The 282,274-nt window shown below is 48.9% G+C and overlaps 4 protein-coding genes and 1 pseudogene across 5 annotated transcripts; all 5 read left to right on the top strand.

The window, feature by feature from the left end:
• The first annotated feature begins 20,277 nt into the window (after nucleotides 1-20,277).
• Nucleotides 20,278-25,752, top strand: LOC149333785 (uncharacterized). 2 transcript variants are annotated; one of them, XM_089558774.1, is made up of 2 exons: nucleotides 20,278-21,679; nucleotides 25,496-25,752. In XM_089558774.1, exons 1-2 carry the CDS (start codon nucleotides 20,519-20,521, stop codon nucleotides 25,733-25,735), a joined length of 1,401 nt encoding a protein of 466 aa, XP_089414900.1. In that variant the 5' UTR covers nucleotides 20,278-20,518; the 3' UTR covers nucleotides 25,736-25,752. The 2 variants fall into 2 exon arrangements, with proteins under 2 accessions (XP_089414900.1, XP_089414901.1); XM_089558775.1 differs by lacking the exon at nucleotides 25,496-25,752 and adding an exon at nucleotides 21,774-21,967.
• Nucleotides 25,753-47,122: 21,370 nt separating this feature from the next.
• LOC149333784 (uncharacterized) lies at nucleotides 47,123-48,809 on the top strand (annotated as a pseudogene).
• Nucleotides 48,810-55,063: 6,254 nt separating this feature from the next.
• LOC149333783 (ras-related protein Rab-1A-like) lies at nucleotides 55,064-78,551 on the top strand. Its single transcript, XM_089556112.1, has 8 exons — nucleotides 55,064-55,177; nucleotides 57,932-58,004; nucleotides 61,756-61,926; nucleotides 63,184-63,231; nucleotides 70,638-70,733; nucleotides 73,337-73,468; nucleotides 77,751-77,932; nucleotides 78,452-78,551. Exons 1-8 carry the CDS (start codon nucleotides 55,155-55,157, stop codon nucleotides 78,549-78,551), a joined length of 825 nt encoding a protein of 274 aa, XP_089412238.1. The 5' UTR covers nucleotides 55,064-55,154.
• Nucleotides 78,552-78,787: 236 nt separating this feature from the next.
• On the top strand, nucleotides 78,788-249,713 carry LOC149333781 (uncharacterized). Its single transcript, XM_089557801.1, has 20 exons — nucleotides 78,788-78,793; nucleotides 80,517-80,558; nucleotides 85,124-85,171; nucleotides 90,761-90,850; nucleotides 102,376-102,507; nucleotides 104,602-104,751; nucleotides 110,049-110,086; nucleotides 127,767-127,833; nucleotides 128,985-129,029; nucleotides 141,910-141,957; nucleotides 146,324-146,401; nucleotides 147,442-147,573; nucleotides 152,947-153,245; nucleotides 156,665-156,734; nucleotides 169,938-169,982; nucleotides 182,787-182,798; nucleotides 183,489-183,584; nucleotides 203,114-203,245; nucleotides 246,457-246,605; nucleotides 249,512-249,713. Exons 1-20 carry the CDS (start codon nucleotides 78,788-78,790, stop codon nucleotides 249,711-249,713), a joined length of 1,881 nt encoding a protein of 626 aa, XP_089413927.1.
• On the top strand, nucleotides 178,104-179,832 carry LOC149333782 (uncharacterized). The gene has a single exon (XM_089556111.1). The coding sequence runs from the start codon at nucleotides 178,210-178,212 to the stop codon at nucleotides 179,830-179,832; it is 1,623 nt and encodes a 540-aa protein (XP_089412237.1). The 5' UTR covers nucleotides 178,104-178,209.
• Nucleotides 249,714-282,274: the final 32,561 nt, after the last annotated feature.

Raw genomic sequence — 282,274 nt, 5'->3', positions numbered from 1 at the left:
GTCCGTCCGTCCGTCCGTCCGTCCGTCCGTCCGTCCGTCCGTCCGTCCGTCCGTCCGTCCGTCCGTCCGTCCGTCCGTCCGTCCGTCCGTCCGTCCGTCCGTCCGTCCGTCCGTCCGTCCGTCCGTCCGTCCGTCCGTCCGTCCGTCCGTCCGTCCGTCCGTCCGTCCGTCCGTCCGTCCGTCCGTCCGTCCGTCCGTCCGTCCGTCCGTCCGTCCGTCCGTCCGTCCGTCCGTCCGTCCGTCCGTCCGTCCGTCCGTCCGTCCGTCCGTCCGTCCGTCCGTCCGTCCGTCCGTCCGTCCGTCCGTCCGTCCGTCCGTCCGTCCGTCCGTCCGTCCGTCCGTCCGTCCGTCCGTCCGTCCGTCCGTCCGTCCGTCCGTCCGTCCGTCCGTCCGTCCGTCCGTCCGTCCGTCCGTCCGTCCGTCCGTCCGTCCGTCCGTCCGTCCGTCCGTCCGTCCGTCCGTCCGTCCGTCCGTCCGTCCGTCCGTCCGTCCGTCCGTCCGTCCGTCCGTCCGTCCGTCCGTCCGTCCGTCCGTCCGTCCGTCCGTCCGTCCGTCCGTCCGTCCGTCCGTCCGTCCGTCCGTCCGTCCGTCCGTCCGTCCGTCCGTCCGTCCGTCCGTCCGTCCGTCCGTCCGTCCGTCCGTCCGTCCGTCCGTCCGTCCGTCCGTCCGTCCGTCCGTCCGTCCGTCCGTCCGTCCGTCCGTCCGTCCGTCCGTCCGTCCGTCCGTCCGTCCGTCCGTCCGTCCGTCCGTCCGTCCGTCCGTCCGTCCGTCCGTCCGTCCGTCCGTCCGTCCGTCCGTCCGTCCGTCCGTCCGTCCGTCCGTCCGTCCGTCCGTCCGTCCGTCCGTCCGTCCGTCCGTCCGTCCGTCCGTCCGTCCGTCCGTCCGTCCGTCCGTCCGTCCGTCCGTCCGTCCGTCCGTCCGTCCGTCCGTCCGTCCGTCCGTCCGTCCGTCCGTCCGTCCGTCCGTCCGTCCGTCCGTCCGTCCGTCCGTCCGTCCGTCCGTCCGTCCGTCCGTCCGTCCGTCCGTCCGTCCGTCCGTCCGTCCGTCCGTCCGTCCGTCCGTCCGTCCGTCCCCGTCCGTCCGTCCGTCCGTCCGTCCGTCCGTCCGTCCGTCCACCCACCCACCCACCCACCCACCCACCCACCCACCCACCCACCCACCCACCCACCCATCCATCCATCCATCCATCCATCCATCCATTCACCCATCCACCCATCCACCCATCCACCCATCCATCCATCCATCCATCCATCCATCCATCCATCTATCCATCCATCCATCGACTATGACCCAAAATTTAGCAATGAGTTAAAATTACGGAGAGCACTTGAAACTAGTGACGAGCTGTTAATGCGAAAGCATGCACGCAGGGTGTCCGGCTGTAGCGATGGTGTACCACTCTAATGCTGTGGCCAGCGATGCTGATCTGCTCGCGCCGCCATGATGGAAGTTGATGAAGACGAAGATATCCAAACCCAGTGCGAGAGACTAGCAGTTAAGTCCCAAAATTAGCCAAATACTCCACTCCTCGTACATGATTGCGTTTGTATCCGCTCTGCACCCTGGCCAATCCCCCGCCGTGGGTATGTGCCATTAAGCCATTATGGGCCATTAAGTGCCATTAATGTGTGTCATTATGTGCCACTGCGACATGTGCCATTATGTGCCATTATTACATGTGCCATTATTATATGTGCCATTAATTGCGCCATTAAGACATCATCATCATCAGTTAAGAGCGCAGAGTGGTGTGCTGTTGTTGTTGGTCAAGCTTCGTGCAGGGCATCCTCTAACTGACTGATTCGTAAATATTCCGTATATAGGCCTTTCTGTACATACGTAACCTCCTGTAGTAAATACCATGTTGGAAAAAAATGCAGTGGTGGCGGAGTGCTCCAGTGGCCATCCAAGCTGATCTTTTCGGGCTGGCCTGGATTCAAAACACAGTTCGGGAGGAATTTTACTAAATAAATTTTATTTTTCTTTCATTCCTCATGATGTAGGTACTGCCGACAACGTCATGGGGTCACGTGGGTTTTCGGATCGTCTGGCGTTGACAACTACGACAACGCCGGATTTTCCTCCTTATGAGCGATATAACTCTCGCGCTAATATGAGCTCAAGCCCTCAAAATCCTGCCGAAAAGCCCACTGAGTGACGCGCAGACATTGTAATCAGCTGTGAAAGGTCACAGGGCCCTCTCTTTGCCCTCGTCACTTTACACCTTAGTCTCCTGTGCAGCGACACTGGCCATGGGTTTACCTGAAAAAAACCAGTGCAGCTGTAGCTGTTTTTGCCGAGGCCGGATATCACGGACATCCAATGTTGCGTTGATAAGCTGCCATGAAGGCAAACTAGCAATTCCGTCATCTACGGAGTTTGGCGGTGATCCAGAGATTTCAAACCTACGTGGAGGCAGCACGGCTTCACCGTGAACCTCTGCTTGTCGAACTGTCGCAGTGCCCGGTGAACAAATTGGGTTTTGTTTGTTTGACTCTCTCTTCAGTTAGTGCACTTTAGGTGCAATATCTTTGTTGTATATTAATCTCTCGCGAGTGTTGCATTGCACGAGTTGCATTGTATTGTTAATCACTTTGTATGTGCTCGTACGAGTGATTGTGAAATCGTCTGTATCGTCTGTTTTCTGTATAAACTTTGTTTTGCTTGGGAACCTTTGGCTCCGACCCATTCTCTGACTCTCGACCGGCGAAAGCTGGGCACCAAACGACCAAACCTCTTGTCACCTGGTAACTGGTCTATAGGTGAGCTTGACACGCTGGGTCGAGGGCATTTCGTTTGCGACCGAGACCGCTACCCCGTACCCCTCCCCACTCTCTGGATGTATCTGGGAACGCACGCTAAAGTGCGCGAAGCGGTCTGGCGGCCACGACAGGACGTTTGGTGCTTTGTAAGCGCGAAGAAGGGAGAAAGAGTCGGAAGGAGTTTGCGAAGAGCTCGTAAACGAGTGTTAGCAGTGGAGCGATATTACGAGGTGTCACGCTGAAGCGGTTAGTGAGGTTCGCCGCGTACAGGTATCCTTTGCCATGAAGAGTTCGGTCTCCAAATATGAGCTTAACGGAACTAGTAGAGGTTGGCATCGAGAAGGGGATATCCGCAGCCCAACTGCGTAAATGGGTGGACTAGTAGAGAGACAGGGCTAAAAAAGAAAGAGAGAGGGCTCGAGAAGAAAGGGAGAGAGAATGGCAGAGATAGCTAGAAGAAAGCGCAATAAAGAAGCCGTTGAGAAATAAGAGGCAAAGGAAACGTGAAGTAGAAAACAGAGAACGAAAAAAGAGAGAAGAGGCCGAAAGGGCTTTTGAAAGAGAGAAAGTAATCCTTCTGAGGAAGCTTGCTGAAGTTCGGCGTTTGGGGAACGTCAGGGAGCCAGTGGAGCTTACACCGGGAGAGGCCGGGTGGAAGAGAGAATAAATTAATTCCTCGGCAACCAAAGACGAGGTTGTAGCTAGCTCCACAGGTCAGAGCTTGGATGTGGAACAGCCCGTTTCCACAACTGAGATTATAACGAATGAAGTCCAGACCGGAGTGTCGGTTCCTCGGGAAGCTATTTCGCCAGGAAGCTTCTTCGTGTCGCTTCCTCGCTGCTCAAGTAGCACACACTGAGTAGAAGGCCGTTCTGACGCGTCAGTCAGAGTGCACCTTAAAGAAATCGTCTGAAGACGAGTGAAGAAGTTGGAGCTCTAGCGACAAGTCTCAGTGCTGCATGCCTGAGATTTGCAGTAGGGACTGTTAGGAAGAGCGGTGAAATGCAAAAAAGAACTAAATCTCCGACGCGACTGCAGCTGAGGAGAGTAAAATCAGTGAAAAACCGGAAGCCGTTCCGAGTGAACCCTCGTGAAAGCCAGGAAATTTTCATCTACGAGGAAGGAGCATGTGCAGTGGGAGGAAATGAGCAGGCTGATGAAAAGTCCTTTTACGACTGCACTGAAAGTGATGAACTAAGGCAAGTTATTGAGGAAGTAGTACTGAGCAGAACTGAGGAGAATGATTCTCCAATGAGTCCTCAGCCGTGCTTCGAGCACTGTGCACGAAGCAAGGCCAGGAAGAGGAGAAAGAAGAAAACGTCAGAACAAGGAGAAAGTTCAGTCTACCAAAAACGACATGAGACTACTGAACCAGCGCCTCTATCGCGAGAACCCATCTCGGATGATGCACTTGAAAACGAATCGGGCTCGCCCCGAGGTAGAGCTCGAAGGAAAGTAAAAAAAAAAGAGAAACGAATCGAGCACCGCCGATAAAGGGGAGTGAGTGAGTGAGTAGAAACTTTATTGATTTCTAAGATTTAGCCTGCGGTGGAGGTCGTCTTCAAGTCTTCAAGTCTTGAGGTTGCCTCCTTAGCCTTGGGCGGTCCCCTAGTCCAGGGCTCCACTGAGTCTGGCCACCTCGCTTGCGTGTGCTATGAGTGCCCTTTGGGCCTCTAGCTCGCAGCTGGTGAGCCGGCTCTCCCACTGCTCCGCACTTGGTGTGTCGTGTTTGTGGAACGATATGTTTCTATCGCATTCCCATGTTATGTGGTATAGTGTTGGCCTCGCTTCGCACCAAGGGCATGTGGCGCGGTATTGTGTCGGGAACATCTTGCTTAGTATATGTAAGTTGGGGAAGGAGCCTGTCGGGGAATCGAACCGGACGAGCCTCAGAGAAAGGTGAGGAACAAACTGGGACGAAAGAGAACTAAGCTGAAGAGAGTTGAGTGCGAGTGAGCTGCACGTACATCGCAGTAAAGTGAGGACGAAGCTGATACGAATGAGTCCAGCGTTCAGTAAGCCCGCAATCTGGAGACGAAAGAGCAAACAGAAGAGAGCACACCGAGAAGAAAGAAGACACGAGAAGCGGAGCCGTCATGAGCGAACTGGCGTTAAATTTGTTCGCAACGGACGCGCTGGCCAACGGAAAGAAAGAGGGGCTCGAAGTCTGGGCGCAAAACCAGACAAGAGTACGAGTAGGAATCTGGGCCAGAACAGCCTTCGAAAGTGAAGCCTCAGCATGAGGCAGAAGAAGACTAGAACGCGCGACAGGAGGAAAACCAGCAGTCGCTTGCGAAAGAGAATTGAAAGCGCGACTGAAAGCCTGAGAGAAACAGTTCGGTTCCGAGCCCCCATTGTGCAGGCTAAACTTGGAAATATAGGCGAAAGTATGCCTTCTACTTGTGTGCTTCCTGTTTGTAATGTTGTGCCAATGTATTGCCGAATTGCGGCGTGTCTTTAAATGGGTTTTGACCATTGCATTGTGTTATACATGTGGAAACATCATTGTATTGCTATATGTACTTATATATGGGACTATATGGGACTATGGGACTATTGCTATATGGGACTCGCTATTGAGTTTGTGACCGCATTCATGTGCGCACGAATTTTGTGTTTTGTGAATATTGTTGCGCAATATTCTCAAAAGAAGGGGCAGTGTCGCAATATTCGGCACATTTTTGAAAAAAATATGTATATCAGCGCCGCGCCGACGCGGTCTCACCAGCCTGCGTTAGAACAGGGGAGAAGGAAACCACGGACAGCGCCTAGCCTTCTGTGTATTGCTACCGTCTCCACCGTTGCTCGCCGGCGCGTCGCCAAGGGGATTACCTCAGCGCATGTCGTCGATTTTTCCGGAATGTCGGAGTAATTTCTGCTCAATACTGACGGAGAGGGCTCCCAGTTCCGAACCAGTGCACCCGCAGCGATACATCAGATTCCCAACAATACGATGAACAGCGACTAATATTCCTGAGCTCCACAACACGGCGATATTTTCACTCACACGGGTATATGCATAACAAAGCTGTGCCAACAGGGCTAACAAATGTCATCATTGCACGTGTCAGTCATACAAACCCGACCGCTCTTTTTCTCAGCAAGTTAGGAAAGAACCCCCCTAAAGTTATCTGGGCATCATCGTGCAACCATACAGTTTTAATTTTCTTGCGGCAGGCAAACGACTTTCCATGCGTGCGTGTACAGACGCTGGTGTACACTGCATGAACATGACGGGGCGGATGTAAGCCCTGTGACACAACAATACAGATAAAGGAGCGAAGTGAGGCAGCGTAGATGCCAGGAAACGCTGAGCGCCAGCGCTTTGTGAACCCAGTTTTCACACATTTTTAACTATTAAGGCAGCGGTAGCGTAAATATTGACATTTGTTTTTGCATTTACGGCAATGCGTCCTCCCGCCTCTGCAAATAAAGCTGCTCTCTTGTCTCAGGCGGCAGGAAATGTACTTCTCCGAGAACATCGTAGAGCTTCAAAACCGGACCTTCCCAAAATCCATGGCCACCGACCCTCGTCACAATACTCTGCACCGTCTCCATTGTTTGCCCTGTCGGGTTCTGCCACAGCAACCCTGCCATTTTCAGCGGCAGCGAGGACAACTGTGTAGGCGCCTGGCGAATTTTCTTCTAAGAACGCATATGCGCTCGTACCCGTTACGGCTGTGCCATGACGCTGACCAACGTGACGTATCACTTGACCTACATTAAGAATCTCGGGTGAAAAATCATGAAAATGACTTTACGGTCTCGCCGCGGTGGCTCAGTGGTTACGGCGCTCGGCTGCTTACCAGAAAGACGCGGGTTTGATCCCGGCTCCGGCGGCTGAATTTCGACGAAGGCGAAATTCTAGAGGGCCGTGTACTGTGCGGTTCAGTGCACGTTAAAGAACCCCAGGTGGTCGAAATTTCCGGAGCCCTTCACTACGGCGTCCCTCATAGCCTGAGTCGCTTTGTGACGCTAAACCCCAATAAACCGACCGACCGACCGACCGACCGACCGAGAGAGAGAGAGAGAGAGAGAGAGAGAGAGAGAGAGAGAGAGAAAACTTTATTTACACAAGAATTCGGGGCACGCCCCAGGGTCCCCGCACGACACCACTGCACACAAGTGTTTAGGTTCCGAAGGTCCATATAACTGGCAGCACAGCCGGTGGCGATGGTCTCATAGAGTATCTGTCCTCGCTTCGGCGAGTGCGGCTTCGGCCGCTTATCTGATTTTTTCAGCACCGTCCGCTCCGGCGGACGCAGTTGTTGCTGCGACGCACGTCTTTTCTTGCCTTTTTCTCTTTCCTCTGATCTCTTACCTCTCCTCTATCTGCACGTGGCAGCGGTGGCGGCTTGGCTAGAGCCAGTAGCAGGCCCGTACAATTTCTTTTTCATCCTTCTCTCAGTCACAACAACAACACAGCGATGGTCTGCCCGGCCGGGTCCTCCGAGCGCAGCAGAGTCTCCCAGTCCTCCCAGGTCTTGAGGTTCTCTAGGTCCCGCGGGGGAGGGTCCGCCGGGCAGAGGGAAATTATGTGGAGGGAAGAGGCGAAGGGTTCTGGGCATAGCTAGGTGGTGTTGGGCATAGAGTGCATGCCGGAGTGGGGAAGGAGGGATGATAATGGGCTATGTTAAGGGGTGAAGGGAGAGTGTGTGTCTGTAGTCTGCGCCAGAGTGTTGCGTGTTTGTTATCTAGGGAGGGGTGGGGCGGGGGGGTAGAGCTTGCGTAAGGCTCTGTGCGCCTGGGTCAGCTCACTGACTGAGTGCATGCGCTCCTTCGTGAATCCCCGATCAGAGGCCACCTGAGCCCGGTTTAAAGAACCTCGGGCTAAAAGGTTGGCGGCCTCGTTTCCGGGATTCCCGGAGTGCGCGGGCACCCATATCAGCTCCACTTGCCGGGGCGGGTGTGCATCGGGCGAGTCTAGTATGCCAAAAGCAGGGACATGGACTCGGCCTCGAGCAAAATTTAGAATCGCAGTTTTAGAATCGCTTAAAATGTACCGGGCTTCCGTGCGGGTGATAGCAAGTGCAATGGCGGCTTCCTCTGCATCTTCTGGGGAGGTGTTTGGAGGGAGAGGTAGTGTGAGGAGGGCGGAAAAAGAGGAGTCGACCACAGCTGCTGTCGCTTCATCACCCGTGCAGGCAGCGTCCACCCATACGGCGTCCGGCTGGGGGCCGTACGCTCGATGGAGTGAGCCCCCACAGTGAGCCCCAGTCCTCTCTGGTGGGGTTGGGGTTGGGGGGATAGATGGGTTTGACTGACACGCCCAAACCATGTGGAAGGTGTCAGCCACCTCCCCACAGAACTGGCACGCGCCATCAAAGGATGTATTAAAATGTTTAAGCACCGCCGGGCACAGTACAGTGTTAGTACACGCGATCCAGACCCTTACAAGGGGCCGGGTAGCGCCGGTGCTCCTCCTTGTAGTAATCGGTGATTTGTTTGAATGTAATGGCCAGATTGTCTGATTGGGAGTACCCTTCCAAGGACAGGGAGATAGCCCGGGGAGAGAGTGCGCGGGCGGCCTGATCGGCCTGTTCGTTTCCCTGGAGTCCCTGGTGACCGGGGGCCCGAATCAGGTTGCGTGCAGTTGGATCTTCAGATCGACAGCTGTATTCCAGTATGCGCCAGGCAAGCGGGGGAGCCCAGCCCAACTCGTAGTTCCGACAGGCCCCTCGTGAGTCGGTGATGATGTGTTTCGACTTGGGAGTAGTGAGAGCAAGAGCAATGGCAATCTCCTCCGCGTGTGTTGCGCTGTAGGCTTTGAAAGTGAGCCCGTTGACTGTGTTTGTGTTGTGTACGACTGCGGCCGTGTACCACACCCCGTGGTGTGGGCCGGCAACGTCCACGTAATACACATGTTGTTGGTTACCATAGTATCGCGCCAACGCTTCCGCGCGCGCCTGGCGACGACCGCTATGGTCTTCTCTGGACATGTTGCGGGGAAGGGGTCGGACCCGGAGGGCGCGTCTACAGGGTTCTGGCACTCCGTCCCTTTCCTCAATATGGTAGTCATGTTTGATGTGTAGCCGGTCCAAGAGGCGGCGACCGGACGTGGTCTGTGCAAGACGCGTGTATTGATTGACTAAGTGGGCCTCTCGAAGCTCCCGAAATGTGTTCACCACGCCCAAGGCCAGAAGTCGCTGGTTGGACGTGGTGACCGGGAGGTCGAGAAGGAGCTCCTGGTGAAGGGGTCGTGGGATGGAGAGGAGGGTTGGGTCGTTGGCCGGTATTCTGATTCTGAGGGAGTCCAGGATATACCGACCTGTGGAGGTTTGTGCGAGCCTGATGTATTGGGCCTGTCGGTGGGCCTCCACCAGTTCCCCGATCGCGTTGTGGAGGCCCAGGCCTAGTAATCTGTCTGTGGGTGTGTTGAGGGGAAGATGAAGTGCTACCTTGAATGCCTTGCGAATCAAAGCATCCAAAGCATTTATGTCATGTTTGGATAGTTGTAAGTATGGGGTAGTGTATAGCACACGGCTGAGGACAAAGGCATGAATGAGGCGACATAGGTCGCGCTCATTCATGCCTCTGTGATGTCCCGAAACCCTTCGGATGAGGTGCGATATCGCGCCTACAACCTGCTTGAGTTTCTTGAGGGTGGTGGTGTTTTCGCCATCGTTCTGGATGTGCAGGCCCAATACACGGAGGGTGCCAACCTCAGGTACCGGGTCACCATTCAGTTCAATGACAATGGGGGAGCGGGGACAGAGGTGGTTCTAAGGACGGATGACGAGCAGTTCGGACTTCTCTGGGGAGCAAGACAGTCCGATGGTCCGTGCATAATTTTGGGTGAGCGTGGCTGCTTCCTGTAAGGTGTTCTCTATGCCGCCGTCACTGCCGTGGGTGGTCCACAGGGTTATATCGTCGGCATAAGGAGTGTGCTTCAGGTTGAGAATAGTGGCCAATTTTCGGGCGAGGGGGATGAGGGTAATGTTAAAGAGAAAGGGGGAAAGGACGGACCCTTGAGGGGCGCCGATACTCTGAAGCGTGTAGGAGGGGGAAGACAAAGGGCCGAAGTGTATCTCAGCTGTGCGGTCAGTGAGGAATGCTTGAATGTAGGCATACGTGCGCACACCCACATTCAATGGGGATAGGGCAGTCATGATCGCCTGATGTTCAATGCGATCAAAAGGTTTGGAAATATCCAAAGCTAAGACTGCCTTGGTGTGACCTGGAAGAAGCGGGTCAAAAAGGTCGTGTGTGAGTTGCAGCATGGCGTCCTGTGCGGATAGATGGGGGCGGAATCCCATCATGCTATGCGGGTAAAGATTGTTGTCCGCCATGTGACTTGTGAGTCTCGCTAACACAACATTCTCGAGGAGCTTCCCGAGGCATGAGGTTAGCGAAATAGGGCGAAGGTTTTGGATGGTAAGTGGTTTGTTGTGTTTGGGTATGAATATTACGTTCGCGTGGCGCCACGACTGCGGGAGGCTACCCTCCCTCCAGCACTGATTGAAGTATTTCGTAATCTGGGTGATTAATCGGTCGTCCAGATTACCAACCAAAATCACGATCAACCATTAACTGCCACCTGCCAGGGTGGCACGGTGGGTGGGGACTTTACATATAAAGACAAACAGGAATTTCTTTGTACTTGTGCGGGCGAAAATCCCGTTACTCTCGCTCGTAACGCCTCGCACGGCTGTGACAACCTCGCGAAGTACTTGCGCAGACCTCGTCTTTGAGAACCAGGCATTGGTGCAGCAACTCGACCATACATCCATCTATTTCTCCGACCACAAAGCTTCGTTCATGACAATGAAGTGCTGTTGTGTATTCCCTGAAGAACGAAATTCTGTGAGAAATAACTTGTTGTCTGCAATTGTACATACAAGTCTTGCACGATTTCTTTGCCTTAATCTATAGAAAAGCTGGAAGAGCTGATTAGCTGCGTTCAATTTTCACATTGGTGAGTGACGTAATCGTAGGCAATTTTTTTTTACCTAACTGCGTGAGAAGAGACGAAGAAGGGAGTAAAAGAAGACAGGTAGAACCAGGCAGCTTAAAGAAGGACTCCGTAGTAATTTCGGAAATCGCTCACAAGAACAGGCGCGATTTCTGCTGTTTAGGTTCCGCCCAAACGAAGCCGCCGCGGCTAAGGTGTGCATCAAACGTGTGGCACACACAGGCGCATGAAGTCAAGGTGTGAGTTGGGGGAATATGTGAACGAAGGGCCCGATTTGTACTCAGGAGTATCCGTCGTGCCGCACGTGGCTAGGAGCATACTGGTGAAAAGCCACCGGCCGACCTCTCCACCTTTCCCTCATTAAAATTCCTTTCTCTCTCTAGAGACTCTAGGGGGCGCTCCGGCAAATTAAGGCGCGAAGCGAGGAGCGCTTACGTTTCGTAACCAGCCTCGCAATTACCATGTGCTAGCAAACCACTTGACAGTCGTATGAAGAAACAACACTATGCAGAAGCACGCGCAACCGATGCTCCCTGTAAACGGGCGGGCAGGCTTTGCATGCGGGTCAAAGCCCGCCGCATCCATTGAAGCCTTCGCGACAGGAACACTGAACCAAAGCCAAAGGTAGACGCCTGCAGACCTCGAGGTGCGGGCGGTGCGGCGGCTCGAACTCCAAGACACCTTTGAAAAACCTCGAAAGTTCCTCAAGTTCTATCTCGCGGGGCGGATGCCACCTGTGAAAGATGTGTAAATAAAAGTGAAATTTTATAATAAAGCACTGCCGCTCGAAAACTGCAGTGTTCGACTTAAAAGCGTAAGCTACGGGAGCTTCAAGTGTTAGCGTCGGTGTGCTCAGCAAACTCGGAAAAGACCAAGTCCAAAAAACCATGGATGATTCCCTCTAAGACACAAGCAGCGCCACATGCCATATTCATTTTGCGTTACTGTTGAAGTTTACATCTAAATTCGCTATATTTCCCCGTTATATCAGTTAATATTTGGATAAATGTGTGCATCATAACCCGACGAATCATTTGGCACCATCCGGAATCCCCTGCGACAAACGGTTCAACGGTCCGGCCATAATGGCCTTCTGAAGGTCCTCGGAATGCACGGTTGCGGGGCTGAAAGGTCGTCGTTGCGAATCCCACACATACTTTTGCCTCCATCTTAATTAGTAATTTTATCCTCGAGAACATGCGAAGTCATTTGACGCCGCTTGGAACAATCTGCGTTAAACTGGTCCCGAGGGGCGAGGAACGGGGGGGGGATGTTGGTGTCCGACTTCAGTGGCTGCTAAACCGTAGTATATATTAAGGATCCAAGGCATTGGAATCAGTTGATGTATGATCAATTTGAACTTCCTTGTACACATTCACGCCCTTGTGGAACATAGTAGTAATAGCTAACATTCTGAGTTTTTTTTTTTGCCTCCACAATTGCACTGACAGAGGAAGTCCAGAAAAAGCTATCATGAACAGCTTTTTTCGAAAGCACTAAGATCCACAATTCTAGTGGACGACCGCCATGCAGAGAATAAACGCACTTTCAAAACCAGCGTTTCAAAACAGAATTACGTGAGCGTGGCTGGCGAACACACACGGAAACAATTTCACGGAAACTTTCCTTCCCCAAATTTTCTACATGCAGCCTTGAATCTACTCAGAAATATTAGAGCGCATAAGAGAAGTTTATTTGGACTCTTGATGAAAAAGGGACTCTACAAAAACAAAGATACATTGCGGCAGCTGATGTCGCCCTATGCACACACTCACAGGGAACGTAAGTGTCCAAAAACAAAAAGTGTCCAAGAAAGTTCTAATCGACGGGTTGAAAACCCCGCACAAATACCCGAGCACAAAAAAACTTGAGGCCAGAAACGACTATTGAGAATGCTAAGAAAATATCGGCAAGAGCACAGCACGATCGGATTGTTGCTATCTAAAACAGGCGCACCCGCTTTAGGATCCGGAAATTTGCATCGCTGTGAATACGCACAGCATAAAATAGAAGTATCCTGAAGGAGAAAGCAAGTCTTTTTTCCTCCGATTGCGTAAATCTGTAAACCTTGCCCTCCGGGAAATGCTCACTCATGGCAGGCTTTCTAACACCGCTGTCCTAAGAAACACTGTCTTGCATCTCTAAGCCATCGAACCCGCCGCGGCGGCTCAGAGGTTAAGACGCTCGGCACCTGACCCGCAAGACGCGGGTTCGATTCCGGCCGCGGGGGTCGAATTTCGATAGAGGTGAAATTCTTGAGGCCCGTGTACTGTGCGATGTCAGTGCACGTTAGAGAACCCCAGTTGGTCGAAATTTCTGGATCCCTTCACTACGGCGTCCCTCATAGCCTGAGTCGCTCTGGGACGTTAAACCCTTTCTGGGTTTAACGTCCTTTCTGGGTTTTAAGACACGCAATGCTCTGGCGCAGATTACAGGCACACACGGGCAGCGGTGGCGGGTAGCGGGCAGCGAAAACTGCGAAAACTGCGTCAGGAATTGAACGACCTGAGCCAGTACAGTAGGCGGCAAAACATGGAAATACATGGAATGCCTGTGACAGATGGTGAAGATTTACTGAGCAAAGTAAACAGCCTTGCTGTGAAGCTTGACTTGCCCACACTTGTAGCAAAGGACATTGAAGGGCTACACCGCCTTCCATCTCAACCTGACAAGGTGCCTGTGGTTTTGATCCGTTTTGCCAACCGATCCACAAAAACAGACTGGATTTCAAAGCGCAAAGAATGCGAAGATGACATTCGATTCTTTGATAACCTGACGGCTTCTAGCAGGAATTTACTGTGGCTCGCTAAAATGAAGGCTAAGGAAATGAAGTACGCTTTCGTCTGGTCAAAGGAAGGAAAGATCTACGCTCGAAAGCAGGCTGGTGCACGAGCCATCAGGATAGCTTGTGAGGAGGACATTGATAAGATGGTTTAATCACTGTTGCTGCGAGACTGCGCAGTACACCTGCTCAGCAATGGCTTATTTTACTGCCGAGTCATTCACCGACTTTCTAAAGGACGGTGCTTACAATCCTCGCAACACACTATCTCTTTACCACTTGAATTGTCAAAGCCTAAAAAATAAATCAGAAGAAGTAGAAGCTGAATTAACTAAACTGAACTTTAATTTTGACCTTATTGCCTTCACTGAAACATGGTTTACCTCAAATGCAGATGTCAGCGAGTTTCCTGGTTACAAACCTATTTCAGTATTTCGAGATGGAAAGCGTGGTGGTGGTGTATCTTTATATTTGCAAAATTATTTGTGCTTTGAGGTCTTGTCGGATTATTCACTTGTTTGTACTGATTTTGAAACTGTCTGCATTGCTTTTCATAGAGTTGCTATTATGGTTGTGTATCGCCCCCCTCAAGGAAATTCTGACAATTTTTTTCGCTTCATTGATTGTTTTCTGAAGTTTGCAAACCAAAACAACTGGCGTATCATTGTGCTAGGTGACTTCAATATCAACTTTTTGGAGGATAACGCTCTGAAGATTAATTTAAATGAAATAATGCTGTCTAATGGTTGTGACAATACTATTGAATTGCCTACTCGCATATCCTTGCACTCTGAAACATTAATTGATTTGTGCTTCACTAATTTCCCACCTCAGAGTTGCATATCCGGTGTTTTTTCTTCTGGGATTAGTGATCACTTGCCTTTCTTTTCACTTTTTCCTGATACGACCAAATTGAACAAACCCGTTCACGCTCGTAGAGTTAATGATGAGAAGAGCATCTCCACATTTTGTCACTTGTTGTCTACAATTAATTGGGTAGATGTATATGGTGAAAATGACTCGTCCCGTGCTTATGATATATTTATTCAGAAGCTGCTTGAATGCTATTACGCTGCGTTCCCAACTCAAACTATAAAAAAACATAGAAAGGCTAGAAAAGAATGGATGACAGGAGCACTTTTGAAACAAATTAAAGAAAAGAACAAAATGTTCTCTCGTTTTTTGGAAACGCGATGCCCGGATGATTTAGTTAAGTTTAAGAAGTTTCGAAATAAATTAAACTCAAATCTAAAGAAAGCTAAATCTTTTTTCTATATTAATAAGTTTTCGTCAATCTTACACAATCCTAAATTACTTTGGCAAGGTATTAACGTTATTATAGGGAACAGGAAGAATTGTCTTCCCTCTGAGCTGAAAGTCAATGGGGTGAATTATGCTGGAGTTTCACTTGCCAATATGCTGAATGAACACTTTTTAGCTGCCGGAGCATACCGACCCTCTGCTAGCTGTCATTCAACTCGGACTGTAGACTCATACTTACCCTCTTGCAGTACTGAATCTATATTTTTGTCCCCTACTTCAGAGGATGAAGTTATTTCTATCATTAATTCTTTTAGGAACACCTGCTCACCTGGAGATGACGAAGTTGCTGCTTTTCCTATCAAATGTGCTGTAAATATTATTGCTGGCCCTCTTACGCATATTTGTAACAGAATGCTACTTTCTGGTGTATTCCCTAGCAAATTAAAAGTCGCACGAGTTACCGTTTTATTCAAAGGAGGCAACAAAAATGACCCAAATAATTACCGTCCTATTTCGGTATTGCCTTTGTTTTCGAAGTTAGCTGAGCGTGTACTCTATAGGCGACTAAACAATTTCTTACAAGCTAAACATCTTATCTGCCCCCAACAGTATGGCTTTCAGGCCGGTAAATCAACAGAATCTGCTCTGTTAGATATTAAGAACTGTATAATTAACAATTTAGAAACTAAGCTTTTTTCAGTTGGAATTTTTCTTGATCTGCGCAAAGCTTTCGATTCTGTGCAACATACAATACTGCTCCATAAATTAAAGACTTACGGGATCCGTGGAGTGGCAAATTCACTTTTGGAAAGTTATCTAACTGCACGGATACAGTACACTCAGATTCATGATGTAAAATCCAGTTTTGGTATGATAAAATTCGGTGTCCCTCAGGGTTCAATTTTGGGACCACTTTTATTTATTCTCTATATTAATGACATTGTAAACATTCCATTAACTCCTAATATCATGATGTATGCCGACGATACTAATGTCTTTTTTTCCGGCTCCAGTCTCCAAGTAATTGAACACCAATGTAATGCCTGGCTTGAGGAGTTAGCGGTTTGGCTCTATGTTAATCAACTTCAATTAAACGTAAACAAAACAAAGTTTATGCTCTTCCATCCAAAAAACAAACCATTAGATCATCACATCAAACTATTTTTTAATGACTTTAACATCGAGCAAGTTCATAGTTGCCGGTTCCTTGGTGTGTTTTTTCGTAGCGATTTGGGTTGGACTGATCATATAAACTACATTAGACTACAAATGGCCAGATCTATTTATGTTATTTATCGTGTTAGACATCTCCTCCCACTACAAGTTAAAAAACAGCTATATTTTGCCCTTGTTCATTCTCACCTGGTGTATTGCAACCTAGTGTGGGGTACATGCAACAAAACTGATTCATACAAATTGCTTTCTCTCCAGAAAAGAGCTCTACGTTTATTAAGTTCAAGTTCATCTGTTGAAACAAATCTTTTCGAAACATTTCATGTTCGCAATTTCTTTCATTCATACAATTTCAGTTTGGCTCTCCATATTTTTTATAAAGTCAAGCATGACTTTAGCTCTTTTTCTAACACTTATAATTCAAGAAACGTTGCGTATGGTCTACGTTCCGTTGCCCTATCTACTGCAAGACCCAGAACAAATTATGGCAAACAAACAACCGATTATCAAATTATAACATTGTGTAATACCTACCAGTCTCTTATTCAGATTGCTTTAGAAAGTTATAGTGTGTCTGTATTCAAGAAAAAACTGACGATTCTTTTCTCGCCCGGTTAAATTTCAGCTAATTCTGTATACTTAGTTGTTTTTTTTTTAGTGTGTGGTTGTGTTCTGCTTTTTTTTTTAAATGTGCATATTATGAAATGTTTTGTTTATTGTTAATTGATATTTATTATTGTCTATCATTAACTATTTTCTATTGTGATCATGTTTGCTCATTGGTTTTTTATCTCTTGTCCATTCGGCCCCCGTTTCCATGATGTGTGATCGGGGTGTAGGCCTTGTCAGGAGGCATGCTTGGTCTACCTCCTTTAGCCTCACCTCGAGGGCATATTGTATATAATATGGCCAAATAAACCTACTACCTACCTACCTACTCTCCCCTCGCCCCTTACCCTAGCCCACTATCATCCCTAGCCCACTATCATCCCTATGCCCAGACACCTTCGCTTCTTCCATCCACATCCTTTCCCTCTGCCCGGCGGACCCTCCCCCGCGGGACCCAGAGAACCTCAAGACCTGGGAGGACTGGGAGACCCTGATGCGCTCGGAGGACCCGGCCGTGCAGACCATCGCCACCGGCCGGGCTGCCAGTGTTATGGACCTTAGGAACATAAACACTTGAGTGGAGTGGGGTCGTGCGGGGACCCTGGGGCGTGCCCCGAATTCCTGTTGTAATAAAGTTCTCTCTCTCTACACTTAATACACATCGAACCGCGTCCGCCGGAACGGACGCTGGCTGAGATTTGACACTCCTACTGCTTCTTCGATCAGTTAGCAATGAAGGAACGAACTTCACACTGCTGCTTCACACACTTAAGGGAAGTTTATTTGGACTATCGATCAAAAAGCGACATCCGTCCCTCTACAAAAACAAAACCGGAGAAAACAACATATAACGGTGGATAATGTTCATCAAAATATCTACCAAGCGCGCAGAAATTATTGCTTCCTAAAACAGGCGCACCTGCATTAGCAAATGTAGGTTTGTATCAGTAAATATGCGCATTGCATGCAGCAAATAAAGCCTGAAAAACAAAGCAACTCTTCTTTCCTCGGATTGCTCAAATCTGTACATTCTGATTTTTGAGCAATGCTCACACACGGCAGGCTTTCTAAATGCGCTCTCGTAACAAAGACTGTCTCGCATCTCCAGGCGATCGGATTTGCCATCCCCGATCGCTTTCGAGCACGTGTCACATCGTTAATAGTTAACGTTAGACTGGAAAGCTCGAATTGGCGGATATTAGCAGGATATTAGCAGGAAAGCAGGATATTAATGCGATAGCGTTAATGGCCCCGTGTCGCAGAAAATAGGTGTCGTCGTCGGATTTGGCCGTGAGCGAGGAATCCAAAAAGCATTAATAAATAAATGATTTTCGGGTCGTAGCTTGGATTAGTCTGCACGGTTTTTACTGATCTAGTGTACTCACTACCGGACGTCCTGTCGTATGAAAAACTTGTCATGCGGCTGCCGCGTTCGCCGGGTGCCTCTGCAAGTTTCTAAACATGCACATAGGGGGGGGGGGGGGTGCAACAGCCGTACAAACTTGACGCACTGCTACTCCAACCAGTTGCTTTCTCACATTCGCGTAGCAGCCCCATGTGACAGAAGAACGCGTGAGTGCCCCGGCCATGTTTTAATTTTAATTTCCACTGCTCATCTGCATCCTTGCGGCCCAGGCTACACTCCACGCTCGCGTGTGATGCCTCACGACTTGCATACCTCACTCTATGGTTAAGGTTAGAAAACAAAACAAAACATAAGCTAATCTCACCTGTAGCTCTCTGCCTCTCCCGTAACCGAGTGTAGAGTAAGCATGAAATGTTTACGGGCATAACACGAAGCGTACGCAGACACGACGAGACGCAGGCCTGACAAGAATGTATGTGCAGCGCATTCGAAACTAAAGTGCGTAGAGGCGAAAGCGTATTAAGGCGGAAGCCTTTAATGTCTCATCGTTGTAAGCAGCAGTTGTCGACAGAAAATGTCACGCTTTTCAATTGGTGGAAACGGTCGTGACGTCAAAGTGCGCGAATTTCAAACGAGGCCAATTGCACTTTGGCTAGTAACCAAGTAAGTGGGACTGAGCTTAGTTAATTGCTCAATTACCCAATTAGCCTAATTAGCTTTACTAGTCTGGCCATATAAATAAATAAAAGCGATTAAGAAATTGGTAGAGCTCAGGAATCGAACCGCGGTCTTCGGCGTGAGAGACGAGCACGCGCTATCCACTCCGCCATGCCAGCTCGATGGTTTGGAATGAACAAAGGCGCGTCTAGTGAATACGGTGTCTTCTACTCACTCTCATCCTCCTCCATTCCCTTCCGGCGAGGTTTAGGTGTCCACCGACAAATGAGAGACAGATACATTTTCTTTCCTCAAAAACCAATTTACCGACGAGCGAGGCATAGAACCGAATGGGCGATGGCGTTCTATGGACTCCTTGGCAGCGTTGCAAGACGCTGTCGCGTTCCACTCTTAGGGGCGAAGCTTAACATCTTAACCACACATCAGTGACCACACTTTAGGTCAAAAAAGTGCCCCCCTGAATTTTGACGGGTGTCCACCGAGATATGTGAGACAGTTACTGCGTAATTTCCTTTCCTCAAATACAATTTTCATTTTCTTCATTACGGCTCCTCTTTATCTATCTTCTTTCACTGCCACCTCCCTTCCTCTACGGTGCGGTTCAGGTGTCCACCGAGATGACAGAGAATTACTGCGCCATTTCCTTTCCTCAAAAAGCGTTGCGTTCAAAGGGCAAGGCATCGCGCCGAACGGGTGGTGGCGTTCCGTGGACTCCCTGGCAGTGCTACAACGCGCTGTCGCGTTCCACTCCTAAAGGCGAAGCATAAGCGTCATTAATTAGCAGTTAATTAGCATTCAGGCATTAATCAGCAATTAACAATGAATTAGTGATTTGCCATCACTTAGTAATTAGTTTGGTTTGGTTTGGTTTATGGGGTTTCACGTCCCAAAGCGACTGAGGCTATGAGAGACGCCGTAGTGGAGGGCTCCGGAAATTTCGACCACCTGGGGTTCTTTAACGTGCACTGACATCGCACAGTACACGGGCCTCGAATTTCTCCTCCAAAGAAATTCAACCGCCGCGGCCGGGATCGAACCCGCGTCTTTCGGGTCAGCAGCCGAGCACCATAGCCACTGAGCCACCGCGGCGGCTGCACTTAGTAATTAGTACTCAAATATATGTGACGCCACCAGTGCCACAGAAACAGCGAAGGTGGTGCGGAAAACGCTTCCGCCTCTACCCACTTTAGACAGTCAAAGTGCACCCTGAATTTTTCCACACCACTTTGCCTATGTGACACCGGTGACGTCACCACTGTATTACATCACACATCATTGATGACGAAGTAATGACGAATTACTGATTAGTGACTAATTACTGATCAATGACTGACTACTAATTAGCTGCTAATTAATGACGCTTCAGCTTCGCCTTTAGGAGTGGAACGCGACAGCGTGTTGTAGCGCTGCTAGGCAGTCCACGGAACGCCACCACCCGTTCGGCGCGATGATTTGCCCTTTGAACGCAACGCTTTTTGAGGAAAGGAAATGGTCAATTGTTAATTTTTTTTTGGGCGGGGGGGGGGGAAGGAAATGGAGCAGTATCTGTCTCAAATAGCTGGGCGGACACTTGAACCGCGCCGTAAAGGAAGGGAGGAAGGTTGCACATAGAATTGCACATAGAATTGCACATAGAATTGCACATGGAACAAAACAGAATTGCACATAGAAAAATCAGGAAGAAAATACCGCGGCAGGGATTGGCCGCTAGGGGGCCGTGTAGTACAGACGCACCCCACATCGGTTCCGCACAAAGACAGCGGAATTCGCCAATCGCCAGCATCATCAGCCAAAATTTCACCACCCACGGATCTGCGAATGTGAGCGCTGCACGCCATCAATTTTTGGCCCGCCTACGCCATTTTTCGGGCACCCACGGCCCTTTCTTCTCTGTGACCTCTCCCCCTAAGCTAGGCCTCGCTCCGCTGGGAGCTAGGCCTACTCCGACGGACGCTTCCGCCACCAACGCCATCATGGAGGTGCAGGTGCAGGGAGAGGTTCTTAACCCCAACGACTACGACCCAAGGGACTGGACGCACATTCTTAGTGTGCCTGCCCGCTCCAAGGACGTCCTTTCAACAACCCGACGCCAGGAGGGCGCAACCTCTGCTACCGGTACCCCCAAGTCTCCATGCCTTGAAAAGTCAGCGCACCTGCAAGCAACGCGCACAGCTGCGCAGCGTTCGCGGCAGCAGCCACCGCTTCCTGCTGCAGATTACAAGATCGTTTTTAGATCACGAGGCGGGCTGCAGCTGGACCTGCTTCCACCCCGACAACTACGAGAGGCCATCCTCCAAGCGGCGTCCCAGCTTAAGGAGCCAGCGCGTACCCAAATCAGGGTACACCCGGTCAACAACACCTGCACCGTAAGCACGCCCCTAAAGGATGACGCGCTCGCTCTGGTTCGGGTGAACACCATCACACACCAAGGCAAGGAATTCGCCGTAGCACCTTACATAGCCCCGCCGGACGAAGCAGTACGCGGAGTCATCTCCAATGCTTATTGGAATGAGACCCCGTCAGAGCTCCTGCAAGACCTGCTCACCGGCAATCCAGACGCCCTAATCGTGGACGCCCGCCGAATGGGCTCCACGCGTTCCATCTTAATAACTTTCCGGGCTGGACCTGTCCCACGCGCAGTTCTTTATGGAGGAGGCCTCCACAGATGCACACCGTACCGAGGGCATATAGACGCCTGCACGAACTGCCGCGTCCCAGGTCACCGGGCGGATGTGTGCGTCCATCCAAGGTCTCATAAGTGCCCCCGCTGCAGGCAGTCCCACCCAAAGGAAAATGTGCCCTCATGCACCCCCAGCTGCATTCTCTGCGGTGGCCCTCATATGACCGGCACCGGGAACTGCAAGGGACGGGGCCGCAAACTAGCGTCTCCGAAGAACGCTCTCTATCCTCCGGATACATCTCGGCTTTCCCGCTGCGATCAACCAGGCACAGCCAGCAGACGCAGCTCGACGACTTCCCGGTCGCCTTCTACAAGCCGGCAGAATGGCAGCAAGAACGCCACGCGTCTCACCTGGGCAGACCGCGTTTCTGGCAAGGCTACCCGTCATCCCCCACCACCCCAGTCCTCCCAGGCAGATCCGAGAGACCAGGAGCTCAAGGCCTTGCGTGAAGAGGTAAGCCGCCTTTCCTCCCTCCTAAGCACCCCCGCCCCCTTCATGCCCCCTAAACCCGCACCCGCTGTCATTAACTCGACCCCATCATCCACAGACACATCGAGCACCCCTCCCGCAAAGAAACAACGCACCACAGACGCCACACCCCCTCCCGTACCCTCAGAAATAGACGCTAAATTAGCAGCACTCGAAGCCAAATTTGACCACAAACTAAAAGAGCTAGACGCACGCCTCGGCCAGATTCAATCACCTTGCCGCCACCCTCACCGAAAAACTTGAGCAGCGCATGGACGCTATGCTTACCAAGATCATGGAACTCTTGGAACATAATCTTAACCATCGCTTCACCCAACTTCAAACCCCCTCCACTCCCCCCATCCTTCCTCCGCAAGCACAAACCACCTATCCTGAGCCACACATACCAATTGATACCCGTCTTACTTCCATCCTCAATCCCCCTACCATCCAATATGGCGGGGGGGAACACTAATTATCTACCCATTTTAACTTGGAACTGCCGCGGCTTCCGGGCAAAGCGCGCGCCTCTGCAACTTCTCCTTCCCACCATCACACCCACGCCCCACATACTACTTCTACAGGAGACTGCACACCGGGCAACCCTCCCCTCCTACACATCTACACATTCAGATACCACTAACACACCCAGGGCGTCCACACTTGTCCACCGCAGCCTCACCTACAAAATTCATCACATCACGTCTGAGACGCCCTGCGTGATCACTGAACTTATACATCACACACATTCACTTCCTTCCATATTTATAGCAAACATATACCACCCCCCGTCCCAGCCGATGGCCTCGCTAGAATCACTTCTGCCAGACCTACATCATCTAGCAGGGAAACATCCCCTACTCATCGGCGGGGACTTCAACAGTCAGCATACTGACTGGGGATACACAACCACGACACATCGAGGTCGCAGGCTCTGGCTGCTCCTGCAGAACCTCCAACTCACTGTGCACAACACGTTTCAGACGCCTACGAGGATCGGCAACAGTGTCAGCATGGACACCAGTCCGGACCTGACGCTGAGCCGCTGTATCCGGGGCGTTACCTGGAACAGAACACAACATACACTGGGCAGTGATCATTACATTATACAAATCACTGTCCTGTACAAAGCACCCCGTCACGCAAATACAACACACAAACTCATTAACTGGGATGCCTTTCGCGCTGTACGCACCGCCCTCCCAGACACTCCCATCGCAGACATCGACGAATGGGTGCAGTCACTCAAGCATGACGTTCACCACAACACGCGAGACATTGAAACTACAACCGAAACACCTACCCTTGACACACACCTAGCCCACCTCTGGGAGGCTTATCACAGCATCCTAGAACGCTGGAAAGGCAACAAACACAACAGAACGCTTAAGAAGCGGCTGGCCGCGCTGCAGACACAAATCCAACAGCACTCTGAGGAGCTCTGCCGATCCAACTGGGGACAGATATGTGACGGCATCGCCGGAAACCTGTCCAGCAAACGCGCATGGCAACTCCTCCGACACCTCATTGACCCCACGCGCACCAAATCAGCAACACAGCACCACGTGACACGCCTCACACATGAACACATTGACGACCCCGACACCCTTCTAGACACACTTCAAACAATGTACACATCTCCAGGCGGCCCCATACCTCTACCGCACTACACAGGACAAGCAAATCCAACACTCGACACCGACATCACGGAGACGGAAGTCAGAGCGGCCCTCCTGACTCTCCGCGCCAACTCCGCACCTGGTGCAGACCAAATCACAAACTCCATGCTCCGTAATCTGGATGACCAATCGATCACCCACATTACGAAATACTTCAACCAGTGCTGGAGGGAGGGTAACCTCCCGCAGTCCTGGCGCCACGCGAAGGTAATATTCATACCTAAACCCAACAAACCACTTATACTTCAAAACCTTCGCCCTATTTCGCTAACGTCGTGCCTTGGGAACCTCCTAGAGCATGTTGTGTTAGCGAGACTCACAAGTCACATGGCGGACAACAATCTTTACCCGCATAGCGTGGTAGGGTTTCGCCCCCACCTATCCGCACAGGACGCTATGCTGCAACTCTCACACGACATTTTCGACCCGCTTCTTCCGGGTCACACCAAGGCAGTCATAGCTTTGGATCTCTCCAAAGCTTTTGATCGCATTGAACATCAGGCGATCATGACTGCTCTATCCGCCTTGAATGTGGGTGTGCGCACGTATGCCTACATTCAAGCATTCCTCACTGACCGCACAGCTGAGATACACTTCGGCCCTCTGTCTTCCCCCTCCTACACTCTTCAGAGTATCGGCACCCCTCAAGGGTCCGTCCTTTCCCCCTTTCTCTTTAACATTACCCTCATCCCCCTCGCCCGAAAATTGGCCACTATTCCCCACCTGAAGCACACTCTTTATGCCGACGATATCACCCTGTGGACCACTCACGGCAGTGACGGAGACATAGAGAACACCTTACAGGAAGCAGCCACCCTCACCCAAAATTACGCACGGACCATCGGACTGTCTTGCTCCCTAGAGAAGTCCGAACTCTTCCTCATCCGGCCTAAGAACCACCGCTGCCCCCGCTCCCCCATTGCCATTGAACTGAATGGTGACCCGGTACCTGAGGTTGGAACCCTCCGTGTATTGGGCCTGCACATCCAGAACGATGGCAAAAACACCACCACCCTCAAGAAACTCAAGCCGGTTGTAGGCGCGATATCGCACCTCATCCGCAGGGTTTGGGGACGTCATGGAGGCATGAAGGAGCGCGACCTATGTCGCCTCATTCATGCCTTTGTCCTCAGCCGTGTGCTGTACACTACCCCATACTTACACCTATCCAAACATGACATAAACGCTTTGGATGCTTTGATTCGCAAGGCATTCAAGGTAGCACTTCACCTTCCCCTCAACACACCCACAGACAGATTACTGGGCCTGGGCCTCCACAATACGATCGGGGAACTGGTGGAGGCGCACCGACAGGCCCAATACATCAGGCTCACACAAACCTCCACAGGTCGGTATATCCTGGACACCCTCGGAATCAAAATACCGGCCAACGACCCAACCTTCCTCGCCATCCCACGATCCCTTCACCGAGAGCTCCTCATCAGGCCGCTCCCGAGGAATATGCACCCGTCCCACAATGAGCAGCGCCGCAGAGCCCGTGCGAAGGCACTTCATCGAGCGTACGGCCCCCAGCCGGACGCCGTGTGGGTGGACGCTGCCTGCACGGGTGATGAAGCGACAGCAGCTGTGGTGGACTCCTCTTTATCCGCCCTCCTCACACTACCTCTCCCTCCAGACACGTCCCCAGAGGCTGCGGAGGAAGCCGCCATTGCCCTTGCTATAACCCGCACGGAAGCCTGGTACATTTTAAGCGATTCTAAAACTGCGATTCTAAATTTTGCTCGAGGCCGAGTCCATGTCCCTGCTTTTGGCATACTGGACTCGCCCGATGCCCCCCCGCCCCGCCAAGTGGAGCTGATATGGGTGCCCGCGCACTCCGGGAATCCCGGAAACGAGGCCGCCAACCTTTTAGCCCGAGGTTCTTTAAACCGGGCTCAGGTGGCCTCTGATCGGGGATTCACGAAGGAGCGCATGCACTCATTCAGTGAGCTGACCCAGGCGCACAGAGCCTTACGCCAGCTCTACCCCCCGCCCCACCCCTCCCTAGATAACAAACACGCAACACTCTGGCGCAGACTACAGACACACACACTCCCTTCGCCCCTTACCCTAGCCCATTATCATCCCTCCTTCCCCACTCCGGTATGCACTCTATGCCCAGAACCCGTCGCCTCTTCCCTCCACATCATTTCCCTCTGCCCGGCGGACCCTCCCCGCGGGACCTAGAGAACCTCAAGACCTGGGAGGACTGGGAGACCCTGCTGCGCTCGGAGGACCCGGCCGTGCAGACCATCGCCACCGGCCGTGCTGCCAGTGTTATGGACCTTCGGAACATAAACACTTGAGTGCAGTGGGGTCGTGCGGGGACCCTGGGGCGTGCCCCGAATTCCTCTGTAAATAAAGTTTTCTCTCTCTCTCTCTCTACCGCGGCAAGGTCATAAACAACAATTATTTCAAGCGCTCTTCAAACAAATGCAATGATCTCTGCCTAACAGAGGAAGTCCAGAGAAAGCTGGCATGAACACCTTGACATTATTTTCCTCAGAAGCATTAATATCCAGTATTCTTGTATATGACTGCCGTACACAAAATAAGCGTACTTTGATAGACAGCAACGTAGAATTACGTTAGCGCGGCTGTCACAAATACACCCAGACAAGTTCGGGGAAAACTTCCTTGAAGCAGAAGCTGACGTTTTGTGGGGTTTAGCGTCCCAAAGCGACTAAGGCTATGAGGGACGCCGTAGTGAATGGCTCCGTAAATTTCAACCACCTGGGGTTCTTTAACGTGCACTGACGCCGCACAGTACACGAGCCTCTACAATTTCGCCTCAATCAATATTCCACCCATAATGAGTAAGCTGAACAAAATATCAGCAAGTGCAAATTTCGACCACCAGGGGTTCCTTAACGTGCACTAAAAGCGAAGAAGGAAAGCAAAATTGAGCGGAGGATAATGTTCAACAAAGTATCACCAAGCGCGTAGTGACTATTTCTTCCTAAAGCAGGCGCACCTGCATTAGGAAATTGAGGTTTATATCAGTAAAAATGCGCATTAGATTTAGCAAATAAAGCCCGAATAGGAAAGCAAGTCTTCTTTCCTCTGACTACACAAATCTGTAAACCTTGATTTCCGAGCAATGCTCGCACACGGCAGGCTTTCTAAATACGCTCTCCTAACAAAGACTGTCTTGCATCTCCAGGCCGCCGAATTTGTCATCCCCGATCGCTTTCGAACACAAGTATTCCAAGATTCAAGATACATTTAATAACTCCCCTTCCTGTCAACTATGTTGCCAACATGCCACTCTATCCCACATACTCTGGGCTTGCCCTCGGGACTCCCCCCTCGAGGCTTGCAGCTCTCGAATCCAGAACAGTGGGAGGCCGCATTGCTCAGTTCCGACTCGGACACACAGATCCGGGTTGTGACAAGAGCCCTAGAAGTCGCCGAACGCCACGGGCTCATGGCCAGTTAATGGGGCTGTAACCCCACACCGTCAGATACATTTGTCGACGAAAATAAAGTTTATCCTCCTCCTCTCCTCCAAGATTTTCAACCCTCCTTCGCAGCTGCTCACTGACTGGGATAAATTGCGCTCATACTTGGCAGCTAATTCTACCGAACCCCGTACTGTCACCGACTGGACAGATCGTCTCGTGGAGGATATCCAGACGAACAGGAAACGCATTAAAAATACCCCTACGGCACCGCAGGTTGATCCACATATGGCTCATCTATGGGAGGCCCGACAGGGACTTTTCAAGTGCTGGCGGCACCAGCGACAAAATCGTAAATTGAGACTCCGCATAGCCGCTGTCACTCGCGAGGCAGAAGAATACGCGAACACGCTAGCCCGCGCAAACTGGGCAACCTTTTGTAATGACCTCAAGGGTACATCAAGCACTCTACGCACGTATGCGCTCTCTTGGATCCAACAACAACTAAATCTCAGACACAAGTAAACACACAACGTCCAATACAGCTAGAGCTCCAAAAGGCCACTGACGTAATTGGCCAACTACGTGACACTTATATACCCAAATCTCTTCAGTCAGCAGATCCACCCAATCTACCTCCTCCTAACCCAGACCTTGATGCCGACATCACCTTAAATGAAGTCCGCCGAGCATTCTTTAATATTCGCCGCTCTACGGCGCCGGGGCCGGATGGCATAACGTACAAGGCACTACTCAATCTGGACGAAGCCTCCCTCCAGGAACTCACGGAGCTCTTTAATAACCACTGGCAATATGGGACGCTCCCAACATCCTGGACCCATGCCAGCATGCGATTTATAACCAAACCGGGCAAACCCCTCACTCTTCACAATTTGCGCCCTATCTCCTTAATGAGCTGTGTCGGCAAGCTCTTCGAGCACGTCATTCTCAATCACCTGCAACCGTTCCTAGAAACAACAGGCTTTCTCTCCAACGTTCAATTTGGCTTCCGGCCAAACATCTCGGCGCAAGACGTACTTCTCGCACTTAAAGAGACCCTCTTTTGCACTAAGCGCCGTACAGCTGCTACGCGAGCCATACTGGGCCGGGATATTCATAAGGCTTTTGGACACAATAAGCCATGACCATATCCTCACAACATTAGCCACCACGGGATTCGGCACCCGCATATGGCAATATATTCGGGCCTTCCTTCAGGGACGCACGGCAGAACTCCACCTTGGGGATATTGCATCGCAGCCTTCCCCCTGCCTAACCGGGGTACCCCGCAAGGGGTGGTTCTATCACCTTTACTTTTCATCATTGCCCCAGCGCCACCGGAAAAGGCCCTTGCTGCAATCCCAGGGCTCCACACAGCCATATACGCAGATGATACAACCCTCTGGACAACGGGAGCATCCCTTGGAACAGCCCAGGATATCCTGCAATCTGCCATAGACATCACCACCACTCATATAGCAAACAAAGGCCTCCATTGCTCTACAAATAAATCGGAACTCCTGCAGCTTAGACCCCTTGCCAGTGAACCCCCGATTGAACTGCACATGTACGGGAATCGAGTGCCCATTGTGCCTCAGGTGAAGATTCTCGGTCTTCTCATTAACAACACACTCGATGCAACCGCAGCCTGCAGCTCTTGCAAAGACAGACCAAACAGGTCGCTGCACTTATCAGGCGGGTGGCAGCACGCAATCATGGGCTGTCTGAACGCGAGACCACCAATCTGACAAATGCACTAATCATAAGCCGCATTCCATACCACCTTCCATACCACATACTCACTCAGCGGCAGAGACAACAGGCAGACATTCTAATACGCACGGCTGTCACCTCCACGCTACGTCTTCCACGGCCCGGTTAGCGCGAAACGTCTCCTGGCCACTGGTACCCACAATAGTGATCGAATTAATAGAAGCTCAACGCACACGGAAGCCGGACAATGGCTACGGCGACAGGTACGTCTTAATACACCAATTCCCACCCCAACAAGTCCTCCACCTTGCATGATTTATCAGCGCACTCAGGATCACATATATCAGAAGCCCCTACCACGCAGTATGAGTGCTAGTCTCCATCAGGGCAGGTGGTGGGGGTGAAAAACATTTATTCAGAAGGGACAGGAGGTGATTGGATCAGCCCGTAAGGGACCGATCCTTACAAACACTAGGCGGAGGTCCCTAGTTTGGGACCCGAGTGGTGGCAGCCGCCGCCCGGGCGCGCCCGACTAAGGCTTGTTGGGCCTGTAAATCGTGGCAGCCGAGCAGGGTCGCCTCCCAGTCCTCCCGGGTTGGGTTGGGGATGGGGGGAGTGGCCGGGTTGGAGGGGCAGGCCCACACCATATGATAGGCGTCCGAAGACACCGCACTACAGTGCGGGCAGTTCCGCTAAAGGAGGGGTCGAAGTGTTTTAGGCTGCCGGGCACAGCAATGTATTGGTGAAGAGGGGGAGAAGGAGCCGCTCATCCGCATTCTTTAGGCCTTTACATGGGCTAGGGTAAAGGCGATGGCTATCTTGATAGTAGGTTGTGATATCTTTTAACGTATAGAACGGATTAAAATCGGGTTCCTGATCAGGTGGTGAGGAGAAAACGCCCGGTGAGAGAGCGCGCGGGCGGCTGCGTCTGCTGCCTTGTTTCCTGCCAACCCCTGATGAGCAGGGGCCCGTATAAAGTAACGGTGTGCGGGGCCCGTATTCCGTATGCAACTTCGGTATATTCGATAGGCTAGGAAGTGAGTGCAGCCTTGTTCGACGTTCCGACAGGCGCCTCGCGAGTCGGTGATTATGTATTTTGAATTGGAATTTGAGGCCGCGAGAGCAATCGCGACCTCTTCTGCTTGTGTTGCACTGCGGGCTCTGAAAGTGAGGCCGTTAACTGTGTTACTGTTGTGAACTACCGCGGGCGTGTACCATCCCCCGTGGTGAGGGCCGGAGGCGTCGACGTAGTATACACCTGTTTTGGTGCCATAATGTCGGGCTAGCGCTTCCGCTCGTGCCAGGCGCCGACCATTATGGTCTTCATGTGACATGTTTGCTGCAAGAGGCCGCACGTGAACGGCACGTCTCCACAGTTCTGGGATGTGAATCCTGTCTTCCATTGAAGGGGTGTGTTGGATATGGAGTCAAGAGAGAAGGTGGCAACCCAACTCCGTTAGCGACAAGCGCGTGTACTAGGTTGTAAGGTGCGCCTCCCGGAGCTCCCGGAAAGTATTCACCACCCCAAGGGACATAAGCCGGCTGTTTCAAGTAGTGATGGGGAGGTTAAGGGCACGTTTAACAATTTTGCGAAGGATGACCTCAAGGGCGTCCTCTTCTTGTTTCCGTAGGTGGAGATAAGGAGTCGAATAGAGAATTCGACTAGTTACGAAGGCGCGTTTGCCAGCCGCAAGGCATCCTTATTTCGTAACCCTCTGCGTTTGTTGCAAAACCGGCGGACCATGCGGCCCACCTGTTTTCCCACCTTACGGAGTTTGGCCAATCTAGTGTCTGGCTGCCTGTGTTTGTGGATGTAGAGTCCGAGTACCCGTATCTCATCACTTTTGGCGTATGGGACCACTCTCAAGAGAAAGAGATATTTTAGTTGTGGACTTCTTTGAGGGGCGGAGGTGCACAAATTCAGATTTTTGAGGGGTACATATAAGACCGCAGCGGCGGGCGTAGCGGTCTACTATCGTCGCCGCTGTTTGCAGGCTGGTTTCAATGTCCGCTGCGCAACCCTGCGTGGCCCACAGAGTGATGTCATCGGCGTACAGGGCGTGCTGCACGCGGGCGCCACCACTCAGCTGAGCCGGCAGGTGCATCATAGCCTGATTGAAGAGCAGGGAGGAAAGTAATGCGGCTTGGGGGGTTCCCCGCGTGCCGAGTAGGTAATGACCATGCTCTCTATTTTGAATTCGAATGTAGGATTGACGATCCATTAAAAATTGGCTTATGTATCAGAATGTGTTGAGGGCACAGTCGGTGTGGCTTAGGTTAGTGAGTATGATCTCATGTGTTACATTTTCAAATGCCCATTTAAGATCCAAGGCGAGTACTACCCGGTCATTCGAGGGGGTCAAGGACTTCCCGATTGAGTTGCAGGAGGACATCCTGTGCGGATCTGTGTGGGCGGAATCCGAACATGGTGCTCGCACAGACATGTTTGTGTTCAAGATATGTAGATAACCGATCCCGCACCATCGTCTTCATTAATTTGCCCACACAGTAGGTGAGAGAGATGGGGCGGAGGTTATCTGTGTCAATTGATTTGCCAGCTTTAGGAATAAAAGTGACCAAAGCCGTTTTCCATTCGATTGGCAGGGGGGTGTCCCCGCGCCAAATCGCATTGACGTGTTCCAGGAGGGACTGGTATGCCAAGTCGGGCAGGTTCGTCAAAAGCTTGACGGTGGTCTTATCCCGTCCTGGCGCAGTGCCCCGTTTCATTTTCGCGAGAGCCGCTAGCAGGTCATGGAGCTGGAAAGGTTGATCCAGCTCCGTGTTCTCTCTGCCTGCATAAGAGTACGCAGAACCACGGGGGTCTTGAGCTTTACACAGATACTGGTCCCGAAGTTTCTGTGCCAGTCCAGTCGTGTTGCCAGGAAAAGCGTGCATGGCTCGCTGCAAATGTTTTTGTCTTTCGGTTTGTTTTTTGGTTGGGTCGATTAGGGCTCGAAAGAGACGCCACGTGTTTCGGCTGGACATTTGTCGCGCGGCCGTGTTGCATCTATCTACCCAGTTGGAGTCGGCGAGTTGGGCCGCATACTCTGCCGCTGTCTGGGTAAGCTCGGCAATTCGAGCTTTAAGATTTCTATTGTGTTTCTGGCGTCGCCAACGGCGGACAAGGCTGCGACGGGCTTCCTAGAGGTGTAGATGGTGGTTATCCTCATCTGTGACCGCCTCTGAGAGCTGGATGTTTTTTTCATGCGAGGAAAGGTGAGTCAGCAGCTGTTGGGACTATGCTGGGTAGCCTTGCGCGGATATGAGTGTATTATCAAGTGAGTTAAAATTTTGCCTGAATTTCCACGAGCGAGCTATTACACCGAAACGTACAGCAACCGCTCCGATATCCTTTATGTCGACGGGGCACAAAATTCTCAAGCAGGATATTTCACGGCAGTCACAGCCTATGAAGACGGCACAGTGGGGGCCGCCGCCACTATCTAAACTAATTCGCCTGCAGAGGCGGAAGGTGGTGGTGGTGAAAAGCATTGATTACAGGTTACTACACATAGAGATGTAGTTTGGGTGGTAGCCCCTAGTGCGCCAGCCCCCTCACAATACTAGGTGGGGTCCCGATTCCGGGACCCCATTTGACTGTACCGCCGCTCGGGGAGCCGGACCATGACCTGTTGGGCCGGAAGGTCGTGGCAGCCGAGCAGGGCCGCCTCCCAGTCCTCTCGGGTTGGGTTGGGGTGGGGGGTGAGGGAAGTATTTTTCTGGCATGCCCACACCAAATGGTAGGTGTCAGCCACCTCCGTACAGAATGGGCAGAGGCCAGAAAAGGAGGGGTCGAAGTGTTTCATGACTGCCGGGCGCAGCAATGTATTCGTAAAAAGTCTTATCAGAAGGCGCTCACCTGCTTTTCCCAGGCCCTTGAGGGGAGTCGGTTACTTGCGGTGAGAGTCTTGATAGTGATTGACTATATCTTTAAATTTTAAAAGGGGTTCGTTGTCCAGATCCGAATCGGTAAGGTCATCGCCAGGGGCCCGGGAAGTGAGTGCGCGGGCGGCTGCGTCTGCAGCCTCGTTACCTGGTAGGCCTTGGTGGCTCGGAGTCCAGACTAAGTAGCGGAGCGTAGGATCTCGGTCCCGTGCCCCGTTCCGAAGTATTCGATAAGCTGTGAGGGAGACCCAACCCAGCTCGTAATTTCGACAAGCTCCTTGCGAGTCTGAGCGGATATATTGCGCCTGAGGGTGAGAGGCCGCCAGAGCGATGGCTACCTCCTCAGCGTGAGTTGGGCTGGGAGCTTTGAAAGTGAGCCCGTCAACCTGTATTTGTTGGTGTATGACCGCGGCCATGTACCACCCCCCTCCCCCCCTAGAGCGGTGCGGGCCGGCCACGTCCGTATAAAATTCACCGTATTTGTTGCCATAATGGCGGTGGAGGGCATCCGCCCGCGCCTGCCGCCGGCCATTATGGTCTTCTTTGGACATTTTCGTAGGAAGGGGTCGAACGTGGATGGCGCATCTCCAGATTTCGGGCACTCGTACCCTTTCCTCTGTGTGATGGTTGTGTTGAATATGTAGTCGGTCCAAAAGGCGACGACCGGACACGGTCTGGGCAAGACGCGTGTATTGGTTGGTGAGGTGCGCTTCTTGCAGCTCCCGATAGGTGTTCACCACTGCCAGCGCGAGGAGCCTCGCGTTCGAGGTGGAGATCGGAAGGTCGAGCGCCCTTTTGATGATCTCACGGAGGGTAACCTCCAAGACATCTTCGTCCTGCTTGCGTAAGTGAAGGTAGGGGGTTGAATAGAGTATTCGACTCGTAACGAAAGCATGTGCGAGTCGCAACGCATGTGTGCATCGTAGACCTCCGCGTTTGTTGGAGACCCGACGGACCATGCGGCCCACCTGGTCTCCAGCCTTACGCAGCTTGGCCAGTGTTGTGTCTGCGCGACGTGTTCTACTAATAAAGAGTCCGGGAACTCTGATCTCCGATGCCTCACGGATGGGGCCGCTGGCGAGAGAGAGGGAAATAGGGATAGCACACTTCGGCGATGGCCGAATATGCACGAATTCTGATTTCTGTGGGGAGCACTGGCGGCCGCAGTACGCCGCATAGTTGTCTACTATGTCAACGGCTGCTTGCAGGCATTCCTCCATGTGACCCACGTTACCTTGGGTGGCCCAAATAGTGATGTCGTCGGCATACAGCGCATGCTGGATGCCTTCGACATCGGCCAGTTTAGAGGGTAGGTGAAGCATTGCTAAGTTAAAGAGCAGAGGGGACAGTACAGCGCCTTGTGGTGTACCCCTGCTGCCCATACTGTACGGGCCGTGCTCTTCGTCCTGGATGCGGACGAAGGCCTGCCGATCCGTGACAAAGTGTTTAATACAATTGAAGGTGTTAGTGCCGCAGTCAGTCTCGCTCAGGTGGGCGAGAATGACGCTGTGCTTAACATTGTCAAATGCCCCTTTAAGGTCCAAGACCAGAACTATCTTATCGTTATGGGGGCACTCGACAGGAGTAAGCACTTCATGTTTTAGTTGGAGGAGTATGTCTTGAGATGACCTATGCGGCCTAAAACCGAACATGGTATCCGCGAACGTGTTGCGATTTTCTAAGTATCCTGAGAGTCGATCTCTAACCAGTCTCCATGAGTTTGCCCACACAAGATGTTAAGGAAATGGGTCGGAGGTTGTCTGTATTGATTGGTTTGCCGGCCTTCGGGATGAAGGTGACTAGCGCAGTTTTCCACTCTATGGGTAGAGGATGGTACCCTTCTCAGACGGAATTTATGTATTCTAAGGGTGCTTCATACGCCGGATCCGGTAGGTTGGCCATAAGTTTGAGCGTTACCTTGTCTCGACTCGGAGCCGTGCCTCGTTTCATTTTGGCAAGAGCCGCCCGTAGGTCATGGAGTTGAAATCGCCGATCGAGATCAGGATTTTCTCTGCCTGCATAGAGATGCTCCGACCCCCGGGGGTCTTGTGTCTGGCACAGATATCGATCCCGCAATGTCTGTGCCAGCTGGTCCGTATTGCCCTTAAAGTTGTGAATAGCTCTTTGAAGGTGTTTTTGGGTTTCGGTGCGTGTTTGGGTGGGATCGATTAGACTACGGAAAAGTGTCCATGTGTTGCGACTAGACATTTGCCTAGCGGCCAGATTGCAGTGATCCACCCAGTTGGAGTCGGCAAGCTGGGTAGCGTAGTCCGCCGCCTGCTCGGTGATATCGAGAATTCGAAGTTTCAGCTTCCGATTGTGTTTCTGGCGACGCCATCTCTTTGTGAGACTGCGACGCGCCTCCCAGAGATGAAGGAGATGGTTATCCACATCCGTCACCCTATCTGTAAGCTGAATTTGCCTGTCGTGTTTGCGAATATTTTGTATAAGGGTGTGGGCCCAATAGGAATAGCCGTTTTTTACCAGACTGTTTGGGGGCAAGGACTGCCGGAAAGCCGTCCATTCTGGGAGTCGTGCCTGGTTTAGGGGTCTGTTGAGGGGGCGGGTGTAGCGAATGATGTTGATGAGGCAGTGGTCGCTGCGGAGGGTGTCCTCGGTGTTGATCCATTCTGCGTGTTGAATGTTCCGAGTGAGGGTAAGATCAGGGCACGTGTCCCGATTGACGGAGTTACCCACTCTGGTTGGGACTGCAGGGTCGGTTTGGAGGGTGATGCCCAGCGTGGAGATAAGCTCCGTCAGCTTTCTGCCACGCGTTTCCTCCTTGCGATAACCCCACATCCGACTGGGGGCGTTTAAATCACCCACAATCAGAAGGGGGTCCCACCCTGCCACCTTCAGTGCCTTACTGAAGATGTCGGAAAAAAATGTGATCTTACGTTTAGGGGGAGAGTAAATATTAAGAATGTGTACGAGGGGGTCAGTCGTTTTCAGGGGGACGACGGAGGCCATTACATACGAGTAGGGCAAATTTAATTCGAGATCGACCTGTTGCGCTGTGCAGCTTTTGTGGACAAGCAGACAGGTGGAGGGGTCACGCTGGTACGTATTATATATCCCGACAGCTTCACTGCCGCCCCAGATTCCTGTAGGGCGACTACCGCAGTTGGGTGATTAAACTTCTCGAGATAGAGGCGAATATGAGCTCGTTTTTTTCGGTCTTTGAGACCTCTGCAATTCCATTCAATAACTGAAAAAGCCTGCTGTTTTGGGGGGCGGCAGGGTCGCTTGTGCCATGATGAATTTCGGGGTGAGCTTGGCCAGCCGCCATCGCAGCCTGTCCGGCGCCCTGAGTCAAAGAAGATTCGATGGGGTCCTCGCTAATTTCGCTGAGGTCAATGTGGCGGTTGAATTTGGATGGACGCTCCTTAGTGTGGCTTGGGCGACGCCACAGGCGGTTGGAATCGTTGATCCAGGTTTTAATGTTACTTGTGACCGCGAGGGTCATCTTCTGGGTGGTTTCGGCAATAGTTTTGTTGATAATTTCGGAAATTAGCTGGCCGAGACTGCTAAGCTGAATATAAATTTCAGCTACGCTGTTTTCTAGAGCGTCCAGACGACTCGCATTGGATTGGGGAACAGACCCTTCGCTCATGGGCTCCGGGTTCTCGGACGCGGGCGCACTTTCGCGTGCCAGTGGCGACGATGTGGATCTTCCCATGCGGAGAATTTTGTTTTCAGCCGCGAGCTGTTTAACTTGCTCCCGTAGCGCTGCCATTTCGCGGCGCATCTCGATGAGTTCGGGAGAGGGATGAGGAGGGGGAGGAGGGGACTGAGAAACGACCCTAGGTCGACCACCACCCTTGCCCTGTGATTTCTTGGACGCCTTTTGCTAGCTAGCGCCTCCGAGATCCGGGAAGTCCTCAGGCTGGAAGGCCGGAGCGCCCTGATCTGACGTTTGTCGGTTTTGCTGCGGCGGCGTCTTCGGCGGCTGCTGTGGCGTCTTCGAGTTGGCTGGCGGGGGCCGGGCGTCGCCGCCTTCTCGCCGCGATCCCGCAGCTGGGCTGAAGGAGCCGCCATCGCACTTGTTCTGGCCCACTCCATCATTGACAAAAACGTAACCGAAATTTGCACAGATTCCCAGGCCGCGTATCGCCACTAGCTAAAGGGCGTGGCGACGCCCGCAACGCCCCGTATTCTTACCACGGCCACCTCTTTCGATCGAACGGTTACTCTGTCGTGGGTCCTTGGGCTTGCCTCGATCCTCGGTAATAAGCGCGTTCATGCGCTGGCCCGAGAACTCTCCTCCCCGACCCCGGATGATCACGCACCCAACTCGGCGCAAGAGGCCCCATCGGTCCTCTGTACATGTCACCAAATCACCACATTTCAGAAACTCAGCCGCATGTCCCTGCCACCACCCTACAGTACCTTGTCGCCCTTATCCAGCGCCACATGGCGACAATTAGACAGGCTCCTTTATTTCACCTTACCGTCTCTCTCATGCTTTCACCCCACCTTGCCTCCTGATTGTACCAACTGTGGCGTGCCCAGATCCAGACTTTTCCACTACCTTTGGGAATGTCCTTCCCGAAAGGCAGTACCCCCCATCCCCAATCCCACTGATTCTTCCTCGGAGGCTCCTTTACGGATAGCTCAGCCCGCCGGCCAGAAATGGCTGGTGGATCGGGCTTTACGTGAAGCACAAGCCCGTGGACTCCTGGACCTGTAGGAGACCACCCTGGAAGATTTTTTTTGTGTGTGTTTGTGTAATAAAGTTGTTTTCATCTATCCTAAACATCGTTAATAGTTAACGTTAGCCTGGAGAGCTCGACTTCGCGGTGGGTCGCATGATATTAACGCGACAGCATAATGGGCCCCTTGTCGCAGCAAAGCTGGTGTCGTCGTCGGATTTGACCGTTAGCGACAAATCCCAAAAGCATTAATATATAAATGATTTTCGGGTCGTAGCTTGGATTAGTGTACAAGGTTTTAACTGATCTAGTGTACTGACTACCAGGACGTCCTGTCGTACGCAAAACTTGTCATGCGGCTGCCGCGTTCGCCGGGTGCCGCTCCGAGCCCGCAGAACTCGGACGCAATTGAGAGCGACGCGGAGATCTCGCCTGCCCTCGTGACAGCCATCTCTGCGATGGAGGAGCGCTTAACCTCTAAATTGCGATCTATGATCGAGACCGCCATGGACCAAATCTTGACCAAGGTCAAATCTGCCGTCCCCGCGGTAGTATCAAAACACATCTTGGACAACCCCCGCCAACTCCGTCGGACGGGGCCCATTAGGGACGTATCCCGTCCTTCAAAATTCAACCGTCTGATTATTGATTCGGACAATGAGGACAGCTGCCCCGCTCCTTCCATCATCACCCCCTTGATGGCGCAAGTAGCTGGCTCTGGGGCAGCCAATCCCTCCCCCCCCCCAAGAATTTTAAATCATGGCGAGACACCTTAATCAAAGGAGTTCCGCCATCTCCAATTCGACTATATCAACTTCCATAACACAATGGAACTGTAGAGGCTTTAAAAACCGCACTAATCGGGCGAATTTCCGCCTCTACCTTGAAACCTTCGAGTCCCTACCAGCCGTGGTTGCCCTCCAGGAGCCAGGCCTGGGCGCCACACTTTCAAATTACACGACGTTCCAACAGGATCCCGCGTCATGTCTTCTCGTTCACAAAGCCTACACAGCCAACTAGTGGATCTCGACCTCAAGCTCGAGTATTCCTATGTAATGGTGACTATCCTACCACTCCGCCGCAGGGACCCGCCGTTGCATTACTCAACGTGTACTGCTCTCCCAAACTCAAGCGATGACTTTTGCGGACCTCTTTAGCCGCGCGCTAAGAGTAGCGGGCCGCGATCCCCTGCTGATTGTGGGCGATTTTAACGCTCCCAGTCAGCTGTGGGGGTATCACAAGGAGGAGTCGCGCGGACGTAGGCTGGCGGAGCTTGCGTCCACGTTGGGCCTCACCCTCCACACCAACCCCGTCCACCCAACACGGCTAGGAAACTCCTTGACACGGGATACGTGCCCGGACTTAACCTTCACTCTCAACATACGACACGCAGACTGGCTCAACACCGAGGAGACCCTCGGTAGCGACCACTGCATCATTAACACTACACTACGCACACGCCCCCTCAAGCGTCCCAGAACACAAGCCCGTATCCCAGATTGGACGAAATTCAGGCAAAATTTTAACTCATTTGATAATGCACCCATTTCCGCGCAAGGATACACAGCATGGTCCCAACAGCTGCTGGCACACCTTTCCTCGCATGAAACACACATCCAGCTCTCAGAGGCGGTCACGGACGTGGATAACCACCTTCTACACCTCTGGGAAGCCCGTCGCAGCCTCGTCCGCCGTTGACGACGCCAGAAACACAATAGAAAGCTTAAAGCTCGAATTGCCGAGCTTACCCAGACAGCGGCAGAGTATGCGGCCCAACTCGCCGACTCCAACTGGGTAGATAGATGCAACACGGCCGCGCGACAAATGTCCAGCCGACGTGGCGTCTCTTTCGAGCCCTATTCGACCCAACCAAAAAACAAACCGAAACACAAAAACATTTGCAGCGAGCCATGCACGCTTTTCCTGGGAACACGACTCAACTGGCACAGAAACTTCGGGACCAGTATCTTTGTAAGGCTCAAGACCCCCGTGGATCTGCGTACTCTTATGCAGGCAGAGAGAACACGGAGCTGGATCAACCTTTCCAGCTCCATGACCTGCTAGCGGCTCTCGCGAAAATGAAACGGGGCCTTGCGCCAGGACGGGATAAGATCAGCGTCAAGCTTTTGACGAACCTACCCGACTTGGCATACCAGTCCCTCCTGGAACACGTCAATGCGATTTGGCGCGGGGACGCCCCCCTGCCAATCGAATGGAAAACGGCTTTGGTCACTTTTATTCCTAAAGCTGGCAAATCAATTGACACAGATAACCTCCGCCCCATCTCTCTCACCTCCTGTGTGGGCAAACTAATGGAGACGATGGCGCGGGATCGGTTATCTACATATCTTGAACACAAACATGTCTGTGCGAGCATCATGTTCGGATTCCGCCCACACAGATCCGCACAGGATGTCCTCCTGTAACTCAATCGGGAAGTCCTTGACCCCCTCGAATGACCGGGTAGTACTCGCCTTGGATCTTAAAGGGACATTTGAAAATGTAACACATGAGATCATACTCACTAACCTAAGCCACATCGACTGTGGCCTCAACACATTCCGATACATAAGCCAATTTTTAATGAATCGTCCATCCTACATTCGAATTCAAGATGGAGAGCATGGTAATTACCTACTCGGCACGCGGGGAAACCGCCAAGGCGCATTACTTTCCTCGCTGCTCTTCAATCAGGCCATGATGCACCTGCCGGTTCAGCTGAGTGGTGGCGCCCGCGTGCAGCACGCCCTGTACGCCGATGACATCACTCTGTGGACCACGCAGGGTTGCGCAGCGGACATTGAAACCAGCCTGCAAACAGCGGCGACGATAGTAGACCGCTACGCCCGCCGCTGCGGTCTTCAATGTACCCCTCAAAAATCTGAATTTGTGCACCTCCGCCCCTCAAAGAAGTCCACAACAAAAATATCTCTTTCTATTGAGAGTGGTCCCATACGCCAAAAGTGATGAGATACGGGTACTCGGACACTACATCCACAAACACAGGCGGCCAGACACTAGATTGGCCAAACTCTGTAAGGTGGGATAACAGGTGGGCCGCATGGTCCGCCGGTTTTCCAACAAACGCGGAGGGTTACGAAGTAAGGATGCCTTGCGGCTGGCAAACGCGCCTTCGTAACTAGTCGAATTCTCTATTCGACTCCTTATCTCCACCTACGGATACAAGAAGAGGACGCCCTTGAGGTCATCCTTCGCAAAATTGTTAAACGTGCCCTTAACCTCCCCATCACTACTTGAAACAGCCGGCTTATGGCCCTTGGGGTAGTGAATACTTTCCGGGAGCTCCGGGAGGCGCACCTTACAAACCAGTACACGCGCTTGCCGCTCACGGAGTCGGGTCGCCGCCTTCTTGCTCGACTCCATATCCAACACACCCCTCCAATGGAAGACAGGCTTCGCATCCCGGAACTCTGGAGACGTGCCCTCCACGTGCGGCCTCTTCCAGCAAACATGTCACATGAAGACCATAATGGTCGGCGCCTAGCACGAGCGGAAGCGCTAGCCCGATATTATGGCAACAAAACAGGTGTATACTACGTGGACGCCTCCGGCCCTCCCCACGGGGGATGGTACACGGCCGCGGTAGTACACAACAGCAACACAGTTAACGGCCTCACTTTCAGAGCCCGCAGTGCAACACCAGCAGAAGAGGTCGCGATTGCTCTCGCGGCCTCAAATTCTAATTCAAAATACATAATCACCGACTCGCGAGGGGCCTGTCGGAACGTCTAACAAGGCTGCATTCCCTTCCTAGCCTATTGAATATAGCAAAATTGCATGCGGGATATGGACCTCGCTCACCGTTACCTCATATGGGCCCCTAATCATCAGGGGTTGGCAGGAAACGAGGCAGCAGACGCAGCCGCCCGCGCGCTCTCTCACCGGGATGTTTTCTCCGCCCCACCTGATCAGGAACCCGATTTTAATCCGGTCTATACGTTAAAAAATATCGCAACCTACTATCAAGATAGCCATCGCTTTTACCCTAGCCCCTGTAAAGGCCTCAAGAAGGCGGATGAGCCGCTCCTTCTCCGCCTCTTCACCAATACTTTGCTGTGCCCGGCAGCCCTAAAACATTTCGACCCCTCCTTTAGCGGCAACTGCCCGCACTGTAGTGCGGTGTCTTCGGACACCTATCACATGGTGTGGGCCTGCCCCCCCAACCCGGCCATTCCCCCTATCCCCAACCCAACCCGGGAGCACTGGGGAGCGACCCTTCTCGGGTGCCACAACTTACAGGCCCAACAAGCCTTAGTCGGGCGCGCCCGGGCGGCGGCTACCGCCACTGGGGTCTCAAACTAGGGACCTCCACCTAGTGTTTGTAAGGATCGGTCCCTTACGGGCTGGTCCAAACACCTCCTGTTCGTTCTAAATAAACGTTTTCACCACCACCACCTGCAAGTTTCTAAACATGCACATATGGGGGGGGGGGGGGGGGGGGATCAGCCGTACAAACTAGACACTGCTGCTTCAACCAGTCTTTCTCACATTCGCGTCCCAGCGCCATGAACAGAAGCACGCGTGAGCGCCCCGGCCATGTTTTAATTTTTATTTCCACTGCTCATTTATATCCTTGTGACCGAGGCTACACTCCACGCTCGCGTGTGATGCCTCACAACCGGTATACCCTTACTCTAGGGTTAAGGTTAAAAAAAAATGATAGGACAGTCAGCACGTTTCAACGCAGTATTCAGCGACAGCTGTTAATGCGATATGTTGTCCTTGAGATTATGAGCGCGACTTATCCGTGTGGTTCTGTGGGGCTATTTTCAGAATCCCACACGCAATCGTCTACGCACTAGCGTATGCAGCTCGTTCGGTCGAAAAGCCGTCGGCGTCGTAGTTGTAGCTGCCGGCGCCGCGCGTCGGATGCCAACCGTCTACCGCAGAATGTTGCAGATGGTGTAATGCCATTCAGCTTTTCGAGCAGCATAAGCGTACTAGTGAAGTTAGTGAGCTTGCGGCAGAAATTCGAAGCGGCCACCTATATACGGGGCTGCGGATGTCCACTGAGGTGTGTGAGGCAGTTAATGCAACTTTCTTTCCTCAAATCCAATTTTCATTTCCTTCCTTACGGCCCCTGTTTCTCTTTCTCGCGCTCTCTCCTTTCACTCCTACCTACCTCCCTTTCGTCACGGTTGGGTTAGAGTATGCACCGAGATGTGAGACAATTACTACGTTTCCTCTCCTCAAAAATGCGTTGCGTTCAAAGCTGTTTCCAACGGGCAAGGCGTCGCGCTGAACGGGCGATGGCGTTCCGTGGACTCCCTGGCAGCGCTGCAACAGGCTCTCGCATATCTCTCCTAAAGGCGAAGCTTAAGAGTCTTCCAATTTTTAATCGCATAAATCCGAGCCACACCACTTTGCTGAAACCAAGTAGAGTGCATGTATGCGTAGACATTATTAGCCGCAAGCAGAGACAAGGCACCCTAGCTCACTTCTCGATGGACACCTCAACCGCACAATAATGGTAGGGAGGATTGAGGGATTGAAACACTGAGGAACGAAATAGACACCCTAAGTGGAGCTCCAAATAAATTTCGGGTACCTGGAGGTATTTAACATGCGCTCTCACAGCACATTACTGCACGCATGGAGCTTGTCGCGAATGGAGGGGTTTAGATGGTTTATGGGGGTTTAACGTTGCAAAGCGACTCAGACTATGAAGGACGCCGTAGTGAAGGGCGCTTGAAATTTCGATCACTTGGGGCTCTTTAACGTGCACGGACATCGCACACAACACGGGGCTCTGATGAATGGATGGATGGAAAACTTTATTATGCAAGCGAGTTTGGACCGTGCAAGGTCTCAGGTCCACCGCACAGCCCTCACATGGCGCGCACGTGTACAGGCCACGTAGGGCTATGGCACGGGCACCCCGGTTCACACAGCGACGTTGAGTGTCCGGGTCCTGCGACGCAAGGAGGGCCTCCCATTCCTCCCATGTACCGATGGCGGGCTGTCCCTGCGGGGGAGGATCGGCAGGGCAGCCGAAGAGGATGTGGTTTAGGGTGGCGTGCGCTTCTCCACAGAGAATGCACTCGGGAGAAACGGGGCGGAAATAGGATAGAAGCTGAGGGGTAGGAAGTGTCCAGGTCTGGAGTCACCTCCAGAGGATTTGTTGGGAGTGGGATAGGCGGGGGTGGGGAGGGGGATAGAGTCGACGGGCAAGTCGTGCTTGTTGAGTCAGTTCTGAGAACGTGTGTGCCCGCTCCCTCGAGAAATCCCGGCTGGGGTCGCCATTTGCCCGGCAAATAAGTCCTCGGGCTATGTTATCGGCGGCCTCATTTCCAGGATTGCCAGAGTGAGCCGGCACCCAGACGAGCTCCATACGCATATCAGAACTTAGGGTGCACATTCTCAATATCTGCCACGCGGGGGGATGGACGGGACCGCGGGCGAAGCTAAGAATGGCTGTTTTTGAATCACTAACTATATAAGCCGCATCGGTTTGGGCAAGGGCTATTGCTATAGCTGCTTCCTCTGCCTCTTCCGGGGTGCAGGAGGGGGTCTATGAAATGGGTAAGCGGGGGGGGGGGGGGGGGGGGCTGCTGGATGGTAAGCCACAGCTACTGAACAGTGTGGACCACACGCGGCGTCCACCCAGCGCACGTCCTGTGAAGTGCCATATTCTTTATGGAGAGCTTTGGCTCGCGCGACTCGGCGGGATTGATGGTATTCAGGGTGGACATTCATTGGAAAGGGTTTGAGGATAAGCGCGTTGTGTATGGCGCGGGGGAGAGAGATGATGTCTGTAGTGTGTGCGGGTATGCGAATTCCCAGAGAATCCAGTATATAGCGTCCGATTTCCGTGCCAGCCAGACGAAGGTACTGTTTGTACCGATGTGCATCTATAAGTTCTTGTAGAAGTGTTGTGCATTCCTAATTTTGAGAGCCTGTCCGTGCTAGTGCGCTTTGGTAGGTTCAGCGCTGCTTTGTTAGCCGCGCGGCTACCAAAGCAGATACACGGGCTACGGCCATGTATCTGTTTTTTCAACCAGCGTCCGCGGTTGTTGCGACGCGCGTCTTTACTCTCTCTTTTTCTCTTTCCTCTTATCTTTCAACACTCTTCTATCTGCACGTGGCAGCGGTGGTCGCTCGGCTTGAGCCAGTTGGCAGGCCCGTGCACTTTCATTTTCATTTTTCTCTCAGTCGCAACCAACCGCAACCAACCTGTGGGGATTAGAGCATTGATCTTATCTCTGCAATTTCGCCTTCATCGAAAATCGACCGACACGGCCGGGATCGAACCTGCATCTTTCGGGTCAGCAGCCGAGCGCCCTAACCACTGAACCATCGCGGCGTTTAGAAATGAAGGGCTAAAAATCTAACGCCAATGTGCGGCTAAGGTAAGCTTTGTCTTAATATATTCTCAAATTTCAACCGAAGCCTTTACCCATGGTTTAGCTATAGCAGATCTGCGAAGTTTAGCTAAGTTAAAACAGCCTTACTGATTAGGTCGCGTCTGTCGTTCTAATTCTTTTGTTGCTCTATCCCAAATGGGAGAGTGTTCCTACGAGTGTCTCCTTGGATGTAGTAGTAGTAGGTAGTAGTAGGTTTATTTGGCCATATTATATACAATATGCCCTCGAGGTGAGGCTAAAGGAGGTAGACCAAGCATGCCTCCTGACAAGGCCTACACCCCGATCACACATCATGGAAACAGGGGCCGAATGGACAAAAGATCAAAAAACAATGAGCAAACATGATCACAATAGAAAATAGTTAAGGATAGACAATAATAAATATCAATTAACAATAAACAAAACATTTCATAATATGCACATTAAAAAAAAGCAGAACACAAACACACACTCAAAAAAAAAACAACTAAGTATACAGAATTAGCTGAAATTTAACCGGGGGGGGGGGGGGGAAAGAATCGTCAGTTTTTTCTTGAATACAGACACACTATAACTTTCTAAAGCAATCTGAATAAGAGACTGGTAGGTATTACACAATGTTATAATTTGATAATCGGTTGTTTGTTTACCATAATTTGTTCTGGGTCTTGCAGTAGATAGGGCAACGGAACGTAGACCATACGCAACGTTTCTTGAATTATTAGTGTTAGAAAAAGAGCTAAAGTCATGCTTGACTTTATAAAAAATATGAAGAGCCAAACTAAAATTGTATGAATGAAAGAAATTGCGAACATGAAATGTTTCGAAAAGATTTGTTTCAACAGATGAACTTGAACTTAATAAACGTAGAGCTCTTTTCTGGAGAGAAAGCAATTTGTATGAATCAGTTTTGTTGCATGTACCCCACACTAGGTTGCAATACACCAGGTGAGAATGAACAAGGGCAAAATATAGCTGTTTTTTAACTTGTAGTGGGAGGAGATGTCTAACACGATAAATAACATAAATAGATCTGGCCATTTTTAGTCTAATGTAGTTTATATGATCAGTCCAACCCAAATCGCTACGAAAAAACACACCAAGGAACCGGCAACTATGAACTTGCTCGATGTTAAAGTCATTAAAAAATAGTTTGATGTGATGATCTAATGGTTTGTTTTTTGGATGGAAGAGCATAAACTTTGCTTTGTTTACGTTTAATTGAAGTTGATTAACATAGAGCCAAACGCTAACTCCTCAAGCCAGGCATTACATTGGTGTTCAATTACTTGGAGACTGGAGCCGGAAAAAAAGACATTAGTATCGTCGGCATACATCATGATATTAGGAGTTAATGGAATGTTTACAATGTCATTAATATAGAGAATAAATAAAAGTGGTCCAAAAATTGAACCCTGAGGGACACCGAATTTTATCATACCAAAACTGGATTTTACATCATGAATCTGAGTGTACTGTATCCGTGCAGTTAGATAACTTTCCAAAAGTGAATTTGCCACTCCACGGATCCCGTAAGTCTTTAATTTATGGAGCAGTATTGTATGTTGCACAGAATCGAAAGCTTTGCGCAGATCAAGAAAAATTCCAACTGAAAAAAGCTTAGTTTCTAAATTGTTAATTATAGAGTTCTTAATATCTAACAGAGCAGATTCTGTTGATTTACCGGCCTGAAAGCCATACTGTTGGGGGCAGATAAGATGTTTAGCTTGTAAGAAATTGTTTAGTCGCCTATAGAGTACACGCTCAGCTAACTTCGAAAACAAAGGCAATACCGAAATGTAAAACCTTGTTCTGGGGGGCTTGCATTGAAGAAAAAAACTGAGAACGGAGCGCGCACGCAGAGGGCTATCTCGTGACGTGATCAGGGCGGGGGGGAACCGACTCACTCAGTTTTACTATTTTTTACTTTTTATGGCTAGGGTTCAAGGCTGTCGTCGTATGCTCCATTAGCAGTTTCTTGTTTTTGTTCCTTCATGCGGGTTTGTAGGCATGTGCCAAAACGGAAGGCGCTGCAAAAAGCGTTGAGCAGACGACACGGCGCCAAGGCTACACCCAACCTTCTCGCGTCAGTCAGAACGATGCACTAATGGAATGCCTTTAGCGAATGTAACCCGCATAACGTCAGATGGGTTCAGAATAGTGGGTGGGGATATTTTTGTGGAAGGAAAGAACGAGCGGCCTTTGATTTTATTTTTTTCAGCTTTTCGGGGCGCGCATGGCTCTAGTACTGTATTTTGCAGAGGTTATCTATGATGCCTCATCTATGAAGTGGGCTTGTTTTTCAAAAATGTCTGGACCCTGAGTAGGTACCCTTTAAGCAAAACCAAACCCCTTTCCGAAGTGTCTGCACGTGTCAAACGCCGCCGCCGCGGGGAGACGGACGTTATTTTCCCCAATTGTCGTGACCGTGCGGGGGAACAAAGGGCCTTGTTTCCTATGGTTCTTCGGCGTGCCGACCACTGCGACGATCTGGCGGACATAATGAGCATCCCTCGCGAACATCTACAAGGACGAGGGACCACTTTCCGTCTTTTCGTGACGTCGCGTTCCGGCCTTGAGCGGCGGGTGTCATTTGGTAAGAACAGATGTCAGTGACCCGCGGGAACCGTCGGCTGGCCGGAAACAACCACCTACTGCAGTCGACGCTACCTCGACGGCAACCTTCTTTCCCTCAGACTCAAGATGTGACGGGGGCGTAACCATAAGTGCGGTGATGTGTTTGTGCGCGCAAGTGAGAGCTCTAGCTCTAGCAAGTGAGAGCTCTAGCTTGGGAAGCTCATGCAGTCCGGGATTTTCGGACAAAAGCACTGAACCAGCGTGCAAAGAGCCTTTCTTCGCGGGGTTCAGATCTCTTCAACACGATGAAAACGCCTTTCATGCGCTGACAGCAATTAATGTTTCATTATTTGCTCTGCTTTTAAGCATACTGCCACCTGCTCCAAGAAAGTTGAATGAGCTGTCCATTGAGAACAAGATTCTGTTATTTCTGATCAAACTGAAACATGGGCTGCCATTTTCTGTTCTCGCTGTTCTTTTTGTCGTCCACAAAACAACGGCCTCTCGCATCTTCAAGGGCCTACTTGTAAACATCCATGCTGCAACAAGGAAATGGTTATACTGGCCATCACAAAGAGCCGTTCTGGCCACATTACCTCCATGCTTCAAAGTACACTATCCAAAATGCAGAGTTGTTATAGATTGCACTGAACTTGAAACTGAAGTTCCTCCAGGAATTGAAAAACAAAACCTGTGGTATTCGGACTGCAAAGAAACGCACACCATCAAGTATCTAGTTGGAATAGCTCCGAATGGCCTTATAACTTTTCTTTCAAAGGGGTTTGGAGGTAGAACTAGTGATACTACGCTAACAGTTGAATCAGGTTTTTTGACTCTTCTTGAACCAGGTGATGTCTTAGCCGATAAAGGATTTCCAGGCATAAAAAATTGGCTAGAGGCTTAGCTTGGTTAAGCCTGGCTGATTGCGAAAGCAATAACACCTGGCTGCGCTTGGTTCTGCTGGTAGTTTCGTTTCTCGAATTCTCGCGTAGATCTCTTGTTCTTCACGTCCTTGAGCCACGATGTCACCGTCTCGAGTCACCACAATGCTCTGCTCTTTCTTCTTGGCTGTATACTGCACTCTTCTTTTAGCAAGCAACTCTTCTTTCTGTTCCGGCGTTTCTTCCCCGCGGCGTTTTCTTCTCTTGTGATTATATCGCGTCGCACTACTCTTCTTCGGCATTAAGAGCGTCCATGAAACTACCCTCGTTTAAACTTGACTCTGAACTTGTAGATGCACCCGCAGCAAGCCGGCGTGCTCGCCATTCTGCAGCATACGCACGTTGCTTCTCCAACCGCTGTTCCCTTTCTTCGTCTGTTTCTTCGGCACGGCGTCGTCACTTCGCCGCGGCACACCGTTCCAGCCTCGCTTTGTACGCATCCTCCGACATAGCACAGCACTACGAGGAGCACAGCCGCAGCGAAGGATGAGCCTCCATCGATGAGACGAGTTGGGCCCCCAGCTTTCCTCTTGTCGTGACGTCACGCGGCCACGTGGTAGAGCGCCGTAACTGCGCCGGAGCGAAGGATGAACCTCCATCGATGGCATAAAAGTGCAAGCAGTATTGCTTTCGCAATAAAACAGGGGTTGGCTCGCAGCACACAACGTTGGTGACGCCACCTTTTGCAACCTGTCCACAATTCACGGAATCTGAGGTGGATGCCGCATATGAAACTGCCTCCGTGCGCATTCATGTAGAAAGAGTGATTCAGAGGCTGAAAATTTTGATATCATTACACGCAGGATACCACATGAGCTGACTTGTTATGCTGATGAGATTCTTCATGTACTAGCAGAGCTAACAAACCTGAAGACGCCCATTTTTTCCAAGCCACCAAAATAATGAGGCTGAAAAGGGGAAAAAAAATTATTGCACGTGTTTTTTATATACACAAGAAGGGTCAAAATGACTGCCCTTACTGCGACATATATGAGGCTTTACATGTCACTGTATGAAAAGTGTAGAAATTAAATAAAGCAGTTCTCATTAGCAGGCGCTCTTTTCTGGTCTCTGTTGGTGATGGGATGGCGACACTTGCAAAAGGATATTGCCTCTACTCGAACTATACTAAAATAAGTAAACACATCACATGTCTGTACATTAATGCAACGCCCTGAGAAAGTGCTCAAAATAAAAGTTTCGCAGCTTGGGCACTGCAGGCGACAGGAACTCATCATTTCTTTTTACTTGGATTGTGCGTGAGTCCACTTCTGTGTGTACATAAAAGTAGCAGCGCTGCAAGCCTAGCACATGCAAGCAGATTTGTATTTGGCCGCCGCGATGGCTCAGTGGCTATGGTGCTCGGCTGCTGTCCCGAAAGACGCGGCTTCGATCCCTGCCGCGGCGGTTGAATTTCTTTGGAGGAGAAATTCGAGGCCCGTGTACTGTGCGATGTCAGTGCACGTTAAAGAACCCCAGGTGGTCGAAATTTCTGGAGCCCTCCACTACGGCGTCTCTCATAGCCTTAGTCACTTTGGGACGGTAAACCCCATAAACCAAACCAAACCAGATTTGTATTTGTGTGAAGTACGAATGGCTGCGTCTTAAATCCAGAATGTCTTCACCGCACAGGTATTTCAGCAGGGGTGTCTTGGTCAAGCTCTGTTGTCTTCTTGAGAATGGACACTTGATTTCAAGTAGCACTGCGCTGCCGTCTTCATCCCTGAATGTTAAACTTTCTATTTGGAAGAACAACGCGATAAGGACAGTGGACAGTGGCGACAAGGACAGTGCATAGCCGCATTGGGTGCTTTCCTGTTAAGCTATTAGTTTAATGTGCGAGGCGACATTCATACATATATAAGTGTTTATTCAAATACCTACAGCGCCTCAATCGGCACTATCATAGGTGGCGGGAATCTAGAAATAACACAAGAGGTAGTAGAGTGAAACATGCAAATGCAATGGCGGTCAAAACTTTAGGGGAATCCAAGCTGATGTCAATTTTTCATAAGGCAGTAATTACTTAATGGCATCCATCCTAGCGCAATTAGTATCAGTATCTTGAATAAACAGCGCGAACGAAGACGAGCACAAAAGACAAGAAAATGGACGACACAGCGCTGTGTCGTCCATTTTCTTGTCTTTTGTGCTCGTCTTCGTTCGCGCTGTTTATTCAAGATGCTTAACCAACTAGCCCGCCAAAACGTGTTAGTATCAGTAGTTGATCAATTACTCGAAGTGCAACTATAGCGCAGTTGATCAGTAACTGATAGCGGAGAGAGTGTCGGTCAAATGTTTTGGGGGAAAATTTGACCAACTCTGCTCCCACTTCCAGTTGCTGATCAATTCGCTCTCGCCCTACCATGCGCTAGCCGACCCAGTTAGCTAAGTTCGTAGAGCGACTGCTCCGAAGCGGTGGTCCCGGGTTCAAACCCCCGGAATTGGACAATTTTTTTTCTTTTTTAACTACGAGATCTCCGTGAAAGCTGTATAGGTTTCCTTTGTAGCCGCATGTCAGCGCTTAGGTGGGTGTCATTGAATAATCGCTCCCTTATTATGAAAACGCAATGTTAGGAGCACAAACAATATGACATTCGACAACGTATTCAAACACAAAAAATGGATATGAACGCGAAAAAGGGAGGAATTGAAAATCTTGCAACGTATTTATAGAAAGCGCAGATACTAAAACTGTATCAGCATGTAGATGAAGCGCATCGCAAAAATGGTTACGTCACACTTAGTTGATCAAACACTGCTAAACCATTGTGAAAACACGATCGTAGTGCGCAGACAATCTCTTCCCGCAGGTTGCACCAGTCATGTAGGGTTTTAGAAAAAAAGAATGCTTAAATGTATTAATTCGACGCTTGTACAATAAGACATTTAGGGAGTGGTAACTAGGGAGGACATGTAAGTACGATCAAGTATATATAGTAGTGAACAAAAATGATATTTGAGTTTTTCGAATATAACTTGCTCTAGCGCCCTAAACATTGCGCATGAGGTTGGTGGGACTACAGTATGACTTTTTGCACAACAGCAACAAATATTATTAAGCGACAATTCATCATATTAAGCGACAATTCGTTTCCAAACAAAAATATTGAAAAACTGCTTTCTGCGCTGCGTGAAGGTATCGAAGGTTCTCTGCGGGCCGCCGCGGTGGCTCAGCGGTTATGGTGCTCGGCTGCTGACACAAAAGACGCGGGTCGATCCCAGCCGCGGCGGCTAGAAATTCTTTGGAGGAGAAATTATAGAGGCCCGTGTACTGTGCGATGTCAGTGCTTGTTAAAGAACCCCAGGTGGTCGAAATTTCCGGAGCCCTCCACTACGGCGTCTCTCATAGCCTTAGTCGGTTTGGGACGTTAAACCCCATAAACCAACCAACCAAGGTTCTCTGCGTGAAGGTTCTCTTTTTACGGATATGAACGGGTATAATTTGTGGAAACAGCGATAAATGGAAGCATTTCAGGCTTCCTGTTTGAGTAAAGAAATTTGTGTCGAGTTCAGTCCATACCCACTCGGATTTATCTGTACTAAATATGATATCAAAGCGACATTTGTATAATATGACGTTACCCACTTGCATTTATCTGTCCGAAATGTGATGTCGAAGTGGCGTTTTGTATGATATGATGTTGCATACGAAGACTGCACAGCAGACAGGTGAAGGATACTGGTATTTTGCTTGATAAGTGAAGTAAAACATTTTGTCATCGGATCCACGTTTCCGACAGACAAACGAGAGAGAAGGTGTGGGATTGACGAGGGTTAGGAAGGTGACTAGGTCGCCGTATGGATTATAAGGATGCAAAATTGAAAAACAGCGCATTTTGTTTTTAAACATACCTGGAAATATGTTCCAAATATTTGGAACGATAGCCGTGGGGCTAGTGAACTGGTCCAGGACAAAAGGAAACACATCAGGCAGCCGTAGTGAGCAAAATAAAATGCGAATAAAAAATAATGGTAGGTTTTCAACGTAGTTAAACAGAGTACACGTGCGAAAGCTTGTGTTTAGCCTGATTGGCTCATGGCTTTGCTTTGCTGGGTCGTCTGCACGTCTGGTGGCAATATTACTCTCGGGTTAAGCTCTGATTGAGGTTAAGCTTATCTAATCTGTTCGCGCCGCAGATGTGTTGATGACGATGACAATGTGCAATTCGAAGCGCGAGAATGTGTGGCAATTTAATAGGAGGCGTCACCTGTAGCAGTGATAGCATAGATAACGCCTCCTATTAAATTGCCACACATTCTCGCCCTTTGCAATGCACATTGCCATCTTCACCAAGTTCCAGCTGCTGCGCGAACAGATCAGTTCAGCTTAAGCAGTGATAGCATAATGAAAGAAAAAAGACAGTGATAGCATAGTGTTCCTCTGCAGTGCCAGCGAACGTGATCAGTGCTCGCCATAGCTGGTTCGAAACCCAGTCGGCAATGTTTATTTTATTTCTGCACATTCAAGGTGATGCAAGCCACAAGATTCTTGGGAGGGTTTTATCCTGCGAAGAAGTGCTTTCGCACTGAAACGCTGCATAAATCATAGCCGAGTAATTGAAAAAAAAACTCAGAATTATAATGAAAAGCACAGAATAAAGATCACGAAACGTTAACAAACAGCAAAAGTATACGGGACGTGGGGAGTCAGGGCGCTTTCTGGATGCTAACAAGTTGCTAACTTGCAACTGAGCTTAAAGTCATTCCCAAGTATTACATTAATAGGCACTGTGTACGAGGCTTTTTCTCTGGGGAATTAAACTAAGCGTTTGCCGTATACATTCTGACACTCACGAAAGTTGAAACTTTTATTTAATAACGGTCTTGTATTACGGTATGGTCCGAAGTAGACGACAGCTCCGTGCGATAATGGTGGGTTTTTGAGAGGGCTATACAATGCAATGACAACGCGTACCACCGTGAAGTGCTGATTAGCGATGTGAATGGTTAGAAAAGTTCATTTGACATTCACAAGAAAACGAGGAGTCCCAACGGGCAACCTACAGAACACCAGACAGGACGCATATCACAACTAAAACCATGAGAAAAGCACACTAGTACATAAGAAATTAGATCAATATATAAATGTAGAAAGATGATGTAAACATGAAAATTATACACAGTGAGCTTGGCGATATGAGTAATGAAATGAAATTACATTCATATTTAGAGCGAAGGCATGTATAATGTGTTTTTAAATTTATACAAAAATGTACAGTGAAGCGTAGTATTTTCATTGTGAAACATACAAAGTGGCAGTTATGTCGACACATTATTGAACTAAGAGAACGGGAGTACCCGTATTTCGCTCTAATATGGCTAGCTCATCCACTCTGAAGATGCGATGCGTGCAACTGTCAGCAGCATTGCTAGCCTTGATGAGGCAGTTCCCTACCCAAAGGATAGGCCAGTTACTTTCTTAATTTAGTTGTAGCTCTTTCGGTCTTCGGTTGCCGAAGTCATCGTTCTTGTGCGGATGTCTTATTCCGCAGGTAAACAACAAAAATTCCAAGCAGTCAGCAGCGCAGGGGGCCTGCACTCAAGATAGGGCGGCTGCGCCCGCTCAGCTGGGCACCAAAATAGCGTGGCTGCCGTGGCAACCCAGAAATGACAACATTGGCGATTAGAAGGCGGCGGCAAGTGATGGCGGGAACCCTGCACTGCCATGAGCCAGGCGGCTGTGTAACCTGTAGGCTTCCTATTAATTGGGCGCTTTGTCGAGGCGAGGAAAGCAACAGACAATATGAAAAGACACATTTCCCTTTGTGTATAGTACTTTCGCGCTGTCTCCTTCTCACCGTGCTCTTTGTCAAAACATAATGCTGCCTCGGGCAACTTTATACCTTGATATGAAAGCAACACGATGGTGGCTTTCTCGGTCCTTGCAGTCAACAGAAAACTTTCGCATGCGTTTCGCCAATCTCTACCGCAACCTCGAGAGTGTCCGATGACGCATGAATCACCACGACATATTCCATTTCATTTTTTTTTCATTGACTTATTTTTCTACTTTTGCCATACAATTACAAAACACTGTTTGAACCCATAGCCAGAGGGTAGTGGGGGGTTCAAAAATTGAAATTTATTTAGGCTAAGACACAGCACTTATGTGGAATCAAAAGTAAAATATTATAAGCAAAAAGACCAAAATACACTAGTTCGCGTGTTTTAGTGCAGTTAACAAAATCTAACCGAAGCACGAAGCACCACAGATACAAACCGAAAACAACTATCACATTGGTCAAATAAGGGACATGAAATATGTTTTCATTGTTTTACGGGTTTCCTGAGACTGCTTTACCTCTTGTGGTAAACCATTCCAAATCTTGGTTCCTGCAAATTCCACCAACTGTTCGCTGTAATCATTATTACTCGGTGGAAGATTAAAATTACCGTACATGAGGGTTCCCGTAAGTCGAAATGAAAAGCGAAACAAAGAGGCACTGAACGGGCGATTATATTTTACTACATTATTTATGCAGTTGGCTTATTTTAGTAAGCGTAAAAGATCGAAAGGATATTCAATCATTGCAACAGTGGCCTACTTGGCTCATTGTGTTTACTATGTGTTATAATACGGATAGCTCGTTTTTGTAACCGGCGGGTCGGCTAAAAATAAGAGTTATATGTCGAACCCCATTGTTCTACACAGTATGTTAAATGACGCTGATATGTAATTACAGGTTGCGAAACGTTTTTTTTTACCGCGATAACCTCGGTTTCATTGTTTTGTAGCCGGCGGATAGGATAAAGATAAGAGTTATATGTCACATGCCACTCTTGACATTGATACATAATTACTAGTTGGAAAGCGTGCTTTTTTTTTTACCGCGCTAACCTCGGTTTCTTTGAAGCTCGACAGAAAACGCAACTTTTATAGTGACACGCGTGTTCCGGATTTCCGCACATTGGAGCCAATATACGGCGCTATATGTAGTATCGGGGATATATTTACAGTGAACAGGCTCCAAAAAGGGCTGTGACCAGGTTTCGCCGCGCACCGTCTTATCGCTCCCGAGGAAAACGCTATGAGCAACACCTCGTGATAACCCGTATTGAAGCACACCGAGATATAATACACAAAGCAGACTTATCGTTCTGTCACTTCTGGCAGCCCAGCTCCCCTGACGGGCCGATTTTCCTTATCGGTTGGCTCTGAAGTCGTGCTCGACGACACGACGAGGCATCACCGATGGTCGTCAGCTCTAACGTTTCACAAGCGATGCACCCGCCGACGAGCACGAAATGACTCCAATGGATCCAGACTAGTAAGTATACTTTCCATTTCTCTTCACACAATTCTCTCAGAGATTATTATGACCTGTGACCTGTCGCGCGCTTTGCCGATAATTGCACTTTGGTGAGAGGCCGTCGGGAGGCAACGAGGCGCCGATGGAATAGGAAAGCATAGACCATTAGGGCAGTAACTCAGTTGTCGGTGTTAAGGACATTTTGTAGTCTTTGAGAGCTCAGGATTTTACAGGTATGTACTGGCAGGTAGCCGCTGTTGTGTCCTTAGGTCTGCCCACGGTCGTACCGGCGTGGTGCAAGTGATCTTTCAGTAACCACTCAATGCATTTGATTCAGCCATTCAGGCTAGTATGGAAGCAACGCTATGGGAGAGTACAAAGTGGCCTGTAGTATACGATTACACTGCTATTCCCTCTCATTCATGCGAACACAAGAAATAAGGTCATTGGAGAGGGTGGTCTCCCTGCTATGCATGGCCACAGCGTTATCACAAGTGCAGCTCCCGCCTTGGCTAACTTCCCTTATTGGCTTGCGTGGTCAGCTGTTTATCTATTCTTCTCTATAGCAGCAACGATGACAGCGAAGGCGGAAATGCCACTTCTTGTGCGGCCCATCAAATGCGTGCTTCCGAGAGTCCAGGCTGGCCGCCGCAATCTTTTTGGACGGTTTCTAAGGCGTCGTTCCCGGCAGTGCAGGGACAGTGAAACCGCAGTGCGCATTGAAAGTAAGGCGGGAGCGGCAGTGGGACAACCCGCACAACTTGTACCGCTCACGATGGCATTTTGCAGTTAGTTTAAACCTAAGCGACATAATGTATGAGGCCCAGCGTATTTTTTTAACCGCCGCTATTGTATTTGTGGTGTTTTGTTTTGGAGCGTTCTTGTGTTATAGCGACAGGCGAGTCACTTGAAGGGTGAGAGTATAACATCGAGCTTAAGTATTTTGAAGGTGTGGCCTGCAATATAAACTTCGGTTCTAGTACTACATACAGGACGGTGCATATAAATCGAGTAAATGATTGCACAAAATAAAAAAAACTTAAAAAAAAACACAATATAAAACACAATATAAAAATAAAAAACATTTTTTCCCGTGACTGCGCTCAGAGTATTTTCAAATACTTCTTAATTACCTACATATCCAAGATTAATCATGCAAAACCCTTACTTTTCATTTTGGGTCCGAGTGCATTCGTTAAGTTGTAGAGGGGTATCAGAGACAACCGATGCAGGGTTTTGTGGCAGCGTCTCGTCTTCGTGGCCAATTTAGAGGCCCATTTACAGTGCGATGTCAGTGCACATTAAAGAGCCCCAGGTGGTCGAAATTTCCAGAGCCCTCTACTACAGCATCCCTCATAGTCTAAGTTTCTTTGGAACATTAAACCCCATAAACCAAACCATTTTACTGGCATTTAAACAAAGCCCGAGAAATATGAAAAAAAGGGCACCTGACTACGCTAACGTGCCAGCACATTGTAGCGCTCCCAACCGTTTTGATCCGTCTAGCGTATTCCTCGTGCGTTAAATTGTGTGTAAATCATGTATAATTTACTATCCTATAATTAAACCAAGTATTAACATCAATGCAAATCTGAGCTGGGTCAGGAATTACTCTGATCATATCCCAATTGTCCATTTCGAATTCCATTCCGAAAAGCTACTGTTGCGATAGTTTCTAGAAGCTTGATTTTATCACCACCATGGTAACAAGTGCAACTCAGAAACAAGTGAAAGTTTTAAGATCAGAACTAAACGGTCCACATTCATTCTTGCGTTATTTTTTCTCCTAAGTTATTTCGTCTCAAGTCATTTTTCGGTGGTCTGTAGTGTGCACACATTTCTGAGTGATGAAAAAACTTATCTATGCTGCGCCATTAGGACTGGCGTCCCTCATTAGGCCTAACACTATCCCGATACCTGCAAGCAGGATCTGTGCCAACAGGCCGACGCCATTAGAACCAACAGGTCTGACACCGACAGGTCCATCACCATCAGGCTCATCACTATCAGGCCCATCACAACAGGCCCAACAGGCCCATCACCGACAGGGCCAAATTACGGGTTCCTTCAGCCTTCAGACCGATAGGCTGAAGGAATTTTTGACTAGGGAAGACAAAGCTATGGTCTCTTAGATTAGAAAGATACAATACCAACTCTATCACAGACATCTTTGTCTTTGCCTGTTATTCTGCGCAGTAAAGTGTTTAGCAAATAATTATTGCAGCATGTGTGAAGACAGTTCGTGATTGTAGCATAGGAGTTACCACTGCCTGGAAAAATGAAACACCTACGGCTTTAGCAGTTGGCCGAAATTCTTGTTGAATAACATTCGTCCATAGTGTGTATCCAGTTCTTGGTTTTCTTCCCGTGATACATGCCCTATCCTAGCGTTCACTTATATCCTGGCAGAGATTCTAAACTGCGACCATAGCCTCAATGAAATCTAAAGAAAGGAACAACAGCACCGTTTCAAAGCCACCGTCTGTGTTATAGAATGCGATTGTTGACCACTTACCGCATTTCGCAGCCCACTGCTGTACTGAAGTAACAATACGATCCAACATTTCTCTCGCACCTAATAACGCTGAGCCCGAGATATCTGGAATTCGTTTATTCCTGTTATTATGTGCCGAAACTTTTGTTTGAGAACTGGAAGCGTTTTACCTGCGATGTGAACAAAATGGCCGGCACATTTCCTTGAGAACTTTTATACTAGCATTTTTGTTTCATGAGTTAAATTGCTTACACTAATTTATCACATTTTTTTTGCAGTCACTACGTATTTAATATTTTGCTTGTCGGAGACGTAGGAGTGGGGAAGTCCTGCTTGTTGAATGCACCGCTGGTGAGTGTTTGCTCAGTGATTTCAGGCCTCTGCAGCAGGCCCCTAATGCACAATGGTTATTAAGTTGTAACATAATCGTTCGTTAAAAAATTTTTATTAGTTGCTACGTTCAGAGGTCCTCAAAGCATGCCTTGTCGGCCTTGTATATACGTTTTCGCATACGTTTTGCTCTTGCATTTTATAATGATTTTCATTTCACTTCTTCATAAGAATTCAATACAGAAGCTATGTGCAATGTAAGGATTGAAGCAAGCGCTTCTTACCTTCACGACTGCGAAGAAACCTTTGTTTCCAAAATAAAACAGGCTAGACTGCAGTGCTACCTCTTTTGGCGAAAATAAATAGGCCAGTACATCAGCGCGCGATGTAGGTTTATATGACAAAAAAAAAAACATAGGCAGTGCACGCAAGAACTAAAAAGACTTAACATGAGAATGCATAAACAGGTACAGAAACGTAACAAGTAGTAGTAGTAAGAGACCTTTATTCGGCCATAATTAACAGGCCGAGCATGTCGACCGCCTGGGCGACCAGAAGTCGCTGTTCATCCTCCCCTTCAGCGCCAAGCCAGTCGAGCCAGGTGGTGATGGATAAAGAAAGTGGGGGGTAGGAACCTGACTGCTGAGCAGCCGAGCAATAAAAGAGGCAATAGGGCAGGTCCGCATAGATACAGGGGCAGTTGGGACAGGAAGGGTCTGATCGATAGCGATGGAGAAAGAGGCGAGACGGGGTGATGACTGCATTCATTTGAACGTGCTGAAGAAGGCGAACCTCCGGCACCGTGAGCGATGGATGAGGGGGAGGGTAAAGGCGTTTGTCTAGGCGGAGCTCGAGGTAGACCTCTTTTATGGTGCGGCGAAGGGTGAGTCTCCCACCGTCCTCCGAGGGCTTGGGCCAGGGGATCAACGGTGCCCGGAAAAGTGTGTCTCGGGCGAGCTGATGGGCCAGCTCATTGCCGTCAATCCCTGAATGCCCAGAGACCCAGCGGAGGAAAACGATGGAAGGCTGCAATGCGGAGACCGCTCGTTCGACCTCCTGTTGGAGAGAAGGGGTTAGGGTGCGTTTCTGTATGTGGTATATAGCGGCTTGTGAGTCTGATTAGACTGTGTACTCTTGAAGAGAGGGATGGAGAGCAAATGAGTGAAGGGCATCTGCAATGGCGAGGACCTCGAGGGACAGTGCATCCGGAGGGTGTAGATACGGCCAGCTGGTGTGGGTTTCAGGAGCGGGGAGGTGGGCATGGTACAGGGCCTAGCCGCAGGAACCTCGAGGAGCCACGAAGGAGGCATCCGTGTAGGCTACACCCTGGGTATCAAAGAGAAGGGAATGGTGCTGCGCGGCCGCATGACGACGGCCGGCGTGCAGGACGGGGGACATGTTGGTCGGGAGGGGGAGGACACTAAGATTGGGAGCAGGGGTTGGAATAGGAGAGGTAAAAGGGGCGATGGGAATGGGCGAGATACCCGCTTGAGTCAGTAACCACTGACCCTGACGGGTAAGGGAAAGGCGGGCAAGCCGGGAGTCACGATGGAGAGAAAGAAGAGAACGGAGAGGATGAAAGAGGCCTGTGGCAAAGATCTTAGTAGTAGAGGTAGTGATAGGGAGGTTGAGAGCTGCCTTGTAGAGGCCCACAAGGGCAGTCTCGAGAGTGTTGAGTCTGATTGAAGGAAATGTAGGGTGCAAAGTACAAGACCTTTTTGAGGGCCAGCGCGTGGGCAACTCGGCACGCGTGAGCCTCGTGGAGACCTGAGCTCCGAGTGACCACGCGCCGGAGGAGGAGGTGAGTTACGGAATGGCAGGTGGTGACAGCGTGGTGGAGGGCTTGCACGTTCTTGGCCGCATGCAAAGGGAAGCCAAGAACTTTGCACTGCGTGACGACAGGAATGGGAGAGCCAGAAAGGTGGAGAGAGACTAAGTGGTTGTGTGAGCGCAGGTATGATGAATGGTTGAGAAGGAGAAGCTCGGATTTTTCAGGAGCAGGAGAGAGGCCAGCGGTGGTGAGAAAGGAGTCAATGAGATCTAGGCCGCGTTGCAGGGTGCCCTGTACGTGACCGGGAGAGCCCGACGAACACCACAGAGTGATGTCATCGGTGTAAAATATATGATGCTAGTCGGGAATTTCAGCTAGCTGGGAGGCGAGAGGGGCATAGTAAGATTGAAAAGGGTAGGAGAGAGAACAGCACCTTGAGGAGTGCCACGGGTGAGGTGGTGGGGGTCGGACAGATGGTTGTCTACTCGAAAGCGAGCCACACGTTTAGAGAGAAATGAACGGATATAGGAGTACATGCGAGGGCCACAGTCCAGGGAGTCGAGTTGGGAAAGGATGTGGTCGTGGCAAACACTGTCGAAGGCCTTGCGAACATCGACGGTCACAAGTGCGTGAATTTGAGTGGGGGTAGGTGACAGAAAGGTGTGCTGGAGAATCAGAAACGTGTCTTGTGCACAGACGCGGCGTCGGAAGCCGATGAGAGAATGGGGGAAGAACTCCCTCCCCTCGAGGAGATTAGAGGCGAGTCAAGGCCATTCGCTCAAGGGTCTTACCAACGCACGATGTCAGGGAGATTAGGCGGAGGTTAGAGAGAGAGGGAGGTTTGCCCGGCTTTGGAATCATAGAAATGATGGAGGAGGTCAAGGAGCTCGGCAGGCAGCCGCTGTTCCAGGCCTCATTGTAGGTATGAAGGAGGAATTCTTTGGCGCAGTCAGGAAGGTTGCCAAGTGTGGTATATGTAATGGCATCCTCACCGGGAGCCGAGCGTGTAGCATTAGCAGCCAGAGCCGATTCGAGCTCTCGGAGAGTGAAGGAGTGGTCCAGATCGGGGTTAGGTCCGCCCGAGTACATCGGGTAGGAGGGTGCCAGAGGGGGAGGGAGGTAGAGAGAAGCGAGCTGATCAAAAACATCAGAGGGAGTCCCCTGAGTGAGGGCTTTAGCTAGAGTGGGAGCAAGGGCAGGCTTAGTGCCAAGGAGTGATTTGAAGAGAGACCATGTGGATCGCGAATGTAAAGCAGAGTCAAGATGGTCACAAAGAGCACTCCAACGAGAGTGCTCGAGTGAGGCGCAGTGGGTGAGTGAGTGAGTGAAGAAACTTTATTTCCGCCAGAAGAAGACCCGTGCCCCTCCGGGTCCGCACGCAGGCGTCCGGGGATCCGGGAGGAGAGTTGGGCATTGTGGGGTTGGGAGCGAAAGGAGCGTTGAAGACGTTTACGGCGACGCCATAAACGGAGAAGATGAGGATCTGGGTCTGGGACTGTGTGACGAGTTCGAATGCGGCGGCTACTGGACGTGAGCGCTGCAGTGATGCGCGACGTCCAGTCGTCGTAGGACTCTAAGGAGTCGGAGGCGAGATTAGTGCGGAAGGCGTGCCAGTCAGTGTGAATGACTTTATAGAATGATGTCAGTGCCAATAAAAATTTCAAAATCGTGTGTGCCACTTCACTTCAGTTTTCAACTGAGTTTTAGTAACACTAAACGCTTTTGCAAGATTCCCTTATTTCATTACAAGTCTTCAAATGTTTATCATCACTTTGTGCGGTCTCACTACAAAATCCTATTCTTTTCTTCGTACTTTCGATGTTTTGATTGTATTGCTGTACTGTGAGGTGCCTTTGAATGTTGTCGTAGTGTGAATAGTATTTTTAAAGAGTTCCTTGTTCTCCACTGACGAAGTCACTTGAGGTAGCGTTTAGCACTCCCTTTTTTCGACCAAGTGTGGTAAGCAGATCTTTGAATTCCATTTCCCTTCGAACTTTCCAGGCAGGGGAAAAGGCTGCAGATAAAACAACTGCAGGGAAGCCAACGGAAGTGAAGACCAATGGGCCACAGTGCACAGCTGGAGCAGGCGAAAGCGACGGATGTGGAGAGGAGGAAGAGAAAAGTAAAGGCATTTGCATGGGAGGCGGTTACCGAAAAGCCCGAGTGAACTTCGTAAGTTTGTGGCGAACTCCTATTGAAAAAAAAAATAGGTACGCGAAAACGGCAAAGAATGCTCCGAAGAAATCATGAGGGCGATGCGAATACTAACTCTGGAGTCTACTGAACGAAAAAGACGGGATGAAAGGCAGAGAAGGGAAGAGTCCGCAGCTCTATATAACAGTCAATTCACGAGAAAAGTTGCCTTTAGATACGGTCGTCAAAGAAAGAAAAAGGACAAAAACAGGGCTGACAAGAGAGAGTTTTCGTAAAAAAGTTATATGCCTAGACACATGCACCTTTTTGCCAAACAGAGACATTCATGAAGCGCCGGCAGGTTGCATGTGATGCTTGCAGACAGCGTAATCTTTTATATCTCACTGAGATGCATGTCACTGTGTCAGTGTAGAAATCTGCATTTTTAAAAATGCAGCTCACACCCCATAGAATTGCAGGACCGAGCAAGATTGTTGCCAGCCCAGGAATTGGCAGTGCAGTCGCGCTCCCTCAAATGGTTATTCAAAAACCAACTTTTGGGAAAGTTGTTCTCGGTTGTTTGGGGAATGTATGGGAAGTATAGGTTTGCTTGGATAAGTATGTTCTCGAACAAGAGGACCAATCTTGAAGCGAACAATTTAGAAAGGAAGAAATGCTCCCCAATAAATAACCAGCTTTTTCTGGTGAGAAGCGCACATTTAAAAAGGATTGCTTGAGTTCGCTCTGCACCGTTTTACGAGCAGTCGAAGAGCATTGAAGTCAGTCTGTCCCTCAGAGGGACAACAACGATCGCTGCATTTCTCCTTCAGTTCAGATTGTGCCGGTATATTATTTTCCGATAAGAGCCTGCAACATCATCGTCAAATCAGCTGAAATGCTTTTCGTTAAAAGATAGTCATTTTGAGGCTTTCTTGCACAAGCATGTCCTACATCACGGTCAAGATATTTCATCGTAACCTTTGGTCAAAGTTCACCTCCCTAACTCGCAACACCCTTTAAAAAATTTAGTGATGAATTCACAGATGTGGTGCACTTTAATACGTGTTAGAGTACAAGGGAGCGTCAAGGATTGGTATCAGTAAGCAAAATCGAGGGCTAATTAGGCTATATTTAGACAAGAAAGCTTTTTAAGGTCTATACTTTTTGGCACCTGTTGGGCCATTCGACGGCAGTTGTTTCTCTTCTGCCGCTTACAAGCAGTGGCAAATGTATTTAATATAAATCGCTTTCAACTGCCACTATCAGCCGGTTGTGATTCTTTTTTTGCTTACGCAGAAACTAAAGACAATACAGCTATACGGCCAAACCGTGAAACTGCAAATTGTAAGTAATGCTTTTTTTTAATGCGTTTCATGACATCAAGCATTCTCGCTCAGATGTGTCCATTAGAGGAAGATCTACAGAAATGGTGCAGAAAAATTTCTTAGAGCAGTTAAGACTTTCCATGCTTTGAATGCGACAGCAATTTTTTCTACTTCCTTTCATTTTTATTATTTTAATGTTTTCTCTTTCTTCGTAACCAGAGGCCGCATCAGGACGCTGTATTTTCTTACTTAGTACCTGTTCATCGCACTCTCTATTTTTTTTTCGTGTGGGTCGCACTCCCTGTAATAATTTTTCTATGTGTATTTTTCTGCTATGTGCTTTGTGTTTCTCATTTCCCTGTTTTGTGCCCACCCCTAGAAAAGAGGATGCATTAACAAAGTCACTCCTGAAGAAGATCGGTCTTCCGATCGAAACGTCGAGTCGAATAGATTTTTCCTTTAACGAACCGTATACTTCGATAATATATATATATATATATATATATATATATATATATATATATATATATATATATATATTGTAGCGAACCACGACGGCCGCGCCTGATACCGCCTAGGCCGATCGCTCTCAGAGCGCCGACGACGACGAAGCGTCGCTAAAAGGCGAAGTGTCGCCGCGCAGCACGAGATCGCTTGGGTCGGACTGGCCGTCTTCTGCGCTGCCCGCCGTTCGCTCGCCGCTTTGTGTCGCCTGCCGTGAACACCACGCCCTGTACCATTTGTGCAGAAACCCCCTTTCACTTGGTGGAGGTGCGGATTTACTGCCTTCTTGGCACTTCAAGGCCGTCCGCTTCCGAATTTCACCATGCCTCAAGATTCCGAACAGCCGCCGATCCTTCTGCCACACACTCCTGCCCCACAGCCGCCGACAGTCGTCTGCGCTGGAGCTTTGCGCCAGCGCGACCCCGCTGTCTTCAGCGGTACCGGGGACCACGACGTCGAGGACTGGCTGGCCTCGTACGAGCGGGTCAGTACCCACAACAAATGGGACGATCCCCTAAAACTGAACAACGTCATTTTCTATCTGACGGACGTTGCCAATCTGTGGTACCGCAACCATGAGCCTGACATCACTTCGTGGTCCGCCTTTAAGCAAAATTTCGCGGACGTCTTCGGCCGGCCTGCGGTGCGCAAGCTGCGTGCTGAGCAACGCCTGCGTGCTCGGGCGCAGCCGCCTGGTGAAAATTTCACCAGTTATATAGAGGACGTGGTGGATCTGTGCAAACGTGTGGATGCTTCGATGCCCGAGCGCGCCAAGATCGACCACATTCTGAAGGGCATTGACGACGACGCATTCCAGATGCTTCTCGCCAAAAATCCAGCCACCATCGTCGACGTCATCGCACAATGCCAGAGCTACGACGAACTCCGTAAGCGCCGTCTTCTCACTCGCTCTCCACTCTCTCCACCGGAGCCTCTGGGCGCTTTGACATCCGGCTCCGACCAGTCGCTACTGCTGCCCCAGATCCAGCAGTATATTCGCGAAGAAGTTGCTCGACAGCTGTCTCTCGTCCACCCGAGTACTGCCGCTTCCTCTTCTCTTGTGCCTTCGCTGCAGCGCGTCATCCGCGAACAAGTGGCCGAAGCTCTTCCTCCTCCCCCTGAAGTTCCTTCCGTCCCTCCTTTGACGTACGCCGGCGCCGCAGCACATTATAGCCAATCCACCCCTGTGGCAGCGCCCTTGACGTACGCCGCCGTGGCTGCACGGCCTGCGGTGTTGCCACCTCGTCAGCCTGTTCTGCGCCCGGCACCGGCCCCACCAGCGGCTTCGCTTCCTCCTTCCCCTTCGCCATATTACAACCCCTGGCGCACACCAGACAATCGTCCGATATGCTTTTCATGTGGCTTCCCCGGACATGTGGCCCGCCACTGTCGACGCCGCATGGTCGCCCCTAGAGCGGTTGCGCCTCCTGCCTGCTCACCTCAGCGGCTCCGTTCTGTTCCACCTCCGGAGCCCTACGCCAGTGACGATCGTCCGTATACGACCCGTCGATCTCCGTCCCCACGTCGCCGTTCACTTTCACCTATGCGCCGTCGCCCTACATCTGCTGACGAGGGAAAATAAATTCCGCAGTTCCCGAGGCAAGAACTGCGTGCTCTTCAAACAGCTCAAGGCCTCAACTTTCTCCCGCGAACATTCTATTGGTTTCCGTCGATGGTTTTTCTGTGTACGCGCTTGTGGATACGGGTGCTGCTGTGCCTGTCATTCATGAGAGACTGTGCCGTCGGTTACGAAAAGTGACGACTTCATTTTCTGGTTTGTCGCTTCGGACTGCTACCGAAGAGAGGATCGCACCTTTGGCCGCATGCACAGCGCGGGTCGTCATTGCCGACATTTTGTACAGTGTTGAGTTCGTGGTCCTGCCGTCTTGTTCCCACGACGTAATTCTCGGGTGGGACTTCCTATCAAAAAATAACGCCGTGATAGATTGCGCCCGCGCAGAGGTAGCATTTTCTGTATTGTCTGACGAACCGGCCGACGACCACCATTCCCTGTGTCCGCAGAAGATCACAGTAATTGAAGACGTCGACATCGCTCCGGAGGCTTCAGCGCTGGTATCCCTCTCGTGCCCTGCCACACCCGCCGTCGCAGTTTTCTTTACGCCCTCGTCTTCCTTCGTACATCGCAAAAACCTGCCGCTGCCGTACGCTGTTCTCGATGTTCACGGAGGTCTCGCGAAAATGCTTATTTATAATCCGTCTCCATGCCCGCTTACCCTGCTACGTGGTGAGACTCTTGGCTCAGTTCAACCTGCCCACCTTCTCTCTGACCTGGATGCCCCTGTGACCTCCCGCAGTTCCTCCATCAATGCTCTTCATCCTGATTCGGCACCCGATCCGTTGCCCGACGCCTTCTTCCAAGCCGCCATCGACGCCGCTCTTCCTTCCGCCTACCGGAAGCAGCTCTCAGCTCTACTAAACACGTTTCACTCCGCTTTCGACGCCGCCCACACACCTCTAGGCCGGTCTTCCACCGTCGCTCATCGCATTGAGACCGGCTCTCACCCGCCTTTTCGCCAGCGGCCATATCGTGTGTCGGCGGCAGAGCGCCGCGTGATTAGCGAACAAGTTGAAGACATGCTGCACCGTGGTGCCATCCGACCGTCTCACAGCCCTTGGTCGTCGCCGGTGGTACTTGTCAAGAAGAAAGATGGTTCAATCCGATTTTGTGTCGATTACCGCCGCCTCAACAAAATTACCCACAAGGACAATTACCCTCTTCCCCGCATCGACGACGCTCTTGACAGCCTCCAAGGCGCTGAGTACTTTTCGTCCCTTGACCTACGTTCCGGCTACTGGCAAGTACCGATGGCTGCACCTGACAGAGAAAAGACAGCATTTGTTACACCCGACGGCCTCTACGAGTTCAATGTGATGCCGTTCGGTCTGTGCAACGATCCCGCCACATTCGAAAGGATGATGGATAACATCTTGCGGAAGTTGAAATGGCAGACCTGGCTCTGCTACCTGGATGACATTGTTGTCTTTTCCGCCGATTTCACCACACACATTGCACGCTTAAAGCAGGTTTTGACTTGCCTGACAGACGCCGGACTGCAGCTGAATCTCAAGGAGTGCCACTTCGGAGCTCGGCAGTTGACAATATTGGGGCACATCGTCTCCAAGGAAGGCATTCTCCCTGACCCGGCCAAGCTCCGTGCTGTGGCGCAATTTCCTAAGCCGGTTTCGCTCAAGCAACTTCGAAGCTTCATAGGTTTGTGTTCTTATTTCCGGCGCTTCGTACGCAATTTTGCGTCCATCATTGCGCCGCTGACGAAGCTGCTTGGCGGGACCAATGACATATCTGGCTGGTCGGCCGAGTGCAACGAAGCGTTCGCTACCCTGCGCCATCTTTTGACTTCGCCGCCAATACTCAGACACTATGACCCCACAGCACCTACCGAGGTCCATACGGATGCGAGTGGCGTTGGCCTCGGAGCTGTCTTGGCCCAGCGAAAAAACATGGTTTTGAAGAATACGTAGTTGCGTATGCGAGTCGCGTGGTTACCAAAGCTGAATCCAACTATTCCGTTACGGAGAAGGAATGCTTCGCTATTGTATGGGCGCTAACGAAATTCCGGCCCTATCTATACGGCCGCCGGTTCGACGTCGTCACGGACCACCATGCGCTCTGCTGGTTATCGTCGCTTAAAGATCCATCCGGTCGCCTCGCTCGGTGGGCTCTTCGCCTTCAAGAGTTTGACATCCGCGTCATCTACCGTTCCGGCCGTAAGCACATGGACGCCGATGCTTTGTCTCGGTCTCCCCTTCCCAGCGACGCTGCCTGCTCCTCGGCGACCGATCCCGTGCTTTCGTCTCTTACCATCGCTGATATGCCGGCGGAGCAGCGAAAAGACCCGTGGCTTGCGTCCCTCATAGACGCCGTGTCTTCATCACAAAACGTTGCGCCTTCTAGAACTTTACGGCGTCAAGCTCCGCACTTTGCCCTCCGGGACGGCCTTCTATACCGCCGCAACTACATGCCTGATGGTCGGCGGTGGCTTCTCACGATCCCCTGCCATTTTCGATCTGATTTTTGCGCATCTTACCACGCTGACCCTCAGTGTGCGCACGCTGGTGTGCTGAAAACATTCAAACGAATTTCTCAGCGCTACTACTGGCGCGGCATGTACGCCTATATTCGAAAATACGTCCGATCGTGCATCGCCTGTCAGCGGCGGAAGACTTCCACTCCCCGAGTGACCGGCCCCTTACAACCACTCCCATGCCCAGCGCGTCCTTTCGGTCGCGTTGGAGTTGACCTTTACGGACCGCTTCCCTGTACGGTCTCTGGGAACCGTTGGATTATCGTCGGCGTCGACCACCTCACCCGGTATGCCGAGACAGCCGCCCTTCCTGCTGCAACTAGCCGCGAAGTTGCTACGTTCCTGCTGCACCATTTTGTTCTTCGTCACGGCGCGCCGCGCGAGCTGCTCAGTGACAGAGGCCGCGCCTTCCTTTCCCAAGTCGTTGAAGCACTGCTTGCCGAATGTCGCATCGTACATCGAACCACCACTGCCTACCATCCTCAAACTAACGGGCTGACCGAGCGCTTCAACCGTACTCTCGGAGACATGCTCACGATGTACAGTCTTTGTCAAAAGTTTAGAGCCCAGGGGGTTTGCTTCTAAGCCTTTCAGTCGGTCTCCTATAACATTCGTGGTAGGCCTACCCATTGAAGGAGGCAGGAGCAGAAATCTTCTTACCTTCAGCAAATTTGGAGCGCTGGAGATGCATTACGAACCAGACTGTGTGCTTCAGAAGCAAACCCTCTGGGCTCTAAACTTTTGACAAAGGCTGTACGTCGCAGCAGATCAGACTAACTGGGATGCCGTCCTCGCTTTCGTGACATACGCGTACAACACCGCCACGCAGTCCACCACCGGCTTTACCCCTTTCTTCCTTCTGTATGGGCTTGAGCCGTCGTCCACGATGGACACCATATTACCTTATAATCCTGACGCCTGCGAGTGGACGCCTCTCTCCGAAGTCGCAAAGCATGCAGAAGACTGCCGCCAGTTGGCGCGCTCTTTTACCTCCGACTCCCAAGGCCGCCAAAAGCATCGCCACGATAACGTTAGCAGGCAACACGTTTATCCGGTTGGATTCCTAGTTTGGCTATGGGTTCCCGGCACACCACCCGGATTGTCATCTAAATTTCGCACAGAATACCAAGGGCCTTATCGCGTCGTCCAGCAAACGTCGCCAGTCAACTACGTTGTGGAGCCGCTCAACCCCTCTTCGGACCTGCGCCGTCGCGGTCGGGAAACCGTCCACGTCAGCCGCCTGAAGACTTACTACGACCCGCTCCTTTTGCCCTCGCCATAAGTCGCCATGGTGGCTCCTCTTCGTTCCCCGGGGCAATTGTAGCGAACCACGACGGCCGCGCCTGATACCGCCTAGGCCGATCGCTGCCAGAGCGCCGACATCGACGATGACGAAGCGTCGCAAAAAGACGATGTGCCGCCGCGCTGCACGAGATCGATTGGGTCGGACTGGCCGTCTTCTGCGCTGCCCGCCGTTCTGCTCGCCGCTTTGTGTCGCCTGCCGTGAACACCACGCCCTGTACCATTTGTGCAGAAACCCCCTTTCAATATATATATATATATATATATATATATATATATATATATATATATATATATATCGCCTAGGCCGATCGCTGCCAGAGCGCCGACATCGACGATGACGAAGCGTCGCAAAAAGACGATGTGCCGCCGCGCTGCACGAGATCGATTGGGTCGGACTGGCCGTCTTCTGCGCTGCCCGCCGTTCTGCTCGCCGCTTTGTGTCGCCTGCCGTGAACACCACGCCCTGTACCATTTGTGCAGAAACCCCCTTTCAATATATATATATATATATATATATATAAAGTGTGTGTGTGTTATCTTTTATTCAACAAAGCAGTGGATTCCATTAAAACATCAGTAGTAATGCAGGCTCTGCGTACCCAAAATGAGGAGGCAGCTATGTAAATACGCAACAAGTATCTGCAAGGACTGTTTAAGTGTCCTGGTGCCCAAACCGGAAGTGAGGGAATACCAGACAAAAAAAAGGGTTGATGTGCTGGACATCAACTATCAATAGTTCTTCACGAGCTGCTTACAGAAGGCGTTCAGACGGTCGGAGCCGGAAGAGATTAGCATGCCAACTAATAATCAATATTTTAGTCAGCTTAAATTTCTTCGTCTAAGTAACCCACTAGGTAATCTATCTGTCAATTGTCACGTATGCTTCATGTTCAGTTACTACAGGAGAAATAAAATTAATATAAGGGAAGTTAAATTTAACTCATCTTCAATTAAAAGAGAAGTTTGCGACAGGCAGCGAAACACTGGATAGTAGAGAGGGCTAGGCCTACTTCGGTTAAGCTGTAGGACATTTGCACTTTCTAGTTATGATGAACAGCTTTCAGATATCCTTCAAAAAGAGGGCATACAATGGATTTCATCGCCCCATGAAAGGCGAACCTTGGAGGCAACAAAATGTTTGAAAGTAGACAAATATAGAAAGTAGAAAATGTGTCAAGGGCTGCAAAAAGAAAAATTATGCGTGTAACGTTGCACGGCAAAGAGTAGCTTTGAATGGAAACAAACTCTTATTAATGATTTAAGACCATTTATGACGAGGGGAAATTATTCTTTGGCTGGACACGTAATGTCGATAAATGATGTTTTACACAGGAAGAGATCTGCAAGCGCTAGAGGAAAAGTGAAGTGAAAAGACTATATTAGGAAATTTTCTGGGACAAGCGAGGGAAAAGCCGTTCTTTTTCCTTATTCTTACTGCCTTTCCCTACGTCCGCTTCCGGAACGAAAATGCACAAAATGTGACTGATAATGATAAAATAACAGTCACACTTCGTGCCGATGTGTACTTTAAACGCAATGAAACTTTTTCCAGTGGACCACTTCCAATGAGTTGGGCTTCCTGAAGATCACGTCGAAATATTGGATAGAAGAGCATGGCGTTATCATAATGTACGACGTCACCGACCAGGTATGATCTTTAGCAGCTGAATCATTGTCGATGCCATGTATTTGACGCTGAGCATCCTCATTGTGTGGCGATGACAATCGAAGCCATTACTTTAGGGGCAACGCATACAGGAATGCTCGAAAAGCACATTTTCCAACGAGAAATAATAGTTTACGAACCGAATTTTTTCATGTATCGCAAGGTTTCACTACAATAATCAATATATCTGCAGATCTCCTCTTGAGAATCTTGCTTTTTTGCTATTAAATTTTTTACTACCGTCAAAAACTTCTCCATACTTTTTCTATGTTAGTCCCAACTACTTGATACGAGCGATGAAAAAACTTTGCCAGGTGTCGGAAGAATTGACCATTAACTTCAATATTTCTATAAGGGAACCTTACAATGTTCTCCAGTTGCCTTGTAATAAAAAATGATGTCAAATGATCCCGGACATGCTTTTAAACATCTCGCTCTTGCGCCCTCCTTTGTTGGGAACGTCACTTTGTTGGAAAGCATAAAAAGGTTATTAGACCTAATCTGCATAGTTAAACCGTGGGTGTAGTTATTAGACCTAATCTGCATACTTAAACCATGGGCGTAGCGCAAGGCTGATACGCCGTGCTTCTCGCTTAAAATGGCCACTCAAGCCCGGCCTGGGGTGAGCTTAAGTAGACCCGTGGTCGTGATGAAGAAAAATTATTCCTTGTTCGGCGTTCGAAACCATCACCACCGCCTGTCCAGGGCAGTCGCTCTGCCAGTTGAAATGACCAGATCAGATTGCAGATGGTAGGGTGAGAGCGAATTGATCAACTGGAAATGGGAACAGTGCAATTCTGCTCTTCATTTACCAGTACACTGGACGGTCTGCAGCGTTCAAAGTTGCAGAGAGCAAGCTTCACTGGGCCCTGGAACCGTTTACAAGGCAGCAGCAGACGTTGATTGCAGATTAGGGCACTAGAATAGTTACAAAACTATGCAGAAGAATGCGCCAGCAAATAGACACCTGTTAGAAAATGCACTGCGACAATCAATACTTCTCATTTTACAATTCTGAAAAGAGCATTCGTAACTGCTTTCCCGATTTGGTCTAATGTTTAAAGGGAACCCTTCGAGATGAAGTCGAGTTTTGATGAGGGAGTATTTAGTGATTAGCATCCACCCAAGCTCAGCCACATGGGTTAACAAGAAAACGATGCAGGTCGCTTTATTCCGGGCCCCTGCAAGCCTAGTAAGCTGAAACATGTAAAGAAAAGACTGTGTAGATGAACTGGAAACGCCCATTCTGTTGAAATGGGCAAGTGTACAAATAATAGTCCCCAGGAGAATTGCGTCCTTAATAAAATGTTCTTCTAACGATTCATGACTAAAGACTTAAGCTCATCCATTGCAGTTTGTCTTTGTTTTTCTTTAGCTGTCATCTACAATCGTTGGAAATTGTATTATTCGCCGTTTCAAAGCCACTTTCATTTTCGCGTCGGTCATCGCTTTCCGGACTGCGTTCAACCATGTGACAGCGCTGAGGCTGAGATCAAACGCCACAGCGCTGTTTGTGCGCGAGGAATGTGCGCGTAAGTGGACGTGCATGCTTATAAGGCGACGGTAGAGTGCGAGCTGATGTTCTCCTTCGGGTGTGGTAATAGAGGGCTACGAAGTGGACGTGGCTTGTGGTAATAAACTATTACTACCTCTACCAAATAGCTTTCTGTATGTAATGCGGATCATGGTGTGAGGATGTGTGAGATTGCAGGTTGTATTTAACACAAACACTAAAGGTATAAGCAATAAACGAGGCGGCTTTTAATAGGAAAGGAAACCAATTTCAGTTTGGGCGCGAAAAGAGGAAAGAGACAAGAGAGCAAAGCAACAACACACGGAAAAAACACACAGGAGAACAGAACAAAATCCTCGCGAAAAATACAGGAAAAAGAAAGTCAAAAAGGGAAGGCACACTACTTGTCTCTCATACGAGCATCGAGCGGGGAGGACTGGCTGGGTGTCGGCAGTCAGGCAGTCCCTGGGCGTTCCAGTGTCGATGCACTGTTGCCGGCGTTTCCCCGTTGGCCTACAGCGCTACCGCAGCGTCAGCGTCTGTGGGCTCTCAGCACGGTTCCCAGGTCTGGTATCCCGGAAAGGCCACGTAGGCGCCAGAGGCGGCCTGTGTGGAACAGCTGACGGATGGACGGAGTAGAGTGGCGCCTGGGCCTGGTGGTTGAGGCTCTCGACGACGAATGTCCGGGTCTGGTGGCCCGGACGTCTGCGGCTGAGGCCCAAGCCCGGAACTCGGGGAGCCAGTAGAACTCGTCCACGTCCGTCGCCCACCGCGCTCTTCTCTTCTCTGCCACGTAATCCTCTTCTACCTGTCCCGGCGTACCCCTCCGCACGAATTCTCGTGCTTTTTCTTCTTCTGCCTCACAATCGACGCTGGGTGGCGCTATCTCCTTACACATGGTGACTGCCGGAAAGCAACGTCCGCGATTTAGCCATTGTCCAATTCGCATCGCCTGGTAAACACACTGCGCGGTAGATTCTGGAAGTTTCGTGTCGTTCCTAGCATCTTACTGTTTACGTTTCTCTGGCCTTGAATTTTCCTTTCTAAATCGTTAAAACATTTTTCGCCGTAGGAATCCTTCAACAGCGTATACCAGTGGTTGAAGCTGACTGAGCAGTGCGCCTGCGAAGATACCAGGGTATTTATCGTCGGCAACAAGAGCGATTTGGTAAATTGGAGAGCGGTTGACTATTCGACTGCAGCGGTGAGTGCAGTTTCGCTGTATAGAACTTTGGCAGGTAATGCAATCAATATTTTCTGCTGGAAAGCTAGGCAAAAGGCCACGAGGGCGCAATTATTGTGCAGTGTCTTGCCGTATTGTCATTTAGGGTAAGTGAATGGTAACCTCTGTTTTCTTTCTTTTGCGTTGAGCAGCATGGACTGTCGTTCTCCAGCACAAGAGGATGAACACTGGTCGTTTTCACATCAGAAACATGTAATGCTGTCTATGTTGAAGCCGCTAACTTTTGTGGTACCCCTTTAGTTACGTCCCCGCAGGGGGGCGTCTGCAGCATGCAGACGTTGGTGATTGGCGACATTACGGGGCTAACCCGAGCATCCGCAGCGACATCCCCGCAGGGGGATGATGGTGAACAATGCGTCACCACGGACCCGAGCATCCGCGCTTAGCCGTGCGTGGCATCGCCGTGTCCGGGGAAAAGGGGATCCTGGTGGTTGAGCCGATGCCGAGCATTTGGACCCTTAAGGCCCCTTGGCGGAGGCAACACACCACTTTGGCCCCAGCTTCCTGTAGACGGCACCTCCGGCCTGACCGAACCGGAGGAAATCGGCAGTCACCTTTTCCTGTCCGCCCCTCTATCTTCACTTTCCTATTTCCTTTCTTACAACTTTCCTGTATCCTCCTCTCTTCTTCGTTTTTTTCCTCTTTTTCCTGGCGGCGAGGGTTAACCGTGTGTGACCAACTGCCTTGAGTTGAGTCATATTAGGTTATAGTTAAGGTGTACAGCTGGCGTGGGCAGGACTTTCAAGTTCCTGTCGCGTCCCCTTGTTGGACTCCATGGTGGGTGGCTGGCACCATGACCGAAAAACTTCAATTTTTTATGGCTCCCCCCCTTTCCAAACCTGATCGCTCTCTCAAAAGGGGGCGGAACGAAGCAGCAGACGTTTTCATGATAAAGAAACCAACTTTCACTAAGTTTCATGTCATACACAGTAACTGTTTGGTTTTGTTTTATGGGGTTTAACGTCCCAAAGCGACTAAGGCTATAAGAGACGCCGTAGTGGAGGGCTCCGGAAATTTCGACCACCTGGGGTTCTTTAACGTGCACTGACATCGCACAGTACACGGGCCTCTAGAATTTCTCCTCCAAAGAAATTCTAGCCGCCGCGGCCGGGATAGAACCCGCGTCTTTTGGGTCAGCAGCCGAGCACCATAACCGCTGAGCCACCGCGGCGGCTCACACAGTAACTGTGAAGAAAAGCAAGCCCGAATCATATCCCCAATTCTTGTTACCAAATGCCTTACAGATACCTTGGGGCCTGGCTACAAGGTATCCAAAATGTCCAGCGGCGACCTACTCCTTGAACTACGCGAGAGCATCCAGTGCTCGAAACTCGCAAGCATTGCTTCTATAGGGGACATCTCTGTCTCCGTTACTCCCCACCGATCCCTCAACTCAGTCAAAGGCGTGATCTCAGAGGCTGACTTTATCCACCTAACAGAAACTGAAATGCTTCAAGGACTATCCGAACAAAATGTAATTGGCTCCTTGTGCATGAGCACAAGTGGCGCGGAAGGCCTACAGGGAAACGGCGAGACTGGGGGTAATGTAGCCCTCGCTACAAAAAGTGGGCTAGATTCGAACCGCGGTCGTAAGACGTTGCCGAACACTTCGAACCGTCTCTCAAGCGCTTTATGATGGTCTGTAGTTTTATCAGCAGGTCAGAAAAGGCGTGGTAGCAGTAAGCTTTATAGTCGGCCTTCGCCTATACCTGTGAAAAAAGGGAGAGAACATATGTAAAGAAAATGTGCAATATTTAGGTTCGTTCTTGCTGAGCTACTTGACTCACGCATTATAGTGGAAGCGACTCAAAAATTCTTAATTGCGGTTGTCGACGATGTAGGGAAAGACGTTACCCCATTGCATTTATGAATAGAAAGACTTTAGCAAAGCGAGGGCCTGCTGAATTTGTTATTTTTGCCGCGTCACGTGGCATAAGTTGGTGGCTCTGTGAGAAGCTGTAAATTCTCACTGCGGGATCTATTATACATCCGACATACCCAGAAGCAGTACCAGGAGTCTGAACAGGACGAGATAGACGCACCGGTGGGAGAATAAAGGGGCGAGAACTGAAATAAGCGTGAGGGAGTAAAGAGAGGACAGTGAGAAAAGGAAACCCGTCAGAGAGGATAGGATGAATGTGGCGAAGGCTGAGGCGAATGTGATCATGGCCGGAGTGGGCGAGACCACGGGCCGCCGCCGCGGCTGCATTCCATCGCGTAAGTCGTTTCCCTTAGCCCAGGAGGCAGAGGAACCCGTTACGCAGCCTATAATCAGTGCCACCGAGAATCTACAGGCCTACAGACAGCCAAAGCAGACATACCCCATACCTCACAAAACTCTAGACAGTGGTACCCCTCACTTTACAAACCACAGTGCCCACACTGTCGAGAAATAGCCACGGCTTTCCACATAGTGTGGGCATGCCAATTCACTCACGCTATTAAGTGACCTCATAATCCCAACTTGGTGTAGTGGGACGCCATTCTACACGGCGAGGGCCCTGAACAGATTCAAGCACTAGTTGACAGAGACTACCCTGCGGCGCAGGCCAATGGGCTCCCGGAATGGGCGCACCACCGAAGACTCCGATAATTGTCATTCTTTCAATAAAGTTTTGAATGAATCATTTCTGCTGTGTACAAGGTACGAAAGCGATGCGACGGCTTGAAGAAGTGAATTGTTCTCACACATTCGGGCTTTCGCCAGCTGGCACGGCTTAAAGCCGGCACCTCGCGCTCGTTGCTTCATTTGCACTTCCAGCGAACGGTAAGACGGTTCAATACGTAGGGTGGGTCGAAGACCCAATTGTAAGCAGTTCACCCCAGAGAAGCCGACCCCCAAGTCATGGTAAAACTTGTACCGTTTGTATCACCGCTGGGTACCGAAAAACACTGGGGATCGCACGCCGCTGCCCGCGCAAGCGGGGCAGATGCGGCCATGCTGGCCGTAGCGGAACATGTGGCGAGAGGAGCAGAGAGGGAAAAAGAGCATCATTGAAATAGAATGTCGTATTTAGTGCAGGTGGCCTTGGTCTGGCCCCGAGGTAAGGGCGACTTCCTGGGCCCACGAAACGAGTGCCAGTTGGATGCTCTTGTCTGGCCTTCTGTGGAGTTGGTTCCATCGATCCTCGGAGGGAGCTGGCAGTAAAGTTCGTGGGGGCGGGTTTCCCGCGCAACCCCAGAGGATATGCGCCTTGGTGGAGATTTCTGCCTGGTTACGATTCTGGCAGACGGGGTCGTGTTCCCCGTCTGTGACGAGTGAAAGTCTAGAATGGCCAAGGATGGAGTGTGTCTGCAACCTGCGGAGCAAGGTGGCTTGCTATTCTCGAAAACAAGTGTTTTGTGCCGTCACCCGAATCGAGTGACACGGAACATAGTAAAAGGTTTTCATATCGAAAACCGGGCATTCATAAGGTTCTGGAAGGCAGAGATATTTTTAGGCGATGAAATGAAAACCATGTTAATCGCTTCCCACTCACGTGGCGTGTGATTGTTCTGAGTTGTTGGTTGTTTTCTGTATATATTGAAACCTCTGAATAAAAATCTTCAGCTGCAAGTCAGCGCTGTGTCCCCTCCTGTGCTGTTTGCTAGCGGCTGAATTTTTCCACATTAAGGCAAATTTCAGCGCAGCCTCCAGATCGGCACCATGGCGTGGTCGCAGTGTATACAGCAACTAAAAACACCTCATTTCCCTTTTTTTGACAACGCACAATGTCAGTTCTTTGGCTTGATACTTAAGCTGCTTTGAAAGCAGCTATGCCATCTGGGTGACTTCCCATCTTGAGCTGCAACTGAAATTTACACTGCAGAGCGATAATTATACTTGGAAGTTCTCTCGTACACTTTTCTTTCCCAGTCCTTCCTCCCTTCCCTCAAGGCGCGACTGTGCTGGGCACTGATATTTTCACAGTTGCTGCTTCTTTTTCTTTATACATAGCTAATTTATTCCGGTTTTTCCGTAATTGTCGCCCTTCAGAGCTACAAGTAAAATCGACAGGCCAGACTCAAATGCCCCTCGACAGTTTGCGGGCTTTGAATATGACTATCGGGGTGGTTTCACTGCTTCAATGTTTTCGGTAGCAAAGCTACCTTTCCTGCTATTTAAAAGCACTCATTCGCATGAGCCTGGCTAGGCTGATAATGATCATGATGATTCATGAGCACGAATACTGTCGCGAATAATTAGACGGGGCTCGCCTTTTTCGCAAAAGATTATGCCTATATGGATGCTTTCTTTCCACAGGCCATTGCAAAACAGCTAGGAATCAGGTTCTTGGAGACAAGTGCCGTAGAGGGCATCAGGGTTTATGAAATGTTCCGGACAGTGGCTTCAGAAATTAAGGGTCGACTGGTCCTTTCGTCAAGTGGCACAGAAGGCCACAGAAGTGATGTGAAGATCGTAGTCACCGAAGACATGAAATTCAGGTGATGCGTGCTTCTTTTTTCAAAAAGTTGGCACAGCCATTTTTGTTACTACTGTGCACTATTTAGGGGCAACAATCAGCCGTTATGCCAAACATTCGTGATGCAGATCTCGCTACCGCATATTAATTAGTTTTTTTTTCAGTACCATCAGAAAAAGTCGGTCGTAATGTTAAACAGAGGTAAATTGAAAAGCTGGGCTCTTGGAATGGAATTTACGGAGAAAGTAGCGCGAAGTACGATTACATATTGTGGACTAAATATTTATAAACGTTTCGTTGCGATAAGTGCTCCAGTCGTGTATCATATATCTTAGGGCTGGACCGCTTTTTATTGCGAAAAAAAGGCGACCTAAAAATGATTTTAAAACGCTACAGATTTTGCCTGCTGAGCTTTTGTTTTGTCACGTGTTGGAACTGAATGATCTTGCATTTGTTCTGGAACAGAGCGTATGCATTAATTTTCTATTGCGGGGCCAGCCTGGCGTTACTGATTCATTCGTGTTTTCATTTCTTGTTTCAGGTCGTGCGTTTTTAAGGTCATCCTCATTGGAAGTCCACGCGTGGGCAAATCCAGACTTGTGCACCGGTTACTGGTGAGAGTAATTCTCTGTAACATGTAGCGATTTCGAAGTGGAAGGGGTTCGAGGTGAGACGCCTTTGTGTTGGGCCGCGAATCGGAGCTGAACGACTTCAAAGGAGAGAAAGAGTTTCGAGCACTTCTTGCGCTCTGTTTAGCAGCGGCAGCTACGATCTGTATCGGACACCTGTCCCTACATTGCCAGCTCCTTCGCATGGCTGGCACTACGCCCGCAGTATGAGTCAGCGTTGTCCCATTATTCCTAGATAGCCCGTGTTCATGCTGGTAAGAGAACCTAATAGTAGTTCCCAAAGGTATGCAGAAAATGGGCCATTAGCGCTACCTCCCGAAACCTCTCTGCTTAGGATCGCGTGTGGCGTTTCCTTTCATTTTCTTCTTTTTTATTCAGCCTACCCCTACCACACGGGCACTTTCGATCATCATTGAGTCAATGATCATCGAACTCAATGCGGATCGACAGTTGTTAAACGGCTACTTTCAAGCGCAATCGAGCTCTATCCTGCTTGACTTGATGCCGATTCCTCAAGAATGCTTGAGGTTCCAAGTACAATCGAAAGCACTCTCGCTCTCTCTCTCTCACGAAGCTATAAAAATAAACACTAGCTAACAAAACAAAACTACAATTGTGGTTGTTGTAACTGATTAAAATGCACGACAACATTTTGAGGCACTATGCCTGCTAAAATAATTATAAATAATCTCGACACCACTCTCCAAGCTTCGCCGTCAGTGTAAACAAAGATGGCGTCCTCCTGCTCGTCGACGCGCCAACTGTGGAGCGAGCGCGAGGCAGCCGCTCTCATTGACTGCTGGCAAGACCGCCTCGATGATTTGTGGCGCCAGAAGAGAAATGCCATAGTCTACGCAGAAATCGCGGAGGCGTTGCGGACCGTCGGGTGCCATCGCACAGCAGCAGAGGTGCGCCACACGTCTGGCTACGGATTTGGCTACAGCTGCGCCCGACTGCATAGTGTTTCCGGACATCACCATGTTATGGCTGTTGGAGGAACATTTGGCGCCACCTGACACACATGAGGGAAACTTCTCAAGGAGCATTGAAAATGCCCGTGTAGCATCGTGCTCGAAAATCTCGATGAAGATCGGGTTCAATGAGGATCGAAAGTGCCCTTGTGACAGGGGTATAAGAGTTTATCGAGATGTGCTTATAGCAGAAAGTTGTCATTCTGATATTCATTGATTGCTAACGTCTTTAGGAGGTTTCTCCCACATTCCTGCTGAGCGTTGTCACCCTCGCGCGTCCACGAAGCACATGAGCCGCAGGAAAGGGGGCACAGGAGGGGGAAGGAGCACGGGTGCGGCGAGGACAGGTGCTGAGGGTGAGCGACTCAGCGGCACGGATAAGAGGCGCCAGAGTAGATAGCCACGCAGCCGCGTAGATACAGGGCGCCGCAGCTGAAGTGACGGAGCGGCGCTGTATGGTAGACAGCTCTGAAATGTCGGCATGGTATGAGTCGCGTTAAGAGCAGTGCCATAGATAACGCCGAATAACAACGCGTTAAAGATCGCACTCGTGGCGCGACCCGCAAGAGAAAGACAAGGGTGTGGGAGAGTTAACAAGAGAAAGGCGGAGCAGGAACCATGGTACAGCGCCCGAAGCCTACGCGAAAGCCGTCCTAAGGCTTCAGGGGTGCGGACTCGGGAAACGGTGGAAAAGCAGCAGTGCAGACGCCAAAACGCTTAAGCGGCAGCTCGGAACGCGGTGCGAAATTGTGAGAGACAGCGGCACCTGGATGTTCCGGCTCGCGGGGCTGAAGGCGCAATGAAAGCGAAAACTCAAATGCAAAGACCTACACTGGCGTGAACATAATCATCCCATATTTGTTGTTTTAGATTATGCTTCAGTGTTTCTTTCCTCGCTGCCTTTAAGGCGTAGCGCTAAGGCCAAAATTCTCTATATTTCATTGCCACTTTAATGCAGGGGTGCATTGTGCTTTTAAATGTTTTTGCGCTTTCTTTTTTGTTCCAGGGTAAAGACTCAAATGTCTTGAATGAGCCAAACGAAGATCCAGTAAGTGGCAAATTTTCTCAGACTACAGCTTTATCACTGCGTGAGACGCCAGATTTGAGCAGCAGCTGTATTGAGTGCTTTGCGAGTGCCGTGAAGCTGCGTGGTATTGGAGTTTGTTATCTAGTAACGCGATCGAAGGCGCGTTGGCGTATAGGTAGAGCAGGCGCCTGGCTCTTAAGATGCGTTAGTTAGATTTCCAGTGCTGCACTACCATTCACGAGTAATAAAAGAAGTGTGTAGGTGGGATTTTATCTGGCCGATCGGGGCTAACGGAGCCGACGACTAGTCAGATTACGCTAGTCAAACGTCAACCACGGCAAAAAGAGAATAATAACAATAAATGCAGAAACTGATTGCCTTCGATATTAGGCAGGAATGAACAGAGTTAAGGTATAAAGTAGTATTTGGTTTATGGGTTTATGGGGGTTTAACGTTCCAAAGTGGCTCAGGTTAAGAGGCATGCCGTAATGAAGGGCTCCGGAAATATCGGCCACCTTGGGTTCTTTAGGGTGCACTGCCATCGCAGAACACACAGGCCTCTAGAATTTCGCCCCCATCGAAATTCGACCGCAGCGGCTGGGATCGAACCCGTGTCTTTCAGGTCAGCAGTCGAGCGCCTTAACTACTGAGCCACCACGGCGGCGTAAGAAGTACAGGTAACCAAAAGTTAAATATTGTACTAGTAAGCACAAACCCTCGCGATTTCTTGCTTTTCTTATTTTTACTCTAGCCTTATACGTATCGCATCCCACTTTCAGTAAATTTAACACAAGTTGCCCTTGCAACAAGACCTTCGCTGTAGTGCTAGACGTTCTTATTGTGGGTGGCGGCTGGAGCACTTACCAGCAAATAAAAGGTATATATTCAATTACAGGTGGTAAATATGCCGGCTGCGAGGTTTGCGTTTTAACCTTTCGTTCTGTTTTAGTCATCGAAGCTTGGTACTTCCGTTTCCCGGCGTTTTCTTCCGGCATCACTCTATGGTTTTATTTGTTTCATGTTTAAAGTAGGCTCTTAGCGGTCTAGTTTCAACTCATAACTAACAGATGTTAGTGGCAGTTATATCTAGACTTCGTTTGCTACAATTGAAAAATAGCGTTACCTGGACCTAGTGGACTCTTTCGGTGAGAAATTTGATGACCTCAGAGGTGTGAAACGGCTGGCGCGCGCTCTGAAAGGCAAATCTCCGAGAGAAGCGACTTTTGGTTGTCAACATGGGAACTAAGGAGGAAACATTTCCCAGCCCAATTAATAAAACTCAGCTTTTCTACACTGCAATTTTCAATTTTACGTAAGGTCCTGGAAACTGCATTCCGTGCCCCATATGAAGACGTTGGTTAGCCTGTAAGCAGCCATGTTTTGTATGAAACGTGTTATGTGGAAGTTTAGGTTGTGCCGCCTAAGTCAGCACCGCACGTAGGGCACAAACGCTAAAGTTTGGGGCTTTAATTCTTTTTATTGCAATGTGTACTTGGACTGGAATCCGAACAGAAACGGGAAGAAACGTGTACGTAGTTGATCAATTTTAATTCCATGTTCGTGGTCCTGTGGAAAAGTACTGTACCTCTACCTGCGAATTCTCTCAACATCATTACGAAACGGACATGACTAAGGAGCAGAAATTTTGTTCCTTGGTGTACTTAATTATTTTGTGTTGGTAAATTTTTGAGGCCGTTCGATTTTTAAGCTGACACGGAATGCAGGCTTCTTGTGTTGGAGTGTTTGTAACACCAGGTAAGACTCAATTCACAGCACTACCACAAAGTAAATAAGTTCACCCAGGAATGAAATTTCTGCTCCTTAATCACGTAATGCTTTGAGTATCAGCTGTTATACAGGCAGTAAAAATGTTATTCGCATTTCTGCTTATAGAGACATAGGAATGGTCTTCGGAACACAAGTATGAAATCAAGGTGAAATTGTTAGATGCCCAAGATGCAGGAGGCCTCCTGAATGATGAACACATGGTTAACCGAACCCTAACAGCATAAAAGTCGAAACATAATGTGGTCGCAACACTACATTGAAAAGTAATGGATCAGCTTTCAATTTTGCGCTACATTTTATGTACATTGTAAAATTTTTTGAAAAAAAAAACATTTTCTGGCAGATGGCTGTACAGTTGTTTTCTGTTTTTCAGTTCTTGGTTTTTTTAACAGAGCACTTTTTAGTATTTACTGAAATTTATTGAAATTTATCATTTACTGCAGAATTATTGTCCAATTCGTGGCAAGTTCTGTTTCATGTTGGTTGTTCATTTATTTTAATGTTTTTATTTCATCTGAAGTCATGGTTTCTGTGCAGGCATTTAAAGAAAGTCGACATTAAATTACAAATCTCATCTTTGGGTCGTTCACACTGATGAAAGTGTGAGAATGGCCAAAGGATGACTATTAGAGCTGGGAGTTGCCATTCTGGCTCATGAATAAGTTGAATATACGGCAATTTCCTCACTGGCGTCCCAGAACCCTCCTCGCAGCGCCGCCCCTCCTCCTCCTGTTTTTCTCCCTTCTCCTCTTTTTTTCTTTCACGGCTGTTGCGCTCTTCGGTCTATTCGTCCGGCGAGTCTGCCTCCGCGCACCGCCGCCGCGAATCTGCGCGTTTTCTGGACCACGCGGTCTGTTTTGGTTGGTAACAACTTTATTCATAGTCCTGCAGAGCTTTCGCCGACGGGGCCTTAGGTCTCCCACGTGGGGACGTCGAGGCGCTGCCTCGCCGTCGCCTCGCGGCCTGCTGGACGGCCCAGAGTTGGTCCCCGAGGCTGGGGCTGCGCAAGGCAGCGGCCAACCGCGGCGGGATTTAATATTTTTCATGTTTTATAGTTTAATTTCTTTATTATTTTGTTTCTTTTCATATTTGCATTTTTTTATTTGTTTTCTTTCACTCACGAAAGCCGTGCGTTCACTATATGTGCCTTTTCTCTAATATTTTTCGTGTTTTATGATCTAATTTCTTATATTTTTGTTTCTTTTCATACTCGCAATTTTTTCATTTGTTTTATTTCACTCACGAAACCCGCGCGCTCACTAGATCTGCCTTTACTCTTGCTCAAACCGTGTTCGTTGCGCAATGGCAGCGACTACCTTTGAAGTGCCAAACGCCCTGGTTCGATTCCCAGTCTCAATAAAGTGTTTTTTTTTTCTTCGCCGGAACTCGAACGCACTGGCTAGCATTCCCTGCTCACGACAGTATGAGGCATTAAAGGATTTCGCCTTAATAGAGCGATTCTGCTCGTATTTTCTTTCACAGCTGTTCTGCTCCTGGCGAGCTTCTAGGGCGGCCGGCTCGCGCACTACCTGGTCTTCTTCCGTGATGTTCTCTCGTATTACCGAGACAAACGAAGGGAATACGCAGCCCCCGCTCCGTCCCTCACCATAGCGCAGGCTGCACATTGGCGACAACTACAAACCCGGACTGCTCTAATACCCAATACTGCTGCATGCCCGATACCCAGACCAATTCTCGTCATCATGCAAACTTTTGCGGAAAACCAGGCGCCCCTACGATTTACATCATTGGCAATAAACGTTTCCGCCACCACCTACGTGTTCATGCGTCAGCACATTGAGAGGCGCGCTGACCAGGCCGCGGTCCAGAAGACGCGCAGATTCGCGGCGGCCGTGCGCGGAGGCAGACTCGCCGGAGGAATAGACCGAAGAGCGCAAAAGCCGTGAAAGAAAAAAAGAGGAGAACGGAGAAAAACAGGAGGAGGAGGGGCGGCGCTGCGAGGAGGGTTCTGGGACGCCAGCGAGGAAATTGCCGAATATACTTACCAGGTTACCATAATTCGCTGCTCGAGGGCAATTGCCTGCATCTAATTTGACAATATGTAAATTTGAAATATATACACAAAACAATGATTTTGTTTGGTACAGCATTGGCTGAGAACCGAAGGCGAAACATTTTGATATGAAAGAACACTTTATCCAAAGAAAGCTGAAAACATGCAACCATGAGAATTAAATAGTATACTTCGAAACTATTTCTGAGCAGCACAGTTATCTCTGCAATAATAAAACACTTATGGCTTGAGCAAAAAATGTGCTGTTCTAGAAAGGGTAACACAAACCAAAAATGGAAAAGTCGAAGTCCTTCAGTGCAGTTATCAGCGCCGCAACCCATGGTGCCAGGCAGTGTTCCGCCGCTCCTTTCCTCCTTCGTGCCTCTTTCAGGATTAATAGCTGCAATAATCCTGAAACAAAGAGCCACAAGTTAACAGTAACGACGAGAGACAAGAAGTAGAATCTTATTTTTTATAGTTGAAAGGCAAAAATACATAAGTTGCACACTTGCACAACCACTCCAAGAAGCGCAAAACAAATTCAGATGTGTTAAGAAATCGGGTCTAATGTATGATCCTCGATATTCTGCGTGGTTAAAGCTAAGGAAAAAAAAACTACTCTTACCGGTTCCCACCCAGAAATAAAACTCTAGCTTTATGAGGTGTCACTTTTGTGCTGAAATCTCCTTGGCAAGCTCCACATAACATTCAAGCAGCAAGCAAGACTTGCATGACTTTAGCGCATGCAATAAGTACAGCCATTTTTTCTCGTATTTCTTTTCAGAGAACTAGAGAGGTGAAAGTTGCTGGGGAGACAGTGTTCATGGACCTTGTGAGTATATTATCCCTTAAAATGCGTTTATGCGTATGCCTGCAGCTATGGTTGAACCGGTGTAAAGTTTGGGCCTGTACTTCGTAAAGAATTTTGTTCACGATCCATTAACATTTTTCCATTGGCCCTCCTCTCCCTTCCTGCCAGAGCCGTCTCGGGACTTGCCCCGTGTGAGCCCCAATGCCATAGCAATTTGGTTATCTGTAGAACAAAAAGACGCATCATGAAAAGGATCGTTTCAGAACTCAAACTTTGCTACTGCATGTATGATTATCTTAGGCACAATAATTACAAAGGCATTTGTTTTACTTGGAGAACACAGAGGGCTCGCTAGTCTCTGAAATATCATGAAAAGAGTATTGCTGAAATAGTCAAATTACGATGGCAGGAACTGCGAACACACGGGCAGCGATCTTGGGCTCGTCGCTACTGTCTTTGTCATTTCTTCGCCTTCGCGCTGTTATATGACACTCTTTTACCAGTGTGTCGAAACTTGCTCCCTACTGTATAGATATTAATGCAACAGCATTCATTTATTTATTTATTTACACATACCCTGCTTGGTCATTGAGACCAAGCAGGGGGGCAACATTCAAAAAGCAAAAATAATATCAAACACTACCCAAATCCAGCGTTCCGGCAACAAACAAAGAAGAAAACCAAACAGAGGGCAATGATATTGTTAAGTTTACACATACAATGCCTTTCTTGAGGATTGACAGAAGCCAACAGCCACAGAAACCAAGGGGCACAGGGGATTTTTTTTTGTTTGATTAATTTATTTATTTTGTGGTGTTGATCAATTTAGCTTATTACTTAATATGTCATTAAGTAATATACTAAATTGATCAACACCACAAAATAAATAAATTAATCAAACAAAAAAAATCTCCTGTGTCCCTTGGTTTCTGTGGCTGTTGGCTTCTGTCATATTTACAACGAGTCCCTCATTCCCCTTCCTTGTTTGCTTAATTGCTTAGCGAGGGCCTCGATTCTGGCAGACTTGATGCCATAGGAAGCATAAGAGGGTTCTCATACAGCTTCCACCCTCTCCGTTCGATGACGTTCTACGTCACACCTCTGCGGTAAATCAGGACGTTCTACGTTCGCCGCTTATGAACGTGGGTGGCGCTGATGAAAACTCTCAAGGTTAGGTTACTAGTAAACATAAATACCCCCGAAAGCAGAAGGTTTGACAGCCGTCGCCGTAGCTCAGAGGTAGAGCACCGGACGCGTAATTCGGAGGTCGTGGGTTCGGATCCCACCGGCGGCATGTGGTTGTTTTTTCTTCTGCTTTTCTAATCAATTAGCTTTAAGCGATGACATATTAAGTAATATGCTAAATTGATCAACACCACAAAATAAATAAATTAATCAAACAAAAAAATCCCCTGTGCCCCTTGGTTTCTGTGGCTGTTGGCTTCTGTCATATTTACAACGAGTCCCTCATTCCCCTTCCTTGTTTGCTTACTTTCTTGAGGATTGTTGTCTCTGAAACAATTTATGCCTTCTCTAATACAAAACTCTCTGATTGGTTGAGAGGTCACGTTACCTTGTGGCGTCATCATAACGTGCTCACCTGACTGTAACCGAACTGCTCACTGTTTACAAATTCAATGCAGTTACAAGTCTGGTGGCTGTATTTGAAACAGCCACCTGCCGCGCCATTGACGCATCGCTTAATCAGCACCACTGCATCATTTGTTCTACAAGGACTCTCTGAGATTTATGAATACAGTAAGAGGGTCGTGAGGTCAAGAACGTCAAGTGACCACCAGTGGACTAATCATAGGGCAGCACCAGATTAAAAAATCTAAGCACCCTCAAAATTTTACAAAGGACCCCTGCAATTTTGGAACTATGCCCACCCTAGAAAATGGATTAAAGTGGAGTACAGGGAATTAGTCGGTGGGTTATGGCGGCTTGGTTGGAATAGTATAATCCCATATGACAATCCAATGGAAGGTACTTGAACATTCTATAAGGTAACGACTCATGCACACCATGTGTGTGCAATCGAACCCTTTCCAACCGGAGTTCTGTCAGGAAAATCAAGTGAACATTAGACACTCATTATAGGCACCAAGCAGGCAACCTAGATGCAGTTGCGTTTTCTTTAAGAAACTGGGTAAAGAGGCCCCGAAGTTTTTAACTGTTCCCTGTTTTTGATTCCTGTCGGCTTGTTTTCCCACGTGTTTCTACATAATTCTCACGTGTGAGTTCACGAGTGAAAAAGAAGAGAATAACCTCTACGTTTCCACGGAATGATATGCTGAAGGCACGTGAAACTGATATCCGTGACAACATAATGGACTTTCTTCAGGATCGTTCTTGAAGCATCCACAATCAACCGCCCAACTCTTGAGATATGGGCGAAGCTGCGAAATCTATTGCTTCTATACCGCTGCAATAGCATTAGAGCCGTGCTTTAGGCTAAGTGAATGGTTTTTTTCTCACAGTTTTGGGGAAGCCGGGTGCAGTAAACATTCAAGCCTTATTGGGGTATGGGGGTGGGGAAGGGTGGGGGGATGGCTCAGGGAGGCGTGGGGCATGGTGGATTATCCATTTACGCAGTAAAAGGTGATAGCGAGATCGGAGGGAGCTGGAGTAGTCGGAAATTTTAATGCCAGTTGAAGTCTTTAATAGCACTGGGTACGTATTTTGGGTAGGGGTTAGAACTGTGTGGAAGGTGCGCGTCACCTGCGCCTCCCACTTGCGACAGTGCGCCGCGTTCATACATCCTTAGACTCTACAGGTGCGGAGAAAAGCAAAGGGTGCAGGCTATTGCCCCGTAATACTTTTCACGCGTTGCCTTATTGAAGTTGTCAGCCATGTCGTGTTCATGCTGGTAGGGGACGCCAGTGTGCTTTCTCATGTATAAACAATATTTCTTGATTTCACTCAACAAAGACATGATTACACGCAGAACGGAATCCCACGCTCTGTTTACTTCGGTCCGCACCTGTACATAAAGACGGGTGAGGGAGTGCGGCGCTGAGTGGTCTGGAGTAACCGGATGCGCTGAACACTCAGCAGGTACAGAGACCATGGTTAGGGTTGGGGGGGATTTTATGGCTCATAAGTGTGAGTTGCGCCCTATGACCACCTGGCGGTTGGTCAGGGTGGCTTTCCAGGTTGTGTGATATAGGGATGCAAGTGTTTAGGGGCGGAGACGATGACGACGACCACGACGCGATCTCGCAGACCATACAGCAATTACTGTAAAAAAAAGATGAAGTTGAGATGCAAAGCGGCTGTGCCGATTGACGACACAACTAACAATTATAAGTGTTCACGATGGAAGCCAAAAGTCACCGCAACCAAGGAGCATAAGGGATGTTTTTTTTTTCGTTTAACTTTTCGTTTTCATGAACGGCAGATTAATAAAATCAGAAGAAAAAAACAACCACATGAAGCCGGTGGGATCTAAACTCACTACCTGCGAATATCACCTCCGGTGCTCTACCAACTGCACCACGGCGACGGTTGTGCAATGTTCTGCTTTCGGGTGTATTTATGCTTAGTGTAACCGAAGCTTGATAATGTTCACCAGGATATCTTCACCCATAGCGGCGGACGTAGTACGTCCTGTAGTACCACGGGTGCAACGTAGGAATGCAGTCGAACGGTGAGGGCGGAAGCTGTGCGAGTACCCTCTTATGCTACGATGGAATCTTATGGCTGCCTATGCCGTCATGTATGTCATAACTAGCACCTCTCCCCACTCCCTTGTCTTAAAATACATGTTGTGTTTTATGGCACATAAACAACTGAGGCTGTCATGCACCAAAGGCAATGTTTAAGAAGGTTTATAACGCCCAGAAGCTGAACTCACTGACTGAAGGATTCGTTCACAATTAATCACTTAGTAAACGACCTGTAGTACGGCTTTAAAGGCATATACTAATATTAACATCGACAAGTACAGTACAGAAACGACAGCGCAAAATTCAGTTAGATGTAGCTTATAACTGCCTTTATGAGAAGGTCCTCGTCTTAATATGCAGGACAATTCCGGCAGAAAATTAAAAAATTAAAAACACACTGACAGGGCGACCACTAAACTTGTTGTGAGAAAGCTGCGACACTAGTTGGATTTAATCTGGACGGGATCTTTGAGCTGTTATTAAACAAATTAGGCGCTTTTACTCTACTGAATACTTTTATTCCAAGCAGCTGCTTCAAACATGTCACGTAATTCTTCTGCAGGGTTGAAGGTGGGAGGAGGTGGGTGGGTTACTCTTAACGCGATAGCGTTGGAGTCCCCGTTACGCAGAAAATCCTGCGTCGGCGTCGTGAGCGAGAAATCATGGGCATGGCTCCGCCAGGTGGTCCCCAGAGAGCAACCTAGGAGGGAGGTGGGCCACCTAGGTCACGTGACTGCGCACCGTGGCAGTTGTCAGTTAAATAAGTTATTGGTCGCTTGGCAAGAGCAACTGGGGCCGCCCAAGGCCCGGAACTGGGAGCACCTGCCATCGTAGGGCAGTAGTGCATCGCTTCACCGCTGCACCACTGCGCCAGGAGGGTTATTAGGACTCCCATGAATCTGTGAATGTAAAGTAGAGAATGGACTATTCTGCTCGTATGGGACTTAACCCATTGCGCTATCACGTCATAGGCTTAAGGCGAGGCTTAAGTGGCTAAGTGTCTTAAGTGTTAAGCTTAGTTTCTTTCAGTCTGTATCCCACTGCCTGAGCATAGGGAAAAATTGATTTTCTTTTCCATCTCCATCTGCGCCGATTATTTTGTTGCTCTTCTTTATGATTGTTTTCAATGCCACTTTGGCCGGCGCCGTTTACAAGGGGGCTCGGTTTCTTGAGGGCTCCGACCGGTCAGCCTCCAAACTCAGGCTTTCCGTACAGCCTTGTTAAAGCACAGTGCAGCTATATTCCGTTTTATCAGCCTAGAATGTGAGCCTCAGCAAAGAATTGCTTTTTTTTGTCTTTGTTCTGTGTCCCCAGCCAGCTGATATATCTTTTACGCCAGCTGATTTACGCAATTATTGTCAGATTTTGGTTTTTGGTGTGGTTAAGGCTATCCGCTGAGATGTGAGACAGATGCTGCGCCATTTCCTTCCTCAAAAACCAATTTTCTGATTTAGTTGAGAGGGTGGAGGGAGCAGAGGTGAGAAGCTTGTTGTGTTTCTTGGCTGCCTGCGACTGCACTGTTTTCGATCGCTTCCTCCCTTCCACCATAGTTGGAGGAACGATTAGGCAGCCGCCTTGAAGTCCCTACTTAAAGTTTCCATGTGACGAGTACCATGATTAATTGTTTGCATACTGCTTATATGGAGTCATTATGGAGCACATGGAGTCAATATGAAGAATATGCAAAGCACGTAGGTTAACTTAAGGACTCGATCTGACGTCATGTCCGCTATATAGAAATCATTCGGGAACTATATGGAAAGTTTACGACAAAGAACATGGATTTCCATATATTTTTTCATGACGTATGGACTCCATATTCCCGTTATTCACGAGGTGGGGTTCATATGGAACGTTTCAGTATAGATGCCACACTTCCCGCGCGTTTGCTTTCCTCAAAGCCATCTCTACTCCTCTCCCTTTTTCTTCTTTTTTTACTCAGTACGTCGCAGAAGACGGGCTTGGCTGCACATCAGCAAGTTACTTACGGGATGCGCAAGGGGTCATCGCAGTCTACGACGTCACCGATGCAGTGCGTATGCGGCTAACATGTCAATCAAAAACGACCCCAATATTTCTCGCCGCCGCAGTCCACTGCTCTGTGCAGTTTGTGCATGACTGCAGGAAAACTAGATAATGCGTACGAGGCAGCGAGTTCGCTTACCGATACCTTCTATGCCGCTCACTGCAGTCATCAGCAAATGTTTGCTGTGGAGGTGCATACCTGACAGGTCAGAATTGAATTCAGTGCACGCAATTATCACCATCAGCCTGACTATCCCCACCGCAGGGCAAAGGCCTCTCCCATGTCTCTCCAATTAACCCTGTCCTTCGCCAGTTGCGGCCACCGTATCCCCGCAAACTTCTTAATCTCATCCGCCCATCTAACTTTCTGCCGCCCCCTGCTACGCTTGCCTTTTCTTGGAATCCACTCCGTTACCCTTAACGACCAGTGGTTATCTTGCCTTCGCATTACATGCTCTGCCCAAGCCCACTTCTTCCGCTTGATTTCGACTAGGATGTCATTGACCCGCGTTTGTTCTCTCACCCACTCCGCGCGCTTCCGATCTCTTAACGTGACACCTACCATTTTTCTTTCCATAACTCGCTGCGCTGTCCTTAACTTTTAAGCTGAACACTCTTTGTTAGCCTCCACGTTTCTGCCCCATAGGTGAGTACCGGTAAGATATAGCTGTTGTATGCTTTTCTCTTGAGAGATAATGGTAAACTGCCATTAATAACCTGAGAGAACCTGCCATATGCGCTCCACCCCATTCTTATTGTTCTAGTTATTTCCCTCTCATGATCCGGATCAGCTGTCACTACCTGCCCTTAAAAGACATATTCTCTTACTACTTCCAGCACCTCGCCACCAACTGCAAACTGCTGTTCTTTTGTTAGACTGTTGAATATTACTTTGGTGTTTGGACCACACGCGTTTGTGCCTCGAGAAGGTCCATCACTAGTATTGCATTGACTCGGTTAACCATCATTATCATGGCACCGTTGTCTAAGAACGGCGACAGTCAAGGTCGCATGAATGGAGAAAGTGATAAAGTAGCGACGCCTTCCGAGTCACTTCAGCCTAAAACAGGCTAGGGCTGTTGCTATAGAGCGAGAACACTACTGCTCCCGTTCTTTGAGGTCATGTCGGTATGAAAAATGAGCTTGTGACGTACTGGAGCGCCAAATAAAAAGAACAAAATAGTCTACCCGTTCTTCAAAGTCAGGTCGATATGCAAGAGGACGTTGGGAGGCAGTGTAGCGCAAAATAAAAATAATAAAGCAAGAATGAAAACGACAATAAAATTAAAGAATGAAATGAAATAAAATAAAAAGATAAAAATAAAAAGAGAAACAAATACAAAACAAGTAAAATAAATAAAAACTAGGTACTAAAAATAACTTGAAAGAAAAGAAAGTAGAACAAAAAGTAAACTGATAAACAAAAATAGAACAAAACTAAAAATAAAAAAATTGACTGAGAACAGCTTTCGCTTTGCGTTGAGGTTCGGCAGAGTTGCGACCAACCTGCGTTAATTTTTTTCTGCATGTGGTCATAAACTCTCCTCTAGATTTGCCATGAAACGTGCGGCGTGTTGCACGAGATATTATCCGCTCTTTTATCAGCTCTATCATGCTGGGATGCAAAGAACATGCCACACTTTCTTTATGTGCCCATACCAAGGGAAGGACTGGTAAATCTGGGCGACTACACAACTGAGGCTTGTTGCCTTAACTTGGCCTGGAAATAATACGCAGAAATGCAAAGAACATGCCACACTTTCTTTATGTGCCCATACTAAGGGAAGGACTGGTAAATCTGGGCGACTACACAACTGAGGCTTGTTGCCTTAACTTGGCCTGGAAATAATACGCAGAAATGCAAAGAACATGCCACACTTTCTTTATGTGCCCATACCAAGGGAAGGACTGGTAAATCTGGGCGACTACACAACTGAGGCTTGTTGCCTTAACTTGGCCTGGAAATAATACGCAGAAATGCAAAGAACATGCCACACTTTCTTTATGTGCCCATACCAAGGGAAGGACTGGTAAATCTGGGCGACTACACAACTGAGGCTTGTTGCCTTAACTTGGCCTGGAAATAATACGCAGAAATGCAAAGAACATGCCACACTTTCTTTATGTGCCCATACTAAGGGAAGGACTGGTAAATCTGGGCGACTACACAACTGAGGCTTGTTGCCTTAACTTGGCCTGGAAATAATACGCAGAAATGCAAAGAACATGCCACACTTTCTTTATGTGCCCATACCAAGGGAAGGACTGGTAAATCTGGGCGACTACACAACTGAGGCTTGTTGCCTTAACTTGGCCTGGAAATAATACGCAGAAATGCAAAGAACATGCCACACTTTCTTTATGTGCCCATACCAAGGGAAGGACTGGTAAATCTGGGCGACTACACAACTGAGGCTTGTTGCCTTAACTTGGCCTGGAAATAATACGCAGAAATGCAAAGAACATGCCACACTTTCTTTATGTGCCCATACTAAGGGAAGGACTGGTAAATCTGGGCGACTACACAACTGAGGCTTGTTGCCTTAACTTGGCCTGGAAATAATACGCAGAAATGCAAACAACATGCCACACTTTCTTTATGTGCCCATACCAAGGGAAGGACTGGTAAATCTGGGCGACTACACAACTGAGGCTTGTTGCCTTAACTTGGCCTGGAAATAATACGCAGAAATGCAAAGAACATGCCACACTTTCTTTATGTGCCCATACCAAGGGAAGGACTGGTAAATCTGGGCGACTACACAACTGAGGCTTGTTGCCTTAACTTGGCCTGGAAATAATACGCAGAAATGCAAAGAACATGCCACACTTTCTTTATGTGCCCATACTAAGGGAAGGACTGGTAAATCTGGGCGACTACACAACTGAGGCTTGTTGCCTTAACTTGGCCTGGAAATAATACGCAGAAATGCAAAGAACATGCCACACTTTCTTTATGTGCCCATACCAAGGGAAGGACTGGTAAATCTGGGCGACTACACAACTGAGGCTTGTTGCCTTAACTTGGCCTGGAAATAATACGCAGAAATGCAAAGAACATGCCACACTTTCTTTATGTGCCCATACTAAGGGAAGGACTGGTAAATCTGGGCGACTACACAACTGAGGCTTGTTGCCTTAACTTGACCTGGAAATAATACGCAGAAATGCAAAGAACATGCCAGACTTTCTTTATGAGCCCATACCAATGGAAGGACTGGCAAATCTGGGCGACTACACAACTGAGGCTTGTTGCCTTAACTTGGCCTGGAAATAATACGCAGAAATGCAAAGAACATGCCACACTTTCTTTATGTGCCCATACTAAGGGAAGGACTGGTAAATGAGGCTTGTTGCCTAAACTTGGCCTAATACACAGAAGTGTGAGCTCGTTGTACGAATGTTTTTGTGTGAACGATGAACTACGCAGTTGAAAGAGAAAAAAAGATTAGTGAAAAGACGTTCGCCCTTGTGGCAATGTGATTTTCGGCAACCGCTAGTATGCTGTGAATTCCTGATGCCAGTCGAGGGCATTAGTAACTGTATGAAGTGGTTGAGCAAACAAGGGAAGGGGGGAGGGGCTCGTTATAAATATGAATGAAGCCGACAGCCACAGAAACCAAGGGGCACAGGGGATTTTTTTAAATTTATTTATTTTGTTGTGTTGATCAATTTAGAATATTACTGAATATGTTATCGCTTAAAGTAATTGATTAGAAAAGCAGAAGAAAAAACAACCACATGCCGCCGGTGGGATCCGAGCCCACGACCTCCGAATTACGCGTCCGGTGCTCTACCTCTGAGCTACGGCGACGGCTGTCAGATCTTCTGTTTTCGGGGGTATTTATGTTTACAAGTAACCTAACCGTGAGAGTGTTCAACAGCGCCACCGACGTTCATAAGCGGCGGACGTAGAACGTCCTGAGTTAGCGCAGGTGTGACGTAGAACGTCATTGAACGGAGAGGGTGGAAGCTATGCTAGGCTATCGGATCCCACCGGCGGCATGTGGCTGTTTTTTCTTCTGCTTTTCTAATCAATTAGCTTTAAGCGATAACATATTCAGTAATATTCTAAATTGATCAACACCACAAAATAAATAAATTTAAAAAAAATCCCCTGTGCCCCTTGGTTTCTGTGGCTGTTGGCTTCATTCATTGTATGAAGTGGTGTGTGATGAGGTGCAAGTTATGGGTATAGTGGCGTAAGGTATGAGCGTGCGTCAAGCTTGCCAGCGTGCCTCATGTACTGTAATGCATGGTTGCTTATCCATCCATAATCCATATCAAGTGAATGATATGTAGCGGTGGCATAGTAGTGCGGTGTTCACACTGTTACCTTTAGTTTGGAGGAGCGTTGTGCCACGTGCAAACAACGCGAGGGTGACCTTGGCCAAGCCTACCCAGGCAGCACAAACCGTTGGCCCAATATTGGGAGTCTGTTGGCTATGTGTGGCCCTATACAGGGCCAATGTTGCCTTCATTGTCCCCATAATGGCACTGCCACAATGTGCCATTTCCAACATTGGCCCTACTTGTCCGATGTTATCCCCATATTGGCAATGCCACTTAGTTACACCTCCAACGATGGCCCTACTTGTCCGATGTTTTCCCCATATTGGCAATGCCACTTAGTTACACCTCCAACGATGGCCCTAAAAGTCCGCTGTCGTCCCCATATTGGCAGTGCCGCCTCATTACACCCGCAACAATGGCCCTACTTGTCCGCTGTTTTCCCTGTATTGGCAGTGCCGCTCCACGACACACCAAAGGATGTCCCTGTGATTATCTGTGGTTATTTCTCTCAATCCGTTGTTTTTTTAATATTCGGACTTTTTATTTATTTATTTTTTATGACCAACAACAGCGCTAGCGTCGAACTCTGACGCGAAATTACAATAGAAAGCGCGATGTAATTGATCGCGCGAAAGTGAGCAGAGGTCAGATTCATTCACGAAGGTATACGAATTTTGAAAAGCGGCGTCTTTTGTAATTATGGTATGCAAAGAAAAAAAAGAGAAATAGGTGCCACAATCAAGAAAATGAAATTTCGATTCGGGGAATGGTATAATAACGCACTAATTAACGTACTGCCTCGCATATCTCTCGCATACCTCGCATACCACAGCCCCCGATTATAGGTTGCCGGTTCAAATTCATGTCTCAAGATATAGGCTCAGCTTAACTAATAAGTTTATGCTGCACGAAAGGCTGAATCGTATGACACAATCCGGAACACAATGCCTCACCCACAGGATGCTCACCCTAGAAAAAAACAAATAAATCGCTTTTTCCTCTACTACAATTTAACTAGGTCACAAATTACTGCGTGGCGCATTTGGAGAGAAGAAACGATCTGAGTAAAACGGGATTTTGGTTTTATCGCAAATAAACTGTTGACGTGAACAACTTGCTGCACATTTACTGCGTGAAGAAGCAGCAGACGGGAAAGAAAATGTAGATGTGTTGAGGATTTGCGGGGTCGCAGCGGAGCACCAGACAGAGACGACCAGCGTGGCAGACTTCTAGTTCCGGACTGCGCGTGCCGGGCGTGCGATCCGAGCACGCGCTGTCGTTCTTTATTTTCTTCTGTCGCGGGAACGCCGATCGCAGCGCCTGCGCTTTATAGCGTCGCCGGGCGCTACAGGGCCCCCCGCCTAGACGGAACGTCGAAATAAACGCGCCGACGGGGCAGAGATGGAGTAGCCACGGCAGGCAAGCAGGCGGCTGGAGTAACAGTGTTCCCACGGGGTCGCTACAAGGTCCGGTAAGTTCATGTCGGGGGCCGGGAAGAGCTGTCGGGTGGAGGGCACGGGCTCAGGTGGACGAGCCTGGCTGCTGCGCAACGGGCGAGGGATGCAGAAAGGGGATGGTGATGACAGCGGCAGCCGACATGAAAAGTCACCCAGGAAACGTCGACGGGATGGCCGGAAACAAGTATTGACGGCAACTGGTACGGCTGACAGTGCGCTCGAGGATAGCCTGAAGATACACCGGCGGCCAGTCTTGTGAGCGTTTGCAGTGCGTTGCCCCAGAGGGTGTGGCAGATGGTGCTCGAGGCGGCGAAACAACTTCAAGGCAGGCGTAGGCGGAGTGAGCAACGGGCGGCTGCCATCTGGCGTGAAAGCCATGGCCGACTCGATACTGGTAGCACTAGTTGGAGAAGTAGGGCAGAAGTCCGGCACATGAGCATCGAAAGGAATGGGATGCGCTGGGGCTCCGACCACAGGCAGTGCTGGATGGGGCCCGCCCAAACGCGTCCATGCCGCAAGCAGGCCACCACCTTCGGTGGCTGTGTCGTCTGTCGCGGAGGCAGAGTCACTTGCGAAGCTGGCAGATGCCCAGAGAGCCATGGTAAGCGGTGCGGGTTGCGCATTGTGAGCGACAGGGCTCTGATGGGGCTTGCAGGCGCGTCTCGCGATAGGAAGCACAGATGGGCTCACCGGGAATGGGCATGAGGTGGCGGCCCAGCGAGCGGTGTCAAGCTGCTTTGAAGATGCAAACACCGGCGGGGAGCAAGAAGGGCCCACATCAGTGGACTGGTCGGGCTTGAGAGAAAGCGCTGACACCGGGTAAGGAACCTTTTCAGGCAAGGTGGGGCTGGTGGCAACCGCCATGCCTGTTACTGCTGTCACCGGGTTGGCCTTCTCACCCTGCTCCTGATGACGATTAGTGCTCTGCGGACCTTCTGAGGGGCTGGGAGTGTGACAAGCAGGCTTGGTCGTTGTCGAGGGCTCTTTATCATCAGCGGGCGACGGCTTCAACCTCACAGAAGAGGCCTGCAGAGCTGTTGGCGGTAGTGACGAGGTAGATGTAGATGCCGGAAGCCTCGGCACGGCTGCTGCCGCAGAGTCGTCTTTGGCTGCAGGAGGCTCTGGCGACAACGCCACTGAAGCGCAAAGAGGCAGGGCCAGAGACGCGGGTACGATAGGAGTGGGAGAAGGACGCGAGGCGAAGCTCGTGCGGATCCCACCTGGTGTGGCGTCGAGAGAGACAGCCGGGCTGGAGACGCTGGACGGGAGTGGCGGCAATGCGGCGAGGGGCTGCTGAGGCGGGCCGGGTTCTGATGAAGGCTGCGTGGGCGCGAGCGAGGCCGGTGCAGGGCCAGAGGCTGGCGGCGGCGAAAACGGGTCCGCTGCGTCGTAGAGCGGCGGCGGAACGTAGTAGGCGCCGAAGTACGCCAAGACGGCCGCACGCAGCTCATCGTATGGCCGGCCGCCGAAAGCAGAGTAGGTGAGCCGACGCAGGAGGTCGGGTGGGAGGATGTCGCAAAGGACTTCGTGTTTGAACGGCTGGATGGTGATGCCGTTCAGGTACATCGCAGCCTCCAGTTGGGCGAACCACCCGCCGACGCCTGCAGGCCGGAACGCCGGGAGCGGCGGGTCGAAACTTGGGTGCTGCCAGTACGCCATGCTGGAACGCCGCTGAGATAGAAGGCACGGTTCGCCAGGTCACCACTGTTGAGGAATTAGCGGGGTTGCAGCGGAGCACCAGACAGAGACGACCAGCGTGGCAGACTTCTAGTTCCGGACTGCGCGTGCCGGGCGTGCGATCCGAGCACGCGCTGTCGTTCTTTATTTTCTTCTGTCGCGGGAACGCCGATCGCAGCGCCTGCGCTTTATAGCGTCGCCGGGCGCTACAGATGTATGCTAAATTTTAAAAAAAATGAGCGAACAAACGGCTCTGCTTCCTGAAGCCGCGAAGCTAAGGTGGCTAGGTTTTTTTAATGTCGCAAATTGTCTTGTTATTCTGCTGTGCTTTTTGGGCATTCTATAACGACGGCTCTAGCATACGTTTTTGCTTTAAATTATCACGTTTATCAAATTAAAGATCGGAACTTTTTCCCGGTCGCATTTCCACTAGTTTTTTTTTTTGCCTTTTCTTTGCGCGTATCCTTAATACCAATGAGCTATAACAGGTGCATTGCTGAGTAGCGCGCCGCGTCATTTCGAGCTGGCGCAGACACGTACGGGTGGGCCGCATGACTATGGCTTAGACCGACCTGCCTACACTGGTGTGTATAAAATGTAGGGTATTCGTCGCTCTAGAAGCGAATCATTGGATTATATTGATGAATGGTGTTGCTTCGACGTATGTCATCCTACTCTGTCCGCCACAAGTATCATATATGAAACACTCAAAGAACACGCATTGTTCCCGCTAATTTTATTTATTGTTTTATATTTCCGGTATTTTCATAGTAACACATTTATCTCAGCTTCAACCAAAGAGGCACACGACCGCAGAGATTACGCTAATGTTTGGAGCCGTTTTGTCGAAATTCATGCCCAAGCTCCACGTTTCCACTTCCAACATCTCCGCATTGTCGTTTCCTTGCCGCTTTTCACGTGCTCAACTGCCTATGGCGCATCCTCCGGACATTCCGGAATTCTTTCACTCATTTCAACCCCTCCTCTCCACCCCCTTTTTGAAGTCCCATACAGCCGCCTTTTGCCGGGCCGAGCCTCTTTGTTGGAAGAGCGCTGGCCCTCACCATGCTGGGAGTAATTTTTTCTTTGTGATTTTAGGTGCACAGACCTTCTCTAACCTGTTTTCCCCTCGCGCCCAACTAAGCGCAACGCCGCTCATCCACCCTCCCTAGATTTTTTTCTACCCCTTTTTCAGCTGCCGTTTCTCTTGCTGCAGCAAATTCTCCGAAAAATATAAGAAACCTGTCCCATCGTCGTCTCCTCCTTTCCCGAAAACTCGCCCAACGAGTATCGCCTGTAGCTAGCAAGGCGGCGAAAAGCCACACAACCAGCGTGCCGACGAAGCATGCGCGCTCAAGCTGACGCCGTTCGTTGTCGAGAATCCACACCCGATACGAATTCAGTAGCCTGGCCTGCAAGATTCTATTTGTGAGTACCACCATACTTTTATATTGAAATGTGTTCGGAAATGAATATGGTTCTTGGCGTAATTGCCGCTTTGAATCAGCGTCGACCTTTTTTTTCCCCGGCAGGAAAAGAGAAAGCGACAAAGCACTGGCGCCAACTGCTGAATGCCAACTTTCACAGCGAAATGTCTAGCGCAAGGGCATGCACAGAATGGTGGGAACTTTATTTTTCAGCTTTGATAAAATGGATTTACCGAACGTTGACTATCTCTTCAATCACCGTGGCGGAGTGTTGTGTGGGCCGACTCATGTTGCGTTCATTACGACATTGGTCGTCTATCGTTTGTGCAAGATGAGTACCAAAAGCGCTTATTCTTTCACTGCAGCAGTTTTCTGGCCGCGTGTAATATTCCCGTGCCGGGTGCCCTTGTCTTGGCCAGTTGCAGGCGTACGAGAAAAAGCGGAATTCCTGGTCCCAGCGAACTTTATCCATGTTGTCTCGGAATTAATCACCCATGGACTATCGGAAGAGTGATTTCGTGTGGTTTTCAAGTAAGATTTCCGTCTGCCCCGTTACATCCATGCCAAGCGGCATCGATAATCTGCTTACTTTAAAAAAGTGTATTCGGTCTCCTGCGTTCAGCCCATTTCTAAAAACTGTGCAAGCCGTCTTTGCATGCAATATTATATTTCATAGCGAAAAAAAAATTGCTCAAAACTGTTCAAAGGGGAGGAGCTGCTACCACCTGTGCCATACTTTGCTGGAACAAAAAGGCAAACAACCAGCTCGCAATAGACATGTAATTTTGATAGGAAATATAAAAATAGATTGATTTCTATTAAACACTATATTTATCTCTTTTTGTGACTTTTAATATGTATTTGAGGGTGTGACACGGCAAATTCGGATTAGAAATTAGCAATACGGTGGGAAAAAAATTGTTAAATTCAATTCAACATTTTGCTATTAGTGTGGGGATTTATTAAGAGTCATTTAGAAATTATACTTTCAACATATGTTGCGAGTACCTTCTCGCACACTGCGCGCCACTAAGATCAATGTGATATTTTATTTCTTGTCTTTTTTCTGCGATGGTTGTACTTACACTCATGATCACATCATGCACCTCTTTGCAGCGGCGATGTGCAGCCAGGTCATCGTGCAAGAGCTTGGCGAGGAATTTGTTTCAAGGCACTGCAAAAGTTCTTTTACAACAGGAGTGCAACGATTAGTGCCGATATGACTCATCGATTCAGCGGCTCCGGTACAGTGCATTTCACGATGTACTGGCACCGTAGATGCAATAAATTTCGTTCTTTGAATCCGTTCTTTCTTTTTTGTATGTCTTCTGATTGCTTATATGTAAAATGTTACACATACAAGCTCCGGCTGGTGGAAAACAAGCGGTATATGTCTGCATTGTTGCCGGCCAGCAAGAGGTGTGGTACAAAACTAGGTGGGAGCCCCGATTGCATACAGTTTCCCACTGGCCTTGCAATTGATATGCCACCTATAAAAGTTAGATCAAGGGTGGAAAAGTGGGCACAAGTCGGAGCGAACCTGGGGCTATTATTGATACTGGCGGAATGTGGGCATACTATTGGCGCGAATTTCGGGCCATTATTGACAGATCGACTAAATGTGGGCATACTATTGGCGTGAATGTCGAGCCATTATTCATAGATTGGCTGAATATGGGCATAGTATTGGCACGAATGTCGGGCCATAATTAATAGATTGGCTGAATATGGGCATAGTCTTGGCACGAACGTTGGCCATTTGTGGATAGACTGGCTGAATGTTGGGTCAATGCTGGTAGCTAGACTGGCTGAGTATAGGCACAATCTTGGCATGAATGAAGGGCCATTGTTGGAAAAAGTCTCGGATTGCTCAAATGCCAGTGTAGGACCAATATTCATGCCAATTTCCGCCACTATTTTGCCACTGTTGGACCAATCAATTTGTGCTGCTTGGGTAGCATAGCAAGAGGCCATGCAGAAATAAAATACACATTGCTGGGACTGGGTTTTGCACCCGCGGCGGCGCAACAGATCAACTTGGCTGAAGGCTTCACGAGAGCACTAAACTAGCACACTAAACTAATTCTAGCGCTGTGTATTGCATATCGTCATCTTCATCAACTTCCATTTTCAGTGCGAAGAGGTCAGATCAGCTTAACCTCGATCAGAGCTTAACCTCAGTTTTATATCATCTCCAGATGTCCCGACGACCCAGCAAAGTAAACCCAAGAGCCAACCAGGCTAAACACATGATTTCGCCCGTCTACTCGGTGTAACTCCTTTAGAACCCTGCCGTTTTTTGGGGGCGTCAATTTGATGCGGTAAGCATGGCCTCTACCGCGCAATCTCACGATGAATAATAAAATCACTTTGAATGGTACGCATGCCGCTCGTCCGATGACATTCCGTGCATTGCCTCCACATGCCGGAATACTCTGTTTTCTTTTTATTTTATTTGTACTTCAATGTACAATTGCAAAATAGACTCGCCCAAGGATAATGCGCTCTTGAGTGTACCTCGTGTGCTCTGTAAAAGAGATCTTCTACGTGTACTTATGTTTGGCTGCGGGAAAACGAATTTCGTTTGCTTTACGAACTAATAAGCTATTATTGTGTTGTGTGTTCTCTCTTGTTTGAGTGATGCTACTTTATTTTTTCTGTTCTCTGTTGTTTTGCAGGTGTCCTTTGAGTATACGAAACAATGGCTTCAAGACATGGACTATTCAGGATGTGAGGATATAGTCAAAGTCCTTGTGGGGAGTAAGAGTGACTTGGAGGCCGGAAAAGTGGTTGACAATGCGAGAGCAAGGGCGAGTATAGCACATATTTTTAAAAAAATTTTAAGCGTCTCTTGTGGCTGCAGCAAAGCGAAGAAGAAAGTGATGTCGTTCTCTGGCATAAAATGTAGATGTCAGAATATTTCATAAGTTTTTGATATTTTAAATGCTTTATGCAAACAAATCCTTTTATTTACCTGCGCACACGCGAAGCTTTCAGCATTCGTCTTGGCCGATCCGCAAGGTCCAGGCTTTCGGAAAACCGTCATCTGCATGCTCTAAATGGCAGCTTGTATATTTCATGTTCTTACCTAAAAGTTCTTGAGGGAAAAAAATGTTTCTCAGCTAGGTACAAATGATTCTTTTCCACATAAATTGACTGGTACACGGCGACAAAGGTACACATAAAACACCACTGTCGGTTTTCTATTTTTGGGATGCAATCTTTTTTTCTTTGCTCTCTATCACGCAGTTCTGCAGATTGTACTGCACTGATACATGCAAGTGTAGCCATAGCGGGGTTAAAAAGCCGCTGCGGTAGTTCCTTTACTGGTGTTTTGTTTCGCTATGTATGGTGAAATACGTTTCCTATTCCTCGATAGGACAGTAAGAAAGTCGTTTTTATTAGTTATATGTGTGACCTGCGCGATGACCATTTTTGAAAAGAGGCATCGTAGGACACGAATGGCGTTTGTCTGAACATGTCTTCCTATACTTGTCCGTATACCCCCGCCCTCCAGTGTCACGTATGCAATCATGAGCAATGAGAGGGAACAGAGTTTCACCATTAACTTATTGATAATGTGTGCCAAGCAGAGGTTTTTAAGGCGGAAGCCTGTAATGTCTCATCTTTGTAAGCAGCAGTTGTCGACAGAAAATGTCACGCTTTTCAATTGGTGGAAACGGTCATGACGTCATAGTGCGCAAATTTCAAACGGGGTTAATTGTACTTTGGCTAGTAACTATGCAACCAATTGAAGGGATCGTATAATGATGCTCCAAGTAAGTGGGACTGAGCTTAGTTAATTGCTTAATTACCCACTTAGCCTAATTAGCTTTACTAGTCAGGCCATATAAATAAATAAAACCGGTTAAGAAATTCGTCGAGCTCAGGAATCGGACCCCGGTCTTCGGCGTGAGAGACGAGCATGCTATCCACTCCGCCATGCCAGCTCGATGGTTTGGAATGAACAAAGGCGTGAATACGGTGTCTTCACTCACTCTCATCCTCCTCCATTCCCTTCCGGCGAGGTTTAGGTGTCCACCGACAAATGAGAGACAGATACATTTCCTTTCCTCAAAAACCAATTTACCGACGAGCAAGGCGTAGAACCGAATCGGCGATTGCGTTCTATGGACTCCTTGGCAGCGTTGCAAGACGCTGTCGCGTTCCACTCTTAGGGGCGAAGCTTAACATCTTAACTACACATCAGTGACCACACTTTAAGTCAAAAAAGTGCCCCCCCCCCTGAATTTTGTGACACAGTTACTGCGTAATTTCCTTTCCTCAAATACGATTTTCATTTTCTTCACTACGGCTCCTCTATGTCTATCTTCTTTCACTCCCACTTCCTCCCTTCCTCTACGGTGCGGTTCAGGTGTCCACCGAGATGACACAGAATTACTGCGCCATTTCCTTTCCTCAAAAAGCGTTGCGTTCAAAGGACAAGGCATCGCGCCGAACGGGAGGTGGCGTTCCGTGGACTCCCTGGCAGCGCTACAACGCGCTGTCGCGTTCCACTCCTAAAGGCGAAGCTTAAGCGTCATTAATTAGCAGTTAATTAGTATTCAGCCATTAATCGGTAATTAACCATTAATGAGTGATTTGTCATCACTTAGTAATTAGTACTCAATTACATGTGACGCCACCAGTGCCACAGAAACAGCGAAGGTGGTGCGGAAAACGCTTCCGCCTCTACCCACTTTAGACAGTCAAAGTGCCCCCTGAATTTTTCTTTTATAACTAGTTTTTATCTTGATGTACATTGTACAGTATTCAATTTCAAATTTAGTTATGACCAGAAAATTGGCTATTTTGTAGTCTCAAATTTAGTGTAGCTATCACCAAAACGTTGTTTCCTCTCACATTGCTCACGGCTTTACGTGTCCCCACTGCCTCGATGACAGGAGCTGGCGGACCAGCTGGGTATTGCGTCGTTCGAGGTCAGCGCCAAGAGTGGCGCAGGAGTGGAGGAAATGATCGAGCACATGGCGACCAAGCTGTCGAACCACCACCGCCGTCCAACCGCTACTGCCGGCAGGGGCGGCAAACATGTAGTCACAGAAATTATAAAATGGTCTATAGACTTTCTATACTTTTTATAGACTCTGTAGACATCCTATAGACTTTTACTTTTGTCTATAGAAAGTCTGTAGAAAATCTATAGACTAAAGTCTATACCTGCCTCAATTTCCTTTTCTCTATAGACTCTCTATAGACTAAAGTCTATAGCTGCCTCAATTTATTTTAGTCTATAGACGGCCTATAGATTCTCTATAGACTTAAGTCTATAACTACCTCAATTTCCTTTCGTCTATAGACGGTCTATAGATTATCTATAGACTAAAGTCTATAGCTGGCTCAATTTCCTTTTGTCTATAGACGGTCTATAGACTATCTATAGATTATGGTCTCTAGCTGTCTTAATTTCCTTTCGTCTATAGACGGTCTATAGACTGCCTATAGACTGAAGTCTATAGACTGAAGTCTATAACTATCTTCATTTCCTTTCGTCTATTTCTATAGACGAAAGGAAAGGTCTATAGACCAGAACCAGCCCGCCGGCAATCACGGCGGCAAGCAAGTCGCGGATCACGGAGGGCACCGTGCTCTAGCTTCGCGTTCTGCGTCTCACGCGCGAAAGGTAGGAATCGGCTGCTTGGTATCGAAAGCAACGACTCGCAGTTATTGAGGGCTGCGTGCCGCAGACTGCAGAACATGCAGCTGATCAAGCTCGCACTCGTATACATCGGCAACGACAACGCGAGCGTGTGCTTTCGGTGCACTGTGTAAGCTTCAAGCATAGGACGGAAAAACTGCCCGTGCGTTGTTTATCAAACGACAAGCCGTACTCTCGGATTATTGCGTGCTTGCTTACTACGCAGTAAGTATATATGACTGGTATGACCGCCGACGATCGACCCTGGTGGACTCTGCTGTGGTCGTTCTACGCTGGTAACCTGCTTCCTGTAAGCTGTAAGCAGAAAAGAATCGGGATACATTCGTTCAACTGTAGTCTGTCGGCCGCCGGCTTTTGCTGCGGGCAAGGAACGCATAATCTCGTCAAAAGCGCATATCAGCTTGTTGAACGTCCACCCAAAACAAGCGGGTGCACTGTATAAATTTAGCTGCGTCGTTTCTGTAATAATACAGCTTTATAGCAGAGAACTGGCACTGGAATGAAAGGCGCTACAATAAAGCCCTGCGTGTCGGCGCCTCACGTTCCGCGTGTGTTTGCATGACGATCAGCGCTAGAGCTCATTTTTATCTCTTTTTTAAATGAGCCAAACGCGAGGAGGTGCATGCCTAGGGTAATTCTAAGATATTTTGAGCATATGTGGCAGAAGGCCCGAGCATGAAGCTGTACAACAGTTGGCGATCGAATCAGCACTTGGTCGGCGCGACAATTATTGCCCGCAGAGATGTCTCGAGCAATGTGCTCGTGGGGGCTTTTAATAAAAGACATGTTTCAGTCAAGCGTTTTTCAAAGCATATCCACTTTAGCACTGCGCCAAACGCAACGAAGACCATACGCTCCCGTATCGCGCTCAACCAACACTTCGTAAAACACGTTCATCACATGCATATATGCGTGCGTCTGAACGCGTACTCAGAACTGGAATCCGGTTGCTCTCGTGAAAGGCCTCGAACACCATCGCAATATCCGCCGGGCGCACGAAATTAACGGCCGAAATATTTTGTGAATCAGCTCGTATGCGATCGTAATATGAAGCGAGCAATTGTGCTTGCGAGGTGGTGAGACGATCGAAATATGATCGCGCATACGCACGCAAAACATATCAATAAACACCGGGAACTACCGCAAAAGGTGCCATTGCAGGCGACACAGTCGATATGCACCGTGGCCTAGTCGAAACAAGCACCTGCATCGCGCAAAACATCGCATGAAGAACCGCGGTCCTTCTAGTCCTTAAAAAAATGGCCGCGCGAGCTTCCCGCTACCGTACACCTCTCTGTCGTCTGCTAGCTGCCCGAGCGCTGCCAGCACAAAATCGTCCTGGCGAGTGTGGCCGCCGGCTGGCAGCCCGAAACCGCCCAGCCAGAGAAAAACGAACACGTTCCGGGCAGCCACCGGAAGTGGGCGGAGCAACCCGAGAAAATCGAGCGCGCTTGAGCTGACCGCAAGCAACCCGCGGGCTGCCAGAGGCGGATAATCGAAGAAGCCCAATGTCGTTTAGCCTGTGAATGACGGCCGAAATGGAACTGTGCGTTAGTTAGCGCCGTGTGAGCTCAATTTACTTTGCACCTCCGAAAACGTACTTACATACACTCTCGTTCTGTGGTGGATTACATTTGTTTTCTAATCTTTGTGTTATCGCCTGTGTGGACCTTGGAGTGCTGTTCTTTTTGAGGTGTGCATTTCTTGCTACGTATGGACGCTCGCTCGGTGCGCGTCGTGGACGCCGACGTTTCAGCAAAGGTGTCTTGTAACGCAACAGACTGGAGCGCGAGACGCTTGTCAAAGTTGTAGTCAAGCGGCGCTGGAGGAATGCGTGTAGTGTGATGGTATAAAATTCTTTGCCGGCGCGAATGCCCGGCGTGCTCAAACACCGCGAAGAACCCACGAGCTCCACCTGTCTCCCCTTCGTTGCACACGTACGGATTCCTCCATGTCTGTCATCAGAGCCGTTGGCCGCCGCCGCTGGCCTGCGGTCACTTCATTTTGAAAGCTGGGTAAAGGTCGGCTCGACAAGAGGTGGCTTACATTTCGTTCCGAGTGGTTCGTTCATGAATCCCGCTCACGCTTGCACAGATTTCTAGAATACCATTTGCGCGAGAGGCAAAGTATGTGTTTCTGATTTCAGACTGCTACTTTACGAAAGCGCCGATGTAATTCGCCGCTTATTTGCGCCTAAAATTAAATTAAGCTCTCGTGTTATTATAGCTGCGCCTGTTGAAGGCGTTGTTTCATTGAAATACTTCCTACTTTGAGCGCGTTCAATGCTTTAGTTGATTTTTCTAGCAGCGTTGGGTTAGGCTACCTCAATGCAAGAAAGACACCTCTTTACTGCGCTCTTGGGTCTGCACTTGAAGGAAAAACTAAGTGAATTTCAGACGGTATTTTGTCATGACAGTAATTTGTTGTCTCAAACTCGCGACTGCTTTCGAAACGGCGCAGCTGCAGCCTCTGTGTGCTGTATGAGTTTTCTGAATAATGAGCGCGGCATGGAAGCGCTGCAACCCGCTTGTTTCTAAGAGCGCGCGCAGATGTATGAGTGTGCTAGTTCATCTCTGTGCTTCAAGTTATAGGCGCAAATCTGTGGTGAACTGGTTGCTTCTGCCTGCTGGTTTTGAATAGCTTGTGCCCGTTTGAGTATGGGCTTACGTACACACGGCCAAATCTTTAACTGGCTCTGGTGTTGCATCGATAAATGCACCTTGTAAAAAAGGTGCCTTTTCGCTACACTGCTGGCATATTCATGTTGTAATTTGACACGTGAGATGGCATTTCATAGTTCCTTTTTGTTAGTATAACGTTTGAGTGGAGTACTTGCGTGTTTAGATCAAAGTTATGAGAAATATTCATCGTCTGCCGCTACGAACAGCCGAAACAAACGGAATACGCAGCAGTGGTTCTGGTGGCGCATTTGCACTTACTCTGGGTAAACGACTTGTACGCCATGGAAGGAGTGGTAGTTTACCGAGAGGATAAGGCCATATGGACCACATCCATTGGTGCGTATGCCGCTTGTTTCAGCTGTTCGTAGTGGCAGACGAATATTTCTGATAACGTTGATCTAAACACGCAAGTACTGCACTCAAACATTATATGAACAAAAAGGAACCACGAAATGACATTTCACTCGTCAAATTGCAGCATGAATATGCCATCAGTGTAGCCGAAAGGCACCTTTTTTACAAGGTGCATTTAGCGATGCAACACCCGAGCCAGTTAAAAATTTGGCCGGGTATACCAGGCTTCACGCAGGGTATTTTGAAGCGCTTCTTCTATAACGGTTATAAGAATAAATTCTTCAATATTCTCCTTTTTGGATCCCTGTGTAAGGTGCACTGAATCTGTATTTTATGGAGGTGGCATTCTGAACAGCTCCTTGCGAGTCAATGCAGATATGTGGCACAATTGTTCGAAGTGTTCTGTTAAAAATAATGTAAAAGGATTGCCATACAGAAATCAGTATCAGTACTGGATTCAGAGTAGAGTGCTCCAGGGATTATGGGTCTTTGTTCCAATGTTTTATGAAGACACTTATAATCTGTCGTGTATTTACTGAAATGAATGCGCCGGCATGATAGCTCAGTGGCTATCATGTTCGTCTGGCGACCTGAAAGATGCAGGTTCGATTCCGGCCTAGGCGGTCCCATTTTAATAGAGGCAAAATGCTAAAGACCTGCGTACTCTGCACAGGTGGCCGAAATTATTCCGCAGCCTTTCACTTCAGCGTCTCGTAGCCTGTGTCGCCTTGGGTCTTTGAACCCCATAAAACCAAACCAAAAAATCAAGATTGCATTTCTAGAATGGCATAGCCAGGATATGCCTTGCATTGTAAAGCACATGTGTAGAGATGGAATGGGAACTTTTTTTGAGTTCCTCAGTTATTTTTTTCCTTTGTGCTGTACAGGTGAACATGCCCGGATGATTGACTGCAGACAACAGGCCGCAAGAATGCTTCTGAGGAAACTAGCTGGAGTGTTACTTTCAACATTTATGTTACTGTGGTGCATTCTTATGGTCCATGTATTGCATATTCCCAGCCTGGATAGCTTGGAAATAAAACTGAATTTGTAAGTATATTGATTGTGTCATTTGTGAACTCTGTCTGGTGAACTTTTTCAACGGTTGTAGACTGTCTATAGGCAGTTTATAGATAATGGTCTACTAATAGTTTAGTAGACAGAGGTCTATAGACTGTCTATAGACAATGGTCTATAGCACTTCCAGGCCACACACCTGTGGAATGTCCATAGACAGTCTATAGACATATGTCTACTGAACCAGTAGACTTTTGTCTGTAGACTGTCTATAGACAGTAATCTACAGGAAGTCTATGGCCATAAGTCTATAGGTCGTCTATAGACAAGTGTCTATAGACGGTCTATAGACAACTCTATAGGAAATGCATGACCATAAGTCTATAGATAGTCTATAGACTGTCTGTAGACCTGTGTCTATAGACTTCCTATAGAGCTATAGACTTTCAGTAGACATTTGTCTATAGACTGTCTATAGACAAAAGTCTACTAAAAGTGTATGGCCATAAATCTATAGACAGTCTATAGACCAGTCTAAAGGATTTGTCTATAGACAGTCTATAGACTTCATAGACTAAAGTCTATAGACAGTCTATGGACTTTCTATAGAAATTTTTATAAGGGAGCTGTCCGCGACGAGAGTAGCGCGCTGACCAAATGGTGATTCCCACTGTATTTTCTTTGTGCATCTGTCCCCGTAATGTTTTCTCTCTCTCTCCGCTATATTGCATTATGGGAAAGGCTAAGACAAGAAACCTACAGGCATGAGCGAGAGTGGAGTGATCACGGCTGCGGCGGCAGAACTGCTGCATCGTGGTGCTGCGAGAGTGCTCCGAGTAGTTATTCCAGTGACTCTAGCCCCGAGTGGAGTCACTGGAATAACTTTCAGTGACTCTAGCCCCGAGTAGTGACAAACTTAGCCTTCGCTCTCGCACGGGTGCTTGTTGCGCTTGATAAATTTCTAGCGCAGCTTTCGGCTACTCTGCTGGTGACGGTCGCGAAAAAGGTGAGCAACCGAAGGAACACAAATCACGTCGTTACTTCGCGGTTGCCAACCAGGGCTGAGAATGTAATCCAAATCACCCTTTTAAATGGTCTTTCCGTTTTGCGAAGCAAGTAAGCCTTTTCTGGATCGCCGATTGGAATATGCTATTAGATGTGTAAGAAGCCGAAAGCATCGTGGAAGCGAGTTAACAACTCAACGTAAAAATAAGCCACTCCTTAGTGTGGAGAGAATATGAAACATCAGTGCAACTAAAATCAAACCAACCAGGAGCGGAGTCGTTTGACGCCGCGTTGTCGTCAGCTTTCCACTACTACGCAACTGTGTCGTGTCCTGCACACTCTGTGATGTGGGCTCCCATCCGTCACGATCGTCAGCAGCAGAGTAACCAAACGCCACACTATGAATTTATTAAGCTTGATAAGCACCAGAGCAAGGGCGAAGCTGGTCGTCTCTTGTGGCCATGGAAGAAGCTTTTTTTTGTCTTCCATGCTTGGGACATCCTCGCAGCGAGCATAGCAGCGCTGCGGTGCGCCCCGCAGCTGCTTCTGCCACTGGAGACGTGGTCTCGCCGCCTTTGCTCACGCCTGTACATTCATCGGTCCAAAAGACGGAGGGGCATTATTCTTCAATGAGTTTGGCAAGAGCTTGCTTCTTCACATTAAGAATCATAAGAAACGCGAACGGCACAAATGAAACGAGAAGGCAGAAACACACATAGAAATATTGGCAGCTAGCGAAGGAATACAGGCGGATTTCTTAACACTTTTCAAGAGCGATGTTCTCGCTTTTGAATTGAATAAGAACTGCTATAGTATTAATCTTGCGATGCCCATATCAACAGTCATGTCCGGCTTTCATTTCACGCAGGCACAACATGGCAAGACACGCTTATAGAGGATGGTCAAAATTAAGTTTTACTGAATTCCTCAAAAATAAGCGACTGACAGCTACGTGAAATACACATCTGCACATAAGTTATTTGGCCACGCTGATGCAAAGGTTGATAATTGTCGTTGCCCCCTAATTACATGAAATCGATTAATGAACTTTTCAGTGACTGTTGCAAGCGGTGCATGTTAATATCGTAAATTTCGGAGGAGTGTTATCCTTACACAGTTCTATTTAGTAAAATTCCTTTAGCTCGTATGTGTTCGGAGATATTCGCTTGGAAATTTTTTGCTTGGTCCGCGTAATTGGGCATGCGAAGCATTGATGATTGGCGAGTAACTTTTCCAGACGTGAATCGGCGTTTCCGCTGCCAACGGCGTCGAGCGACCAATGAGGCTCATAACAGTTTCTCTTTCAGTTTTGGCTACCAGTATTCAAGAGACGCCCGACGCAACATCTATGCCACATTAGGGAGTAGTTTTTCGACGAATGTCACCGCTTTGCATGCGTGATTAAGCGAAGTGAGTAGAAACTTTGGGGGTGAATATCTTGGAACACGCATGTTCTAGAACAATTGTATGAAATATAGTAGTAGCGATGTGAGCGCCTTCGTGCTTCCAGTATAAATATTCCCGCTAGCCGTAGGGGACGAAAACTTCATCATGTGTTAGGTAATTAGGAGACTGACAGTGAGAATTATCATCACATTTTATGTATCCCTGGCAGCATAACTTATGTGCAGAGGTTTATTTCACGTTCCACTCAGTACGTTGTTTTAAGAACTTTTAAACCTTGATTCTTATCACCCTGTATAATTAGTGATTTCTTCATGTGTGAGTGGCATTATATTATCACGTTGTAGTGACGGCAGTCCAGTGGTCAGGAAGACACCAGCCAGTCTTAGAAACGAAGCTCTTTATTTGGGCTGACTTGCGCCCGCAAAATAACTGAATCACTCGGCGGCGGCGTAAGCAACAAACGTGCTCGTCGGTCGTCGAACTACGAATGTCCGCCGCTCGCGGCATCGCTCGATTTAAACCCGACAAGGAAACTTCCAGATAACAGGTCAAGATCATCTACGGTAATCTGGAAAAACCTAGATGCAGCCTTTCATGGCTGCGAACAATCGAGATTAGTCTGGTCGCTTCTGGCGCCACGAACAAAAGTGATAACGACCCTTTCCTGCTGCCTTGAGCGTGAACGAACAAACACTGCAATGATACGTGGCATTACCCCCCTTCCAAAGAAGCATCGTCTCGATGCTTTAAAATGAAAATAAACACGGACAATGAAAACTTCCAGTCCTTTAGCGTTCATAATATGGCTTCAGGCGTACGACATGTACGACTTCCGGGCGTGCGCGACGTCGCTGAGATGCTGCCGTGCCGTCGAGGATGACTTCGTAGTCGAGGTCACCGATGCGACGGAGAACCTTGTACGGGCCAAAGTAGCGTCGCAGCAACTTTTCACTCAATCCACGGCGGCGAACTGGCGTCCATATCCAAACACGATCACCTGGCTTGTAATGCGTGTCTCGTCGGCGCAGATTGTAGCGTCGGGCGTCGGTGTGCTGCTGGTCTTGAATGCGAAGCCGCGCAAGTCTTCGGGCTTCCTCGGCGCGATGAAGGTAGGCGGCGACGTCGAGGTTGTCTTCGTCAGAAACGTGCGAGAGCATTGCGTCGAGTGTTGTCGTGGGTGTTGAGGCATGGTCTTGAGTACTCGTCGATGGAGGATCTTTGTCATTGCGCTTAGAAGCAACCTCACCTCCAGAGGCTGCTTTATTTAGTTTAACCTTCGTGGGCTGGGGGAGCGTCCACGCACGGCGTAACCTCGGCTAGGAGAAACAAAGCGCGGGGACGATGGCGACGGGGAACGTGATAGGCGGCTCGGCGATGAGTATTCTTCCCGACGTAAAAACTCCTCGATTTCGGCTGGTCGCTGGCCGGGTCGGGGTCGTGGAGCGTCGTAAGAGAACCCTCGGATGCCCAGTCTTCTGTATGGGCAGTGCCGGAGGACGTGACCGGCTTCGCCACAGTGGAAGCATAGTGGGCGGCGCTGGTCGGGAGTTCTCCACTCGTCGCATTTCCTCGGCTGCGCGCGTCGCTCGTAGGATGGGCGTGTTGGGGCGAGTGGGCGGTGGTCCAACGCAGCTGGCTGAAGGCGATAGGGGCTTGCCTCCCGTCGTCGAGGTGCAGGACGGCGCACAGCTGCGGCGTAAGTCATGGCTGGGGGCTGCAGAGGCTGCGTAGGTGTCGGCGTCACACCCAAGGCCTGTTGAACCTCGTCCCGGATGACGTCAGTGAGCGATGAAAGTTGCGGCTGCGTTCCCGTTGGCAGCAACCGTCGGAGCTCCTCTCGCACAACTTCACGTATAACCTCCCGCAGGTTATCATTGTTAGCGGTGTCCATGCAGCTTGCTGACAAAAAGCGCTGCTGGCGGTCATACTGGCGGGCTCGGGCGTCGAGAGTTTTCTCCATTGTGGATGCCTCTTCTACGAATTCAGCGACGGTTTTCGGTGGGTTGCGAACGAGGCCGGCAAATAGTTGCTCTTTAACTCCTCGCATAAGCAACTTCACCTTCTCTTCTTCCTTCATGTTCATGTCGGCACGCCGGAATAGACGCTTCATCTCCTCAGTATACACTGCAACGGTCTCGTTTGGGTGTTGTATGCGAGACTGTAGCAGCTGCTGGGCTCTCTCCTTTCGCACGACGTTTGTGAATGTCTTCAGAATCTGTTCCTTGAAGGTTTCCCAGTTGGCAAGGCTGGCTTCCTCATTCTCGAACCAGACTCTTGCTGGTCCCTCCAGGGCGAAGAAGACGTACCTAAATTTCATGGCGTCGTCCCAGTTGTTGAAGACAGCCACACGGTCGAACTGCTCCAGCCATTCCTCGGGGTCGGCGCCAGGCGAAGCGTCGAAGGTTGGTGGCACCCGGGGCTGCTGCAGAATGATTGGAGTGGTCGTCTGGGGCAAGGTCATGATGGACGTTGGTACTTGCTTTCGCTTCCGGGTAGGGTCCGGCAGGGTCCCGAACTCAGGTGCGTCCCCTTGCAGGCGTCGGCTTGCGCGGTGGACTGGACTCAGGTCCTGCGGTAGATGACTCAGAGGGCTGGCGTCACGACTTGTTGGGGGTGTCCGGAACATGAAAGGCTACCCAGCACCTCCACCAGATGTCACGTTGTAGTGACGGCAGTCCAGTGGTCAGGAAGACACCAGCCAGTCTTAGAAACGAAGCTCTTTATTTGGGCTGACTTGCGCCCGCAAAATAACTGAATCACTCGGCGGCGGCGTAAGCAACAAACGTGCTCGTCGGTCGTCGAACTACGAATGTCCGCCGCTCGCGGCATCGCTCGATTTAAACCCGACAAGGAAACTTCCAGATAACAGGTCAAGATCATCTACGGTAATCTGGAAAAACCTAGATGCAGCCTTTCATGGCTGCGAACAATCGAGATTAGTCTGGTCGCTTCTCGCGCCACGAACAAAAGTGATAACGACCCTTTCCTGCTGCCTTGAGCGTGAACGAACAAACACTGCAATGATACGTGGCAATATTCTAATCGAGAGTCCCTTATTGTTTGATATGTCCCGCAACTTCACTACAAAACTAAAAGAAAAAAACAACTTTAGGACGCCGCACTCCTGAAGGCAACATTTCCAAACCCCTAGTCTTTGTTTTTTTTTTTTGAAAAACGCGCATTCATAACATCAATGCCGTTACGCAACACAAAATAAAGGGACACCAAAGAAAATTGCACGCTATTATTGTTCTCAGCAAAAAACTGATTCTGCTCTTCTTTCTCCCTATTTCGATGCTTATGCGGCAGCAAATGGCGCGTTTTCAGTTGAGAAAATTGGCTTAAAAAATTTTCCCCCTAATTGATTCAAGTTCGTGCCACTTTTGTTGAGGAGGGGTCACAACCATTTTGAACTGAAAGGTGCTGCAGCGTAGTTTCTGAGAAATCGATATGACGCATGCATTTTAGTTGCGAAATCGCTCGATGATGGCGACACTTGTGTTTCGTTTTCTAATATATTAATTCTTATAAAAGCTCCATTTTTCAGGTCAAGCTTTTTATTTGTCACCAGTGATCCCTTAAAGTGTACGGGGTTGAAACAACCTTTTTCGATTTCTGCTACACTGGTTCGGCAGCAAGACGGATTTGTTGCTGAAGAAAAATTCAATTTAAAATCAATCGTTTTCTCAACTCACTTCATTCAAAAGCACGACATAACGACCGAGGAAGCACCCAGCGATCACAGTTTGCAGGATAATAGATAAATAGCCTGGCCTCAGGAATTCCCGCGTCGAATATGTCTGGTTTGATTGAGAAAGTGACTGCGGTGGTGACACCTGTATTGCACTGTTGAACTTTTATAGCTTCATATCTACTTTCACGGCCTGTAGGGGCGCCTTATGTAATCCATCATGGCGACGTTACGGAGAAATCTTTCTGTGAACCGTTGTTGAATCGCATTTGTTTTAACACTTCGAGATAAGCTGGCGGTTGTTTGTCGATTGTAACGACCTCGTGTGAGCCATCGCTTCGTTTTTTGAGGCTACAAAGAAATACACCAGAAACACACACACACACACACACACACACACACACACACACACACACACACACACACACACACACACACACACACACACACACACACACACACACGCGCGCGCGCGCGCGCGCGCGCGCGCGCACACACACACGCACGCACACACCTTGCAACCTGCCAACCATGTCAGGCAGCAGCTCAATTATCCCTGTAAGGGTGCTCGGGAATAGAAGAGGAATCTGGATCGCAACCGAACTCAAGCAACCGAAGTCGCACTGATGTCAGCACCTGCCAGAGAAGGACACTGGCGCATCGCTTCGCCGCTGCAACACTGCACCAGGAGTGATAGGAAGACTCCCAGGAATCTATGAGCGTAGAGAATGACCAATTCCGCATATATAGACATTAACCTGTATCGTTATCCGAAGAACACTAATCCGTGAACACTGGAAACGAAATGAAAGCCAAACTGCTAGCGCACCTACCGCGTTTGGCCGAACTACGCAACTTAAGAGTAATTCTTTTCTGCATTTCGCCTTTATAAAAATGTGGACGCAGCAGGTGGAATTCGGTGCCGCGTTCCTGGGTACAGCAGGCGAACAACACGACTACTGAGCCGCCACCGCGGCTATCGCATTATTTCACATGGATACTGTGCAGTAATTGGACTATGCAGGAACGGTCACCAGAAGCAGCATTTTGAAGTGGAAAAGGAGGAGGAAAAAGTTTTATTTAACCAGTGGCAAAAGGTCGCCATCCTCTTGAGTCTTGTAGGTAAAAATAGGATCGCGGGTTATCTGGGTAGCCTGTTCGAGGGCACCCACCAATCACGAACTGAAGTCGCAGCTGTAGTCTTTTGTGTGTGTGTGCCTCTACATGTCGAATCGCCTGAATGCTGCACTTCAGTCATTGTTGGCTGACTGTACTTGTTGTTTGCACTGAACACGTGAGTAAAGTTCAGGTTCTCCTCCTTCCTTACACCAGGAGTGCCCCGTCAGAGACGGTCTTGCGATGAGTTGGGACGCAGATATAAAAGGATTACTTGGAGATTTATACACAGATATTTACATCACATACAAGTTTAGGCACTGGAGACAAATTCAGCAGCAAAAACACAAACAACAAAAAGGCGGAACTCGCTAACACTAGGGGAGGCCCCTACTCGCCATAGCCGAAGATGCATAGCACCTGACCTTAGCCCAGAACCCTTTTTCCGGCTCCGGGGCCCGGTTTTAAAGACCTCAAGGCCCGGCCCACATTTGGTAACTTCCAATCAAGTTGCGCTCTTAACATGATTGGTTCTTTAAGGGCATGGCCAGCCCTCCAGCTTCTATAAGGTAAACCACCCTCTCCATATCAAAATAAAAGCAAAAAGAAACACAAACGCACAGTCGTGCCAGCACGTGCGGGGTCGAACATTCTCTCCCTCGCAAAATAAAAGTAAAAACAAACACAAAAACACACTCGTGCGCGCACGTGCCATCGGTTTCCTCCGATGACCCTCCACTTTGGCGTCGTAGCGGATTTAGGGATTATCGGCTTAAACGGGCAGTTACCGCTGTAACTGCCCCTGCGAGCTCGGACCTGCGTTCCAAGGCGACTTAGCCTTCCCAAGGCTGTTTAGTCGCCGCCTCACCGACACCCTGTCAGTAGCGTCACCCAACTCAGGCCTTCGCTGTTTCCGGCTAGCCTAGCTGTCGCCGACTATAGGTGGTGTCCAATCTGAACGAGCTGCAAGGCATGCTGGGTACTCCGACTTCCGGGTCTTTCGGCGAGATGCGTGTGTGCGACGCTCTGCTTGAGATGCGGATTTACCAAGCTTAAATTCGCTCTTAATAAGTTAATACGCGCGAATGAAGTCGTAAAAAAGGTCAGCATGCTCTGCGTGCATTATTATGCCCACGCTCGACGTTCCGTATTGCAATTAAGGGCGGAAAAGCGTTGTGAGTGCGAACGTTTCGGCATGCGTCGTCTGTTCGCGCTGAAGTTTAGGACGCTTCATTCACTCGCTGAAAAGTCCGCCTCTTGTTACGGTTATCGTACGGCTGCTACATAGTTCTCTAACATATATTAGAGTACATATTTCCTAGAGGTTTCGCGCCTCCAGGCGCAGCAACCGCAGCCTAGCAGTACGTACGAGCGCACTGGTGCGCACATTGTAGCAGGGTGGCTACGACGGCAAGGAGCTTGAACCGTGCAAATCCGCGGAGGACTTTCGGTTCTTTTTCTATACACGCCGTGGTGGCCTAGCGGTTAGGGCGGAGGACCCGATCTGGGACGCGGCGGCCGCGTTTCTGATGGATGCGAAGCGCGAAAGGCGCCCGTGCGCTGCGCGATGTCACAGCACGTTAAAGAACTCCCGGTGGTTCCAATTAATATGGAGGCCTCTACTACAGCGTCCCTGGTTGCCCACGTGTCGCTCCTCCTCTCGAAAGTCTGTCAATGTTTTCTTATCAATGTTTTACAACCTTAGCAAGGGGCACAATCTGTTTTATTGTCGGTTCCTGTACTTGTCAGCTTAATTGCTTTCGTGGGATATTTGCTATGCTTCACGGAATAATTACTGCAGAAGCTGGTATTCTTAACAACTCTGTCATGTGATTTAATTTTAGTTGAGCTGTAATGCAAAAATACAACTGCATTTCAAATGTGTTGAATTTTCAGCACTATAGTTTTCTGCATGTACGAATGTCAAGCATGCACCGACATGCCCCGACAAGCATGCACCGAGACTTTGTGGCTGAAAACCTCTACTTATGTGCGCCAAAAGCCCAGATGGGAAGTTACATGGCAGGTATATTCCAGCAGTGAGAGGCGTCAACTTACTGCAGCTTTGGTGGATGCACAAGAACTTTTCTCACAAACCAAATTAACTATGCATAGTTATGCACTGCAACCGCACTGCAATGCATTTCATACCCTGCATGGTGGTGTGGGACATTACAAGCCATTTACATTTAACTTGCACCTTTGAATGTTAAGAATTTCTGTACTCGATTTCCCGATGCTGGTTGCTGCATTAGGTAGACGAAAAAATGCACAAAAATAAATGCTAAATTTGTTTTGTGTCATCTCTTGAACGTTCACTAGCTTCAAGGATGTAAAATCAGTGTTGCTTCCCATCAAAGCAGAGGGGAGCCTGTAGCCATTTCGCTGTCGTGTACTTCGTGCTCCGAGCCTAGTTGAAGATGAACCACCAGCCTGTGTACAGACAGATGTCGCCAATGATTGGCACCTCAGCTGTTGATGCCCAGCTATGTATAGAAATGTGGAGATGTAAAACTTACGCACTGTATGCACAGTGTTCAAGGTAAGGTAGATAAGTAACAACACTAGCAGCTAGGCAAAAGATGACCTTGCCTTCTGTTTTTCCTAATAAAAACCTAAAGCCAAAACAAGGCATCTGTGTAAACTTAGAGACGCGCACAAATGACGACACCATTGTTTCGAGTTATAAGCAACGACTGGTGTTTATTGCCGTAAGGCTGCTCCTTGTCGAGCGAGTATAGGTTACATAGGTTGCCAGATTACAAGTCAGAAAAAGCTAGAATGAACAGTTTCTTTATACTCCCCCCGGAATGAGCTTCAGATCATTCGTGCGTAGTCTCCATGGGGTACAGCAACTGGATCGGTCTTCTTAGGATGGTCCCACCAGGTAGGCGCACCATGCAGGCTCTAGTGTACCCATCCCGTCCGACGAGCACATCAACCACTTTTCCGGTTTTCCATAGCTGCCTTGGCAGATGAGGCTGGTGAACTAGCACAAGAGTTCCTTTCTTCAAGGCACTAGATGAGCTTGGCACAGCAAAATGAGCGGAGCGAAGACCTGTGAGGTACTCTTTCTGCCACCTGCGCCAGAAGTGATCAGCTAAACTTTGATGATATCGCCAGCGACGAGTTAGTTGACCCGATGTTGAAGTCGTTGACTCTGTGCTACAGCCCGGGGGCAAGGACGTTAAACGTTTTCCCACGAGAAAATGGGATGGAGTGAGTGGCTCCGGCTCGTGAGCTTCTGCGGACACGTAGGTGAGGGGTCTTGAATTGATCACGGCCTCGATTTCGGTCAAGACTGTAGCGAGCTCCTCGAATGTGCAGAAGCTGTTACCTAAAACCTTCTTCGGAGAAGTCTTCACTGAACGAACCATTCGCTCCCAGAATCCGCCCCACCAGGCGGCTCTCTCAACGATAAACTTCCATTTTATCTGGTGGTCTAAGAAATAACTTCGGATCTCTGTGCCACGCAGCGTTGTCCACAGCCGTTTCAGGTCTCTCGAAGCGCGCTGAAACGTCTTAGCATTGTCCGAAAATATTACTCGACAGACTCCTCTTCTGGAAATGAACCTCTTGAATGCCATCAGAAAATTGGGCGTAGACATGGCAGTCACCAGTTCTAGGTGCACTGCGCGGGTGACTGCACATGTGAATATGACGATGTATGATTTCTTGTTGCCTTGATCCCTTGTGTTCAACGGCCCGGCGAAATCAATGCCTGTCACCTCGAATGGTGGAGCTTGGGTTACCCTGTCACGAGGTAAAGGGGCAACTGGCTCCGTGGCAGGGCGGCTGTTGAATCGGTTGCAAATCAAGCATTTCTTCAAGATCGTTTTCACCATCTGTCTTCCCCGAACTATCCAAAACTGCTCTCTCAGCTCTGTGAGAGTCTCAAGTGCGCCTGCATGTAGAAGGCGGCGATGGTTGGCGATTATTAAAAGTTCGGTGAAATGATGACCGGCAGGCAGGATTATTGGATGCGTAATGTTGTAGGAGAGGCCAGCATTACTCAAACGTCCCCCAACTCTTAGCACTCCGTCCTCATCGCAGTAAGGTTTCAGATCCCGCAACGGAGAGCTGCAAGCTGCAGGGCAAGCGTGATGCGCGACGGACGCACTGCAGCTCTTCACCGAAGGCTTCTCGCTGTACCTGACTTATGAGACAAGTCTGTGCTTGGGCGACCTCTTCCGTAGTCAGATATCCACTACGTTTCTGGTGAGGGTTCCTTGAGTTGTGCAAGAATCGCTGCATCCATGCAACAACACGAACAAGTTTAGAGAGGGAGCTGTGCCGTTCCAGCGGCAAGACAGTTTCCTCTGTTGCTACGTTGTGTACCTGCACCGATATTCTTTCCTCATCTGCCACGGCCATATCAACGTCATTTTCGTGCCTTGGCCAGGCGATGGGCGTTTCTCTGAGCCAAGTAGGTCCATTCCACCAAACGGTGTTTGCCTTGAGGGCTTGGGGACTCACTCCTCGCGTCAGAAAGTCGGCAGGGTTGTCTGCTCCGGGACAGTGATTCCAGGTTTCTGGATCCGTTCGCTGCTGAATTTCCAGCACCCGATTGGCCACAAAAGGCTTCCATTGTTGCGCTGACCCGCGAACCCAATGAAGCGCAATTGTAGAATCACTCCAGAGATGCCATTTGGCAACTGGTAGTTTCAGTGATTGCCTCAAGTATTCCTTCAGTCTTGCGCCTATCAGCATTCCCATCAATTCCAACCTGGGAAGAGTGAGCTTCTTAATCGGTGCCACCCACGATTTGGATAAGATCAGAGTCACGGCTGGGGCCTTGGTTCCCGAGGCACGCAAGTATGCAACTGCCCCGTAAGCCTTCGGACTAGCATCGGCGAAAATGTGAATATCGATGCTGCCGGCATTATGAAGTCCGTCGTATCTTCTGGGCACGGTTACTTCAGTCAAGTGGTGGAGTTGTGAATGCCACTCCTTCCAAGATGACTGTACTTCTTCAGGTAGGGGTGCGTCCCACTCAACTCCCAACTCCCAGAGCTTTTGAAACATCAACTTGGCTGTAACAGTGACTGGGGAGATGAGCCCAAGAGGATCGTATATTCGAGCCGACGCCTGAAGAATAAAGCGTTTTGTGTTGCTGTTTTGGTTCAGGAGGTCCAATACGGCCTCTAACGAAAATCCCAAACAGTCATCGTGCTTGTTCCAGACAAGTCCTAACACTCTCGACACACTTGCTGTCGGACATTCCACCTGGTCCAGGGCACCTCCTATCCCGTCGTAGTCAAACAGTTGGAGCAATTTCTTGGAATTCCAGTTCCATTTGCGGAGTGTCATGCTCGCTAGACTCATAATTTCCAATGCCTCGTGGTAAAGGTCTTCTGCTTCTTGTTCAGAGTCTGCTCCAGTGATTAGATCATCCACGTAGAGGTTTTCAGCAATTATTGCCGTTGTCTTGGGATGAACATCTGTTGTCGCCAAGTGGTGACGCAAGGTAGCGGCTAGAAGAAACGGACTGCTCGTGGCTCCAAAGGGCACCCTTGTCATTCTCCAGGTCTCTACGAGCGGCCTTGGGTCTTCTTCTGTCGGCATCTGTTCATACCATAAGAATCTCATTGCATCGCGGTCCTCACGACGGACTGCTATCTGCAGGAAAGCCTTTTCGATGTCTGCAGTAATGCCGATGCAATGAATTCTGAAATTTAACAAGATTTTCAGGAGATCAGGGTTCAAGTTAGGACCAGCCTCCAGAACCTGATTTAGAGAGACACCTCCTGGCTCGCTGGATGATGCGTCAAAGACAACCCTGAGCTTGGTGGAAAGGCTGTCAGGCTTAAGAACTGCCCGATGCGGCATGTAATAAATTCTGTTTTCTGAGCTGCTGCCTTCCTCTGCTGGGAGTCGTTCGGCAAACCCTTGATGGAGGTACTGACGTATCGCAGCATCATATTCGTGCATCATTTCCTCGTCCCTCCTTAGCTTCTTGGTCAGGTTGTACAAACGCTTCTCTGCAACTGCCTTGTTATCGCATAGGTAGAGTTTAACCTGCTTCCACGGTAAGGCGACTTCGTAGCGCCTGTCAACAAGCCTGACAGATGAGGCAAATTCTTTGATGATGTCGTTGTCTTCGTTTTGTTGGGCAACAGGCTCAACAATGCCCATGCTCTCGAGCTCCCAAAACGACTTAAGGTCAGCTGAAAGGCACTGGGCCTCGTCACTCATGCTGGCCCGCAGCACAGCCACGGATGAACAGCTAGCGGTCGAACTACTGAAAGGAATAGGACCTTGCAGTGTCCAGCCGAATTCCGTCTTGAGTGCCATTAATGAATCTTGCAGTTTTCGCACGTGGCCAGACGCGAGAGTCCAATAATAATCAGAACCAATAAGAATGCCGATGCCTTTTCTCGTCAGATGACCTGGTGGTACGGTTACATCTGCAAGCTCATTTATCTCTGCTTGAACTCCTTCGATGACCTTTTCGGGAAGAGTCAGCTGGTCAGAGCATATCTCGGGTATCTCTAAAGCTTCGATGGAGTGTTGCTTTCGGTTGTACTGACTTCTCAGCCAAACGCGGACACGCTTCCGTTTGTGCTTAATAACGTTTCCGGCTCCTCCAAAGGGGTAAATGGTGATGTCTTCTTCTCCCACAACCTCTAACTGGAGTTGGTGCGAGAGCTCTTCGGTCACAAAACTCCTCTGGCTACCCCCGTCAAACAGGAGACGAGTTAAAGTGCTTCGTTGCGGTCCCTCTGCCAATACTTGGGCAGTCTGGAGCAGCACAGTGGGAGCCTTGTCGCTCTTCTTGCCTGTAACTGAATGCAGTTCGGTTGCTGAGCTGTTAAATGGTTTCCACGCAGGGTCGCACATTTGAGTTAGATGCCTTTTGCCACATATCTTGCACTTCACTCCTTTGTTGCGACATTGTTTCGACGTGTGCCCTTTGAGAGAACAGCGAAAGCATCGGCCTGCCTGACGCAATGCCCGTTTCTTTTCCTCGAGAGGAAGCGAGGTCTGGCACTCTTTGGTCATGTGATCTTTGGCGGCACAAAATGCACAGGACTCATTCCGCTTCAGATCACTGGCGGAAAAGAGCGATGCCGTTGAAATCTTTGAAGCTCGGGACTTTTCATTATCGAATCGTGGTTTTGCATTAATGTTCTTGCTTTCCCGATGACCAACCTGCACCGCCTTCTCCCTGCTCTCAACTTCCTCTTTTAGAAATGCTTGCAGACTTGCAATGCAAAGGATATCCTCTTGCTTTGCTGCTGAACAACGCTTGTGGTAATTCATTACAAGGTCACTTGGCAGCACTCTTAGCAACGCGGAGGCAAGCATTGCGCCGTAGCTGTCTGTTTTGACGCCAAGCGCCGTGAGAGCGGCTATGTTGCGCTGCATGTGGTCATAGAGTCGACGTAGGTCCCTTACCTCCTGCCCGCTTCGTACCGTCGGGAGGTCCAGCAGTTGGGTGAGGTGCTCCTGGATTAGCACATCTGTGCGTCCGAAGCGCTCCTTCAGGAGCTCGATGGCAGTGTTGTAATTGGCTCCTGTAGCTTGAATCCCGGCCACCGCTGCTACAGCCCTCCCAGTGAGCGCTGACTGCAAATATAAGAACTTCTCGCCGTTGGAAAGGGCATCGTTGCTGTGAATCGCTTGCTGGTACTGCTCCCAGAAGGGCTGCCACTCCGTGGCGGCTCCGCTGAATCGTTGCAGCTCGAGTTTCGGCAACCTGACCTTTGAGCCGGCAGCGCTCCGGTTACCGTCGCGAGGCGCCCGTGTAGCATCCGGTCCTGGACTGGCGTTCGCTCGCTGAGCTTCGGCATGCTGGCTGAGTTTTGCAGCGTAGGTGACGATTCTGTCGTTGTACGCGATTGTACGCGTGAAGTTTTCCTCGGCTTCTTCGTCAGGCACAAGTGGCTCGATAGCAGCGTCCACCTCGTTGAGCTGTATTTGAAGGGCGCTAAGCCTCGCTGACAGTATGTTCAGAGCCTTTTCGTCAGCATGAGCCTCTAAAGATGAATCCACTTCGGAAATCAGTTTTGTCACCTGGGATCTCAAGGCTCCTCGCTTCTTCTTCAGCCGTTCCCTTTCAGCCTCGTTGTAGTGTCAGTCGTCGTCGTAGCGCCAAGCTTGGCTTCAGGTGTGGCGTCTCCAGGCCTCGTTTTAGAGCGTCGGGCGTGGCTTTCCTAGGCCTCGTTCCTGGAACCTTCAGTCCAAGGTGGTTTCACCTCCAAGGATCGTTGCGATGATGGCCCAGAATTCGTTGTCCCGCCGCGACTTGGTGGCCTTGCTGTTTACGGATCGTTGCAGATTCTTAGTCCCGGGTTTCGGCACCATAAATTTGTGTAAACTTAGAGACGCGCACAAATGACGACACCATTGTTTCGAGTTATAAGCAACGACTGGTGTTTATTGCCGTAAGGCTGCTCCTTTATAGGTTACATAGGTTGCCAGATTACAAGTCAGAAAAAGCTAGAATGAACAGTTTCTTTAGCATCAAAGCCTGCTACAGAGCTTCACTACAGGCACCACAACAGGCACTGCAGCGCTTGACTCTTCTCCTTTCTTTGTTTGTGTTTGCATGCTTTGGTGCTGCTCCTTTTCTTAGATTCAAAATGCACCAACTAGCCTCAAAAGAAGTTTTATTGAACGTAAACAAAGTCAGGCACAAAGACAAAACAGTAAGCAACAGGAGCCGAAAGCAAAACAAGCTCTTGACGTGGGCAGCTTTAATGTTGAACTGCAAGAGGGCAAGTTACTCAGCTATTAACAAGAAACTCTTCTTTTCCTGTAGGTATAACATCATATCTTTGTCTTGCAAAACCTTTTGCAGCGCATTTTCTACAGCATGTAATAAATGAGTTTAATGCAGGAGATCTTTGTGACAAATAGTAAATTATAATAAATACTATGGTCGAGCGTAAAAAAAAATATGCTTCAGCTTTTACAGCACACACAGAAGCTTGATACGAGGTGTTTTCAGAATCTTCTATAAGTTCCTGTTACAAAGTCCTGTGCAATGTTGAACAAAAGGCATTTTCATCCAGTTTCAGCTTTGGCGTTAACAATGCGGCACAGCTTGCACATTGGTAAACCATCCCTAAAACACTAGTGATACCAAAAAGTCTGTAATGACTGAACACAATGCGTTCCTTGGCTTAATTTTTAATAAAAAAACGTAATTTTAGAGCATTATTACTCTTGATCGTTATGGACCCAACGACCACTAGACCAGCCTCTGCCTTCCTTGTAGCATCTTGCACTTCTTGAAATCACCAATGTCCCTCTCAATTAGTCAATCATTAAGTGCAATATTACTACATGCAAGCATGCAATACATCACATATGCAAGCTATATACGTAGACATCTATTTACTTCATATGCATGTTCAGCACATAAACAGTGTGCGAGTGGCACTTTGCTGCACAGTGACAGTTCAGTATTATAGCATTTGTCTCAAATGTCAATTCTACTAAATTCTGTACAATGAAAGGCGAAAAACAGCTAGGCTATGTTGGCTGCCATTTTTTTTTTAAATTGTGTTATCCTGAAGTGAAGCTTTTCCCAACTTACTGACTCAGAGTATGAAAAGAAAGGCGGTTAATAATTCTTATCACTTTCTAATGCGATCACCTCGTCTGTCAGCCTCCTTCTCCGCACACAGGAAACGAAGAAACATTACTGCAACATGCGGGTCCACACAAACAGGGAACTTATGTGTAACAGGTTCCTTAATTATAATTTTCCACACTTGCTGCGTGCTCATGTCGACTAGTGTTCTAGTGAAAACGTGTTTCAGTTTGAGCACGAAATTAACAAAAATGGCCTCATAGAACAATTTATAACTCTTACAAGTGCTCTTAAACGTACCTTAACACTGCGACCAGAGCAGTGCCAGCGAACGAGATGCCGCCGTGCGTGGCCGCGGTGTCGCCGTTTCTACAGCTGACGACAGTGACCACACACGCCTTAAGTATTAGCTAAGAATTCGAACTACTCGCATTCAGCGCAAATGTTTAAGGAATAATCGTCCTTTCCTTTAACAACTTAAGTTGTCACGCTGTACTGACGGAGGCCGAACAGCATATATCTGCAAACATAGCCCGCGCGGTGCTGCCGCCGTCATGTGAGAACGGTTGTGGCACATAGCCGAAGTCTTCCGAGCGAGAAATTGGTGCTCCTCAAGGAGATAAACAACCTACTTAAGCGAATTCTTCAACTTCCACAACGCTCTCAAACTCTGCCGCCAACAAAATGCTGGAAGCACAGCATAGGGTTGACCGTCGCAGGCAGTCTGCCAGCGGATCGCAACAACGCACTGTTTTTGCGGTTCCCTATACTTGATGGCACTCGGAACATGTTGCATCCCGTTGCAATGAAGTTTCTGCAGGTTGAGGCAGCGCACAACATCCTTTTCCCAGCAATGTGAGCGCCAGTATTTAGGAAAGAAAGACCGAAACCGCACGTCTGCAAGCAATGCCCACAGAAACCAAACGACAGAAAAGACCCGGAAGTTCAAATTCACGTGACAAAGCTGCGCCGTGACGCAATGTCCGCCGTCAGTTGGACACCACCTTTATTGCCCCCCCCCCCCCCCCCCTCTCGTCAACGGCGCCCTGACACCGCTCCGTCCGGCAGTGCTTAATCTTCAGGAATTCTGCACACTTTTCGAACGAGACGTTCGTCGCGAGTTTGCGCCTCGGCTGGTGGCCGTTAAGACGAGGGGGGTTCGTCGTGCGGCGGCTATTCAGCCCCAGGCTGTCACCGCTCTTTTGCCTAGCCGACGCCAATCGGCACCACGGGGCGAGGGACACCAGTATGTCCCGGCGCCTTCGCGAGCGGCCGCGTTCCGAGAACGGAGCTTCGCTCTCGAGCGCGCCCTACCGCCCACTCCCGTCGCGTGGTGGGGGGGGGGGGGGGGGTCCATTGAAGACGGCAGCGGCGGGGTGCTGAGAAAGAATGACCGGCCCCAGTGACCCCGCGCGCACTACCAATAACTTACAACGTGCTTTTATTGTTTTATATGTTGATGTTGTCTTTCTTTACATGACTGATTTATTGCAGTGCTTTTTTTTGTGAAGCTTTCGATTTGTTTTTTTTCTTAAACTGTACGAAAGTGTAAAGCTGACCTGACTGACCACTATTTTCAGTGACCACATTTTTACAGTGCTCCTTGTCGGCGATATGGGAAAAAAACATCTAGTCAAGAGGTTTGTGGTGAGTATCTTCCAAGCCCTTGGTAATTTATTTGTGCACGTGTCAGGTGCCTTGTTCGGGACGTTTTCATGGGGGGCCTCAGATTAAGCAAATAAAAGAACTAGTCATGTAAACTCGAGCCAACACTGCATTATCGGTAAATGCTACTTTCGCATACACCAGACTATATTTTTGATAGCAGATCTTTTTTCATCGGAAGTTGAGGTCATTAAACTTTGACAGTCTTTTATGCGGCCTTAAGAATAACGAGAGACTTTTATCGCATGGCAGTGTTGAGAGAAAAGAACGCCACCACACGATTTTTTGAAAAAGAAATGCATGTGGCAAAAAACTGTCCCCGGTAGCGGCAGAGTTAGGAATCGTTGGTTCGGGAAATGCTGTAGCTGGCTTTGCCACACACAGAATGTTCTCGGCTTTCTGGAAAGATTATGCATCGTGACAGAATCAATTAATTCTTTGTGAAAAGAAAAATTGTGAAATTGGGTTTTGAGGGAAGGAAATAGCGCAATAACTGTCTCACATCTCGGTCGACACCAGAACCGCGTCATAAGGGAAGAAAGGAAGGTGGGAGTGGAAGAAGAAATATGTGCCGTAGTAAAGGGCTCTGGAATAATTTCGACCACCTGGTGGTCTTTAATGTGCACTGACATCGCACCGCACACGGGCGCCTTTTGCGTTCCGCCTCCATTGAAACGCGGTCGGCGCGACCGGGTTCGATCCCCAGGCGGTTGAAATTATTCCCGAGCCCTCCACTACGCCGCCTCTTTCTTCCTTTCTTCTTTCACTCCCTTCTTTATCCCTTCCCTCACGGCCTTTATATATAATCGCTGTGATTACGCTAGCTCCCCGTCCATCGTGCTCACTGGTAGGGAATTAGATATTTTGCGCGCTAATACTAGACAGACATGAGTGTCTCCTTAGCGTGTGCATCTGTTGGGGGCGTAGGGGAACCAAACATTTGGTCGGTTAGTTTGTTCGGTTCTTGCTATCATCGCTGCGTGTTTCTGCGGTTTATTGTTGTTTTTTGTTTATCGTCGGACCGTAGTCACGTGTACCTGATACGTCTGTGTATCTGAGCGTGCCAAGGAGTGATCAGTCTTGTTAAAAGTAAAGGCAACACGTATTTTAATCTCAGTTCGGTTATTTTTCAGGGCGGAGCCTACACGGAAAAACACCGCTGGAAAAATATGAAATTTGTAAGTGTATTTGTGTAGTAAGTTACACACCGTTGTCTTGGTTGGCAAGAAAGTGCCAAGGCAGTTTCATATACTAATACTCTGTCACTAGTCACTTCTGTGACTGCCATGCGCTGATTTGCATTCTTCTTCCACAGGCTTGTCAATTTGCTGAATTGTTCGCGCATAGTTTTGCGATTCCGCCATGAACCAAGCTTAGACGCAGACCATACGACGGGCACATACACCTGTTTTTACGTACGATTAATTCGCGCCTTCTGATTCGGTGTTTACTCGCGCTTTGAAATACTCCAGCATTTATGCCTGATATTAGCCAAATGCACGCACTCACAGCTTCTGGGTATGCTTCCTTAATGAATGCTGATTGTGGTATCGAGTGCTCTAGGAAGTTTGTCGACAGTCATAATTTCAGCAAGACGTTCGGGATGCTGTAAAAGAGCAAAGATAGAGGGATGAAGTATGTTGTGCACCGCTTTAGTTGGCAGTAGCTGAAAATTTTCATTAGGGCAAGAGTGAATTCATGGCCCCAGCTGGCAAGTATCGTGTACGCGAAAAGAATGCAGAGGTCAACCACAGTCGTCGCTGTGGCTGATACCAGTGGCATTGGTCGTGAATAACGTTCTATCACAGGTGCCTAATAAATTTTGGAAAAAAAACCACCACTCTTTTTTTCTTAAAAAGTGTTAGCACTGCGTTGCGCACGTGGTGTGGATCAAAAACCGAGTGACGCTGAAGTCATCACACTTACTGTTGAGTTGCACCTCAGAGGCATGGTTTGGCCGTCTGTTGAGTGCATGCAGGATATTGAACTGTCCGTTTTTGACGCTGCCCTAAAGATCAATAAAATGCGTGGGATGGTTAAGGTCTCTTGATAATATACAGATACACTGCAGCGACAATGCACGGCCGCTTTAGAGCCACTTTTCTACCGCGATATGTGCTGCGTACATGGCGGCTAAGGGAAGACAATTGGCCATCGATGTTATCCTGGTTAGTTCTGAAAAGTAAGAAGGTAAAGAGGCAGAAGTAGTAGAAGAAGAAATGGAGAGAAAGAAGAAACTATTTTGACGCAATATTAAGCGTCAGGGGTGCCTTGGGCCGGGGTAACCAATGCCATCTAATCCGCCAGCCAGTCCTAGGCTTGTCAAGCCCGCCATGTTAAGGTAGAAGGGTATGTTTTCCAAAAATAACAGCGCGAAAAACAGGGAAGAAGAGTAGAAAAGCACAGGACAAGCGCTGACTCTTAACTAAAGTTTAATTACAGGAAACAGGCAAATATAAGGGAACAGGCAACCACCGAACAAAAACACAATGCACGTGCAACTCTACTGTCACGCAGGAGCAGGGATAGTTTGCTGACGCCCAAAATAGGTTTTTTTCTCATTTGGTAGGCTTCACTATAGTGTAAGGAAGGAAATCAGGATTGACACCCTCGGCAATGATCAACTAAATTAGTGGAACGGGTGGAATCTAATGAGTTATGATGTTCTCTGAGTCGTGTGTTAATACGCCTTCCTGTCTGACCTATGTAAATTTGAACACAGGGCAGAAGTATTTTATACACTACACCCTCAGAGCATGGCAAAAATTTCTTATCATGCTTGATGACACAAGACGCTACAGATTTATTAGGATTGCGAGCCTTATTTTCTACAAGTGAACAAACTTTATTGACACTCTTTTGTTTAAGACCATGTGGGAGCCGGTGTAGTACATAGGGAAGGACTGCAAAATTTCCCGTTTCTGTTCTTTCTGCGAAGAAGGCAGCAAAGCCGGGGTTTTAAGCTTTTTAATTATTTTTGGAACCCAAAGTGATGAGCTCAACTGGATAACATGCATCCCTAAGCCTCTTAGCCTGATCATCAAAGCATTGTTTCATCGCATGGTGACAGGATTTTGACAACGCCGATGACAAGGCTGAAACAACAATTCCGCTTTTTACTACCTTTGAATGATGCCATTTATAGTTGAGCGACGGTTTTTCGGCCCGTGGTGAGTGTTTCGAAGATGTGTCCCCTCTCTACAGTCAAATAAAAATCTAAAAACTCTACCTGGTTATCTCAGTGGTGAACTGCAGACCACATGCATTAGCTCTGAATACTTCTAACACACCAGACATATGCTAAGAAAAGTCCGTTTTTTCAATAAGGGTAAAAAACTGCTCAACGTATCTTAAAATACGTGAAGTCTTCCCAACCATATCTTTCTGAAAACCTCGATCCACGAATGACATCAAAATATCACTGAGTACAGGCGCTACTCTAGAACCTATACAAACGCCCTCTTTTAATGGGTATAGAGTGCACCTTCCCATTCAGTGAAGGTCGCTAGACTTGACATAAAAAGACAACAACTCAAGGAACCCAGCTACTGTAATACCACGTATTCTCACGAATTGTTCTTCGTCATTGGCTGAAGTAATACAATTAAAAATAGTAGTTGTCATTTCCTCATGCAGAAGAGAGTAGAACAAATCTACCACATCTGTGCTGAAGGCTGTACACAAATCTGGGTTTTGCTGCTGTAAAAATTTAATGACACACTCAGAATTTCGAATCTTAAAAGGATCATTGATAGGTAATGCTGCCAAATGCTTTTGTAAATAGCTGGAAACTTTATGTTGCCAGGTGCTCTTCTCCGTAACAATAGAACATGTCTAGGCACATGTCTGGTGTGTTAAAAGTATTCAAAGCTAACACATGTGGTTTGCAGTTCACCATTAAGGTTCTAATTGATAACCAGATAAAATTTTTAGATTGGTGTTTGACTACAGAGAAGGGACACATGTGTTGGAAACACTCACCATGGGCCGAAAAACCTTTGCTGTACTATAACTGGTGCAGTGATTCACTGGTGCAGTGATTCCCTTATCGACAGCCTACAAATACCGAGATCTGGCAGTCAACCAGGGGGGCGTGGAACCGGCATGGCTGAAGCACTGCCGCTCACGTTTTTCCTGTTGCTTTTGCAGGTTAGTAACACAAACTTGCACTGTTTTCGCGCGCATTTCGTTTTGCCGGTTCCACCCCATGTGTTATTTGCTTGCCTCAGAACTCACTCACAACCGAAAGGTTACTCGCGTCGTCGTTTTCGGTTATTGCGTCGTATTTCCTTTTATCTGTTGCTGCTACTTCTATGTGGTGATGTTGAGCCTAACCCAGGTCCGTCTACCGCAGAAACTCTGCAGATGCTCCTAGATGGCCAAGATACGATTAAGGCCAAGTTGAGTGCAATAGAACTGACCCAAGTTGAAAGTAAGAGAGCCATGCATGATCTCGGCAGCCGTATCGCATCGATAGAATCAAGAATAGCGAGCCTTTATGAAATGAACTGTGCAGTTGATGAATGGAAAAAACGATTTGAAGATCAGCAGCGGATGTTGAGTTCAGTAATGGCAAAGGTTGAGCATCTGGAGAACCAGAGGAGGCGTTGCAATTTGCTTTTCTTTGGTGTCGAGGATACAAAACCAAACGAGTCAAATGAGGACTCAGTAGAATGCGCAATTGACGTGTGTAATTCGAAATTAGGAGTTCAATCCGTAAAACTTGAAATTGCTCACAGGTTAGGCAGATTCAAGTCTGGTAGCAACCGTCCTCTAAAAGCGATTTTCGCCTCATACGCTGACAAGCAGATGGTTTTAAAGAGGGCTTATAAATTGAAAGGAAGTGATGTCAGTATTTCAGAGGACTTTTCTGAGGAAGTACGTAGAAAGAGAAAGTTTCTATGGCAGTTCGCAAAATCACGTGAACAAAGTGGCGACAAGATCAGCCTCAGGTATGACACTCTTATTATTAACGGCGAGAAGTACTTGTTTGATGATAATACAAATGAGGTCGTACCGATAGTAGGTGATAAGGCCAGTGCTACAAAGGAGGTAGGACCGGTTGAGTGACGGTGTCGGCGTAATGCAACGCTTATTTCCTTTCTCGTAATTAACTGCCGTAGCATTAAAAACAAGGTTGATGAATTTGCAGCTCTAATTGATATGGTGAAGCCGTCCGTTATTCTCGGCACTGAATCATGGTTAGCAAATGAAAACGCAGATAGTGAAGTATTCCCAGATCGTTTTAAATGTTATAGAAAGGACAGACACTTGCATGGAGGAGGTGTATTTATTCTTGTGGATGCTTCAATTTCTTCTTACCAAATAAATGTTGCCGATGAATGTGAAGCTGTATGGTGTAAACTGATGCTTAATAACAACAAAGTTATAACTGTGTGTTCGTTCTATCGCCCGCCTGATTCATCAGTTGATGTGTTTGCGCAGCTGGCGGGGACAGTTGACGCAATTCAAACAGATTTTATGGTGATCGGAGGTGATTTCAATCTACCTAGCATTAACTGGACTCATCAACCTCACTTCCAGCCCTTTACGAGTCGCTCCTGCCAAGAACTGATTAACTTGGTTGAACTTTATGCATTGCGTCAAACGGTTCTGGAACCGACACGTGGGGATCACATCCTAGATTTGTTGTTCACAAATCAACCTGAATTCGTCAATTCCACTCAGGTGCTACCTGGAATAAGCGATCACAGTGCTGTGCTTTGTGAAATGAAAGTTGAACATGTAAGGAGCGCTGGTACAGCACATAGGCGAGTATATAACTATGAAAAAGCAAACGTAAGGGAGATAAACGAAGAGTTGAATAAGTACCGAACGATCTTTGAAACGCATGCCGATAACTCTGGAGTGGTTGAACTATGGTCTAGATTTAAGGATAAGATGTTTGAACTGAGGCAGTGCTTTGTTCCGGCATGGATATTAACGAAGAGGAGGAGTAAAAGCAAACCATGGTTTACTCGGGAACTACGCAGTATTACGCGCAAAAGGCAACGTGTTTACGTTAAATTTAAAGGAAATCCGACGCGTGAGAATTGGTTCAAGCTTCAGGAAATTGCCGGAAGAATGAAAGTTGCTGTGGCAGCTGCAAAGAATTCGTTTGGCATTTCAATGGTGACGAAATTAAAAGAAAGTCCAAAGGAATTTTGGAAACATGTAAAGAGAAATGGAAAAGACTCTGTAACTATACCACCTCTTGTTTCTGGTGACACCTTTGTTGACGATGATGCACAAAAAGCTGAGTTCTTTAATAAATATTTCAGCTCTGTTTTCAGCTCTGAAATCGAACATGCCGATATGAATACCCCGAGTTTCCAGCCAGTGGCGAGTGTTATGGATGATGTTGTGATCAGCATCAACGGTATACAGTCTCTGTTGCAGAATCTGAAGATTGCTAAGGCTGGTTGTCCTGATGACTTGCCAAACAAATTCTACAAACTGTGTGCTGAGTCGGTTGCACCCTACTTAAAGATAATTTTTGAAAAATCGCTTGAAGAATCCTGCCTTCCAGATGACTGGAAAATTGCAAGTGTTGTGCCAATCTACAAATCTGGCCCTCGCAACACTGTATCAAATTATAGACCGGTATCTCTAACTTCAGTTGCGTGCAAGATACTTGAACATATTCTGTTCACCAGTATAGCAGCACATATGGACGCACATTCATTGTTTAATCCTCGTCAGCATGGTTTTCGAAGGGGCCTATCGTGTACTACGCAGCTGACTGAATTTGCGCACGATTTGGCTGAGGCACTGGACAGGCGACTTAGCGTGGACTGCGTGTTTTTGGACTTTAAAAAGGCCTTTGATACCGTGACGCATTCTTTACTAATTCAAAAAATGTCTTTTTACAATATTAGCCCTCAAGTGATATCATGGGTAAAAGATTACCTATGTTTACGGCAGCAGTTTGTGGTTATGAATGGCGCCGAGTCTCAAAGAGTGCAGGTTGTGTCTGGTGTTCCCCAGGGCTCCGTGTTAGGACCACTATTGTTCCTGCTCTACGTGAATGACATTGGTGACGGAATAGTATCTCAAATGCGGTTATTTGCGGATGACTGCGTTCTTTATAGTGTTGTCACTAGTGATCGAGATGCGGAAATGTTCCAAGAAGATTTGAACAGAATCTCAGAGTGGTGCGTTAAATGGAATATGAATTTGAATTTGTCCAAGACTGTCCATATGAAGTTTACAAGAAAGAAAAACCCTGATGTGTATTCATATGTTATTAGGAACACAATGTTAGAACAGGTATTCGAATTTAAATATCTAGGCGTTTATTTTACTCCTGATTTGAGCTGGCGCCGTCACGTCGATTATATTTCTGCTAAAGCATGCAGAAACTTGGGATTTCTTCGCCGAAATGCAAGCACTTTTCCACTGTCATGTCGTGACATTTTATTCAAGACTTATGTCAGGTCGGTTCTGGACTACGCGTGCACTGTCTGGGACCCGCCTACTGCTAGAGATAAAGATAAGTTGGAGAGGGTGCAGAGCATTGCCTCTCGTTTCGTGTCTGGCACACGCGGGGCTCGTTACAGTGCATCGCGTACGAAGGATGCACTCAACTGGGAATTGCTTGACACGCGCCGAAAGAAGTTGCGTCTGAAGCTGTTTCATGCTGTTTATTATTCAACTGTTCGGGTTGAACGCGAAAGGTATGTGCAGGAGCCTTTTTATAGATCCAACCGCGTTGACCATGTTTTTAAAGTCCGCGAATTCGCGGCAAAAACTGAATTGTTTAAAATGTCTTTCTTTCCGAAAACCATTAGAGAATGGAACAGACTACCGAGCGATGTTGTGAGTGTGACATCAAATGATGCGTTCTTTCGTTCTTTAATGATGTGATGCGATTGTGATGTGTCCTTTTGAAGTGAGATGTACATGGTGAAAGTTTTATGCTTGTAACTCTGGCTGCGAGCGGAGGTGTCATGTGTGCTTCTTTGTTGTACATTGCACCCCCCCCCCCCACTGTAATGCCACGGCGCTGTGGGTTCCTTACTAAATAAATAAATAAAAAATAAATAAATAAATCACATCATTTAAACGTAGTAAAAAGCGGGATTGTTGTTTCATCCTTGTCATCGGCGTTTCAAAATCCTGTCACCATGCTATGAAACAAAGCTTCAATGATCAGGCTAAGAGGCTTAGGGACGCAGGTTATCCAGATGAGGTCATCACTTTTGTTGCAATGAAATAATTAAAAGGCTGAAAACCTTGGCTTTGCCGCCTTCTTCAGCGAAAGAACAGAAATGGCAAAAGTTCGCAGTCCTTCCCTATGTGCACCGGCTCTCACATGGTCTTAAAAAGGTGGCCCATAGGTATGAAGATGATGTTGCTTTTTCAAACGGGACGGTGTATTAACACACGACTCAGAGAACATCTTAACCCATTCGATTCTACTCGCTCCACTAATTTAGTTGATCCCTGCCGAGAGTGTCAATAAAAATTGTTCAATTGTCGAAAATAAGGCGCGGAATCCTAATAAATCTGTAGCTTCTTGTGGCATCAAGCATCATAAGAAATTTTGCCGTGCTCTGAGGGCGTAGTGTACAATATAGCACTGTCCTGTGGTCAAATTTACATAAGTCAAAAAGGGACGCTGTATTAACAAGCAACTCAGAGAACCTCTAACTCATTAGATTCTACCCGCTCCACTAATTTAGTTGATCATCGCCGAGGATTGTCAATCCCGATTTCCTTCTTTATGCTACAGTGGCACTCTGTATAAACACCCCGACCAATAGACCTTATGCGAAATGCACTGCCATCTAGCGGTCGCCGCGTGCGATCCGCCATGTTGGAGGATAGCCGCCGGATTCACAGCACGTACCGGTACACGCTCGTCGCGCGCGCTCGAGTTTCACCGTCCTCGATATGCCCACATATTGCTCAGTGCCTTGCTGTACGGGTCACAAAGACGCCCAGGGAAAAAGCGCTTGATTTGAGCGCATTTCTAATTTTGGACTGCCATCCCCGACATCCGCGGCACATATGTTGCAGAACCGTCGCTACATGTGGAGGCATCGCGCAACAAATTTCGTTATCTGCATGCAGCTAATGAAATTAGAAATAAGCTTTGTAGCACGGATAGCTTTGTAGGCGTTCGGAAAGTGTTTTGGACGCGTAATAAGTGTCTGCGAAGTCACTTTGAAACTTGGCAGCAGAGACGGGTCGACTGACCATTCAGTCATGTTTACAGGCCCGAGTGAGAGGAAATAAGACTTTCGAGCCAGCACAGCCGTAAGGAAGCTATCGCAGGGCGCGCCTAAATCCAGAGAGCAGAGGCGAAACGAGCTTCAGTTATCCTCCAACATGGCCGCTTTCAACTGGTTCTTCTTTTCTCCGATAGATGGCAGCAATTTTGCATAAGGTCTATTCACCAGGGAAATCGTCTAAGCCTACCAAATGAGAAAAAAAAAACCAAGCTTGTGCGCAACAAGCCATCCCTGCTCCTGCTTGACAGTGACCTAGGTTGCCTATCGTCACCCACGTGCCTTGCGGCTTTGTTGTTCTGTTGTTCCCGGTTCCCTTATATTTTTGGGCTGTTTCCTGTGATTAAAGTTTAGTTGAGAGTCGGCGCTAGTGTTGTGTTTTTCTACCCTTGGCCCCCATTTTTGGCGCTGTTATTTTTGGAAAATGTAATACCAACTCTCCCGCCCAGCTATCGTGTTGAGAATAGTATGGGAAAAGAGGGGACTAAATGGTAGCGGGGCAGGAGAAAACGCAATGGTCCGAATCAGCATATGATTCAGGACAATTCGGGCAAGCGGGGAAGTGTCGGATACAGTAGAAATGAGAAAATGCCGGAGTAAGGAGTATATTTAGGTGTATGCGTCGAAGAATGCGTAGTTGGGTAGTTGTGATAGATTTGTCCGGGACAGGAAGTATACGAGGAGTTTCTATAATGTTGTCATAGTGAAGATTTTTCCTTGTTCGCAGCGGAGAGTAGTGTCACACGTGGGTGGATGAGCGTAGGAAATCCGAGGCGCCCGGTGTTGAAGGTCGCAGGCGAGATGATGCTCCCTAATTGCTCCCTGCAGTAGACATATTAGAGTTGAGCTTAATGAAAATAACATCAAAAAATAAAAAAGGCGCTGCAAGAAAGGAGATTGTGGAACATGTGCACACCACTAGTCGTGAGGGCGACTTGACTGAATTGTTGATAGATGCAATAGAAAATGGTTAAGGCAAGACTGCCGTCACATTCCTCAAGACCCACGGCATCATAGCCTACGAGTGGCGCTGAACTCTTTACAAGCCGTCTTTTTCGACAGTGGTCATGGTGTGTGGAATGGTTCTATAGAGAACGTGAAGCGTCAGTTTCTTTTGTTTCGACTTCGTCAATGTCCCAAACTTCGCTTCTTTAGAGAGTTTCATCCTGACCACACGGTGATCCCTCGAACGCATAAATACATGAGCATAAGAGAACCAGAGTGCACAAAGAGGATCTAACCTATGATGTCTCTGGAACCCTAGCGAAGTCAGTGTCGAAACAGGTAAAGCAGGTCGCAGGGCGGACATCAAAAAGTTGGCGGTGGATCAAAGAATGTGACATAAACTGGTAAGGCGCTTGGCCCCATTGGTATTTTAGGCAGTTCCGTATCCGTAGGAGGCTGCTTCATTTTTTAGACACACTTCTTTGAAAACACGAAGGCGACATCCAGCCCATAGCGTGAATCCTTAACATCGCGCTTTGATTTTCGTGTGCCAGAATTTTCAAACTACACTGAGTTACCCAACTGTGTCCTTAAAAAGGCACTGTGGTATTTTTTTTCTCTGATAGCTTCTTCTTCCAGCAAGGACAGCTATTGGTGAAAAAGTATGTTTTATTCCGCATGGGCAGCGTTGGACCAAGGAATTTAGTTCACAGGCGGCATGATGCATCGCCCCACAGGCATTGTGTGCTTTAATAACAGGAAATTAAAACGCAGATAATCTGGCGCAATTCCAGATCAGTTCTGTGTCTTCGGGCCCTGAACATTGAAACAATAGGAAATACTGCATTCTGCTGGCACATCAGTACATTTCATTTTTATTTTGGTATTTTAACTGTACGCATAGATCTTTGTTTATGGGCATTATTGGAGCTGATTGCTTCATTAGTTGGCTAACAATCTAGAGAGCAGTGAATAACTGGCTTCAGTAGAGCAATTTATCCTTTCATGAAGTAGCGCGGATTTAACCGCGCATCGCACTGATCTCCACTAGATGGTTGGATGCCGCATTCCCGCTTTCCGGGACGAGCGTGAGTGAAGCCACCGGAAGTTGGACGGCTTGTCCCGGAAGTCGGGTGTCTCCTGTCTATTTTAATGCAAAAAGTCTCGTTTTTCGCCCTTTAGTTCTCTTTTTTTTGCATTGTTCTCGTGTAATGTCTGCTGTTGTATAAATGTTACAAGCAAGCTCGCTTCTAGCTCAGATGTATTCGTTAGAGGAAGATCCACATAAATGGTGCAGAAAAATTTCGTTGTGCGCTTTTCCCATGCTTTAAATGCGAAAGCATTGTTTTTTTTACTTTCTCTTCATTTTTTGCTATTTAATGTTTTATCTTTCTTTCTAATCACACACCTACTCATTATCATAACCATAAAATTCCACCGCGGTGGCTCAGTGGCTACTGCGCTCGGCTGCTGGCCCGAAAGACGCGTGTTCGATCCCGGCCGCGGTGGGTGAATTTCGTTGGAGGCGAAATTCTAGAGGCGTGTGTAATATGCGATGTCAGTGCACGCTAAAGAACCGCCCCCAGGTGGTCGAAATTTCCGCAGCCCTTCACTACGGCGTCCCTTAGAGCCTGATTGGATTTGGGACGTTAAACCCCAATAACCCAATAAAACCAAACCAAGCAAAAAAGTCGCGTTTTTCGCCCTTTAGTTCTCAGTCTTTTGCGTTCTTCTCGTTTAATGTCGGCTTTTGTATGAAAGTAATAAGCAAGCTGAACGCCAGAAATGTGAGCATTGTGTGAAGAATCCTGTTATTTGTGAGAAAACGAAGTAAACAGTCTGGAAAGTCTAGCCTTGACGCGGCAAAGGAGTACGTGCATTGAACAATATATATTCTTGTATGGGTCTTGTTTTTCGAGCGTAAATGAGAAGTACTGGAATTACGATGAGGCTAGGTCATCCGAAAACAAAATTTCCGAGTAGCAAAGAGAAGGCGAACGATGGCGCGGATATCCTTACTCTCGAAGAGTCGCTCGTTCTACAACTTCCGCAGTTTCAGATTAGAGTTTGTGGCGGACGATGACTCTTCTTATGATGGCAGGTGTTGTTTATCGCTTCAGGGTGTCAGTTACCTTCCAGACGTGCTTTTAACCTAACTCCAAAGCACAGCCACGTTTCAGCTGCACAGCGCGAGAGAAATGACTGACAAGAAAGACGAGAAGCGCTGTTAGAAGTCAACTGCACCAAGCATCAAGAATAAAATTCCATTAGGCTTAACATGCTACAGTACGAAACAGTACATGACACGCTCCGTCGAAAAAGCAGCACCATACCTTTTGGAGGCGCTAATGTGAACCAACCGACCATTGTCCATACTTCATCAGATAGAAGCCTAGCCCTCACTCCGGTCCAGTCTAAACATATTTCGGTAAAATGGTCACTGCAAAGTCGGCTGCCTGGTGAAGGTTTCTACCTATTCTTTCGTTAATTTATCCCCCATTGACAGCATAACTTGAGCTTGAGCGCGGGAACAAGCATCACAGTAAAGAGCAGAGTTGGCGACGCTAGCGCAACGGGACGACACAGAGCTGAGCTGGTGAGGCTCCATACTTGCTGCGTGTAGGAACGTCCTGTCGTGTGCTATTGTTGTCCCATTGCGATGCAATGGACCTTTATTTTTGAAATGTCTTTCCCGAAGACTTTGCTGGTTTCCTCGCTCAGTTGACGGCGCAACAGGTAGGCACTGTCGTGGAAAATGACGAGAACGGCGAAAAGACTAAATTCTTCGTGGAAAACCAAAACTGAAATTGAAAAACAATGCTGAGGTTGGATTTCATGCACTGCCAAAGGCTGACTTCCGGGACAAGGTCACTTACTTCCGGTGGCGTCACTTTCGGGTGTTCGATGTGTCATCCAGCCCCCTAGTGGAGATCAGTGGCGCATCCTGATCAACCTAGCAGTCAGCACAAAGTACAATGCCATCCGTATTAAATTAAAAACGCAGAAAGCAAAACCCAGTATGAATCAGTATACAAGGGGTCTCAGCTGAGGTAACCGGGGTTAGAAAAACGAAGTGCCCCAGCCCCAGTGAAATCAACTCAGGAATGCAGACAGTCGCATGGCCTAGTCTGCACTATTTTTTGTCGTCTAAACTAATTAGTAAGAACTAGTTAGCCGCAGTATTTTTGTTGTGTGAAGTTAATTAATTAATAAAAACAAGTAGCTAACACTGCATTTATTCGCTCGGGAATAAAATGTCAATTCAAAAGTTCTACAGTGTCTTAAAAAACACCGAGGTGAAATACTTGCACCAAGATGCCATTTAAGCAGCCTTATTTACCGAGCTTAAAAGAAGCAGCACAAGTAATCGATCCAACATTAGAAAAGTATATATCTCATATATCTCGCCCAGTGACCACTTAAAACTCCGTCGAGAAAATACTCCAGAGAAAGGCCTATATCGTGCTTTGCTATGCGTTTTGTGGTGCTGAAGCAGCACCGCAGTAACGTCGAAGCTTTCGTTTTGTGTGCATCATCTTTCAATGCCGGTGAAAAGGCTACATTACGTAAATGGTGCCTTGGTGCAAACATTTCAGCCAGCTGTACTTCATGACGCTTTAGAACTTCTGTTTTGGCACTTTATTCCTGAAGGCAATATTTAGCAAGTTCGCTAGTTAGTCTTTATTAATATTTAAATTTGGAAAACGAAAATACTGCGAAATAGACTACGGGACTCTCAAGACCACCCGCATGGTTTCACTATGCTAGGACACTCCGTCCGTTTCAAAAGCTGAGTTATTTTTAGGTGGGGCGCTCGGTATGTGATAATTTTTCCCACTTGACGTTCTTACTAACAAAGTATTTTTTTTCTTGCTTGCAGCGAACCAAGAAAGTGAAGCTGCAAGGAAAAAGAGTGCAGCTGGGACTTGTGAGTGCTTTATCTGCAATGCATCAGAGTGCCTTTCTCTCTATTATGACACCGCCAAGTGACAGCAGTCCCATTTTCATGGATCATCATACGGACTTGATCTCTAAGCCATTTCATTAGTTGGTTAGCTCGAGAGCTCATGCTAGGCGCCCAGCGAAAAAAACGTTAGAGGGCAGTAGTAAATCTTCATTTACTACTGGCATTTCTATAATTTGTTAACTATTTATTAAATTTCGATTAACGCCAAAGCCCCCATCATTTCACCTACCTTATTCTATAATTTGCATTTACTTCACAATTGATTCATTTCTTTCACATTTCATTCCCTTAATTCACAATTTTTACATAATTAATACGCAGTTGTTCCATTTAATTCATGCCTAAAGTATTTAATGCCGAAATTATTTATTTAATTCACACTTAACTCGCAATTGATTTACTGTAATTCATTTTGAATTCATTGCAATATATCATTAAGTCACATTATAGCCACGTAATCCACCTTCATTGATAATTAATTCACCTTAATTCACTCTAATGCACCCTAATTCATCTTCATTTACTACTGGCATTTCTATAACTTGTTAATTATTGATTAGATTTCGATTAACTCTGAAGCCCCCGTCTTTTCACTTCGGTATTCATTTCGGACAATCAAATTTCGCGCCACGCGTTGGCTCCGCCCAACTTTTGGTCACGTGGGCCAATAACGTGGTGCATCACATGATGGGGCACGTGGTACTGCACTTCGAGTGATTCAAATTTCGTGCCCCTCTAGGGCTGACCACGCCCACTTTTGTTACCTTTTTTGGTTGTAGTTAACTAATGATCCGATCAGCACCAAAATTTTCGCGACGCATCCTCTATATCATTCTCCTTCGATTACAACTACTTTTTAAATGATATCTCTTTACAGTTTCCCACAATCGCTTCGGACACGGTTTTGATGACAGAAAGCCGACGATATAGCCTAGTAATGGTTTCGAATTAATAACTGTAAAAATGAAATGCTCCCATGAATACAGTTCGCAGCATCTACACTGTATGCGACATCTGACCTGAGCCATAAGAGCCTGGTGTCTGCGTCTATGAAAGAGGCTGCAGCAAAAGCTTTAAAGTTACGGAGTGGATATAACAGCGCTATGACAGGACAATTTAGAACGACACACATAGTTGGCTGAATCGAAACCAAGCGATTTATTGCGACCTGTGAGGCAGCATTTCAAAGAAATATAGTGAGCAAAACAAAATAAATTAAAAGAACGGGAAAAGCACACATCTGCACACTCGGGGAAATTGTTCAGAGTCATTGATTAATAAATGCACAATCTTGTGGGAGGCTATCGACGGATTGCTGATGCACCTGTAATTTGTGTTGTGTACAATGTAGTCCTCGGAAATTAGCCTTGAGGTCTGCTCTTTTTAGCTGTAGATGATTGCATTCCGATTCAAAACCGCTTGACAATTTTCGCACTCAGCACTATGTATGGCAAGATGGTTTCTGCATGAATTAGTCTTTGTAACGTTGAAATGCTCACGTAGTCGGGCGCTCTGGACAACAAGTGGTATATCCAAAAACAAGGAGTCTGTATTGCACCTAGCATCGCTTCTGTATTAGGCGACTTACTTCTTATTTCTTATAACAGACGACTTCGAACTAAGCACAATGACTCGACCGTTGTTAAAGTAAGGCGTTAGGTTGATGACTTGTTATTTTTCTATCGCACTGATGACGTTCTGCAAACAGCGGCGCAGAGTTTTAACATGTTCTGTACTGCACTCAATTATTTACAGTTGACTGCTGAGCTTCCCACTAACAGTGCATATGTTTTTAGATCTAGAACTTATGGTTTCCAATGACCATGTGTGTTGGTTGTACTCGCAGCGGTGACAGAAGAGCCATCTTCCCTTTAAGTCGGCTCATTCAAGGATTAAGCATGGAATCGCAAAAGCATGCATAAAAGCCGCGTTGAAGAGGTAATGTGTGCATGAAACGAAAACCGGTTTGCACGCTCAATTTAAGAGGCTAACCGCTGCAGGATACCCTATGAACATTTTGTTGAGCGCAGAGCAGCCCTTCTTGCTGAATTCAGAATCCAGAAGAAAGAACAAGCGCACCAAAGCTGACCAAGCAGTCAAGAGAACATCGTGCATCCCATACGTCCGTAAAGTCTCACACAACCTGAAAACAACTTGTGAGCAAAGCTGGCGTGCAGCTGCTGTTCGCCGCGAGGAATCAACCAGAATGACTGTGCAAACGAATAAACAAAGAAGAAAACCAAGGCTGTCAGAAAAAGCACCAGATGAAGGTCGCTGACAGTAGAATTGGTATAGTATATAAGACTCTGACGTCATGCCACTATATATACATTGATGAGACAGGGCACTGCATCAGCGATTAACAATGTGAGCACGCCAAAGATACAGGGTACGACTGATACAGAAACTATATAGCCATATATTATCCTGAGTGCGAAAATTGTAAACCGGTTTTGAATTGGACCGAGCTATCTGCAACAGGCATAAAAATGAGAGCTCGAGGCTCATTTCTGAGGCCTATAATATACACAAAATGAATGACATGCTCATCAGCAGCCGTCGATAGCTGTCTTCGCTTGGGAATGGGCATTTCTTAATCAATGATGCTGAACAAGTTCTCCCAGTTGTTGAGCTGTGTGGTTTTTCCTGCTATTTTTTTTGCCCGCCATGCTTCCTTGCTTCCCTCCATGCTTTTGCCCGCCATGCTTCCAGGACCTCTCAAGTTGTCTATACAGTTTTTTCCCTGGCTGTCCTCGCAACACCCAGTTGCGGAAATAAAATAAACCTTCAAACCTTCATATGATGCCTCACATGTCCCAATAAACCATCATCATCATCAGCCTGACTGCGCCCACTGCAGGCCAAAGGCCTCTCCCATGTCTCTCCAATTAACCCTATCCTTTGCCAGCGGCGGCCACCGTATCCTCCCAAACTTCCTTACCTCTCAGCCCACCTAATTTTCTGTCGCCCCCTGCTACGCTTGCCTTTTCTTGGAATCCACTCCGTTACCCTTAAGGACCAGCGGTTATCTTGCCTTCGCATTACATGCCCTGCCCAAGCCCATTTCTTCCTCGTGATTTCGACTAAGAAGTCATTAATCTACAATTGTTCCATCACCCACTCTGCCCACTTCCGGTCTTAACGTTACACCTATCATTTTTCTTTTCTTAGCTCGCTGCGTTGTCCTTAACTTACGTTGAACCTTGTTCATTAGCCTGCAATAAATGGTTTGGTTTATGGGGTTTAACGTCACAAAGCGACTAAGGCTATGAGAGACGCCGTAGTGAAGGGCTCCGGAAATTTCGACCACCTGGGGTTCTTTAACGTGTACTGACATCGCACAGTACACGGGCCTCTAGAATTTCTCCTCCAAAGAAATTCTAGCCGCCGCGGCCGGGATCGAACCCGCGTCTTTTGGGTCAGGAGCCGAGCTCCATAACCACTGAGCCAGCGCGGCGGCTGCAATAAATGATTCGGTTGCTAGTCATCCCAAGTTCGTGTCTCGTTCCTTTTTTTTTCCTGTCTTAGCGCTGTTACATCATTTTCGTCAACAATTACCGATCAGCCCGTTATCAGCCCTCGTCTGGGATTGAACTGGAAATCTGTCACCATTTGCTTGTTGCTGCCGAGCTTCAATAAGAGCGGTGGCCTTTAATAACCCATCTTGCGCCGGTCACAGGAAACACAATTTGGGCGATGTTTTACGTGTACTGATCAAAGTAAAATGCAGCAGGATTCACACTTTTAACGCGTGAACGTTAAGGAACTCGCGTCACAGAAGTTTCGGTGGCGGCGTTGGCGTCTTTGACCGGGAGCAAAAAATCTGCAGAGAAGCAGCCAAGGAGGCAGGTGGGCCCCTTAGATCATGTGACCTTCTGGTGTCATCGCAACCTGCCCATCGCATTGTGAGCAAACTGCGCACCGTTGCAGGTGGCTTATATTAATTACTGGTCGTGAGAGGTTTCTCGGGGAGAGCAACATTGATCGCACAGCCGAACAGGTGGATGCGCCTGCTGTCGCAGGGCATTGGCGCATCGCTTAACCACTGCACCACTAAACCAGGAATGGTGTTAGGGCTGCCAGAGATCCATGAATGTTAAGTAGAGAATGAGCAATTCTGCTCATATGAGCACGAACCCATATACTATATATACTCTATCTAGTCCTACCCTTCAGGTGGAATTTAAATGCGCCTCCAATTTTTATCTCTGTTACTAGAGTTGGGTTCATTACTTCTTGCACTTGAAGTTGAACTTATTTCAAGAACACGGAAACGCAGCGAAATTGGATAATCGTGTATGATCTCTTTGAGTTCATCTTGTTATAGTGGATTCCATGGCAAGAACTGGGAGTTGGCTTGAAAAAGGCAGACGGATTCATCGTGGTTTGTGACGTCGGAAATCAGGTGCTCAGTTTCTGCGAAATATCCGCTACAAAATTTACGCTATGTCATTGCATTTACGCTCTTAATTGAGAATGTGCTGGATCATTTGGAAAGGGCTAGTTTGTATTCCCTACCATTTTGAAGCTGCGCTGCGATGAAAAAACCCATGACAGAGAACGCAGAAATAACTGAGAAGGGGAAGTGAAAATTTCATAGCTACATTAATTAAAATATCAGTTCTACTTCGTACTTCAGCATGTTAGCATTTTCTGCTTCTGTGTCCGTGTTTCCTGTTGTCTTTCTGAGTGTCTTAAGGTCATAACGGCTAAAGATGATGATGGCAACGCAGACGGATAACAAGTTTTTGTTGCTTTGTTCACTCTATGGCTAGACGAAAGGACTGAACGGAAGGCAGAGAGCAGGGATCGCTACTAATCACCACACTACAGAGGGATCGTGGCAACCCGGAATTATATACGCAAATTGAGAGGGCTGCCGCAACAGTGTACTCTGCATCCCCCCACGGCCTCATGCAATAGTCATGTATGTTTGTGCTGCTTCCAAGTGGGCCTGCGGGAACATTAAAAAAAACGAGTCAGTTATGGAGGATGTACACCTCAGCGAAAGATCTGTGCGCGGTTTCTTCACTATCCTGAACTAACTGTTATCGCCATAGACAGGATTTAAACAACTACACTGGATTATTTCTTACGTGTTAAAGAAGAGGAGGCACTTCGTAATGTTTCTCGGAGTGTACACAGTGCTCTCAGCAATCGACACCATAACAGGATGAAACAAATAAAATCATGAATTCCGTTGCCGCAGATAAAAGAAAGGTTCGACAATCATTTCAAGTTCTCAGTTGTTATCCAATGAAAAAGAAAAAAAAGGGCGAGTGTTACTTCCTGCCCGCAGTTTAGAACTTGCTGTACTTCTATTGAATAGAATTTGCCCAATACGAATTGTCTACCTTTTCTAGACATTTTTTCTTTTTTTTGCACTGAGTCTAATGTTGTTTTCTCTCTGCCACTCGACTCCCGTACAAAAAAATACCATGGCAGAATCCTTTCCAGTGTGTACGGAAGTGGTTCAGGATTATCGGGGAGCACGCTTCTCCAAACGTCAAGATCCTTCTTGTCATCAACAAGACGGACGTAAAAGGGAAAAAGGTACTCCACAACAGGGCTGCCAAAGTAAGTTATCTCCTTGCAGGGTTTCCTTAGCGGCCAGTTGAACCATGGTTAGACGGACTATTTCTTAGTGCAACATATCGCTTTGCAGTCTGTCTTGTTTTTTTTTTTTTTGGTGTCAAAATTGTTGCACTATGAAGTAGTTGATCTGTAAAAATGAATGTACACAAAAATTTGCATTGTTTTCTTTTTCAAATGATGCATTAGACTTTGTTATACACGGATCACCCGGTCGTATTTGCCCCATGGTTACTGATGAGCTGATAATGTAATTTCTTCTTTATGGTACTTCGGTTTTAACAACGAAAGAACGGTAGTGACAGGTGAGGAGTATTTATGTCACCTGAGACATAAAAAAACCACAGGAGGGTTACCGCTGCGCTATGTGAGATTCAGTGACAGCTGCTGAGGTATTACTCTCTCTCTCTTTCTTCCACGGTTACCACTTCGCGGCTTCTTCCCGTAGCAACCACCCTCCGATTGCACATCCCTCCGCTGTCACCGTACCCTCCACGTTCCATGGTAACCACCCCCGGATCATTCCCACAGTGATTCAAAAGTTTATGGCAGACTGACGTTAAGAGCAAAGTTGAATATGTGTAAAAAGCATAAAGTGATCTCTGGCTCCAACTAACTGTGTCAGCCTCGCGGTGAATCGGTTTTTCGTGAGGGACGATAAACAGCAGAGTAAATTAAGTGCACGCCAATTACTCCAGCGCGAAAATCAATGCTAAAGCGAGGAGTCTTCGGTTGGCTGGTCAAGATCAAATGCATTTTCTGCTGCGGCGATCATGTACCCTCGAAGAGCAGTGAAGGTGGAGCATAGAGTAAATCGAAAGCCATCTGTGATCATGTATTTTTCGTGGTCGTCTTTAATGAAATCTTTATTTTCCTTGGAATAAGGATGGGGCAGTCGCAAAATGCTGCTCCAAGTGGCAGCTTGACAAGGCGACTGCCCCTACATCTTGGCAGCAGTTGGCATCACATTGCACATAGTTCTCATACATGTGAGAACGAAATGATAAACGCACTCAGTTAAAAACACTCACTATAGATAAATGACATCAATGGCTTTGTAATGATAGTTTATACTATGTAATTAAGCAGAAAAGAAACAACGAACAGTAACATACAGGAAAGCAAAAACAATAAAGGAAAAATGGAAATACAAAATATACATGCAAAATATATAAAGACAGCAACTCACGCAGGCTTCTGCGTATTTTGAACACAACTAAATTTTAAACAGCAAGATAAAGCGGGAGGTTCTGTTGCAAAACATTCTTTCACAAGAACAGGGTCTTCAAGCATTTTTTGGAAAGGCGACAGACATCTATTCTCGAGTTTTAAACTTGTTTAGCAGCGTTGGGAGATTATACCGTAATGACTGCAAGGCGTAATTAATTTTCGGCGTTGGAGTGTACCATTTGTTGGTCAATCGAGTTGCATACGTACTTGGGTTGGGGCTCGATTGTGATAAGTCTGTATAAAATGTATTTGTGTTCTTAATTGCTCTGCAGTAAGAATCTGTTGAGGCGCTTCTCGACGACCACAGCTCTGACATCGCATTATTCACTGAATCCTGGCTCACATCCGATATAGATGATATCGAACTTTTGCACGACAATCAATCATTTCACTCCTACCGGCGAGACAGAGTTGGTCGTCGGGGAGGCGGCATTCTTGCTCTGGTGAAAACAAGCCTTTCTTCTACCCCAGTTGATATCAATTGCCATAGCGAAATACTGTGCATCAAATTTAATTTTCCCTCTTGCACCAACATTCTAATTGCATGCTATCGAGCCCCCGACACGGATCCTTCTTTCATTAGCGACCTTCACTCTGTTCTTGAGGACTTGCAGTCTCGATTCTCTCATGCCAACTTCATACTCTGCGGCGACTTCAATTTCCCAGACATCGATTGGGATGACTTGACTGCGTCATCTCGTCCATCAAAATATTTCTTAGATCTGGTCCTTACGTTTAACCTTACCCAAACAGTGTGTGCACCAACTCGAGGCTCAAACATACTAGACCTCGTCCTTGTATCCAATCCAGAATTAGTTCAATCGCTTTCGTGTACTAGTGGTCTAAGTGATCACTGTATCATAACTTTCAACCTGTCAATTGAAATTCCTATACGCCAACCGTCTGTTAAATACATCCGTGATTATTCTAAGGCCGATTTCCCAAGCATTAACTCCCACCATGAAGAATTTCTTGATACGTTTCAAATTTCCATACATAGCAGATCTGTGAATAACAACTGGTGTCTTTTTAAAGAGAAAATGTTGTCGCTTATAGAAGCTTACTCCCGCTCATCTGCATTCGAGGGGATGCCAATAAACCGTGGTACTCAAATGCGCTGAGGAAGTTGTCGCGAAAGAAAAAACGCCTATTCCGTAACGCAAAGAAATCAGGATGCGCTAGAAAGTGGGACAAATACTTTGCAAGTCTGCACGAATACACGCAGTTATTACGAACTTCAAAACGAAAATTTTACTGTCACGACCTCACAGAGATAATGCGGGTAAACCCCAAGTTTGGAACTTGCTCACGCCCAATAAAAACAGTTCGCACAATATTTCCCTGAAGGCACGAGACGGCTCCGATGTTCCAATTTCCGAGCGCTCCGACGTCATGAATTCCTATTTCACGTCCGTATTTACCCAGGAGCCAACAGCAAGCATTTTCGTGCCAAGTCTAAATTATGCACCTATGCCACCTGTTACCATCTCAGCAGAGGGAATTTTAAAACTCATAGATAATCTAAAGATATCCACTTCGCCGGGACCAGACAACCTCCCTGCTAAGATCTTTAAAGCAACTAAATATTTCACGAGCCAAATCTTGCAACTCATTTTTGCCCAGTCTCTTAACACTAGTGAGATTCCAGACGACTGGAAATTAAGCAAAGTTGTCCCAGTCTTCAAAGCTGCAGATCGCTCCGACCCCTCAAATTATCGACCAATTTCACTGACATGTATCTCTTGTAAACTTTTAGAACATATAATATACTCGCACATCGCATCTCACCTTGACCACAACCGTTTCTTCTTTCCCAATCAGCATGGTTTCAGGGCAGGTTTTTCGTGCGAAACTCAGCTGTTCGAACTTACAACTGATCTCCACTTAAATCTAGACTCTGCCTTCCAAACCGATATAATTTATTTAGATTTCGCCAAGGCATTCGATCGCGTCCCTCACCAGCGTCTCTTTTCCAAACTCTCAGCTCTGTCACTTGACCCGCTTGTCTTATCCTGGATCCACTGTTTCTTAACCGACCGCTTGCAATTCACCCTCATCGCCAGTCATGCATCTCAAACTACTAGAGTAATCTCCGGGGTTCCCCAAGGATCGGTTCTTGCTCCATTACTCTTTAATCTTCATCAACGATTTGCCATCTGGTATTTTATCATCTGTCCGTCTCTTTGCGGACGACTGCGTCATTTATCGCCGCATCAACAATAGCAGTGATCAGGAATTATTACAGGATGACCTAAGCCGAATTCAGAAGTGGTGTTCCGACTGGCTAATGCAGCTCAACGTTTCTAAATGTAAGTTCATGCACATCTCACGTAAACGTTCGATTCTTCATTTTTCGTACTCCCTGAACTCCATAGCGCTGTCTCAAACTAATTCATACCGGTACCTCGGCATCGACATAACAACCAACCTAACCTGGGCTAATCACATCACGAAACTATGTGCTAGTGCCTCCAGATCACTCGGATTCATCAGGCGATCACTTTCCATGTCCACCGCAGCCACCAGACAACTAGCATATGAAACGTACATCCGAACTAAACTAGAATACGCCTCAACAATATGGAATCCTCACCAAGCCTACTTAATAGATTCACTCGAAGCCATCCAGAATCGGGCAGCACGCTTCCTCACCTCACAGTATAAATCTCAGCTCAGCATCACAGCGTTGAAATCATCTCTCGGCATCAAGTCATTAGCCTTTCGCAGGAAAACTTCAATTCTTTGTCTTTTTCACAAACTGTACTTTAACTTTCCAGCACTTCGAGAAAACCTTCTACGAGCTCCGCTACGATCATCTCGTCGTTTATTTAACTCCTTAAGCATATAGCGTTTGCACGGCTCCACCAATTATTTCAATAAATCTTTCCTTCCCAGTGCGATAGAAAGCTGGAATAACCTCCCCGAACACATTGTCATTGAGACTAACCCTTCCAGATTCAGACAGCTCCTAATCGACCATCTCAACGACAAATAATTTTTTACTGCACCCTATGCCAGCTTCCAAGCCCTGCAAACTGACCAGCCTGTTCTACTTCCAAAGTTGTAATTTGTTTCTGTTTATATTTCTGCTACACTCTGTCATGACGTGATTATTTGAATTTACTTCTGTCTTTTTTTCGTCTTGTTCTATTTTTTTTCTATTCTATATTTTATATTTTCTATATTTTTCTGTATTTCCATATTCCTTCTATATTTATATATTCATGTATGACTGTTGAACACCCCTGTACCACCTCTCCCCCCTTATGTAATGTCCCTAACGGGACCCTTAAGGGTTAATAAATGATGATGATGATGATGATGGAGTAATCTATATTGGTATAAGTTCCTTGCTTTAATTAATTTATATTGGTCGAATAGTTCCTACGTGTGTGAAGCAAATGGTGCATTGGCAATAATCCTTACCACTTTCTTTTGTATTCGTACTAATTTGTCAATATTTGTTTTTGTGGTTGTTCCCCAAATCAGATTACAATAGGGCAAGTATGGAAGAAAGAGGGCGTTATAAAGTAGGATCTTTACACGTTGAGGCAATAGATAGCGAGCTTTGTTTAAAATGTCACTAACTTTGCACAGTTTTTTGTGGATTTCATTAACGTGACCATCCCAGCTAAGTGTATATGAAAACTCAACACCCAGCACTTTAAATTTATCGACTAGGTCTACAGTTTCTCCGCCCAGCAGTATATTAAGTGGCTCTACAGTCTTGTTTTTGGGCCGATAAAACACAGCTTTTGTCTTCGTGGTGTTTATACAAAGAGCATTTTCATTAGTCCACTTAAGGAAATTAGGCAAGACCTGTTGAATTGTTTGTTCGATGTCTACCGTAGTCTCACCGGTTATCAAAAGAGTTGCGTCATCAGCGCAACATATGAAGGAAACATTTCAAAACAAACTGAGATAGGCATCTTTAATTCGATAGAATGAGCTTAATGTTGCTGCAGTCATATTGTGACTTTGGCTGTGTTCACCATCTTGGAAAAGTGAGCGAAATGCATTAAGCATTTCGATCTGCCAAGCGATCACCTTCATAAAAGTCAAATAGATTGGAATCGCATGAGCACACTTTGTCAGCCATACATGTTTCATAGTGCCGCAACTTGACAGTTGGCGTTACAGACGTTTGCGGCCAGGCAAGGCATTCAGTGCATCGAGACGAATGCTCGAAATGGCACCAACGTGGATGCGGCTTTCATAATAATGGCGCTCGAGCTTTTGAGGAGCTGTGGCCATTTGGGGGCTCCAGCCAGTCTTGAGAGCAACGACAGTAGCACCAACCAGAACGCCTCCGAGGATTGCTACGGGAGTCCCTCTGCGCCCGAGTGCCTTGGCATCAGCATCTCGCCGAAATCACAACAACTTCCAGCAACGCGCAGTCAGCTCGACTCGACAATGTCTTCGAACTCGTAAGAACCACAGTGAACCAACTGCGCACTTGAACTAGGTTAAAATTTTCCTTCGATTCGCTCGCGGCTCCCCGGGCTGCCAACAGTAGCTTTAAGCTACAGAGTCACTATATATAAGTTTTTCCTATAGGCACAGCAATATTTCAATGGATCGTTCATATCTCTTGTATGTGAATTACAGATGAGCAAAAGTGATACCTGATATTGAATTCAGTGAAATTACCTTATTTGGGCATAGACGAATGGAAGGAAGGATGGGTACTATGGAAAAATAGAATATTCACATCTTTTTAGGGAGTTTTCTGCATAAGCAAGGAAATGTGATAACTGCTGCCGGTTGTAAGTATTTTCAGCTGAAGATAACAGCCCCGGAAAAGTCTAAACGCGGCTACAAACGCATAAAAGAAAGGGAGAGAACGACGCAATCAATAACAGTGGTGGAAACCTTTCGGCACGGTTGCCTCCGAGCCTTCTTAAAGGGCGGATTGTACCACTGCTACTTCACAGAGGTTGCACGAGTCCTCTGTTGTCCACAGTGCGGCAAAAAAATTCTGAGGTCACGCTGGTATGGCATTCAGCACTGACTCCACTGTGTATTGCTTGGTCGTCTGAGGAACATTAACATAATATTGTATTGGTCGTCTGAGGGACACCAACAGACTGAAAAGTAGGTACTTCCATCATGCGTCTTCACTCAAGTTCTCCTGTCTATATTGCTGTTTATGCTCAGATCAGCGCTGAGTGCCACTACCGCGCTGTCTCAGATAGAGTGTCTCTTATGCCGCTCCTGCATGAGCGATGCGCGATTCGCTGTGCCATCCACCCTGTGAGTGCATTGACAGCTTTAGCTTTTGTTGCAGGACCCGCACGAAATTTGAAACACAACTTAATTTTTTTTCTGCTGCGTGAAATTTGGATGTGAAATTTTACAGCAAATTGACCATATTTGAGAGTAAACATGGTAGTGATGCTGAGCCGACATTAGCAGTAATTGCGAAAGTCACGCAGCAGGTTCCTGTTAATGATAATGATCTAAGTGCTTATTTCTTTCTTTCCTTCCATTAATAAGTGCATTCTGATTCAAGAGACCTGAAACTGGGTTTTAACAACAAAGATATGTTGCAATAATTATTGTGCGGAAAACTAGCAAGAAATTCTTCGGCATTTTACCTATAATATTCGCTTAATTTGTTTGAGCATTGACGTTGTGCTTTTGTGAATCTAGAGCGGAATGTCCTGGGGTTTGCAGCACTGTTGAGAGCCCATTTTCAGTGCGAAGACCGCTCTGCTGTGTACAACCATACCTCTGGTCGCTAAGAACAACACGCCTGCAGCCTGCAGGCGTGTTGTTCTTAGCGGAATAGCCTGCAGGCAAACTGTTTACTCTCTACTTCCAAAGTATTGGTTAGCCTTCCATCGTGATGCGCAGGCAGGCAAGCAGAGAGGCATGAGAGAGGTTTATTTCACCTGGGACCAGCAGTGGGGTGCGGCTGTGCACGCTCGCTGCGCCCACTGACGCACACTTGGCCACCGAAGACAAGAAAGGGAGGGAGAGGGATGAACGTGACCGTGATGATGGTTATGCAGAGGTGAAAGCGATTTTACCACGCATATTTCTGGTGACGAAAGCAACAGTGTTGAAAAGTATGATAGCGGCGATGTACCAGTGGCAGCAGTGAAAAACTAACCATGATGCTTACAAGCACCCACGATACTCATATAGCCTCAACGAAACTCGCCAATAGTGCTGTTAGAGTCAAGTTCTTGACCCAAGGAGCCATTCAGCGAGCCGAAAACGAGTTGGTGCAGACAGCCAAGCACTACTCGAAAAATTTCGAAGTCCGTGGCTTAAAATCAGTAAATACTGCCACCTGGTGTTCTCAGGTGGCGCTGAAGTGTCTTCGAAGACGTTGAAGTGTCTCGCGCTGGCTGGCTGCCTGCTTGCTGTATTCTGCCGGTTAGCGTCCTGTCGCCCTATTTTCCGTTACAATACAGATCGCTGCAAGGTGGACCAACCTGTTGTGTGCGTCTCTACTGCGAAGGTATTTTCTTTTACTGTAAGTGGAACTCAGAGCATACTAAAACAGCGGTGGCTTCCCTACCTGATCAGCAGGGGAAGGCCTTTTATCGCTGGCGAGTGCCACAGACTTCGTATGTTAGAGTTATGGCTCGCAACCGCAGCGTCTACAGTGTTCGGCCAGGTGGCCCCCTAAGTTACTCCTAGCTGCTAGATTGTGTTCACTGCACATTTTGTTGAAGCATCTCCTGACTGCTCCTGTGTCGAGTTGTTCACATGACGTGGGTACTGTCTCTGCCAAAGCTAACCAAGCAGTCGCTTCAGCGGCCAGAATGGGCTCGTAGTCAAGCGGTGGCGCTGCAGTCCCCAGCGCTCACCCTTGCTCCCCGGGTATGACGGTAAAGTGGCTGCGTAAGCCTGGGCGCTCCCTCTACTTCCTTTGCGGTAACAAGTAAGCGGATAGCATGCGCAGCGTGTATTTTCAAGCCATCGTAGCTCTGTACACAGCGCGAGAAGACAGGATTACAGGATTAAGTTAGTCAGTTTAATCTCGCCGCTGGGGAGCAAGGCTCAGTGCCATAAAGGCTGTGAAGTGCCAGAGTCGGCAGTGCCACCACTCGGTTGCGAGCCTGCTCCAACAGCCAGTGGGGCTGCACGGCTACTTTTGGCAAAGACGCCGAAGACACCGGAACAAGGCATCTACCGTGTCATGAGGTTTCTGCACGTTTTTTATCCCTCTTTACCGCAGGCAGCTCGCATCACGCCAATGGTACATTCCGTACGTTGTATCTGCAGGCTGCCTTAACAGCTGCAAAAGCTTGCGATCATGTGATAAAACTTGCAAAGGAGTGCTGTTGGTTGGATTATTTTTTTTTGCTAAAACCTTGGCCATTTTCAGTAGCCTCTGAGAGACGATGGAAATCATAAAAAAGGCCCAACGGACGTTTCTGAGCACTTCAACATACAGTTAAAAGGTTTCATGAATACAATGCTTGCAAGTTCTCGTTGGTGCAGCCTAAATAGTGTTCGCATAATAGCGTTTACGCAGCTTAGATTGTGCGCTTTCAGAAAGTAACAGGCTTCTCTCGGTCTACCTTGAGAGCGCTAAGTTTTTGCATCTGTGTTTCACCTTCAGCGCTGCCTTTTGGAATTTGTTAATGAAAGCAACCAGACAAAGGTGAAATGTTTATCCTGGGAGTTTATGCCGGTTTATTCCATTGCGTGTCCGCCTTAGCCCCATATTGGTTTGTGACACCATACATGTATGTACACGAGCTGCTATGTGTACTACCATTGGTTCCCATTGTGAACGCTAGCATCATTTCTTGTATTAAAATCGACATTTCCATCTCAAAAAAAGTAATGTGTCCATCCAGATCTTCTTGCAATTTTCTTTTTGCAGCGATTACAGATTCGATATTTTCCTGTGTGGGTATGTTGCTGGCAAAACAGGCCTGCTGAGGAGGTTTAAGGTAAGTCCTAATTCAAGTTCTAATTCATTATCTAAATCGAAAGGATTTAGCAAATGATAAATGTTCTTCAGAACGCGGCGGGTATGAGCACTTTCAGAAAAGTGCTTGATGGGCAAAAATTGATTTTGCCAGATATTTACTTAAAGATTGCACATTTATGGGGTGACTAGTAAATATGAAGGATATTTCTCCGGACACGGCTCTGAAATAAAGTTATATAAAAGAAATTGAGCCTGCTTTCTTTTTTTTCAACATAGCAAATAGTTTGGAATTAAGCATCCGCCTCCTACCTGGCGCCACTTCATGCTCCCTCTTCACTGGGGCTCAACCAGCCCGCGGCGGCAAAGAGGCGAGGAAGTGGCTCTTCGGTTCTCAAAGCGAATACTTTTTTATTTTAGGGTGTAGAAAGGTCAGAAGATGTGTCAATTTACGTCTCGACACTTGGAACTTCCTTGTCGCCATGTGCGACAAATTTCCTGTGTACCCTACTCCATGATCAAGGCTCGAAGTGATAAAATTTCCTCAACTTTTCCTTAACTCCTTGAGAAACAGCGCACTGCAAAATCGCCCAGACAGTTCAGCTTTATCCCTGAATAATTTTTGTGGCACGAAGCGCCTAATATTGTCACGTTTTAGTGACGGCAGTCCAGCGGTCAGGAAGACACCAGAAATACTTGCAAACGAACCTCTCTATTAGGGCTGACTTGCGCCCGCAAAAGAACTGAATCACTCGGTGGCGGCGTAAGCAACAAGCGTGCTCGTCAATCGTCGATCTACGAATACCCGCTGCCAGCGGCATCGTTCAATTTAAAGCCGGCAAGGAAACTTCGAGATAACAGGCTGAGATCATCTAGAGTAATCTGGAAACACGTAGATGCAGCTGTTCATGGCTGTGAACAATCGAGATTAGACCGGTCGCTTCTCGCGTCACGAACAAAAATGATAACACCCCTTTTCTGCGGCTTTGCGCGAGCTCCTTCGCAAAGAAGCATCGTCTCGATGCTTTAAAATGAAAATAAACGCGGAGAATGCGAACTTCGAGTCCTTTAGCGTTCGTAATAAGCTTTAAGGGCAGCGGTAAAAGCTTCAAGTCTGGCCGCGTCGTTGTCGGTGTCACCGTCGTCGGTGTCGTCGTCGTCGTCGTCGTCGGTGTTGTCGTCGTCGGTGTTGTCGTCGTCGGTGTTGTCGTCGTCGGTGTTGTCGTCGTCGGTGTTGTCGTCGTCGGTGTTGTCGTCGATGGAGGATCTTTGTCATTGCGCTTAGAAGCAACCTCACCTCCAGAGGCTGCTTTATTTAGTTTAACCTTCGGGGGCTGGGGGAGCGTCCACGCACGGTGTAACCTCGGCTAGGAGAAACAAAGCGCGGGGACGATGGCGACGGGGAACGTGATAGGCGGCTCGGCGATGAGTATTCTTCCCGACGTAAAAACTCCTCGATTTCGGCTGGTCGCTGGCCGGGTCGGGGTCGTGGAGCGTCGTAAGAGAACCCTCGGATGCCCAGTCTTCTGTATGGGCAGTGCCGGAGGACGTGACCGGCTTCGCCACAGTGGAAGCATAGTGGGCGGCGCTGGTCGGGAGTTCTACACTCGTCGCATTTCCTCGGCTGCGCGCGTCGCTCGTTGGACGGGCGGGTTGGGGCGATTGGGCGGCGGTCCAACGCAGCTGGCTGAGGGCGATAGGGGCTTGGGTCCCGTCGTCGAGGTGCAGGACTACGCACAGCTGCGGCGTAAGTCATGGCTGGGGGCTGCAGAGGCTGCGTGGGTGTCGGCGTCACACCCAAGGCCTGTTGAACCTCGTCCCGGATGACGTCAGTGAGCGATGAAAGTTGCGGCTGCGTTCCCGTTGGCAGCAATCGTCGGAGCTCCTCTCGCACAACTTCACGTATAACCTCCCGCAGGTTATCGTTGTTAGCGGTATCCATGCAGCTTGCTGACAGAAAGCGCTGCTGGCGGTCATACTGGCGGGATCGGGCTTCAAGAGTTTTCTCCATTGTGGATGCCTCTTCTACGAATTCCGCGACGGTTTTCGGTGGGTTGCGAACGAGGCCGGCAAATAGTTGCTCTTTAACTCCTCGCATAAGCAACTTCACCTTCTGTTCTTCCTTCATGCTCGCGTCGGCACGCCGGAAGAGACGCTTAATTTCCTCAGTGTACACAGCAACGGTCTCGTTTGGGTGTTGTATGCGAGACTGTAGCAGCTGCTGGGCTCTCTCCTTTTGCACGACGTTCGTGAAGGTCTTTAGAAGCTGCTCCTTGAAGGTTTCCCAGTTCGTGAGGTTAGCTTCCTCATTCTCAAACCAGACTTTTGCTGGTCCCTCCAAGGCGAAGAAGACGTACCTAAGTTTCGTGGCATCGGCCCAGTTGTTGAAGATAGCCACACGGTCGAACTGATCCAGCCATTCTTCGGGGTCGGCGCCAGGCGAAGCGTCGAAGGTTGGTGGCACCCGGGGCTGGTGAAGAATGATTGGAGTCGTCGTCTGGGGCAAGCTCATGGTAGACGTTGCGGCTGGCTTCCGCTTCCGGGTAGAGTCCGGCAGATTCCCGAACTCTGGTGCGTCCCCTTGCAGGCGTCGGCTAGCGCGGTGGACAGGACTCAGGTCCTGCGGTTGATGACTCAGAGGGCTGGAGTCACGGCTTGGAGGGGGTGTCCGGTACATGGAAGGCTACCCCGCACCTCCACCAGATTGCACGTTTTAGTGACGGCAGTCCAGCGGTCAGGAAGACAACAGAAATCCTTGCAAACGAAGCTCTTTATTTGGGCTGACTTGCGTCCGCAAAAGAACTGAATCACTCGGTGGCGGCGTAAGCAACAAGCGTGCTCGTCATTCGTCGGTCTACGAATACCCGCTGCTAGCAGCATCGTTCAATTTAAAGCCGGCAGTAAACTTCGAGATAACAGGCCGAGATCATCTAGAGTAATCTGGAAACACGTAGATGCAGCTGTTCATGGCTGTGAACAATCGAGATTAGACCGGTCGCTTCTCGCGTCACGAACAAAAATGATAACACCCCTTTTCTGCGGCTTTGCGCGAGCTAACGGACGCTACAATGATTTGTAGCAACATAGCATAGTGGGCGAGTTGGTCCTTCGTTTTAGTTGCGCGGTTTCGTTCCTTAAAGCTACAATGATACGTGGCAATATTCTTGTCTGCCCTTATAAATAGCAGATGTGGGATCATTATTTGACCTCAAGAGGTCCTCTGAGCACTCACTTGTGCTGGTATGACCTTCACAATGCTACCAGCACCGTCCCATGTAGTCTTTCCACCGAGGTGGCCAGGTCCAATACAATTTTCGTAGCTAGAGAAATAAAATCGCTTTCATGTTAGGAGCGGTTCACGATGCCCTCTTTTTTTCTTCTATTAAGGGATGAACTGTTGTTATAGGCAGCCTGAAATGAAAAGAAACGTCTTCAGTGAAATAAGTCTCCACTGTTTTCTAGTGCACATAAATATGGTTGCTAGATGACACATGACATGCATGCTTACCGATTGATCCAATTACAAGGCATCGCGAATAGTAAAATTATAGTGCTTTACAAATTCCATTAGTATAATTGCTTCCCCCTTATGCTACTTATAACTCTGGCTAGTACTCACGGCAGCAAATGTTCTATACACCAAGCGACCTTCGAGAAAATTGCATCACTGTTCTATGTCCTTTGCGCGTCCGGTGTTTAGACGGCCGACCGAGTGGGGGGTTGGGAAGGAGGTGTATGGTGTTCCATAGCGCAGCACGAACTCAGGAGACAAACACACGCGCTAACTTCCACTAAGCCTTTATTTGGTGCACAGAGAATTTATACACAGAATTTATACATTTATACATGCTTCTTAAGGTTGTTGTTCACACATTATCTTGTCTAATCGGACACGCATCGTTTTGAAATGAACGCGGGCGCGACAAGGACGCTGACAAGAAAGGGACAACACATGAGCACATGGCATGTGGTGTCCTTGTTAGTGTCCTTGTTGCGCCAGCGTTCATTTCACCATGAACCTACTCGGCTCTCAGGTCATTCTTCTGACGTATTCTTCTGACAAAAGCTCATTTTGGTGCTCCTGATTAATCGTTACGCACTGTTTCATTTATTTCTTAGACTCGTATTACTACTTGTATCGTGTTCTACAGTTATATTTTGGTGTTCCTTACTTGTAGTACTTGTATTGAATTCTTGGATCTTTATTGTTACCTTCTGGTGTTCCTATTATTTTTGCACTGTTTTTGACACCCCTATATATATATATATATATATATATATATATATATATATATATATATATATTGTAGCGTGCAACGCCAAAAAGAACACCCGCGCAGAGACGAAAAACCTGCGGCGGTCACCCAGTGGTTCGAGCGCGCGCGAGAGAGCCAACTAACTTCTTCCTCTTCTAGCGCATGCACTACTTCTGTCTCTTCTTCGAATGCATGTATCACTGCCCCCCTCTTCTGCAGCATCGACACGATGCGGCTAGGAGAGAAAAGTCAGCGAAAGGGTAGAACACAGCTGCAGTGGACCGCAGTTCAGTCAGGTAGCCGGTCGTGGTAAGGCTTCATGCGACCAACGTGTACGACTTCAGTTCGGTGAGACCGGCGCGATGAACAAGCTGTCGGGGCGGGAGCAACTGCATAAGTCACATCACTGATGCGGCGCACTACTTCGTAAGCTGCTGCGCCGCTTTACGAAGTAAAGCGGCGCAGCAGCTTTTCAGAGAGCCCGCGGCGACGAACAGGTATTCAAATCCGCACAAGGTCGCCGGGCGCATAACTGACGAAACGGCGCCCAGAGTTGTACCTAGCGGCGTCAGTCTCCTGTTGACGGTGGATTCGCAGGCGGGCCAGTTGACGCGCTTCCTCAGCACGCTGAACGAAGGTATCTACGTCGAGGTCAGCGTCAGAGTCGCAGTAAGGGTCGACAGGCAACATAGCATCCAACGGGGTGGTCACCTGGCGACCGAAGACAAGCTGAAAAGGGGTCAGTCGGGTTGTTTCCTGCAGGGCGGTGTTGTACGCAAACGTTACGTACGGCAGAATAGTGTCCCATGTTCGATGTTCGACGTCAACGTACATTGATAGCATGTCGGCGAGTCTGCGGTGAAGTCGCTCTACCAACCCGTTTGTCTGCGGGTGATACGCCGTAGCAGGTCGATGGCTCGTGTGCGTCAGGGTCATCACGGACTGGGTTAAGCGGGCCGTGAAAGCAGTTCCGCGGTCAGTAACAACAACGGCGGGTGCTCCATGACGCAAAACACGGTTGTGGACGAAGAACTGCGCCACTTCAGCAGCAGTGCCTTTGGCAAGAGACGTAGTCGACTATCCAACGCTTCCCAGACGAAGACTTCGGAAATGGACCAAGGAGGTCCATGCCCACTTGTTGGAAAGGGGTCTTCGGTGGATCGACGGGGTGAAGAAATCCGGCTGATTTCAATGGAAGAATGTTCCGACGTTGGCATTCACGGCATGTTTTTACGTAGGCCCGCACCGATGGGAGTAACCTGGGCCAATAATACTTTCGTCTAATCCGCGCGAGTGTACGGCTGACTCCAAGGTCGCCGGCGGATGGTGCATCATGGCAGGCACTCAAGATCTCTGACCGCAACTGCGATGGTACGACAAGTAGGAACACTTCTTCGCTGTTGGCAAAGTTGCGCTTGTAGAGAACACCAGACCGTAAAGTGAAGGTGTGAAGCCCTCGAAGAAAAACACGCGGAATGGGACCTTCACTGCCTTCGAGATAATCGATGAGCGGCGCCAACTCCGAGTCCGCCCTCTGAAGCTGCGCCATTTGGGTGGTACTAACAGAGCCCAGGAAAGGAAAATCATCGGTGGTTTCTTCGGTATTGTTTGGGATAGGCGCGCGCGACAGAGAGTCCCCATCCTGATGCTTACGGCCAGGCTTGTAAACTACTGTTAAGTCGTATTCTTGCAAGCGTAAGCTCCATCTAGCCAAGCGTCCTGAGGGGTCTTTGAGGCTCGCCAGCCAGCACAAGGAGTGGTGGTCGCTTACCACACGGAAGGGTCGTCCGTAGAGGTACGGTCGGAACTTGCAGATGGCCCATATCACTGAGAGTCATTCTTTCTCCGTCGTAGAATAATTGGCCTCGGAGCGCGTAAGTGTTCGACTAGCATAACTGATGACCCGTTCTGCACCGTCTTGCCACTGGATCAGTACTGCACCAAGGCCAACATTGCTGGCGTCAGTGTGGATGTCCGTGGCAGCATGCTCCTCGAAGTGGCCGAGTATCGGAGTGCTTTGCAAACGGCTGCGAAGCTCGATAAATGCAGCCTCTTCGTCGGTCCCCCGCAGGAAGGGCGTGTCGTCACGGGTCAATGCGTTCAGCGGTTCCGCGATTTTCGAGAAATCTTGAATAAAGCGCCTATAATAGGAGCACAGGCCCAAAAACCGGCGAACAGCCTTCTTGTCAGTTGGGCGTGGAAAACCTGAGACGGCAGCGGTCTTGTCAGGGTCCGGGCGAACACCTTGTGCGCTGACAACGTGACCAAGAAAGCGAAGTTCCTCAAAGCCAAAATGGCATTTCTCGGCTTTGATGGTGAGTTGCGCAGATTTGAGCGCTTGTAGCACAATGCGCAACCGCTCCAAGTGCTGGTCAAAGGTGGTCGAAAATATAACGACATCGTCCAGGTACACCAAGCAGGTCTGCCATTTCAAGCCGGAGAGAACAGTGTCCATCATGCGTTAGAACGTGGCCGGTGCTGAGCACAGACCAAATGGAAGCACTTTAAACTCATAGAGGCCGTCAGGCGTCACGAAAGCCGTCTTCTCCCGGTCTCGCTCGTCCACTTCGATTTGCCAGTACCCGCTTTTAAGATCTAATGACGAGAAGTATCGGGCATTCCGCAATCCGTCGAGCGCGTCATCTATCCTGGGCAGCGGGTAAACGTCCTTTTTGGTCACGTTGTTAAGTTTCCTGTAGTCCACGCAGAAACGCCGGGTATTGTCCTTTTTTTTTTGACAAGAACCACAGGCGATGCCCACGGACTGGTGGACGGCTAAATGACATCGTCTGCAAGCATCTCGGCAACCTGATTCTGAATGGCTTCCCTCTCCACCGGGGAAACGCGATATGGGCGCTGGCAGACGGGTCGCGTAGTCTCATCAGTGATGATACGATGCTTGGCGAGTGGAGTTCGGCCGACCTTCGAGCACGTAGCGAAACAGTCCGCAAAGTCTGCCAAGAGGTCCGACAGAAGATCCCTCTGAACCGACGGCAGGGCAGGATTTATTCTGACTGACTGAAGAGCGTGATGTTGCCCAGCATACTCCTGAGTGGGTCCTCCCACGGTGCACAAACCTGGAACCTCAGCAACGTCGTGGAGGAAGGCAATAGCCATGTCTTTGGCAAGGTGCTGATATTCGTTGGCAAAGTTAGTCAGGAGGACATGGGTGCGGCCGTCACGTAGTTGGACGAGACCTCTTGCAACGGCAAGTCCCCGCTTAAGCAGCAGTGGACTATGGCTGTCCGCTAGGCCCTCGTAGTCGTGAAAGAGGTCATTCCGCACGAGCACCAGAACACTGCACCGCGGCGGCACCGTAACGTCGTTCTCGACAACGCGCAGGGCGTTGCTGCAGGGGTCGCGGGAGTCAAAGCGCGCCACGGCCTGTTTGGTCGAGAACGTGACACGTGCCTCCTGAAAGTCAATCACAGCGCCGTTCGACTGCAGGAAGTCGATCCCCAGAATCAAGTCTCTGGAACACTCGGGGAGTACGACAAATTCACCAACGTACGTGAAACCACTAATCCCAACTCTAGCCGTGCACTTGCCCACAGGGGAAATTAGGTGGCCACCAGCGGTGCGAATGGGGGTCCCCGTCCACGGTGTCAGAACTTTCTTAAGTTCTCCAGCAAAGACACGGCTCATAACAGAATAGTCAGCACCGGTATCGAGCAGCGCGGTAATCTCCGTGCCATCAATTGTCACACGCAAATCGGATGCAGCGTATCTGATACTGTCGCTGCCTCTCTCTGTCCAGGTATCGTCGGCTCGAGGGTTTCGCGATGGAGGATCTTGACACGTCCCGACGTCAGCGGCCTTGCCTCCAGAGGTCGCTGGTGTTAGTTTTCCCGACGCGGACTCAGCGAGCGACGGCCAGCAGAGCTACTCTGGCGGCCAGGGCTGGAAGAGCGATAACGGAGAGGCGAAGAGGAACGGGACTCGCGCCTTCCTGAGTAGGCAGGGTTCTGGCGTGCCCAGAGATGCTGCGCAATCTCATGCTGTCGTTCGCCGTTCTGAGGGCAGGGTGCGTCGGGATGGAAACCGCGAAGGCCCACTTGGCGGTACGAACATGCTCTGTAGAGGTGACCGGGCTCCCCACAGTGGTAGCAGAGAGGCCTGCGGTCCGGTGTACGCCACAAATCCGACTTCCGAGGGCGTGACCCAGCTGTAGCAGATGCGGGTGCGGAATATGCGGCGATGTTACTCACGGGGGTCGTCGGGGCCATACCGTAGCCAGGCACGCTTCCGTGACATGTGCCGATGTTGCTCACGCCAGGCGTTGGGGTAATCGGACTGTCGTGCGACGTACAACGGATGCGTACGTGGGTCTGTCATCCGACCGGGACGGCGCTTCGGGGACAGGAGGTGCCTGCGCAGCCTGTCGCACCTCGTCCCTGACGACTTCAGTCAGCGCTGCCAGCGGCGCAGGTGCAACCTGGGGCAGATGGATCCGTTGCAGTTCCTCCCGGACAACGGAGCGAATTAGTTCGCGCAAGGTGTATGCACTGGCGCCGAGACACGACGAAAAGCCTTCGGGCACCATGCAGTTGATGTCGCGGTTGTACTGGCGGGCCCGTTGTTGCAGCGTCGTCTCCATCGTGGTCGCCTCGGTTAGAAATTCCGCCACCTTGCGGGGTGGGCTGCGCACGAGGCCCGCGAACAGCTCCTGCTTAACCCCACGCATGAGATGGTGCAGCTTCTTCTCCTCTGTCATGTTGGGGTCGGCGCGCTTGAAAAGACAGGCCATGTCTTCGGTGTACATGCGCACGCTTTCGTTCGTGCGCTGATTTCGGGAGTGCAGCGCAGCTTCAGCCTTCTCCCGGCGGTCAGCGTTGGGGAACGTAGCCAGGAGACTATGGCAGAACGTCTCCCAGGTGGGAAGTGTAGCCTCGTGGTTTTCAAACCACGTCCGAGCAGACTCTTCCAGGGCAAAGTAGACGTTATTCAGCTTGCGCTCGCCGCACCAGCCGTTGTAGCGTGCGACCCGCTCGAACGTCTCCAGCCAGTCCTCAGCGTCTTCGAACACGTCACCGTGAAAAGGTGGCGGTGTTCGCGGTGGGTGGCAAAGGATCGGCGCCAGGGGCCTGGTGTCAGCGGCCATGGCAGTTGGACTCGACGGTAGAGGCTGGATCGGCGGCGGGGTCCTGGTGTCAGTGGCCATGTCAGCTGGACTCGGCGGTCGAGGCTGCGTCGTCCTTGTTGGCGGGGGAAGGGGCCCAAATTCAGGCGACTCTCCGCGGAGACGGCGGCTGGGTCGCTGGTGAACCGGTGTGAGGTCCGTAGTGACGCTGTACGGAGTTTGCAGGTCGGGAAGCGTACTCAGCACCTCCACCAAACTGTAGCGTGCAACGCCAAAAAGAACACCCGCGCAGAGACGAAAAACCTGCGGCGGTCACCCAGTGGTTCGAGCGCGCGCGAGAGAGCCAACTAACTTCTTCCTCTTCTAGCGCATGCACTACTTCTGTCTCTTCTTGGAATGCATGTATCAATATATATATATATATATATATATATATATATATATGAGAGAAGCCAACAGCCACAGAAACCAAGGGGCACAGAGGTTTTTTAATTTGTTTACTTATTTTCTGGTGTTGATCAATTTATAATATTACTGAATATGTTATCGCTTAAAGCTAATTGATTAGAGAAGCAGAAGAAAAAACAACCACATGCCGCCGGTGGGATCCGAACCCACGACCTCCGAATTACGCGTCCGGTGCTCTACCCCTGAGCTACGGCGACGGCTGTCAAACCTTCTGCTTTCGGGGGTATTTATGTTTACAAATATATATATATATATTGTAATGTGGAAACTCGCACAGTTAGTGTGGTCGGGCACAGTCCTAGTCCCAGCAGTGCTGCTCAGCAGGCCGGCGTTCTCAAGCGCGCACCCGAGCTTCGTCAGCTTCGTCTTCTGTCTTCTTCTGTCATCTTCCTCTCCTTCGGCAGCGCTAGCCGCTGAGGCAGCAAACCCCAATTCTCTTCATTACAATATATATATATATATATATATATATATATATATATATATATATATATATATATGTCTGTGCTTTTATCTTAATTATGTTGTGAATTCCACTCCCCTCTGTAACGCCCGACCCGGGCCCTGAGGGTATTCGAAATAAATAAATAAATAAATAGATAAATACCGTTTTGTTCAGGTATCAATTCTGTGTGCACCAAAGAAAGCCTTAGTGAAAGTTCGCGCTTGTGTTTGTCCCCTGAGTTCGTGCTGCGCTATGGAACATAACGCATACCCACTAGCCCGAACCATCACGTTGTGAGGTGTGTGGCTTTCTTACTTTTGAGGCATGTCGGCGCAATCACTCTGAGACGCCGTGTTTTTGATTCTCAAGAGAAAGAGAGAGTGATGACCGAAAAGGCAGGGAGGTTAACTCTAGGCGACGCCCAGTATGCTACCTATACGCGTGGGAAGGGGGACGAAGGGAGATATAGAAAGCGGAGATTTAGGCTTAATGAGGGGTACAAGCTGAAGGTGGTACAGATCTACAGAATTGCATCTAGCTATGATGACCAGATCGTAGAAAATTTCTATTAGAATGTTGAATCAGCCATGAGCAAAGTAAAAGCACAGTACACTGTACGTGTGGGCGAATTCAGTGTCAAGGTAGGGAAGAAGCGGGCTGGAAACCAGGCAGTAGGCGAGTATGGCATAGCACCTAGAAATAACAAGTGGGAGTTAATAGTAGAGCTTGTAGAGAGAAGTAATTCACGGATCATGAATACCTTCTTCCGCAAATGAGAATACAGGAAATGGACGTGGCAAAGCCACAATGGTAAGACTAAAAATGAAATAGACTTCACACTGTGCGCTCACACTAGCATCATGCAGGAAGTGCAGCTCTTCGGAAAGGTGCGTTGTAGCGACCACAGGATGGTAAGATCTCGAATTAGACATGAGTTGAAGAGAGAGAACAGAAGAAAGTAGTGAATCGGAAGGCCATTAACGAGCTAGCTGTTAGGGGGAAAGTAGAGGATTCAGGATACCTTTGCAGCACAAATATTCGGTTTTAACTGAGGACGACTACCATAATCTTCAAGCTGTTTGCGATGATCTAACAGTTGTCATTACTGAATCTTCAGTATAAGTAGGCGATATGTTGGTTAGACAGGATACCGGCGAGCTATCTCAAGAGATGAGCTATCTGAGGAGAGCCAAGCGTTGAAGCGAGAGGAAGGAAGAAAATAGTAAATCGGAAGTCCATTGACGAGTTAGCAGTTAGGGTGGAAGTAGAGGAATTCAATATATCGCTGCAGAACAGATATTCGGCTCTAAGTGAGGGATACGACTTTAATGCTGAAAGAATGAACGATAATCTCACAGCTATCATTACGGAGTGTGCAGTAGAAGTAGGCGGTAGGATTGTTCGACAAGATACCAGCAAGCTACCTCAGGAGACGAAAAATCTAATAAACGCGAAAGCATGAAAGCGCCTAACATTACGAACAGGATAGAACTGGCGGATCTGCCAAAGTTAAAAATAAGCGCTAGGTAGCCGATATAAGGAGAGAACGGAGGTAGCCTAAAAGCAGTGAAGAGTAAACTAGGGATGGGTAAAAACCAGATGTATGCGATAAGAGACAAAGAGAGCAATGCCATTACCAATATGGATAAGATACTTTGAATAGCCTCTTGCGTAGAAGAGTTCTACACATATCTATGCAGTAGTCAATGCAATCAGAATGTTAATAAGAGAGACAGTAGGGCACAACAATGAGAAATCCCGCCAGTAACGAAAGCGGAAGTAAAGAAAGTCTTAGTAGCAATGGAAAGGGGGAAAGAAGATAATGAGGATCTGGGAAGAGCAGATTTGTTGAAGGACGGAGGATAGATTGTGCTAGAAAAACTAGCCACCTTGTATACACAATGCCTTACGACCTCAAGCACACCAAAAACTTGAATGAACTCTAACATTAACTTAATTCATAAAAGAGACGTAAAAGATTTAAAAAATTGCAGACCAATGAGCTTACTGTCTGTTGCCTACAAGGTATTTACTGCGGTAATAGCAAATAGAACCAGGACAACGGTAGGCTTCAATCAGCCAAATGATCAGGCAGGCTTTCGTAAAGGATGCTCGAAAATAGGGTAACGGAGTGCATTCCCAGAGAAGGCAAGCATAGCATGGGGCGCCAGAAATGTAGGTGGGCGGATGAGATTAAGAATTTTGCTGGTATACAATGGCTGCAGCTGGCAAAAGACACGGTTAATTGGCAGGACATGGGCGATGCCTTTGCTCTGCAGTGGGTGCAGTCAGGCTAATGATGATGACGAAGATGTTTGTTGCTTTCGGACATCATTTACATTACAGAGAGGGGTGTAGTCTAGTCGTTTTCACACTGTTCCGGAATCTCGTATAGAGGGCTTAATGAAGACATTTGGAGCGAAAGCTTGAGACCTCAGGATTCAATTGTGGACCGTGTAAATTTGATCTTCAGCTGAGTTAGAGGTCAAAACATGAAAAAGAGAAAAAGAAATTGAATCAATATTCCTGACTGGGAGTCGAACCCGCGGCTGCGCGAAAGATCTCCTTTAAGAACTGCTCAGCGAGACCACTAGCCCATCGCCGCAGCCAGCACGCCTCGCGTTAAAACTGCACCACGCTCTCGCGCTGTGCATTGGTGAGCGCCGTCTTCATCAGCTTCAATCGGCTCCGTCCCGCGGCACTGCATACTCACCGTCGTCTTCTATGTAGCACAAATATGTGCTTTCGTTCCGGTTCGAATGTAGTAAACAATCTCAGTAGTTTTTTCTGGTAGTATTTGGATGTGCAGTGCAGAATGCTGTTGATACTTGCTTCATGAAAAACACTGTTCCTGTGATGAAGTTATTCACTCTGTATATTAGCCACAGTTTTCGTGATTAGCGTAAATACGTTATTTTTATGTCATTCTCTCTGTTCAGCATTCTTATTGTTCCTGTCGTCATTGTTTCATTGCAGACTGGCTCCTTCAATCCCAATGTGCATCAAACCATTGCAGATTTTGTGAGTTGCATGCTTTTTAAAGATACTATAGAAGTTCGAACTTCTTAAACACTTTCCTTGTAGAATTCCTTCATAGGATACCTTTTGTAAGGCGCTGGGCTGATACAGATTCCGTAATTTGTGGCACGCCATCCGTTAAGGCGTGAAGTGTGCGCAAGTTTACCTTGACCATGAACGAAAACTATATTTTCTAATCATTTTAACTTGTTGCATTCAGTTAGCATTCACTGTAATACTGTGACGGTACTAGTAAGCAAGTGGAGCGCCGCGATACCTCTCGCTTGCAAGGTGTGTGTGTCGCTTGCTTGGCGCATTACACCACAAGTGCAACATTGTAAGTCCTTCCGAAATAGTAGGAAGGGCTAACAAGTAAAACCCGCAAAAGGTTTTCGCCCCGCTCGGCACACAAAGCAGTTACACCTGACATGTGAATGATGGGCTTTAACCATTTTCCTAGCGCTTCTAGATATCTTCAGCACTTTTTTTAATTTCAGGTGTTTATTAAGGGCCGCTGGAAACCTTTTTGGAGCTTTTTACTTTTCTCTTTGTTTTCAAAGAACTATGCCCTGAGTCACTCACCTTTGGTGGTACAATCCTCCAGCAATTTCTCTTTGAAGGAAAAAACAAAAAGAACGTCCACAGAGCTTGCATGCTGTGAGGTACGGTGTTCATGCACAGAAGTGTCGGGCAACGGTCAGTGTCGGCAAATGAAAAGCTGTGTAGTAAAACCGACTTGTACGAAAAGTCATCTCGAGAAAGGCTCGCCAGATCACTCCATGTTCGTAATAGGTTTGGAACACAATCGGAAAAAAACTCTGACCTGCCACATTATTTCAGTTATGCTGAGCTGGGAGAGTTCGAGATAGTGCATCTTGGCAAATTCTTTTGTGACGAGCGCCGCTCGTCAGTGTCTTCTTCCTTTGCACTCCACCCTTTGTTACGCTGAATTTTCCAAGATGCACACATTTCATAGCTAGCCAACTGTTTTACATGGAGAAAACAGGTACTACGACTTCAATAACAGGAAATAAGTCAAAATTGATGTTGTCATAAGATAAATGCACAACCGCGAACAAAGGTCTCAGATCCACTCCTTACTTTGTTTTAAAATTGCATTTTTATTTATTAATTTTTAGTTTCTGCTTGCCGCCAGCCGAGTTGCCAGGCCTTAGGCACGAGCAGGTGGGACAGAATGAGAAAAATGAGACAGTATGCAGGTACAGACTGCACATTCAATCAAGCGAAGGATGACATGAGACTAACATGTACAACACGTACAAAGCAAAACGATGGATTTACACTATGTCAACAAAACACTGCTATGTGTTACGGAATACAGTCAGAAAGGAAGACGCAGTCGAACTCTCATCCATATTTGAAGGAAGATCGTTCAAAGTGTGGATTGTTCTGAGAAAAAGTAAGGCTTTAAAGGCATTTGTTTTGCATAAAAAATTGCTCAATTTTTTTTCATGGAAAGAACGGGTTGGTCACCAGCTCAGCAACTCAAGTAAGCATTTTTATTTATTCAATATTCACTTTGGGAATCAAGTGGACCAGTTTTAATCCTGCATGGCGCCGGCTGGCTTGCGGGGTCTCTAACTGGCCGTTTGCAAGAGAGCTGCTGGGGGCCTTTTTCAACTAAAAATTATGCAGACGTTCTCAAGCTTGGTAATATTGTCACGTATATTACACGGCACACAGTTAGAGACACAAGAACTGTTCCAGTCTGCCGAGCGGTCACGAGCAAAAAGGCGAAGCACTTCTTCTTCCTTGTCACCAGCGAGATGGCGCCGCACTTCTTCTTCGTCCACTTCTGAGCTGTATCATTGCTCCCTCCTCTGCAGCATCGCCTCAATGCGGGCTGCTTTCACAGAGGGGAAAATGGGTTAGACACGGGAAGTGAAGCAAAGCTATCACGACACACAACCGGCGGCACTCAGCGTCAAGTACAATTAGCAGGACGGTCGTGGTACGGCTTCATATGAACGACGTGCACAACATCCGGATGCGGCGGTCTGCGCGAAGGGCGGCCTGTGGTTGCCGGTGAGACGTCGTACGTCACGTCGCTAATGCGGCGGAGAACTCGGTAAGGTCCGAAGTATCGGCGCAGTAATTTTTCGTACAACCCACGGCGACGAACTGGTGTCCAAACCCACACATGGTCGCCTGGTTCGTACGTAACAAATCGCCGTCCGAGATTGTAGCGGTCAGCATCGACGTGCTGTTGACGGTGTATTCGCTGCCTGGCCAGTTGACGTGCTTCTTCAGCCCGCTGAACGAAAGTGGCGACTTCAAGATCTGGCTCTAGGTCACACTGAGGGTCGACGGGCAACATGACATCCAAAGAAGTAACAACTGCACGACCTAAGACAAGCTAGAAGGGCGTGAGCCTCGTTGTCTCCTGCAGGGCCGTATTGTAAGCAAACGTTACGTATGGGAGAATTTGGTCCCATGTTTTAGGCTCCACATCCACATACATGGAGAGCATGTCGGCCAGGGTTCTGCTAAGGCGCTCTACTAAACCATTTGTCTGTGGGTGGTACGCTGTTGTACGCCTATGGCTGGTGTGGGTCAGATCTAGGACAGCCTGAGTCAAGCGGGCTGTGAAAGCAGCTCCACGGTCAGTAATGATAACCGCAGGAGCGCCATGACGCAGCACGATGTTGTGTACAAAAACCGTAGCTACTTCGACAGCAGTTCCGTGTGCAAGCGCCGTTGTCTCAGCGTACCGCGTCAAATAATCCGTCGCGACAGCAATCCAACGTTTTCCAGTGGAAGACTTCGGGAAATGGCCGAGTAGGTCCATTCCCACTTGTTGGAAAGGCGTCTTCGGAGGCGCTATTGGATGAAGAAATCCTGCGGGTTTGAAGGGGGGAGACTTACGGCGCTGGCAGTCGCGACAGGTTTTGACGTATGTCCGCACTGATGGAAGTAATCTTGGCCAGTAGTACCTCTGCCGAATCCTCGCTAAGGTACGACTGACCCCCAGGTGGCCGGCAGATGGTTCGTCGTGGCAAGCGCTCAAGATATCAGGTCGCAACTCGGACGGGACTACGAGCAGAAATGTTGCAGTGTTGCTCTCAAAGTTGCGCTTGTAGAGGACGCCGTTCTGCAGAGTGAAAGATTTGAGCCCACGAAGGAAAACGCGAGGAAAGCGGGGACCATCGCAGCCTTCCAGGTACGCGATGAGCGGCGCTAACTGTGGGTCTTCCCTTTGAAGCTGCGCCATATCGGTTGCGCTAACAGCACCAAGGAAAGAGAAGTCTTCACTGATTTCCGGGGAAGCCAGGTCCACTGGCGCGCGTGATAAACAATCCGCATCTTGGTGCTTCCGCCCCGACTTGTACACGACCGTTACGTCGTACTCCTGCAAACGGAGGCTCCACCTCGCCAACCGCCCAGATGGATCTTTTAGGCTGGCCAGCCAGCATAACGAGTGGTGATCACTGACAACGCGAAATGGTCTTCCGTATAGGTATGGGCGGAACTTACTGATGGCCCAGACTACCGCAAGACATTCTTTCTCAGTCGTTGAATAGTTGCATTCCGAGCGCGAAAGTGTACGGCTTGCGTAAGCGATGACTCGTTCGGCGCCATCCTGCCACTGTACCAGGATCATCCCAAGGCCTACGTTACTAGCATCAGTGTGTATGTCGGTGTCTGCGGCGTCATCGAAATGGGCGAGTATCGGTGGACGTTGCAGGCGGTGGCGGAGCTCTACGAAAGCATCCTCTTGGTCGCTTCCCCACAAGAAGGGTGTGTCGTCTCTGGTCAGCACTGTTAAGGGTTCAGCTATTTTGGAGAAATCTTGGATGAATCGTCGATAGTAAGAGCACAGTCCCAAAAAACGTCGAAGAGTCTTTTTGTCAGTAGGACGCGGGAAACTGGAGACAGCAGCGGTCTTGTCGGGATCTGGGAGAATACCGCGAGCGCTGACAACATGGCCGAGGAAACGAAGCTCTTCAAAACCGAAAAAGCATTTCTCAGGCTTGATCGTAAGTTGCGCACGTTGGAGCGCCCGGAGCACTGTGCGCAGCCGCTCCAAGTGTTGCTCGAAGGTGGGCGAGAAAATGACGACATCGTCCAGGTGTACGAGGAACGTCTGCCACTTGAGCCCAGAAGACAAGACAGTGTCCATCAAGCGTTGGAAAGTGGCCGGCGCTGAGCATAGTCCAAACGGGAGCACCTTAAATTCTTATAGATCATCAGGCGTCACAAAAGCAGTTTTCTCGCGTTCTCACTCGTCCACCTATATCTGCCAATAGCCGCTTTTGAGGTCCAAGGCAGAAAAGAACCTGGCATCACGTAGTCTGTCGAGTGCATCATCAATCCTGGGGAGCGGGTAAACGTCCTTTTTGGTCACGTTGTTCAGTTTGCGGTAATCGACACAAAATCTCAAGGTGTTGTCTTTCTTTTTCACGAGAACTACCGGTGATGCCCATGGACTTGTCGACGGTTGGATGACATAGTCGGCGAGCATTTCGTCCACTTGCCTTTTAATGGCTTCGCGTTCCGTCGAAGAAACGTGGTATGGGCGCTGGCATACGGGTGGTGTAGTCTAGTCTGTGATGATGCGATGCTTTGTCACAGGCGTACGACCGACCCTGGAGCTTGTGGCAAAACAACCCGCGAAGTCGGTTAGAAGAGCCGAGAGAAGAGCCTTCTGCTCATGCGCCAAATCCGGATTTATTCTGACGGACGGAAGCACAGGGCATGGTGGGGCCTGGTCTTGAGGGCTTGTCTCCAGGGCACACACTTGAGGCACCACAGCGAAGTCATGCAGGAAGGCGACAGCCGTGCCCTTGGCGAAGTGCTGCAACTCGTTGGCAAAATTTGTAAGGAGCACACTAGCACAACCGTCTTGTAGTTGGACGAGCCCGCGAGCGATGGCTACTCCCTTCTCGAGCAGCAGAGGTACGTGGCTACCAGCGACACCTTCGTAGTCGGGGAATAAATCGTTCCTTACGAGAACTAGCACACTGGACCGGGGTGGCACCATTACGTCGTCGTCAACAAGTCGCAGAGCAGTGAAGCGTGAATCGTCTGTGTCAGTGCGTGCCACGGCCCGTTTCGTCGAGAACGGGACCCGTGCTTCGTGGAGGTCAATGACAGCACCGTTCGTGTGGAGAAAGTCGAGACCGAGGATCAAGTCCCTCGAACACTCACGGAGGACTACAAATTCGCCGACGTACACAAAACCACGGATATCGACAAGAGCTGTGCACCTGCCGGCAGGGATAATCAGGTGACCCCCAGCAGTGCGAATGCTAGGCCCCGACCACCCCGTCAATACTTTCTTCAATTGTACGGCAAGGGCCAGGCACATGACAGAATAGTCGGCACCAGTATCCAGCAAAGCGGTCACGTCGATTCCTACAATTTTGACGCAAAAATCTGAGGTAGCGCGTCGGATGCTGTCGCTACTCGCTCCCGGAGAAACATCGTCGCGTGGTAGTGGCGCAGGAGGATCTTCACAAGTCCCGGCATCAGCGGCCTTGCCTCCAGAGGCCGCTTTAATCAGTTTTCCCGGCGTGGACTGGGAGAACGGCGTCCGGAGTAGCCTGCAGCTGGACGGGGTCTTGGAGAACGGTAGCGTCTCGGCGACGGGGAGCGAGCCTCTTGGTGGTCTGATGTGATGCGATTCTGGCGCGATGACAGATGGTACGCTATCTCATGCGGTCGTTCGCCGTTCTGTGGGCACGGGTCGTCCGGCGCGAAACTACACAGTCCCACGCGGCGGTATGGCACGCCCTGTAGAGGTGACCCGCCTCGCCACAGTGATAGCAGAGGGGCCGACATCCGGGGCACGCCACACTTCACTCTTTCGCGGTCGCTGATAGGCTGGCGGAGCGTGACCACGAGGGGAGCTCGGTGAGAGCACTGCTGGAGTCGCGGCGGTGACGTCGTACCCAGAGGCCTGGCGTAGGACGGATGCGTACGTGGGCCTTGGATCATGCTGGTGAGGAACCTCGGAAATTTTGTGTTGTGCTGCCAGGCGCACCTCGTCCCGGACGACTTCACTCAGTGGCGTGAAAGATGGCGTTTCGGACGGCATACGGAAGGCCTGCAGTTCCTATCTGACGACATATCGGACCAGCTCGCGTAGAAAGGTCGCGTCGATACCGGGAGGCATGGATATGGGATCAGGCCCGAGGTGTTGACGTCGCGATTGTACTGGCGGGCTCGCTGTTCCAGCGTCTTCTCCATAGTGGCCGCTTCGGTGAGGAACTCTGCCACAGTGCTCGGTGGGCTGCGCACGAGTCCTGCGAAGAGCTCTTGCTTGACACCCCGCATGAGGTTGCGAAGCTTCTTATCTTCCGACATGTTGGGATCGGCGCGTTTAAAAAGTCGGGTCATGTCCTCGTAGTACATGCGTACACTCTCGTTGTGGCGCTGGTTGCGCGAGTGTAACGCAGCTTCTGCTCGCTCTTGACGGTCTGCATTCGGGAAAGTGGCTAATAGATTGCGGCAGAAAGCTTCCCAGGACGTAAACGAAGCTTCATGGTTTTCGAACAATGTCCGAGCCGCCTCTTCAAGCGCAAAATAGACATTGTGAAGCTTACGGTTGTCGCTCCAGCCGTTGTAACGGGCAACACGTTCGGAGATCTCGAGCCAATCCTCGGCGTCCTCGAACACGTCGCCATGAAACGACGGTGGTGTTCGTGACTGATGACAGAGGATGTGCGCCGGGAGCGTGGTCTCAGTTGCCATGGCAGCTGGTGCCTCCGAAGAACGCGGGTGCGTCGCCCTGGTTGCAGCCGGAAGGAGTCCGAATTCAGGGGACGCTCCACGGAGGCGGCGGCCGCGGCGCTCGTGAACTGGGGTGAGATCCGTATTGGTCGGTAGCCTACGCGGGTCTGGAAGCGCACCCAGCACCTCCACCAGATTTGTCACGAATATTACACGGCACACAGAGACACAAGAACTGTTCCAGTCTGCCGAGCGGTCACCAGCAAGAAGACGAACCACTTCTTCTTCCTCGTCACCAGCGAGATGGCGCAGCACTTCTTCTTCGTCCACTTCTGAGCTGTATCAATATTTGCAGGGGGCGGCAGAAAGTCAGGTGGGCAGATAAGATTAGGACGGTTCCGTGGATAAGATGGTCGCAGCTGGCACAGGACAGGATTAATTGGGGGAATATGGGAGAAGAAGAGGACGGAGTTTGGCTGTTGCTGCTGTTGGTGATGATGAACGAATGTCGTCTCAACCCCGTCGCCTTTCTGCGCCTGCACGTCCACCGGTAGCCAGTTTGAAGGTAGTGGAAATGTAAAAGATGTCAGAAGAGTTTATTTAGGTGTCTATGGGACTTGAACGTACGCCTCCTTGCTGGGACACATGAAGAGTTTATCTGACGCCCTAAACGCTGGGATGAGCGTTTAAAGCAAGTGTTTGCACTTTCTAATATCATGTAGCTGCTTTGAATGTTGACGAATATTACTTTCTTGGTGGGGTAGCAGTGACCTAAAACCGAAAATAGAGACCAGGATCACTTGCATGCCGCAACAACCACTTCATAACCCTCTCATGGAGACCGCCGCCTCTGCGTTAACGTCACCGAGGACGAATGAATGTTCAAGAAAGAACAAAGGCATATAACTACATGAGACTAATTAAATCAGGCCAAAACTATTAACACATTAAGCAAGAGCATTAATGTCTGTCCACTTTCTCTCCTTTTTATTCTCTTCATTCGCTCTCATCTTCTCCCCGTCCGCTCCTATTTTCTCACTTTGTTTTCTCTTCTTATTTCTTCTTTCTTTCTACTAGATTGTCTTCTTCGTCTCGCTTCTTTTTCCTCTTTTCTCTCTTGACTTGGCTTGTCTCGTGGCTTATATTGTCTTGGCTTTCAAATTTGTACTACCACAATGGGCTTCAATTACAATACAGGACAGCACCGTCGGCTTAGGAATCCTGCTCAAGGAGGAGGTTCGCGTAGGTATGAAGGTTGATTAGAGCATGTAGTACGGGCAATATCAGTGGATGGAAGTAAGAACTTGAAGCGGATGGAAGTAAGAAGGGTGCATTCGACAACGTTACCCACGAGATCATTCTCACCCACCTCTCTCAAACTAACTGCGGCAGAAATGCCTTTCAATACATTCGGCAATTATTAACCGACAGACAATCTTACATTCGGATCCAGGATAAAGAACATGGCCCTTTTCATTTAGGAACCAGGGGTACACCCCAGGGCGCGGTGCTCTCTCCCCTCTTATTCAATTTGGCTATGATGCGCCTACCGGCCCAGCTGGGCGCTGTCGCCGGTGTGCAGCATGCGCTGTATGCTGATGACATCACCCTGTGGGCCACGCAGGGTTCCCTTGCAGACATTGAGGCTAACGTGCAGGAGGCGGCGACCATAGTGGACTGTTATGCTCGCCGCTGCGGCCTCCAATGCTCCACCCAAAAGTCTGAATTTGTGCACATACGCCCCTCACCAAAGTGCACAGCCAAAATTTCATTGTCTCTCGAGACAGGTCCAATCCCTGAAAATATCGAAGTCCGGGTACTGGGGCTCTTTATACATCAAGACAGACGGTCAGAAACAACATTGGCCAAACTCCGTCAGGTGGGGGACCAGGTGGGCCGCTTGGTCCGCCGGGTTTCTAACAAGCGCGGGGGGTTACGATGTAAGGACGCCTTGCGGCTGGCGCATGCATTTGTAACCAGTCGAATTCTATTTTCGACTCCATATATCCACCTGCGGAAGCAAGACGAGGATTCACTCGAAGTCATCCTCCGCAAAATTATTAAGCGGGCTCTAGGCCTCCCCGTGACCACCTCCAACAAGCGCCTCCTGGGGCTAGGCATGGTGAACACATTTCGAGAGCTCCGGGAAGCCAACTTGAATAACCAATACGCACATCTCTCGAAGACATCGTCGGGTCGCCGCCTCCTTGCCCGACTACACATCCCACATACCACTCTCATGGAAGAGCGCGTGCGTATTCCATCCCAGTGGAGATGCGCCCTCCACGTGCGCCCTCTTCCCGCGAACATGAACCGTGAGGACCATAATGGCCGGCGCCTGGCGCGGGCGGAAGCCCTGGCCCGCCACTATGGATCGAAACCCGGCGTATTCTACGTGGATGCCTCAGGCCCCCACCATGGGGGATGGTACACAGCCGCAGTCATCCACCAATCCAAAACAGTGAACGGCCTTACTTTCCGAGCCCGTGACATAACACACGCGGAGGAGGTCGCCATTGCGTTGGCTGCATCTGATTCCAATTCAAAAACAATTATTTCCGACTCGCGAGGGGCATGTCGGAACGTCGAGCAGGGCTGGGTACCGTATCTTGCCTACCGCATTCTTCAAAATAGCGTCTACACCGGTGACCCCGCGCACCGGCGTATCGTTTGGGCTCCCGCTCACATGGGCCTTGAGGGAAATGAGGAAGCTGACGCCGCCGCCCGCGCGCTCTCTCACCGGACATTCCCCTCCGACCCTGACGAACAGGAACTCGAATTTATTCCAGCTTACACCTTCAAAGACATCGTTTTACTCTATCAATCTGGCCATGGTCTTTATCCCCGCCCGTGTAAAGGTCTGTCAAAGGCGGAGGAGCGGCTTCTGCTCCGCCTGTATACTAATACTTTGCTGTGCCCGGCAGCTCTGAAACACTTCGACCCTTCTTTCTCGGGCAGCTGTCCGCACTGTGCGGAGAAGTCTTCGGACATCTACCACATGGTGTGGGCCTGCCCCTCCAACCCTGCTATCCCCCCTCACCCCAACCCAACCCGGGAGGACTGGGAGGCGACCCTGCTCGGCTGCTCTGACCTGCAGGCCCAACGGGCCTTGGTCGCGCGAGCCTGGGCGGCGGCCGATGCCACTGGGGTCCCGAACTAGGGACCTCCACCTAGTATTTGTAAGGGCTGGCCCCCTCTTGGTCAGCTCATGCATAACCTCCTGTATTATACCTGTACATAAATGTTTTCCACCACCACCACCACCCTGATGATGGCTGCACAAGAAAGCACTTGCTTTTCCATTTCCAATTCAACGACTCCTCTTTCGACTTAGAATTGCAGACAAAGGTCACGCTGGTCGTCGAAGTGCTATCGGGCGATGAAGCGACCATGCGCGTCATGTAGGTTAGCTAAAGTAGTGGTTTACACATCAGGCGAAGCTTTCATTAGTATTCCGGGCGGTCAGCGAGAGCGCGACAGCGTTCACAGAGACAAGAGAGAGCCTCCACATCATGCGAGCAGCGAAAGCAGAAACCGTTTCGCCAGCAACAAAACGCAGTGCAATAAAAAGCGATTCACGCAGTGTGGTAGCCCAGGCACATACTGTCTCAGCCTAGAAATTTGTGTTTGCCGGGATGCAATGTGAAAGCTGCCGCCTATACTATACTAAGTTGCACTAAGCCTGCGGCATGCATTCTGTGGCTGGTTTTCTTGTCACGAGACCTTGTAGCACGCTATGCGGCCAGCGCCACCTCCATCGACTTCCTTTATCCGTCGTCACTCCGTCTTCTACAAAAGAAAAAAAAAGGAACGAAAGAAGTGAAACGCCATGCAACAACATTCAGGCTAGTTTTCCATAGGCTGGTTGCAATATTAAAAAAAAATCTTTCGTTTAGTTAAGCGTCGCAGTCTTTGCCATAGTGCTACCTACCACTGATGCCTTTAAAAATATCAATGGCTTTTTGCAGCTTTTAAGGACTACGGAAAGGAGGTGCAGACCTACACTTGCTCATGGGTCTCCTGAGCACCTGTTGCAAGCTCATTAGCCCCATAGTGGAGCCCCTGTATAGATTCTGAATCGGCGTTGCGGCTGTATGCCTTGGAAAACGATTCAGTATGACCACTCCAGTATTTCGAAATGTTTTCTGTAAGGCTTAAATGGAAATGACACGAATCATATAGGATTTTGAGGACCATGCGAACTATACATTTGAAAGCGGAAATGCGTAAAGACGCCACATGATGTCATGTAGATCGCGCTGAAACCAAACGCCTAGCAGACGGAAACCGCATACAATCCTTGTTCACTCACGTTTTACATAGTGCTCTGTGGTGCGGTTAACAATAACTGAGACAAACCTAAACACACTGTTATCTTTACAAAAGCGAGCGCTACAGGCAGTAGGCGACGTTTCTTTTATAGAAAACATTTTTTCGTACTTCACCCGTATACCACTCTGCCGATGAAACAGTTATTTAAACTTAGGCTATCACTGAAAACCCTGCACCAGCAAAAATAAACTGGACGTCATTTCAAGAAAAATATACTGTTAAGAAGACCCGATAAGAAATAAGGTAGAATGCAATAGTTTAGGCCAAATGACGTACAAATTGTGGTCTACACAGATTAACATCACTAATTCCAGAACTCCTCAATGAATACCGCAATATACTGAGCCTGCTGCAGAATAAAGTCTCTTCAACACGATTTAAAAAACAAGCAAATGCAATATTTCTTTCAGAGTGTGCGAGCTTAGGAATTATTGCTTGATCCAATCAGTCTAGTGCATCGTTTCTACTTTATTTTCATTTAGTACAAAACTGCGGCTCTACTGTAAAAATAGTGTTGATGTGTAATATTTTCCCTACGGATATATAACCTGCCTTTGTTTCTTTCCTGAAAATTAGGCATTGTATATAGACAGTTGATTGCTACCACTATTCTTGTTATCACGAACTGTATTGTGTCTGAATGATGTCGGAATGATGTGTCTCAGTGATGTGAAATGATGTCACATTACGTTGCTGCGAATGCTGCCAGGTTGGCATAGTCATATCAGGCTCTTCTCGGGCCTTTTGTTGTGCCTCCCGAGGCAATCTGTTCTCGAATTGTCTCTAATAAAGAAAAAGAAAGGAAGAAAGAGAGAAAGAAAGAGAGAAAGAAAGAAAGAGAGAAAGAAAGAAAGAGAGGAAGAAAGAGAGAAAGAAAGAAAGAGAGAAAGAAAGAAAGAGAGAAAGAGAGAAAGAGAGAAAGAAAGAAAGAGAGAAAGAAAGAGAGAAAGAAAGAAAAAAAGAAAGAAAGAAAGAAAGAAAGAAAGAAGGAAAGAAAACCAGCTGAAATAGTACTTATTTCTGCATATTTTCTATTTCACGCGCGCTCCGTGCTCTAATAATTCCGGACGTGCGGCTCATAAGAAAACATTTCGTGTGAGGCTTACAAGTGTGAGGTATAGAGCGACGCCAATATCAAAATGCGCTTATGTCCAGGCCGTGGGAAATTTGAACGCGTAATACAGGTGCGAGCAATGTGAAAAGGCCACGCCAGCTCGTGCCGTTGTCAAGCTGAACGCACGTCCTTAGTCCTTCTACAGATTGGAAGAAGTCGCTTCGCGCTTCTGGATTGGAATGCATTTCTTCCAGAGGCGAGAATGATTTTGAGACAAAAAAAAACACGCTTGGTATTTTTAAACCAAAGTATCCTCCAAGCGAGTTCTCCGGCGTGAGCAGTGGCGCCTCTGTTTTTAACACCGACTATTTTCAAGCACCGGTAGGGCGTCCCTCCTAATTTTAAAGGAGCTACTGATACGCCTCCTGCCCAAAGTAGCACGCATTGGCGCATTTCCTTGTATTCTATTTGCACGTAGCAAGGGGTTGTCGTGCGTTTTTAGACATGGGGATGGCCACATGTGCGCAGCAGCTCCTCGTAGACACGATAATGTCGTGTTAGTGTACTTAGGTCGAAAAACTGTTTAATTCACGATATTTCTGACATCGAATGATTTTTCACGAAACTACTCGCACTTGAAAGCATATGAATGCAGCGAGAGGCCAAATATCTACCTCAGAAGTAGCCTTATTAAACTTTTTCTGACAACTGTTTGTTTTTGCTTGCAGGGAATCGGGACGGTAACTCTAGACGGAGAGGACATCGGGCTAGTAATTGTAAGTGTTCATTAATTGAGATATAGCTGTCACGACAACGCGCTTTGCTGCGGTTATACTTCCTTGCCATAATTGACTCGTGGAGCAGTATGTGGCAATTTAAGCTAGTTAAAATATACAGTTTTAGTCATGTTACCGGAGCCGCCGCGGTGGCTCAGTGTTATGGCACTCGGCTCCTGACCCGAGAGACACGGGGTCGATCCCGGCTGCGGCGGTTGAATTTCGATGGAGGCAGAATTCTAGAGGCCCGTGTACTGTGTGATGTCACTACGCGCTAAAGAACCCCAGGTGGTCGAAATTTTCGGAGACCTTCACTGCGGCGTCTCTCATATAGCCTGAGTCGCTTTGGGACGTTAAACCCCATAAACAAACCAAACCATTACGAAAGTCGAAAAAATATCTAACCAGAGGCTGGCTATCCTTTCTGATCTCGCTAATGCTTTAAGTTGGGCTAGTTGGTAGTCGGTATCATACATATTGACTAGCGAAATTCAAACACAGGACAGAGAAGGCGACAGAACACACGCTAGACTTGCAGCTAGCGTGCAAGTATAGCGTGTGTTCTGTCGCCTTCTCTGTCCTGTGTGGGAATTTCGCTAGTCAATATGTGTGATATCCTTTCTGATCACTTTGTTCTTTAATCTTTTCTTTCAGTGGGACAATCTAGCATATGAAGACTTTCGGTTAGTGTGCCCAGCATGGATGAAGCTCTCAAAAGCCTTCATAGTTGCGTACGACATCACATCAGAGGTGCGTAAGCGTCTTTGATTTCTATTTGCAGGTATTCAAATGGAGCCAGCTTTGAACTCTGATCGACAGATATTGTGTTGCGCACCAAGTAGTATCTGAAATCACATTGCTTTGACATTCTTCAATAAGCCATACTCGTTAGTTTAAATATTATCATGTGAACGCTGTGGATTAGGTTCCTTTTCTCCCAGCACATAATCAGCAGTCCTTATGTGAGCGCACCTTCCGCCGGCAGCTAATTAGAGTTCCGCACAATATTCCTGCTGATTCACATTAGCACTAAGCATATCCCCAAAAGAACAAAGAGTAATGAGTAGTTTATGAACACATATCGGGCGACGATAGTGTAATATGGCATCGTGAATGCAGCCAAGTTGGTGCGGCGGCTTTTTAGTTCGAAAGCATTACTAGTCCCATTAACGGAAATGCCGGCGGAGTTTTGAATGTGTGTGCGTGTGCGTGCCATGCGTGTGCATGTTTGTGTACTAACAGATGGTACAGAAAAGCCCAGCGGTGGCAAGAAAAATAGGGTGACGTCATCAAGCGGCCGTATGGCGCATACAGCAAGCCGAGCACCGCCACTTCAGACAGTCGTATACATGTCGTTCTTCTGTATTGCCACCAGGTGACCCCGGGCAGCATAAAATTTCGAGGACACTTTGGCAACTTTGAGAGGCGAAAGCCAGCCGAAGACACTATGCCATGACGACTTCCGGTGGATGTGACGTCACACCGTTACTGTGGCTATATTCATACCCTAATTATATATCTTTCGGGGATATTAAGTGTTAATTACGCTTAATTACCAAATTTTTCATGCACAAATCCGACGACGTTTTTCTATTATAATTTTCTATGATAATTTTCGCTGTGCCGTGACGACTTCCGGTAGATGCGACGTTACACCGGTCCCGTGGCTATATTGACGTCCGCACCATTTGGACACAATTTCAAAGTTTTTGCCTATAATTAATTAATTAATTAATCTACACTCATCAAACATGGCTTCTAGGTTCATTACTTTCTCCTCTATCTGAAGCCACCAATGGTTTTCTTCTATCTTGTTTAGTTCCCTAGATAAACGCGTGTGACACCCTTTGTTAACGGACATTATGAGCCATTAAAGGCTTTCGCCTTAAAAGACGAGGAGGTGAAGGTTGGCTCGCGCCCTGAGGGGAAGGGTTGTTAGTGCTGATTTCTTCAAAGTTTTGTCACAGGACCTCCATTTCTTTTCAGTATGCGGAAAATCAATGTGAAACACTAGCGGTTATCTCAATATCCCAGGTCAACAGCCCTTTACTGTAGCTAATGCATATTTCCCTTCAGGTGTGCGTGACACTCGGCCTCTTGACTCACGCATTTCTAGTAGCCGATCTCAGGTTTTATTAGTCGTGGATTTCAATTCGCACCACGTGACGTGGGGGTTTAAAACAGATTGCTTCGGCTTTAGACTATTTGATTTGGTTTGCGACAACAACATAGTCTGCAGCAATTCAGGAATCCTTACTTTTGTACGTGGTCAATGCCGCTCTGCGTTAGACTTAACTTTTTCCTCCCCAGGAGCCTCTCACGTCTTCGGTGGCTGTTGAATGCGCGACAGACAGTGATAATCTACTGATTAGTTTCAAGCTTGCGTGTAAATTAACTCTTTCCGAACGACAACAGCGCTCCTTCATAAACTACAGTCGCTTTAAAGACACCCTCAAATCAGCTCTCACAATTAATTCAGACTGAAACACCGCGACAACTTCCGAATGCAAAGCTACTCACCTATGCTCAGTGTTGGAACGCGCAAGGCAAGAGTCTGAATTGATTGTCACTGGAACTAAGGATACAATCACCAATAATTGGCGAAATGCTGAGTGCACTCGTGCCTATAGACGGCGGAAAGTAGCCTGGAAGAAACTTCTTATAAATCAATCCCCAAAAAATTGGTTGGATAAGTATGTCGCAGCAACATTTAAGCGCACTGTCTCCCGCGCGAAGGAGGACTATGTTACAAGTCATTATGATTTTCTTTCTCAGGCAGGAAATAAACAGGCTTTAATTTTATGAGGAGAAGGAAACTGATTCCACCGGCAGTCAACATTGAATTCCTCGTTCAGTCTCCTTCTGAAATCTCTAAGGCCTTAGAGGGAATTGCGTGCGGCCTAGAACGTCGGTTTACGAGTACATCTGTACTTCGATCTCCAGCTGCATTCACATGCATCTCAAGTGGTTTCATTGAGGTAACTAGGCAAATTGTTCTGCGCCTATCCCCCGTGGCTCCTTGCCCAGATAAGGTCACAACATCTATTATTAAATTTTTGTTTAATGAATCCTGTGAAGACCTATTGGCTCTAGTTAACCATTTCATTAAAGGTCCTTGGGTACCCCATCAGTGGCGTCTTGCGGAAATAGTTCCACTACTTAAAAAACAAGGGGAGGGTTTCACTTCAGACAACATACGCCGGATTTCATTAACTTTGAGTTCAGTGAAATTGGTGGAACGGGTCCTGCTTCGTCGTATCGAGTACTCGACGCTGTCGTAAGCCTTACTGATATCCAGTGACAAGCACGGCAAACTGTTTAGTGCTTAGTGCTTAGTACTCGACGCTGTTACACAGATTACAGGACCTTAATTTCGCAAACTATTTGGTAGCCTGGTTCTCTGTTTTCTTGAGAAAAAGAGAATTTTATTGCTTCCGAAACGGTGTTTCTTCTAGGAAATTTCGACAGACAGGTGTGCCGCAAGGGTCAGTCCTTTCCCCTGTTCTTTTTAACGTCTTTCTAAGCTCAATTAAGTGCATTCATAATGTGACAACTTACGTGTACGCTGATGATAACAACACATTTTTGCTTCAGCAAGTGATTTTCACTCTCTTTATCAAATCTTGCAGAATTACCTCAGTGTTCTTTTTTTGACAATTGGTTAGGAAGTTTTCACCTCTCCCTCAATGTGAATGAACAAATACGCCTTGTCGGTCTTCCCGGTTTCTCATTCTGTAAATATCTGCGTTGCTTATAGAAATCATAATATTCCTCTAGTTCAAACAGTGAAGCATCTTGGAGTGATATACGACTACTCTTTCCTGGCGGGCACACATTTCGCAAGTTTCTGCAAAAGGAGTTCGGGTCATTGGCATCCTGCGTAGGTTTTGCAGCTCTAGGTCAGGCAATAGAAGGCACACATTCCTGCTGATCTATAATATGTATGTCCGCCCAGTTTTGGAGTTCGGATGTGTTTTATTATCAGGGGCTCCTGCCTATAAACTTCGCCCTCTTGTGCTTTTGGAGCGTGAGGCGTTGCGCCCCTGTTTATATGTATCTAATGTTGTCCGGCACCTTGAGGCGCGAATTCCATCTTTATTAGGTGGATTTCGCCTTTAAAGTTTTTGCACCGTCCAAACAAATGTGCACGACTTTCCTCTTCACATTTCCAGTGTAATATTTCTTAGTCAACCTGCAGTCTTTTTAAATGCCGCCTGGTCTCGTTTGCATACTGCGCAGATATGTTTCGTGCAGTCTCTCCTTGATCCTTTAAACATTCATTTCACAGGTATCCATCGAGTGTATAACATCTCTCCTTCAGTCAAGATTGCATTTGATGACATTTTGCAATCGAATGCAACGCTGCAGCCCTTTCCTCTCCTTCACGGTTTGTTGCGGGACCACCTAAGGTCCTTTTCTTTTCATACTCTCAATGCGACCGATGCCTCGCAGGATCGTGAAAAGGCAGGCGTAGGCATTTTTTCCCCTACAATGGGATGGACCTTCCCACTCCGTCTTCCTGACTTCACTCTAATTTATCCAGCCGAATTATTTGCAGTACTTCTAGCCTTACGTAAATTAGATCCTTCCGTTTCATAAGTCAAGTTTATGATTGACTCTCTATCTATTTGCTCTACGTTATCATCAGCCACTGAGACTCGGTTATTATGGCTCTTTAAGCAGCTGATCCCGCTCCATCTAAATTCGGTGCGTTTGCTTTGGGCACCGAGGAACATGGGCATTCACTTAAATGAGGCTGCCGATTCCTTAGGAAGGGCCTCTCTCTGCGTCCCAATAATCGCTGTCGTGCCAGCCTGCGCATATACAGCTGCGATGAGGTTTCGCAGTTACACATTATTTCAGGAATTTTCAGCCTCAGCGCTTACTTCATCTCCCGAATATCAGCATCTTCTGCATTATTGGAGTAGCAAAGACTGGCGCTCGCGCAGACTGGAGGTCCCTTTCACGCGTTTGCGATGCCGAATTCCTCTGCTAAATGTCTACCTTCACAGATCTAGTCTGCTGGTTTCTCCACTGTGCCCATTTTGTGCCGAGCTTGAGACGGTGGATCACTACTTGCTGTTCTGCCGCCGCTTCCCTTCTTTGAGGAGGCGCCTATGAAAAATTCCGTTTCACAAGCTGAGTCTGCCTGAGTCCACTGCGGTTGTTCTTTCCTTTGGCGCTTCCTCGCTTGGACGAAGCAACAAGAGTGCGCGCTGTGCTGTTCAAAATTTTCCTCTAGAAACACAGCGGCTCCCATGCTGATTTTAATTTTGTTTACTTATTTTTTCTACTTATATTTATTTTTCTGATTTTCAAACATTTATTTCATTGTTTTATTTTTTCTCTCTTTCAGTCAGTTCAAAATTGAACTATTCCATGCGTTGCATTCGAATTCGCACATAGAGCTATCGTCCCGTCTTCGGTCTTCCAGCTAACAAGACCCTTGTTGTTGCGTCGTCCAATCCGTCAGCCTATACACTATTACTACTCCTTTTCCTCTAAAAATGCTCCTATTTCCAGCAGTTCACCACCTGTGTCTTGGCCACTCCCTCTAAGTGGGTATCTGCCATTTTATTTGAGGCCAACCAACCAACCAATTTTCTGGAAACGCTGCTGGTGAACGGTGTCTCGATCCTTGGTTCCGTAACATATTTTTGGTTGAGTGAGCTGGGTACATCCCTGGCCTATGTCACACACTCCTCCTCGCACCGCAGACCTCGATCGGGCCTCTGTCGGTCGACTCACCAGTTCATCGCGTCAGTCGCCGCAACCTATAGGACTAACACCTGAGCACGGGCCATTGAATTCTACCTCGGCGCCTGCCCCACGACCAGCCATGTAAGGTACTAATTACTACACCCTCCAGAACCCACGAGTACCAAAGCCCTTGCACGGCAGTCAGCTTGAGGACGTGCAAGACCCGCTCATGCAGTTTGAACGCGCTGCCTCGTTCAGTCAGTGGGACGACGCCGCAAAGCTGCGGTATGTCTTCTTCAGCCCGGAAGACAGCGCTCGTACGTAGTATGTGTGGGAACCGTAAAGTTCTGACACCATGGTGTGAGTTTCGCCTTCGACTACTCGAGAGATACACCAGCACAGATCGTCGCGAACAAGCTGAGCGAGCTCTGCAGACCCTCATACAGAGGCCGAATGAGACTGTCACCATGTACGTCGAAGACATGAAGCGGCTCTTCCGGCGAGCTGACCAAGCTATGTCGGAAGCAAAAAAGCTAAGCCACTTAATGCGCGGAGTTAAAGAACAGTTTTTCGCTGACCACGTGCGCACCCCCCCCCCCCCCCCCCCGATTCTGTCGCCGAGTTTTCGACGGAGACGCGGTTACAATGGTGCAGGTCCTTTAGCAGTGTTCCACCGTATACGACAGGCTAGTACTTGATGCTTCAGCCACAGAGTCCTTCCTGGCATTTATTTATTCATTATTTATTCATTATTCCTCAAAGGTCCAGAAGGACATTACATGAGGGGTGGGCTGACAAAATTCTATTATTTTGGACACAGATGATCTTCGATGGCGGATTTGAAAAGGACTGGATTGATGATGGTCGCCACCTCGGATGGAAGGTCATTCCAGTCGTTGGCTGTTCTAAGAAAGAAAGACTGCTGATATGTTACAGTACGAGATTTCTCGGGGTAGACAGCGTTTGGGTGGGAGTTACGGGATATCCGATGAGCGCGTGTGATACGGGGTGCATCGTGGTTAAAGGTGTGAAAAAATTTGTGATACAAGGAAAGACGGGCGATTTTGCGACGGCAGGCTAGTGTGGGAAGACTGAGCTGGGATTTTAATGCAGAAACACTGGTGTGATAAGAGTAGTCAGACCAAATAAATCTGACAACACGGTTCTGGACAGATTCGAACATAGTGATAAGGTTAGCATTGAAAGGATCATACGCTGCACATGCAAACTCAAGTTTAGGGCGTATAAAAGTTAAGTAAGCAAGAAGTTTTATGGAACGGGGAGCTAATGATAAGTTACGCCGTAAGTACCCGAGAACTTGGTTTGCTGAATTTGTAACATGAATGTGATGGGACCAGGTTAAATCTTTACTTAAGTGGATGCCAAGGTACTTGTAGGAGTCAACTGATATGATAGGAATAGTGTTCATAATGTAAGTATTATCCTGGTGGTTGCGACGGCGATGGAAAGAAAGAAGGGACGTTTTAGTACTATTTAGTGACATAAGCCAAGTGCGGCACCAATCCTCGATACGAACAAGATCTTCCTGAAGGATGGTGATGTCAGTGTGATCAGTAATTGGGCGGTAGAGAACACAATCATCAGCAAATAATCGAACATTAGACCTGATGTTAGACGGTAAATCATTTATGTAGATTAGAAATAGAAGCGGTCCTAATACGGTGCCCTGGGGAACGCCAGACAAGACAGAAGAGAGGGATGACGAGTGTGAATTAGCGTGGACGAATTGATAGCGGTCAGTTAAGAAAGCTCGAATCCAATCCAGAACCAAGGGATGCAGATTTAGGCGTGAGAGCTTATGTGTTAGGCGCCTATGGGGGACTTTATCAAATGCTTTTTCAAAATCTAGAAATATGAAATCCGTGGGAATGTTACGATCGAGGCATGCATGTATATCATGAAGAAAGAGAACAAGTTGGGTGTCACAGGAGAGGCCTTTACGGAAGCCGTGTTGGTTAGGGTGAAGAAGTTATTCGATGATAAGAACCGGGCAGTATGCGAATAAATTATGTGCTCCATGATTTTACAACAAACACTGGTTAATGAAATTGGCCTATAGTTTAGTGGTGAAGATCGTTTACCTTTTTTGAAGACTGGAATGACCTTCCCAACAGAACCCTGACCTCCTCTGAAACATGTTCCGCTCTATTGTTCGTGAAGAGCTCCAGAGCATTTGCGGTGCGTCGCAACCAGCGGTCGGCTGTCTAGCGTCATCCGCGAGGAGGTGCAGCAAAAAGTGATCAGACCTCCGTTGCTGGGTGACAAACCTCAGCCCTTCCGGAATGACTTCCATCGCCCGACATGCGCTGACGCTCTACGACGCCCTGCCACAGCGTCTGCGTCATTTGTTTCCGACCATCGCGTCCCGCTACCTTCCGTGCAGCCGGCTCGGTACTTGCCGAATGATCGAACACCTCTGCGCAAATAACGCCATCTGCGGGCTAGTTGGTTGCGATCCATATGTATCAGCAGCGCGAACACAACACAGGAAGAAGAAGGAGAAGATAGCACAGAGCGCTCTGCACTATCTTCTCCTTATTTCCTGTGTAGTGTTCGTGCTGCTGATACATATATACCTCTGCGTAAGGCAGACGTCTGGCGTGGCACCGACCGAAGGCGTTTGTGCTTCCACTGTGTGTAGCCCGGTCATCTCTTTAAATCTGCCAGTGCCCATATCGTGAGCTCGGCCTGCAGGGTTTCCCCGTCGACGTGCCAGACCTCCATTTGGTCAACGACCCCGCGTGATTGAAGAGCATGTGGCCCTGCAGCGCCTACCAACCTCTGAACGATTGCAGTCATGAACGCCGTCACCTGGCTGACCGTCGCCATCACCGGCAAGCCAGCACTTCTCACGACCGGCGCAAGGACGGTCGCCGAGCCCTCGCCGGGAAAACTAACGACTAGCGGGGTCGCTAGAACTCGACACGCTACCGTCACCCTCCTACGACGCAGTCATCGGCTGGCAGGACGGTGACAACAACGACAGGTTCTGAACATGAGGACCCGTTTTCACTCCACTTACCTGTGCTCATTGACGGCCAGAGCATTAGCGCGCTACTGGACACCGGAGCTGATTTTTAAGGCGAAAGCCTTTAATGCCTCATACTGTCGTGACCAAGGCGCGTTAGCAAATGTGTCCGCGTTTCGGATGCATGCCTTATATGGGCATATGCCAATCAATAGCCAATCGATACTTAATCGGGTGCAATCGAAAGATATCGGAACATTATATAGAGGAATTCCATGATTATATCATTGGACTTAATGACTAAATGAGTAATTGGTAATTAGTCGTAGTTAAGAAGTGGCATGTGGGACTGTGCACTCCGCCTGTACCTTAACTAACGCTAATTAATCACTGCATGCCGAGACGAGCACCCTAACCACTCCGCCATGCCAGTTCGATGGTTTGGAATGAACAAAGGCGCGTATAGCTAATACAGCATCTTCGTTCACTCCCATCTTCCTCCCTTCCCTTACGGCGATGTTCAGGTGTCCACCGAGATATGCGAGAGAGATACATTTCCTTTCCTCAAATACCAATTTACCGTCGAGCAAGGCGTATAGCCAAATGGGCGATGACGTTCTGTGGACTTCCTGGCAGCGTTGCAAGAACTGTCGCGTTCCACTTTTAGAGGCGAAGCTTAACATCTTAGCCACAAATCAGTGACACAATCAGCAACACTGCGCTTAAGGCTTTCGCCTCACCGCACTTTAGGTCAACAAAGTGCCCCCTGAATATTTTTCAATTTTAAGCGGCAAATTTGCAGCTCTTAGAAAAAAGTTGCGACACCATAGTCTGCCACGCAGATCCGCACGGCTGGCGGCCACATCGTCACTCCGCTTGACCAGTGTACAGCTCAAGTCCAGATCCACAACTCTACATTCATTGTCAGCTGCCTAGTTCTCCGTGATTGTTCTCGTGACCTGATCCTCGGTGTTGACTTCCTCCGTGAGAATGGAGCCATTATCGATCCCCGGCGGCGCACAGTCACAGTTACTAGAGACAACGCCTATGACACTTCTGGCACTCGTTCATGCCGCTCCGCCCTTCGAATTTCCTCCGAGAGTGTTCTGATCCCGCCACGCTCAAGTGTTTTTATTGCGAAAGCAATACTGCTAGCACTTTTCTGCCGTCTGTGGAGGTCGTTCCTTCGCTCCGGCGCAGCTGCGGCGCACGACCACGTGACAGCGTGACGTCACGACCAGGGGAGATCAGGGGCCCCAACTCGTCTCTTCGGCTTTCGTTCCTTCGCTCGGCGTGGCGGCTACCAGGTGACGGCCTCCTCGGCCCGCAGCGTGAGGGCGCTCGCTAGGAGAGGATAAACGGGGTGCCGCAGACGCGCTCCGCTTAGTCATGTCTTGAGGAGTTGTACAAGGCGTCGCTGGTGTGACGTGCTGCGCGCAAACGCCGGCGCCGTGCCGATCGAGGAGTCCGATGAAGAAAGGCAAGAGCGCTTGGCTAAGCAACGCGGCTATGCCGCAGAATGGCGAGCCCGGCGGCGTTCTTCAAGTTCAGTGAGCGAGAGTAGTTTCATGGACACTCTGAATGCCGAAGAATCGGCTATGAGTAGTGCAGAGCGATATAATGACGACTATGTAATTACCAGTGTTCAGACCAAGAGTCACTACTTTACGGACCACCAAAGCGTGTTCATTGGAATAAACAAACAGTAGAAACCGTGTTGTGCCCAGAGTAAATCCTGTAGTTGAACAAAAGGCGAAGCCATGCCAAACCACCAGCAGAGCCAAGCGCAGCCAGGGAGCTATTGGTTTCGCAATCACTCAGGCTTAACCAGAGCTAAGCCACAGCTAATTTTTGTCACTGTCGACTACGATGGGCTCCGTGACGGGACAGCAGTCGCAAAGGACAATGTTTCACTTTTGATGACGCACGGCATTTTTTCGACCCGAACCCTCGTCAACCAACGTAATGGTAGGTCCGAACTACTGGTTACCAATTTCACACCCGAGCCTCGGCACCTCTTCCGCGCCACAGCGATTGTGTTCGCCGGCAGATTAGCTGGTATTTCTGAATGCTTTACGTGCACAGCCTTGGGATCTCAGAACATTTCTCGATCGCACTGACATCAACTCAGGGCTGTCACAGGTTCAACACCACGCTCTACGTACTTTACTACATCAATATACAGCCTCGCTTCTACGCGTCTATTTCGAAAGTTCAACAGACAGTCATTACGGAACACCGCATCATCCCTTGTGACAATGCCCGCTCCATACGACAACAACCGCACCGTATTTCATCTAAAGAACGAGAGGCCATTCAAACACAAGTGAAGGACCGAGATGCTCAATGACGGCATTATGCAACCATCTCAGAGTTCGTGGTCGTAGCCTGTCGTTTTGGTCAGGATGGATCGAACGCTGCGCTTTTGCGTCGATTATCGGAAGTTGAACACAATAACTAGAAAGGACGTATGCCCACTGCCCCGCATAGACGACTCGCTCGACCGACTTCGCTGCGCCAAATATTTTTCCTCGATTGGTTTAAAGAGCGACTACTGGCAGATTGAGGTTGATGAACGGGGCCGGGAAAAAACTGCCTGCATTACTCCCGATGGTCTATATGAATTTTAGGTTTTGTCCTTCGGTATCTGTTCAGCGTCGGCGACGTTTCAGCAAATGATGGATACAGTCTTCACTGGCCTTAAGAGGCAAACATGTTTAGCTTAACTGGATGACGTGGTAGTGTTCTCTGAAGCCTTTGACGAACATCTTGATTGCCTGCGGACTGTATTAGATGTTCTGCGGTTGGCCAATTTAACGCTGAAGCGCTAAAAATGCCGCTTCGGCTTCGAACAACTCAAGTTTCTCTGCCACGTTGTGAGTGCCAACGCTATCCAACCCGATCCCGACAACACATACCTTTTCTCGAGTTCGCAAGGTCTATTATTGTCCACAACTTGCTGCCACCATCCGCCGCAACGTCCGAGGTTGCCGTGAATGCCAGCACCGCAAGTCACCTCCTCTCAAGCCGGCGGGTTTGCTCCAACCAGTTGCACCGAGGCGGCATGGATCTTCTGGGGCCAATCCCTGTATCGTCGGCCGGCAATAAGTGGATAATTGTCGCGACAGACTACCTGACATGCTATGCGGAAACCACCCAAGCAACCACCGATATTCTTCGGATGGCTGACGGAGGTCCATTGCGGAAGTTCTGGACGTTCGCTGAACATCCACAAACAGCCGTTGGACGTCCATCGGCCGTCCGATAGGAGGCCAAAGTTGTACGTTTCTCCGCCGACGGGCGTCCAGTTGAGTACGTTCGTTGGAAGATCTTTCACCAATATTCGCAAATATGGCGCATGCGCGCTTTTTTCACTCCTCGAGATGCAATAAAACGAAAAAATTTGATGCATAGGCATATTCTATTGTGGCTGATGTTGCATCACCAGAGCAATGAGTTATATTCGTAAAATTTCTTAAATCTGACTCTTCAAATGTGAGAAGCTTGGGACACCATCCATAACATTCCCACCCACGGGATTTCTCAAACAAAAGCGACAAACATCAGTCATGTAAAACAAATGACAAAATGCAGTAGCCTAAGTAAAAACATTGGAACAAATTAATAAAAGTGTTTAGTGCTGCAAGTACAGCAGACAATGTATACACACTTTAACAAACACCTCAATATGTATAAGGCAATGACATCTCTCACTTTTCCACAGCATATTTAGCAATGTTTGTGTACTTCATTTGCTCTTATGGTTTTGTATTACAACCATCAATGCACGGGCTTAAGCCACTAACCTGCGCAACACTATACGCGACTGTGCACAGAAAGCCGCAAAGCTTCCGTTATGAACCACTGCAAACTACACGAACTCCTTATGTTCTGCCTTTCGCGCATTGGCACTCTTCATATAGGAACAGCGAACCTAGCGATGCCTTTAAAATTAACAAGATGCGAAAACACTCTGTCCCAAAACTTTGCAGAGGAGTGGGAATTAGCCGCGCGTGTTCAGGGCTCTCGTAGCTGTGTGGTGTAGGCTCCCGAAAGCGTGAGAACAGCACACTTGTGGAAGCCATCGCCTCGCGCTTACTGCTCCCACTCTCCTGCGAACGAATGTTATATGAGCATGCTGCATTGTCCTAGAAGCAAGTTCCAAGCAGTGTACTCTACAGATCTTCGTAGACAATCACACTAAGCCTTCTTTAAACCAAGGTCGGCGCAGTACGGCATTCTAGCGTTCCAGAATAGCTTCCGGCGCTTCCCGCATGTTTCGAATTGCTTAGGTTAGACATTACTTTCGTCCACAGACCTGTAGGCAGGGCGGCGGTCCGGTAACGAAAAGCGTTTATTAAGGAAGGGTGCGATATAAGTACACTTAGAAAGGTGACGTAAATATCACGTGTCTCAGTTCGGAGGGCTATCAGGATGACAACGCAATCTGGCCACATCTCCCCTTTACTGTTGAGAATGTCTTGAAGTTTCATCTGGAAACGGGTATCGACAGGTTTGGCGACGTGGTCTTGTACTTCTGCGTAACTTTTGTCCAGTCTGGAGGTCGTCGCCTTCGGAAGTGCGCGATGAGGTTGATTCCGGCTCAGATTGGGGTACTGCCTCCCGCAGGTGCTCTCGTATTCGACGGATCTCACGGCCGTCTTCAGACTTCAAGATCAAAGACCTGGGCGTCTCCGCTGGCCTTAGAACCATACCTGGTGTCCAGATACTCTGGAGAGTGTCTTATGTTGTGACATGTTGTCCGGCCGTCAGTGGGGGCAGGTTCCTGGCTCCGCGGTCGTAGTATCTCTTTTGTTGCTTGCGGATTGCCTGAAGGCGGTCGTAAACATCCTTGCTGGGGATCGTTCCGGTTCCAGGTGCTTTGTTGGTACCGTCAGCAGGGTCCGTGTCTGCCGTTCTATCAGCCTCTGTGCAGGAGACCTAAGAACAGGATCTCGGGGAGTATTACGCAACTCAAGCAAGGCAGTTTTAAAATCTGGTGTACGGAGGGAGCACTTCTTTAGCAGCTTCTTTGCCTCCTGCACTGCCCTTTCTGTCATGCTATTGGAACGCGGGTTGTACGGGCTTGACGTGATATGCACAATGTCTAGCTTTGTGAAAAATTCTTTGAACTCGGTGCTACTGAAGGGTGGTCCACTGTCACTGTGCAGATTCTGTGGCAGCCCATTCACAGAAAAAACCTGTGCGCACCAACTCTTGAGCGCATTAGCTGTGGGGTGGCGAAGCTCTCGGACATCGAAGAAAAAAGAATAAAAGTCGACCATAAAGGCAAATTCCCGGCCACCGTAGTGAAACGGATACACACCTACCGTTTCCCATGGTAGGTTCGGAACGCCATGGCTCAAAAGAGGCATTGTCTGCTTTCGCGCCTGGTGCGTTTGTCATACCTTGCAGGTTTTGCAAAACTGCTTGATATCTGCGGACATGCTGGGCCAAAACATTACGCTGCTGGCCCTTGCCTTCATCTTGTCTTCTCCAGCATGTGCTGCGTGAAGGAGCTGCATCACCTCTTCTCGTTTCGACTTTGGTATAATTATCTTGTTGCTGCGGAAGACTAGCCCGTCTTGCGCGTGAACTTCTTCCCTGCAAGTCCAGTAGGGTCTTGCCGGCTCGGGGACTGCCTGTTTGTTGTCCGGCCGTGCCGTTGCTGCGTATTTACGGATAATCACAAGTATGGGATCCTCGTTTGTAGCGGCACGCAGGGTTTTCAAGCGTTCTTCTGACGCTGCAACGTAATCAAGAACATTCACTTGAAACTGCTCAGTTTATTCTTCCGGTGCAATTTTGCTAGAAAACCACGATAAGGCGTCGGCTAGAAGTAGCTCTTCACCCGGTTTGCGTAGCGTTGCAAGCTGAGGCGCATGCGCTGCAAACGGAGCGGACACTGATATAGGGGTTTACTGAATATGGATATCAAAGGCCGGTGATCTGTTTTGGCGACCACATCTGCCTGACCAAAAATGTAATCATAGAACTTTGTGCATCCATGAACAATTGCAAGCGTTTCTTTATCTGCGCATAGCGTTGCTGCGCTTCTGTGAGCGATCTCGACGAGAAGGCTACGGGCTGGTCATCTTGCATCAAAACGGCCCCTACGCCCGACCGGCTGGCGTCGACAGAAAGCGCGACTGCCTTCTTTGGGTCGAAGTAGGAGAGAACTGGCACTGTTATCAGTATCTGTCGCAGTGCTTTAAACTGGCCTGTTTTTCGGTCCAAACTCATGCGTTATCTTTTCGCAGTAGTTCTCTAAGCGGTTCGGTCAAGACGAACATGTTGGGAATGAAACGCTGTACAAAGCTGGCTGTGCCGACAAAAATTTGCAGTTGCTTACTGGTTTTAGGCTCCGGTATTTCCAGGATGGCCTGTACACGCTCTGGGTCGATGCGCAGACCTTGTGTCGTGAGGATGTGTCCCAAGTAATGAACCTCAGTCTGTGGGAAAGTGCATTTTTTTTCACTTGATTAAACAGCCGAGCGATGTTCAGGCAGCAACGTTTCTGGTGAGCATAGGCAAAGAAGGCAGAAAAGTATACAGCACTTTCAAGTTTGAGGCACAAGAGGACAAAAATGTTATCGAAGTGTTGAAAAAAAAGTTTGAAGACTACTACAAGCCAGCAAGCAACTTGACTCTTCATGAATTCCGCTTTGGTTCAAGGGACCAGAAAGAAGGCCAATCATTTAATGACTGGCTGATTGAGTTGAAACTTTTGGCCAAGAACTGTGAATTCGAACTTCTGGAAGACCGCATGCTACGCAGCCGTATCGTACTGGGTGTTAGAAACAAGCCGTTGCAGCGGAAACTGTTGGCTGAAAACCCTACTTACCAAAAGGCGGTAGAAATTTTCCGTATTGAACAGCAAGGAACGGAGCACTTCCAAGAGATAAGCGCAGCAACCGGGGGAGCACACACTACGACAGTGAACTCTGTTGCCGCTGAATGGAAAATGTGCAGCAGGTGCGGCTACCAGATGCACCGGGGTGGAAACTGTCCAGCGAAGGGAAAAAATTGCAAGAACTGCGGGGCAACGAACCATTTTGCCCAGGTCTGCAAAGCACTTGGCACCAAACAAGCCGCTAGCCGACAAGGAAAACAGCTGCGCGAGGTGCAGGTAGAAACAAAGGATTTTTTTCTTGCGGGACTAACGATCAACTCGCTCGCAGCCGATAGACGGACGGCAACAGTTTACATTGAAGGTCAACCGTTATCATGCAAGTTGGACACAGGGGCAAACTGTTGCGTTATCGCACAGCAGGAACTGGCGAGGCTATCTGATGAACCGAAGCAAGCATGCAACGTGACTTTAACGGCGTTCTTCGGTCATAGGGCCACATCACAAGCAAAAGTAAGACTTCTCCTTAGCGTTAATAATAGAAATTGCGAAGAACAATTTTTCGTCGTTGACCAAGACGTTGCAGTCACGCTCAGCGGGACAGTCGCAGAACGGCCGGGATTGATGTACTGCATAAAGAAAGTGGAAACTGAAGAACTATATCCCCCAGCCCCACCTTTCGCAGATGTTTTCAGTGGACTCGGACAACTGAAAGGCGTGGAGTACTCAATGAAGCTGAAACCAGGCAGCGTGGGAACCGTCGTGCCGGCTAGGAGGGTTCCCATGGCGCTGCAAGACAAAGTACTCATGGAACTACAGCGCATGGAGCATCAAGGCCTCATTACAAAGGTAACTGAGCCCACTGAACGGTCTAGCCACATGGTGACCGTTATAAAAAAAGAATAGAAGTTGACCATAACGGCAAATTCCCGGCCACCGTAGTGAAACAGATCCACACCTACCACTTTAGTCAACTGAGCGAAGGGAAAAAATTGCAGCTACTGAGTAGCAGTGGAAAATAGTTCAAACTCACTCTTCGGCGTTTTCCAGGCAAGTCAGGCGTCATCTAACGTATCGAGGGGCTTCGGCGCCGGCAGTAGTGTAGATGGTACCGGCAGCGTCGTTGCGGGGGTGGTGTCGTCGGCATTTCAACTGGGCACTGCTGCCACCATGTTGGCAGGGCGGCGGTCCGGTAACGAAAAGCGTTTGTTCAAGGAATGGTGCGATATAAGCACACTTGGAAAGGTGACGTAAATGTCACATGTCTCAGTTTGGAGGGCTATCAGGATGACAGCGCAATCTGGCCACAAGACCGAACAAAGCCACGCATTATAATAACAGCTATAAAGCAGCACAACACTACGCAACAAATCAACAACGGCGCTACGGAGCCGTACTGATGTATTTTAGTGGACTGACACCGAACTGCCGTGTATGATGAGGATGATAACGGAATACGCGGGAGTATTGAATTTTACGAATGGTTTCAATTGCAGGTTTAGCAAACAAAGCGGTGGGCATGTATGTCACACAATTTCAATAATTTGTAGATGTTTTATAGATATAAACATAGTAATTGAGTTGCTGCAAAATTGTGCAACACCTGCTGCTCCCCTTGAATTAATTTAACTTGTCGGCGGCTCTTGCACTGCAGGTAGGAGTGGAATTGCGCCAATTTACAAACGTCCTCGCGTCAAACCCTCCAACTGATGCAAATGATTTCTTGGAAGTAGATTTTCGAAATAAGTCTTTCGCGGTTAGAGAAGCAAACTGCATCGTGTACTCACTACACATACAAGAGAAGCGCGAATTTTCTGTTAAAAAAAACAAACGGCCATTCTCATGGCCTGGGAAAATACTCGGCCTTACATCCTTCGGACATACACCTCGTCTTTCATGCGGATATGCAAAAGTGGACACTGTCCGTACCTTCGACGGACGTACGGATAAGGATATCAGAATCCGGATTGCGTTCGTATGTCCGACGAACGTCCGATCTCGGCGCAGGACATTATGATCTAGCTATGACATACTACGGATATCTGTGGTTGCTTGGGCAAGGCTGTGCTACGTGTCACATAGCCTGAAATCGCGCAGTTCTTCATGCACCGCATTGTTTTTCGACACGGCGCCCCGTCCTACGAGATCACAGATCGAGGAACGGCTTTCACAGCCAATCTCATGCACGGGGTATTCAAGCCGAGTCACACCAGCAACCGCAAAACTACTGCCTACCACCTGCACAGTCAAATGGGCTCACCGAGCGACTCAACAATACTACAGCGGGTATGCTCGCAATGTACGCAGACGTCCAGCATAAGACTTGGGACGAGATCCTCCCATACGTGACTTTCGCGTGCAATACGGCCGTACAGGAAACAACTCACTTTACGCCATTTCGCCTTGTGTGTGGGCGTGATGTGCACACAATGACGGATGCTATGTTTCCATGCGCTGCCGACGACCGGACGCTCTCGCCACACGCCGAGGAATTTGTCCGAAACGCGGAGGAAGCCCGCCAACTTGCTCGCATACACACCAGAAGACAACAGGGGAGAGAAGCACGCCGCTATAACTAGCGACACCGCCACGTCGAGTACCAACCCGACGACCAAATGTGGGTGTGGGCTCCTGTCCGTCACCCACGTTTGTCGGAAAAACTCCTGTGCCGCTACTTGGGCCCTGCAGAGTACACGTTGCGTCGCATCACGAATGTGACTGACCGACGGTTCTGTGCAGAATGCGCGCCGTCGACCCCAGCCTGAAGTAGTGCACGTACTCCGGATGAAGCCCTATATCATGCTTCCACGGTTGTTTTTGTTTTCTTTTTTCGCACAGGGCCGTTTTCCTCCTGTCAGGGGGCAAACGGAGCAAAAGCCGTTTCGTTTGTTGTTCCGTTATCCCCTCCAGTCAGCCCTTTGCGCCCTAATGGTCTTCCGGTTTTTCTTTTTTTCGGGAGGGGGAATAATGCCACCAGGTGGCCCCAGGTGGCATCAGAAGACAAGGAGGTGAGGGTTGGCTCACGCGCCCTGAGGGGTCTTCTGGAAACGCCGCTGGTGAACGGTGTCTCGATCCTTGCTCCCGTGACAATACATGCCCACCACTATCTGACCACCATGTGGCGCCAGTTTTCCCGACATTCGCGTGCCAGAATTTGACGCAACCGTTCGTCGTATAGCGTTCCGGGCGGTGTCAAACAATTTATCGCTGCGTACAGCGTATACATGTGCTATAGTCAAGTTGGAGGCTAGCTTACGACAGGGATCCAAACATATGACATATAAGCCCCTGCAATTGTGTGTTTTTTTCAAATTTTGATGTCCAAAGTGTCATGCAACCGTTTTTCGTACAACTTTTCGGTTGTGGTCATACGCGCGCGTGCGTGTGTGCGTGCGTGGGTGGTGTCATACATTGTCGCTGGACTTCATTGCGGCTGGTTTTGTGTGTGTTCGTGCAATGAACAGTGAACCATAACCGTCTACAGGTACGACGTAGGCATCGCCTAAAGTGAAACATGAAAGAAGCAAGACAGTGTTTGCAATGCCTTCCCATTTCTACACTTAATAAGTGAAGTGTCTCTGCCGAATTTTCTGTTGCAGAGTACCTTGCCAGCGAAAAGAAAAGACGGGAGGGCCGTTGTTCGTTAATAGTCATTATGCAAAGTGTTTCACGTAAAAATGTTTGCAATTTGTTTTTAAATAAGCTTGTTCAGTTAAGACAGTGCTCTCTTCGGCATGGCATTCTCAACAGTGGTCTGCACAAGAATCATGCAGGACTTGTTAGCTGGAAGGAGGGTTAACTAAATAGAATAGTTAAGTGTTTACCTATCACTCTTAAGCTTCTCATGAGATCGACAAACGAGATGGCACCACCGTTGCGATCGCTGACAGAACGGCTTGATTTCCCTCGTCGCCTGCGCAGACAATACGAATATGCGACTGCTTTTGATCGATTCAGGCAAGTAACCCAAGCAAATGTAGCTTAAAACAAAACTGCCGACCAAATTCCATTTCTGTCCTAAATTTTAGCTCGAACAATCCATTCGTTTAGCTGATAGAAGCATTCTACTGCGCGCATTTATTTCCGCAACAGTCTTAATTTTATCTGAGATGCGCGAAGGGAAAAAATTGCATAAAGTAAAGCGTGAGCAAAGTTGATATGGGGCGTTCTTAACGAGCCATAGCTCACTTAACTCTCGCGTTTGGTTCATTGACGATGGGCTGCAAGCTCCGCGGTGTGCACTTCGATTTTTATCACAGGATCCAGATTAGGCGGAGTGATTTCGGCAGCATTAGAGACTTTTAGCACAGCATTTACAGCTACGGCTTACCTATACCGCGGGCCATCAGTGCGCATGTCCCGTTCGACCCAGAGCGTCAGATGGCGCCACGTGCCCGCCAGCCGCTGCACACCTGCTGCGTTGGGACCAGTCAGAGCGTGCACACTGGCGGCGCGCGATAGGTCTGGCGGCACGCGCTATGCTAAATGTCTCTGTCAATGGTTTTGCATTTTACCTCATGGGCGGTACTATAATTGTAAAATATTGCAACTACGAAGTCTCATGTTTCATCAGATTTCGACTTTGGTCATGGTCCTTCGGTAATATATAGCATTCTTTTGAGATTTGTACACTTCACTTTTCATACAGGTGAAAGCCTTGAACATGCATACTGCCTTATCCTTAACACCATGAAAATTTTTGTTTTGTTATCTTTATTTGTTTTATCGTTTTCATGGCAGATGACATTCAATTATATCACGTTCTGCTTGCAAAAGATTTCTGAAGTGAACGACGACGATGTCCCCGTGTTCCTCGTTGGCAATAAGACCGACTTGGCTACACAGAGGGTGGTCGACTACGCAACCGGAAAGGCAAGTGACGCTGCTTTCTTTACAATCGGTAGTTCAGGCCGCCTTACTTAAGTTTTTGCACGGAGTAGTTAGCACGCTGTTGGTGTGCGGCGTGTGTCTAGTTCCGGAACCAATCATGTTACTCACTTTTCTTCCCACTTGCGCGGCGTGCTGAGCGGCTGTGGCGTCCGCACGGAAAGCGCGAGGAGAATACCGGCCATGGCATCTGCATTCTAATGGTGGCGAACATGCAAGACATCGATGTGCTGTGCCATGCTAGCGTATGTAGGGACCTTTCAGAGCGCAGCTGTTAGGCTGTAGTTCCTGGGTTGAGCGGCGTGCTTCGGCATAATCGATCGCGGCGCGCAGCGGAGGATGGTAAATGGCAGTAGGGAAGAGAGCGTGTGGAGTATTCCAGGCGAGGAGGGTACGGTGGGAACGTAAAGACAGATTGCGCTGCGGCGACTCGCGTCATCAGAGCAGCCAGAATAGCCCGCACCCTCTTCTGCTCACCGATGACCTGTTAGTAAGGTATGCGTCACTGACAAGAGATGGCGCCAGATTAGTGCCTGCTCTTAGCGCGCCGGTCGTTTGCCCGAGTCGAGGCTCATCGGCGGCTGAACGCTATGCGCGCTGGAAAATCGAAATCCGGAGCCGCGTCTTTTTGGAACCGCGTGTTCAGTATGCTGTCAGTTACGGTTAGACTAGCGCATTACCTGCGTTCAAAAACTGTGTTCAAAGACAGCTTTCACAAGTGTGAAGTTTTCGTATTCTCACAGTCATCCTGTAATAAGACGTACACAAGAAAGACTTACACAGGACATGCGCTAACAAAGGTGTCGAGTTGAGAAGACGACAGGTGGTCACACACAAAAGGGCCCTGGGTTTTTGACAGATGGTTGAGAAGAACGTCAATTTGGGCTTGATGGTGCATTATCTGAGACAGAAATGGTTTGAGAATAGCGCTGCAATAAGACGTACACAAGAAAGACTGACTGACTTACAAGATAGCGCATGTCCTGTGTCAGACTTTCTTGTGTACGTCTTATTGCAGCGCTATTACCATTTCTGTCTCAAATAATGCACCATCTAGCCCAAATTGACGTTCTTCTAAACCATCTGTCGAAAACGCAGGGTTCTTTTGTCTGTGACCACCCGTCGTCTTCTCAAACCATTTCTGTCTCAAATAATGCACCATCTAGCCCAAATTGACGTTCTTCTAAACCATCTGTCGAAAACGCAGGGTTCTTTTGTCTGTGACCACCCGTCGTCTTCTCAAACCATTTCTGTCTCAAATAATGCACCATCTAGCCCAAATTGACGTTCTTCTAAACCGTCTGTCGAAAACCCAGGGCCCTTTTGTGTGTGAGCACCCGTCGTCTTCTGAATTCGATACCTTTGTAGCGCATGTCCTGTGTCAGTCTTTTTTGTGTACGTCTTATTGCAGCGCTATTCTGTCTGAAATAATGCACCATCTAGCCCAAATTGGCGTTCTTCTAAATCACAGTCAACCACACAAGAGCGGCCATCGTCTCGCACTCGTAGATTTGACCCAATTTCCTCCATGCTGCGAGACGAGGGCGCATCCATGCCAATGGTGCTGCTTCAGTCGGATTGATTATTGAGGTGGTGGTGGAAAACATTTATTTACACATGCACTACTGGAGGTATTGCATGAGCTGACCCAGAGGGGGCCAGCCCTTACAAGTACTAGGTGGAGGTCCCTAGTTCGGGACCCCAGTGGCGTCGGCCGCCGCCCGGGCTCGCGCGACCAAGGCCCGTTGGGCCTGCAGGTCAGAGCAGCCGAGCAGGGTCGCCTCCCAGTCCTCCCGGGTTGGGTTGGGGTTAGGGGGGATAGCAGGGTTGGAGGGGCAGGCCCGCACCATGTGGTAAATGTCCGAAGACTTCTCCGCACAGTGCGGACAGCTGCCCGAGAAAGAAGGGTCGAAGTGTTTGAGAGCTGCCGGGCACAGCAAAGTATTGGTATACAGGCGAAGCAAAAGCCGCTCCTCCGCCTTTGAGAGACCTTTACACGGGCGGGGATAAAGACCATGGCCAGATTGATAATGTAAAACAATGTCTTTAAAGGAGTAAGCGGGAGTGAATTCGAGTTCCTGATCGTCGGGGTCGGAGGGGAATGTCCGGTGAGAGAGCGCGCGGGCGGCGGCGTCAGCTGCCTCATTTCCCTCAAGGCCCATGTGAGCAGGAGCCCAAACGATACGCCGGTGCGCGGGGTCCCCGGTGTAGACGCTGTTTTGTAGAATGCGGTAGGCTAGATATGGTACCCAGCCCTGCTCGACGTTCCGACATGCCCCTCGCGAGTCGGAAATAATTGTTTTTGAATTGGAATCAGATGCAGCCAACGCAATGGCGACCTCCTCCGCGTGTGTTATGTCACGGGCTCGGAAAGTAAGGCCGTTCACTGTTTTGGATTGGTGGACGACTGCGGCCGTGTACCATCCCCCGTGGTGGGGGCCGGAGGCATCCACGTAGAATACGCCGGGTTTCGATCCATAGTGGCGGGCCAGGGCTTCCGCCCGCGCCAGGCGCCGGCCATTATGGTATTCACGGTTCATGTTCGCGGGAAGAGGGCGCACGTGGAGGGCGCATCTCCACTGGGATGGAATACGTACGCGCTCTTCCATAAGAGTGGTGTGTTGGATGTGCAGTCGGGCAAGCAGGCAGCGACCCGACGATGTCTTTGAGAGGCGTGTGTATTGGTTGGTCAAGTGGGCTTCCCGGAGCTCCCGAAATGTGTTCACCATGCCCAGCCCCAGGAGGCGCTTGTTGGAGGTGTTCACGGGGAGGCCCAGAGCTCGCTTAATAATTTTGCGGAGGATGACTTCGAGTGAATCCTCGTCTTGCTTCCGCAGGTGGAGGTATGGAGTCGAATATAGAATTCGACTGGTTACAAATGCATGCGCCAGCCGCAAGGCGTCCTTACATCGTAACCCCCCGCGCTTGTTAGAAACCCGGCGGACCAAGCGGCCCACCTGGTCCCCCACTTGACGGAGTTTGGCCAATGTTGTTTCTGACCGTCTGTTTTGATGTATGAAGAGCCCCAGTACCCGGACTTCGATATTTTCAGGAATTGGACCTGTCTCAAGAGACAATGAAATTTTGGCTGTGCACTTTGGTGAGGGGCGTATGTGCACAAATTCAGACTTTTGGGTGGAGCATTGGAGGCCGCAGCGGCGAGCATAACGGTCCACTATGGTCGCCGCCTCCTGCAGGTTGGCCTCAATGTCTCCAAGGGAACCCTGTGTAGCCCACAGGGTGATGTCATCGGCGTACAGCGCATGCTGCACCCCGGCGACAGCGCCCAGCTGGGCCGGTAGGCGCATCATAGCCAAATTGAACAACAGGGGAGACAACACCGCGCCCTGGGGTGTACCCCTGGTTCCTAAATAAAGAGGGCCATGTTCTTTATCCTGGACTCGAATGTAAGATTGTCTGTCGGTTAAAAATTGCCGAATGTATTGAAAGGCGTTTTTGCCGCAGTTAGTTTGAGAGAGGTGGGTGAGAATGATCTCGTGGGTAACGTTGTCGAATGCACCCTTCAAATCCAAGGCGAGTACGACCTTGTCATTGTGAGGGCATTCGACGGGGTCGAGGACGTCCCGATTTAGTTGTAGCAGGACATCCTGTGCAGATCTTTGTGGGCGAAACCCGAACATGGTGTCTGCGAAAAGGTGTTTGGATTCCATGAACTCGGACAACCTGTCACGTACCATCGTCTCCATGAGTTTGCCCACACAGGAAGTCAGAGAGATGGGGCGGAAGTTGTCCGTGTTGATGGCCTTGCCAGCTTTAGGAATGAAGGTGACCAGGGCGGTCTTCCACTCGATGGGGAGTGGCACTTCCCCAAGCCAGATTGAGTTAATGTAATTCAATAAAGACAGGTATGCCAGGTCGGGGAGGTTGGCTAACAATTTGACTGTAATTTTGTCCCGACCCGGAGCGGTGCCGCGTTTCATTTTTGCCAGGGCCGCCCTCAGGTCGTGGAGCTGGAACGGTTGATCCAGCTCAACGTTCTAAGAACCTGCATAAGAGTACGCCGGCCCGCGGGGGTCCTGTGTGGGGCACAAGTACTGGTCCCGGAGCTTGTGCGCCAATTGAGTTGTGTTGCCCTGAAAGCTGTGTATTGCTCTTTGGAGGTGTTTTTGAGTTTCCATGCGTGTTTGCGTTGGGTCAATTAGGGCGCGAAAGAGCCGCCACGTGTTCCGGCTGGACATTTGCCGCGCGGCCGTATTGCATCGGGCCACCCAGTTGGAGTCGGCGAGTTGGGCCGCATACTCAGCCGCTCGTTGAGTGAGCTCGGCGATGCGAGCTTTAAGTTTTCGGTTGTGCTTTTGCCGGCGCCACCGACGGACGAGGCAATGCCGGGCCTCCCAGAGGTGGAGCAGGTGGTTGTCCACATCCGAGACCGCCTCTGAGAGTTGAATTTGAGTTTCGGAGGAGCGAAGGCAAGAGACCAAATGTTGTGACCAAGACTGGTAGCCTTGCTCATGTATGGGTGTGGTAGTGTTATAATTTTGCCTGAACTTGGTCCAATCTGGGAGTCGGGCTTGCGTTGTTGGTCATGCGAAAGGATGGGTCCTAATCATTGTGTTCAGGAGGCAGTGGTCGCTGCCGAGGGTTTCCTCGGTGTTGACCCAGTCTGCATACTGAATGTTGCGGGTGAAGGTCAAGCCCGGACAGGTATCCCTAGTCACGGAGTTGCCTATACGAGTTGGATGGAGGGGGTCAGTGTGAAGAGTGAGGCCCAGCGTTGACGCAAGCTCCGCCAACTTGCGTCCCCGCTTCTCTTCACGACAGTAACCCCACATCCGAGCGGGAGCGTTGAAATCGCCCACAATCAGGAGGGGGTCCCGACCCGCAACTCTCAGCGCGCGGCTAAAGAGGTCCGCGAATGATACATTCGGCAATTTCGGATTGCAGTATACATTGAGTATGTGTAGCGGTGCATCCTGCTTGCGCAGTGGGAGGAGGGTCACCATTACATAGGAGTATTCAAGTTGTATGTCTAAGTCGACCTGGTTGGCTGCATAATTTCTATGGACTAACAGACAAGACGAGGGGTCCTGCTGGAACGTCGTATAATTTGTTAGTGCGGCGCCTTTCCCTGGCTCTTGGAGGGCAACCACGGCTGGCAAATGCTCAAAGGTTGAAAGGAAAAGTCGGAGGTCGGCCCGCTTGGAACGGGACCGGAGCCCCCGACAGTTCCACTGAGTAATCGTAATGGGGGAAGCCGATTTGGAAAGGGGGGAGCGCCTACACCGGGGGTGTCCCGCCATGCTCAGATTTAGAGGTGAGAGGTGGAAGTGAGGCTACCCCCGAGCCAGATACCAGGGGCTGAAGCTCAGCACCTAGAGGGGGGCAGCTGTCTTCGTCATCGTCAAGGTCATTTACTCGGCGGGACAATCTGGAGGGCCGACCAGATACGTCCTTAAGAGGACCGGCTCTGCGAGAAAGGCGGGTGTTAGTCGCGACGTGTTGAGCGATCATAGAGGGGATAGCCTCCATGACTCTAGCGATGAGGCGTTCCATCGCTGTCTCCAACAGGGTGTCAAATTTGGAATTTAGACGGGCTTCGAGTTCGGCAAGGGAAGGTTCCAGAGCCGGCGTCGCCGCCGTACGTGCAGGTAAAGCGTCTGATGTGAACTGAGGTCCTTCAGTGCCACTGATTTTAAGAAGCGATCTGCCATCGCAAATATCGAGGCATGCATGTGCACAGCGTATGTATACGTGGCTGGGTGACTCCGTGAGTAGCCCCATATATAAAGCTACAAAATGCGCACGTTTTTTCTTCTATAGTCTATTCTGTAAAAGAAATCTTTGAGAAAGCTCTGTGCAGAACCGCTGATGAGCTGCGCTGCGACGTGTGCAGAGCATCTTGAGGTGAGAAGCGGTTAACTGCCGAGCATGAAAGCCCACACAGCAACACTACCACGATACTGAATACACCGGAAAACCCGCCAATATGCGTAAATTGAGCAGAAATTTTTTGCACTATGTTGCGGAAATTACATTCATGCTGGCTGACGCCTAATGCTCTTGGCACTACTCTTTCTTGGGCACTAACTTGATTACGAAGAGCTTTCCAGTTTTGAAGACCGGATACATATTTATACAAGCTTCAATTATATGGCGGCAAAGGTAAAAGTAAAATATTGAATTGACATTTGTGTTTATTCTGGTAGCCTTAGAGTGAAGGGGTAGTCTGCGCTCGGAGAAAACTATTCGAAATTGGCAATGTCAGTTTGCCGGGGAAGAAAAAGAGCACAGGGACAGCACTGACGAGCGCATGTAGCATGAGGCACAAACTCATCCTTATCTAGATCAGGCTAACTACACCCACTGCAGGACAAAGGCGTCCGCATTATCTCCCCAATTAATCCTGTTTTATGAATGCTGTGCCCACCTTTACCTCCCAAACTTCCTAATATCACTTTCCACCTGACTTTCCGTCGCCCCTTGCTACACTTCTGTTCTCTAGGAATCCGCTGCTAATATCGGTTATCTTGGCTTCGCATTAAATAGCCTCCCACGTCCATTTGTTATCGATTTCGACTAGCATGTCATTAACTCGCGTTTGTCCCTTACGCACTTTACTCTCAGCAGTTAAGTCCAGTTCTGTTTATTTCAGTCATGTACAATGGCTCAGGAGAAACGAAAAAAAGCCGTGCACGCGGCTTCACAAAGCTCCCACCTCCCGAAGCGGTTCGACATGGCGATGGCAGATACTAGCAGTAAAAACAAAAACAAGAAAATACGTAAAGTAACAAATATGCACAATATCTTCATAATGCATCATTAGCACAGTCTCTGCACTCTTACACACAGGCAAAGGACAGCAGATGAAACACATAACATGGATACTTTCTATATTTACCGTCGGATACTCTTTATTATTTTACAGAAACATATTTCTGATACTCTTAAATAAAACGGAGAGAATGGGCATTAGTTAAAGTGTGTCTGTTCAGGAACACCGATAATACATATCGGAGTGTTTGAAATATGTTATTTGTGCGTGGACAAGGTACATACCAGTATTCATCGAGTCTTGTATTATGAATAACGGCATCTTCTCGTAGATTACCAATGTCAGTTAAAAACGTAGCGTCACTGTGTATTTGAGATTTATGCAGCTGAATCATACGGTACTCATGGATGACCCTTGCGTCCGTAATGCAGTATTTTAAAGATAAAGAACTTTTTGGTGTTCGATATGTAGCACCTTCCACTGCTCTCACTGCATTTCTTTTGTAATGTTAAAACCTTCTGAATATCAGTTTGCGTTTTTGTTCCGCAAACCAAATGACAGTATTTAACACGAGAGTCAAACAGTGCATGGCAGATTACAAGATTTTTCCTAGTAGGTATCATGCACTTTAACCTTTTGAGTATGCCGACAACGCGAGCTAGTTTACCCTCCAGTTGCTCGATGTGGTTATCACATAACATAAATTCATTAAAGTGAACACCAAGTGTTTTTACAACATTCTACCATATTACCACCCAAGACAATCTCTATGTGCAACCCATTTCACATTTTTGGCTCTAAAAATATCGCCTTCATTTTACGTGTGTTTATTAGTAAGGAATTTTTTTCACACCACTAGTTCAGTTTACCCAGCACTCCGTTGGCCTTTTCGACTATCTCATTCTCATTGGTGCGCAACAAAACTAAAGTTATGTTGTCAGCTTAAATTACATATTCTGTTTCGGAGTCAATCTGTACTAAATCAATATGTAAATTGAATGAGAGGCCAAGGATACTTCCTTGAGGTGCAGCATGCTTTATTTTATTATAAGTTGAAGGGTGATTATTTATGGAAACATACTGATATCGACAGTTAAATAGCTCATAATGATATATCGGTCAGTTAAAAACCTCAGTTTAATATGAGGAGTCTCGCGACTAATCCTCTCAAAGGTTTTGGAGATATATGAATATTTCGAGAGCTATTTGTTTACATTCAATGTTGTTTAGGATTATTTCTTTTCGCAACAGGAGAGCCATTTCTTTTGAGGTTTGAGGTCTAAATCCATACTGTTTCATTGTTTTCACATTGTATTTGTTGAGAAAATTAGACACACATAAATGCGTTATTTTTTCCAAGCCTCTTACAAAAAATAGGCAATATAGATACTTGCCTGTAAATACAGAGATTGTTTCCTGAACCTCTTTTATAAAGAATGTCTACTTTCGCTATTTTAACGTGTGAAGGGAAAACGCCTGCAGTTAGAGACGAGTTATAGATATAAGTTAAAATCAGGCAAATGATGTCTAAGACATACATAACAGGTTTCATATTCAGTCCAAAAGCGTCTTCACTGTTCGTAATGTTCGTGCCTTGGCATATATTAAGCACCTCATTTTCATGACAACATGTTAGAAAAATACTGTTTCTTTATCATTTTTTTTCCATAACTCGCACCATTATCCTCGATTTGAGTTGAAAGCTTTTCGTTTGCCTCCATGTTTCTATCTCGTAGGTGAATACTGGTGAGATACAGCTCTCATATACTTCCCTCTTTAGGGATACTCGTAAACTGCGATTCATTACCTCAGAGTGCCTGCAAAATGCACTCTATCCCATTCTTTATCTCGTTGCTGTTTCACTTTCGTGGCCCGGATATGCGGTCACTACCTGCCCTAAGTAAATGTGTTATCTTACCACTTCCACACCTCGCTATCAATTGGAAACTGCTGTTTCCTTCGGAGACTGTTTTCGAAACTTTTCAGTTTCCTACAGATTAATTTTTAGATGCACCGCTCTGTTTTGGCTGCCTAGTTTCTCGCTCATGCTTATCAGTCCGTTCTTTGAATTACTTTTGCAAGGCGATGACATTGGTGAAACGGAGATTACTAATATTGACACCTGGTGTTCTCAGGTGGCACTGAAGTGTCTTCGAAGACGTTGAAGTGTCTCGCGCTGGCTGGCTGGCTGCTTGCTGTATTCTGCCGGTTAGCGACCTGTCGCCCTATTTTCCGTTACATATTTTGGTGGAGGCGCTGGGTAAAGATCCCCGTATATGTCTCATACTCCTCCGGATACCCTGGGCTCCAGTCCTTCGCTAGTGGACACCCCCGTGCACCGTGCTAGCCGGAGAAATCAAGGCCTACCTCCCGAACACGGGCTTTTGGAGTCTGCCAGAGCACCCACCCATCGACCTGCCATGCCAGCTGCAGCCTACTACACCTTGCAGAATCCGCGACTGCCCAAACCATTCCACGGCAGTCAGCTCGAAGACGTAGAAGACTGGCTTCTCGAGTTTGAACGCGTGGCCTTATTCAACCAGTAGGACGACGCCCCCAAGCTTCGAAACGTCTTCTTTAGTCTCGAGGATGGTGCGCGTACCTGGTACGAAAACCGAGAAGACGCCCTAACATCATGGCACGAGTTCGGCCGACGCCTGCTGGAGACCTACACCAGCACGGATCGTCGAGAACGGGCTGAACGGGCTTTGCAGTCTCGCATTCAGATGCCTAATGAGACTGTAAGCATGTACGTGGAGGATATGACTCGGCTCTTCCGGCGTGCTGACCCGGCCATGCCCGAAGATAAAAAGGTGCGCCAACTCATGCGCGGCGTTAAGGAGCAACTTTTTGCTGGCCTTGTGCGCAGTCCACCTGGGACTGTTGCTGAGTTTCTCACGGAAGCGGTCACGATGGAGAAGATGCTCTTGCGGCGGTCTACCACCTACGACCGGCCGGTACACGCCGCCTCACTTACAGAGCCGCTTCCTGCCTTCGGGGCTAACCCTGGTCTTCTCCGCGACCTGATCCGCTCCGTTGTGCGCGAAGAGCTCCAGGCGCTTTTCGGTGCTCCCCTGCCGACGGCCGGCTCTCTCGCTAGCCTCGTCCGCGAAGAGGTTCAAGCCTTGAGACCTTCGTTCCCGTCCGTTGACCCGCCGCTTTTACCCACGGAGTGCCGTCGTCCAACGTATGCTGAAACCTTGCAACGTCCTGCGCCCTCTTCGGCGCAGTTTCCTCCGTCCAATCAAGGCTCGCTGTTTTCCGCACACCCCGACACGTACTACATCGACAATCGACGATCACCCCAGCGGAAGACGGACCTGTGGCGTGCTCCAGATCGGCGGCGTCTCTGCTTTCACTGCGGGGAACCCGGTCATCTGTATCGCCAGTGCCCATATCGACAGCTTGGGCTGCAGGGGTTCCCTATCGACATGCCCCGTCCACCATGAGGTCAACGACCCCGGGAGATCGAGGACTACGTAGCCCAGCAGCGCATGGCGACAATTCCCCAGCGGCAGTCTCGGTCTCCATCACCACGCCGACCTTCGCCACAGCCCCAAAGCTCCTCCTGGATGGCGCAGAGACGGTCGCCAAGTCCCCGCCGGGAAAACTAAAGAGAGCGACCTCAGGGGGCGAGGCCGCTGGCAATCGATGCGAACAAGACCCCCCGACAACGCGAACAGCGACCGACCGCGATTTAAAGGCAGCGACTGCAGTACCTGAACTCGGAGATCGATTTTCGTTGGATATACCCGTGCTTCTCGATGGCTATAAGGTTAGTGCTTTGGTGGACACTGGCGCTGATTTCTCGATTTTAAGCCGAAAGCTAGCGGCGCTTCTTAAAAAAGTAATGACGCCATGGTCCGGCACGCAGATTCGCACGGCTGGCGGACATATCGTAACTCCGCTTGGCCTATGCACAGCAAGAGTCCAAATTCGCAGCTCCACATTTGTTGTCAGCTGCCTAGTTCTACCTGACTGCTCCCGTGACTGTATCCTTGGCGTTGATTTTCTCCGAGAGTTTGAAGCTATTATTGACCTCCGAAAGCGCACTGTCACATTTTCTACCGAGAAAGTTGATGTTTACTCCGAGGACTGTCCACGCCACGCCGCCCTTCGAATATCCGCCGAGAGCGTTTGGATTCCGCCACGCGCCAGTGTTTTTGTGAGTGTTCACTGCGACGGACTACGTGAAGGGACTGCGGTCGCAGAGGGCAACCTGTCCCTTTTGCTCACCCACGGCATCTGCTCAGCGCGAAGTCTCATCCATCTCCGCGACGGCTGCTCTGAGCTCCTGGTGACTAACTTCTCTAACGAGCCCCGGCACCTTTTTCGTGCTACTGCCATCGCATTCGCCGACTCCTTAGCGGAGGTTTCTAAATGTTTCGCGTTCGAAGCTGTTAGACCTGTGCGCCCATCCTTTGACATCAGCCCGGACCTTTCGGTGACTCTTACAGCGAGAACTACGTGCCCTCCTACTCGAATACGCTACCTGTTTCGCTTCTTCGTCGAAAGTCCGGCAAACGGCTCTTCTCAAGCACCGCATCATTACGCCCGACGATGCCCGCCCCATCCATCAGCAGCCGTACCGTATCTCACCGAAGGAGCGTGAGGCGATCCAAACGCAGGTGACGGAGATGCTTTCAGATGGAATCATTCAACCTTCCAGCAGCCCCTGGTCTTCACCTGTCGTGCTGGTGAAGAAAAAGGATGGGTCACCCCGCTTCTGCGTGGATTATCGAAAACTGAACAACATCACTAAAAAAGACGTCTACCCGCTGCCTCGTATCGACGACTCGCTCGACAGACTTCGTCGCGCCCAGTACTTCTCCTCCATTGATTTAAAGAGTGGGTACTGGCAGATCGAGGTCGACGAGCGGGACCGCGAAAAAACGGCGTTCGTGACACCCGACGGACTGTACGAATTTAAAGTGCTACCTTTTGGGCTATGTTCAGCGCCGGCAACTTTCCAGCGGATGATGGATATCGTTCTCGCTGGACTAAAATGGCAAACTTGTTTGGTTTATCTCGATGATGTCGTCGCATTTTCCGAAACCTTTGCCGAACACCTTGAACGCCTGAGGACAGTATTAGATGCCCTCCGATCGGCCGACTTAACGCTAAAGCCAGAGAAGTGCCACTTTGGGTACAAAGAGTTGAAGTTTCTCGGTCACCTCGTGAGTGCCGATGGCGTTAAGCCCGACCCCGAGAAAACTGCTGCCGTCGCCAACTTTCCTGTTCCTGCAACGAAGAGTGTGCAACGTTTTTTGGGTCTGTGCGCATATTACCGCCGCTTCATCGCCGACTTTTCAAAGATTGCCGCACCCCTGTACCACCTCACGCGCAATGATACACAGTTCGTGTGGGCTGCCGAGCGGCAGGAGGCTTTTGCCGAGCTGCGCAGACGACTGCTAACAACCCCTGTTCTTGCGCACTTAGATCAAGAGGCTGAAACCGAAGTCCACACCGACGCGAGCAACGTCGGCCTCGCCGCCGTACTCGTCCAACACCATGGTGGCGTGGAAAGGGTCATCGCGTATGCAAGCCGCACGCTTTCTCGCGCTGAAACAAACTATTCAACAACAGAAAAAGAATGCTTTGCGGTTGTGTGGGCAACCATGAAATTTCGTCCGTACCTCTACGGCCGCCCGTTCAAAGTAGTTACCGACCACCATTCGTTGTGCTGGCTTGCCAATCTTCGCGACCCGTCGGGGCGCCTCGCCCGGTGGAGCCTCCGCCTCCAAGAATTCGACTACACCATTGTGCACAAATCTGGCCAGACCCACGAAGACGCTGACGCACTCTCTCGCGCACCCGTCGGGTTAGCGGATGATAGCATAGAGGACGAGAGTGGTTTTATTGGAGTTGTCAGCGACTTAGACCTAATGACCCGACAGCGAGCTGACCCAGACCTGCGACCTATCATTGATTATCTGGAGGGCCGAGCTTCTGTCGCACCCCGACAATTTTCTAGAAACCTGCCGGCCTTCTGTCTCCGGAACGGCATTTTGTTTAAGAAAAACTCCAGCACTGTTGACCGAGCGCACCTCCTCGTCGTTCCGGCAGATCTCCGCGCCGATATCCTTCTTGCTTGTCACGATGAGCCGACCTCCGGCCACTTGGGCTTTTCCCGCACACTTGCATGCGTGCGCCAGGCATATTATTGGCCCAAACTTTCTCACGCCGTCCAGCGTTACGTCAGAGGCTGCCGCGATTGCCAACGTCGTAAGGCGCCTCCTCTCAAGCCAGCGGGCTTGCTACAAGCTATTGAACCGCCTCGGACGCCTTTTGATCAAGTCGGCATCGATCTTCTGGGCCCATTCCCTGTGTCATCGGCCGGTCATAAATGGATCATAGTCGCGACCGACTATTTAAGAAGGTATGCGGAAACTAAGGCGGTGCAGCGCGGTACGTCATCTGAGATCGCCCAGTTTTTTATGCAACAAATCGTACTGCGTCATGGCGCACCGTCCCACGTAATCACTGATCGAGGTACGGCGTTTACGGCACAGCTCATGCGCGACGTGTTTGAGCTCAGTCACACGAACCATCGCAAAACCACTGCCTATCACCCACCGACGAACGGGCTCACAGAGAGACTCAACAGAACGATCGCCGACATGATCGCAATGTACATAGACTCGCAGCACAAAACCTGGGACGAGATTCTCCCGTACGTCACATACGCTTACAACACGGCCACCCAGGAGACGACCCGATTTACACCGTTTCGTCTGGTCTACGGACGTGACGTTCAGACGATGCTGGATGTAATGCTTCCATGCTGCACTGATGACCACCCACTCACGCCAGACGCTGAGCAGTTCGCTCAGCGCGCCGAGGAAGCACGTCAACTTGCCCGTATTCACATTCAGCGGCAGCAGAGCACGGATGCGCGCCGCTACAACCTCCGTCATCGGCACGTCGAATACCATCCGGGTGACCAAGTTTGGGCGTGGATCCCGGTACGCCGCCCAGGCTTGTCTGAAAAACTGATGTGCCGTTACTTTGGACCGTACCGAGTTTTGCGCCGCGTCACCGAAGTGACCTACGAAGTTCTTCCTGACGGGACTGTGCAGCCTCAGCGTCGTCCACCCCGCTCTGAGGTTGTGCACGTTGTCCGCATGAAACCCTACTTCACGCGGTAATGGATAGTACGCTCAGTGTTCCGCTAGTTTTCGCGTGGGACACCTTCGCCCACCTTCCTTGTACATTTTTATGTGCTTGTGCTGTTTTTTTTCTCATTCCACTGCCCGTACTGCAACCCCGCTTTTATGTTTTTCTTTTTTTTGGGGGGGAGGGGGAGTAATGCCACCTGGTGTTCTCAGGTGGCGCTGAAGTGTCTTCGAAGACGTTGAAGTGTCTCGCGCTGGCTGGCTGGCTGCTTGCTGTATTCTGCCGGTTAGCGACCTGTCGCCCTATTTTCCGTTACAATATGTTATCCATAACCTTTACCTCCAATGCTTTTCACTCGAGTTGTCTGAATACCTCCTTTAAATAGAGGACGTGTAGTACCAGAGAGATCGTGCGTCGCTGTGCGACACCCTTCCTTGTTGGCATTTTATCACCTTCGCTGTCAATGACTGTAGTAGCTGCGCAACTGCTATAGATATTTTCCTGCACCTTTACATACCCTTATTCTACATCGTGGTTGCGCAATGCCTGCATGACTGCTGAGGTTCGCCTGTGTCAAACACTTTCTCGTAATTAATGAAAGGTATATACAGAACTTATGTTCAGCGCTTTTCCCTATCACTTCACTGACGATGTGTATATGGTCTATAGTCCAGTAGCCATTTCGTAAGCCAGCTTGGTCCGTTGGTGGGCTAAAGCCTAAGATCGAAGCACAGTGGCGTGGTAACGAAAGAGTTAATCGAATTGGATTAGCGATAACCTTAGTAAACATGTAAACAACGGACAGTAAGCTAATGGGTCGGTAATTTTTCAAACATTTGACGGCCCCTTTCTTATATATGTATCAGAATGACGTTAGCGATCTTCCAATATTCGGTATACTCGAGGCCACGAGGCACTGCGTACACAGGGTCGGCAAGTATTTGTAGCACAATGTCCCCACCGCGCTTCAGCAGATCTGCAGACACTTCACCCACACCGATCGCTTTCCCTCTTTGAAATCCTTCTAAGGCTTTCTACACTCTCTTTCTTTACAGACAGCGTGCCCAGTTCTAGCGCACCGCTGGCTTCATCATTACTAGCCTGATTATTTTAGCTACTGTACAGATCTGTGTAGAACACTAACTGTTTTGGTACTTACATTGCCGTGCATTTTCTAAGGGCTTGCATCTGTTTTTTGCCAAGGACTAATATCCGCTTGACCGCTTTCAGTCTGCCTCCTTCTTCAGATGCTGCTTCATCCTCGGTGTATTAAATTCCTTAATTCTTTTACCTACGCTCAATAATTTTCTTTCGAATTTAGGCCGTCCCTGACCTATTTATAGTGATTATGGCTTTCTTGCTTTACCGTTTCTAAATCAGGTGTTTCACCTTCTGGGAGGGCTTAGCGGAATCCTTTCTAACTATTCTACCGTCTACTCCTACTGAGTGTATCGTGATGTGTGTCGCACTAAGGATAGAGGCAACTACATGGTGGCAGGAACAAGAAGAACGGGAAGGTTTTATTAGCACGTCCTTTTATAGGCGATGGAGGGGGGCGGGGGCAGTAGCAGTGCCAAGCGTACAGTTTGCGGTAGCACTAATAAGACAATGCGCTGACACGATAAGGCAGACAGCGCATGCCCGATACATCCTCCGAGGGGTAATGAAAACAACAAATGTTCAAGCTTTTTGATTAAAAGAAGCGTCGTACTGAAGACGTTGAGGTGGCTTTGCTGTACGTGCCGACCTTCTTGGAACCGGTGTGGGCCCAGGCAAAGTTAGTGGCATATGGTTCCCAGAGCCTCCGAGCGCCGAGCTGTCGGTGGTGGACTGTTGCCGAGGGAAGTCAGCAGATGTTCGTGCTTTGGCACCAGGCGAGATATTTGGAGCAGATTGGCCGGAATTATCTGGTTCACGCTCGGACGAACCGCTGTCGTCATCACTAGTGTCTTCTGCACACTTCTCACGGGTTTGCAGAAGATGCCGCCTGTTGCGCCTAAACACCCGACAATCCTCGGTTTGCACTTTGCAGGACCTGGGAGCCGCAGTGCCAACGACAGTACCTTTTTTTGACCATGTTTTGTCCTGGATCCTCACGACAGAACCTTCAGCCAAAGGTGGCAGAGGTTTTCCGTCACACTTCTGATGGTGCTTCTTGACCACAGTTGTCTGCACAGCGCCAAAATCTGGAAGATTAGCTCTCAAGCACCTTCCTTGAAGAAGTTCTCCAGGTGATCGGCCGTCCTCCAGTGGCGTACAGCGGTAGGCCAGCAGACCTAGCCAGGAGTCTTCCTGTGAATGTTCACATTTCTTCATGATCCGCTTCACCACCTGGACACCTTTCTCTGCCAGTCCGTTGGATTGCGGGTAGCGGGGGCTGGATGTGACGTGAGGGAAGTCGTAAGCTCTTGCAAAGGCTGCGAACTCGTGACTGGCAAATTGTGGCCCGTTATCGGTGCACACTTCAAGTGGTACGCCGTACCTCGCGAACATGGCACTGAGTGCAGCGATTGCCGTCCTTGCAGTAGTGTCAACAAGTTTCTCGACTTCTGGGAAGTTAGAAAACGCGTCAAATGCCAGGATGTACGAGCTTCCCCCAAAAGAAAAAATATCAACACCAACGCGATACCACGCACATCGAGGAACTGGGCGCATCAGCATTGGTTCTTGCGCTTGCTTGTAAGCAAATTCGCGGCAAGGATCCAGGAAAAAACATGGTCAAAAAAAGGTACTGTCGTTGGCACTGCGGCTCCCAGGTCCTACAAAGTGCAAACCGAGGATCGTCGAGTGTTTAGGCGCAACAGGCGGCATCTTCTGTCCGTAAATGAACTGGTAAAACTTGTCGCAGCCAAAAGAAATGCTAAGCGCCTCTTTTTCGATCTGAGCATAACGCTGCTCAGCTTGCGTTAGCACACGAGATGCATAAGCCACTGGCCGCCATTGGCCGTTGTGGCACTGCAGAAGGGCTCAGCCCACGCCGTCTTTCGATGCGTCGCAAGTTATCTTAGATTCTTTTCGGGGATCAAAGATGGCTAACACGGGAGTCGTGCTTAAAATCTGGACGACACTTTTCCACTCCCTCCTGTGGTTTTCAGTCCACTCGAACTCTGAGTGCGACTTGATAAGGGCTCGCAGCAACACGGTTCGCTCAGACAGGCGCGGAACGTATTTGCCAAAATAGTTCAACACACCGAGCATGCGCTGAACATCGGATTTGTTCTTGGGCACTGGCGTTTGCAGCAAACTTTCCACAAGCTTTGGGTTTGGCGAGATGCCCTTGCGTGTGATGATATCGCCTAGGAACTGCACTTTGGTGGCGCAAAACTTGCATTTCTCTGCGTTGAACGTTAGGCCGGCGTTTTCAGCTGCTTTCATTACTGCCACTAGTCTCTGGTCATGCTCTTGTTTGGTTTCGCCCCACACCAAAATATCATCGATGTAAACGTGTACACCGTGAAGGCCATCGAAGACTTCACTAATCCGCTGTTGAAAAACTTCGGGAGCAGATGAGATACCGAAAGGCAACCGGAGATAACGGTATCTTCCAAAGGGTGTAGAAAAAGTGCATATTTTGGACATCTTTTCGTCAAGTGGTATCTGGTGAAAACCACAATTTGCGTCCAAACAGCTGAAATAGGCTGCGCCGGCCAATTCCCCTTCCATGTCCTCACACTTTGGGAGCTGGTAGTGCTGCCTTTTTACGTTCTCGTTTACTTCCCTTGGGTCCATGCAAACCCTAAGTTTGCCATCCTTTTTCTTAACCAAAACCAATGGGCTTACCCAGTCTGTCGGGCCATCCTGTTTGACGATGACGCCTGCACGCTCCATTCTACGCAGCTCCTCCCGAAGTGGTTGTCGCAGGGACAGGGGTACCCGTCGGGCTGGTTGAACAACTGGAATCGCGGATGGTTGCATGACCATGCTGTATGGTTGCTTCGGCAGCCTAGCCCCTGAAAGACATGCTTGAAATCTTTGAGAGCTTGGTACTCCGAAGCAATTACAGTAGCCACCGTGCGATGGACAAGTCCCAGAGCTTCGTTTGCATCTAGTCCCAGAATGGCTTGACGGCCGTTCTTTACAACAAAGAACTTCACGGTGGCGGAAGCGTTACCGATAGTTACTTCCTGTGTCGTTGTTCCGAAGTGACTTATGACACCTCCGGTGTAAGCTCTCAGAACCGCACTTGTGGGCGTTAACTGCTGTGACTCCCGAGTCTTGCGGTACATACAGAATGGTAACAGACTGGCCTGGGACCCGGTGTCTACTTTGAAGCAAATATTTCTTCCGGCAACTTGTGCTTCCACTATCCAGTCTTTGCTGCTTCCGTTTTCAGTTCCTACTTCTAGAATGTCAAAGTCGTCATCGCTGCTGTCTTTACTAACTTGTTGAACTTTAGATAGTCCTTCACAGCAAACCGCGAAGTGGTGAAGTTTTCGACATTCATGGCACTTTTTCCCGTAGGCTGGGCACTGTGTGGGCCTGTGCCGCCGGTTGCACTTTTTGCAACGGTACTGCTTCATGCAGTCATCACTTTTGCTTCGCGATGGTGGCGCGTGCCTTGAAACAGCATCGACCCTGTCATCCGCGGCTTTCCAGACGTCGTTTCGTTGTGCGAGAGACTGCTACCTTGCACAATTCTTCAGCTTTCAGCAACGTTAAAGACTTCTCTCGAAGCATTTTCTCGCGCAGCTTTGTGTTATTCGTGCCAAACACGATCTGATTCCTGATCAGCGAATCACGCTGATCTCCGAAATTGCATTGCGTGGCTTGCTTTTTGAGGTCCCGGACAAACTTATCGAAACGTTCTCCATCTGCCTGCTTCCTTGAGCGAAACACATAACGTTCGTGAACTTCGTTGCTCACCTCGGCACAGTAGGACTCGAATTTTCCAACCAACGTTGCGTAATCTTCCTTGCTTTCGGCTGCCTCGAACTTGAACGTGTTGAACACGTCGAGCGCTTCATCACCGGCTATGCTCAGCAGGAGTGCGGATTTTGCAGAATCGCTGCGAGGTTGCTCCTTCGTTGCGGTCGCCTGCAGGAACAGGTCGAATTTCTGCTTGAAACGTTTCCAATTTTCAGAGAGGTTGCCGGTCAGTTGCAAAGGTGGCGGGGCCTTTAGAAGTTCCATAACTGTCGCAGAATCCCACTTCTGGCACCATGTATCGTGATGTGTGTCGCACTAAGGATAGAGGCAACTACATGGTGGCAGGAACAAGAAGAACAGGAAGGGTTTATTAGCACGCCCTTTTATAGGCGATGGAGGGGGGCGGGGCAGTAGCAGTGCCAAGCGTACAGTTTGCGGTAGCACTGATAAGACAATGCGCTGACACGATAAGGCAGACAGCGCATGCCCGATACACTGCGCACTCGGTCATGATAGCTGTGAGATTATCTTTTATCTTTCAAATAGCAAGTCATATTCCTTCGTTAAAGCAGAATATCTCTTCTTGAGTGAGATCCTAAACTCCACTACTTTCATCATTGCCACCAGGTTTTTGATGGATTTCATACTTACTAGCTTCCAACGGTCCCTGTTCTAATCTAATCTAATTTAAGACATCACTGTTCTATGGTCACTACTTCACATGTTACCGAACACCACAACTTCCTCCACTAGCAGGATGCGTCCAATATAAAGTCCATTTCATTTTTTCGCTACTAGGGCTTTTAGTTCACTTGCGATTCTCTACTTTGCAGAAGAAGGTATTCATGATCCACATATTATTCGGTTCTGCGAACTCTACTAGTCAATCTCCTATGCTATCTGTAGAAACAATGCTGAAGCCCCCTCTGCCCATGAGAGCATTATGCTGCGTTTATACTCTATTCATAACTGATTCCACATGTTTGTAGAACATTTCGACTATCTCTTCATCATGATTGCATGTAGGTGCGTATTATATCTGTGCAACTTTTAATTTGTACTTCGTATTAATCTTTGTTAAGATAAAGACAACTGCCACTCTTTAGTTATAGCCCCGCCGCGGTGACTCAGTGGTTATGGCACTCGGCTGTTGACCCGAAGGACGCGGGTTATGACCCGGTTGCGGCGGTCGAATTTGGATGAAGACGAAATTCTAGAGGTCCATGTACTGTGTGACAAGGGGTATGTCCTGAAACCAGTGTGCGATTATATTCACGATTATATAATTTCCTCTGGTAGATTCCTGTGCTAGAATGTGAATGAACAACTTCTCCTTGTCCGTATTTTTTGTTGTGTACAAATGCTAGCTCTGCGTCCCAAAATTTTAAATATACTCCAGTTGAGGTTCTTTTCACTCTTTTCTTCTTCTCCTCCTCGCTTGCTGTTGCTTAGCGAGGTCAGGCCGTCTCGTTGTCGTTACGGCCCGGTCTTGTGATTGGCACTAATTAGCGCGAAAGGACGATGACGACGCTTTTCGTTGCAGAAACAAACAAAAAACTTTATACATATAAGATTAGCATGATGGTACAGTGAATACAGAATCGAAACAAAGGGAGATCAACAACAGAGTCGAGCCGCCAGAGCTCTCCCGGTGAAAAGCTCCTGGCGAGAACCCCCAGATTCCCGCCAACATCTCCTCTTAACCCCTCAGCTCATCGCTGATTGGGCCGGCCCTCTCGTCACGTAACAGCTGCCTGTGGCCGTGTATTTAGGCGGGCCCACAGTGCACGTGACTGATATAAGATACATCACAAGCAAAACGCAACGAAACCATAACAGAGTATCTTCCCCTCAGGAAGTCGGACTGCGCACACGAAAAGAGACAGGAATACACACAAACACACGAACAGTACCGTCATTTGCCCTGTTCCTCGAAGCGGCGGCAACCAGCGGTAACAGAAGCACACGGCCAAAAGAAAAAGCGTCTCGGCGCCGCCGTTAGGCCGCAAGTTCGGGCAATGTGCGTAGCTGAAGCGTATATCTGTTCGCGCAGCTCAAGAACTGTGGCATGCCGCCGCCGAAGCCGCCCGTTGCCTTAAAGAAAAAGAAAACTAAATGCCAGCGTTCGGAAAGCGCGCCACTCTCACCGGCCAAACACAGTCCGTGTTCCCGGCTTCCCGCGCGTCGCCCAGAAGCGGCGCCGTTTCCCTCACGGTGAATTAGCGGAGTCGGCGCTCACACGCACAAGCAAAAGAAAAAGGAGCGCTCCCCCGAAAAGCGGTGCGGGTGCAAGTGCCGTTTAGGGTTTCTCGCGGCGGGGATCCTTCAAAGGGACTGAGACGAGACTGCCGGCGCGCCGTAACTCACGTAACGCGTACCCGGCTAGCTCTTCGGCGCGGACACTCATCGGCGCGACCATGTCAACCGCGTCGACTAACAGTTTGCAGGCCGGCGGGAACACATATATTTCGGCTGCTGCGTGGCGGTCTGAAGCTCAGTGGCTCTACAACTTCCCCCTCAAGAGGATATCTGGGCTATTAGCACAGACTAGCCGAAAATACGACAAAATGAGACACTGAGTTCTTGCAACAACAACAAACAAAAAAACACGCCCACGCACACACAAATACGCTGGAGTGCGGGCGTTTTTTTTTCACATTTACCCTGCACATTGTCGCCCGTTTTAGTCCCCCAGTCTGTGTAGAAGTGGGGTTGTTTTCACGGCACCCGCGCCCACACAAAACACAAAAAGAAGCACATTCACACCGACTTGCGGGAACATTCACGTTCGCCGGAGGGCTCAGGCTCTCTCTGCTCCCTCCCATGTTACTTCGGGGAGGCGAGACGAAGCGTCTGCGTTCGCATTGTTGGCCCTTTTCCGGTGGGTGATCGCTACGTTGTAGGGCTGCAGTGCGAGAGCCCACATCGTCAGCTTTGCCCCATGCGGCGGGCACGCGGTCAAATAAGACAGAGGGTTATAGTCGGAGACGGCATTGATTTCCCCCCAAATACCCAGTAGTCAAATTTCTTCAGCGCCCAGATAACGGCGAAAGCTTCGTGCTCAAATGTCGGCCACCTTGACTGTGTCGGAGCAAAACGGTGGCTGGCGAAAGCAATCGGCCTCTTCCGACCACCATCGTCCATCTGTGCCAGACAGGCGCCAGCTGCGATCTCAGATGCATCTGTTAACAGCCAACAAGGCTTGTTCAGATCCGGAGTGCTTAGCGTAGTCGCCCGAAAGAGTGACATTTTCCGTTGTTTGAACGCCCCTTGGGCTTCGCCTGACCGAGGGATTGGGTTTGGTACTCTACATGTTTTAGAGTGCAGCTTCACTTCTAACTCCAGGCCAGGCCAATAAAGGCTGTATTTTATCCTCCCCTTCTTTTTCTTGGGCCCGAGATGGCCTCCCCACAGGGACTCATGTGCCATATTTTCTAGTGAAGCAGCGCAACGGCACAAGGCCAACGGAAGAAGAGGACAAACACAGCGCTGATTCTTCTTCTGATTCTCTTCTTCCGTTGGCCTTGCGCCGTTGCGCTGCTTCACTAGAAAATATGTCAGACCAACTCGCCCACCAGTTCATGTTGCTCATGTGCCAGCAGCAGTATCTGCTGACGACTATCGCGGGGCAACACCAACTGCCTAACCTTGGCACCAGCGATTGTGTCCCAGTGGTACAGCAGTCCCTCCGATATAAACATACCCCCCTTTCCGGTTTTCGTGTCAGACCACGCCTGTCGGAGACTTTCGCCGCTCACCTGCGCTGCACGAAATTTTTCCCGCTGGCTACGAGTTTCCGGTGCATCCGCCATTTCATCACCCTGCAGTTCGGTCGGCAGGGCTTCTGCACTTGTTTCAAGTACAGTAGCCTCGGATACTTTTTCGCTTCCTACACCAAACTCACTATCCGGCTGGCCAATATTCGCGTTAGATTTAGGCATCTCTTCCGCGACTGCTACTGCTTCCTTCTCGATGGCCTGTGATATCAGGTCCCAGCCTTCTGTAGAAAGAAGACAGTCCACCCCTTCGGCGAGCTTATTGGTCAGTGCACACATAATCTGCACTTTTTGCGGCCCTAACAGCAACGCGGACGATCTCAGACCGACGGGGAGACGTACTAATTTTGCCTCGATTGCGTTACCGAAGGCTGCCACTAACCTAATGGTGCCCGATGTTTCACGATACGCGTTGGGCACGAGGTCCTCCCTCACAACGGTGACCTCGCTGCCGGTATCCAGTATGGCCACGGTGGGTACGCCAGCGCAGTCTAGCTGCACTTGTTGCGGTCTGGACTTTCGTATTTCCTCTCGCTGAGGCACTTTGACTTCTGCGACCAAAGCATTCTCAGGGTAAATAGCTATGGCGTCATTAACCGTCCCTGGGTCTACTATTGTCACCTTGTTTGCCCGGGCGTCTCTACGGTCATCGTCTTTCTTTTGAACGACTCGTGGGCAGTCTTTAGCCAGGTGACCTGCAGCGCGACACACGTAGCATGCGGGCTGCCGTTTCCCATCGTATGTGGTCCGCGATGGGACCAGCGGCGCGCTGCCCGGGGCAGCATGTTCTTTGCGTGCCGGCTGTGCGTTCGCCTGTCTTACAGCACGATTCGTTCCTTTTGCTTGCTCGAAAGTTTGCATCGCCCGCGAAACCTCTTCGGGCCTAAGCCATTTCTCGCCTTCGCGTAGGCGAATGTGCTCAAGGCCTTCCGCACTAAGGCTCGCCTTCATCCGGTCAGCTGCCATGAGTGCAACCACTTCATCCTTTGTACTCACTTGCCTTGAACGGAGATAGTATTCGAAGTAGGTCTTTACTCGTGAGGCAAACTGTGCCCACGTTTCCTGTTTTCGCTTAGATACTCCTTCGAATCTTTCTAAGTATTCGGGCGGGCTTAGCTGAAGCTCATTCAAGACTGCTGCCTTCACCGCCTCGTAATCGCGGCACGCTTCGTCTCCCAGTCCACGCAACAAGTAGCGGACCCGCTCCGTTAGATTCGGAATTATTAAGTGCACCCTACTGGAATCGGGGACGTTGTAAGTCGCAAACATTCGTTCGACTTCATAAAACCACATAGGTACATCTGAGTCGGCTGGCCGCCTTAGCCCCTTAAGGACTTTAGCACACTGAGTGGTCGGGTCCGGGCCTGTCTGCCGCTGCTCGTTCACATCAGAGACAGGCGGGGACTGCCTGGCACCCACAAACTCCAGTTCAGCTCTCCTCATAGCTATGCGCGCCTCTGGCTCCAGTTTTAGTCTTTGCAACTCAAAATCTAACTCTAGGCGCCGCAAGGCATAAGCTTCCGGTTCTACGTCAGCTGCCACCCCGAGGAGCTCACTGCCTGTCTCGACTTGAGCTGCCTTGCCCCGGGGCGCTCTTCTTTCTCCTACGTTAACCGCTTCATCCGTGGATGTTTTCTGTGCTTCTACGATAGCTCTTATGCCCTGGGGAGTTTTCTCTGTCATGCTGCTCTCCTCTGTCTCACTGTCCGCCGTGATCGCCATCATGCTCCGCGTCCTGACCATACACCCCTTTAAGTTCGAGCCTTGAGCCCTCTAGTGAATCGTAAGAAATCCCGCTCACCAGTGTTGACGCCGACGCTCCCTTCCGTCGATGCGCTGTGCCGCTCCCTGCCGTGAAGCCGCTTCCTGAAGGCTGCCTGGGGCGACTGTACCCCGAAGGTCCCTGGGTCATATTACTTCTGAAGCTCCGCTGTCACGCAGTTCCGCTGTCGCTGACGGTCAGTCGAGCGCCGTCTTGCAGTGATGTGGACCCGTCGACTCTGGTATCTTCGCTCGAGCCGGAGGCGATGGCTGCCAATCTTGTCGACCGCGCCAGTTGAGGTTCTTTTCACTCTTTTCTTCTCCTCCTCCTCGCTTGCTGTTGCTTAGCGAGGTCAGGCCGTCTCGTTGTCGTTACGGCCCGGTCTTGTGATTGGCATTAATTAGCGCGAAGGACGATGACGACGCTTTTAGTTGCAGAAACAAACAAAAAACTTTATAGATATAATATTAGCATGATGGTACAGTGAATACAGAATCGAAACAAAGGGAGATCAACAACAGAGTCGAGCCGCCAGAGCTCTCCCGGTGAAAAGCTCCTGGCGAGAACCCCCAGATTCCCGCCAACATCTCCTCTTAACCCCTCAGCTCATCGCTGATTGGGCCGGCCCTCTCGTCACGTAACAGCTGCCTGTGGCCGTGTATTTAGGCGGGCCCACAGTGCACGTGACTGATATAAGATACATCACAAGCAAAACGCAACGAAACCATAACAGAGTATCTTCCCCTCAGGAAGTCGGACTGCGCACACGAAAAGAGACAGGAATACACACAAACACACGAACAGTACCGTCATTTGCCCTGTTCCTCGAAGCGGCGGCAACCAGCGGTAACAGAAGCACACGGCCAAAAGAAAAAGCGTCTCGGCGCCGCCGTTAGGCCGCAAGTTCGGGCAATGTGCGTAGCTGAAGCGTATATCTGTTCGCGCAGCTCAAGAACTGTGGCATGCCGCCGCCGAAGCCGCCCGTTGCCTTAAAGAAAAAGAAAACTAAATGCCAGCGTTCGGAAAGCGCGCCACTCTCACCGGCCAAACACAGTCCGTGTTCCCGGCTTCCCGCGCGTCGCCCAGAAGCGGCGCCGTTTCCCTCACGGTGAATACGCGGAGTCGGCGCTCACACGCACAAGCAAAAGAAAAGGGAGCGCTCCCCCGAAAAGCGGTGCGGGTGCAAGTGCCGTTTTGGGTTTCTCGCGGCGGGGATCCTTCAAAGGGACCGAGATGAGACTGCCGGCGCACCGTAACTCACGTAACGCGTACCCGGCTAGCTCTTCGGCGCGAGCACTCGTCGGCGCGACCGTGTCAACCGCGTCGACTAACAGTTTGCAGGCCGGCGGGAACACATATATTACGGCTGCTGCGTGGCGGTCTTAAGCTCAGTTAGCATGATGGTACAGTGTAGACAGAATCGAAACAAAGGGAGAGCAACAACAGAGTGGAGCCGCCAGAGCCCTCCCGGTCAAAAGCTCCTGGCGAGAACCCCCAGATTCCCGCCAACATCTCCTCTTAACCCCTCAGCTCATCGCTGATTGGGCCGGCCCTCTCGTGACGTAACAGCTGCCTGTGGCCGTGTATTTAGGCGGGCCCACAGTGCACGTGACTGATATAAGATACATCACAAGCAAAACGCAACGAAACCATAACAGAGTATCTTCCCCTCAGGAAGTCGGACTGCGCACACGAAAAGAGACAGGAATACACACAAACACACGAACAGAACCGTCATTTGCCCTGTTCCTCGAAGCGGCGGCAACCAGCGGTAACAGAAGCACACGGCCAAAAGAAAAGGCGTCTCGGCACCGCCGTTAGGCCGCAAGTTCGGGCAATGTGCGTAGCTGAAGCGTATATCTGTTCGCGCAGCTCAAGAACTGTGGCATGCCGCCGCTGAAGCCGCCCGTTGCCTTAAAGAAAAAGAAAACTAAATGCCAGCGTTCGGAAAGCACGCCACTGACACCGGCCAAACACAGTCCGTGTTCCCGGCTTCCCGCGCGTCGCCCAGAAGCGGCGCCGTTTCCCTCACGGTGAATACGCGGAGTCGGCGCTCACACGCACAAGCAAAAGAAAAGGGAGCGCTCCCCCGAAAAGCGGTGCGGGTGCAAGTGCCGTTTAGGGTTTCTCGCGGCGGGGATCCTTCAAAGGGACTGAGACGAGACTGCCGGCGCGCCGTAACTCACGTAACGCGTACCCGGCTAGCTCTTCGGCGCGGGCACTCATCGGCGCGACCATGTCAACCGCGTCGACTAACAGTTTGCAGGCCGGCGGGAACACATATATTTCGGCTGCTGCGTGGCGGTCTGAAGCTCAGTGGCTCTACAACTTCCCCCTCAAGAGGATATCTGGGCTATTAGCACAGACTAGCCGAAAATACGACAAAATGAGACACTGAGTTCTTGCAACAACAACAAACAAAAAAACACGCCCACGCACACACAAATACGCTGGAGTGCGGGCGTTTTTTTTTCACATTTACCCTGCACATTGTCGCCCGTTTTAGTCCCCCAGTCTGTGTAGAAGTGGGGTTGTTTTCACGGCACCCGCGCCCACACAAAACACAAAAAGAAGCACATTCACACCGACTTGCGGGAACATTCACGTTCGCCGGAGGGCTCAGGCTCTCTCTGCTCCCTCCCATGTTACTTCGGGGAGGCGAGACGAAGCGTCTGCGTTCGCATTGTTGGCCCTTTTCCGGTGGGTGATCGCTACGTTGTAGGGCTGCAGTGCGAGAGCCCACATCGTCAGCTTTGCCCCATGCGGCGGGCACGCGGTCAAATAAGACAGAGGGTTATAGTCGGAGACGGCATTGATTTCCCCCCAAATACCCAGTAGTCAAATTTCTTCAGCGCCCAGATAACGGCGAAAGCTTCGTGCTCAAATGTCGGCCACCTTGACTGTGTCGGAGCAAAACGGTGGCTGGCGAAAGCAATCGGCCTCTTCCGACCACCATCGTCCATCTGTGCCAGACAGGCGCCAGCTGCGATCTCAGATGCATCTGTTAACAGCCAACAAGGCTTGTTCAGATCCGGAGTGCTTAGCGTAGTCGCCCGAAAGAGTGACATTTTCCGTTGTTTGAACGCCCCTTGGGCTTCGCCTGACCGAGGGATTGGGTTTGGTACTCTACATGTTTTAGAGTGCAGCTTCACTTCTAACTCCAGGCCAGGCCAATAAAGGCTGTATTTTATCCTCCCCTTCTTTTTCTTGGGCCCGAGATGGCCTCCCCACAGGGACTCATGTGCCATATTTTCTAGTGAAGCAGCGCAACGGCACAAGGCCAACGGAAGAAGAGGACAAACACAGCGCTGATTCTTCTTCTGATTCTCTTCTTCCGTTGGCCTTGCGCCGTTGCGCTGCTTCACTAGAAAATATGTCAGACCAACTCGCCCACCAGTTCATGTTGCTCATGTGCCAGCAGCAGTATCTGCTGACGACTATCGCGGGGCAACACCAACTGCCTAACCTTGGCACCAGCGATTGTGTCCCAGTGGTACAGCAGTCCCTCCGATATAAACATACCCCCCTTTCCGGTTTTCGTGTCAGACCACGCCTGTCGGAGACTTTCGCCGCTCACCTGCGCTGCACGAAATTTTTCCCGCTGGCTACGAGTTTCCGGTGCATCCGCCATTTCATCACCCTGCAGTTCGGTCGGCAGGGCTTCTGCACTTGTTTCAAGTACAGTAGCCTCGGATACTTTTTCGCTTCCTACACCAAACTCACTATCCGGCTGGCCAATATTCGCGTTAGATTTAGGCATCTCTTCCGCGACTGCTACTGCTTCCTTCTCGATGGCCTGTGATATCAGGTCCCAGCCTTCTGTAGAAAGAAGACAGTCCACCCCTTCGGCGAGCTTATTGGTCAGTGCACACATAATCTGCACTTTTTGCGGCCCTAACAGCAACGCGGACGATCTCAGACCGACGGGGAGACGTACTAATTTTGCCTCGATTGCGTTACCGAAGGCTGCCACTAACCTAATGGTGCCCGATGTTTCACGATACGCGTTGGGCACGAGGTCCTCCCTCACAACGGTGACCTCGCTGCCGGTATCCAGTATGGCCACGGTGGGTACGCCAGCGCAGTCTAGCTGCACTTGTTGCGGTCTGGACTTTCGTATTTCCTCTCGCTGAGGCACTTTGACTTCTGCGACCAAAGCATTCTCAGGGTAAATAGCTATGGCGTCATTAACCGTCCCTGGGTCTACTATTGTCACCTTGTTTGCCCGGGCGTCTCTACGGTCATCGTCTTTCTTTTGAACGACTCGTGGGCAGTCTTTAGCCAGGTGACCTGCAGCGCGACACACGTAGCATGCGGGCTGCCGTTTCCCATCGTATGTGGTCCGCGATGGGACCAGCGGCGCGCTGCCCGGGGCAGCATGTTCTTTGCGTGCCGGCTGTGCGTTCGCCTGTCTTACAGCACGATTCGTTCCTTTTGCTTGCTCGAAAGTTTGCATCGCCCGCGAAACCTCTTCGGGCCTAAGCCATTTCTCGCCTTCGCGTAGGCGAATGTGCTCAAGGCCTTCCGCACTAAGGCTCGCCTTCATCCGGTCAGCTGCCATGAGTGCAACCACTTCATCCTTTGTACTCACTTGCCTTGAACGGAGATAGTATTCGAAGTAGGTCTTTACTCGTGAGGCAAACTGTGCCCACGTTTCCTGTTTTCGCTTAGATACTCCTTCGAATCTTTCTAAGTATTCGGGCGGGCTTAGCTGAAGCTCATTCAAGACTGCTGCCTTCACCGCCTCGTAATCGCGGCACGCTTCGTCTCCCAGTCCACGCAACAAGTAGCGGACCCGCTCCGTTAGATTCGGAATTATTAAGTGCACCCTACTGGAATCGGGGACGTTGTAAGTCGCAAACATTCGTTCGACTTCATAAAACCACATAGGTACATCTGAGTCGGCTGGCCGCCTTAGCCCCTTAAGGACTTTAGCACACTGAGTGGTCGGGTCCGGGCCTGTCTGCCGCTGCTCGTTCACATCAGAGACAGGCGGGGACTGCCTGGCACCCACAAACTCCAGTTCAGCTCTCCTCATAGCTATGCGCGCCTCTGGCTCCAGTTTTAGTCTTTGCAACTCAAAATCTAACTCTAGGCGCCGCAAGGCATAAGCTTCCGGTTCTACGTCAGCTGCCACCCCGAGGAGCTCACTGCCTGTCTCGACTTGAGCTGCCTTGCCCCGGGGCGCTCTTCTTTCTCCTACGTTAACCGCTTCATCCGTGGATGTTTTCTGTGCTTCTACGATAGCTCTTATGCCCTGGGGAGTTTTCTCTGTCATGCTGCTCTCCTCTGTCTCACTGTCCGCCGTGATCGCCATCATGCTCCGCGTCCTGACCATACACCCCTTTAAGTTCGAGCCTTGAGCCCTCTAGTGAATCGTAAGAAATCCCGCTCACCAGTGTTGACGCCGACGCTCCCTTCCGTCGATGCGCTGTGCCGCTCCCTGCCGTGAAGCCGCTTCCTGAAGGCTGCCTGGGGCGACTGTACCCCGAAGGTCCCTGGGTCATATTACTTCTGAAGCTCCGCTGTCACGCAGTTCCGCTGTCGCTGACGGTCAGTCGAGCGCCGTCTTGCAGTGATGTGGACCCGTCGACTCTGGTATCTTCGCTCGAGCCGGAGGCGATGGCTGCCAATCTTGTCGACCGCGCCAGTTGAGGTTCTTTTCACTCTTTTCTTCTCCTCCTCCTCGCTTGCTGTTGCTTAGCGAGGTCAGGCCGTCTCGTTGTCGTTACGGCCCGGTCTTGTGATTGGCATTAATTAGCGCGAAGGACGATGACGACGCTTTTAGTTGCAGAAACAAACAAAAAACTTTATAGATATAATATTAGCATGATGGTACAGTGAATACAGAATCGAAACAAAGGGAGATCAACAACAGAGTCGAGCCGCCAGAGCTCTCCCGGTGAAAAGCTCCTGGCGAGAACCCCCAGATTCCCGCCAACATCTCCTCTTAACCCCTCAGCTCATCGCTGATTGGGCCGGCCCTCTCGTCACGTAACAGCTGCCTGTGGCCGTGTATTTAGGCGGGCCCACAGTGCACGTGACTGATATAAGATACATCACAAGCAAAACGCAACGAAACCATAACAGAGTATCTTCCCCTCAGGAAGTCGGACTGCGCACACGAAAAGAGACAGGAATACACACAAACACACGAACAGTACCGTCATTTGCCCTGTTCCTCGAAGCGGCGGCAACCAGCGGTAACAGAAGCACACGGCCAAAAGAAAAAGCGTCTCGGCGCCGCCGTTAGGCCGCAAGTTCGGGCAATGTGCGTAGCTGAAGCGTATATCTGTTCGCGCAGCTCAAGAACTGTGGCATGCCGCCGCCGAAGCCGCCCGTTGCCTTAAAGAAAAAGAAAACTAAATGCCAGCGTTCGGAAAGCGCGCCACTCTCACCGGCCAAACACAGTCCGTGTTCCCGGCTTCCCGCGCGTCGCCCAGAAGCGGCGCCGTTTCCCTCACGGTGAATACGCGGAGTCGGCGCTCACACGCACAAGCAAAAGAAAAGGGAGCGCTCCCCCGAAAAGCGGTGCGGGTGCAAGTGCCGTTTTGGGTTTCTCGCGGCGGGGATCCTTCAAAGGGACCGAGATGAGACTGCCGGCGCACCGTAACTCACGTAACGCGTACCCGGCTAGCTCTTCGGCGCGAGCACTCGTCGGCGCGACCGTGTCAACCGCGTCGACTAACAGTTTGCAGGCCGGCGGGAACACATATATTACGGCTGCTGCGTGGCGGTCTTAAGCTCAGTTAGCATGATGGTACAGTGTAGACAGAATCGAAACAAAGGGAGAGCAACAACAGAGTGGAGCCGCCAGAGCCCTCCCGGTCAAAAGCTCCTGGCGAGAACCCCCAGATTCCCGCCAACATCTCCTCTTAACCCCTCAGCTCATCGCTGATTGGGCCGGCCCTCTCGTGACGTAACAGCTGCCTGTGGCCGTGTATTTAGGCGGGCCCACAGTGCACGTGACTGATATAAGATACATCACAAGCAAAACGCAACGAAACCATAACAGAGTATCTTCCCCTCAGGAAGTCGGACTGCGCACACGAAAAGAGACAGGAATACACACAAACACACGAACAGAACCGTCATTTGCCCTGTTCCTCGAAGCGGCGGCAACCAGCGGTAACAGAAGCACACGGCCAAAAGAAAAGGCGTCTCGGCACCGCCGTTAGGCCGCAAGTTCGGGCAATGTGCGTAGCTGAAGCGTATATCTGTTCGCGCAGCTCAAGAACTGTGGCATGCCGCCGCTGAAGCCGCCCGTTGCCTTAAAGAAAAAGAAAACTAAATGCCAGCGTTCGGAAAGCACGCCACTGACACCGGCCAAACACAGTCCGTGTTCCCGGCTTCCCGCGCGTCGCCCAGAAGCGGCGCCGTTTCCCTCACGGTGAATACGCGGAGTCGGCGCTCACACGCACAAGCAAAAGAAAAGGGAGCGCTCCCCCGAAAAGCGGTGCGGGTGCAAGTGCCGTTTAGGGTTTCTCGCGGCGGGGATCCTTCAAAGGGACTGAGACGAGACTGCCGGCGCGCCGTAACTCACGTAACGCGTACCCGGCTAGCTCTTCGGCGCGGGCACTCATCGGCGCGACCATGTCAACCGCGTCGACTAACAGTTTGCAGGCCGGCGGGAACACATATATTTCGGCTGCTGCGTGGCGGTCTGAAGCTCAGTGGCTCTACAACTTCCCCCTCAAGAGGATATCTGGGCTATTAGCACAGACTAGCCGAAAATACGACAAAATGAGACACTGAGTTCTTGCAACAACAACAAACAAAAAAACACGCCCACGCACACACAAATACGCTGGAGTGCGGGCGTTTTTTTTTCACATTTACCCTGCACATTGTCGCCCGTTTTAGTCCCCCAGTCTGTGTAGAAGTGGGGTTGTTTTCACGGCACCCGCGCCCACACAAAACACAAAAAGAAGCACATTCACACCGACTTGCGGGAACATTCACGTTCGCCGGAGGGCTCAGGCTCTCTCTGCTCCCTCCCATGTTACTTCGGGGAGGCGAGACGAAGCGTCTGCGTTCGCATTGTTGGCCCTTTTCCGGTGGGTGATCGCTACGTTGTAGGGCTGCAGTGCGAGAGCCCACATCGTCAGCTTTGCCCCATGCGGCGGGCACGCGGTCAAATAAGACAGAGGGTTATAGTCGGAGACGGCATTGATTTCCCCCCAAATACCCAGTAGTCAAATTTCTTCAGCGCCCAGATAACGGCGAAAGCTTCGTGCTCAAATGTCGGCCACCTTGACTGTGTCGGAGCAAAACGGTGGCTGGCGAAAGCAATCGGCCTCTTCCGACCACCATCGTCCATCTGTGCCAGACAGGCGCCAGCTGCGATCTCAGATGCATCTGTTAACAGCCAACAAGGCTTGTTCAGATCCGGAGTGCTTAGCGTAGTCGCCCGAAAGAGTGACATTTTCCGTTGTTTGAACGCCCCTTGGGCTTCGCCTGACCGAGGGATTGGGTTTGGTACTCTACATGTTTTAGAGTGCAGCTTCACTTCTAACTCCAGGCCAGGCCAATAAAGGCTGTATTTTATCCTCCCCTTCTTTTTCTTGGGCCCGAGATGGCCTCCCCACAGGGACTCATGTGCCATATTTTCTAGTGAAGCAGCGCAACGGCACAAGGCCAACGGAAGAAGAGGACAAACACAGCGCTGATTCTTCTTCTGATTCTCTTCTTCCGTTGGCCTTGCGCCGTTGCGCTGCTTCACTAGAAAATATGTCAGACCAACTCGCCCACCAGTTCATGTTGCTCATGTGCCAGCAGCAGTATCTGCTGACGACTATCGCGGGGCAACACCAACTGCCTAACCTTGGCACCAGCGATTGTGTCCCAGTGGTACAGCAGTCCCTCCGATATAAACATACCCCCCTTTCCGGTTTTCGTGTCAGACCACGCCTGTCGGAGACTTTCGCCGCTCACCTGCGCTGCACGAAATTTTTCCCGCTGGCTACGAGTTTCCGGTGCATCCGCCATTTCATCACCCTGCAGTTCGGTCGGCAGGGCTTCTGCACTTGTTTCAAGTACAGTAGCCTCGGATACTTTTTCGCTTCCTGCACCAAACTCACTATCCGGCTGGCCAATATTCGCGTTAGATTTAGGCATCTCTTCCGCGACTGCTACTGCTTCCTTCTCGATGGCCTGTGATATCAGGTCCCAGCCTTCTGTAGAAAGAAGACAGTCCACCCCTTCGGCGAGCTTATTGGTCAGTGCACACATAATCTGCACTTTTTGCGGCCCTAACAGCAACGCGGACGATCTCAGACCGACGGGGAGACGTACTAATTTTGCCTCGATTGCGTTACCGAAGGCTGCCACTAACCTAATGGTGCCCGATGTTTCACGATACGCGTTGGGCACGAGGTCCTCCCTCACAACGGTGACCTCGCTGCCGGTATCCAGTATGGCCACGGTGGGTACGCCAGCGCAGTCTAGCTGCACTTGTTGCGGTCTGGACTTTCGTATTTCCTCTCGCTGAGGCACTTTGACTTCTGCGACCAAAGCATTCTCAGGGTAAATAGCTATGGCGTCATTAACCGTCCCTGGGTCTACTATTGTCACCTTGTTTGCCCGGGCGTCTCTACGGTCATCGTCTTTCTTTTGAACGACTCGTGGGCAGTCTTTAGCCAGGTGACCTGCAGCGCGACACACGTAGCATGCGGGCTGCCGTTTCCCATCGTATGTGGTCCGCGATGGGACCAGCGGCGCGCTGCCCGGGGCAGCATGTTCTTTGCGTGCCGGCTGTGCGTTCGCCTGTCTTACAGCACGATTCGTTCCTTTTGCTTGCTCGAAAGTTTGCATCGCCCGCGAAACCTCTTCGGGCCTAAGCCATTTCTCGCCTTCGCGTAGGCGAATGTGCTCAAGGCCTTCCGCACTAAGGCTCGCCTTCATCCGGTCAGCTGCCATGAGTGCAACCACTTCATCCTTTGTACTCACTTGCCTTGAACGGAGATAGTATTCGAAGTAGGTCTTTACTCGTGAGGCAAACTGTGCCCACGTTTCCTGTTTTCGCTTAGATACTCCTTCGAATCTTTCTAAGTATTCGGGCGGGCTTAGCTGAAGCTCATTCAAGACTGCTGCCTTCACCGCCTCGTAATCGCGGCACGCTTCGTCTCCCAGTCCACGCAACAAGTAGCGGACCCGCTCCGTTAGATTCGGAATTATTAAGTGCACCCTACTGGAATCGGGGACGTTGTAAGTCGCAAACATTCGTTCGACTTCATAAAACCACATAGGTACATCTGAGTCGGCTGGCCGCCTTAGCCCCTTAAGGACTTTAGCACACTGAGTGGTCGGGTCCGGGCCTGTCTGCCGCTGCTCGTTCACATCAGAGACAGGCGGGGACTGCCTGGCACCCACAAACTCCAGTTCAGCTCTCCTCATAGCTATGCGCGCCTCTGGCTCCAGTTTTAGTCTTTGCAACTCAAAATCTAACTCTAGGCGCCGCAAGGCATAAGCTTCCGGTTCTACGTCAGCTGCCACCCCGAGGAGCTCACTGCCTGTCTCGACTTGAGCTGCCTTGCCCCGGGGCGCTCTTCTTTCTCCTACGTTAACCGCTTCATCCGTGGATGTTTTCTGTGCTTCTACGATAGCTCTTATGCCCTGGGGAGTTTTCTCTGTCATGCTGCTCTCCTCTGTCTCACTGTCCGCCGTGATCGCCATCATGCTCCGCGTCCTGACCATACACCCCTTTAAGTTCGAGCCTTGAGCCCTCTAGTGAATCGTAAGAAATCCCGCTCACCAGTGTTGACGCCGACGCTCCCTTCCGTCGATGCGCTGTGCCGCTCCCTGCCGTGAAGCCGCTTCCTGAAGGCTGCCTGGGGCGACTGTACCCCGAAGGTCCCTGGGTCATATTACTTCTGAAGCTCCGCTGTCACGCAGTTCCGCTGTCGCTGACGGTCAGTCGAGCGCCGTCTTGCAGTGATGTGGACCCGTCGACTCTGGTATCTTCGCTCGAGCCGGAGGCGATGGCTGCCAATCTTGTCGACCGCGCCAGTTGAGGTTCTTTTCACTCTTTTCTTCTCCTCCTCCTCGCTTGCTGTTGCTTAGCGAGGTCAGGCCGTCTCGTTGTCGTTACGGCCCGGTCTTGTGATTGGCATTAATTAGCGCGAAGGACGATGACGACGCTTTTAGTTGCAGAAACAAACAAAAAACTTTATAGATATAATATTAGCATGATGGTACAGTGAATACAGAATCGAAACAAAGGGAGATCAACAACAGAGTCGAGCCGCCAGAGCTCTCCCGGTGAAAAGCTCCTGGCGAGAACCCCCAGATTCCCGCCAACATCTCCTCTTAACCCCTCAGCTCATCGCTGATTGGGCCGGCCCTCTCGTCACGTAACAGCTGCCTGTGGCCGTGTATTTAGGCGGGCCCACAGTGCACGTGACTGATATAAGATACATCACAAGCAAAACGCAACGAAACCATAACAGAGTATCTTCCCCTCAGGAAGTCGGACTGCGCACACGAAAAGAGACAGGAATACACACAAACACACGAACAGTACCGTCATTTGCCCTGTTCCTCGAAGCGGCGGCAACCAGCGGTAACAGAAGCACACGGCCAAAAGAAAAAGCGTCTCGGCGCCGCCGTTAGGCCGCAAGTTCGGGCAATGTGCGTAGCTGAAGCGTATATCTGTTCGCGCAGCTCAAGAACTGTGGCATGCCGCCGCCGAAGCCGCCCGTTGCCTTAAAGAAAAAGAAAACTAAATGCCAGCGTTCGGAAAGCGCGCCACTCTCACCGGCCAAACACAGTCCGTGTTCCCGGCTTCCCGCGCGTCGCCCAGAAGCGGCGCCGTTTCCCTCACGGTGAATACGCGGAGTCGGCGCTCACACGCACAAGCAAAAGAAAAGGGAGCGCTCCCCCGAAAAGCGGTGCGGGTGCAAGTGCCGTTTTGGGTTTCTCGCGGCGGGGATCCTTCAAAGGGACCGAGATGAGACTGCCGGCGCACCGTAACTCACGTAACGCGTACCCGGCTAGCTCTTCGGCGCGAGCACTCGTCGGCGCGACCGTGTCAACCGCGTCGACTAACAGTTTGCAGGCCGGCGGGAACACATATATTACGGCTGCTGCGTGGCGGTCTTAAGCTCAGTTAGCATGATGGTACAGTGTAGACAGAATCGAAACAAAGGGAGAGCAACAACAGAGTGGAGCCGCCAGAGCCCTCCCGGTCAAAAGCTCCTGGCGAGAACCCCCAGATTCCCGCCAACATCTCCTCTTAACCCCTCAGCTCATCGCTGATTGGGCCGGCCCTCTCGTGACGTAACAGCTGCCTGTGGCCGTGTATTTAGGCGGGCCCACAGTGCACGTGACTGATATAAGATACATCACAAGCAAAACGCAACGAAACCATAACAGAGTATCTTCCCCTCAGGAAGTCGGACTGCGCACACGAAAAGAGACAGGAATACACACAAACACACGAACAGAACCGTCATTTGCCCTGTTCCTCGAAGCGGCGGCAACCAGCGGTAACAGAAGCACACGGCCAAAAGAAAAGGCGTCTCGGCACCGCCGTTAGGCCGCAAGTTCGGGCAATGTGCGTAGCTGAAGCGTATATCTGTTCGCGCAGCTCAAGAACTGTGGCATGCCGCCGCTGAAGCCGCCCGTTGCCTTAAAGAAAAAGAAAACTAAATGCCAGCGTTCGGAAAGCACGCCACTGACACCGGCCAAACACAGTCCGTGTTCCCGGCTTCCCGCGCGTCGCCCAGAAGCGGCGCCGTTTCCCTCACGGTGAATACGCGGAGTCGGCGCTCACACGCACAAGCAAAAGAAAAGGGAGCGCTCCCCCGAAAAGCGGTGCGGGTGCAAGTGCCGTTTAGGGTTTCTCGCGGCGGGGATCCTTCAAAGGGACTGAGACGAGACTGCCGGCGCGCCGTAACTCACGTAACGCGTACCCGGCTAGCTCTTCGGCGCGGGCACTCGTCGGCGCTACCGTGTCAACCGCATCGACTAACAGTTTGCAGGCCGGCGGGAACACATATATTTCGGCTGCTGCGTGGCGGTCTTAAGCTCAGTGGCTCTACACACTCCATTCGCTGTACATGAGTGCGTTTGTATCCGCTATTGCACCCTGGCCAATCCCCCGCCGTGGGTATGTGCCATTAATCCTGAGGGCATCATAATTATCATCATCATTACTGTGTGATGTCAGTGCACGTTAAAGTACCCCAGGTGGTCGAAATTTCCGGAGCCCTTCTCTACGGCATCCCTCATAGCCTGAATCGCTTTGGGACGTTAAACCCCGCGAAACAGAAGCAAACCACACTCTCTAGTTATAGCTGTACAATTTGACTTGGTCCGCAGCTATATAACTTTATAAGAAATCCCACACCTATCTCTCACCAGTCCTGTTCCAGTATGCTCCTGCTGTTAAGCACTATGTTTCATCCGTCCTTCTTACCACACTAACCACTGTGACATACCATTTAATAGTATATAATACCCTCTGGTAATACCCGTGTATTTGAAGAACACGCCGGTATTACCACAAGAACCACAGACTATCACACAAAGAGAAACTGTGTGTAAATTCATTGTACCGGAAATATCGCTGATATGTCCTCATGCAAGGATGCAACAAGGAGGCCTTTTGCGGCATGCGCTGTACGGTCTTGGCGTTAAAGCCACTTAATCTCAGCATCGGTGGTAGGCGCCCTAGGATTTCAACCCACATCCGTTTTTGTTGAGCCTTCTATGGCACGCACTGCTGCTGATGCCTGTTCAACTCGCATTCTTCGCTGCACCAGGTCAGGCGTTTTGATCGGCTTCCTGTTTTCCCTCCCCGTCTGGAGCGTATCCAAAACTCGTGCTGATAAGCAGCGTGTGTTATCGGCGGCGGCTGCAGGGCGACAAGCCCGGAGGCAGTTACACGTACCCGCGGCAAAAAAAAAGAGAAAATGACCAGCTGGCTGACACCTAGCATGAACCAATAAGCAGTGCCTTAACCTCCCCTCGATGTGTTACATGGATTCACCATAATCATCCCACAAAGCCGACTGCAAGGCAAAGGCCTCTGTGCTTTCCAATTAACCCTGTGCTTTGCCAGCTGCAACCATCCTATCCCCGCAAACTTAATCTCATCTACCCAGCTGTCTTTCTGTCGCCCCCTGCTACGCTTGCCTTCTCTTCCAATTCACTCCGTTACCCTTAAGAACCATCTGATATCTTGCCTTCGCACTACATGCCCTGCCCAAGCCCATTTCTTCCTCTTGATTTCGACTAGAATATCATTAACCCTCATTTGTTCCCTGACCCTTTTTGCGCTCTTCCAGCCTCTTAACGTTGCACCTATCATTGTCCTTTCCATAGCTCGCTGAGTGGTCCTTAACTTAAGCTGAACCCTCTTTGTTGGCCCCCACGTTTCTGCCCCATAGGTGAGTACCGGTAAGATAAAGCTGTTATATTGTCACGTTGTAGTGACGGCAGTCCAGCGGTCAGGAAGACACCAGAAAGACTTGCAAACGAAGCTCTTTATTTGGGCTGACTTGCGCCCGCAAAAGAACTGAACACTCGGTAGCGGCATAAGCAACAAGCGTGCTCGTCAAGCGTCGAACTACGAATGCCCGCCGCTCGCGGCATCGCTCAATTTAAAGCCGGCAAGGAAACTTTCAGATAACAGGTCAAGATCATCTACGGGAATCCGGAAAAACCTAGATGCAGCCTTTCATGGCTGCGAACAATCGAGATTAGTCGGGTCGCTTCTCGCGTCACGAACAAAAGTGATAACGACCCTTTCCTGCAGCCTTGAGCGTGAACGAACAAACACTACAATGATACGTGGCATTACCCCTCTTCCAAAGAAGCATCGTCTCGATGCTTTAAAATGAAATTAAACACGGAGAATGCTTCGACAACTTAGAGTCCTTTAGCGTTCCTAACAAGGTGTACGGGTAGCGGTAAAAGCTTCAAGTCTGGCCGTGTCGTCGTCGGTGTCGTCGTAGTTTTTGTTGTCGTAGTAGTCGTCGTCGTCGTAGGGATCGTCGTCGTCGTAGGGATCGTCGTCGTCGTAGGGATCGTCGTCGTCGTAGGGGTCGTCGTCGTCGTAGGGGTCGTCGTCGTCGTAGGGGTCGTCGTCGTCGTAGGGGTCGTCGTCGTCGTAGGGGTCGTCGTCGTCGTAGGGGTCGTCGTCGTCGTAGGGGTCGTCGTCGTCGTAGGGGTCGTAGTCGTCGTAGGGGGCATGGTCTTCTGTTTTCGTCGATGGAGGATCTTAGTTCTTGCGCTCGGAAGCAACCTCACCTCCAGAGGCTGCTTTATTCAGTTTAACCTTCGGGGGCTGGGGAAGCGTCCACGCACTGCGTAGCCTCGGCTAGGAGATACTTAGCGCGGTGACGATGGCGACGGAGAACGTGATAGGCGGCTCGTCGATGAGGATCCTTCCCGACGCAAAAACTCTTCGATTTCAGCTGTTCGCTGGCAGGGTCGGAGTCGTGGAGCGTCGTAAGAGAACCCTCGGATGCCCAGTCTTCTGTATGGGCTGTGCCGAAGGACGTGACCGGGTTCGCCACAGTGGAAGCATAGTGGACGGCGCTGGTTGAAAGTTCTCCACTCGTCGCATTTCCGCTGCTGCGCGCGTCGCTCGTAGGACGGGCGAGTTGGGGCGAGAGGGCGGCGCTCCAGCGCAGCTGGCTAAGGGCGATAGGGGCTTGGGTCCCGTCGTCGAGGTACAGGACGGCGCACTGCTGCGGCGTAAGTCATGGCTGGAGGCTCCAAGAGGCTGCGTGGTAGACTGGAGTCAAGTCCTCCGGTAAATGACTCGAAGGGCTGGCGTCGCGACTTGCTGGGGGTGTCCGGTACATGGAAGGCCACCCAGCACCTCCACCAGATGTCACGTTGTAGTGACGGCAGTCCAGCGGTCAGGAAGACACCAGAAAGACTTGCAAACGAAGCTCTTTATTTGGGCTGACTTGCGCCCGCAAAAGAACTGAACACTCGGTAGCGGCGTAAGCAACAAGCGTGCTCGGCGGTCGTCGAACTACGAATGCCCGCCGCTCGCGGCATCGCTCAATTTAAAGCCGGCAAGGAAACTTCCAGATAACAGGTCATGATCATCTACGGTAATCCGGAAAAACCTAGATGCAGCCTTTCATGGCTGCGAACAATCGAGATTAGTCGGGTCGCTTCTCGCGTCACGAACAAAAGTGATAACGACCCTTTCCTGCAGCCTTGAGCGTGAACGAACAAACACTACAATGATACGTGGCAATATGCTGTTGTTAAATAGATTAGTGGTGAATATAAATTGGAGAGACTGTCTCACGCTCGCAAGTGCCTTCCTTCGGTGGAGCCACCATAAGGTGGCGCCATCCCCACCCGTGATTTGTTCTCCCTCCCGAAGCTTACCTTCACAAGCGTTGTCTCTTCTCTATGAACGCCACCAAAGCAGTCATAATGCTTCAGATACAAACTGCGGTCGGTCTTAGAGGCACTGAACACCAACGTTATAATGATTCCTTTGTATAGTTAGATGTCATCGTCTTTTTTTGTTGTTTGGTCAAACAGCTGAGGTAATGAGTCTGACATTTTCATCATATTTGCAAATTTTTGTGATGGCACTCTTCGATAATAGTTTTCAGAAACAAATCCTACACAGCCTGCTCGGTGCATCCTATGGAAATGTCATCAGCCTATAAACAGCATGGTTACAGAAAACTGTGACCCTGCGCATTATCATTCAGCATGCGATATATGCGACAAGAGACAAAGTGGGCAACGCCATTAGCAATATGGATAAGATAGTTAACGCAGCCAAAGAGTTCTACACAAATCTATCCAGTAGCGATCTCAATCAGAAAGTTACAGAGAGAGGCAGTAGAGCACTGCAAAGGGACATCCCGACAGTAACGAAGGAGGAAGTAGAGAAAGCCTTAGGAGCAATGCAGAAGGGGAAAGCAGCTTGTGAGGATCAGATAACAGCAGATTTGGAAGATATTTATAACAATTGCACAGCTACCACAATTCTCTATAACATCGGCAATGAAATTCCAATAAAGGTGTCAGGCTCGGAGGCGCGATCTCGCCTATGCTATTCACTGCCTGTTTGCAGGAGGTATACCGGGGCCTGAAATGGGAATAGGAGGGGATGCGAGTTAATGGAGAATACCTAAGTAATTTGCGATTCACTGATGACATTGCCTTGCTAAGTCACTCAGCGTATGAACTGCAAAGCATGATCAATGAATTAGACAGGCAGAGCAGAACAGTGGGGCTAAAAATTAACATGCATCAAACCAAAGTAATGTTCAACAGCCTAGCAAGGGAAGAGCAGTTCGCAATTGGTAGCCAGGTGCAGGAAGTAGTAAGAGAATATGTCTATTTAGGGCAGGTATTGACAGCAGATCCGGATCTTGAGAGGGAAATAACTAGAAGAATAAGAATGGGGTGGAGCGCATATGGCAGGTTCTCCCAGATCATGAATGGCAGTTTACCAATATCCCTCAAGAGGAAAGTATACAACAGCGGTATCTTACCTGTACTTACCAATGGGGCAGAAACGTGGAGGCTAAGAGAGTTCAGCTTAAGTTAAGGACAACGCAGAAAGCTATGGAATGAAAAATGATAGGTGTAACGTTAAGAGATCGGAAGCGGGCGGAGTGGGTGAGAGAAGAAACGCAAGTTAAGGATATCCTAGTTGAAATCAAGACGAAAAAGTGGGCTTGGGCAGGGCATGTAATGCGAAGGCGAGATAACCGCTGGTCCTTAGGGGTAACGGAGTGGATTCCAAGACAAGGCAAGCGTAACAAGGGGGCGGCAGAAAGTTAGGTGGGCGGATGAGATTAAGAAATTTGCTGGAATACGGTGCCCGCAACTGGCGAAGGACAGGATTAATTGGAGAGACATGGGAGAGGCCTTTGCCCTGCCGTGGGTGTAGTCAGGCTGATGATGATGATGATATCGATTCTGTCACACTGGATTCAATATCCGAGGCTCATGAACAATTCATCATGTTCTCTTCGCCAACATGACGAATCAAGCCGGTATACCACTGCTATGTTATGCAAACAGTTAGGTAAGCATGCTATGTAATCTTTGACATTAGAAACCAGACATGAACTGGTGGGCAAGTTGCTAAGACATAATTCTTCGTGAACCAGCGCGAAGACGCGAAGCCTAAAGGTGCAGACAGGACAAGGTATAGCGCATAGCTAACAAGTTCAGTGCTATTGCTTTGTTCTTAGTTCAGTGCTTTGTCCGTTCCCTTCTCCTTTTGGCATCGTGGCGTTTCGCTGGTTCGAAAACAATTTTGAGTAATGTCGCAGTGCAGGACTCCGGAAGAATGACGACCATGTGTAGTCATTTAAAGCGTTAGTAAAGCTTACTTAGTTATTTAAACCACACTGGCATCGCACAATACATGAGCATGCCTCCACGGAACAGCAGCGACAGCGGCCGTAATTCTATCCCGCCACCTTGGTATCAGTAGCCGGACCGTGTAGCCAGTGAGAAACAGTGGCGGGTACCAAAAGAGGCCAAGCAGGTGGCGTCTCTAACAGTTTTTGCCTCCGCACATTCGTCCATCAGAGCTTTAAAATATTGCGTCGCGGATGACGTCGCAAGTCGCACTGGGAGCACTGGACATCCCCGCCGCTGACGGTAGCCATGTAAAGTCATCCACACAACTGTTTGGAGCGTGTTGGTCATCTATGGAAATCGTCGCTGCCGGGTGGGCCCGGTACTGCTTTTAAAGACACGAGGAGTTACTCACGATCTGATGGAATGTGCATGCATTTGAAGGTCAAGTTCCGTGCACTGCGCCATTCATGTACACTCCGGTGCACCGTTCGAACACTCTTGACAGGTGCATGCATGACTGTACACGTGTATGCCGTTTATTCGTTTACAAAGTCCGAAGTTTCCTTTGCATAAGGAAGCCAGTAGATGACTCTAAGGTATTCTTTGTGTGCCTTCGATAAGTAGTGGTGATATGCAGGCATTTGCTGATCTACTGGGCATGTCGTTCATCGAAACAAGCGCCAAGGACGGCACCAACGTGGAAAAGCTGTTCCTGGCGGTAGCGGCTGAATTGAAGAGGCGCGAAGACTTGCTCACACGCCGTTGCGATCGTCCAGCGCTGGTGAAGTCAGTCCGTGATCCTCGAGCGCTGGTGAAGTCAGTCCTTGGTCCTCTAGCGCTGGCCAAGTTAGAAAGTTGTTCTGTTCAGTGACTCGGTCGACAGAACCCTTCTTACGCCACAGTCAGCTGCCTTTTTGGAATAAAAAGAAGTATTAAAGTTTGTTGGTGGAATTGTCAAGACAAATGACATTCACAAAATGCTCATCGTTACCAGTTATCACACCGTGAGGGAGTGCACATTCACGGCAGCATTCATTGTACGCACTATCAAGATGAAAAAAAAAAGTGTTAACAATGCAGCCCATACGTGCTCCACTGTTCGCATGCCTTTTGACCGCGCTTTTGCCTGGTTGAAAAAAAAAGACGTTAGAGTTGTCCTATAATGCATCACGGACGACTCTAGCATCTTTTTGCTACCACCAATCTAAAAGCGTCATTAAAAGAAGTGTGAATAGCTGAGCATGTATTCTCCGCTCTGTTCGCATATCTTTTCATCGTTCCTGTACTTGAATAAAGACACAGATGGTTTTATAAGCATCAGTAAAAGCACCGGTTAGAAGCATCTTCTCGTATTTACGGCTTCTGTGTTACTTCGTACTAGCGGTTGCTTATGAGTTTGCTATTTGTCGCTGGATATTTTTTTTTAATTCCGCCTTGATTTAAAAAAATATCTTGTTCAGCGAAGTTGAAATGAAATCTGTAAACCTACTTGTGTCACTTCGCAGCGAAAGTTTCATTTAGTCATAACTCAGGTTAACACGCACAACTGCCATTAGACTTTTAGTTTATTGGCTTTGATAGTTATTTGCTGTTCCGAGATTGATGGGAGCTGACAGAGACTTTGATAAGCAGAGCTTACGGGAGGTTGTTGCTTTATTGATTCATTGAGGCCACAGGTGTTGTTGAGCTAGCGGAGTCGTCTCAACCCTGAATATCTGGACACAAATATTGATAAAATCTCCATAATATTAATATTATTCTTTTCATACGATAGGCTTGACCTAAGGAACCATTATGCGCGCATGGTGGCAAGGCTGCGTCATCTGATATTTAGTCCCTCTTTCCAATATCCTGCAGTTGCTTTTTTCACATTTTGTTTTCCCCTGCGCATTACCTGTAATGTGTTTTCATGTCCTCTTCACTCCATCTGAAATATCATCATTTCTGACAGCACTACCCTTCTCCCTGAGGCCTGATTATATAGTAACTGTTAAAATTCTTACTCAACACCTGTGACTCCATCTTGATAACAAGAGGCCCGATGACTAGCCTAGGTTTGCCGTGCCTGTAATTGCGTCAAAAAATTGTTCGCATGTGCTTACTTCATAAAATCTACTACCACCAGTTTTTACACAGCCGATTTACCGTGTTGCCTTTAGCTACCACTCTTCACGTGTTGATCATAAGCACAAAGCTGCTCTTGCTGACTGCGGCTCAAACAACTTTTATTATTAATTATTGTCAAACACACGAAAAGACTAACACTCTTCTCGCAGATATCGCATCTCTATAAGGTTACAGTTTTTGGCAATCATTTCTGGCCCTCGTTTGCGATGTGATCTAAATGTTGTTCTATTGCTGTTTTCTTTTTTTCGCTATGATATAGCAAACTGCTTATTTCTGTATGTATTTTTGTAATCTATAATTTTCAGATTTTATGACGTATTTTTCTCCTTGTAACCCACTCCCCTTGCAGTGCTTGGGCGATTGAGGACATGTAACAAATAAATATCTATAAATAAACAGTGGAGTCGAAATGGCTAATGTTGTCATCGACTTACTTCGAAAAGACGTGAACCAAGTCACCTAGGTGGTTTATCGGACCATGGGAAGCAGCGTATGGGAAAAAGTATGGACACTACACTGACTCTCCACTTTTTCTCAATACACGGTGTTCCACGGCCCAACTCAGAAGTAGACAAGGGGTTGGGAAGACTCTGCTGCATCTGCTTTTCAAGGTATTCCGACAGGAGGAAAACGCCCTGGTCGTAGATGCCTAGAGATGCATCCATCCATGATTTGGTAACATCGCCAGGAGTATAAAAGATTGCCATGGTGGCCGACGGACAACAGCTGGTGGTTGCCTCCTTCAGTGCCTGGTTATACCAGCTTCCGGAAATTTCCAAGAACAGCGATTTCGTCACCTCTTGGCTGCTTGGCTATTAACAGCTCAATATGCGCTTGTCGTTTGTGTAATGACGAAGTAACACCAATGAATTCGCTTCGAAGCTAGGGGCCCTGCTGCTGAGCGCGTCGCTATGTTGACACAGACTAATTCCCTTGCTATCGCAACTTCTGATTTCCGCTGCGTAGTTGCTTAATGCTCTCAATAGACAACTGTCAGTGTTGCGCCATTGTTGCTTGGGTGTTTCAGTAAATGCGATACCGCTGTTTTGTGTCCTTTCTCCGTACGTTTTACTTTTTACAACTTTTTTCAACCATGTTCAACCGCCAAGATGAAGACAATTGGCCCAGCAAAAACGAAACGAAGACTAGTCAAACAAGATAGTGTGTTGCTAAATGTGGTGCTTTTATAATCGAAAACGTACCCACAAAGTGGTAGCCGAGGACCTTGCGACAGTCCATTTTAGAGGTAAATTTCAGTGATATGGCGTGCTTTTAGACGAGGGTCTGTAAGGGTATCGCATATACTCTGCTCTTCTCCCAAGTTATCATCATCAGTCTGACTACTGTTACGTTTCGAATTCCTCTGTGCATCGAGACTGCGGCGTTCAGATGGCCGTCCGCTGCCTGGGAAGTTTCATCACGGCCATCCAGTTGGGCCACAGCGGCATGGTATCGTGTGTCGGCGGCGACGGCGGTGCTCTGTGTGTTTCCCGGCAGATGTGGCAGAGGTTGTTTACAGCGAGGAACTTACGGTTCAGAAAATACTTTCCTCTTGTCTTGTGCAGAACCCTACGTGCGAGTGAATCCTCGGCATTCCGTTGCGACGGAGAGCGCGCTGTGCAGGTGTCTGACCTTCGCCACCACTTGAGGCCTCATTTCATGCTCGTCATCACTGCTGCCAGGACGGTCGGGACAGCATTGTGCCGGAAGGGGCGAAAGTGTGTGGGGGACGTCCTGGTGGGCGGTTCTCGAAGATTGGGCACGTGACCCAAACGACAGTAATTGGACGTTTTTATTTGAACTAAATTCGACAACCAGGGAACTAGGGCCAGGGAACCCCTTTAAAAGCAGCCGCAGCGCTAATTTTTTAGGACCGAAATCTCATTGATCACCACGTAAAAAAAAGTCTTTCTTAATTTTCTCTATTCCTCGACCCGTGTCTGCATCGGTGTTAACCGCGATGCCCAAGTGCCTGCAGCCCGACTTCTGACTTTGTTCATCGCTACCCGTTGAGTCCGCTAATGGAGCAGACACAACGCAACACGACACTCACTGCAGGGGAAACGTCTCTCCCATATCTCTCCAATTAACTGTCCTGTGCCAGCTGCACCAACCCTATCCTCCCAAACTTCTTAATATCGTCCGCCCGCCTAACTTTCTGCCGGTGTATACTGCGCCTGCCTTCTCTTGGAATACTGTCAGTTGACTTTAAAGACCACCAATTATCTCGCCTTCGCATTACTTTCCTTGCCCACGACCATTTCTCTTCTTGATTTCGACTAGGATGTCGACTAGGAAGGTATGTCTTTTGAAACCAAGACCGAAAGGTAGGGAAGTTTTGCTAACCATATTCCACTTAATCTTTCCCAGAATGCAATCGCCGTCCTCGATTTTACATGGCATAGCCTTGAGCGTAGTTACTGTGTCTACTGGAACATTAACAACCGGCCCCTTCATCCTGTACTGACCAAAGTTAGTAGTGCAGGTTCGACGAACCTGCATGAACGGGATTTCGGAGATCAGCCGTTCCCCAACCATATTTCACGGAAGGAAATATGTACTTTTGGGGGGATTTACTTTACCATTACTAAATTACTGCGGAAATTAGGTTATTTAAGAAGAACTCTGCGACAATGTACAAACGAAGTTAAACTAATAGCATATGAAACCTTAGTTCGACCAGTTCAAGAATATGGATCAATTGTTTGGGACCCGCACACTCGTGGCAACATAGACAAGCTCGAATCTGTACAAAAGAAAGCAGCTAGGTTTATATACCGATCATATAGCTGGCGTACTTCCGCGAGTACTCTAGTAAAAAAGGCAGGTTTAGACAATTTACAAAAACGCCGTCAGTATGATCGATTAAAATACATGCACTTGCTGTTTCATGATAAACTAGGTATGAGAAAACACGATTACATAGAGCCTGTACACCGACGAACCACCCGATCGCATCATAGCAAAAAACTTAAAGATTATTCCTGCCACACTCAAACCTTCGCTAACTCTTTTTTTCCGAAAACTGTCCGTGAGTGGAACCGGCTTCCGGCCAGCATTGTAGAATGCCCTACTACTGAAGCATTTATGAATGCTGTCAGAATGCGGTCAGATAGTAATTGATGATTACGGAGTGTTCTTGAGATTTTTTTGGGTTTCTGCACGCAACTTTCCTTCATCTATTTTTGCTCGTGAGTGCATCTCATTTGTTGAAGGCAGCGTGTTGTGCCTTGATTCGTTTTGCGCATGTCAGTTATGTTTTTTTCTCCCGCTCCTGCTTACAGTCTCACCTAGAGGCTAGCAGTACTGTGTAAATAATAAAATAATAATAATTACTAACAGAGTATAAAAGAATTTTTTGTTGTCTCAAGGAAACCTTACGTAGCAGCGAAGAGAGTATAAACGACTAAAGGAGATTATTTGCCTGAAGGAAGAACAGCAGTATTTGATGAATACAACAACTTTGATGATTGTCACAGGGAGCGCCATGTTACAAAGATGGATTTGGGGAGTTTTCCAGCAGTCTAAAGGTAACAAGGACCATATTGGTCACATCTTTGCTTTGTTACAGTGTACACACACAGTTTATTCCATTTAAATAGAGGGACGCCACACTAGAGATGAGCTGACGTTTGCAACATGAAAGCGAAGCACGCCTGGCCAGAAAGCTAGAGACATTCATGCAACTCAAGTGATATACAGTGCACGGAATACTAACGTGCGTCATTGGTGGATCATTTCATGCAAGAATTCTGTGGTGGTGGTGGTTGCCACGTACCTGAAAGCGTGTTTGATGTGCCCACTGACCAAGGGTACCAGTTATACGCGTCTTCAGCTTTTACATCATCTATGCCAATTTAACCGATGTACGCCGGCGGCCTATGCTCCAGTGCTGCGCTTCTGCAGCAATATGTCGTCAACGCCAACGTGTATTCCTCTAGTGCCATGTTTCTGCCACAACGCTGTCCATGCTAACGCGTGCAGTGCAGATCTCTTTGTCACTAGCGGCAGTTAGCTCAAAGCCCAATATTAGTTCGGTAGTAGTATTAGTTGATAAAGAACACGATGTACAACACACAGCGGTGGAGTGTGTGGCAGTTTTAATCGATGCGTGTTCGGCTGCATATCCTTTCTCTACATAACGATGTAGAATAAATACCAAGAGAGAAAAAAAATAGCGTAGCGCTTTTTTTTTTCTTTATTGCATGAATGAATACATAACTAAAATATCGTAGTTGTCATGCCCCTTGGCAGACAACCGTGTCTAATGGACTTTCATTAACACAAGTTGGTCCATCAGACTCAATACATCATCAGCGTAATCTTGTTGCTTCAAGACTTCTCTTAATTTATACACATGTTCCACAAAAAAATAGCGTAGCGTTTTCGCGCAGTGGCCAGCGAAACTGATCTGTTCGCGCTGCCGCGGGTTCGAATCCTATTCGCGGATATTTATTTGATTTTTTCTTATTTATTTTTTTTTTTAGAATTGGCACAACACGCACTAACATCGCATGATCTTGCTCGAGGTTTACCCATGGGAATAGTTCTTTAATTCGTACTAATACCTTTCTTAGCACCGAAATAGGGGTCAACGTGAGGGGGCCCAGTGTGCAGTTCATGGGGGATGGGTCAATTAGGTGCGCCCTCGCGGTCGCTCTAGATAGCTTTGAGCCCTTGGGCCCCGGCGACCGCGGTGGCCCAGCACACTAGACTGAGTTTAGCCTACGACTGTGCAGCGCGGCCTCCCACTGCTCCTGAAGTTTGAGTCCCGCATAAAGGTGGCGCGATTTTTTAAGGCGGAATCCTTTAATGCCTTATCGTTGTAAGCAGTTGTTGTCGACAGAAATGTCACACTTTTCAACTGGTCGATATGGTCGTGACGTCACAGTGCACGAATTTCCAATGGCGCCAACTGTACTGTACTGTCGAAAACCACAGGCCTATTTCGCTTACATCTTGCATAGGAAAACTGATAGAGCACGTCATACTAGACAGACTCCAGTCTCATATGCACAAAGAGAATTTATATCCACACACTATGGTTGGCTTTAGACCCCATTTATCAACACAGGACACGATGCTCAGACTAGCAAACGAACTCCTATCTCAGGAGCAAGAAAGGAGCACCAGGGCAATCCTAGCCCTAGATTTAACGAAAGCGCTTGATAACGTCAAACACAAAGCAATCCTGGAATCTCTTTCATCGTTGAATGTGGGCGAAAGAGCGTTTAACTACATCAAGAACTTTCTCTCCGATAGAACGGCTAAAATTCAAATTGGCGCAATCAAATCCGACACCTTCAGTTTAGGAGAAAGAGGAACGCCGCAAGGATCGGTGCTCTCCCCCTTCTTATTAAATATAACCCTCATCAAAATGGCACACGCACTCGCAAAAATCCCAGACCTAGAACACTCTTTTTACGCGGATGATATCACCCTTTGGACCACCAAGGGGAGTATCGCCACGATACAAGATACGCTACAACAAGCGGCAGATGTAGTAGTAGAGGATCCACAAGTCGCGGGACTCGCGTGTTCCCCCAAAAAATCTGAAGTCGTCATCCTACACCCAAAGCGTCAAAGGAAAAATAAAGCGCCTGAGATCAGAATCTACGCGGAAGGGGCAGCCATCCCAGAAGTGGAAACACTAAGAATCTTGGGAATGCTGACACAGTCAAACCAAAAAAATGATGCACTAATTAAGAAACTGAGAAACACTGTCAACCAAATCTCCTTCCTCATCAGACGCATCGCGAATAGGCGAGCAGGAGTTAAAGAAGCCCAGACCAGGAAACTAATACAAGCCTTCGATCTTAGCACAGTCAACTACACTACACCATACGTCACCCTCACAGTGAGAGAAAGAGACGACCTGGATTCTTTTATTAGACAGTCCTACAAAATTGCGCTCAACCTCCCTCGTCATACTCCAAATGAAAAACTATTACAGTTAGGAATTCATAACACCTTAGCGGAAATGATAGAAGCACACCTCACCGCACAATATGAAAGACTATCAGGCACTGAAACGGGACGTCTCATCCTAAAGAAAGCAGGAATACAATATGAAGGAATCCGTACACACACCTTGCCAATTCCAAGACACGTGCACGAACACTTAACAGACCCTCTTCTGCCCAAAAACATGCATCCACACTACGATACCGACAGAAGAAAGGCTAGGGCACAAAACCTTCACGAAAGATTTTCAGTTCAGAAAGACACGCCGCACGTGGACGTGGCAGAACATGCGGACAGAGACGCCTTTTCTCTGGCAGTTGTCGATCATTGAGGTTCTCCCCTTGCATCGGCGACAATAGATAAAACAAAATTTCTGGAGGAAGCCGAAGAAGCTGCCATAGCTTTAGCCATTACCTCCACCACTGCCAAATACATAAGTGACTCCAAAACAGCAATTCGAAATATTTCAAAAGGAAGGGCCCACTCAGCAGCCATCAAAATCTTACAAAAAATCTCCAATACCCGCCAGATAACATTGATCTGGGTCCCAGCTTATTCGGACCATCCTGGAAACGAGGCGGCGCACCAATTTGCCCGAGGATTCGTGGTTAACCGGGAGGTGCGCTATCTCAAGCTCAGGTCGACAAAGGAGCGAATGACAACCTACAAAGAAATTACTACCCACTTCAAGAAAGAAAGGCAGATCTCCCCAGAACCACATAAATCTCTGAGTAAAACACAGCAAGTTAGTTGGTGGCAGCTCCAAACAGACACTTTCTTTAATCCGTCATATGGAGTAATGGTTCCCGGAGCAGTACAGCCCCGTCTGTTCTCTCTGTTGGCACCAAAAGGCAGACACACCGCACATCCTATACTCCTGTACTCAAGACAAGCCATCGCACAGTCTGCATCTCTCTACCCAATCTCAGTGGGAGGCCGCGCTGCTCAGCTCGGACCCGGAGGTTCAACTTCGAGCGAGCCGAAGAGGTCGCCGAACGACATCGTCGGTCGGCCACCTGGCGTCCGGCCTAGAAGAGGAGCCCGCCGCGGGGAGGGGAACGTCACCCCAATCCGCGCCTAAGACCTTTTCTTTAATAGTTCACCTCCTCCTAGTAACCATGCTACCAATTGAAGGGATTGTGTAGTAATGTTCCAAGAAAGTAGGACTAAGTTTAGTTAATTGCTTAATTAACCAATTAGCCTAATTAGCCTATCTAGTCAGACCAGATAAATATATAAAAATTACCGAAGACGCTTTGGAAATTCTGAAGAGTGCTTGGCGAAAGCCTTGTGGTCAACCCACTGCCGCTTCCTCAAACCGCTTGGCGCATGGCGGGCTTGCCGCATGTGCGGTTTTTATTGTATTTGGCGACTGCGGTCGCTTTTTCGATTGTAATGTTTTAGAGCGCAGCTATTTGTCGCCCGTTTCGGGCGTCGCCATTGGCCGTTCGGCGTTCATTATGTTCAGTAGCGTTGGCTTTGACGTTTTGCACTCCGGTCTTTATAAGGAAAGGAAGTTCGCAAACTGGCTCCCGAGGTCAGTGGACGCCTGAATCGCGCTGTTGTGTGTTGATGCAGCCGTATGAGCCGTTGCCCAGCAACCGTCGCGGTGGACGCTTGAACCGCACCATACAGGAAGGGAGGAAGTGGGAGTGAAAGAAGCAAGCGAAAGAGGGGCCGTAATGAAGAAAATGAATTTGAGGAAAGGAAATTATTCAGGAGGTTGCGCCGCTGCTCGGAGGAGAGGCCTGTTCCAGCGCACGGATCGACACCTCGAGCATGGGCAGACACCACGAGCTTGGGCCATTCAAGGTTTTCGTCTTAAAACAGAGTAGGAAATTGGTCGAGTTGGAGAATCGAACCAGCGTCTCAGGAATGCGAGACGAGCATGCTAACCACTCCGCCATGCCAGCTCGATGGTTTGGAATGAACAGAGGCGCGTATAGTGAATACGGTGTCTTCGTTCACCCCCACCTTCCTCCTTTCCTGTTACGGTGAGGTTCAGGCGTCCACCGAGATATGCGAGGCAGATACATTTCCTTTCATCAAAAAAAAAAACAATATACCGACGAGCAAGGCGTAGAGCCGAACGAGCGATGGTGTCCAGTGGAATCCCTGGCAGCGTTCCAAGACGCTGTCGCGTTCCACTCTTAGAGGCGATGCTTATCAGAACCACACCTCAGTGGCACAAGCAGCAACACCGCCCTTAAAGCTTTATTCACCGCACTTTAGGTGAACAAAGCGCCTCCTTGAATTTTCGCGCAGGTTTCCATAGCTGTGCGCGAAGTCCGCTTTGGGGTAAGTCGTAATTTGGTAGCCCCTCGCTGGGGTGAATTACTGAGTTGAGCAGGAAGGAGGAGGTAAACTTTATTAAAGAGGTCTTAGGCGCGGGTTGGGGTGGTGGTGGTGAAAACATTTATTCAGAACGGACAGGAGGTGTTTGTATCAGCCCGTAAGGGACTGATCCTTACCAACAGCAGGTAGAGGTCCCTAGTTTGGGACCCCAGTGGCGGTACCTGCCGCCCGGGCTCGCCCGACTAAGGTTTGTTGGGCCTGTAAGTCGTGGCAGCCGAGCAGGGTCGGCTCCCAGCCCTCCCGGGTTGGGTTGGGGATGGGGGGAATGGCCGGGTTTGAGGGGCAGGCCCACACCATGTGATAGGTGTCCGAAGACACCGCACTACAGTGCGGGCAGTTGCCGCCAAACGGGGGGTCGAAATGTTTTAGGGCTGCCGGGCACAGCAATGTATTGGTAGAGAGGCGGAGAAGGAGCCGCTCATCCGCCTTCTTGAGGCCTTTACATGGGCTAGGGTAAAGGCGATGGCTATCTTGATAGTAGGTTGTGATATCTTTGAACGTATAGACCGCATAAAATCGGGTTCCTGATCAGGTGGGGAGGAGAAAACAGCCCGGTGAGAGAGCGCGCGGGCGGCTGCGTCTGCTGCCTCGTTTCCTGCAACCCCTGATGAGCAGGGGCCCATATAAGGTAACGGTGTGCGTAGAGATGTAAAATTTCATGAAATTTTGAATGGCATGAAAAAACCGTTTTTTTTTTCAGGGTTTTTTTTCATGAAAAATTGGAAATTTTGCAAAACATGACAAAAACAGATTTATTTGCAACAGCACGACGATCAATAATAATGCTCCGAAGTTCAGTCGAATATGTAGTTATAGATGTCATATTGCGAAACAAACTTCTTTTTCTATTGCACCGAGAAGATAAATAATGATTTGCACTTCAATCGAATATGGAAATATAAATGTCATATTTGTGGAACGAACTTCTTGTTCTATTGCACCGAGAAAGGGAACATGAAAACTGATGTATAAGTCACTCCACATCGGAGAGTCACTGTCGCTGGATGCGGCACTACGCGCAGCAGCATGGATTGAATCTGTGTCCACAGCTTGGTTCGACTGCACATACAGGCGCTTTCGAACGCGTTCCCCTGAAAGCCTGTTGCGAATCCTTGTATGGACGTGTCCGAAATGGGACTAGTTTAGTTCGCAGCTGGCGGATGATGGAGGTATCTGCAGCAGCCGGCAAGCCAGACAAGTTAGCGGCTGGTTGGTGCAAAGGTCTTGCCACCAGGTAGATGGGGCCACGTGCTTCGCTGAAGACCCCTGTCCTGGACCAAATTCCTGCGGATGTCCTGTAACTCTGCTACGTTGGAAATCAAGAAGGTAGGCTTGTATTTGGCTAAATCCGCTTACGTGCACAGCCTATGTTATTTATGCTGTGTGCGTAGCGCTGTAGAATTTTCAGCCATTTTGTTCAAACTATTAGTGTGTTTTTAAGTCAAGCCTGGAGCTTATATGTGACCTGGCCTTCAACCCGCGTACTCGCAGCACAAACGTTTTAAAAGCACTACCTGGCACCGGCGATGACGACTGCTCTCCAATCTTTTAGCGATGCATGCTTTAATGGTTTTCAAAGCAAAAACAAAAACCTAAACTGAAAGCAAGCAACCATAAAACCTTCAAATTGCAATTTGAAATTGAAAATTGAAATTTTCGATGTTTCTTTTCATTTTCCTTCGTCTGAAAAAAACGAAAAAAAAACGGTTTTTTTCCAAAATTGCAGTGTTTTTTTCAGGCCTTCACATCTCTAGTGCGGGGTCCGTATCCCGTATGGAATTTTGGTATATTCGATACGCTAGGAAGGGAGTGCAGCCTTGTTCGACGTTCCGACAGGCCCCTCGCGAGTCGGTGATTATGTATTTTCAATTGGAATGTGAGCCGCTAGAGCAATCGCGACCTCTTCTGCTTGTGTTGCACTGCGGGCTCTGAAAGTGAAGCCATTAACTGTGTTGCTGTTGTGAACTACCGCGGCCGTTTACCATCCTCCGTGGTGAGGGCCGGAGGCGTCCACGTAGTATACACCTGTTTTGTTGCTATAATATCGGGCTAGCGCTTCCGCTCGTGCCAGGTGCCGACCATTATGGTCTTCATGTGACATGTTTGCTGCAAGAGGCAAGAGGCCACAGTTCCGGGATGCGAAACCTGTCTTCCATTGGAGGGGTGTGTTGGATATGGAGTCGAGCAAGAAGGCGGCGACCCGACTCCATTAGCGACAAGCGCGTGTACTGGTTTGTAAGGTGCGCCTCCCGGAGCTCCCGGAAAGTACTTACCACCTCAAGGGCCGTAACCCGGCTGTTTGTAGTAGTGATGGGGAGGTCAAGGGCACGTTTAACAATTTTGCGAAGGAGGACCTCAAGGGTGTCCTCCTCTTGTTTCCGTAGGTGGAGATAAGGAGTCGAATAGAGAATTCGACTAGTTACGAAGGTGTTTGCCAGCCGCAAAGCATCCTTACTTCGTAACCCTCCGCGTTTGTTGGAAACCCGGCGTACCATGCGGCCCACCTGGTCCCCCACCTTACGTAGTTTGGCCAATGTAGTGTCTGGCCGCCTGTGTTTGTGGATACAGAGTCCGAGTACCCATATCTCATCACTTTCGCGTGTGGGACCACTCTCAAGAGAAAGAGATATTTTAGTTGTGCACTTCTGTGAGGGGCGGAGGTGCACAAATTCCGATTTTTGAGGGGAACACTGAAGACCGCAGCGGCGGGCGTAGCAGTCTACTATCGTCACCGCTGTTTGCAGGCTGGTTTCAATGTCCCCTGTGGTGCCCTGCGTGGCCCACAGAGTGATGTCATCGGCGTACAGGGCATGCTGCATGCCGGCGACACCACTCAGCTGAGCCGTCAGGTGCATCATGGCCAGATTGGAGAGCAGCGGGGAAAGTACCGCGCCTTGGGGTTTCCCCGCGTGCCGAGTATGTAAGGACCATGCTCTCTATCTTGAATTCGACTGTAGGATTGACGATCCATTAAAACTTGCTTATGTATCGGAATGTGTTGACGCCACAGTCAGTGTGGCTTAGGTTAGTGAGTATGATCTCATGTGTTACATTGTCAAATGCCCCTTTAAGATCCAAGGCGAGTACTACCCGGTCATTATGGGGGCATTCGTGGGGGTCAAGGACTTTCCGATTGAATTGCAGGAGGACATCCTGTGCGGATCTGTGTGGGCGGAATCCGAACAAGGTGCTCGCAAAGACATGTTTGTGTTCAAGATATGTAGATAACCGATCCCGCACCATCGTCACCATTAGTTTGCCTGCACATGAGGTCAGAGAGATGCGGCGGTGGTTATCTGTGTCAATTGGTTTGCCAGCTTTAGGAATAAAAGTGACCAAAGCCGTTTTTCATTCGATTGGCAGGGTGGTGTCCCCGCGCCAAATCGCATTGACGTATTCCAGGACGTACTGGTATGCCAAGTCGGGCAGGTTCGTCAAAAGCTTGACGGTGACCTTATCCCGTCCAGGCGCAGTGCCCCGTTTCATTTTGGCGAGAGCCGCCCGCAGATCATGGAGCTGGAAAGGTTGATCCAGCTCCGTGTTCTCTCTGCCTGCATAAGAGTACGCAGATCCACGGGGGTCTTGGGCTGTACACAGATACTGGTCCCGAAGTTTCTGTGACAGTTGACTCGTGTTCCCACGAAAAGCGTGCATGGCTCGCTGCAAATGTTTTTGTGTTTCGGTTCGTGTTTGGATTGGGTCGATTAGGGCTTGAAAGAGACGCCACGTGTTTCGGCTGGACATTTGTCGTGCGGCCGTGTTGCATCTATCCACCAAGTTGGAGTCGGCGAGTTGGGCCGCGTACTCTGCAGCTTTCTGGGTAAGCTCGGCAATTCGAGCTTTTAAGCTTTCTATTGTGTTTCTGACGTCGCCAACGGCGGAGGAGGCTGCGACGGGCTTCCCAGAGGTGTAGAAGGTGGTTATCCACGTCTGTGTTTCATGCGAGGAAAGGTGTGTCAGCAGTTGTTGGGACCATGCTGGGTAGCCTTGCGCGGAAATGGGTGTATTATCAAGTGAGTTAAAATTTTGCCTGAATTTCGTCCAATCTGGGATACGGGCTTGTGTTCTGGGACGCTTGAGGGGGCGTGTGCGTAGTGTAGTGTTAAGGATGCAGTGGTCGCTACCGAGGGTCTCCTCGGTGTTGAGCCAGTTTGCGTGTCGTATGTTGCGAGTGAATGTTAAGTCCGGGCACGTATCCCGTGTCACGGAGTTTCCTAGCCGTGTTGGGTGGACGGGTTCCGTGTGGAGGGTGAGGCCTAACGCGGACGCAAGCTCCGCCAGCCTACACCCGCGCGACTCCTCCTTGCGATACCCCCACAGCTGACTGGGAGCGCCCACAATCAGCAGGGGATCGCGACCCGTTGCTCTTACCGCGCGGCTAAAGAGGCCTGCAAAAGTCACTCGCTTGAGTTTGGGAGCGCAGTATACGTTGAGTGTATGCAACGGCGGGTCCCTGCGGCGGAGTGGTAGGATGGTCACCATTACATAGGAATACTCGAGCTGGAGGTCGAGATCCACTAAGTTGGCTGTGTAGGCTTTGTGAACGAGAAGACAAGACGCGGGATCCTGTTGGAATGTCGTGTAATTTGAAAGTGTGGCGCCCAGGCCTGGCTCCTGGAGGGCAACCATGGCTGGTAGGGACTCGAAGGTTTCAAGGTAGAGGCGGAAATTGGCCCGCTTAGTGCGGTTTTTAAAGCCTCTACAGTTCCATTGTGTTATGGAAGTTGATATGGCCGAATTGGAGATGACGGAAGTCCTTTGATTAAGGTGTCTCGCCATGATTTAATATTCTAGGGGGGGAGGAGGAGGGATTGGCTGCCACAGAGCCAGCTAATTGCGCCATCAAGGGGGTGATGACGGAAGGAGCGGGGCAGCTGCCCTCATTGTCCGAATCAATAATCAGGCGGTTCAATTTTGAAGGACGGGATTCGTCCCTAATGGGCCCCGTCCGACGGAGGAGGCGGGGGTTGTCCAAGATGTGTTTTGATACTACGGCAGGGACGGCATATTTGACCTTGGTAAAGATTTGGTCCATGGCGGTCTCGATCATAGATCGTAATTTAGAGGTTAAGCGCTCCTCCATCGCGGAGATGGCTGTCACGAGGGCAGGCCAGATCTCCGCGTCGCTCTCCATTGCGTCCGAGTTCTGCGGGCTCGGAGCGGCGGACGCCAATTTTGAATCTAAATTTTGAATTTTGTTGAGCAAAAGCTGATTCTGTGCCCGGAGGGCGTCGATCTGTTTTTTGTATTCCGCGTCCTGTGCGGAGACGGTTACGGGGGAAGGTGAGGGATGGGAGGAAGAGGAGGCGATCTCAGCCCAGCTGCTCACCTGTTTGTCGTGTTGAGACGCTGATGCCCGAGCGCCGGCAGCGCCATTTGTCTTGAGCGCCGGGAAGTGGCCAGCGTCCCTGCCGCTGGGCGGTGGCGGTGGGGGCGTAGTCTTGTTCCCCGGGCGGTGACTTCACCGAGGATGAAGATGATGACGTTTTGTTGTCGATGCCGTCAGCCCCACGCGGCGTTCCGCCACCAGCACCTGAATTGGGATGACTTGGCTGCCGGCCAGGTCGCTGTTTTCGAGGAAGCTCTGGGCGCCTAGCCTTGCGGCCGGGCACCTAGAGCTGCCTGAATTTTCCTGTGCAGTCCCGGGAGTTGGTGGCGTGGGCTGTCCCACAGACTGCACAGAACAGAGTGCACTCATGCGGTGTCTTCACCCCGTCGACGGTCGACACCGCATTGCCACAAAGACCACACTTTTGATCCGGGCAGGGGCATGTGTCCGCTCGGTGTCCCACAGTGCCGCATCGCACGCAGGCCGGGACGGTTTTCTTATATGCACGCACAAGGGCGACTTCTGAGTTGTAGTGAACGTATCGCGGCACCACTTTGCCCACGAAGGTGAGCGCCGCGACGTCTGATTTTCCAAGCTTGCGGATATCGGCAAGCTCTCCAGCACGCCACTGCATCTTGTTTTGCGGGGACTCACTGGTCTCGTGCTTGGCCACGGTGATGACGCCGCGGCACACGTCGCCAGTGAGCTTCACCTGGCCTTACATGGAGAGCTGGCCTTTCGGTGTTGTTAGTTCGAAGCTCCGCAGTAGCTTGTCTGCGACGTGCGGCTCTCGGGTGCCTGCCACGATCAGGTTTTGCTCCCATGTGGGGAACAGGCTGAGCGATGCCGCGGCCTTGGCGCCCAGGTAGGCCGCGAACGCTGTTGATAGACATCCTTCAGAGCGACAGTCACCCGGGGCTTCAGGATGATAACGATGTCTTCGGGATGAAGCCGCGGATGCGGCTTTGGTTTCCAAGCAGGTCCGGTCTTACTCTGGGGCCCACCTTGAAGCGCTGCAGCGCGCGCAGCAGCGTTGTGCCGTGTTGAGCGGCCTGCCGACGTGGCGTCCGCTTTCTTGGAGGTAGCGTTCCGCTTGCGGGAGCGGCGTTCCACTAGCTTGAATAACCAAGTTCTCGATGGGCGCAGAGTCCGGGCTATAAGGCCCTAGATTTGCTGGAACCTAGGACCAGGCCTTCGCGTCCGGGTCGTAGCCACGTTGTAGGTTTGGGTTAGCCATCTTTCCGCGGGTGGGCGACTCACTCACGGCCGGGCGCCGGCGTATGCGTTAGGCCTAGCGCCGCCACCACGATACCGAAGTGAAGATCGGCCCTAAAAGGTCTAAATTTTGCCCCACCTGTTTGCGAGAGGTATGCACAGGTAGCTGTCGACTTCGGGAAGCCAGACGCCGCTGTGTTGACGGGTTGCGGTCGAAGTTCCGTGGCTTCAGCCAAAAGTTGGCGGAGCCGATGCACTGATGTCCTCTGGCTCCGCGCACTCACAGCCGATCGCGGGTTGGGGTGATGCTCTCCTCCCGAGGTGGGCTCCTCTTTTAGAGCAGACGCCAGGTGGCCGACCGACGATGTCGTTCGGCGACCTCTTCGGCCCGCTCTGTGGCTCGGAGTTGAACCTCCGGGTCTGAGCTGAGCAGTGCGGCCTCCCACTGAGATTGGCTAGAGAGCTGCAGACTCTGCGATGGTTTGTCTTGATTACATGAGTATAGGATGTGCGGTGTGTCTGCCTTTTGGTGCCCACAGAGAGAACACAGGGGGCTGAACTGCTCTGGGAACCATACGGAGTACGTACATGTACGGATTAAAGAACGTGTCTGTTTGGAGCTGCCGACAACTGACTTCTGTTTTACTTAGAGATCTATGTTGTTCTGTGAAGATTTGTCTTTCTTTCTTGAAGTGGGTAGTTATTTTTTTGCAGGTTGTCAGTCGTTCCTTGGCCGACCTGAGCTTTGGGTAGCGCACCTCCCGGTTATGCGTAGGAAGGGTTTCGGTTTGAAGTTGGCGCGAAGTGACCTGCTCGGCTTAATTTAGAGTACGACGACGGGGAGGGCAGATTATAGCCGTGACTGCCGGTATTGAATTTTATGGTAGGTGAACATATCTTCCTTATCGCTGCGAACGCGGAATAGCCGCCGTCATCCCGGTTGACGACTGCTTGGGCGTATTTGTAGACGGTCGTGTCCCACGGATGGTCAGAGTGCCCGAGAAAGCTGAGGAGGGTGATCTGTCGGCTGGGGGAGGGGGAATTGCGCAGAATACTGTAGGGAGGACGCATTAATATGCCTCGTTGAAAAATTCTGTACGGCTGATATTGAATCCGATAGGATATATGCGACCTTGTTTTGCACAATGGCTGAGGTTACCGTCTCCTCCGTCTTGACTGGACGCTGGACATGGTGTATAGTGAGACTCATGCAGGCTTGCAGGTTTTCGTTCACGACTGGTATTGCATAGCCTTCCTAGTTGTATTCCGTAGCATCCATGTGCGCCAGTGGTTATATAGAAAAAACATATGTCGGAGCACCAGGAAATAGAAATTTCAAGTTATGATTTCGCAGTTGTAATCGGCAGGAAACTACGCGGACGAAGATTAGTCCACCCAAAATTCACAAGAGTACGAAGTGGCCCTAATACAGAAAATGGAATCACCCATTTTATTCGCGAGAGAATAATAGGAACAAAGTGAAAGGAAAACATACTGTTAATGTGTTTTAAAGAGGCATCTGTCGGATGACATTGTAATTGCAGGGACAGACTAGAATTAGGAGGACACATTGTAATCAGTTCTGAGCAGATGAGCATATGTCAACGAGGTTGTATAACTTCAGGAGGACGCATTGTGATCATTTATGAGCTCAAGAGCATATGACAACGAGGGTGTATAACTTCAGGAGAACACATTGTGATCATTTGTGAGCACTAGAGCATAGGACAACGAGGGTGTTTAACTTTAGGAGGACACATTGTGATCATTTCTGAGCACAAGAGCATATGACGACGAGGGTGCATAACGTCAGGAGGATACATTGTGTTCATTTATGAGCACAAGATCATATAACAACGAGGGTTTGTAACTTCAGGAGAACACATTGTGATCATTTGTGAGCACAAGCGCATATGACAACGAGGGTGTATAACTTTAGTAGGACAAATTGTGATCATTTATGAGCACAAGAGCATATGACAATGAGAGTGTGTAACTTCAGGAGAACACATTGTGATCATTTCTGAGCATATGAGCATCTGACAACCAGGGTGTACAACTTCAGGAGAGCATATTGGGATCATTTCTGAGCACATGAGCATATGACAACGAGGGTGTATAACATCAGATGAAATAGGTGATTCTATTTGCTGTATCAGGGCCACTTCCTACTGTTGTGAATTTTGAGTGGACTGATCTTCGTCCGCGTAGTTTCGTCGATTGCAACTGCGGGGGGGGGGGGGGGGGGTAGATACGAATCGCTGGCCTGCACACTTTCAGGGACTGGGGACAATACAGGACAAGCCAGAAACCCCATAGGTCTTCGTGGAGAGTCCCTTATCACATGCATTTAGTACGCGTCTCCCTTCCACATAAGCACATTTTGGCTTTGGGGCACTTTAAGCTGATTCCGGCGTTCCGTGCAGCACTCAGGCTTTCGCCTTTCACTACTGCAGTCGCTAAACTTGCTCGTAATTTGCTTTCGCAACCTTCCGGGCTTAACCAAGCTAAGCCTCTGCCAATTTTTTTTTTTTTTTGCTGCAAGTAGTACGCGGTCTATTTATACAATTTCGCTAACACTATCTTCACGCGACCATTGAATGCTGCGTATCCGTATTAAGGGAAACGGCGTTACCTTTATAGTTTACAAATAGTTTATCTAGGTTTGCCATATGACTGTCGGGGCTTTGTGCGTTTGGCTAGGAGGCATTATTTCGCTGAGTGTTCAGTGGTCTTTTCTTTCTCTGCAGTGTTAAATCAGCTTTGATTTTTATCAGCGTTCTATGTGCCGGAAGGCTGACAGGGCATTGTCAGCGCACTTGAAGAATTCGAAGAGATCGCGGCCAATCTACGACTTCAGGACGAACGCGGAAAGCGAAATCGCATATTTCGCTGTCCTATTCTCTTCTTTCTTATTCCCTTCCCCTATTTTTTTTTCCTATTCTCCGCTGGAAAAAATCCCAAGTCTGTGCAACAGGTCTTCCACATGTGGGCTGGACGGCGCTGCACTCCAGTTCTTTGCCTTAATTGTTGAACCGGTCAACAGCAGTGGCATAAGGAATGACTCCTGGAATGAAATACCTCCCACAAACCGCGATTAATTCCATGCATTAAACGTTTTTCTCACTTACTAACTGTGCAACAGGCTCTAATGAGGGCTCTAAACTTACCGCATCAAGAAAACTCAAGATTGTGCGTCAGCAAGCCCTCTGTCTACATGATAAGGGAGTCGTGTTGCTCGATCCCACGCAACAACACGCTCGTTGTGTTTGGTTGTCGCATTGTTTCTCGCGCTTCCATTAAATTCGCCCTCTTTCCAGTGATTGAACTCCAGTTCTGAGTCAGTGCTCATCCTGTGTTCCTCGCTCTTCCGTCCCCGTCTTTTGCGTTGTTGCCTTTAAGAATCTAATGCTGGAATTTGTGTCGGCTGAGTGGACAAACATCACAGTAAGTGTACAGGAGACAGCGATTGTATACTGACATTTCTTTATGATCAATGGTTTCTTATTTTAATATATCGTCACTACACCCCCGCCTAAAACAATGAAAGTAATTAAACGATGCGGTCATGGTATCCAAAGAAGACGAAGAAGAACAAGGAGCCCCGCGTGGGTATGTGCCATATTTACTGAGGGAGAAGAAGAAGAACACGAAGAAGAACGCGAAGAAGAAAAGGTCACGACCGCCTGCATGATTATTTTATTTTTCCCCACCATTATTTTCTTGTTTAACATTTTGTACACCTATCAGTTGCCGCCTGTGTCTTGGCCAATCCCCCGCAGTGGGTATGCGCCATTATCTAGAGGACAACAACAACAACAACAACAAGCCGTTCTTTCGTGCTCTTCTGACGCAAGCAAGACATCGGCCAACACGTCGCGGACATCTGCACTCAACGTGAGGGTAAGCGAGATCTTATCATTGTCGGCCGCTCAACGCCTACCCAACGCCACGGGAACGCCCCATTGTAAAGCTTGCATGCGCCAAGCCTAAACGGAACCCGTGGCCGCACAGGGATCCTTCTCACCGGCGCCTACTCCCCTTTCCGCTTGGATCGCTTTCGTGGCGGCCAGCTTGCGAACACGGGAGCTGTGGGCTGCGACACTGACGCCGCTTGTGAGGGAAAAGGTGCTGTGTATGGCTATCGCCCTACAACGGACGCTCGAGCTCTGCTCCGATCAGAACGCACCAGCTATTGGAGTAGCACATAATTACAGGAAGCATGACGCATTGGAACGGCACCCAGTGAATTTGAATACTAATTCAACGGTTTTGTGAGAGTTCCGGACTACTTTGAGATCCCCACCACAGCACTGCCTGACTTTTTAGTAATACCCCAGAATGCGTTTGGCGCCGTTACCTTCTAGGTTACATGGAGAGATCCTGTGCATGTAATGACGAACGGTACCAAGAATACATGACTGACTTAAGGAAGAGCTTTGCTATACGTGGGCATTCCAGGCGCACTGACTGTACAGGGTGCCGAGGCATCTTTGTATAGTCGGTGACTTTGTATAGCAGGCTTTGCCAACGATAAACTGTGCCGTCATCGTCGCCGTTTAACGGAGCATTAATAGTCTACGCTTGCACGCTGATTAATGTGACATGCCTTCAAAGTGAGAGGCAGTGACCCCTATATAGGATACTGTGTGTACCAGCATCTGATTCCGGAGAGTACGGTGCATGCAGGCCTTATAATAGGCGCAGTCATGGCGACTCGCGAACTCGGCACTTTAGAGAGTGGGCCTTGCAAATATTTTTCTAAAAGGAAATATTTTTTCTAACGTTTTTTTTTCATTTCTCGTCGTTGGCCTTAGCTTCATTTCTTCGCTTCCTAAACTGAGCATCGCGCTCATCCCTGCTTTCCATTACTGTTGCGCGTAAATCCGTTCTCTACATGGCGCGGTCCCAGTTTCCGGTGTGGTCTTTTGGCTCATCTGAGAGTAATTTAGCGTCTCTTTAGCACAAAGGTAAATCTGAATCTAATCTGAATTTAAACACACGTTCTCATAGTAAATGGTTATTCCTAACGTCACAAATTAACCTCAATCCTACGAGGTGATGTACGGTGCAGGCCGGTCTCTGCGTCTTTCTCGCAGAGCTCGTGACGATTGAACTGCGAATAAGAAAACTAATCATTCTATGTGCTTGTGGAGATATTCGATTTGTGTTGAATATTTGGGTTCCTTGGAATAGTCGAAATGGATTAGAGACGTACAGAAATGTAAACATTAAAGTGATGTTATAACATTCCTATTTGAAATTCTGCCATTATCTGCGTTTCCTAAACTTTGCGCTGCCACTCTTACATTTACAACGCTTGCTTTGTCTACTTTTCTCTGTTTATTCATTCATTCTCAGCGCTTTAAAATGTTGGCAAATAACACTTTGCAGCAAAATACATACAAAATACTAAGTTCAGTGAGACGTTGCGAAATCTCGCCTAACCCACGATCTATCCAATGCAAGCGTTTGTCAGTTCATCGAATTCCAGGGCACTGCAACTTTCAGTGCAGGTGACGTTATGGGGACGTTAACGTACCGCTTCACAGTCAGGAGACATTGCATGATGGTTCAACAGCGCCAAGCGGACAGAGTAAGAGAATGGACACGCAGAACGGCGCTGAACTTGTAACTTGAATTTTATTGGAAGTAAGCAACTGGAAGTTTTATTGGAAGGAGGCTAATTTGATTGGCAACGGAGCTTTAATAAAATTGCTAAAAAATGGTTTAATGACTTCACCTCCACTCACGGTTTTCTCAGGCAAACTGCATTGGATGACATCGACACATACGTGGACGTCCACTTCCTGGCAATAATCACTTAAGTCTACCCTCCTGTGGACGACATCTCTGCGTCAAGGGTTTCAAATGATTGCCGGGAAAACAATTAATGTTTAGCTCTAAACTTCTCAGCAACGCCTTCGGCGTAATGTGAGCAAAAATTGAAGGAAGTTTTCCTCAGTGTTCTTTTAGGGTCCTTTATAGTTCATTCAAAAAGTTTCAATGTACACACACGCGCACACGCGCGCACGCACACACACGCGCACGTAAAAGCAGCGTCCTCAAGCTGTGTTGCAAGGCTCTTGAATTCAAAACTGAATATTTCATCCTGAACATCCTCCAGTTCACGATGCAAAGACCGATGGAGCGGGCGGGAGCGCTCCGATCCCCGCGGAGCACCGAACTGAGCTCGGTGATGACGCCCTCGGGTCCAACGAGCCCACGGGTGCGTACCAATAGTTCTGCTAGAGCCAGTGGCAGGCTCGTTACTACGAAGCCTCTGCGAATCTTGCTAGTTTGTTTTTTAGCATAAATGTGCGGCATCTTACGCGCAAATATAAGGATAGGAGCGGCATGACACATGACACGTCAAGTCTGTTAACGATGGTGGACCGACAGACGCCACTGTTCAGAGCTGTTGGCCGGCACCAGTTACCTGGCTTGCTGTACAGAGAACAGAAAATATGTAGGCGTCTTCTCGCTGGGCGTCCAAACAATCATGGGCGATCTTTGCCAAAAGCGGCCGCCTAGGTGACTCAGTGGTTATGGCGCTCGGCTGCTGACCCGAAAGACGCGGGTTCGATCCCGGCCGTGCTAATCGCACTTCGATAGAAGCGAGATTGTAGAGGCCCGTGTAATGTGCAACGTCAGTGCACGTTGAAGAACTCCAGGTGGTCAAAATTTCCGGAGCCCTTCACTACGGCATCCCTCATAGCCTGAATCGCTGTGGGACGTTAAACCTCCTAAACTACATCACATTCGCCAAAAGTAGCAATTGGCGACGGGCTTGTTTCTTAGCCTTGAGACGGACTGCTTGTGGCAACCGTCAAACTCTCAGTCTATGTAGACAAAGCAAGGGGGTCCCTTGTCCTCACCTTTCCACACTTTATGGTGTTTATTGCTGTCATCCCAAGCAGCACTGGTAAGCGGCCCAATACTGGAAATGTACTGGCAAACGGCGGTCCTACAAAGGACCAGAGTAAATCCATCCTTTTGCAATATTGGGCCTTGAAGGTAATAAAATGAAATGCAATGTAACGACCTGTGCTGCTTTGGTATAAGGGCTGAGAACCAAACTTCATTGCTTGGTTACTTTTCTCAGATACGATACACTTGCTGCAAGCATCCACCTTAGTAATTTCAGCTTTACCGTCATTACCGCATGCTGTCTGCCTTAAAGTAGGCTGCCTTAAACCGTTCTACTTGAAGAGCTGGAATGAGAGCAAACGACGTATCAGCAGTTATAGTGCCCTTTTTTGTAGCGAAAGCTACATCGGCCACGAGTTTGCGATTTCGCTGTGACGGCGCTCCAAGGCGGCACACAGACCAAACTTGAGCCGTTGCCTAGCGACCGCCGCAGCTGACGGCTGCCGCGCGCTTGCCGCGCCCTCTGGCATGACGTCACACCGCGCGCCTCGCCGCGGAGCCGCCGCCGACGCTTGGTATGACGTCACACCGCTTGCCTCGTCGTTGCGCTCGCTATCGCTACGTATTTCCTGGCATAGCCGAGCTGTTGATGAAACCGAAACAGCATGAGAGAATAAATTCAATGAAATAATAGATGACTAATAGAGGATTATTAAGAGGAAACAATGAATTATTTAGCGGTCACAGGTGAATGCCACGTGGTGATACATATATTCTAATGTCTGACGCATAATTTGAAATAGAAAACACGCAGGCGAAAGTCTGTTGTCTACAGTCCTTTAATATAGCAAAAAATTATTTAGATACGGGCCTATCGTACTGCAGTGACATGTATTTATTATTGTTGAATATATTAATCCACCCCTTATGGAATACCCCCCGAAGGGGGTATTTAAGATGAATAAAGTGAAGCAAAGTGAAGCTCCTGGAGGATGACGCCATGGTGCCACAAAGCCATCAGGTTCTTAATGGGATACTCTATCTGCCCGGCAAACAGCGCGCATAATTGCGTCTTGAAAACTAGCATTATCATTTCCATCAATCAGTTCGTATACGTTATGTACTTTATCTTTTTATTACCGTTGTGGACAAGCTGAAAATGTTTAACGGTTTTTTTTTTGCAGGACTTACAAGAGCCCGTCGGAAGCGCTTCTGGGCCAAGATCCATGCCACTGGTTCGTACTGTTGTGCTTTTACATACACTATTTCTCTTACCTGCATTTGCTTTTAGCTTTTGTGGAAGTGTCAAACATTACTTACAGGTTTCCGGAATATCAGTATCAGCCTCCCATCCACTATCTTCGAAGCGCTTGTGGAGGTACACTGCACCTCTATCAGTTGGAGATACTTAGGCAATTAAAGCAGGAACAGTGTGCGTGATTATATACTCAGCCAGTTTATTGAAAGCAGGGCGTCATGTTTAACGGGAAGAAATTGTCGCGTCCTTCAGTCAGTATAAATTGCTGTAACTTAATTTACCCGTTTAATTTACCCGCAATTTAATTTAGCTAGATTTACTAGTCATTACGTGGTACTGAATGTGAAATCTGCATCGCCTACGTATTGAAATTCTGGCAGTCGTCTTCCAATCTTAGGATTGCCAAAGCGCCAACGCGATGCTAATCCAATTGGTCCCTGACATGCGGGACGTAGACAAGACGTTCCAAAGACGTCGGTCATTGCTGTTCCTTCCTTTTTCGGAAATTCCGGCAATATGCTGACAGAAGGAAGGCAGTTTAGAGAAGACTATAGAGAAAGGGGTCGTCAGTATGGAAATTACGTGCGAATGGCAGGCTACCACCAGAACAGTCGGTGTCAGCCATGAACATTTCAAATGACGTAGAATAGTGCTGTGAGAGAAAGGAGAAAGGAGGGAGCGAAAGAAGTTCTCTTTTTTCTTTCACTCCAACCTTACACCCTAGAACCCCTCCCTCCCCTCCTCCCCACATCTGGCGCTTTTCTGCGTGTGTGTTTTCCTTCCTGTACTCCTGGACACGCCAGCTGTGGCTGCGGCTGAGTTGTCCACCCGGATATGAGGCACTGCGTCACTTCCTTTCCTCAAAAGACGTAGCTGTGGAGTTCAGTGTCGCGTTGACGAGCTGCGAAGGAGTCTACAACGGATGCTCGCGAAAGCGTTTGCCGTAGGATGCTCTTAGATTCGCCATGCCGGCGGAAGTGGACATTCTCCATTACGAGCTAAACATGCAAGACTGCACTGCTAGCGGTTGTGCTCTCTCATAATGTGGCGATGCCTAGTAGCCAAACGAGTTTGTACCAGAGGCACTAGGCTAAGTACAGTCTTGGTCAAAAGATTTAAGGCCACAGCATTCAGGTGCACCGAAATGAATGTTCCTTGAATGCCCAGCGTAGAGGATCATTCAAAAACAAGTTGAGCAAGAACATTCTCTACCGCTAGAAGAAACCTTCTGCTACCATCTCAAGGTATTCGGTCTATAATACTGCCGTAATGCGTCTGTTATGCGGCTGAAGCGAAAAGCTTTTGGCCTTAAGACTTTTGACCAAGGCTGTACCTAAACATGCTCCAAGCAAACAGGCAAAAGTGAAGTAGCTAGACTTGCTCGAAAAGAGAAGCGCAGTCAAGTAGCTAAGTATGCGCTAAATAGAAGACCAAAGCCAAGCTGGCTATTTGTGAGTCAGGTTAGCTCGTCGCGTGCATAAAATGTCTGTAAATATGCTTGTGCCTCCACTACCATCCTCGTAGCATGCACGCGCCAGACGGACCTTCCCTGCTGGAAAGACCGCTAATTCCAACCAGCTTTCGCTGAATTATACGTTAACCCGGTAAGCTTAGCTCTAAGAAATTTTACGTGGGTTCGATCCCGGCCCCGGTGGCTAAATTCCGATGGAGGCAAAATTCTAGAGGCCCTTGTATACTGTGCGATGTCAGTGCACGTTAAAGAACCCAGGGTGGTTGAAATTTTTGGAGCCCTTCACTACGGCGTCCCTCATAGCCTTAGTTGCATTGGGACGTTAAACCCCAATAAACCAAACCAAATTTTTTATGCACGTGATATCGTAGAAAGGACACTGAAGGCGAATGTAGGTTATCCTCTTTGTGAATAGATTACCGCATTCCAACGATAATAACGGTTCCTTCACTTAAAACGGAGTCTTTATGGGCTAGAAAAGTTAAAAACTAGTATCACGTGTCGCAATCACAAGCTACTTTTTTCAAATAAACTGGTAGTGTTTCGACAGAACATTTCCGTCGCGTATTTCAGAAGCCAGGTTACGCAAGCATTCACTTCAAAGTGGTGATCTCTCACGAACTTTTTTTTTTACCGTTCACTTACAAGTGATGATCTCTCACGAACTGGTTTTTTTATACAGGCATTACGAGTTTATCAGGCGGGGGAAGGTTTATGCTGGCAACAAATGCGCGTTTTCTTGCCGTAGAGGCACCAAAATGTAACCGTGCAATTCAGTTTTGCTGAACACATAAATTGGATGAGGTTACTCTTGAGTGGCCGCCGCGGTGGCTCAACGGTTATGGTGCTCGGCTGCTGACCCAAAAGACGCGGGTTCGATCCCGGCCGCGGCGGCTAGAATTTCTTTGGAGGAGAAATTCTAGAGGCCCGTGTACTGTGCGATGTCAGCGCACGTTAAAGAACCCCAGGTGGTCTAAATTTCCGGAGCCCTCCACTACGGCTTCTCTCATAGCCTTAGTCGCTTTGGGACGTTAAACCCCATAAAACTATAAACCGTTACTCTTGAGTGTCCATTAAAGGTTTTTTTATGAACACGTGCAAATCACGAGCTCCATAAAAGAAAACTCGTGGACAGCACGATAAGCGGAACCTACAGACATGTGGAAAATCAAAAACTCTTCTTCTAACCTCTGGGAAATTAATAGTTCCACGGATATTACAAAAACGCGGCAACCTGGCCCAGAGGCAAACACCTTGGCCTATGTACTTTCGACAAACGCTTTACACTGAGTAATATTACGCAGAAACGATCAGTGGAGGTATAATGTGCAGAACTGTCTGTCCTTTGCTTCCCGCAGTCACCGAGGGCCCTGCACCGGCGCCTCGTTTCTCCGCGTAGGAAGGACGCACCTTTGGCACTCCGCATCAGCCTCCTCGCTGCGTTGGGCACCGCCATCGTAGCCGTTGCCTGCTTCCTGCTCCTTCTGCTCGCCGTCTTGTTTCGCACAACGGCCCACAAGAAGTCCAGGCTGTGCACAAGTCCCGCTTGCGAAGAGTTCGCCAAGCGCCTGGCGGAGTCCGTCAACCCATCCGCAGACCCTTGCGCCAACTTCGACGCGTACGTCTGCGGCGTCTGGAGGGCCAGGCGGAAGTACTCGGTGCATGCGGAGCTGGTCGCCAACGCGGTGGACGACATGACAGAGGCCGTCAGCATGGACACGAACCCGCCGACCTCTGGCCAGACCATCGCCCAGAAGGCCGGCCTATTCTACCGTTCCTGCGACATGGTGTGGCGCGGAGACCGCGATGAGCTGCCCCCGATACGGGATGCCCTCCGAAGGGCGGGCGTCGTGTGGCCCCGAAGGGCTGCGCAACCCGATGTACTTTGCACCTTATTCAGCCTGAGCATAAAGCTTGACTGGGCCGTGGTCATAGGCGTTGTCCCAATGACGAAAAAAGTGTGGTTAGGTGTACCCGATTCATTCCAGTTCATCGCCACAGAACAAGACAGGCTGCGAATGATGTGCGGTCGACGCAGCAGCTTCGAGTTCATTAGGAAGACGTTCTCGGAAAAGAATTCAGAAACGGCCGCTGAATTCGAGGAACTGAGCAGGTTCGAAGAGGCGTTCTTTTCACAGCTTAATGGGGCCCTAAAACGAGAAAACGTGGAAGAAGTGCCAGCTGGTGTAATACACAAAAAGAACTGGATGGTTTTACTCGCCGAGTTCTACGTGTCCAGGGCGCGGACATTTCTGACTAAACACCTTTCCTACGTCATGACGTTTCTCAAACTTTGGAACACACTCGGCGAATATGCGACTCACCCTTTCATCTCGTGGATGGCAGTACGATACACCAGTCTATTCGCAAACAATGAGCTGATCTTCAACTACTATGCCACAACGAATTACGACGTAATCAAATACCATCATGGACGCTGGTGCTTTAGGCTCGCCTACAAATTCGTCGGTGACTACTTATTCGGTCCTTACAACTCCCAAGGCTTTAATCCTGAAATCCGTCGGGATGTGGAACGTATCGTCTTAGCCATCAGGGAAAAATTCGCCTCTCGTCTTTCCTCGACACCACCGTACTCTAACAGATCCACTAGAATTCATTGGAGCTCGCTTGCCACTGCAATGAGCGCGTTGAACCAAACGATGGATTCGGACGTGAACTTGAAGACTGCAACCAGTTCTCTGCCCGACATGACTCTCTCCCTCGCAAGAAACTGGGAGGCCGCTTGGAGCAAGTCGCGGTTTCAGAAATTCGACTCCGTGCAACGTAGGCTCGGCTGGAACGACATCCACACGTTTGCATCCTACTCGCGCTGGGCCGGAGACTTCGTCCTGGCCCCGTACATTCTCTCATTTCCGCTCTACGACCACGGCCTCGTTGACGCCGTCAACGACGTGGCTGAGGCGTGGCTGAGGCGTGTGCCAACGTATCTATCCCCCGCTACTTCAGCGCTAAGAAGGTAAACGCCGGCGCCAAGTGTGTAGCGACCACGGGTACCACAGACAGGCTAGCAGCACTGCCTCGCGCGGTATCCTTGGGCGTGCTGGCGGACGCGTTCGCTGCACACGGCTCCCGCTTCAAGCTGGCGGAATTCAGAAGTATGACGGAGGAACAGCTCTTGTTCGTCACCTAGTGCTACATTCGCTGCCGCGGGAACTCGGAGGCCATCGGCGACGACTGCAGCGCCGCTGTGCGCCACGTGGCTGCCTTTAGCGATGCTTTCTCCTGCAGTGTTGGCAAACACTGAACCCCGAGAACAAATGTGTCGCCCTTGAAGGTCTTCTGTGGGGACAACTTCAGAGACAGGCGACACTTCGCACACCTGCGGCACTTGAGGGGCGTGGTTTCCGTTTGCTACACAACTTATGCATCTGCTTTTCTTTGTCGTTAAAACATTTTTTCCTTGGACCCTTTCCCGGTTTGAAGCTGTGAAATGTAGAGCCTTGTGATGCAGCCAAGAATGCTATTTGTTCTGCTTTAGTCCTGATATATGGGTTCTAAAACACCAATTCCGTCCCATAAGCTAAACTTCGTTGAATGAAAACGAAATCTACTGTGAAAAACATTTTCCTTGCAACTGTGAGAAATGCTTTGATTTTCAATGTTATCCTGCTTTTATACTGAACTGCGGCATACTGAAACTCTGATGACGTGATACCGTATTGCACTGTTGTGTTATTACTCACTGGAAGTCTTGTCGCATTTCGAACGGCTGTGTTCCCATAATTTTAGCGCGTCTGCATTGTGCACTTTTTTATTATTGCATTCCCTGCAGAGCCGATTTTTTTTTTCATCTGAAGGAAGCTATCTTTGGAATAGCGGCGCGACTGCAAAGAAACAGCAACAGATGTCGCGGTGGCTGTGTGAATACAGTATTCTCCTAATGGGCAAGATGATATAGATTCAATCACAGACACTCCGGTCGAATTCACTGCGTGTGAAATTTCCTTAAAAGTACTGATATTGGTATGCATGTTTAGCGATTTCTGGCAGTCGAGGTTGATCTGAAATCCACCGCTTCCTCCACTGTCGAGAGTCAAAATTGGTTCTTATCAAAAACATTGACCTTAGGTTATCTTCCGTAAGCTCGTCAAAGCGTCTTTCATATGTGCTGCCATTAAAGTGTTGCTGACCACGTGTATACGCTGATCAGGAAATATACCGAGATAATAAATTTCAAAATACTTCGGAAGGGATAAAAAGTACGACAACTGGGAAGTTACAAAAATAATTATGGCAAGGTTCTCTATCACACCTGCTGTTCATGCTTTATGTGATAAATATGGAAAGAAGGCTACAAAGGAGCAATCTAGGTTATAATCTGTCATACAGGTTAGGCGGAAAAGTAGTTGAGCAACGGCTCCCGGGTTTAATGTATGGGACGATATTGCTAGTGGCAAACTTTGGCTAATTGTGGAGACGAAGGAGACTCTCTAGGTTTCAGTTTTAGCGCAACTAAGTCAGGTGTGATGATATTCATCGATACAACTGATCAGATGCCTGCAATACGAGGCCATGAAATATCCAGAGTGGTCGTCGTTGTATGACAACTCGAGAAGCAGTGCCTTACTCTTCAAAGCTAGGTTAAGGCATCTTAGAACGCGCAGCTACAAAAAGAAATTTAAAGAAGATGACGACCTTTGGGCGGTATGTGGTAAATGTATAGAAACAATTGGGCACTTCATACTCAGATGTGATGGTAGCCATCCGGATGTCGATGTACGCCTAGTAAGATTGGCTTATGGCTGTCAAACTAATTGAGGGCAAGAGAATGTTTTCGTGCACCGGTTTTGTGTATATTGTATTTCGCGTTTGTCCATAGTCACTTGTGTTACTCTCTCGAGGCATGGGGCGGTACTTATGAAACGTATTAGGAACGGATTATACGTTTGCACAAACGTGCCGCTCGTGGGAACCGACCTTATCCGACCACACTTTCAACAATTGCGAATATTACCGGTATCAGCTGTATACAAACTAAAGATAGCTCAATTAGTGAACACAGTAATAAAAACTTATGATCCATTTCCTCTTACACTGTTCAGGTCACCGCTGAGAAAAATAAGAGCCGACACTAATAATACATTTAACTAACCCCCAAGCCACAGCACTTATGGCCAAAGGCTATTAGAGTACAATGGTGCCCAAATATGAAATGAAGTTCCCCATGATATTGAACTTAAACAATATTTTGAGGCCCTGCTCAAAGATAATAAAAAAATTTGTCCATAACTCTGGAAATAAATATGCTTGTTTGGTTTTGCGCATGCATTTTAAGCTTAATCTTCGCCTTGTCTCTTGCACTCGCCGCATTTTTTTTTTCATTTTCCTTTTTTTGCAGAATATTTCTGCGGTTTACATATTTTAAATGTCATGATTGTAGTATTTAACGTCTTTTTGTACTTCTTGTTCGAATGTCTCCCATTTCTTTTGTAAACATCTTATATTTATAGTTTTTGCTAGCCGAGTTGGCTATGGGTTCAATAAAGTTTGTAGGCATTTATTTCACAATATTAAAATGAGAGAGGGAGACAGAAGATGGCAGTTGTTTCCTCCCATGAGGTGACAAGAATGAGGGTGGGTTCGCGTCAGCAGAAACCTTAGTTTACTCTAACTGTCTTTGGCTCTGTGCTTTCTGTTAGGTGTCGTGGTGCCAAACGAGGCGCTGGATATCAAGTGCAAAGTTTCCTCGCCCGTGCCTCTTCTTTTTTAATTTAGAAAGCCCAAGCACCGTTTTCCGTCCAGGTCAAGTGATAAAGAACGATTGTAAACTCCGGTATAAAGCAAAGTTGATGGATCTCTCGTGCGCTACTAAGTGCTGCGATTCTGATGGAAGGCAAACGTCAAGGAATTTTATGTGACGACGTCAAAGTCCCGGCCCTTCAGTAAGTGGCGAAAGTGCTTGTTACATCGCACGATGTTCTCGGCCGGATGGGCTGCAATCAGCTCCACGTCGTTTCAGCTTCTTTGAGAAGTAACCCTAGGCTGCCAGCCGGGGACGTGCTGCTGGAGAACTGTACAGCATATCTTCGAAAACATAGCGCAAAACAGACACGGATGACAGAGAACTGGACGCGACAGGCGCTAACTTGCAACTTTATTTTCGAAAAGCCACCGCGTCTAATATATAGGTGCCGATCACCATTATCAAGCGATGAGCATTCGCAAAGAAGAGCACAATCAAGATTACAGTGTGTGGAAAATAAGAAAATAAGAAAAGTTACGATAAAATAAGAAAAAAAAACATGGTGCCGGGGGAACAAACGAACAGAAAAGAGACTTGGCGTACTGAAACTTGATTGCTACAAAAATACGCTTTTCAAGCTTGTCAAGGTTTTAGAGCCAAACGAATAACGCGGCAAAAATGAGGAGATAAATATAGATCCAGTGAAAGATGGAGTCTACAAGGCTCCATACTAAGACAAACATGTGGTGAAGAAAGGCAGAGTGACAATGGGGAAATTACATTCATGAGCATGGCACAGGAAGTAAAAGATAACAGAAAATTAGGTCGAAAACAGACAATGAGTGTGGAACTATGTATAGTATAATGGAAAAATTAAAAACTAGGAAGCTCTAAAATATATGTATATGAAAAAAGGACAGAAAGAACGAAACAGAAAAGGATAAAAGGAGAAGTATGAAACACGAGTGTAGAGGGCTCCACGCGGGGAGGGGTGGGGAGGGGAGGGAAATGACCATTGGTGAATGGGATATGCAAATATGAGAAATGGATTAACAAATGAAGTAAAAGCAAATAAAACGCCAAGGAATAGAAGCAAGAAAACGCAAAGGAAAAAGCGGAACCATTCCAGTTCACGACAACAAGAAAGGGTGCTTACGGAAAGCAGTTTTGAGGACATGGTTCACAGCTACAGATAGCCATCCAGGAATTCAACCTCACTGTCAAGTAAATGAATAGAAAGTGCGGTGACGCACTTTTTAAATTACGTCCCATTAAGCGTGCACCGAGACTTTGTGGCTGAAAACCTGTACTAATGTGCGTCAAGAGCCTGGATGGGCAAGTGACATAGCAGCTATTCCAGCAGTGAGAGGCAGCCACTTATTCCGGCTTTGATGGATGCATAAGAACTTTGCTCACAAACAAAATTAACCATCCGTAGTTATACACTGCAACTGCACTGCAATGCATTTCACATCCTGCTTGGTGGTGTGGGACATTACATGTCGTTTACATATAACTTGCAGCTCTGCATGTTAAGAGTTTCTTTACTCGATTTCCCAATGCTGGTGTCTGCATTATGGAGATGAAAAAAAATGTACAGAAATAAATGCATTCTTTTGTGTCATCTCTTGAACGTTCTGTTAGCTTCAGAGTGTAAAATCAATGTTGCGTCCCATCAAGGCAGAGAGGAGCCTGTAGCCAATTTGCTGTCGTGTACTTTGCGCTCTGAGCCTAGTCGAAGGAGAACCACGAGCCTGTGTATGGTCAGATGTCCCCAATGGTTAGGACCTGAGCTCTTGACGCCTAGGTATGTACAGAAATGTGAAATGCATAACTTAAGCAATGTATGCAATGTATGAAGCAGTGTTCAAGGAGAGGTAGGCAAGTAAAAAAACTATAGCAGTCAGGCAAACGATGAGCTTGCCTTGTGTTTTTCCTAATGTAAACTTAAAGCCAAATTAAGGCATCATACCTGCTGCGCAGCTTCGCTATACAGGCACTACAACAAAAACAAAGTCAGGCACAAGGACAAAACAGTGAGAAAACCAGAGCTAAAAGCAGAACAAGCTCTTGAAATAAGAAGCTTTACTGCTCAACTGCAAGAGGAGCGAATTTCCCAGCTGATAATGAGAAACTCTTCTTGTCCTGTGGTTAATAACATCCGATCTTTGTCTTGCAAATCCTTTTCCAGCACATTTTCTACAGCATGTAATAAATGAGCTTAATGCAGCATATCTGAGCGACCGATAGTGAATTTCAATTAATATTATGCGTGAATGTAAAAGCATATCATGCTTCGTCTTTAGAGCACACACAGAAGCTTGATCCGACTTGTTTTCAGCATTTTCTACAAGTTCCTTTTGCTACGTGTTGTGCAATGCTGAAAAAAAGGCATTCGCATCCAGTTTTAGTTATGGCGTTAACAATGCGGCGTAGCATGCACGTTAAATGACTTTGATAAACCATCGCTAAAACACTAGTGATACCAAAAAGTCTGGAATGTCTATGAACACAATGTGTTCCTTGGTTTTTTTAACTGTAGCAATTTTATAGCGTGATTATTAATCTTGATCCTTCTGGACACAACGACGACCAGCCTCTGCCTTCCTTGTGGCATGTTGCACTTCAAATCACCAATGTTCTTCTCAATAAGTCAATCATTAAGTGCAATATTTCTACATGCAAGTATGCAACGCATCACATATGTAATCTATAGATGTAGGCATTTATGTGCTTCACATGCATGTTCAGCCCCTAGAAAGTTTGAAAATAATGCTTTGCGGCACAGTTACGGTTCATTTATTACGTCACCTAAATATTGACAATAACTTGTTCAAATGGATTGAATGCTTTCTGACTAACCGTTCCCAATTTGTCGCTGCTAATGGTTACAACTCACCCTTTGTTAATGTACTTTCTGGTGTTCCAAAGGGTTCCGTTCTTGGACCATTACTGTTCTTAATTTATATCAATGATCTTCCTTCTCATGTGTCCTCTAACTTACATTTATTCGCCGACGACTGTGTGATTTTTCGTGACATTAAAAGCGGTAACGATATCAACATCCTACAGCGCGACCTTACGGCTATAGTTAATTGGTGCAATCAGTGGCTAATGGAACTAAACTTTAACAAATGCAAGGTCTTGCGTGTATCCCGTTCTGCTAATCCGTCTCCCGTGTTCTACTTGAATGACATTCCACTTGAAAGCGTCAATTCTTATAAATACCTAGCCATTCACATTACTTCTAACCTATCTTGGAGGCTTCACATAGATTACATAATCAATAACGCTAACAAAACTTTAGGTTATCTGCGACGTAATTTTTCTCGCGCGCCTTCTTCTTTGAAATCAGTTCTTTATAAAACATTAATACGTCCGAAGCTAGAATACTCACCAGCAGTCTGGGATCCTAGCCTTGACTACTTAATTACTTCGCTTGAACGTGTTAAAAATAACTCCGCTCGCTTCATTCTTTCTAATTATAACCGAGGAGCTAGCATAACGGAAATGAAAGCTAACCTTTGTCTTCAGTCATTGGCCTCGCGACGAAAAATTTGTCGGCTAACCCTATTTCACAAGGTATATTATCACTCCAGCCTACACAATAATTTATTTCATAGACCTTACTACTTATCTAGCCGCATTGATCATCCCCACAAAGTTGCCATCCCATTATGTAAAACAGTTTCTTTCTTACACTCATTTCTCCCGCGTACTTCTATGGAATGGAACGATCTTCCTGGTGAAATTGTATCTATTACTGATATAAATAACTTTCGCAAAGCTTTGGCTGGTGTTGTGTAAACTCTGACGATTTTTTCTGCGCTAATGTATTTTGTCTAGCTAATATTGTATACCCAGGACTAATCTTTGATGTACCCGTTTCCTTTTTCTCCATTGTTTTGTTCTATATTTTCTGCCCACTCCCCTCTGCAATGCCTGCAAGGCCCTGAGGTTAAAATCAATAAACAAATAAATAAATAAATAAATATTATAAGGTTTGGCTCAGATGTCAATTCTTCTGAGTTCTCTACAATGAAAGGTGAAGAACGGCTAAACTATGATGGCTGCTATTTTTTAAATTATGTTATCCTTAAAGGCAGCTTTTCAAAACTTACTGACTCAGCTGTATGAAAAGAAAGGCCGTAAATAATTCTTA

The sequence above is a fragment of the Amblyomma mixtum genome, chromosome 8 (assembly GCF_055824585.1).
Source record: "Amblyomma mixtum isolate Tamu chromosome 8, ASM5582458v1, whole genome shotgun sequence".
NCBI classification, from domain to species: Eukaryota; Metazoa; Arthropoda; class Arachnida; order Ixodida; family Ixodidae; genus Amblyomma; species Amblyomma mixtum.
Note: the sequence above shows the minus strand (reverse complement) of the source record. Positions and strands in the feature narration are given on the sequence as shown.

Excerpts from the sequence above, each read along its gene's own strand:
- LOC149333785 (XM_089558774.1), top strand. The coding sequence starts at position 20,519 with ATGGAGGTGCAGGTGCAGGGAGAGGTTCTTAACCCCAACGACTACGAC. Across the intron at positions 21,680-25,495 it reads TCAAGGCCTTGCGTGAAGAG|AACCCGTCGCCTCTTCCCTC; the intron begins GTAAGCCGCCTT and ends CTCTATGCCCAG.
- LOC149333783 (XM_089556112.1), top strand. The coding sequence starts at position 55,155 with ATGACTCCAATGGATCCAGACTA. Across the intron at positions 61,927-63,183 it reads GAAAAGCCCGAGTGAACTTC|AAACTAAAGACAATACAGCT; the intron begins GTAAGTTTGTGG and ends TTGCTTACGCAG. Across the intron at positions 63,232-70,637 it reads AAACCGTGAAACTGCAAATT|TGGACCACTTCCAATGAGTT; the intron begins GTAAGTAATGCT and ends AACTTTTTCCAG.
- LOC149333781 (XM_089557801.1), top strand. Across the intron at positions 110,087-127,766 it reads AGTAGCGCGCTGACCAAATG|TGACCACATTTTTACAGTGC; the intron begins GTGATTCCCACT and ends CACTATTTTCAG. Across the intron at positions 156,735-169,937 it reads GCCTGCTGAGGAGGTTTAAG|ACTGGCTCCTTCAATCCCAA; the intron begins GTAAGTCCTAAT and ends GTTTCATTGCAG.
- LOC149333782 (XM_089556111.1), top strand. The coding sequence starts at position 178,210 with ATGATGCGCCTACCGGCCCAGCTGGGCGCTGTCGCCGGTGTGCAGCAT.